A 282,718-nucleotide genomic window follows, 5' to 3' on the forward strand; every position below is an offset into this window, starting at 1 on the left:
TTTTTGGCCAAACAATTTTTTTTTTTTTTTTCACGAAAAAATTTGGGCCAAAAATTCGTTTTTAGGATTTTCTCCAAAAATTAGCATTTTGGTCCAAATTAGACCTCACAGATGAATTCAGCAAGTCATTTCCAGTCTAAAAATGTATACTTTTATATTCTTTAGACTAATAATTTAGCAGTTATGAAGCCCAAAAGTTTCCATAATTCCAGGGTTAAGACCACCCTTAAATGACACTCCTATTACTTTGTACAGGTTCCCTTTGTTTTCATTTTGAGAATAGACTGGCTAAACTTTGGTCGATAGTCAAGAAATTAACACATTTTGCAAGATCTGGTTGTGCTCTGTTTATTGGGGTACATTTCATCTGACACTGCCGACCCATGTTGCACTAGATAGCAAATCACAGGAAATTGAAATGTAAGAAGTGCATTGTGGGAAGTGTAAGACATCTTGTGTGAAAAAATGAAGTGACTGCAACTACCATTTTATTTTTTATAAGTCTTTTTACTGCGATATCCAATTTGAATTTTTGTTCACAAGGCACCAATGTATTTTGAATGAGAGCATACAATGTGCAATAAAGACATCCGATCTGAATCTGACTTTTAACTTAAATGAATGTTGACTTTTTTTCAATTTTTTTATGGGGGGGGGGGTGTAAACAAACTTTGTAACATTACTTAATCTTTCAAACCTCACACGACTCCAACTTCAGTTTTTCTATTCCCAACTTACTGGATATTTTAAATACATCTGCCATCAGATGAAGACGGCATATAATCTGCTATCTACTGAGGATGGCATACATGTATATCTGCTATCTATTGAAGACAGCATATATCTACTATCTACTGAAGATGGCATCTGCTATCTACTGAAAACACGAATCTGCTATCTACTGAAGACATCAAATGTCTGCTGTCACTGAAGATGGCATATATCTGCTATATACTGAAGATGGCATATATCTGCTATCTACTGAAGATGGGAATATATCTGCTATCTACTGAAGACAGCATATATCTGCTATCTACTGAAGACAGCATATATCTGCTATCTACTGAAGACAGCATATATCTGCTATCTACTGAAGATGGCATATATCTGCTATCTACTGGGACAGTATATGTCTGCTATCTACTGAATATGGCATATATTCTGCTATCTACTGAAGACAGCATACATCTGCTATCTACTGAAGACAGCATATATCTACTGAAGACAACATACATCTGTTATCTACTGAAGACAGCATATATCTGCTATCTACTGAAGACCGCATATATCTGCTATCTACTGAAGATGGCACATATCTGCTATCTACTGAAGACAGCATATAATCTGCTATCTACTGAAGATGGCATATATCTGCTAACTACTGAAGATAGCATATAATCTGCTTTCTACTGAGGATGGCATATATCTGCTATCTACTGAAGATGGTATATAACTGCTATCTACTGAAGACAACATATATCTGCTATCTACTGAAGACAGCATATATCTGCTATCTACTGAAGACAGCATATATCTGCTATCTACTCAAGACAGCATATATCTGCAATCTTCTGAAGACAGCATATAATCTGCTATCTACTGAAGATGGCATAATATCTGATATCTACTGAAGACAGCATATAATCTGCTATCTACTGAAGATGGCATATATCTGCTATCTACTGCTATCTACTGAAGACAGCATATATCTGCTATATACTGAGGACAGCATATATCTGCTATCTACTGAGGATGGCATATATCTGCTATCTACTGAAGATGGCATATATCTGCTATTTACTAAAGACAGCATGTATCTGCAATCTACTGAAGACCGCATATATCTGCTATCTACTGATGACAGCATATATCTGCTATCTACTGAAAATGGCATATATTCTGCTATCTACTGAAGACAGCATTTATCTGCTATCTACTGAAGATATCATATATCTACTATCTACTGAAGATGGCATATATCTGCCATCTACTGAAGATGGCATATATCTGCTATTTACTAAAGACTGCATATATCTGCAATCTACTGAAGACCGCATATATCTGCAATCTACTGAAGACCGCATATATCTGCTATCTACTGAAGAGGGCATATATCTGCTATCTACTGAAGACAGCATACATCTGCTATCTACTGAAGACCGCATATATCTGCTATCCACTGAAGACAGCATATATCTGCTATCCACTGAAGACAGCATAAACGGTTCCAAAAAGTAAGTCCCCCTTAAGACATTTTAGTATAATCCAAAAACGGCTCGATCAATTCTCTTGTTTTAAAGTTTGGAACATAGACTTATGTTACGCATCAAATGAGCGGATTTTTGTTGCTGGTTTATATCATTTTGAGAATAGACTGGCTAAACTTGGTCGTTAGTCAATAAATTAACACATTTTGCAAGGTCTGGATGTGCTCTGTTCATTGGGTACATTTCATCTGACACTATCGACCCATGCTGCACTAGATAGCAAATGACAGGCAATTGTAATGTAAGAAGTGCATTGTGTGAAGTGTAAGATATCTTCTGTGAAAAATGAAGTGACTGCAACCATTTTATTATCGTACGCTATGAAATAGAGTAAAGATTATAAGAACGCTTCCGTCTGAAGATCCGTCCGTCAGTCCGTCCTTCCTTCATTATAAAAAATTATTTCTCAATAATTGTGTTTGTAGTCGCTATTATTTATAAACAGGAATAAATGTAATAGAGTTGGTATCATTGTGTGACGTTTTTGTTAAAGTTTGTTCAACAGAAAAAATATATCGGATTATGTTTTACTTTTGACGTTATGTTTGTTAATTGGTTTTAAGTTTCTTTTAGTAGAGAGAAACTGTAAAACTATACCATTGATTTAGAAACACTGTATATATAATTGTTCCTGATTTTTCAATTGAGTACACACTCTGTTATTAGCACCTTTTGTTATGTCTTTGACTAATATACTGTGAGTAAATAAAATGAGAGCTATAAAATACAATCAATTAGGCCCAGCAAATATGTTGGGGAAATTGTAATAGGCCTATATATAACACCTACCCATCATGCAGTGGGAGTTTTAATGATATTTTGCCAAATGCAATCACCACCTACACTCAGAAGGGCAATTAGATCAATTTGCATTGTGGGATATGATGCCATCAATCCCATGTCTAGCCACTAATCTACACTCATAAAACTAATATCATTAGATTAAATGGCCATTAAAATTGATAAAAATCTAGATATTTGGGTTGCCTTCAATGAGAAATTGTCACAGTTGATGAACATAGAATGTTATACATGCAATGTCAAATTGGGGGGGGGGGGGGCAAGGGGTATCATTTTTCAATCAATTTAGTATCCTTTGTGTCGTTATCATTATACAATAAAAATTCCTTTAAAAAAGGAATGGGGCTCCCAATAGGAGCTTTGATGTGAGATGCTGAAGTCCGAGGGGGGAGGGGGGGAGGGCACTCCCACTGTGAAGGTGACGCGTATGTGTAGGGCTGTTAAGACCCCCTTTTTCACCATCGCTGTCACCAAAAGACCCCATTACCAGTACATGCTGTGTAAACCAAAGACCCCATAGGCCTATATTTCCTTTAGATCTATCACCCAAAGACTTTGAAATGACAAAGCCATTTGAAGTCATTTAGAACTAGAAATTCAATTTTCGAGGCTTCTTTAGGCTCTCACACAAAGACCCCATTAAAAAGTCATTCCCACCCAATGCCCCCCCCCCTTATAATTTAGATCCAAACGGATCTACTCTCTCAACCAATGACCCCATATTCTGTACATTTTGGTCTCCCTTAATGCCAAAAACCATGCTCTCACACAACGTTATAGGCCATACATGCAATGTTAAATTGCAATGTTAAATTGGGGGGGGCAAGGGGTATCATTTTGCAATCAATTTAGTATCCTTTATATTATGGCATTGTGTCGTTATCATTATAGAATAAAAATTACTTTAAAAAACAACAAAAAACAGTAACAATCCTGTTGACCCTAGCTGGAGAAAATTATAAACGACTGCAAATTAGTCTATGAGTAAATTGTAGGTCAATGAATTATGCAAACCACACAAAATAATGTTGCACAAGCCAGTGATCTCCTTGCAATACAAACCGCACAAAATAGCGTACGATACGTTAGGCGGTCTACTTGTTTTTTGTAAGTCTTTTTACTGCGATATCAAATTTGAATTTTTGTTCATAAGGCAGCAATGTATTTTGAATGAGACATCCGATCTGAATCCGACTTTAACTTAAATGAATGTTGACTTTTTTTTCAATTTTTTATGGGGATCAAGGGATGTGTAAACAAACTTTGTAACATTACTTAATCTTTCAAACCTCACACAACTCCAACTTCAGTTTTTCTATTCCCAAATTACTGGATATTTTAAATATATACATCTGCCATCAGATGAAGACGGCATATAATCTGTTATATATACCTCTCATTACGCGCTCGATGACGTGTTCGCATTACGCACGCGGTGCCAACGCGATGCCTGCCAGTTGCGGTGACGCGATCGGTTAATAACGGAAGACCTTGGGCCTATAATATTAACCATGCCCCTCATAGCAGTCAATATTTGTATAGTATCTACTGAAGATGGCATATATCTGCTATCTACTGAAGACAGCATATAATCTGCTATCTGCTGAAGGTGGCATATATCTGCTATATACTGAAGACAGCATATAATCTGCTATCTACTGAAGACAGCATATATCTACTATCTACTGATGACAGCATATATCTGCTATATACTGAAGACAGCATAAACGATTCCAAAAAGTAAGTACCCCTGAGACATTTTAGTATAATCCAAAAACGGCTGGATCCGAAAATTTTATAAATGGCTGTATTTCTAAGTAAAGATGATAAAAGATAACAACAAAACCCCGTTCACTTGATGCATAACTAATCAGCCTATGTTCCAAACTTTAAAACAAGAAAATTGATCAAGCCGTTTTTGGATTATACCACAAATTCTTAGGGGGGACTTATTTTTTTGGAACCGTTTATATCTGCTATCTACTGAAGACAGCATATATTTGCTATCTACTGAAGACAGCACATATCTGCTACCTACTGGAGACAGCATATATCTGCTATCTTCTGAAGACAGTATGTATGTGCTATCTACTAAAGACAGCATATATCTGCTATCTTCTGAAGACAGCATATATCTGCTATCTACTGAAGATAGCACATAATCTGCTATCTACTGAAGACAGCATATATCTGCTTTCATCTAAAGACAGCATATACATGTATCTGCTATCTTCTGAAGACAGCATACATCTGCTATCTACTGAAGACAGCATACATCTGCTATCTACTGAAGACCACATATATATGCTATCTACTGAAGACAGCATGTATCTGCTATCTACTTAAGATAGCATATATCTGCTCTTCTGAAGACAGCATACATCTGCTATCTACTGAAGACATATATCTGCTATCTACTGAAGACAGCATATATCTGCTATCTTCTAAAGTCGGCATATATCTGCTATCTACTGAAGACAGCATATATCTGCAATATTCTGAAGTCGGCATATATCTGCAATCTGCTGAAGACAGCATATATCAGCAGTCTTCTGAAGACAGCATATATATATCTGCTATCTACTGAAGACAGCATGTATTTACTATCTACTGAAGATGGCATATATTCTGCTATCTACTGAAGACAGCATATATCTGCTATCTACTGGAGACAGCATATATCTGCTATCTACTGAAGACAGCATGTATCTACTATCTACTGAGACAGCATATATCTGCTATCTGAAGACAGCATATATCTGCTATCTTCTGAAGACAGCATATATATGCTATCTTCTGAAGACAGCATATATCTGCTATCTACTGAAGACAGCATATATCTACAATCTTCTGAAGACATCGTATATCTGCTATCTACTGAAGACAGCATGTATCTACTAAAGACAGCATGTATATACTATCTACGGAAAATGGCATATATTCTGCTATCTATTTAAGACAGCATATATCTGCTACCTACTGAAGATGGCATATATTCTGCTATATACTGAGGACAGCATATATCTGCTATCTACTGAGGATGGCATATATCTGCTATCTACTGAAGATGGCATATATCTGCTATTTACTAAAGACAGCATGTATCTGCAATCTGCTATCTACTGATGACAGCATATATCTGCTATCTACTGAAAATGGCATATATTCTGCTATCTACTGAAGACAGCATTTATCTGCTATCTACTGAAGATATCATATATCTACTATCTACTGAAGATGGCATATATCTGCCATCTACTGAAGATGGCATATATCTGCTATTTACTAAAGACTGCATATATCTGCAATCTACTGAAGACCGCATATATCTGCAATCTACTGAAGACCGCATATATCTGCTATCTACTGAAGAGGGCATATATCTGCTATCTACTGAAGACAGCATACATCTGCTATCTACTGAAGACCGCATATATCTGCTATCTACTGAAGACAGCATATATCTGCTATCCACTGAAGACAGCATATATCTGCTATCCACTGAAGACAGCATAAACGGTTCCAAAAAGTAAGTCCCCCTTAAGACATTTTAGTATAATCCAAAAACGGCTCGATCAATTCTCTTGTTTTAAAGTTTGGAACATAGACTATGTTATGCATCAAATGAGCGGGTTTTTGTTGCTGGTTTATATCATTTTGAGAATAGACTGGCTAAACTTGGTCGTTAGTCAATAAATTAACACATTTTGCAAGGTCTGGATGTGCTCTGTTCATTGGGTACATTTCATCTGACACTATCGACCCATGCTGCACTAGATAGCAAATGACAGGCAATTGTAATGTAAGAAGTGCATTGTGTGAAGTGTAAGATATCTTCTGTGAAAATGAAGTGACTGCAACCATTTTATTATCGTACGCTATGAAATAGAGTAAAGATTATAAGAACGCTTCCGTCTGAAGATCCGTCCGTCAGTCCGTCCTTCCTTCATTGTAAAAAAAATATTTCTCAATAATTGTGTTTGTAGTCGCTATTATTTATAAAACAGGAATAAATGTAATAGAGTTGGTATCATTGTGTGACGTTTTTGTTAAAGTTTGTTCAACAGAAAAATTATATCGGATTATGTTTTACTTTTGACGTTATTTTTGTTAATTGGTTTAAATGGTTAAAGTATCTTTTAGTAGAGAGAAACTGTAAAACTATACCATTGATTTAGAAACACTGTATATAATTGTTCCTGATTTTTCAATTGAGTACACACTCTGTTATTAGCACAGTTTGTTATGTCTTTGACTAATATACTGTGAGTAAATAAAATGAGAGCTATAAAATACAATCAATTAGGCCCAGCAAATACGTTGGGGAAATTGTAATATATATAACACCTAACCATCATGCCGTGGGAGTTTTAATGATATTTTGCCAAATGCAATCACCACCTACACTCAGAAGGGCAATTAGATCAATTTGCATTGTGGGATATGATGCCATCAATCCCATGTCTAGCCACTAATCTACACTCATAAAACTAATATCATCAGATTAAATGGCCATTAAAATTGATAAAAATCTAGATATTGGGTTGCCTTCAATGAGATATTGTCACAGTTGATGAACATAGAATGTTATACATGCAATGTCAAATTGGGGGGGCGCAAGGGGTATCATTTTTCAATCAATTTAGTATCCTTTGTGTCGTTAACATTATAAAATAAAAATTCCTTTAAAAAAGGAATGGGGCTCCCAATAGGAGATTTGATGTGAGATGCTGAAATCCGAGGGGGGAGGGCACTCACACTGTGAAGGTGACCCCCTTTTTCACCATCGCTGTCACCAAAAGACCCCATTACCAGTACATGCTGTGTAAACAAAAGACCCCATATATTTCCTTTAGATCTATCACCCAAAGACTTTGAAATGACAAAGCCATTTGAAGTCATTTAGAACTAGAAATTCAATTTTCGAGGCTTCTTTAGGCTCTCACACAAAGACCCCATTAAAAAGTCATTCCCACCCAATGCCCCCCCTTATAATTTAGATCCAAACGGATCTACTCTCTCAACCAATGACCCCATATTCTGTACATTTTGGTCTCCCTTAATGCCAAAAACCATGCTCTCACACAACGTTATAGGCCATACATGCAATGTTAAATTGCAATGTTAAATTGGGGGGGGGGGGGCAAAGGGGGTATCATTTTTGCAATCAATTTAGTATCCTTTATATTATGGCATTGTGTCGTTATCATTATAGAATAAAAATTACTTTAAAAAACAACAAAAAACAGTAACAATCCTGTTGACCCTAGCTGGAGAAAATTATAAACGACTGCAAATTAGTCAATGAGTAAATTGTAGGTCAATGAATTATGCAAACCACACAAAATAACGTTGCACAAGCCAGTGATCTCCTTGCAATACATATACAAACCGCACAAAATAGCGTACGATACGTTAGGCGGTCTACTTGTTTTTTGTAAGTCTTTTTACTGCGATATCCAATTTGAATTTTTGTTCATAAGGCACCAATGTATTTTGAATGAGAGCACACAATGCGCAATAAAGACATCCGATCTGAATCCGACGTTAACTTAAATGAATGTTGACTTTTTTTTTCAATTTTTTTGGGGATCAAGGGAGGTGTAAACGAACTTTGTAACATTACTTAATCTTTCAAACCTCACACAACTCCAACTTCAGTTTTTCTATTCCCAAATTACTGGATATTTTAAATACATCTGCCATCAGCTTAAGGATGGCATATAATCTGCTATCTACTGAGGATGGCATATATCTGCTATCTACTGAAGACAGCATATATCTGCTATCTACTGAAGATGACATCAGCTTTCTACTGAAAACAGCCCATATCTGCTATCTACTGAAGACATCAAATATCTGCTATCACTGAAGATGGCATATATCTGCTATCTACTGAAGACGGCATATATCTGCTATCTACCGATGACAGCATATATCTGCTATCTACTGAAGATGGCATATATTCTGCTATCTACTGAAGACAGCATTTGTCTGCATTTTACTGAAGACAGCATATGTCTGCTATCTACTGAAGGTGGCATATATCTGCTATTTACTGAAGATGGGAATATATCTGCTATCTACTGAAGACAGCATATATCTGCAATCTTCTGAAGACAACATATAATCTGCTATCTACTGAAGATGGCATATATCTGCTATCTACTGAAGACAGCATATAATCTGCTATCTACTGAAGGTGGCATATATCTGCTATATACTGAAGACAGCATATAATCTGCTATCTACTGAAGATGGCATATATCTGCTATCTACTGAAGACAGCATATAATCTGCTATCTATTGAATATGGCATATATCTACTATATACTGAAGATAGCATATAATCTGCTATCTACTGAAGACAGCATATATCTGCTATCTACTGATGACAGCATATATCTGCTATATACTGAAGACAGCATAAACGATTCCAAAAAGTAAGTACCCCTGAAACATTTTAGTATAATCCCAAAACGGCTGGATCCGAAAATTTTATGAATGGCTGTATTTCTAAGTAAAGATGATAAAAGATAACAACAAAACCCCGTTCACTTGATGCTTAACTAATCAGCCTATGTTCCAAACTTTAAAACAAGAGAATTGATTAAGCCGTTTTTGGATTATACCACAAATTCTTAGGGGACTTTTTGGAACCGTTTATATCTGCTATCTACTGAAGACAGCATATATTTGCTATCTACTGAAGACAGCACATATCTGCTACCTACTGAAGACAGCATATATCTGCTATCTTCTGAAGACAGCATGTATGTGCTATCTACTGAAGACAACATATATCTGCTATCTTCTGAAGACAGCATATATCTGCTATCTACTGAAGATAGCACATAATCTGCTATCTACTGAAGACAGCATATATCTGCTTTCATCTAAAGACAGCATATACATGTATCTGCTATCTTCTGAAGACAGCATATATCTGCTATCTACTGAAGACCACATATATATGCTATCTACTGAAGACAGCATGTATCTGCTATCTACTTAAGATAGCATATATCTGCTCTTCTGAAGACAGCATACATCTGCTATCTACTGAAGACATATATCTGCTATTTTCTGAAGACAGCATATATCTGCTATCTACTGAAAACAGCATATATCTGCTATCTTCTAAAGTCGGCATATATCTGCTATCTACTGAAGACAGCATATATCTGCAATATTCTGAAGTCAGCATATATCTGCAATCTGCCGAAGACAGCATATATCAGCAGTCTTCTGAAGACAGCATATATCTGCTATCTACTGAAGACAGCATGTATTTACTATCTACTGAAGATGGCATATATTCTGCTATCTACTGAAGACAGCATATATCTGCTATCTACTGGAGACAGCATATATCTGCTATCTACTGAAGACAGCATGTATCTACTATCTACTGAGACAGCATATATCTGCTATGATCTGAAGACAGCATATATCTGCTATCTTCTGAAGACAGCATATATCTGCTATCTTCTGAAGACAGAATATATCTGCTATCTACTGAAGACAGCATATATCTACAATCTTCTGAAGACAGCGTATATCTGCTATCTACTGAAGACAGCATGTATCTACTAAAGACAGCATGTATATACTATCTACGGAAAATGGCATATATTCTGCTATCTATTTAAGACAGCATATATCTGCTATCTTCTGAAGACAGCATATATCTGCTTTCTACTGAAGACAGCATATATCTACAATCTTCTGAAGACAGCGTATATCTGCTATCTACTGGAGACAGCGTGTATCTACTAAAGACAGCATGTATATATTATATACTTCATTAATATATTCTTGTTCATTGATTGGTTAAAAGTGGATCACATGACCAAAAATAGTTTTACCATCAGTACTCCTATCCGTAAATAGTACCTCTAAGCCGTAAATAGTATTTTCAATGTCCCGGATGAGCCGTAAATAGTACCTCCAAGCCGTAAATAGTACTTTTGACCATGCCTTCCGCGTGCGCGCATTCGATGCGACGGAACAGTTCGCGCACGCGAAACTGCCATAGCGTGATTTCGCGCTGCTGTAATTGGTTAGCCCGCTTTTAGCCTATTCGATTTTTTTGAAGGGCAATATATAGGTTGTGCTTAAATTGGTCGTGCTGTTCACTCAGGTTAGAAGCTGGAGAGTCAAAACGTCAAATAATTTTCTTTTAACCAATCAATGAACAAAGAACATATTAATGAAGTATATAAAACAAATATATACTGCCTTTATTCGAAGTTCTGGTTAAAACTATGGTCCCTCGTTGAGATCAATTAATACTATTTTCCTTCGGGGCTGCGCCCCTCAGGAAAATAGTACTATTGATCTCACCTCGGGCCCATAGTTTTAACCAGAACCTCTAATGGCAGTATATATTTGTATACTATCTACGGAAAATGGCATATATTCTGCTATCTATTTAAGACAGCATATATCTGCTATCTATTTAAGACAGCATATATCTGCTATCTACAGAAGATGGCATATATTCTGCTATCTACTGAAGACCGCATATACCTGCTATCTACTGAAGACAGCATATATCTGCTATCTACTGAAGATGGCATATATTCTGCTATCTACTGAAGACGGCATATATCTGCTATCTACTGATGATGGCATATATCTTCTATCTACTGAAGAGAGCATACATTTGTACTGAAGTAAGACAGCATATATCTGCTATCTACTGAAGATGGCATATATCTGCTATCTACTAATATCTGATATTTAGCCCGTGTGGTTTATGCAAACCGCTTCCAGACCAGTCTTGATATTTTTCGAAAAAACATTTCATACTAAATGTTTAGTCTGTATCTGACAATAAAAGCTATTATATACCTCATATATAGATTCCTGTCATCTGATTGGTTAAAAGTGCAGTCATTGAATTAGCTATGCCCTCCTTTTTAAGAATTACGTAAAAACTGAACTATTCCCCGGGCATGTTCGCATTACACGCGCGATGGCGTGTTCGCATTACGCACGCGGTGCCAACGCGATGCCTGCCAGTTGCGGTGACGCGATCGGTTCATAACGAAAAACTTTCTTTGTAAATTTTACCATGGCCTATGAACAATAAATAGGCCTTTTAACCAATCAGATGACAAAAATCTATATTAATTCGGTATATAAAACAAATATTGACTGCTTTATTCGGGACATGGTTAAGATTATAGGCCCGCGGTGATCTCAAAACCATGCTATGACCCTCGGCATGGTTTTGAGATCACCTTGGGCCTATAATATTAACCATGCCCCTCATAGCAGTCAATATTTGTATAACATTAAGGCAAAGAAATACTAATCTATTTTGTATGAAAATGTTATAATATGGCTTTAATTGGAGTTAGCAGAGCCAAACGCCACCAAAGGCAACGAAGTGGTCAATTGCGAAAAAGGTGTATAAGATGCACCCTTTAAGAAGAAAGTACTACTATGTAATTTCACACATAAATGAGCCTTTTTATGAAAAGAAATATAATCTTTCTTTTAATATTTCTTTTTTATGGGCCCTTGTTTCGTTTTGTAGTTAACATTCCAATGTATGTTCATAAATCACATACAATAGGACAATAAATATGTTTACAAGTCTCTAGTGCAAAGCCAAATATTAAATGTATTCATTACGTTACCTTGTGATTTGTCACAAGTCTCTACTACAAAGCCAAATATTACAAGTATTCATTACGTACCTTGTGATTTGTCACAAGTCTCTAGTGCAATGCCAAATATTAAATGTATTCATTATATTACCTTGTGATCTGTCACAAGTCTCTAGTACAAAGCCAAATAATAAATGTATTCATTACGTTACCTTGTGATTTGTCACAAGTCTCTAGTGCAAAGTCAAATAATAAATGTATTCATTACGTTACCTTGTGATTTATCACAAGTCTCTAGTGCAAAGCCAAATATTAAATGTATTCATTATATTACCTTGTGATCTGTCACAAGTCTCTAGTACAAAGCCAAATATTAAATATATTCATTACGTTACCTTGTGATTTGTCACAAGTCTCTAGTGCAAAGCCAAATATTAAATGTATTCATTACGTTACCGTGTGATTTGTCACAAGTCTCTAGTGCAAAGCCAAATATTAAATGTATTCATTACGTTACCGTGTGATTTGTCACAAGTCTCTAGTGCAAAGCCAAATATTAAATGTATTCATTACGTTACCTTGTGATTTGTCACAAGTCTCTAGTGCAAAGCCAAATATTAAATGTATTCATTACGTTACCTTGTGATTTGTCACAAGGCTCTAGTGCAGAGCCAAATATTAAATGTATTCATTACGTTACCTTGTGATTTGTCACAAGTCTCTACTACAAAGCCAAATATTAAATGTATTCATTACGTTACCTTGTGATTTGTCACAAGTCTCTAGAGCAGAACCAAATATTAAATGTATTCATTACGTTACCTTGTGATTTGCCACAAGTCTCTAGTGCAAAGCCAAATATTAAATGTATTCATTACGTTACCTTGTGATTTGCCACAAGTCTCTAGTGCAGAGCCAAATATTAAATGTATTCATTACGTTACCTTGTGATTTGTCACAAGTCTCTAGTGCAAAGCCAAATATTAAATGTATTCATTAAAAAAATTTTTTCATTACGTTAACTTGTGATTTGTCACAAGTCTCTAGTGCAAAGCCAAATATTACAAGTATTCATTACGTTACCTTGTGATTTGTCACAAGTCTCTAGTCCAAAGCCAAATATAAAATGTATTCATTACGTTACCTTGTGATTTCCCAGCAAACACAAAAACGTTTTAAAAACGTTGTAAATAAGTTATATTTTGGCTTTTGGTTTAGGTAAAAACGTTTATATAAAGGTCATGATAACGTTTTAAAACCTTTTGTATGAAAACACACTACAACAATATTTTTTTAATGTTTTCAAAAAATGTTATTGTAAACTATTTTTGCAAACATTTCTGCCAAATATTGTGTCAATACCACAGAATGGTTTTAATTCTGTGGTCAATACTTAAATAACATTATGTTAAAATATTTGAACCAAGGAAACACAGAAATGTTCTTAAAATGTTTTTTTCAAAACCTTTTAATAAAATTTAAATGTCGGGTTATATAAAGGTCATGAAAACGTTTTTTAAAACGTTATTGAAAATATTTTTGGCAAGCATTTTACGCAAAATATTTTCCAACTCCAAAATAATATTCTGTTTAGAATGTTTTGTATCAAGTTTTCAAGAATGTTTTTTTAATGTTATTAAAATGTTTTTATACCCTTTAAACCCGACATTTAAACGTTTTCTGTCAAACATTTTTGTTGGCTGAGCAGTAGATTATCAAAAAATGTTTTTTAAGGATATGAAAACGTTTTATACTCTTTATATACCCTTTATATAACCCGACATTTAAACGTTTTCTGACAACCTTTTATAACCTTTTGCGAATGATGTCGAAAACGTTTTGTGTTTGCTGGGTTGTCACAAGTCTCTAGTGCAAAGCCAAATATAAAATGTATTCATTGCGTTAACTTGTGATTTGTCACAAGTCTCTAGTGCAAAGCCAAATATTACAAGTATACATTACGTTACCTTGTGATTTGTCAGAAGTCTAAAGTGCAAAGCCAAATATTACAAGTGTACATTGCGAGGCTCTACGCCCACACAACGCCATGCACAAATATCTCTTTGTAGCTGACATGAACTAAACAAGTTTGTCTTCAAGTCCTTTACTGCACGTAATCTGGATGGCATACCGTTCCATACTTTTGGCGCTCGTATTGAAAAAGCCCGTTCACTATAGAATTTGGTTTTGGGGATCTTTGGTGGGCATAAAAGAACTGAAGCCGATCTCAAGGACCTCCGTGGCTTCAATGAGGTCTAATAAGTACACCGGAGGCAACCCTCACAATGCCTTGAAAGTGAATAAATCGATCTTGTACACAATACGCTGTTGCACGAGCAGCCAATGGAGGTCCCTAAGAACAGGCTTCATATGTTCTTACTTTCCGCATTTGGTTACAAGTCGGGGCGCAAAATTCTGTACTCTTTGTTATTTCGCGAGTTCATATTCCTGAAGACCGCAAACAAATGCATGGACGAGGCTTTCCACAAACACCGTGTCAAGATAACGGCAAAGTTTTCCGATCCCGTAAGTGGCAAATGATGCAGATCGGACAACACTTTTCAACACTTCTTCCATGTCCAAGGAACCATCAAATAGTACACCAAGACTTTTTGCAACTCGCGAGCTCTCAATTTTTTTCAGACATGCCGATGGTGATATTCGGGAAGGATGGTTTTTACACAAATTTGGAGCTAATGCGAATCCCATGCGTCGTAGAGTCATTCAACACCAGTCCATACGTCTTGATGTTCCAATTAAGACACAGCTCCAGCCGCGGGATGACAGATTCGCGTTCACTTGGATGGAGAAGTATGTATAATTGCGTGTCATCCGCATAAGTCATGAAATTGATGTTATGTGCATCAATGACATCCCCAAGAGGAGAACAGTGTGAACAGAAGTGGACTATTTACCGAGCCTTGAGGGACGCACTCGTCGAGACTGGTACTATCAGATAATTCACCCTTTATGACAACTGTTTGATATATATTCTTCAGATATGACTCATACCATTTCAGTGCTGTTCCACATATCTCTTATGTAGACGTTCGAGCGAAGCGCGATGGGAAAGCATGTCGAGGTGTTTGTCAGCAGCTAGAAGGATATCATTATGGAATCTCGCGAGAATCTCTGTCGAGTGGTATTTCCGGTAAGCCGACTGGTTAGATAGATACAGATTATTGTGCACGAGATATTCCGCCAATTGGTTAGCTGATACACGCTGAATTATCTTTGGTAGGAACTTAAGATTTGAGATCGTCCGATAGTTTTTCATATCGTTTCTGTCACAGTTGGCTTTCTTTACCAGGGGGGTATCTTGCGCTACTTTCAGAGATTGAGGCATCACACCAGAGAGCAGTGAAGAGTCTATGATGTTTTAAATCAAATGCGGTAGGAGTGGATCCAGGCATTTCTGCAAAAGATCTGTAGGAATTGGATCCAAGGGGCAAGATTTTGTTTGCGATTTCAGCACAATCTGGTGGAAGACCTCAGATGAAGTTCGCGAAACACAGTATTCAGTCAAAGGGATGGACAACTATGCACAATGGTCCGTGTTTTCATAGGAGCATGAATATCTAGCAGGACAGACAAAATGAATTCATATTGATCCACGAGAATAGGGGGATCATCAAGTGCGTGTTGAGAAACAGTCATAGGAGCATTCATATCTAGCAGGCCAGACAAAATGGATTCATATTGATCCACGAGAATAGGAGGATCATCAAGTGCGTGTTAAAAAACATTACCGAGCACGTGGGAGGATGTCACGCAATGTCTCTCTTGAAATCGTTCATATCAATGGCGCTAAAGTTACGCGATTGGACTTCCACTTTTACCTGAGCAGGTTTTTGAATGTTCACATTACATTTGATGGCTTTGTGATCTGAAGGTAAGACATGGACAACAGTCACATCGAAATAAGTTCATCGGACACTCGCGAGATAAAAAGGTCCAAAGTATGGCCACTGTGATGTGTTGACGGAGTCCGGAAGAATCCAAAAGTACCAAAAACCTAATCGCATCACGATCAGATACAGCATCAACGTGGAAATTTAAATCACCGGTGATGAAAAGTCGACCAGGGACGATGGTAAGTAACTCAAGAAGCTGTGGAAACTCGGTCATGAACAATTTTACTGTTAACTTATTTTCCTTTGATGGCGGTGGGCGGTAGAAGGTTATAAGTCTGAGTGAGGAGGACCCAATTAACAACGAAGTATCCATGTATTCAAATGACTGGACACTTTATGCGTTTCATTGAGTCTCACGTTGAATCCTTTATGTACTACCAGACAGATTCCACCTCCTCTTTGGTTGTTTGGACGAGGAGCATGGTACACAACAAAATGTGGCATTGTGTTAGTAATGTCAGCGGGAGAAACATCGTCTCGACCATCGCCACGTAGCCAGGATTCTGTCGTCGCCAGGATCTGCAAATTTCCATCGACAATCAGATCACAAGTAGAGACCGTTTTCCTGTTGATGGAACGTGCATTCCATAATGCCAGACAAACATTAGGCAATTCTTTAGCCTTTTGGCAACAATTGGAGCAGTAGGCAATTCAACAAGATAGCGTCCACGTATTAAAAGATTTAAAAAGGCTTAATTGATTGGTCGTTGTTTCCTTTTACCACCACGGCAGCCTCGTCGTGTCTTTCCAGCAATACCGAGGATAGTTTGCGTATTCCACACGAACGGATCCAATGGAAGTATTTACAATGTTGTTTATCACACCTTTGATTTAGTTCGATCAGAGTGGCTTCACTGTTAAATCGAGGCGGCATCATGAAAATAAGCAGTCAATGCACTAAGTATAAACTTTAGTTAAGGTTCTGAATTTGTATCCCTTTTCACTACGACAGATCAGAATATAATGAGTCAAATAGACAAAAACACAATCCAAATGTCAAATATATGGTAGCGATCCGATGTCGAAATGTACTCACAATACCCGGATGAGTGATAAAACCAATGGAGAATACTACTGGCACCGTTTACAGCGTCAGTTATTACCGTGAATTTAGTTCAAAAGAAGCTGTAAAATGCTCCATTATTCTTTAAGGTCATTGTAACCCATTGTTTTTACTCGAGTTATTCATCTAATGTCGACGCGAAGGTATAAAGAACCTATACTATTACACCCGAGTCGGTCATCTAATGTCGACGCGAAGGTATAAAGAACCTTTATTACCAGAGTCGGTCATCTAATGTCGACGCGAAAGTATAAAGAACCTATACTATTACACCCGAGTCGGTCATCTAATGTCGGTGCGAAGGTATAAAGAACCTTTATTACCAGAGTCGGTCATCTAATGTCGACGCGAAAGTATAAAGAACCTATACTATTACACCCGAGTCGGTCATCTAATGTCGACGCGAAGGTATAAAGAACCTTTATTACCAGAGTCGGTCATCTAATATCGACGCGAAAGTATAAAGAACCTATACTATTACACCCGAGTCGGTCATCTAATGTCGACGCGAAGGTATAAAGAACCTGTTTTACCCGAGTCGGTCATCTAATGTCGACGCGAAGGTATAAAGAACCTGTTTTACCCGAGTCGGTCGGCTAATATCGATGCCAATGTATAAAGAAACGGATTTATAGCTGAATTGATGGGTAGTATCAAACCCACAGTCCAAGCATACATTTCTGGCCCAACTGTAAACGCACCACACTGTACAAACAAACAAACAAAGGCAAGTGGCACCCAGCAGAAGAAATCCGTCAAAACCACAACAGACATTTTAAAAGCCATTCGCAATTCTTTGCTTTTTGCAGTGCTTTGGATATTAGCTGTAGAGGCACGTGCTTTATGAAATATTAGAATATAGAATATAGCTATTGCCAAAAAGCATATCAGATTGAGTCCAATAAACATGATTATTGATAAGTAACTGGCCAATACATGTCCTGAAATTTCAGAAAATTTATAAATAATGGTTTCATTAAATGATCTACTGGTGGGAACCCATTCCCATAATAGATCTTTATCTACTCCATCTAGTAGCTGGTTCACATACCGCCTCTCATACCTTCTGTACTGAAAAGAGTACTCATGCCTTGTAAACGAAACAGAGTCTGCCTTTTGTAATACAACTACCCGTTTAACAATCGGCAGACCGATACAAACTTCTGAAATATCATAACCTCTTGGAACATATATTTCTAATAAAATCGACCCAAAAGAAAGCATTAATGCAACCAGCCAACAAATAGATACACAAATCTTCATATTGGTATATCCTATTCCATGATTGATACCCATTGGATATCTGATTCCAAGATATCTATCGATAGCTATTAGTAAAACTAAAATTACAGAGGCTTCACTTGAAAGTGTAGACAAAACAGCAGCTGCCTTGCAAAGAAAACCGTTAGTCCATATAACTGAGAAACTTGGAAAGTAATCAGCGTAATACAAGTCTACGGAGGTTAAGATAACCATGTCAATTCCCATTAAAAGGTCTGAAAATGTGAGATTTAATATCAGTGTATTCTGAGTATTTTCATCATCATCTGTAACGAATCGTTGTCTAATGACGCACAAATTAAGGCCAACTGCAACTAATCCAACAATCCACATCGTCACTCTTAACATTGTACTGGGTAGCATCCGTTTGCATGTCATGTACGAAGGCCGGGCATTTCTTGGAAGGCACGAAAGATTTGTATTCATAAAACAACATGGGGCGTATTCGTCAACAAAAATTGTCATGTTATTCAAACCAGAAAATGAGTTCATTGTTAATGACTTAAGTGGATTATCCCTTAGGTCAAAGGTGACATTAAGTTGCCAAGTCTGTGAACCAATATGATTCAATACATTTTGAATACGATTATTTGAAACATTTAAGATACTCAAATATACTGTATTCTCTAAAACTAACTTGACTTCAAACTGAGTTAGTTTGTTATCTTGAAGATCCAATACATCGAGAAGTTTCAATCCAATAAAAGTATCATTATCAAGTTCGGAAATATTATTATTGGATATTTTGAGGATTACAAGCCTGCTTAGTTGTTTGAAAACACATTTCTCAATCTTAGAAATGCTGTTTGAATTCAAGTAAAGAACATTAAGACCATAAAACCCCTGAAATGCACCAGTGGGAAGCAGTCTAATATTATTATATTGTAATTGCAGCATTTTTAAGTTTTCGAAACGTTGTAAACTTTTAAAACTTGATTCTAATAGGGAGTTATTTTGAAGTCTTAATTGTATCAAATTAATGCATTGACATAGAGGAGGCAACATGATTAATACATTGTTGTCCAAGATCAACGATTCTAAAGATATTAATGGTGTAAAAATCCCCATTGGCAGATTGCCTATTTTATTGCAACATAAATTTAGGTTACGAAGCTCCTTTGTTGAATGAAACATGTCCTCAAACAAGTTTACAATATTATTGCTTGCTAAAGAGATAACTTCAACATATTCGAGGGAGTCAAAAATGCCAACATTACATTCTTTCAAGAAATTATGGCTCAATTCAATAGCTTCTAATTTAGCAAGTGTGTCAAAAATGCCAGTAGGCAGCACGGATAGTTTATTGTATGAAAGTGAAAGTTTCCTTAGAGCCGTTGTTGATAAGAATATATCTGCTTGTATTATTTCCAAGTTATTATTATTTAGAAGTAAAACTTGTAAGACTACCATAGCTTGAAAAATCGTATTGGGTAATACCCGTAACTGGTTCACGCGGAGGTCAAGTTCAATTAGCCCTTGTAAAGTATCAAATATTCCCAGCGGTAAATCTTTTAACTCATTGCCCATAATGGTTAGTCGATTTAACGCTGTAAGATCACGAAATGTTTCATTACGTAGAATAGTAATATTATTCCAATCCAGGTCAAGAAGATACATCTCGTATTTATTGTGAAAAAGATTTGTGGGTATTACAGATATCCTATTGCGTGAGATAGCCAGCACTCTCAATTTCAACGATGCAAAAGCATTGGTTTCTATTGAAGAAAATCTATTTTCGTGAGCAGACACAAATTCGAGGTTTGTCAAAGCTGATATATTCGGGAACCTTGTCATATCGTTCCTGGCGATATATAGATATGACAGTTGTAAAGTCGAAGAAAAAATTAAACCTGGTAATTCTATTATGAAATTTTCATTCAAGTTCAGTTCGAGTAAACTAACTAGATCTTGGAAAATGTCGACAGGTAAAGAAGTAATTTGATTGTTATGTACATCAATCCGGACTAGCTGCGTCAACTGGTTAAACATATCAGATGGTAATTTATCGATATGGTTGCTTCCAAGATTCATGTAAACAAGATTTAAAGTCACGTTAAAAAGACCGCTTGGGATTGACAATATGTTGTTGCTAGATGCAAAATATTGTTGCAGTTCTACTGATGTTAGTATTGGCAAAGTTGTTAATGTATTGTCAGACACATTCAAGAATAATAAATTGTCAAGTTCGTCAAAAATATGATCTGATAAATCTGCTATCTTATTAGAATTTATAGTAAGAACTCTTAATCGTCTGAGGTTCTTAAATGAATTCGCTGATAAAACAGTGATATTGTTCCGTTCCAAATGTAGAAATTGAAGATTAATAGTCATATTAAAAGTATCACTGGCGATTGACAATATGTTGTTGTCAGTTGCATGAAATTCTTCTAGATTTACTAAATTTAATATTGGCAATGTTGTTAATTTAGTGTCAGAGAGGCCCAGGATTTGTAAATTGTCAAGGCCATTGAAAATATAATCTGGTAAATGTGTTATCCCATTAGAGTTTAACGTCATACCACTTAATCGTATGAGATTCCAAAATAAAAACGATGGTAACACAGTCAGAAAATTGTCTTCCAAACGTAGATATTGAAGATTAATTGTCGTGTTAAAAGTTCCACTGGGAATTGACAATAACATATTGTCAGTTGCATAAAATTGTTCTAGATTTACTAAATTTAATATTGGCAACGTTGTTAACTTATTGTCAGAAATGTTCAAGAAATAGAGATTAGGAAGGTCGTCGAAAATATGATCTGGTAAATGTGTAATCTTATTAGAGTTTAACGTCAAATACCTTAATTGTGTCAGATTTTGAAATAAAAACGACGGTATTACAGTAAGATTATTTTGTGCCAAAAGTAGAAATTGAAGATTAATAGTCCGTTTAAAAGTACCACTGGGTATTGACATTATGTTGTTGTCAAATGCATAAAAGTCTTCTAGATTTACTAAATTTAATATTGGCAACGTTGTTAATTCGTTGTCAGCCAGGCTCAGGATTTGTAAATTGTCAAGGTCGTCAAAATATGATCTTGTAAATGTGTAATCTTACTGGAGGTGAACATCAGATACTCTAATCGTTTAAGATTTCCAAATAAAAGCGACGGTAATACAGTGAGATTATTCCGTTCGAAATGTAAATATTGAAGATGAATAGTCATGTTAAACGTACCACTTGGGATTGACAATATGTCATTGTCAGTTGCATCAAATCTTTTTAAATTTACTAAATTTAATTTTGGCAACGATGTCAATTTATTGTCGGACAGGTTCAAGAATTGTAAATTATCAAGGTCGTTAAAAATATCATCTTGTAAATGTGTTATCTTATTGGAGTTTAGCGTCAGAATAGTTAATCGTCCAAGATTCCAAAATAAAAGCGATGGTAACGCAGTAAGATTATTTTGTTCCAAAAATAGAAGTATTAATAGTAGTATTAAAAAATCCCTCTGCTATATCAATAAGGCTGTTATACGTGAATGTGAGCCTGGAAATGCCGACACTATGACTGAACGTTCCGGCTATCAGTGCAGTCAATCTATTCCCCGCTACCGATAGCAGCTGAAGTGTTGAAATAATAAATTTCGGCAATTGTGTCAAATCATTAAAAGACAAGTCAAGAAACTCTAATCGAATAAGATTATTAAAGATATCACTTGGTAAAGTAACAAGTTGGTTCGATGTAAGCGTAAGATCTGTTAGGTTTGTTAAGTGATCAAATGCACCTGATGGTAAGGTGAGAAGATTGTTATCATCCAGTCGTAATAAACGTAGATTCACAGTTGACTTGAAGATACTCTCTGGTATTGATATTAGTTTATTACCATTTATTACTAAATAATTTAATTTAACCTGATCTACAAAGATATTTTTAGGCAACATGGTAAGCTTATTGTGTGCTAAATTTAGGAACCTCAACTTCTTCAGACCATGAAAAATATGTTGATGTAAAACTTGAATTTCATTGTCATTCATTTCCAATTTCTGTAAGGCCTTAAAACACAAAAATGATTCAGCCTTGATAATATGTATGTTACGATTGTATAAAGATAGACCTGCTATGTTTGGATCACACATAAGCAAAGCACTGTCATTTCCTTCTGTGCATTCTGTTAGCCAGATCTTGTGATCCAATGTACAAATGCAATGATGCTGGCATCTGATCAAATACTCATACGTTAACATGTGAAAATCTTGAGACTTGAAGGTTAACTGTTGGATCATTGAAAACCTCGGATAAAGTCGCATGACTCTCTGAAAATCATTAAGATTGCAATTGGCTTGTTGAATACCAATTGTATCACTGGCACGATGAGAAATAATGCTAAATTCGATGTACAAATTTGTGAAATGAAACACCAGGGATGTCCCTACAAGCGTTGCTGTACAAGAATTTAAGGGGAAAGATGTTATATTTGTTGCATAAATTTGACCTTCCTGGTCAAATTGTTCCACAAAAAATATGGAATAGTTGTAACTTGCGTTTATTTTTTGTATATCGATACTAAACCAAGAACGAAATCCAGCTTTAATTGTTAAAGTACATTCAGAATCGGCCCCGACAACGAGAAACTTCATTTTATCACTTACCAAAACATGTAGATTTGAACAATCGTTTTCTGTTGGGTTCAAGTCATATTCTATACCGTATGAATCAAATAGGCTCTTGCCCCAAAAAGAAGGCCCATTAACAACAAACGTATTACTTTGGTAAGCACATGCGTCAGTGGCTGGCAATGGTAGGAATATAAGTAAAGCTAAATAGCCTATATTAAGAACATGCGTGCAATCCATGGTCTTCATACCCCTATGCATCTGCGAGTGTTCAGATATCTGTAAACGAGAAACAAACAACATCATAGATCAATTTTGTACAGTGTTACGAGTCGTTAATGATTTAAAGCCCAAAACACCTTTTTCCAAGTTCACCTCAGATTGCACAACAAAACACACTGGTTAATTAAGTTAACAATATCTTGCCCCCAAAAGAATGCCCAGTAACAACAAACGTATTACTTTGATAAGCACACGCGTCAGTGGCTGGCAGTGATAGGAATATAAGTAAAGCTAAATAGCCTATAATACCAACAAGCGCACAATTCATTGTGAGCTATCAGATATCTGCAAACGATAAACAAACAACATTATAGGACAAATTTAGACAGTTTTAGAAATATTACTTTTACAACGAATCAAATGGCCATGCAAGGTCATCTTTGAATTTTGACTTCAATGTTGAGAGTGTTGGGCAGAGAATTTCTGCACCAAAATCTGTTAATCACTCGCATAAATGGTCTGTACGCACGTGTGACCAAAAAACAAGTAAAAGGGGTGTTTTTTTTTATAGGCAAGGCAAGTTACACGAGTGACTTATTTAATTAGGGTCTAAAAACACTGATTTTCAAGAATTTGTTTAGGACACCTTTTCATTAATTTTGGTTAATTACGAGTCCACAAATGGTACATTTTTCATTTTTACTAGCCAAAAAGGGGGTAAATTTTATATTAAATTACCTTATTAAGGGCCTAAATTTGCTAGTAGGGTAAAACTCGTTTAGGGGGTGTTACAAAATATTTGGTCACGCATGCGTACACTATCATACTTGAGTGGCCCCCTGGGTTAATCTGTTCGCAAATTAAATGCAATGCTAGGCTCAAATTCTTGTATAGGCAACGTGCCGGCTTTAATCAAAAACGTCACCAGCTTTTGTGTTCTAATTCTCTTAAACAGTGCTTTTCTTAAAATTATTTATCTTCTTCATGGTGTTCAGGTCTCAGTTTTTGGTCCCCGTTCACATGTTGGATAATATTGTATTTGTAGATTTTTGTAAGGAGACATCATGTCACTTCTTCTTCTTCCATTTAATTGCATCCCTCATGTATGAGTATTATTGCACTGCGTACAGACAAGCTGTACTTATTTTACTCTGGAACCTAGAGTAGATGAGTGTATTTTGAAGTACAGTCAACAGTACCGGGATGATCCCCTGCTCTTTACGAATAGCCTGTGACGTTCTTTAACGTGCACACTACATTAATGCGAGAAAATATGCATGTACACGGGACTGACAGCTTAAAGTGCCATCCGAAGCACTAAGCAAGTAGAGTGAAGTGCCTTGCTCAAGGACACAAAGAACCAGCCGAGCTCGGGCGGACCCGGGATTCAAACCCTTGACCCCCGGATTCACAGTCCAACGCCCTAACCGCTAGGCCACGCTCTCCTCACTTGATTGATAACGCAACGTAAAAACAAAATCAAAATTATTTGATATCAGACGGACATTCCACGTATTCAAAATGCAATTCGATATGTCTGATGTGCTCTCAGGTCCCACAAAAATACTGTGCAAAGGTGGGTGACCCACCCCTTAAGCTAGTTACAAGTAGGTTTATTTAGCAAGCATATAATTAATCAAATTACAGCTTATATTTAAACGAAAGTAGCAAGCAAAAAATATATCAAAACCATAAAGCCGAAAAAGAAGCATCCCAAAAGGAGAGGTAGCTTGATTTTACGTTATATACTGCTCCAAAAAAGTATCCTTACACTTGGAAAAATAATCAGAATTTAAAAACTGAAGCATATTGGGGTAAATTTGTTTTTTAATACATGCACCATCTAATCCGGCACATTATGACACCTCATTGAATCCAATGTGACTTCAAGAAGCAAAGTTACAAGCATTTGATTAGACGAAGCTCCCGTTTTGAAACTGACAAACTGGCCTATTCAAAACTCCACGGACTAGACATCTGGTTTGAGAGTGGTAAATGGCTAATTTGTGTGTGTGCCTTTTATTTAAAACAAAAGGAACAAAAGAAAACTGAAACAAAGAGCTGACAAATAAAATGGAAGTTATGAAAAGTACAGAGAAGTAAATACTGAAATAAATACTGCTTTAAATAAAGCTTCATTGAAGAAACTATGTTGTCTCTTTGTTGCGCTTGTTGGAATCTTTTTGCACATTGTCTAGGCCAGTTTGTCACTTTTAAAACTGGATCTTCGTCTATTCAATTGCTTGTAACTTTACTTCTTGAGGTCACATTAGATTTAATGTGGTGTCATAATGTGCAGGATTAGATAGGGCATCTGTTACAAAAACAAATTTACCCCAATATGGTTCAGTTTTGAAATTGTGATTATTTTTCTAAGTATAAGGATACCATTTTGGCGCAGTATAGATTCAGTGGCATGGGGCCTGTAAGGCTCACAAAATACTCTGCAAGATCACTTTAAAAGGATTTCTGACGTGCATAAGTAGAGTACGAGAAGTAGTATATAGAATATTAGAGTTCTTAGTGTCAAATTATTGCTGTTTCCACATTTTACTACAATGCAATTTAAGACAGGAATTTTCTCCCAGACATTACATATCAAGAATATACAAATACGATATTTACTTCGCACTGTTTAGTCGTGAGGAAGATTCTTTTCATGCTCATTCAACTGTATAGAAACGGCCTTGATGCACGTGAAATAGGGGAATAACAAAAAGATAGCTCTGTGTAGAAGCTACGGAAGCGTAAACTGTCTCATTTGCATAACAAGAAACAGAGCCAACGCCCTTAATATAAATTTAGTTGATAGCGGGTTTCTCATGCAAAATAAAAATTCAACATATAAATCACTTCAACATGTGCAATCTAAAACCAAAACCTGATAGGAAAATAATATTTTATTATATATTTGTCACTTACCAGCTACCAAGTATTTGTCCTTAAAAGGAGTGTGTGTTTACATGTTTGTCAGCTGTAAGCAAGCAGATAACAACTGATTCTACTGATCCATAAATAAATTATACAGCACAAAACTGTCCTTGAGGTACGTAACATCAGAGAAGATGAGAAAAGAGGAGATCGCTCGAACATATAATCCGATTACCCACAGTTAACCTCTATTCACTTTTCTTTGTTTGGGGTACTTAAAACACCACTTGAAACTTCCTTTGTGGTAATCTGTTCATCCGCCACACGCTCGTCCGATTTGGTAGTTCTCTCTAGTGGAGAAAATATTCCACACACGGAAGTACATCGTTAAAGTCCCAATTTTGCAGTCAAATCATGCTTTTTTCATAAAAAAAAAATAATACTAACCAGGGTGACCATGATTTTAAAAAAAAAAAAAAAGCATTATATATATCGCAACTCCCATTAAAAAATCAAAAATTGTTAAGTTATGGAAAGTCAAGCATAATTAATTTTCCAGTCAAATTAATATAAGGTCAAAGGAAAACAAATTTAAATGATAACTATTTGAATATTTGCGGCAGTTTACGGAAACATAAAACCAGTGTAATCAGTAATTCAAACTCGTGTCAGTTTCTCCATATACTCCCGTTTTGTGTCCAAACGTGTCCAAAAATGTTATTTGGATCCAAAATGAGGGTCTTTTTCACAGGGATCTCGGGTCAAACTTAGCAGCCAGTCATGCCAAACAATACAGAAATTATATTTCGCGGTCAACTGACGTAACAAATTGATATCCGAGCATGCGTCGTTTAGAGCTAGACAGTCGTGACTCGCAAAGCCACTTATCGTATTAGTTGATCAATCGGATTAGATCATTGTTTCCATCAATAGGCGGATGCACACATTATTTATTTGATGTGGGCAGCGAGCGACCTCCTCTTTTATCATCTTCTCTGGTAACATCAACACAAATTTTGGATTTGTACAAAAGAATCTCTGAATTACCCGATTCTACTGATCTTTACACGACAAAATTACAGATTAAAATGCTTATCTCCGTCGTTATATCACGCACTGACAAAATTAAATTGTATTTTTACTTTCTACGTCGACACGATAATTGTATTGATTGGACGTTAAAAAACAAAACCCTTATTATAAAATTTACTGTGTTAAAGAAACTCCCAGGTCCTCGAAATCCGAGGGTACGCCTTTTCTATAAAAAGAATCCTCGTATGGTTATGCTACTGCACGCTAATGCACTAGGTCGTAAAGCGTTTATCTAAAATCTAATTTCATCATATAATGGCAAACTATTTATTTATTTGGCTACTTGTGATTTGCCATCAGCTGGACTTAATTTTAGATAAGTGATAAGCAGTGATAAGAGACAGTGAAAAAGAGAGAGAGAAAATGGGAGAGGGTGAGGGGGAGAGGGGAGGGAGGGATATATATATATATATATATATTATATATATATATAAGACAGTAATAGACACACACAACAATAACATAATGAAGGCTTAATTGCCAAAACAGGAAGCAAAACCATGTAATTGTAGAAAAAAACCAGAGTGTCCGCTGAACGGAGAATGCAGAGCGTCTAACATCATCTTCCAAGCAATTGTAAAATCTGATAAAGGAGAAGAGTCATACGTAGGCCTAACCAGCAACGAGTTTAAGCTAAGACTCGCTAACCACAAGCAAACTTTCAAAAAAAAAAGCACAAACACCAGACAGAACTCTCCAAACACATCTGGAAGCTAAAGGACAATAATGTTAATTTCACTATCGAATGGAAAATATTGAAGTATGCCAATGCATACTCAAATGTGAGCAAACGATGCAACCTATGCATCATGGAGAAATACTTCATCATACGCCACCCCAAAATGGCATCTTTAAATTTAAAAAAAACTGAACTAATTAGCGCATGCCGACATGCGGCAAACTTCAAACTGAAAAATCTCGCGTAGACACAACCTATACGCGAGCGAGAGTTAAATGCGCGTGCGAGAGTTAAATGCCCGCGCGAGAGTTAAATGCGCACGCTAATTCCGCAATTACGCACAGGAAAGATACACTTCATCTTGTTTTGTTTTGTTTTCATTATATTTGACTATCCCTGATGAGAGGAGACAGCAGTCTTCTTGAAACAAGTTTGTAGGATATGAATAAAATTTAATGAACTGATCCATCTGTATATTTATTTATCGCTCCTTTACACTTAAAGTTGAGCACTCTCTGAAGAAACTTTAGTTCATTACTTTGTATATTATATATACTAGCGGGATACCCGCGCTTCACGCGGGTCCCCGCTAGATGAGTAAATGGGAGCGTTCATGGTTCACTATAACAGGAAGAATTATAATCCCGTTATCCCATATCCCGTACAATAAACCATGTCCCGTACCATAAACCATGTAAACCACGTACCATAAACCATATAAACCACGTGTACGCAAGTTGACTATGCGCAACCTTGCGTTCGCGTCAAGTGGCGTGTACGCCGACTCGCTACCTGCGGCGCGATTTCCGCTAGACATGTGGACGCGTTGGTTGGCATAGCCCGTAATCAAATTTGCCCGAAAAACTCACCTTTTTACTGTTTTTTCAACCAAATAAAGTTTAAACACGTTCCCGTATATTCCTCGATCTCCCGTGTGAATTTGGCGACATTTGGATCGAAACTGACAGAGCTTTTGCGTGGACACACCCACAAACATACAACATTCCCCTATTTATAGTAGGATATATATATATATCGGCTGGATTAGCGACCCGTCTTACCATTCAGCCTTCGTGGTCTAGTGGTTAGGACGTATGCATAGTACGCATGAGGTCCTTTTAATTTTGAGCCAAGCAAATGAGGTGATACAGCAAAAATCGCCATTTCATCGCAGCACCTGGACTTAATTTCAGATAATATACTTACAAATTTGCACTTGCTTTTTATTAAGGTTACACAAAGAGACGTATAAAAAACGTATAAAAGACGTATAAAGTTGTTCTCTAAAACAGAGTTTTCTCAGTAATCAAATATCGCAGCGAGTGAAATGTTGGTGCATTGGATGTAGCTTAACATTTTTGTGTGTGTTATATACAAATTATTAGAATAAATTAGAAAATCCTTCGTTTAAAGCATTTTTACCCACCATGTTCACAAGATCAAAAACACGTTCCATGAGGTTTTTTCAAATGTGCGCTCCGTATAAATCCACACCGAGCGATTGTTTTCTTCTTTTCGTATTGTATTACAAATCGATCAAAGAAATAATGTTGCCATGGGGAAGAACCAAATACAGTACCGATTAAATTTTAAAAGCCCGTTTTGGGGGAAAATTTTGGAGAATTTGCTTGAGAAAAAGCTGGTTTGTGAAATTATCGATATCTTGATTACGAGACGTTAATTTAGACATCTGAATACCTACATTATTTCTCAACATTCTGCCAATTGCTATTCCATTTGATTTTCACTCCAAATTGAAGCTAGTTTTGCAAAAAACGAGGTTTTCCTCCATCGGTTCGTTCAAAATTTCAGCGCCGACATGCGTGTTTATTCTAAGAGCCATAATGCGGACGCGATTGTAATCATGTAAATTATTGCATCCAATTATAGTTATCATCCGCTTTGAGAACAAGCTGATCGATGGCCGAGTGGATAGAGCGTTGGACTGGGAATCTAGTATGAACTATTTTTGTGGGTTCGAGTCTCCGTGTGGCTGAATTTTCTTTTTTTTTTCTTTTTTCTCATTTTTACTTCCTTTCTTTCCTCTTTTCTTTCTCCCTTTCTTTTCTTTTTTTTTTCATTTCTTTCTTTCTTTCTTTTTCGTTCATTTTCTTTCTCTCTTTTCTTTCTCTTTTCACTATTTCTTTATTTTTCTTGCTCCTTTCTTTTTAGTTTTATTTGATTGATTCGCTGAGTGCAATGAATCGTGATTGATTGTTTTTCACTTTATATAATTCAGAAATTTGTAGGCCTGCTAAGTCTGTCTTGTTGATTTTCATCCCAAATTCGATTTACAAATAATTGTAATCAGGGGAATAGCAGCATTGATTTCATCAAAGATATCAAGGCTATAAATTCAAAATCAACACATTTTCCAGGGCGTAGCTTGACGAAGTGCCCCAATTAATTTTAAAATTTATAAAATCCTTGTGAAAATTGCCGAAAACGGCTTGTGGCACCCCCCCCCCCCGGCATCCGAGCTCCGGGCACGAGCTAAGCCAAGTTTCATAGCCTTTTCATGTCTTGACCGTGGATCGATATTCTATTGTATATTAGGCCTACGTCCCGGTACGCTTGTTCATTTTCTGCATGGCTGTTTCTGTTATGAACTTACGCCCCTCTGAAATCAAGCGCATGAAAAACTCTCGGCTAACCTTAAAGAAGCAACCAAGCTCTAAGCCTTTATCTGTCATCTAACCAAGTAAAATGCAGATTTTATTTTAGGCTACCTTACTCGCAAGACGTGCTTTGGACTGGAATTACAGATGATCGTTTTTCACCGAAGAAAGAAGCAAACTCTAAAAGCCTTTATCTGTAATTTATCAACATGATGAAGCGTTAACCAAAAGCGCGGCTTATCTCGAACGAAATCGCCATGCGTGGCTGCTGAAGAACTAGTGGATTCGCTCTACTATCATGGCAATTTGTGACACGAAGATATAGGGATGATGACGCTGTGTATTGCACGGTTGCGCCAGTGGACTCAATGCCTTTTGCCCTTCAATATTAACACCATCACCTTAATTATTGTAGCATTTGCTGATGGAGGACTCCCTCAATATTTGTTAAAATACATTTTTTTCACGATTGTAATGTACTTCAGTAAACTAAGATACCTTGGAAAAGCAAGACTTTAGCTGCTGTATTTTGGTCAAAATCCGAGATTGAATAAACCGTCTTAATAAGTATTTTGTTTTTGAAACACTATTTTGAACTATTCATATCTTTGGAACTAAATGTCAATTTCTATATGGGATTTTCTGCAAAATATAGCTTTGCAAATGCCTTATACAATCATGTAGAAAACTGAAGGTTGAATATGCCCGACTTCGGACTGATTTGCTTGATCACACCACATATGTAATAATTGGAGCCACCTGCCAATAGCTGCATTTTTTTGAGACCTCATTCGTTGCTGCAGTTTTGCTCCATTGTATAACCTATTGTTTTGTACACAAAGCGTTCGCAAAAGTGAGAACGAGCGCCGTGCTTTCCATTAATTAACACTTTAAAATTAGCGTCGTGCTTTTATTAAGGGTACTTGCCCATCAATTTCATTCAGGGGCGTGTTTGAAAAACGGCACAGCGCATTAGTAAAAAGAAAAAATACTAAAATTTACACCAGGGTTCGAACCCGGGTTCGAACCACTGCCAAAGCACTATGCCACGGTGACTGTGCCACGTTGAATGTGGTTAACATTCGGCGATTTTCAAAGATATACATATCAAAACGTTTCTAGTGTATTGAGAATCAGATTTTGGTAGGAATACAGTCATAGAAAGACATATGACTCTACTTGTCTGTTTGTTTTTCATTTAATACAAATTAATTTTGAGGAATTGAACTGGTATGACTCTTAGGACCCGTGATAAACGACGATTAATTTTGTAATAATAAAATGAAAACGCTGGGTCATTCACGACGTTATTTGTAATTCATGACAAAACCTGGGGAGTGACCACACACATCCGTGTATACGTGCGCAATCGATACTCAATGATCAATGATCCAGACAATACCATTTGAATATACCGCCCTTATGTATGCACCTGCTTGACACATCTTGTCACTTGCGGGAATATATACTATACCCTAATAGCTTACAATAGAAACCCCACCGTAAATAGCTCTCTGCATTACCTCGCTGTGTCAGTATATACGCGTAGTGTACGTACTTTTGAACCCTATTTTGTTCAAAAATGATAGGAAGAGACTGTGTTCATCTACAATGTTGGCTGTCAGCAGATGCCCAATGGTATCAGGAAGTGTTGCAGAAAGGTAAGCGTACTCTTTATTTATTCAAAATATCACATATCAATGAATTTAAATTTGAAATCCAAAACGGAAATGTCAGGTCAAAATTCTCACCTTAGACATGTTAGAATTATTGTGAAATAAAATCAAACCAAATGTAGGCTCCGCAAACAACGTCCAATTATTCCCATTGGTGTTTACTACACGTGTATAATTATAATAAATTATAATTTGGGGCTAATTTGAGAAGAGTTAATGCCTCGAGTTTCAAAATACACCGAGTGATGTTTTTTGATCAAAAACCTCGACAATTCAAGACTCTGTAAAAATAAATCAAGAATTATCTGGGATAATTGCAACTAAGTCAGGGGCGTAGCAAGAGCATCAGGGGCCCATGAACAAGGAGCAGTACGGGCCCTTTTAACAAGGGCGGAATTTAGCCTACCTTTTGGGGGTCCTGGGCTAGGCCAAAATTTGGAGGCCCCGAACTCACGTGCCGAGGAAGGCATGAGCACTCATGTAAGTGGCCAAGTTTTGGTTTAACTAAAGGGGGACTACGGGAGACTAATATATTTTGTTCAATTCAATTTCAGACTAGTATTTAGGCCCCAGATCAACATGAATTTTGCTATTTGAATTTGCGCGTGCAATTTTGACCTATTTTAACCAAAAACATGTTGTTATTGGGGTTAAAAGAAAGATGCATAGGGCAATTTTGGGGTCCCCAAATTAACCCGGGTCCATCTGGCCCAATGGTATAAAAATCCAGCCCTGCTCTCCATTATCAGCCATTATTTAATTCTCGCTTTTGTGTTCGGGGCCCCTGAACCCTCGGGGCCCATGGACTTCGTCCACCCTGTCCCCCCGCTTGCTACGCGCCTGAACTAAGTATAATGAAACTTATGATCTAAGCAGGTGCATCATTAATTTCCTGTCTATGATATTTAGTTGTGGGAAAAGTTTTACTTTAACACTCTTCACGCGGGTGTCGACTGCAGACGACAAGTTTCAATTTTTTTTGAAAATTCAAAAATTTCAGAAATGTAAATTTTCATGACCATATTTGGGATCAGCATGAAAAATGCATTAAAATGAGTACAAACAAGCCTAGTATTGGTTCAGTAGTTCTTAAGACTGCTCTTGATATTTTCAGAAAATATCTCAAAAAGAGCATGTAGCCTTAATTAGAACATAAGAAATGTAACTTGGTTCCTATACATTGTATTGTCTTGTGATTAATTATTATGCACTCGATATTGTTTTGACAAAAGTTGCAGCAATTTAAAAATACCTTGAAATTTAAGATAGTGACAAATTTATCCAAAATGAATTTACAATACCAACGCTTAAAACTTGCGTCTGTTTGTTAAAAAATCTGCTTTTAAAGTATTATCTGCATCAATACATTCGTAAACGAAAAGCGTAAACTCGGTTTTAATACTCTAAAGCCATAAAATTTGTTAGGTGCGATTAATTTACCTAATGGATTTAATCACGCTTTTTTCTTTTAATATTATATATAAATAGATTTGCCCTGAGAAACTCTAGCTATTCAATTAATATAGGGTGATATCAATAATTCCTGCTAACATTTTAGACCGACCTCGTCTATACAGTGCGCTAAAGAATTTAAGGTACCAGTTATGTTCACCCCTGTATATCCTAAACACATATGTGTGATGTGATCAAGCAAAATCAATGAGAAGTCAAAAAGAAATAATGATTTTCAGATACAGCCAAGCCTTGAAACACTATTTTGTGTATGTATAAATAAATTCGCCTTGAGGAACTATGGCTATACAAATATTGTCCCTAGGGTGACATCACTAATTCCTGCCAAGCAAAATCAGTGAGAAGTCAAAAATAAATATTGATTTTCAGGTACAGCCAAACCTTAAAACACTATTTTGAACTATTTGTCCCTGAGAAACTGTAGTTATACAAATCGGGTATTATCAATAATTCCTGCCAACATTATATTTTTGACCGACCTCGGCTACACAGTGCGCTAAAGAATTTAAGGTACCATTTATGTTCACCCCTGTGTGTTCTAAACACAGACATATATGTGATGTGATCAAGCAAAATCAATTGTCAAAAAGCAAAAGTCAAAAAGAAAAATCAGATACAGCTAAACAAAAGAAATAATTTCTTTTGCTGTATAACCTATTGATTTGTACACAATGTGTTCCCAAAAGTGAGAACTAGCGCCGTGCTTTCCATTGATTACCACATTAAAATTAGCGTCGTGCTGTTATTGATCAGAACATAAAAAGTGCAACTTTTGATTTCGTTTCTTCCTTAGGTTTTAATTCTTGACCAAATTCAACAAAAATGGTTCCAAAAAAGCCCGATTTTCGCCCAAATTTCAAATTTTTTGTTACGTTTAACGAAAAAGAAGTGGACCAAAAACCGTCATTTTTGGGATTGAAACATATTGTGGGTCCTGTGTCGGGGTGTGTTGGTGATATGTTAATCAATCCATCTGATAACATCCGCAATTTAAGTATTATATTTGATTCTTCCATGTCATTGTCTGCTCATACTACAAACATTTGCTGTAGCTTGAAACCTTTCTAGAATTCGTAGGATTCTTAATCGTGATACTTGCCATCTTGTCATCCGTGCCCTCATCTTGCTTAAAATCGACTATGGCAATGGACTGCTCCTAGGGTCAAACAAAACTGACATATATTCAACGCATCCGGTACTGGGCTGCGAAGATGACATGTCAAGTCCGTAAACATTAGCTCGAGATACTCTAGCTAAAATACAGGTTTACATTTACTATCTTACATTATCTTGCTGTATTTCAGCTAGAGCTCCAAACGACAAGCTTCCGGGTTTTTTTGGAGAACAATACTGTTACGTAAAATGAAGAAGAAACCCGCCTCGGAGCCCGCCCTGCTCATTATTTCATTGTACTTATTGCAATTTGCCTCCACATTACGTAATCAACACAAAGCTTTTGTGAGGATTAGTGAGTGGATAAGAAATTGACAGTGGAGGATACGAAGGACACGCCGATTGTTAGTTGTCAATCATGAATTGCCGCAACGTATTAATTGTTTACTGCATGGCATTCCGCAAACACCAAGACAAATTATGCCGTATTTCTCCAAAGATCATCTCATATGAAGTAAGCTGAATGCGATCTGTACTTTTATAACATTCCGATCGCTTTTGATCACGTATTATAGGCGAATTTGCTTGAAAACACGTGAGTTCATGTTGTGTAAACATAATTAGCATAGACACAAATGGAATTACGATGCAATACAACGCAATTTGAATGCGCAGCAGATCTATAGAAATAACGTTGCCCGGTTTTATGCAGAATTAGACCCTGTCTGGTAAACATGGTAAACAAGATCATGCAACTCCATGTTAGGAAGAACTGCATTGGTTGCCTGTGGAAAAAAGAATTGTGTTTAAAGTACTTTTACCATGCTCGTATTTTTTTTTTTTTGGGGGGGCTTTGGGGGCACCAGCCCCCGGGGTAAAAGCGGGGGGCGGCGAAAATGAAGGGGCGGCGGAAGAAGAAGGGGCGGCAAAAACGAAGGGGCGGCAAAAAGAATTAGTAAATAAAAAACGGCGGAAAATTTTTATAAAGCATAAAATTTGTTGAAAAAACGGTACTATACATCAAAATGTGCTGCTTTTAGGTCGCTAGCGCCTGAAACACTTTTTTTTTTTTTTTTTGCTCTTCACTTTTCAAACGACCGAGAAAAAAAAATTGGGTCAACCTTTTCGGGCTGTTGAGGAAGGGGGCGGCAAAATTGAATTTTCTTCAGCCCCCCGGTCACGGTACGCCACTGTTTACGTATGCAAATCAAAAAAAGTAACTAACCCCCTTAAATAATGGCCATTATTCAAAAAGGGGCAATTGTATTACAAATCTGTAAAATGCGTTGGAAGCAGAATTTATTGATACGACAGCCCAGAAAACAATAAAACACCGGTCAATTTAATGTAGCGAGGTTCAGATTTGAAAGTTGCACTTACATACAAATTTTTACATTAGAGTCACGCGGTAGCCGTGACCAGCAAGTTAAAAAAAAAAAAGACTGATAAAGAAGACTAATAACAGATCTACCAAAAAACGTTGACAACGTAAAGAAATCAGCAAGTTTAAAAAACCCACCTCGGCTCACTTTTTGAAACTTGGTCCCATTTGTAAAAGGTACTGATTTAAACTTTATCATATTTACATCAATTTAAAACATTTCCAGAAGTGTTATGTATCTTTAATGTGCAGATGCGATATTAATTTGTAAGCTTTCTGGAACGACCTGAACGGTTATTATCTTGTTGCATGATAAGCCAATATCTTTTTGTGTTTTGTTTTATAATATCATGATTAATGATTGAATTAAACGAATAACAAGTAGGCTTGTTTGTAATCTTGTTGGAAACGCCGTCTTCTGTTGAAATAAAATAAAAACACTGATTTGCTATTGGTGTTCAAATGGGACCAAGTTTCAAAAAGTGAGCCGAGGTGGGTTTTTTAAACTTGCTGATTTCTTTACGTTGTCAACGTTTTTTGGTAGATTTCTTTTCTTTTTATGAATGTAGCCAAGCCGCTCCAAGCTTGGAAAGTCAGGTTATGAAGTGCACCATAAAACGAATAAAACGAAAAATGGATGTTTGAAGTTGCCATTCTTGATTCATGACAATAAATAATTAAACAAAACTTTATCAGTCGTTTATTTTGAAAACTTGCTCGTCACGCGTGACTGTAATGTTCAGAGGCGTACACAATGATCAATAAACATTTTAATATACTTTAATTATTCAAGGCTACGTAAATATGTAAATAAAATGTAAATATGAACAACACACACCCAATGTTGACAATGCCAGAGAGACACACATAGAGTAAATCCGATTTAGGCCTACTTCATGTCGGAACTGGTAAATGCGCATATATTTAAGCCTATACTACGGAAGCGTCTAAATGCCCCAGATAATCGTGTTTTAATGTTGGTGGTTCTTTGTAGCCCTGCGGGCAATCTACTTGGCTATCCGAATTTCGCGGTTTGTGGTTCTTTGTAGCCCTTCGGGGCAACCTAGTTGAATATTCCTATTAAGCGGCGGTTGTCGGCGATCTTTCGTAGTTTGTGGTTTTCATCAAGCCCTGCACTCTATCGGGAGCTAATTTATAGTTTAAGCTTGTTGAATATCAATATTTCGTGCTTTGTGGATCTTTGTAGCCCTGTGGGGCAATCTAGTTGCATATCCAAATTTCGCGGTTTGTGGTTCTTTATAGCCCTGCGGGGCAATCTAGTTGGTATCAATATTAAGCGGCAGTTGTTGTTGATCTTTCGCGGTTTGTGGTTCTTTATAATCGAATAATCGATAGGCCTGCGGGCAATCTAATTGGATATCCCAATTTCGGTGGTTTGTGGCTCTTTGTTGTAGCCCAGCAGGGCAATATAGTTGAATATCGTGGTTTGTGGTTTTAATTTCCCTCATCAAGCCCTGCCCTCTATCGGGAGCTAGTTTATAGTCTAAGCTTGTTGGATATCCGTATTTCGTGGTTTGTGATTCTTTATAATCGATAGGCCTGCGGGCAATCTAGTCTTTCGCGGTTTGTGGTTCTTTGTAATCTTTCGTGTTTTGTGGTTTTAATTTCCCTCATCAAGTCCTGCTCTCTATCGGGAGCTAATTTGTAATTTAAGCTTGTTGGATATCCATATTTCGTGGTTTGTGGTTCTTTGAAGCCCTGCGGGGCAATCTAGTTGGATACCCCTATTAAGCGGCGGTTGTCGGCGATCTTTCGCGGTTTGTGATTTTAATTCCCCTAATTAAGTCCTGCCCTTTAGCCCTGTGGGGAAATCTAGTTGGATATCAATATTCAGCGGCAGTTGTTGGCGATCTTTCGCGGTTTGTGATTTTCATTTATAATATTTATATCAAATATAATTTCAGTCTGAGCTGTGAACAGAGCCACTGATAAATAAATAATAAATAATAAATAAATTTCGGTGTTTTAAATGACGAAGATGCCATGAGAGTCAGGCATGGTGATAGCATCTGGATGGTGAAAGTAGGCCCAAGGCCTAGGCCTAAATGTGAATAAAAAATCAAACATGTTTGTTTGATGAAAAAAATAATAATATCACAATAGCAATGGATGTTCGAAATGGTGTTATTCTTGATTTACGACAATAAATTGATTAATAAAACATTAAAAAAAAGTGGTGGGAAGTTTCGAACTTGAGCAAAAATTCATAAATGGATTAGAAGTCCATGGCCTTAACCACTTCGCCACGCGGACGTCCCGTTATTACGATATGTGAAAGTGGAGTATTTATTAATATGAATATATGCTGTGGTCCGGAAAGAATAAAGAATTGTGAAAAACTTGATTTTTTGGCGAATGGGGTCCAGAATTTGTATGTAGGGTATCCAGGAAAATGCCTGGGTATATTTGAAAGTGAATCTGAAAAATTAGTGCGACAGTGACAGCCATGTATGGCTGTAGCAGTGTCGAAAGATTGTGGATATCAGTATGATTAGCTATGATTTGCCACTAATTTTGGCTATGAAATACCGCGTGAAATAAAGCAAGAATGTTTGTTTATTATCAAACAATCGGATTGACTGTAAGATTCGTGTAACTTTTGAAATAAAGAGTTATTAAAATATGACACTTTGGACAGTAAATACGATTTAGCATGGTTTTAGATATATTTTGTACCCAGCGAAAAATATCATAGAACAATAGCGTTTTGTTCCGTGTAAATATAGTCTCGCGGTGCATCTGTTTATTCTTCTTTATCAGTCGTTTTTTTAAAAACTTGCTGGTCAAGCTACCGCGTGACTCTAATGCTCCCGCGAGACTATATTTACACCTAACATTAAAACACTTGACTTCTATTGTTCGATGTTATTTTTCGCTGGGTACAAAATGTATCTAAAACCATGCTAAATGTTATTTACAGTCCCAGGTGTAATATCGTGACAACTCATTAATTCCAAAAGGGCCACCAATCCTACAGTCAATCATTGTTCGTAATAAACAAATATTTTTGCTTCCATTTCACGCGGTATTTCATAGCGAAAATTAGTTGCAAATCATACTGATCCAGAATTTTTAGACACTGCTACAGGTCTACCTGGTTATCACCTTCACACTACTTTTTCAGATTCACTTCCAAATATACCCTAGCAGTTTCCTGGATACCCTTCATACAAATTCTGAGCCCCATTCGCCAAAAAATCAAGTTTTTCACAATTCTTTTGTTCTTATCGGACGACGCATCCATTTATATAATAAATGCTGTATTTCGACACAGTAATTTACAGCAGAGGCCCGTGGCCTAATGGTTAGGCGCTTGACTCCAGATACGCTATCCCGAGTTCGAAAACCGGTGACCAACTGATTTTTTTTTTTTCAATGTTTTATTAAATAATTTATTGTCATTAATCAAGGATAACATAATTTTAAACATCCAGTGCTATTGTGTATTAGTTTTTTTTATTAAAGCAAGTTGTTTGATTCTCATGGAAATTGTTTATTGTGTTAAGGGCCTATTTAAAAACACAGCATAATGTGATACAACACCATCAAGGATCAAAAGAAATCTGAATAACACAAGAAACTAGATCAGGTATTATAGGGTATGCAATACGACGTTACTCATTGTTATTCTCATTTAAATATATTTTGTCCTACCACGGGCAAATTCGCATGATAATAGGACAATAAAACATGATTGTGATATGTATGAATGGTTCTTGAATCGATTAAGAGACCTGACTCTAGCCTTGTTCACACAGTCGGACTTAAACCACTTAATACCGGACTTAAATTACGTCGGTAATAGTATCGGGTATAAGTGGCAGTGTGAATGAGCGTCGGATATAACTATATCAGACGTAATGTGGTTTAAATCCGACAATTTAAATCCGAAAATGACCAGGGTTAAGAGCTGTTAAGACCGATCGAAACGTTACGATAGGTAATAGTAATTACGTGTGAACACTGAACAGCGCTTTTGGGCTGTCGGATATAACTGTGACCTTTCACCTTTCTGCGTGATTCAGCGTGAAGAACACTTCCGGGTTAAATTAAATCACTCGCGCAACTGATTTGAAGCAGAGTATAAATAGTGTGACCAGTGAGAGATAAAACAAAATCATCATGGATGCAGGTGCGAATATCAAACGCAATAGAGGAATGAACTGGCAAGAGAAGGAGACATTAGCTCTGCTGACCATTTCCGGTTAGTTATGACCGGTAATAGCTCGGATATAAACACGTCGGACATAGAGCTATTGCCGACTCGTCGTGTTCACACAGTCGGACTATTACCGGACTTAAATTACGTCGGTAATAGTATCGGATATAAGTGGCAGTGTGAATGAGCGTCGGATATAGAAAAAATTACTATATCCGACGTAATGTGCTTTAAATCCGACAATTTAAGGCTGAAGATGACCAGAGTTAAGAGCTGTTAAGACCGATCGAAACGTTACGTCCGGTAATAGTAATTACGTGTGGACACGCAGTGACGCAGCACTATTGGGCTGTCGGATATAATTGTGAGTAGGCCTATATCACTCGCGGAAAATTTTAAGCAGAGTAATTTATGGCTGCAGCTGCAAATATTAATATAAACTAGCGGGATGCAGGCCTTGCCGTTTAGATTTTAAAGGCGAGTGGTTAATCACTCGCTAGCATGATTGTAGGCGAGTGGTCGAATTTTCACAAATATCACTTATTTAGGAAATAATCAAGTAGAGTTTCTGTCTTGACACGGTATTTATGTACATTTATGTTGAAATGCGCGCGAAGCGCGCTAACATTTTTCACTTTCTACGCTTGGAGAGAGTACAGCATCGATTAAATACTGAAATGGCTGATTCAGTGGCTGATTTTGGGAGATTCGCAGCGAGTGATATTTAGTGTCTATGGCGAGTGGAAAATCGCTCACTAAAAATCGAGTTTGGGCGAGCGGCGGCGAGCGAGAGCGATCGCTCGCCTCAAACGGCAAGGCCTGGGGATGCGATTATTTTTTTCGGACATCACCGTTAGATGAGTAAAGGGGAGCGTTCACTATAACAGGAAGAATTACTGAACAGGTAGAATCATTGAAAATGAACATTAAAATCTGTTCTTTCTTACATTTCCCTTTTAGCTTCTTTTTTTTATTTGCTGCTTGTGATTTCCCGTTTCCATAGAGGGGTCAATTGGAATGACAAGGAAACATTGGCTATACTCAAAATTTGCTTTGGGAGGAGATAGCCACGCTATTACATGACAAGGGGGGGGGGTCCCGATACGGTCGGGGAGCAGATACCTGTAGTGATAAAGGCACTGAAAACTCTCCATCGCACCCTCCATGATCGAGCAAAAGTTAACCCCCAGAGGGCTCAGTGGGGGGGGGGCAGTATGGCCCTGGATGTAGATGGAGATGAAATTTATTAAGCCATAAGCATGATAACAGAAAGGCATGCAATTGGATTTTATAAGATGATTAGGGGGGTCCCAAATATATACGGATAGAAAAATAGGGGGTGTCATAAAATATTTTCGATGACCAAAATGTAGGGAGTCACAACACAGCATGACTACAGTTAGTGTGTTTATTTTATTCAAAAAAGACTGATGCCTGTTTTTTGGGGGGGGTGTAAACGGTGGGGGAGGGGGTCATAAAATATTTGCTGCCGAAATAGGGAGGTCGCAATTTTATTGAAGCCGACTTTTTGTAAATTTGGGACCCCCCAAGAAAAAAAAATAGCATGATGATGGGAGTCAGTGTAATTTTTTATTTTTGTCATTTTTCAAAGATGTCCACCATAGTAGGGCTTACATGTATAAAATGCGATATAGAGCTAAGTCTACTGTAAAATGGGACTACTTTGTCAAACTAAAATAATAATAATAATAATAATAATAATAGTAATAATAATAATAATAATAATAATAATAACAATAATAATAATAATAATAATAGAACCTACATAAATACAAAATTGGTCTTAATTTTGGAACTTTTGTATTTACATTTTTCTTACATGACATACCTACCGCATTGTCTGTAATTTGTTCTAAAGAGGGGCGTTTATTGAAAGTGAATTTTCAGTGAAAACATTTAAAATCTGGTTAAATTTTCTGATGATGCTCATGTAGAAAGAAGAGATTTATGACCGGTAATAGGCTTTAACGGACATAACATGTCGGGCATACGCTGGCGAAGTTACGTCATTTATCGGATTAATTACCATAGCAATAGGTGAAAACAATTTTGAACATTTCGCGCTGTACTACAAGCAGGTTGCACTCATCACCTGTATGTCTGCAATCATAGATTGAATACAATACCGGTCTTTTCAAAGATACTAATCTTACAGGTGCAACTAATCAGCATGATTCACCTATTGCGATGGTAGTTAATCCGATTATTACGTAACTTCGCCAGCGTGTAGCGCTATTGCCGACAAATGTGGACGCACTAAGGGATTAGCGGAAATATTTAATTCGATCGGACATAAGCCTAGATAAAATATTACCGGTAATAAGTGCATGTGTGAACACAGCTTCTCTGTCATCTTCAGCTATCGTAGAACATGACAATTGTCATACCGTCCCGGTAGGTTGATTACAAACACTCTGTAGGTGTGGAAAATTGTTCCGCTAGTATGGAAGGCCAGCAGGAAAAAACTAATCCAAATAACATTTATCAAGCATAGTACGGAAGCGTCTATGTGACACAACTTGACAAGATAATTATCTTGCCATGTCGGCATTATGTCAACATGACGATATAAAATATCTCGCCAAGACAACTGAACAAACAAGTCAACATGGCAAGATAAATTATCATGCTAAGTCGACATACCAAAAATGGATGTCGTCTTCGCGAAATAAATTATTATGCCAAGTCAATTTAGCAACAAATTAATGTCTACATAGCAGGATATTTTGTCACGTCCACTTGACTTACAAACAAACAATATAAGTCAACATGGTAAGATAAATTATCATACCAAGGAATAGTAATTTTTGACATCGTATAATTTAAATTATTGAAAAGCATCCTCGGGATGTAGAGGAGGGGGCGGCCCGAAATTAAGCAGGGCTACAAAGAACCACAAACCGCAAAATTTGGATATCCAGCTAGATTGCCCCGCAGGACTCAGGAACCACAAATCTTGAAATATGGATATCCTACAAATTAAAACCACAAACCGTGAAAAACCGCCAACAACTGCCGCTTAATAGAAATATTCAACTATATTGCCCCGCAGGGCTACAAAGAACCACAAACCGAGAAATTTGGATATCCAACTAGATTGCCCCGCAGGGCTATAAAGAACCATAAACCGCGAAATATGGATGTCCAACAAGTTTAAACTATAAATTAGCCCTTGATAGAGGGCAAAGCTTGAAGGATTAGGGAAATTATAACCACGAACCGCGAAAGTTGCCTTATCAAACAATATAAGTCAACATGGTAAGATAAGTTATCATACCAAGTAATAGTAATTGTTGACACCGTATAATTTAAATTATTGAAAAGCATCCTCGGATGTAGAGGAGGGCGGCCCGAAATTAAAGGAAAATTAAATCTCAAAAGACCGCCGACAACCGCCGCTCAATAGGGATATCCAACTATATTGCCCCGCAGGGCTACAAAGAACCACAAACCGCGACATTTGGATATCTAGCTAGATTGCCCCGCAGGACTCAGGAACCACAAATCTTGAAATATGGATATCCTACAAATTAAAACCACAAACCGCGAAAACCGCCAACAACTGCCGCTCAATAGAAATATCCAACTAGATTGCCCCGCAGGGCTATAAAGAACCACACACCGCGAAATATGGATGTCCAACAAGTTTTAACTATAAATTAGCCCTCGATAGAGGGCAAGGCTTGAAGGATAAGGAAAATTATAACAACGAACCGCGAAAGACCTCCAAAAACTACCTCAATAGAGATATCCAACTAGATTGCCTGCAGGGCTACAAAGAACCACAAACGGCGAAATTTGGAAATCCAACTATATTGCCCCGCAGGGCTACAAAGAACCACACACCGCGAAATATGGATATCCAACAAGCTTAAACAATAAATTAGCCCCGATAGAGGACAGGGCTTGAAGAATAAAGGAATACCACGAACCGCGAAAGACCGCCAACAACCGCCGCTCAATAGAGATATCCAACTAGATTGCCTGCAGGGCTACAAAGAACCACAAACGGCGAAATTTGGATAGCCAACTAGATTGCCCCAGGGCTACAAAGAACCACGTACATTTTAGTTATATAGCTACATATACTCGTATTTTTTATTGTCATAAATCAAGGATAATATTATTCAAACTTCTATTTTTCACTTTATTCGTCTTATGGAGTACTTCGTAACCGGATGACTTTTCAAGCTTGGAGCTACTCGGCTTCATTCATAAAAAGAAAGAAAAAAAACCAAAAAAAACGTTGACAACGTAAAAAAAGCAGCAAGTTTAAAAAGCCCCACCTCGGCTCACTTTTTGAAACTTGGTCCCATTTGTAAAAGATACTGATTTAAACTTTGTCATAATCAACTTAAAACATTTCCAGAAGTGTTATGAATCTTTAATTTGCCGATGCGATATATTACTTAAAAGTTGTTAGCATTCTGGAACGATCAGAAAGGTTATTATGTTGTTCTTGGCCAATATCCTATATATGTTTTGTTTTATAATAATTTTTAAGTTCATGATCAATGATTGAATTAAATGAATAACAAGTAGGCATGTTAATGGCAATGATGCTAAAAAACACCGATTTGCTGTTGATATTCAAAATGGGACCAAGTTTCAAAAAGTGAGCCGAGGTGGGGGCTTTTTAAACTTGCTGCTTTCTTTACGTTGTCAACGTTTTTTGGTAGATTTTATCATTACACAGATTACCTTCCATTAAACTGAATACAAAATCAATACAATTTACTGCAACTTCAAATGTTGGGTTACATTGAATTAAATGTACGCTGTGACGTCAATATTTAGTCTATTGCTGCAAATGAGGGGTGTCAAAATGTGCAGAAATGAATTCTGCTTCCAACGCATTTTACGGATTTGTAATAGAATCACCCATTTTTGAATAATGGTGATTATTTAAGGGGGGTTAGTTACTTTTTTTGATTTTTATTTGGTTCTTTAGACGAGCCCATTGATTTGAAGAGCAAATATGATTATAATGAACACATTCCTATATTTGAAATGTACTAGTTAAAGGTAACCGTTCCCTTCAAATGAATTACTAAATAGTCAGCGAGCGCGAGTGAATAGCGTTCTAATTGGATCGGAGTCTTATGATCAGGCCTGTGTTAGACTCTGCAACAATGTTTAATCCTACTTTAGACTCTGCAACAATATTGAATCCTACTCTTTTGCCACGTCAGGGGGACGAGACTGCATAGGGTTAAATGTCGGGACCTAGGTCACAATTTGAGAAGAGATGAGGTCCGACCAACGGCCATTTGCGGAAGTAAAAAGTCACGTACCATAGTCTGCCTATTAGGAAGATGATTAATATCCTGCATATTTCATGCCTCATCAGTTACTTGGTATAACTGATTTACTATAGAATAGTTCTTCTACGATGTTTTAATATTTTATCATACATGTATTGATAAATTGTGGAGCAAATATTTATTAAATATCTTCCAGGGTCTATGGTAAGACCGATGTGCCTACTAAGCATGCTGGGAAATAAATTGACCTATGTCAATTCAGATCGTAGAGATGAGGTCCGACTTGTGTGAATCGTGACCTTTTTCAGTCGCAATTCCCGGAGATCTAAGTTCCCTGGCCACGTGCGCCAAGTGGCAGCCAACATTGTTGTTTAATGGCCGGAAAAGTAAAAGAAATTTATTCAAGAGGTTGGCAGTTGTTTTTTGGTCGGCCCTGTAGACATCCAACATTAGTTAGTTTAGTTTATTCTTTCTTTATTGAGGGTAACAACTTCAGTGACCAGCACTGCTTTCCAAGCAGGCCCTCAGTCAATACAAAACATAATATAATATAATATAAAGTATAAATAGTACACAAAAGTGATACAATTATATAAGAATTACAAAAAAATCACAATTAGGAATTCATAGACTACCCAGCAAACACAAAAACGTTTTAAAAACGTTTTAAATAAGTTATATTTTGGCTTTTGGTTTAGGTAAAAACGTTTTAATAACATTAAAATGTCGGGTTATATAAAGGTCATGATAACGTTTTAAAACGTTTTGTATGAAAACACACTACAACAATATTTTTAAATGTTTTCAAAAATGTTATTGTAAACTATTTTACAAACATTTTTGCCAAATATTGTGTCAATACTTAAATAACATTATGTTAAAATGTTTGAACCCAGCAAACACAGAAAGGTTCTTAAAATGTTTTCTTCAAAACCTTTTAATAACATTTAAATGTCGGGTTATATAAAGGTCATGAAAACGTTTTTAAAACGTTATTGAAAATATTTTGGGCAAACATATTTCGCAAAATATTTTTTCAACCCCAAAAAAACATTCTGTTTAGAATGTTTTGTGTCAAGTTTTCAAGAATGTTTTTGGAATGTTATTAAAACGTTTTTATACCCTTTATATAACCGTTGCTGAGCAGTAGATTATCAAAAATGTTTTTAAGGTTATGAAAACGTTTTATACTCTTAATATACCCTTTATATAACCCGACATTTAAACGTTTTCTGACAACCTTTTATAACCTTTTGCGAATGATGTCGAAAACGTTTTGTGTTTGCTGGGTATATACGCGTACATTTTAACATGAAATGAGAACATTTGTTTTGAATTGTCTCAAAAACATATTTTCCATATCAGTTCGAATCATTGGTGATAAACTGTTCCAAATATGAGCAGCTCAATTAGTGTTGTATTTTGGAACAATCAATGTATTAGACGAATGATTTTTGGTTACATGAGAATGAGTATTATGAACAAATTCAAACTGAGATGATAAATGTGAAGGACTTAGATTACTAAACATTTAAAGCCATATTATAACATTTGCTGAGGAGGACGCCCTCACTGATTTTTTTAAATTCATTTTTTACACGATTATAGTGTACTTTATTAAACCAATATACCCTGTAAAAATCAAGACTCTAGGTGCTGTAGTTTTGTCAAAATCCGAGATTTTGGATAAAACGATGGAACCGGCGTTTTATTATTACGATGGAATTATTAGTCGAACGCATACACGATGTTCATAACACACAGTACGTACACGGCGGCGTGCGGGAGGGTGATCTACACAACAAAGGGTCGTACCAAAACATGACAGAAGGAGTGGTACGTATTGGCGACATATGCGCTGGTAGTAAATTCCAATTGTCTTTGCTTTGTCGTAGTTGTTCGGCTCAAAAATAAAAGGGGATGTATCTGACAGTAAAAACTAACATTTTATGGCAAAGAAATGCTAATCTATTTTGTATGAAAATGTTATAATATGGCTTTAAATGTAAGAATAAGCATATGATTTTTCCATCTGTCACTTAGTTCGATCCACCCTAGTGAGTTTAACATGACTATTACTGGCGTCCTAATATCAGCACATAGAATCGTTCTGGCTAAACTATTTTGTAAAAGCCACACATGCATCAAATACAGACGAAATCATCTGGCGAAGACTCAATCTGTGATATATAAAATGCTAGCTAGCGTCGCGTGGAAAAAAGAAACAAATTTTACATGTGGGTACAATAACAGGCTAAAACACAGGGTCATTGCGCCAAAAGCACACTGCCTATACAGTCTAAAGAAAATTATCAAACCATATTTAATTTGTAGATAGTTGTCGGGGCCACACAAAAATTACTTCTGGGTCGTAAGTTGCCCATGCCTGCATTGGTTGTTTAATTGTTAATATGTAACACCTACAAAAGCCTACAACCTTGAACACGCAGTGCAAACATACAGCCTGTCTAAAAAAAAATATGCAAATGAGAAGCGCCCTCTTTGGCAATTAGAAAATACTGTTGTGACATGATGCTTACATCAACGGCACGGGCGCAGTCTTAGCTCTCAAATGCCGTTTGTACGGTTCAATTGGCTTGTTTTAATCTCGAGATATGTTTAGTTAACAACTAAAGGGTAAAATTACAATGTGACACTTTTACTAGGGAAGAGGGCTGTACATGTAAATCAATGATAGCATCAAGTTTATGAAGAGTTCCTTCGTGAAATCAAAAGAATGCATCGATTACACAACAATACATGTACAAAATTGTTTTTACTGTTTTATCATGATACAGGTATAATGATTCTCTTTTTCCACTTGAAACAGATTAAAAGATAAATCCATATTTCACATTCTGCTGTAAAATTAAATACATGTACATGTGCATGTCAATGATTTTATTATAATAAATACTGTTCTCTTTATCACTGCTAATGTTATTAAAGGACAAACAAATATTGCCCACTATGTTGTAAAATTAAAATCATGTCAACGAAATATTGCATATCGTGTACGTTTGAAATTTTACTGAGCATTATTATTCCCTCAAATTTGGATATAATATTCTGAAACGTGCAACAAAAGAGTTTTCATACATTTCTGTGCTTAGTGAAGCAGATCTCTGGATGAATAACCAAACGGTATTGAAAGCTATGACTGCTCCCTTGACGTTGATGTAAGCATCATGTCACAACAGTATTTTATAATTGCCAAAAGATGGCGCTTTCCACTTGCACAATTTTTTTGAGACAGGCTGTATACTTTCCTTGGTACGTATATACAGTCAAAAGAACGAATCAAGTCAAAGATGACGACGTTATTATTGTAAAACAGTACAGTTCCTTTTGACAAGCTTTCTCCAAACACCGTCATCATAACATTGTGAAAACATGCACGAGTTCATTTCGCTGAGTCAGCGGACACAATAAAACCTTCCAGATATTAAAAGTCGGTTGTTCCTCTTTTTCGTTATATTGTGTGTCAAATGCAATAACAAATGATAAAAGACGATGTATTTATTTGTAAACAAACCGTTGCATTTCAAATAACGTAGTGCTGAATACATGACGCAATATAAATGTTGTTGTTAAACGTATCGTTTCATTTTGAATTTCCCTGAATATCAGAAGTGACCGGCGGAAGTAATCGATAGCTCGTTAAGACGTTTATATCAATTTGTAAGCGCTCTTTATAGCAAAGTCATAGTTCATTGAATTTACAACCGTATGACATAACAGGCGAACATAATAACTTTTCGCACAAGATTTGTAATATTGTAGAGAATTGGTCATTGCTCATTAAAATGAGGCTAGTATATGGACAATAATAGTGTGTTCTTTCATTTAATGACATAAAATTTGAAAAATATTGTAAGGAACACTTGAGGTTTAGACTTTTAAAACCTACATTTTGATCAAAAACGTGCTTAGATAGATTTACCACATTTGCCTTGCTACATTATAACATTGAATTGCGTTATCTATTGACCTAATGGGGAAAAGTGTTTTAGGGGGAAGTGTTAGCTTTCGTTTGATATAAAAAAAAATCTGATTGGATGAAGGGAACACTTGAGGTTTTGACAAAAACCAATCACAGAATTATATTTTCCACTCACACAGCTCTTATGATGCTATGCACTCAACCGTGTAGTATAACATAGACTGCGTACTAGGCCAGACTCGCTGTGCTGGAAATTCATGTGTGCTCGGGTGTATCGAAATGGAAACTGTGCGTAGATGCATTTATAAGAGAATCGTTTTTGTAGTCAAACCTTTTCATATATCAGAATAACTGCAGCCAATCCCGTACGATAAGGGTTAGGACAGTAGCGTAGACAGAGGCGGGGCCACATTCCCCCACAGAAATTTTTTTCAGGGATACAATGAGTTTAAAGAGTCATTGAAATGATTAAAAATTGAACAAAAAAGTGACAAACCAGGATGTAATTGGCCTACAGTCAAATACAGGGGCTGCGCCACTGTGTTAGTATAATATATAGCAAGGAGGGGTGAAGTAGTTTTGGGGTTGAGAAGGGTGACCTTTGGAAAGGAAAACGAGCAAGGTACACAAACTTGATGTGGGGAAACAAGTAAAATACAGACTAGACAATATGCAGGGGGGGGCATAACCAGCAAATGTAGGCATAGGAAGTAAGCAAAGTTCGATAGCCAAAAATTACCAGTTCCAAGGCTCACAAAAGTGCTAAACCTGCAAAAACAACAAGGATCAATGGTAATACAAAACTGCACTAGAACATGTGATGAAAATCACTGTGCATATAAACAGACACGCTAAATCAAACATCCAGAGTAGGCACAAAATAAGCAAAGTTCGATGGCCAAAAATTGCCAATTCCAGAGCCCACAAAAGTGTCAGGAAAACAGTACACTGGAAGTGATGAAAATCACTGTGTACATAGCAGTCGAACACTAAACGGACAAAAAAACAACCGACGTTTCGAGCAGATAAACTGCTCTTCTTCAGGGACAGACAAAAAATATAAAAGCAAACAACAAAAACTACATGCTGTAATTTAAAAACAAATTCAAGTCAAAAACTGAAGGCAAGTTCAAATAGAACTCAGTAGCAAACAAGATAAGCTCAGAGCAAAATAAGCATGTCTTACTTCAATGAAGCACAGTTTATTTTGCCTTACGTATTTTACATGCTGGCTACTTGAGGCCTGAATTACAAAACAGGCCAAACAATTATTCTGGCTAAAAATCGTTAAAACACGCGATTTTCAATGGATTTGTTGCTGGAAATCGCCTACCTCCCTCCTCACTTTTCAAAAAAAGGTGGCACGTGAAGCGAAATTTGTGACCGTTCGCGGCGAATGAGCCGTAAATTCCTCCTCCGGTCAATTTTGTTTTATTTCGTGTTTAAAAATAAACATCATAAACTTAAAAATGGTATATCATTTGACTTCAAACGATATCCAGAAGCGGGGTTATGGTTTGTTAAACTTTGCTCCTTCAACAAAATTATAGCTTTTACGTTTTTACATGTGTCTCTTTTTCCACATTGCTGGCAATAAATATCAAACAGTCATAATTGGCGGTCATTTCAAATCATCCCCAAGTCAACGAGGTTTAAGAAAGTTCTGTCATTGTTAATTGTTGGTTATGCACATGGAGCTATTAAAGATGGAGAGGCAATAGATTATGTAACGCATTGTAAACTTGTGCCGATTTGAAATCTGACAAGCTATTCATAGAAAGGTACCTTTTGTTTGGGACAAAGGGCTTCCGCCATTAAATCGGTAAGCTGACCCGACAGTGTATTAACGCTTTAAGCTGCTTTACCTAGCAGACTACTGTCAATAAGTGATCAATCGAAAGTCGCGTGAAAGCGCCTACTATAACGAAAAGTACCTTTTGTTGTCATACCACTCAAGGGTGTGATTGAGTAGCCGTAAGCACAAAAGGCACACATTAGCTGCTGATGTACAACTCGTTGTCACCCTACTGAATTTAGGTGCTTCATTTAAATAAATTGAATGCGCTTGCTGAATGATTACACATCAAGGCTGCCATGTCTGCATGTCTATAGTACTGTATAATGGTAATAGCTACGTATACATGTAACATATAATAAGTATACAGGTATAGGCCTATATAAAATTTGTTTCACAAATTGACATTTTATTTTATTTTAAGAAGGAGAATGTCATAAACAGTGGCGTACTGAAGGGGGGGGGCAGCTCTTCTGTGAGAGGTCTTGGGAGGGGATGAGGGAGGTAGAGGTGGAGGAGGGGATATATGAAGAATGAGAGGGGGACTGGATGAAGAGAGAAAGAGGAAGAAATAAATAAATAGATGTAAATAAATAGAAAGGTAAGGAAAATGATAGGAATGAGAGGGGACAAAAGGTAAGAGGGGATGGAGAAGGGAAGGGTGATAAGAAGAGGGAGTGATACTTTAGCAAGGTAAGAATAAGTACAGAGAAAGGAAAAGAAAGGAATGACAAATAAATTTGGGCCTTATAATAATTATTATAGAAACTAAACACAGCCCCCCCCCACATAGGCCTAACACTAACAGCACTATATAGGCAGCCATTCGATGATGTTTATCCGTTACGTATTTAAAACGCCCAATCAGATGTATTTTACACCCGCCAAGCATAAGTCACGTTGAATGTACACTCTCATGAATATTGATTGGCAACATTTTCCAATATGTCAGCGCTCAAATCGGATACAATAGAACAATAGACCATTCAGTGCGTTGGTTATGCATACCTGTACAAAATACAATGCCTGGTAAGTTGGTAACCCACCACTTGAACAGGATTTAGCAAAAAGCAAACAAAGACCAGAGCTATTAAAAGTTCTATAGCCATCTAAGGTAGAAGCTTATTATCCACTTCAACAATAGGATTATTGATTAGTTTTGACTATAAAAATGAGACAGATGTCGGGCCAGCTTAAGTTACCGATGAATACGACCTTCGTACACATTTTACACCGTAACTCAGAATACAGTTTAGGGAATTTACGGCTCATTTGTGCTGCCGGGTCACATTTTAATTTTTTGTGGCCTAATTTCAAAGCTTAAGGTTAAGAAGGAAATAATTAAATAAATATATCGGCCTTGGTATAAATTAAATAACGTATAGACACTTTCCAGCTTCCATCTCGCTGCGCTGACGCGAAAACTCAATTGAATGGCAATCATGCGTGCTTTATTCAAAACTTATTCAAAAAATATATTGCAATTAAAAAAATAGGGAGAAATACCCGAAATTAAAAGCAGACCGTAGAATCACCGATTTTTTTTTCCATTTATTTAATTACAAAATTATTGAATTATGATGAAGTAGGTTGTATGTTCAATATTTTATGTCTGTACCGCGCTGTTTTGATTAAAAAATACAACAGGAATGGCCGCGAAAGAAAAATATTTTCACAGGTCTATTGTTATTATGGAGAGAATAGGCCAATAATTAAATTAGCTCAAAAAATATCAGAAATTTCAAATAAAAAACATGACATAATATTGATGGTACATTATGTAGGTTATTAGCCGTAGAAATGATGATGTAACAGGATTAACTACCATAGGAATTGTTTCAAACATGTTGTGAATAATATATCGCCCTACACTACAAGCAGGTTACACTCATCACCTGTGTATGTCTGTAATCATAGATTGAATACAATTCGCTGTAGAAGTGACGTAATAGTCGGATTAACAACCACGGCAATAGATGAATACACTTTTTGACATTGCGTGTTTTTCATGAATTGTTATGATTGTATTTGTCTTGGTTTCTTATTCCTTCTTATTCATTCTTAATTCGTATCTGATAAAATTGTGAAACTGATGGCACGTCGTGGCATTGCAATTGCACAAGAGAATATAGTATTTTAATACTATAAAACAATGTGTCGCTTTGCAACGTCTACCTCATTCACAGCAGCAAAGTTTATAACCTTCTTGCAACAGTCATAGCTCAAAGTTAACCTCAAGTTAAAGAGTATGAGGTTTTATATTCGACACATTCAGATGTCATGTGGAAGCACATTGTAGTTATGGCACATGCCCGCGAGATGAGAAGGTAATCATTGATATCTTGTACTGCAAGGACAACAAGAGTTTCGAAAATCTACATTGTTAATGTTTATATTCATATGATAAAAACAACGATAAAACACTATAGACAAACATATAAAACCATTCAAATGTCTTTAACCGATTGTAACAACTTAACCTATTAAGGGATTGGCTAATTTTGGTCAAATTTGACCAAAAAATATGAGGAATCTGCAACGTTTACTCTGAGTTTTTGCGTATAAATATTTACCACAGGTGCAACATTTATGGTGCACATTATAGGGAAGTCTTTAGATTAATATTTTAGCATGCTTAATTTTGTTAGCTAAGAGGAAAATTCTTCAATCGGGGTTACACCTATACAACTGTATCAATATCATGCTAAAATGCCCCACCCCCTCTCAACCCCGGGAGATTGGTCTTTCGTAATTTTCAACTTGTTCTTGAATCAACTGTTTAATATTCTTCCATCTTCCATTGGAGTTTCCTTGAACTCGATAAAAATTTATAGGCTAACCAAATATACGATTTCTGTCAAATTTCCATATTGATATTTTTTCTTCAAAATGATAAACCTATTATATATTATCTCAGGAATGATTTTGATCAATTTTAAGCCGAAACAATGGAATACAATGACAGTAAAACCACTCACTGTTTCAACTGTTATCAAGGTAAACCGTGGGGCTCCAATATTATTATAATAATACTGAATGCGCTATTCCAGTTGAAATCCAAACTACCCAGCAAACACAAAAACGTTTTAAAAACCTTTTAAATAAGTTATATTTTGGCTTTTGGTTTAGGTAAAAACGTTTTAATAACATTAAAATGTCGGGTTATATAAAGGTCATGATAACGTTTTAAAACGTTTTGTATGAAAACACACTACAACAATATTTTATATGTTTTCAAAAATGTTATTGTAAACTATTTTTGAAAACATTTTTGCCAAATATTGTGTCAATACTTAAATAACATTATGTTAAAGTATTTGAACCCAGCAAACACAGAAATGTTCTTAAAATGTTTTTTTTTTTCAAAACCTTTTAAAAACATTGAAATGTCGGGTTATCTAAAGGTCATGAAAACGTTTTTAAAACGTAATTGAAAATATTTTGGGCAAACATTTTTCGCAAAAATATTTTTCCAACCCCAAAATAACATTGTGTTTAGAAATGTTTTGTATCTAGTTTTCAAGAATGTTTTTGGAATGTTATTAAAACGTTTTTATACCCTTTATATAACCCGACATTTAAACGTTTTCTGTAAAACATTTTTGTTTGCTGAGCAGTAGATTATCAAAAATGTTTTTTAAGGTTATGAAAAGGTTATAAACTCTTAATATACCCTTTATATAACCCTACATTTAAACGTTTTCTGACAACCTTTTATAACCTTTTGCGAATGATGTCGAAAACGTTTTGTGTTTGCTGGGTACCCTGTGGAAGATTTGGCCAATACTACAAAACCTTCCACAGAGAGTATGGATTTCAAATAGAATGGAAAATTAGGGTAACTTCCATTTGAAATACTCACTCCGATTGATAAAGTCATCTATCACACACTCAACAAAAATAAACAAAGTGTTATAATATAAATAACGTGCTCAAAATCAATTTGTTTTATCAAAATAATGCCGATGAAAGAGCGTGACTTTCTCAATGACATTCAATTTACTGAATACGTTGGTGTGGACACAAACGGATAGAAAGCAGGTTATAGAATATTTTGTCACTTTTAAAAATAATAAAGATACCGGTAATTTAATAAAGAAACACACAAGTCCACGATATCAAAAGAAAGCATGCCCGGCATGACATTATGTTTTTATTACACACATATTTATTTACTTTTCTTTCCTTTCTTTTCAAATTAAACCACTCTGACTAAAGATAAATAATTCTGATTTTCATTAATGGATATTGAAGGACACATCGGACAATCTTTGTTATACAGGGTGAGTAAAAAAAGGGCAATAGAGCAAAGAATCTATATTTATGTAAGAACCAAGTTGAACTTTCCAATTATTGAACGTTTCTATAAATGCCACACTCAATAGTCACCTTCTGTGAAAAAATGAATTGACTCGCCACTAATACCGTTTAATTTTTATGAGTCCTTTTGCTGCGATACCCAATTTCATTATTTGTCCACGAGGTACCATGTATTTTGAATGAGAACACACAATGCACGATAAAGGTACCAGCTCTGAAACTGACTTTAACTTAAATAAGATTGATTTGTGCGTTATTTTAATTTATTTTTTCTGTTCAAACAAACTTTCTAACATTACTTTAAGTCCTTCATACCTCACTCGACTCCAACTCCAGTTTTTTTAATCCCAATATGTCCAACTTATCTTTTGTAATTCACTCCACTTTAATTTGCGCGCATTTCATTTCGACATTTAAAAAACCCGCCTACAAATTTATGTTTTTGATAGAGAAAGGGAAAATGAAAATAACAACAAATAATGTTTCTTCTCCTTAAACAAGGGCAATAAAATTTTGGGTGCTACTTTTATTTCAATGCCAATGAGGTAAGGAAAATGGTAGTTGTTCTAAATCAACCTTACACAGAGTGGGCTGACATTCAAATTTTAGATGTCTCTTGGACAAACATTAAAATTGGGTATCGCTATAAAATGTGTCATAAAACAAAATTTTTTTCACACAAGATCACTAATGGATATGTTTTTTTATAAAATGTGACCGTCCACGGCGAATGAGCCGTAAATTCCTCCCCGGTCAATTTTGTTTTATTTCGTGTTTAAAAATAAACATCATAAACTTAAAATGGTATATCATTTGACTTCAAACGATATCCAGAAGCGGAGTTATGGTTAGTTAAACTTTGCTCCTTCAACAAATTTATAGCTTTTTCGTTTCTATGTGTGTCTCTTTTTCCACATTGCTGGCAATAAATATCAAACAGTCATAATTGGCGGTCATTTCAAATCATCCCCAAGTCAACGAGGTTTAAGAAAGTTCTCTCATTGTTAATTGTTGGTTATGCATACCTATACAAATAACCCACCACTTGAAAAGGATTTAGCAAAAGCAAACAAAGAACAGAGCTATTAAAAGTTCTATAGCCATCTAAGGTAGAAGCTTATTATCCACTTCAATAATAGGATTATTGATTGGTGTTGTGACTATCAAAATAAGACAGATGTCGCGCCAGCTTAAGTGACCGATGAATACGACCTTCGTACACATTTTACACCATAACTCAGAATACAATTTAGGGAATTTACGGCTCGTTTGTGCTGCCGGGTCACATATGTTTCAAAACCTAAAAGGTCAACTCGGTTCTTAAATAAAAACGGATTCTTTTCTCTATTGCACCCTTTTTGACCAGAGGATGATTTAAGGAAGCCCCATCATACACTGTAAATGTGTTATTACTAGAGTTTCAACTGCCACTTTACTTTTCAAATCCCATTGAACTCTGTGCAAAAGATGTTGTTTTAGAATTGTCCGTGTGTCGTCATTATTTGGTCGATTTCAGATCTACAGCCTGTCTCAAAAAAATTGTGCAAGTGAAAAGCGCCCTCTATGGCAATTAGAGAATACCGTTGTGACATAATGCTAACATCAACGTCACGGGCGCAGTCTTAGCTCTCAAATGCCGTTTGTTCTGTTCAATTTGCTTGTTCCAATTTCGAGATATGTTTAATTAACAACGAAAGGGTAAAATCACAATTGTGCCACTTTTACTAGGGAAGAGAGCTGTACATGTAAATCAATGATAGCTGATGTTGAAGCGTCTATTGCACTCCTTCTTTCGGGGCGCATGCATTAGACGCATCAACATCAGCACGCGTAGATTATTTTGTCTAATATCTCTCCCAACAAGTAATACGCGTTCATTAACCTATAACATGTATAAGTGCGCAATATTTGTTTGTCTTTTAACATGTCTTAAGTGACTAAGGGAACAGCATTTACCATGATAAAATCATTGACATGCACATGTATTTAATTTTTACAGCAGAATGTGAAATATTTATTTATCTTTGAATCTCTTTTAAGTGGAAAAAGAGAATCATCATTCCTGCATCATGATAAAACAGTAAAAACAGTCAAAAAATTTGTATTGTGTTATTGATGCATTCTTTTGATTTCACGAAGGAACTCTTGATAAACTTGATGCTATCACTGTTACATGTAAAGCTCTCTTCCCTAGTAAAAGTGGCACAATTGTGATTTTACCCTTTCGTCTTTAACTAAACATATCTCGAGATTAAAACAAGCAACTTGAACAGAACAAACGGCATATCAGAGCTAAGACTACGCCCTTGACGTTGATGTAAGCATTATGTCACAACGGTATTTTCTAATTGCCAGAGAGGGCGCTTTTCACTTGCACAATTTTTTTTGAGACAGGCTGTAAAGTGATGTATGCATGAATGATAATTCACACCTTCTGTAGATAACATAAAATGTGAAATCGACCAACTTTTTGAAGGTGTATTTATTGTAAATATATCTGTCCAAATTCAAATTTAACCATGCACGTGTGTATGCAGTGGGCGGGCAGTGGTGTCATGTTTACGCACACAGCTGTGCTAACCGCAAGACTTGCTGGGAAGTGCTTAAATCATCCTCTGCTTTTTGACTTACCATGTAGATATTACAACCATTTCAAGCATTGCATAATTTCCCAATTCATCTATCATTATAACCACGATATTATTAGTGTATTTATTCGTTCGTTCGTTTGTTCGTTCATTCTGTCATTCATTCATTCATTCATTCATTCAGTCAGTCAGTCAGTCAGTCAGTCAGTCAGTCAGTCAGTCAGTCTTTCTTTCTTTCTTTCTTTCTTTCTTTCTTTCTTTCTTTCTTTCTTTCTTTCTTTCTTTCTTTCTTTCTTTCTTTCTTTCTTTCTTTCTTTCTTTCTTTCTTTCTTTCTTTCTTTCTTTCTTTTCTTTCTATCTTTTGGAGAGTTACGCTGCATGCTGCAGTTTTATGGCTCCTGCCATAACACTTGTCTTAAAGAAACGCACGAATATTAATATAATTATTGCGTCGGTCAAACGTCAAACCAACCGGTGTCGCCACGGTATAAATATAATTTGCATTTTTATGGGCAGTTCAGTTTTAGACGTCAGGCTGAGACTTGAAATAACTCGGTGTAATATAAATCTGTATGCTTTATTTTCTCAATACATGCTGATGTTATAATATTTTCACCGTGGTTTCACAGTACGACTAAAAAACAGATGGATCTAAACTCGGCTTCGTTCACGAAAGTGAAGCAATAGTGGCGGATTTTCACGAAAGAACAGATATCACAATTTTCAATGATGAATATCGGGTACCTTATCATCACTATAATTGTCTCTGTTTTAGGTATTGTCGGGAACGCTCTAGTCATCGGTGCTCTGTTAATTTACAAAAGGCTTCGCGTATTGAACAATATCTTTATCGGTAACCTAGCCTTAGCTGACCTCTTTGTGGCAGGAATCATCCACCCATTTACTGCCGTTGCAATCCTCAGAGGTAAGGACTTCTACTATCATGACCATGAGATAACCTACCTGTGCGAGTTTCTTGCATCATTTTGTATTATTAGTTGTACTACATCAGTTAACAGCATCGCCGCGGTAGCTTTAAACCGGTACATTTACATATGCCACCATCAAGTTTACCATAAGATCTATACTCGTCGCACTGTACCTCTTATGGTACTTGGTATCTGGTGTATCGGGTTCATAGTCGACGTACCGCTATTTCTCGGATTTGGCGATCATACTTTCCATCGCCGAGCTGCGACGTGTATTTTTGATACCACTCATTTTGGGTATAAGATTTATTTTCTAACACTTGGGATTCTTTTCCCAATAGGTGTGATAACATATAGCTATACAAGAATTGTAATTCTTGTAATAAAAGCTAGAAATAGAGTGCAAAGCCATGGTGAAACTGCAGCAACAGTAACATCGTCATCAACGAAGCGAATTCGCCCAGCTGATATAAAATTGCTCAAAACAGTCGCAGCAATCGGCGTATTAGGGGTTATCATCTATACGCCACTATCGCTAACATTAATCTTTGATACTGGACAAGTTTCACGCAGAATCTGGATGTTTTCTACGGGCCTTATGCACAGCTATAGTTGTATTAATTTCTGCGTTTATGCTCTCACGAATAACAATTTTAGAATCGGGTATAGGTTGATCTTTCGGCGGATTCTCTGTCGTCCATTTTTTAACAGACAAGACGATGTTGATCAATCGCAGTCACAGGTAACTGAAACTGGTGGGTAGCTAAGTACTGTAACACGAACGTTAACCCTCATGAGTACTACTTGCTGATTGGTCAAACGAACGCATAAGTGCTGCAGAAGCGTGAACGTATTGTGCATTACATTAGGCGACAAAAAAAGAAACAAAATCTGTAAATAATTTGCAATTTGAGAAAATACAAAAAAAATTATGCCTGAAATTTCCGAAATTTGGGTCGGCATTCATTTGTACAGGAATTTTTTCCCCAATTTGTTCAAAATCTGGGTCGTTCGGGCCCGTAGAACAGGGTTTTATTTTTTTCGTTGCCTTAGAGACTATTATGAAGGCTATACGATTGATTTTAATATTTAACCTCTGTGAGCTGATATTTGGCAGCCAGGTGAGAAATTAGCAAACTGAACACCAAGAAGATGCAAAAGGCTGCAATTTTACTTAGTGGCGGCCATCTTGGAAAGAAATAATTTTGGCCCTTACTCCAGATTTGCACAATACTTCTGATATTTTACACGCTTCTGCAGGACTAAGACAATATAGAACATTTTACACGAAACTGTAATATCTCTACTGAAAAAGAGAAATTAGCTACATGTATTTGAATGGGGCTTCAACTTTGTTCATACTGCTGTTTTCCTTGTTTTTGCCAAATTTATCATTTCAAAAATACCAAATGACAATTTTAATGACTTACGTATCCTTTACTTGTTTAGGGATCGGATAGTAACGTTTGCACAGTATTTTAGGAACCGTTGTTTTGAAATTCGTGTAATTTTAAAAATGACATAGGGAATTGTATCACGTAGCGGAGCTAGCGTGAGTGCCAAGAATTACGTCGCCTGAATAGGCCGGCAGGTTAAAGGTGTACCCATGCATGTCAAAATGCAAATCAAATACCCCGCTCTTTCAATTGTGCGCAGGCAAGTGTACAATGATTCCTGTACGGGTTGCTTCAGGCCACATAATAAGCTGATACCATGCATTGGCTTTTGCGTGGTCAATTCATAATTTGTCATTTTTAAAATTACACGAATTTCCAAACAACGGCTCCTATGCTCACGATGATTAAACTTTTGATATCAAATTTGGTATCAACCTTCGAAGGAAAGTGTATAGAAAATTATTATGTAAATTATTTTGCCATAAACTCATCAGACTCTGATTAAGTGGGGATGGAATTAGTGGAGACTTTTTAATTTGGCTGTGTTTAGTTCGAGAAAGAAAAAAAAAAAAAAAATTCACGAATCACAGAATTAGCAGAAAAATTAGCAGATATACTTCAGACTTTGGATGTTTGTATTTATACACCACCTTTAACATGTGTACATGTATCAAAGCGCTTTACATTTATTCTGCTAGTTTTAGAATTATGTCAGCTGTCATACAATGCCCAAGAAATGCTCATACCATCATGCAGTTATTGTTAACTACATGTATGCACACAACACAGGGGCGCTCACAATAGGCAATTGAACCCTACTGGTAGCGCTGTATCGTAGCTATTGGGGATGAACTAGTATAAGAGTATAAAAGCTATGATTTTAGTACTTTCTCTCTGTTTCAATTACTTATTGTTTTCCAAATATCTGAATCTTCAACTCGGTACAAGCTTTAATAACGGGGGAACATACATTTTTATTAAAAAGAAATCCTACCATCTATCCAAACTCGCCGTGTTATTCCAATGCACATTTTACTTCACCGGGCAGCCATTTTTTGATCATATTTTGAAGATTGGCGTCATAAAACCGTCATAGGTACAAATTTAGTACTTTCTGTCAATCGATTATGGCTTATTCTCTACATGTCAATCTTTAAATAATTGGCATAGTCCTTATAATAACGGTACTCCGCCTTGATGAGTAAATAACAGCAAAAAGCTGCAAACCAGTGAAAAATATCCCAAAACTCGGTCAGTGGGGCTCCGGTCGTACATGTCAATAGAGTCATTATCGATTGGATTAGTCGTCCGTAGCGGACAATTCGGTCGCTCATTGGATCAATATTATCAGGTGGTAATACATTTGCATTGGACAATAGATTACTATATAATGGTTTAGTACTGCATATATCGGTTTAATCTTCAATAAGCGGGTTTATGGCTGGAAAGGTCACGGTGAATTCGCCGTGGACGTAAGTGCACTATGCCTTTGGGCAGCGCTCTATTGACAGTATTCAGAACTGCTCCCCATTTCAACCCTGGGCAAGAGGCAAGTAAGGTAACGATTTGCCCAAGAACGCAACGCGAATACACGATGTCACTGCCGATTGAAAGGCAGAGCCCGTATACCGCTGGCCCAAAGTGCCCCCACACATGTATTTGTGCACTCATGTCACTGATATAGACCAAAGATTGAGGCTCACGCTATTTACTATAGGCCTACCTCTACCGATAATATCTTGTGTGCTGTCACTAGTACTTTTGTACCTCTGACAGTACCAACATAAATTTCAAAAAGAAAATGCCATGAAGAAAGGAAACTGAAGTATCATATCAAAAAGCATCTTTGATACTGTGTTATTAATGTTAAAGATGTATTTAATATTTTGAGATTTTATATAAAAACATTAAAAGACGTTATTAAAACATTAAGCTGTGTGTACAATACTCTCATTCTTGTGGTTTAAAAAACAGCAACAACAACAACAACAATAACATAAAAAACTAACAAAAAAACCCAAAAAACAATCAAACCGAGTGAGGCCACACATGCAATTATTTTGTTTTGTTGGCCTTATAATAGGCCGAAATATTTAAGTTATTGCTTAAAACATAAAGTGCACGGGACGCAGCCCCGAAGGATATACCGAGCTTCAATATCGGAATATCCCGAGGGACACAGGATATTCATCAGTTCCAAAGCACAATGTTTATTTCACAATACCCTCAAAACAACTGATGCGTAGTCATTAACCTTTAAGTAAAATAATTCGAAACTCAATAAAAGTTGTGATTAAACTTCTTTTTTTATTTAACCTTATTTTTGTATTTGAATATTTTAATCGCTGTTAAATTTGTATGCTATTCAACTATTAATAATTGGAGTGGAAACACACAATCCGGACTATATCATCGTAGAAATTGGCCTAAGAATCTAAATCAAGAAAGTGAAAGTGAAGATTGATTGATTAGTCGCTTTTATTTTTGATGGCTTGTTGGATTTTCATGATACATGGTGGGAGTAAGGTCAAGAAAGGTCAGGTCAAGGTCATCCGATATCAACCGGGTATAGATTATCAGATTTTTGTGAAATCAAGTTAATGTGATCGCAATTGAGCACCAAAAATGTTCAAGGTCATGTCAAAGTATAGGATGTTAGATTGTCATGAAACGTGGTGGATGTGATCACACTCGAGCACGGGAATGTTGTCATCTGAGGTCAACTGAATATCGATTGTTGGTACAATGAGCTTTGTGCTGCAATTATTTATAAGTATTTAGCACACATTTTGAAAGTAAATTCAGCCTTCAACATGGAAATTCTTGAGTGTTTAAATTCACGATATTTCCTAAGATGTCATTGGTGGTATGTATCAAGAAACACCGTCATTTTTCACCTTGTTAATAATTCCACTCACAAAACATTACATGAAAGCAAGCAATTTTATGTATTTAATTCGGATTATTTTTATACAGAAGTAAAAATATTGTTGTAGTGTCTATTCATACAAAACGTTTTTAAACGTTTTCATGACCTTTACATAAACCGACATTTTAATGTTATTAAAACGTTTTTACCTAAACCAAAAGCCAAAATTTAACTTATTTAAAATGTTTTTAAATTGAATTTAAATTGAATAGATTGTTGGCACAATGAGCTTTGTGCTGCACTTATTTATATGTAATAGCACACATTTTGAAAGTAAATTCAGCCTTCAACATGGAAATTCTCGAGTGTTTAAATTCACGACATTTCCTAGAATGTCCTTGGTGGTATGTATCAACAAATTCCGGTATTTTTTCACCCTGTTAATAATTCCACACACGAAACATTCGGATTATTTTTTATACAGAAGTGTTTTTTTACCAATGTGATCACAGAATTATTGCGCAATGAAGAATAACGTATCATGCAAGGAATTAGATTAGACTAGCCCTAAGGACATATGTTTTTACTATTCCGAATCTTAAAAAAGCTCCCTCTTAAATTCGCAGGTTAGATTGGTGGCCTTTGGAATTAAATGTGATCAGAAAAAAGTTTCGTCGGCAATTTTTGTTACTAAACTTGCACTCTTGCAACCCCTTATTTATATTAGTGTCATTTAGAGCAATATTTTTAGATTTTAAAAGTACCATTGATTTATCAAGGTAAGTTTATATTGTGTACCCCCCCACCTTCCCCGGAAGCTTAATTTCTTTCTGCAACCATAATGGGCCGCAATATATCACTAACCGCATAGTCCGAGGCAAGGTTCATTATTGTTAGGGTTAGGGTCTTAGGGTTAGGGTCTTATGGTTAGGGTTATGGTTAGGGGTTAGGGTTAGGGGTTAGGGTTAGGGTTAGGGTTAGGGTTAGGGTTAGGGTTAGGGTTTAGGGTTAGGGTTAGGGTTTAGGGTTAGTGTTAGGGTAAGGGTAAAGGTTAGGGTTAGGGATCATCATGCACTTATTGTTAACTACATGTATGCACACAACACAGGGGCACTCACAATAGGCAATTGAACCCTACTGGTAGCGCTGTGTTGTAGCTATACGGGATGAACTAGTTAGCATCATATATCAAAAAGTATAAACGCTATGATTTTAGTACTTGCTCTATGTTTCAATTACTTATTCTTTTCCATCTGAATCTTCAACCCGGTACAAGCTTTAATAACGGGGGAACATAGATTTTAATAAAAAGAAATCCTACCATCTATCCAAACTCGCCGTGTTATTCCCATGCACATTTTGCTTCACCGGGCAGCTCTGGCTTGGTCATATTTGGAAGATTGGTGTCATAAAACCGGTACAAATTTAGTACCTTTTGTGAATCAAGTATGGCTTATTCTCTACATGTCAATCTTTAAATAATTGGCATAGTCCTTATAATAACGGTGGTCCGCCTTGATGAGTAAATGACAGCAAACAGCTGCCTTTCAGTGAAAAATAACCCAAAACTCGGTCAGTGGAGCACGCTCGTACATGTCAATAGCGTCATTATCGATTGGATTAGTCGTCCGTAGCGGACAATTCGGTAGCTCATTGGATTAATATTATCAGGCGGTAATAAATTTGTATTGGACAATATATTACTATATAATGGTTTGGTACTGCATATATCGGTTTAATCTTTAATAAGCGGGTTTATGGCTGGAAAGGTCACGGTGATTTTGCCGTGGACGAAACTGCTAGGGTTAGGGTTAGGATTATATTCGTATTTATTAGTACTAATATACTAGTAATAGTATATTTTATGTATGCACTTTATTCCGTAATCAATAAGTATCATAAACAAACACCTTTCTGGCACAACGAATCATAGCACAGTCGTGTAGGCATTATAGACTATGGATCCATAGATTTCTTTTTATTTTATTAAGTAAGAGGAAATAATAATGGTAATAAACTCGTGTTATATCTAGCCTCATAGGCCTATAATTACATGTATGTACTATGTGTTATCGCATTGCGGCCCATTATTGTTGCAGAAAGAAATTAAGCTCCCCGGAAGCCAGTTTTCATTGCAGTCGGTAGAGTAAACGATGGTTCTTTACAAACAATATTTATTGAAAGTGAAATATTATTTCGGGCATCGTTTTCATGGTTGAGGACTAAATCAAAACTGAAAGGCGACCGTAGTATCAGTATACATTTGTTATTTGTACAGATCTTTAATATTGTAATATTATTTTATGGGCAAGAGTAATTGTTGTTATTATTACTGATATCTTCATTCATTTTATGAATTTTTCCTTGTGAAAAAAAAATCTACAATATAATATAATATAATATAATATAATATAATATAATATAATATAATATAATATAATATAATATAATATAATATCATAATGTTGAAGTTGAACATAACAATATCATTCCCATGCTGCTCATTTATTTTTATCCGAGTACAGGGGTCTCATAGCAATCTGGAAAAGTGGCTTGCTAGGATTATCGTAGATCTATGTTACTATGTTATAATGATCGTGTAGGCCAAGCCGTATTACAGATGCACGTAGTAGGTCTACACGAATACCCCCTCCCCACACACACCCCTACACGTATTCAAGGCCATTCAAGGGACATCCAGAGATCAGCAGAGGATCAGCAAAATCATTTAAATTTTTTGCAGTTTCTTAAAAATGTTTGATAAGTCGAGGAAATACGCTCATACCATTGTCTATGAAAAAAACTGAAAGGTTCGAATATCTTTGAGATTGTGCGGCGTTCCCAATTGGAAAATCGGTCCGGGCATTCAGAATTAATTAAGATTAGTTTTTCCCATGAAAATTCAGTTTATAATTATAGTGTATGCTTGGTAGGGTTTAGTCACTACATTACCCTCTCCCGGTGTAATATACGGGGATGTGCCACTGTTTTTGGTCCCGGTTTTTGGTATATTGATGGCTGGGCATGGAGACCAATCCGCCTAACTGGGCACATTTGGTCCAAAGTGCCCTTAAAAGCGCCCAATTAGTTTCGTTGCCGGTCTTCGTAGGTTTTTCTCCAGTATTCCATCCTGCATCTAAAATCGGAACTTTTCCCATCCCGTCATATTCGGTTCGCATCCTTTAAATTTAGTAGCCTATGGTCATTACTTATATTGTAATAAATATAAATAAATAAATAAATTAATAAATAAATAAATAAGTAAATAAATAAATAAATAAATAAATAAATAAATAAATAAATAAATAAATAAATAAACAAACAAACAGACACATAAATAAATAAATTAATAAATAAATAAATAAACAAACAAACAAGCAAACAAATAAATAAATACATAAATAAATAAATACATAAATAAATAATTTAATTTGGGTTGCAAACACAGCAGCAAGTACGTATAGAGAAATAGAGAAAGTCATCATCCGAAAGTGCGTGGCACATCCCCGTACAATTTTTTTGCGAAGCCCCCTCCCCTGGACACACTCCCTAAAGCCCTGGAGGATTTTAGGCAAATGGGAAGGATGGAAGGAAGAAAGAAGATGAAGGGACAATTTGTTTTCTTGGTCCGGTTATGAAACCACAGACCAGTCGGGGCGGTCATCACAAGACCGGAGATAGCAAGCCACGAGTGTGTACATTGGCCAGCTAACGTTTTTAGTCATGCCTATGCGTGTTTGAATGATTACGCAATCGTATCACGTGAGATACTTGCCTTTGCAGTCGCTTTCTGCTATACACATTTGAAAGTCCCGGGCGGTTATAGGGTTAGTAAATATTTAATATAAAAAAAAGCGAAACAATTACATGTGTGTGGAATAGTGTTGTTAGGGATGCCGGAGGCTCACAGTGTCGCTTTAATTCTAAATCTTGAATTTGTTGAAATAAATAACCGCATTGGGAATTCTGCTAAAATCATCAGAGGCCTGACCAAGAATAAAATTCACCGAAACATCCCTGGATGAGAATATCAATGTAGTATAAAGGGGTAGGGGGTAACATTCATGTTGGCATTATCATGTTAGACTAACACACGGTGATCAAAAAATCGGACCAGTTTCTGAAGAATCATTGGGAAGAATTGTGTTTGAATTTTTTGCTGAAATACTTGGAACAGGTAAATACTTCTTTTTTGTTTTTCTCTTTTGATCGCACACTAGTGTTGGGAGGGGCAACCATTTAACCATACCGGACCACAAAATATTCAAAGCGTGCCGCATATCATCGCTGGCCAGGAAATCCTCATAATGTAATTCCAAAGACCAAATGCAAAATCTCACATTATATGTAACAAGTGGGTTCCAGTTACATAAACCTCATAGGTAACGATGTTGACGTTTTATGGAGACGCAAAGATTTATTGAAAATTAGCAGGGTTAACTTGTGCAGGAAAGTGTCAGAAGGTGTTTCGGAGCATTCACATGCAAAAAAGAATTTGATACAAGTTGCGCACGTGAGGTTTATTTAAAGAATCGGATAGCAACGTTTCCACAGTGTATTTTTTGTGGACACATCAGCCGCACCAAATTGCATTGTCTCAATTTCACGATATAATACAAATTTTTTGTACAATTAAAAACATTTAATTGTCCTCGAAGTAAACTTTATAAATCTAATTATATTTATCATATTTAAAATGTATGTAACTGAGAGGAAAAAACGTCTATCATTTGAGTATTTTGACCTTTCGTATTAGAGATATACATTTGCATTATATCGCGAATTAAAAAAAAATATATCAGAAGGATATTCCTCGTATTCAGAATGGAAAGTCTGATGTGCTCTCATGTCCAACAAAAATACTGTGCAAACATCGCTATCCGATCCCTTAAGGGACTTTGTGATATCCAGCAAAGCAAGAGATATTCTGTTAGAACCTGCTGAAGGACAGTGAAAAGTGTTTGCTTTGAATCGCTCTAACATACCATTTGAGGGCAATTTGAGACAAAAATGACTGAAAAGTTCAGTTTTTCAAAATTACAATGAATTATTTGTTGTTAGGTCTGCATTCCAGGGCATAAATTCTGAACAAGACTTCAAACAAGCGCCTTAATATATCACTTATATAGTGCAAGAAGTTTGGGAAATGTTTACATTTGATATTTGCATTGATATAAAACTTCCAAAGCAGACAACAGTGATAATTGAATTTAAGAAGCTATATAACTTTATTCTATACAAAGGATTATACCACAAATTTTTCAGACAACTGTATTTTAAACACTTTCGTGGCTGAGAACTCTCATTGTCAACATATCGTAAAACCTCGTCTACAAGCATATAGAGTGCTTTCGATGAAAGCTAAATTAATCCAGACGCCATCCATCGACAAAATATTATGATATTATGGAGGTTTTGCAAATTAATTACCAATACAAGCATATACCTACAAGTACCATTGTAAGACCAATCTATTGTGTTGGCATATTTACGGCTGTCTCGTATTAATTTAGCAAATTTAATAAAATTACCAAAAACCCTCTATATGCTGGTAGACGAGGTTTTACGGTAGTCAACGATTTGTCAGCGATCCCGCTAGATGAAGACCTGCTATAGCAAAAGATGGATATCGACGAAAGTTAAGCGGTTTGAAATTAAATGTACTTTAATGAAGAAATGCTGACATATCTATATTTGGTTTCTTCGAGGGTCTCGCGGGCTGCACAAAGTGCGTCGGCGGGATGGATGCCTAGTGCATAATAATGTGCGCATGTATAAAACGTTAACTTCATCACTTTTTTTTTGGTAAACGTTGACCTAAGACTGAGTTCACCTTCGTCTAATCAAATGCTTGTAACTGACTTCTTGAGGTCAAATTGCATTCAATGAGGTAGAATATGTGGTTTAGTTTTAAAATTAGAACGGTATACGCTGCACTAAAATCGAACGCGCATATACTATACTATACTGTACTTTACTATACTATACTATACTATACTATACTATACTATACTATACTATACTATACTATACTATACTATACTATACTATACTATAAACTGCTCAAATAAAGAAAGTCCGCAGTCACGTAACATGCCCTACACCAAAACCTGATCTTGTTTATGACAATATAATTGATAAGGTCGTGTGCCATACTGCAGTTACTGTCCGTTTTCCTATACACAATACACAGTGCTCTTTCCCATTGACGCGTGACCTCTACAAATAGCCCTACGTTAAAAGTATGGGGATATGACTAGTTAACGTCGCTGTGTGAAAAATAACCGGCCAATATTAAAAGTGCTCTTCTAAAGTTCTAGAAAATATAGTTTTTTAACATGTCCTAAATTTTTAGCTAATTTAGATGTTTGGAAATATTCGTACTTTGGTGTTTTAGTTAATGTTATAGGTAATAGTACATTGCCTAGTTAACTTCGCTGTGTGAAAAATAACCGGCCAATATTAAAAGTACTCTTCTAGACAATATAGTTTTGTAACATGTCCTAAAATTTTAGCTAATTTAGGTGTTTGGAGAGGTCGCACTTTTGTGTTTTAGGAAGGATATGTAAACGACAGATAACACCAAAAATATGAAGAAATTATTTCCAAACCGTGTTAAGTCAACAATCATTATGTTGCTCATTTTCAAGAATGCTGGTTTACAAAAAGCACGCCATTGTCTCATTTCGTGAACAAAGGTACACATACCATTGTTTCCTTTCGTTTCCCTTATAATCGGTTACCCAACTGAAGCTATAATACCAGCTTTATTGCGATATCGCACATGAAAACAGACACTTGTGCACAACCAGAGAAGATCCGATTTAATCAGTTGAGCTGTTTCAATGAGTGTTATCTTGGTTTAATAGCTTTTAATGGGGTTAAGTCCTGCAAAGGTCGAGATGAATTCTACTGTAGACATGACTGCATCATGCAGAATCTTATTAGCTACAATTTGATACCAAATTTGCTACAAAACACTTTAAATTCAGAGAGATTGATACCAGTATAGACGAATCCAACGAGCCAAGTCATGGTCAGGATTTGGTCGGCCATCTTTGGGTAGCCGCTAGCACCAACCTGGTGTTTTGAGTGCCCAATTGTGCAAATAGAAGCTACCTAACACCTAGAAAAGATGCAAGGACGAGGCGGGTTAATAGTATACAAATATTAACTGTCTATGAGTGTAATGGTCGAAATATAATCACGAGGTGAAAGATGGATTGTTCCATTCCACGAGCCGGAACGGCGAGTGGAATGGAACAATACATCTTTCACCGAGTGATTATATTTCGACCATTACACGAATTTAAGACAGTTAATATTTGTTTTATATCACTCATGCATAAATTCTATTACTAAAATACTATTTAAGGTAGGAAATACATTTATTCATCAACATAACACCATGTTTTGCGGTGATATACTTCACATTTTGGGGTCCACCCCATAACTAAATCGGCGAGTCCAAGAGTCAGCGCACGGCTTGGCGCAGGCGCACTACGGCAAAGCACATGATGGTAAAGACTATCACACGGAGTGGGTGATGGTAAAAATGGCAAATGGTAGCAAATGGTAATCAACCAATGAACTGTCTAGAATTTATGTATGAGTGATATAAAATAATATATACGATTGAGATGATTCCGCAGGTAATCCCGTCGCATCTATGATCTATTCATACATAGTCCTTTTGTTCGCAAGTACATTCATATGTAGCGTTTGATATGGTGTATGCATAGATACCGCGTGTAGTTAATCCGATTGTTACATGGCACTTCAACAGCGAATAGACCATGTAGAAGCTGTGTGTTTTGCCGAAGGTAATTGTATTTTGTTGTATAATCATTCTTTTGTCTACCTGTGTTTTCGGGAAGGTGTAACACGGGTGATGGAATGCAGTTTAAAATTTCCGCCAAGGCCGAATCATTTCACATTTTGGGTGTATTCCCAGCAATCACAAAACGTTTTCGACATCATTCGCAAAAGGTTATAAAAGGTTGTCAGAAAACGTTTAAATGTCGGGTTATATAAAGGGTATAGTAAGAGTATAAAACGTTTTCATAACCTTAAAAAACATTTTTGATAATCTACTGCTCAGCAAACAAAATTTTTACAGAAAACGTTTAAGTGTCGGGTTATATAAAGAGTATAAAAACGTTTTAATAACATTCCAAAAACATTCTTGAAAACTTGATACAAAACATTCTAAACAGAATGTTATTTTGGAGTTGAAAAAATATTTTGCGAAATATGTTTGCCCAAAATATTTTCAATAACGTTTTAAAAACGTTTTCATGACCTTTATATAACCCGACATTTAAATGTTATTAAAAAGTTTTGAAAAAACATTTTAAGAACATTTCTGTGTTTGCTGGGTTCAAATATTTTAACATAATGTTATTTAAGTATTGACACAATATTTGGCAAAAATGTTTGCAAAAATAGTTTACAATAATATTTTTGAAAACATTTAAAAATATTGTTGTGGTGTGTTTTCATACAAAACGTTTTAAAACGTTATCATGACCTTTATATAACCCGACATTTTAATGTTATTAAAACGTTTTACCTAAACCAAAAGCCAAAATATAACTTATTTAAAACGTTTTTAAAACGTTTTTAAAACGTTTTGTGTTTGCTGGGTTGTAGTCGACGGCTACCCAACTAAAGGCTGCTAGTCAGGTGTAGGAATGCGTGGATTTGGATTCGTCTATATGAAATTTGGTGCATTTTCAAAAGTTGCAAATTAAAAACGGACCACGCGGACCTGTAGAGGGAAATGGCAGAGCACGACCATTGACATAGCCCGAAGCAACCGCTAGGTCATATCGATCGCATCGTACCCTAGTATTCATCAGTAAAGCACTGTAGCAAACCATGCGTTTTAAATTAACAATTGAATAAAGCGCGCGCTTGGGATAGTCGACAGGAGCTCGTGGGCAAGCAAGCTTGACCACATTGCCACGCTAAGCAATATCGAACATGTGCATAGTTTGATTTGCAACTTTTGAATATGTACCAAATGCCATAAACTGGTATCAATCTTTGTCACTTTTAAGTGTTTGGTAGCAAATTTGGTATCAAACTGGAGATAACAAGATTTTGCACTAGGGTTTACTTTAACGCACAAAACACGCGTATTTACGCGTTCAGGCTCTTTTCTGACTCCTTCAAATCCATAGTCCCAAAGTCCAATGCGTACAAAATCTTGAAAACGTACGCGTTCAGATATTGCAAAATTTGAATAGATAAACACGATATTGTGCATTTATTCTCGGCTTTTGGCATTTAGTACCTACTCCCGATATGTAGGGCCCATCACATTTTGCCAGCATCGATCCATGTATGTTTTAGTGATTACGAGTTTCTCTCTCAGGGGGGAACATCCCCCTCAGACACCAGCATGCGCAGTGGATAAACAAGTAACCATTTTCGCTTCTGCTTTCGACATTTGCCAATTTAGGCCCTATGTTTAACACAATTTATAGGTCTAATGGGAAAAACGTGACAACGAAAGGCTTTATGGACCGTCATTTCACAATTTTCGGCTTTTCAACTATTCAAACTTACATTTTACACAGTAATAGTGCCGAAAAGGTCAACCAAATGGGGGATCACTCTGCGTAGTTGATAAACAAATGGCTACTTTCACTTTTGCTTTCGACATTTGCCAATTTATGTTTACCACAATTTATAGGCCTACCATAATAGGGAAAACTTGCCGTCCTCTCCATGTACTGCTCATTTCACAAATGTTCGGCTTTTTAAACTAAAATTTTACAAATTAATAGTGCCAAAATGATCCACCAAATTGCTTCAATTAGGTCTTCATTTTGCAAAAGTTTCTTACTTCTCAGGGGGCATTTTTAAATATTACTATGCACCTTTTGGAGAAAGAATAAGTTTATGGTACAAAACATTTGCCATTTTGAAGATAAACTGTTGAAATAAAGTGCAAAAGTGGAATAAATTCGCGCGAAGCACGCAAAAATATCCACTTTTGGGGCTAAAATGGCCAAATATGAGGTTAATTTGGCCAGAAACCCACTTACAGGCGTCAACATTGAGTTGTTTCAATGAGTGTTATCTTGGTTTAATAGCTTTTAATGGGGTTAAGTCCTGCAAAGGTCGAGATGAATTCTACTGTAGACATGACTGCATCATGCAGAATCTTATTAGCTCCAATTTGATACCAAATTTGCTACAAAACACTTTAAATTCAGAGAGATTGATACCAGTATAGACGAATCCAACGAGCCAAGTCATGGTCAGGATTTGGTCGGCCATCTTTGGGTAGCCGCTAGCACCAACCTGGTGTTTTGAGTGCCCAATTGTGCAAATAGAAGCTACCTAACACCTAGAAAAGATGCAAGGACGAGGCGGGTTAATAGTATACAAATATTAACTGTCTATGAGTGTAATGGTCGAAATATAATCACGAGGTGAAAGATGGATTGTTCCATTCCACGAGCCGGAACGGCGAGTGGAATGGAACAATACATCTTTCACCGAGTGATTATATTTCGACCATTACACGAATTTAAGACAGTTAATATTTGTTTTATATCACTCATGCATAAATTCTATTACTAAAATACTATTTAAGGTAGGAAATACATTTATTCATCAACATAACACCATGTTTTGCGGTGATATACTTCACATTTTGGGGTCCACCCCATAACTAAATCGGCGAGTCCAAGAGGCAGCGCACGGCTTGGCGCAGGCGCACTACGGCAAAGCACATGATGGTAAAGACTATCACACGGGTGGGTGATGGTAAAAATGGCAAATGGTAGCAAATGGTAATCAACCAATGAACTGTCTAGAATTTATGTATGAGTGATATAAAATAATATATACGATTGAGATGATTCCGCAGGTAATCCCGTCGCATCTATGATCTATTCATACATAGTCCTTTTGTTCGCAAGTACATTCATATGTAGCGTTTGATATGGTGTATGCATAGATACCGCGTGTAGTTAATCCGATTGTTACATGGCACTTCAACAGCGAATAGACCATGTAGAAGCTGTGTGTTTTGCCGAAGGGAATTGTATTGTGTTGTATAATCATTCTTTTGTCTACCTGTGTTTTCGGGGAAGGTGTAACACGGGTGATGGAATGCAGTTTAAAATTTCCGCCAAGGCCGAATCATTTCACATTTTGGGTGTATTCCCAGCAATCACAAAACGTTTTCGACATCATTCGCAAAAGGTTATAAAAGGTTGTCAGAAAACGTTTAAATGTCGGGTTATATAAAGGGTATAGTAAGAGTATAAAACGTTTTCATAACCTTAAAAACATTTTTGATAATCTACTGCTCAGCAAACAAAATTTTTACAGAAAACGTTTAAGTGTCGGGTTATATAAAGAGTATAAAAACGTTTTAATAACATTCCAAAAACATTCTTGAAAACTTGATACAAAACATTCTAAACAGAATGTTATTTTGGAGTTGAAAAAATATTTTGCGAAAAATGTTTGCCCAAAATATTTTCAATAACGTTTTAAAAACGTTTTCATGACCTTTATATAACCCGACATTTAAATGTTATTAAAAAGTTTTGAAAAAACATTTTTTAGAACAGATCTGAGTTTGATGGGTTCAAATATTTCAACAGTATGTGATTTAAGGATTGACACAATATTTGGCAAAAATGTTTGCAAAAATAGTTTACAATAATATTTTTTGAAAACATTTAAAAATATTGTTGTGGTGTGTTTTCATACAAAACGTTTTAAAACGTTATCATGACCTTTATATAACCCGACATTTTAATGTTATTAAAACGTTTTTACCTAAACCAAAAGCCAAAATATAACTTATTTAAAACGTTTTTAAAACGTTTTTAAAACGTTTTTGTGTTTGCTGGGTTGTAGTCGACGGCTACCCAACTAAAGGCTGCTAGTCAGGTGTAGGAATGCGTGGATTTGGATTCGTCTATATGAAATTTGGTGCATTTTCAAAAGTTGCAAATTAAAAACGGACCACGCGGACCTGTAGAGGGAAATGGCAGAGCACGACCATTGACATAGCCCGAAGCAACCGCTAGGTCATATCGATCGCATCGTACCCTAGTATTCATCAGTAAAGCACTGTAGCAAACCATGCGTTTTAAATTAACAATTGAATAAAGCGCGCGCTTGGGATAGTCGACAGGAGCTCGTGGGCAAGCAAGCTTGACCACATTGCCACGCTAAGCAATATCGAACATGTGCATAGTTTGATTTGCAACTTTTGAATATGTACCAAATGCCATAAACTGGTATCAATCTTTGTCACTTTTAAGTGTTTGGTAGCAAATTTGGTATCAAACTGGAGATAACAAGATTTTGCACTAGGGTTTACTTTAACGCACAAAACACGCGTATTTACGCGTTCAGGCTCTTTTCTGACTCCTTCAAATCCATAGTCCCAAAGTCCAATGCGTACAAAATCTTGAAAACGTACGCGTTCAGATATTACAAAATTTGAATAGATAAACACGATATTGTGCATTTATTCTCGGCTTTTGGCATTTAGTACCTACTCCCGATATGTAGGGCCCATCACATTTTGCCAGCATCGATCCATGTATGTTTTAGTGATTGCGAGTTTCTCTCTCAGGGGGGAACATCCCCTCAGACACCAGCATGCGCAGTGGATAAACAAGTAACCATTTTCGCTTCTGCTTTCGACATTTGCCAATTTAGGCCCTATGTTTAACACAATTTATATGTCTAATGGGAAAAACGTGACAACGAAAGGCTTTATGGACCGTCATTTCACAATTTTCGGCTTTTCAACTATTCAAACTTACATTTTACACAGTAATAGTGCCGAAAAGGTCAACCAAATGGGGGGGGGATCACTCTGCGTAGTTGATAAACAAATGGCTACTTTCACTTTTGCTTTCGACATTTGCCAATTTATGTTTACCACAATTTATAGGCCTACCATAATAGGGAAAACTTGCCGTCCTCTCCATGTACTGCTCATTTCACAAATGTTCGGCTTTTTAAACTAAAATTTTACAAATTAATAGTGCCAAAATGATCCACCAAATTGCTTCAATTAGGTCTTCATTTTGCAAAAGTTTCTTACTTCTCAGGGGGCATTTTTAAATATTACTATGCACCTTTTGGAGAAAGAATAAGTTTATGGTACAAAACATTTGCCATTTTGAAGATAAACTGTTGAAATAAAGTGCAAAAGTGGAATAAATTCGCGCGAAGCACGCAAAAATATCCACTTTTGGGGCTAAAATGGCCAAATATGAGGTTAATTTGTCCAGAAACCCACTTACAGGCGTCAACATTGGGGGATGATTGTATGGACCATCCCCCTGGCAAAATAGTGGGGAGATTCCCCCACCCCCCTGGATCTACGCCTATAGCTCCAAAAACACACATATTTTTTAAAATGTCTTCAAAAATAATATCATAAAAATACCCCTTGGGCAATGTTTTTGACTCCTTCAGAGGAAAAATTCACAATTGAAAGGGTCAAAAAAATGTGAAAATACTCCTTCAGCAAAATGCTTAAAGAAAACCCTGTAATTTGCACACGACCGTATCAATCAAATTGTCATAACAAGATCCGGTTTTAGTGTAGGACAGGGTACATGACTGCGGAATTTCTTTATTTGAGCAGTTTACTATACTATACTATACTATACTATACTATACTATACTATACTATACTATACTATACTATACGCATGTAAACGGCCTTTTCGAAAAGTGCCCTCTTATGTGACCCGGTATTATGAAATTACCTTGTTTGAAAACTATTCGCGTGCCCTGCAAAACGTGCACCGTATACCCGAATAGTATATACTCCTATGTCAACTCATCCTATTGTAGACAGCACATTTCGGTTTATTGTCATTGATCATGATAATATCATGCATGTACACGGTGACCCAGACAAAATACCGGGTTAAATGAATTTGAAAGAAACAGGCATAAAAAAAAAAATTAAAGAACAGCGTGTAGCCCATATGTTATTTTGCATCTTATGGTTCAACCACTAACTAATATCTATTACATGGGAAAACGGATAATTTTCAAAATTAACAGAATTTAGAATAGCAAAATTAACATTTGACAGAAATCGTAAGTAATGGACTGCCTATTTAGAGCTTCATCGACTGCCTATTTAGAGCTTCATAGTCGACTGCCTATTTAGAGCTTCATAGTCGACTGTCTATTTAGAGCTTTATAGTCGACTGCCTATTTAGAGCTTCAGATAGGTAGCCGACTGAAAGCCTATAATGAAGCTCTAGCAAATTTGCATATTAAGTTTGCTGTGGGTAGGCACAGCGACTGCCTATGCCTTCGAAGGCCTCTATAAGTCTTCAAAATAAACATATATCATTAATTACAATAAAATTTACATTATTTATGCTTGTTATTTATTTGGAATTATTTCAGTCGTGACCGAACCAAAGTATAACATCCACAATGACTGCAATTCAGTTTCGATCAACTTTATTGTTTCTGCTGATATTTTTAATTAGTGCAGTTCTGCAAGCAACGGGCAGGCCACCAGGTGAGCACAAACAAACGTGTTCCATTGATACTGTACAAATCTAAAAACAAGGCACCATTTACATGTGAAGTATTAACAACAACGGAAGCTACAGTCAGTCTACTCTGAAGTACAAAGTGCCGACGCATACCTGCAGCAAAGACGCGGCACTGCGCACTGTTTACGCGCTGTATACGCGCGTGTTGCCAATTTGTACTTCAGAGTGGACAAACTGTAGCAAAATCGACCAGCATAAACAGCGCCACTCATTATTATAAAAATCACATGACATTACATTTAGCTCTGCATTGGCTCATATATAATTTACTAAGATACATAATATACGCGCCAATATGGACCCTGCTCCTGGTTGTTACATATTCGCATTAGATAACCCTGAAAACAGGAACCAAAAATTTTTCTTATAACTTTAAAATAAAAATATCAGGTGTATAAAAAGTGCAAGATTTTTTTTATTGTATTCCATATGTTTTTCAATCGTGTTGTCATCTTTACGACGGGTAGACGCTGGTATAATGGTTTTAAAGCATCAGGAAAAGAGTAACAAATAGCAACAAAAAGCTTTTTATCATGAAATGTTAGGAATAACTTATATTATTTGGCTAAATTTGATTTAAAATATAGGTAAATAGCGCCCTCAAATTGCACACAAATACCACACAAAAAAAAAAAGCAGAAAGAGATGAATAAGTTGGAAAAGAAACAAAAATCTATGTTAAAAAGAGCTGGAAATATATTTACATATAGGGTGTCCCAAAAAAAGAGGCCCCTCATTGCGCCCTCTTTTTCTCCTATTTTTGAAAAGTTGATTAAATATATTTTGGTATGTAAAGAAACCTTTATTCGTTAGCTTTAATAAACCAAAACAATTATTTCAATCGGCTCACAACTTTTGAAGATATGCCCTTTTGAATAAAAGTACCCATTTTTCACTCTGTCCACGGATAGCAAACAGAGTGGTTGGGATGGCTCATGATGTGGAGTGGCCTGCACGATCACCATACCTCACACCACTTGATTTTTTTCCTTTGTGGCAAAATCCAAGATCTTCGCAAACGTATTACTAAATGCATTTGCAAGTATCCGGCGCACAAGGATGGTACGCAACGCAATTGATGCAATGAGGACCAGGGCTGAAACCTGTATTCGCCAAGGAGGCAACCAGGTAGAGGGCAGAGCAGCACAGTAAACTCACTTCAAGAGAACCAAAGACAAACCAAGCGGCCTTTTAGGGCTACATTTTATCCTAAAAAGAGAAATGACTTATGTTGTAAATAAAAAAAAGAAAGCAAGAAACAACAAAGTAAGAAACTAAGAAACATATTAAAACAAAAAGGCATAAATAACCAAAAAAATAAGTAATTGCAAGTAAAGCAAAAGAAGTCCCATTCGGCATCCATTTTACCCACAAATTAATGACACTATTAACAAAATCCATTGCCCATAAACCCACCGGTAAAGCCCATTCCATAAATAAAGTTATTTTATAAAGTTATCATTGAGGAATGTATGATATTCATGCATGGTATGTGTACTCCTTTTCTATCTTTGAAGTAGCAAAACCTTCTCCGTGGACAGAGTGAAAAACGGGGTACATTTCTTTAAAAGAGCATATCTTCAAAAGTTGTGAGCCAATTGATATAATTCTTTTAGTTTATTAAAGCTAACGACTCAAGGTTTTCTAACATACCAAAATATATTTAATCAACTTTTCAAAAATAGGAGAAAAAGAGGGCGCAATAAGGGGCCTCTTGTTTTTGGGACACCCTGTATTAGTGTAATACATGTAGTTGTTGGTATTGTCCAGGTCTATAATTGAACATAATATACTGTATTGTTAGAAAATTTAATACATCAAACAACCGTGCCTTGATCCACAGGTAGACAAGTTGATTCCGCGGACACTCAGACGAGCAGTTTGGTGTTTGGTATGTATTGTTCAAACTCACTTTAGATAATATTAAAGCATATTTTTAGTATGAATTAAAGTTTTAACTTCAACACTACACTATTTTTCGCTCACCTGGAACGTTTTCACTAGTCCGACTAGTCGAAATATCAGCTAAGGGGGATGTTACGATATAGCGGCGCTACATCGTAACATCCTATGACGTCATTCTGTCAATCATATGACGTCATCAGTGAGAGATATCCCGATTGTAGACAAGATATCAACACAGCATCACCATCTGCTGAAGACGCTAGTCGGAATAGTGAAAACGTTCCAGGTGAGCGAAAAATAGTGTAGTGTTGAAGTTTAAACCTTAATTCATTTTATCTACCACTACGTATGAATATCCACTCGTACATATTTTAGTAGATCTGTAAGTTGGATGAGGGTGACTTCATAAATGCATATCGTCATTGGGCAGGAAAAACCTCCTATATGTTATTGGCCCCCGAACATGTTTAAAGCAAAACTTCCTATGTAACCTGTTGGCAGTTTTGTTTTAAACATGTTCAGGGGCCACAAGCACATAGGAGGGTTTTCCTGCCCAACGACGATATATTTTGGTTTTATATAGCGCAATTACATCTTCTACAAAGCGCTCAGATTTTGATTTTGATACACACTGTTAGAAATTCACCCTACGTTATGTAAAAGAATGCCATATAAACGAAGTTATGTGTGTCAGCCATTTTACCCAATTAAAGCATGTTTTAAACATGTACCAACAAAGTAATTTGAATATGTGTTTTTCGACATGTAAAACGTTTATTTATGTACAAGTCAAAGTGTCGTTATATAAAACAATATCGCAATCAACGCAGTCACGTGATGGCGGTGACAAGGGTTGAAGAAAGTTTGCACGTTGTCTCGGTCCCAGCCGGTTTGTGGTCCTCCGTCACTAAAGAAACCGTCTGACGACAACCTCATAGTACGTCTATTCTGATTGGCCAATTATCATCATCATCATCACCAAATGTTAAGATGAAAATTGGCTGTCAATCAGCGCTGGTTTCAGCACATGCAGCGTTTGATGGACAGCTATGCGGTTAGATGAAACCACACAACGTACGTGAGCGCTGCGAGTCGCTGACATGAAAGGCGATATCAGACCATTGGCCCCTCACACAGCGTCAACGCATGGTAAATAATTATATTGTACAGGCAGGGAAACAAAATCAATACACGTATATCCCCTATGTAAGCTGATACACGTGTATTGATTTTCAGAAGACAGATCCTTGGATACCGAGGTGGAAAATGATGAATATCTCCCGAAACCGATTGTAAGGCTTGCACTTGAATATATGTGTTGAAAGAACAGCTAATCTTAGGTGAGCGTTTTGAACTTCAACCGTGCGTTTTGAAATAAAAAACTGACACAAATTCAGATTTTGTAGGTGCAGAACAAAAAAAATGACAGCTGCCCTCATTCGTAAATACTCGGGTCACGGAACACGGTCACATAAGACGGTACTAGTGCAGTGTAGACCACTGGTGGAGGCAGTCTAAAGCATATGACGTACCAGGCTCACTGGCATCTACAGAGTTCAGTGACTAGGCTATTGTCAATAGTCCTAGGCGGATGTCCCCGGCCCATAGTCTCAAAACTATTAAACAGGTCGGAACAAAATGTCCATGCATGGCTGTTGAAGAATTAATGGATTCGACCTACCATCATGCCGATTTCTGCCATGAATATATCGGGACGATGACACGTACTGTGCCTCAGTGGCTGCTAAGCTAGCGTATATTTTGCGTTGGCGGTATCTACAAATAGTGGTGGTGGTGGTGGTGGGGGGGGGGGCTATGATGTTTAGTTTCACTTACACAAGTCGCGTCCTTTAGCCAATTGAAAACAGTTTTTAACCAATCAGAGATCGTCATTTCACGGGTTGTCGCCAGACCGTCGGCAGAGTGCTACACTATCGTAAGTGCAGTTTGGACAGTTTTACAGGAGGAGCATTTTTGTGTTTAGCGTAGCCATTTGTTTCTAAGTAGCCATAAAATGACATGGGAATGTAAAGCAATTTGATTTTAATAATATAAACTATATAAATGGTGTTAAAGTTAATAAATCGATGAATTATTTACTGATATAGATGTCGTAAGTGCCACATACGATAGTGTTACACTCAAATTGAAATGAGTGTAGAGTGCAACACTATCGTATGTGCCACATACGATAGTGTTGCACTCAAATATAAATAAGTGTAGAGTGCAACACTATCGTATGTGCCACATACGATAGTGTAGCATTCATTGCTAAATTAGGATATGCGTAATATCGGCTCAAATATCCAATATTTTGTCATTTTATGTTTCTTAACAAGTGTTAATTTATTTTGGCACATAATATTTACAATAGACACCTTTTGCCGTAATGATGATATCTCTCAAGATTTATTAATGAATCTAAAACTAAAAACACTGGATTTATCGTCTCTATTACCAGTCACGGGAGCTATGAACTTAGCCAGCATGATGACAACGCATACAGCCGTCAGCGTCACAGCCAGTGATGTGTTAGAGACTGTTTTGCACTTACGATGGTGTAGCATTCCGTGATTTTGTTGTTTAGGCCCAATAAAGTACCATATGTGGTACATACGATGGTCTTGCAGCAAATGAAAAACAAAATTACCGTGCAAGACTATCGTAAGTGGCACATACGATAGTCTTGCATGCATTAATTAAAATTGCCTTGCACTTACGATATTTTATTTTATTAATTAAAAAATAATTAAGCAATTTTGAAACTTAAAATTAAAGTTTAAAATGTGCGTTTTTATATGGTTTTCCATAATTCGTCAAAATCTCATTTTGGCCAAAAATGTCACTTACGATAGTGTAGCACTCTGGCGACGAGACGTTTTGTTTAGTGACGAAGGAGCATAAATCGGCTGGGACCGAGACTAGTTCTCATGCCGTGCCTTGTGAACTAGCGTTCCATAACATTCATGGAATATCATGTTTGATTCATGGCTCGGTACATTCCCATGGGTCAGTGTGGTCAGCCGTTGCCGAATATATTTGGGGGTTGAAATATTTAGCGAATTCAAAACACATAAAACGAAATGTATTATTTCTGGACGCCGGGCTAATTGGACGGGTTCAATGCATTTTTTTGTCATTTTTGTTCATGTTGTTTTGGGCTTGGTACATTTTCAGTGATCATCAGTTAACTATTCATGCTTTTACCATCACAATACTCTTCTAATTACATAGAATACACACATTATATATCACCGTCCCACACGCCATGTACGTACTGTGTTATGAACATCGCGTATGCGTTCGACATAGAATACACACATGCAAAATTTTGTACATATTTGACTACCGTATTTACCCTCAGTTTAATGCAATTGCTATTTTACCCAGGTTGTCTACTATATATAATTGTACACAATAGGAACTCCTTAAAGCCATATTATAACATTTTCATACAAAATAGATTAGTATTTCTTTGCCATACAATGTTAGTTTATATTGTCATATATCTTTTGACCCGAACAACTAAAGGCAAAGCAAAGAGAATTGGAATTTACTAGCAGCGCCGTACTGTACGATCCTATGTTGTGTGATCACCGTCCCACACGCCATGTACGTACTGTGTTATGAACATCGCGTATGCGTTCGACTAATATTTCCATAATAAAACGACGGTTCCTGCGTTTTATTCAAAATCTCGGATTTTGACAAAACTACAGCACCTAGGGTCTTGAGTTTTGCAGGGTATGTTTGTTTAATAAAGTACAATATAATCGTGTAAAAACAGAATTTTCAAAAATATTGAGGGCGTCCTCCTCAGCAAATGTTATAATATGGGTTTAACTGCTATGCAAAACATTGCATAGCAAATTAAATGTAATACATATAATGTAAAAATATATTGTTAACTATGTAACTTTTTTGCATTACGAATTGGTACGTTCGTATATTCGTGTTTATGTAAAAAATAACATTTTGTTAAGGAGTTTCTATTTTGATTAAAGAAATGGAGCTCAGACAAACTGGCATTATAATAAAGGAGAAAAAAATCAGAACCGTTCGGATTCGAACCAGCGTGCACGAACGATTACATGTCGTTCAGCTCACCACCACACGCCACAACAGCTCATGGCGGATCTGCCGGCGAATTGAACATGTAATGATTTTATTCTCTCGTAAATGTCTCATGGCCAATGTAAATTAATTATAATTAGAGAAGGCGGCCTATCTGCTATGTCCTGGCAGAACATCAGTCAATATGAGACATTAAATACAGGGTGAGTCAAAAAAAGTGCAATAGAGCAAAGAATCGATATTTATGTAAGAACCACGTTGAACTTTCCAAATTATTGAAGGTTTCTATAAATGCCACCCTCAATAGTCAACTGTTGTGAAAAAATGAAGTCGATCATATTTACTGTTTAATTTTTATGAGTCATTTTGCTACGATACCCAATTTCATTATTTGTCCAACGAGGTACCATGTGTTTTGAATGAGAGCACACAATGCACGATAAAGGCACCAGCTCTGAAACTGACTCTAACTTAAATAAGGTTGATTTTTAATTTCTTTTTTCTGTTCAAACAAACTTTCTAACATTACTTTAAGTCCTTCATACCTCACTCGACGCCAACTCCAGGTTTTTTAATCACAATATGTCCAACTTACTGGATAGTTTATAATTCAAATCACTTCAATTTGCTCGCATTTCATTTCGACATTTGAAAAAATCCGCCTACAAATGTGTATGTTTTGATAGAGAATAAACATCTTTAAAGTAAAGGTAAAGTGAAAATAACAACAAAAATTGTTTCTTTTCCTTAAACAAGACCAAGGACAATAACAATTTGGGTGCTCCGTTTTATTTCAATGCAAATGAGGTTAAGAAACTAGCAGTTGTTCCAAATCTACCTTACACAGAGTAGGCTGACATTCAAATTTTAGATGTTTCTTGGACAAACATTAAAATTGGGTATCGCTATAAAATGTGCCATAAAAGCAAAACGGTAAATGCTAATCCCTTGTTTTTTTTCACACACGGTCACTAATAGATATATCATTTATAAAATGTTTTAAGACCTAAAAGGTTCAAATCGGTTCTTAAATAAAAATGGATTCTTTTCTCTATTGCACTTTTTTGACTCACCCTGTATTAAATGCGAGGATCCAGAGGATACATGCCTGAGAAAATATATAATAATTAAAGAAATGGAGCTCAGATTTCTTTAATTATTATATATTTTCTCAGGCATGTATCCTCTGGATCCTCGCATTTAATATTTAATGTCTCACATTGACTGATGTTCTGACAGGACACAGCAGATAGGCCGCCCTCTCTAATTATAATGAGTTTTTAGTTTAATTCAAATTATGCAACATTTCTACATAATATTACAACAATAGCTCCCGAGGCGCTTTGCAAAATAAAGACATAAAAATTAGACACACTACACAAAAGTATTGCAACATTGTTGAATTATTAAAAAAAAATTTTTTATGTCGCCTAAACAGTATCTAAACAGTATTTTGATTAACGCTCAAATCACATTTAAATCAAAATTAAACACAAATGTATCGTTTGATGTATTAGCTTGGAGGTGTTGGAACATGCCTGGCACCCACGAGGTATCGTGTTCAACATAGTAGGCCAGGGAATATGTTATACCTATCCTCCCGGGATTGACTCCCATAGTTGGTGGGAAAATGTTTTGCACAGTTTTTACAAATGAAACACATAGTTTTATAATGTCACTTCAGACATGTGACAGTACTCTACCTATGAAACTAAGTGTGTTCCCTTTCCAGAACGCACTAGATGTCAAACTGAGGCTCGGGCAGCTCGACAACAGGGGCGTGGGCGTGGTCTTGACATCCCATTATGTACTGCGAACGGTGATTATGAGCCCAAACAATGTTCTGGAAACTCTGGTATTTGTTGGTGTGTTAATCAAAATGGTGAAGAACTGCCCGGAACTAGACGTAGTAGACATGGTAGAGGAGGGGTTACATGCAATCGCATTGGTAAGTACCCACTGGAGGACGACTAGGGGGGGGGGGCTGTCATTTCTTCGGAAAGGGAGGGGGCCATGAATATACTGGGGGGGCAAAGAATTTTTAGACCAAATATAGCGGAAATTATAATTTTTTAACACACAAAATAGGGCGGTTATAGAATTATTAAGGGCTGGTGACTCAAAATGTTCGCGCGCTGCGCGCGCATTCTTTTAATTTAACAATAAAAATGTGTGCACAGTCTTTCGTATCATGCCTATTACTGCCATGAAGATATCGGAACGATGACACGTATATACTGTGCCTCATTGGCTGCTAGCGTATATTTTGCGTTTGTAGTGTCTACAAATAGGGGGTGTCTATGATGTTTAGTTTCACTTACACAAGTCATGTCCTTTAGCCAATTGAAAACAGTTTTATTTGGAAATTCATTAACCAATCATCGATCGTCATTTCACGGGTTGTCGCCAAACGGTTTGTTTCGTGACGAAGGAGCATAAATCGGCTGGGATCGAGACGAGACTAGTTCTCACGCACGGTTCTTTCAATACGCAAGCTAACGACTATCATATTCTTTCAACACATATATTCAAGTACAAGCCTTAAAATCTGCTTCTTTGGAATAAAATAATTACGGGAGATATTCATCATTTTCTAGCCCGGTATCCAAAGACATATCAATTAACGTATTCGAATCCACAGGAAAGTGATTCCTGTGGCGTTGTGCGTTGTTCTGAGACTGCGAAAAGATGATTTAATACAATGTAGGCCCATATTCTCTCGGTCGGGGCCACGTCACATCAATTCATGCATTGGCGTGAAAACAACTTATCGCATATTTTTATTTGCAGAGAGTCGAACCTGGCACAATAGTGTGATAGCTTGTGATACACTCCAGAGTTCAGTGAATGCGAATATTGTTTTCACTCTAGTGCTATTGTCAACCTGGTTCGACCCGGATGTCCGACCGACAGAATATCATTTTTGATTCATGGCTCGGTACATTCCCATGGGTCAGTGTGGTCAGCCGTGGCCGAATATATTTGGGGGTTGAAATATTTAGCGAATTTAAAACACATAAAACATATACATGCATGCATTTTTTTGTTCATTTTTGTTCATGTTGATTTGGGCTTGGTACATTTTCAGTGATCATCAGTTAACTATTCATGCTTTTACCATCACAAGACTCTTCTAATTACAAGAATACACATTAAATATCACCGTCCCACACGCCATGTACGTACTGTGTTATGAACATCGCGTATGCGTTCCACTAATAATATTTTCATCGTAATAATAAAACGACGGTTCATATGTTTTATTCAAAATCTCGGATTTTGACAAGGTATGTTTGTTTAATAAAGTACAATATAATAGTTTCAAAAAAGAATTTTGAATTTTGAAAATATATTTGAAAAATATTGAGGGCGTCCTCCTCAGCAAATGTTATAATATGGCTTTAACTGCTATGCAAAACATTGCATAGCAAATTAAATGCAATATATATACTGTTAAAATACATTGTTAACTATGTAACTTTTTTGCATTGTAAAAAATAACTTAGGAGTTCCTATTTTAATTCAAATTATGTTACATTTATACCCAATCTTACAACAACAGCTCCCGAGGCGCTTTTCAAAGTGAAAACATAAATACGCTCACAACACAGAAGTATTTGGACATTGTTGAATCATTTTTTATGTGGCCTAAACAGTATCTACCGAATTTTGATCACCGTAACGGTTCAAATCATAAGCAATTACTTTGAAATTAAATACAAATTTATCGTTCGATGTGTTAGTTTGGCACCCACGAGTATCGCGTTCAACATAGTGGGGAATATGATACTCATGATTGGTGGGAAAATGTTTTGCACAGTTTTTACAAATGAAACACACAGTTTTGAAATGTCACTTCAGACATGTGACAGTGCTCTACCTATGAAACTAAGTTTGTTTCCTTTCCAGAAAGCACTAAATGTCAAACTGAGGCTCGGGAAGCTCGACAACCGGGGAGTGGGCTTGACATCCCAGAATGTACTGAGAACGGTGATTATGAGCCCAAACAATGTTCTGGAAACTCTGGTATTTGTTGGTGTGTTAATCAAAATGGTGAAGAACTGCCCGGAACTAGACATGGCAGAGGAGGGGTCACATGCAATGGAATTGGTAAGTAACCCCCGGGGTTAATCCTAACATCCGTAAATACCACAATATACCACGATGAAAACCACTGCACATGCGTAAATCTCAAGGTCTGCGATGACGCAATCACCCTAAGTGCTATTATGCTCACGGAATCGCTGTCTGGGTCAGCGTAACCGGTGTAACTTCCGATAGCAAAAAGCAGGGTTAGGTGTTAGGGTTAATAACATGTGTTTTCCTAGATTGAAGCCTATAAAGGGTCTGTTATGACGCAATCACCTAAGTGCTATATGCTCACTGAATCGCCCGGGGTAGCGTAACCCGTGTGGCTACCGATCGTGTGCTTGGTATGCGGGGGGGTCTAAGGCTCGAATTCCGGGGGTGCCAAGTGACTTCTTTGTTCATATTCTCTCCGTTTTTGTTCATCTTCTCTCCTTTTTCGTTTCTTCCGATAGGGTGTTAGGGTTAATAATTCCACTATTGTTAATGTAAATCTTCATTTCTGCTTACTCATCGGTGAAATTGGTTTGACACATGAATTACTTATTGTGACAGTTATTAACCATATGATTTTATTTATTTATTTATTTATTTATTTATTAAGGTATAACACAATCCAGAAAGCAGGTCACAGACCTGATACGCCTGGGTAACAATTAAAAACATGTATAAAAACAACATACAAAGCAACAACAAAATGCATACAATAGCATAACATTCGAAGGCAAAAATCACAGATTATTAAGACGCTGAACAACTTGAGGAATGGTAGATTGCATGTACCTGGTTCGCTTACAGCGAGGAGGATCAATCTGCTGGGCATACCTAAGATTCCTACCGTGCCGATGACCTTTGGATTTAGGCAGCATTTGAGAATGTTTAGCAGACGCTTGCAAACCTTGGCCAAATCGCACCAACAGCTGATCTCTCCTCTCACATAAGGACACCAAACCTAGTTTCTCCAAAGCAGCCCGATAAGATGTGTAGCTCTGGCCCAGGATGATACGACACGCCCGCTTCTGGATGAGCTCCATCTGCTCAGACTGTGCCCTGGAGATACTAGTATGCCATAAAGGGCTGGCATATTCCATGATAGGCCGAATGTACATTTGATAAACAGAAGATAAATCATCCCACGAAGCATTGAAGCGTCTCAAAACATAAAGCATATACATTCGTCTAGAGGCGCGAGATATCATTGAATTGACTTCAGTAGTCCAACTAAGATCACTTTCTAAGGTGATACCAAGAAGTTTCATATTCTGAGTGACATCTAAAACAGATCCATTTCAAATCTCTATTGTAAATGCTTTATCTCTAGATAGAAATCTGGTCGAGCGCAATCACAATGTTTGGATTGGACATTAGCAGTGTTCATTCCTGCAAGTCTACCACAGATGTGATAAACGAAGTAATTTTTGAACCCCTATTTTCTTCTGTATTGTGGCTAGAAACTCTAGCATGATAAATAAATGAATAAAGAGTATGTGTGAAAATTCCGTGGCTTGTTAGAAATTCGGAAAAAGCTTTTAAGCCATACTGTCACTCAATTATTGAATTTTTTTTTTACACGATTGTAATGAATTTTGAGCAAAAGACTTTATGCCAGACCGTGTCAAATGCTCCTTTGATGTCAGGGCAATCAGGAGCACTTCGTTGCCTCTCATGATGCAGTCATGTCTACAGTAGAATTCATCTCGACCTTTGCAGGACTTAAACCCCATTAAAAGCTATCAAACCAAGATAACACTCATTGAAGCAGCTCAACTGATCAAATCAGATCTTCTCTGGTTGTGCACAAGTGTCTGTTTTACAAGTGCGACATCGCAATAAAGCTGGTATTATAGCTTCAGTTGTGTAACCGATTATAAAGGAAACGAAAGGAAACAATGGTATGTGTACCTTTGTTCACGAAATGAGACAGTGGCTGCTTTTTGTTAACCAGCATTCTTCAAAATGAGCAACATAATGATTGTTGACTTAACACGGTTTGGAAATAATTTCTTCATATTTTTGGTGTTATCTGTCGTTTACATATCCTTCCTAAAACACAAAAGTGCGACCCTCTCCAAACATCTAAATTAGCTAAAAATTTAGGACATGTTACAAAACTATATTTTCTAGAACCTATTTAGAATAGTTTAAATGTAGCTTGTACCGTTTTTTTGTGGCATCCTTCAGAACGGAGCGGTCCGTTACCAATATAGCTCAATATTTTCGGTCAAATCTCCATTCAATTAACACGGGGAGTTGGCTAGCTATGAGCTAGCTATGCTTTGCCCTCACTCATATTCTACGAAAGTGCGACCCCTTCTGAACATCTAACCTAGCTGTAATTTTAGGTCATGTTAGACAAATATATTTGCTAGAAGTTTGGAGAATAGTTAAAATATTGGCCGGTTATTTTTCACACAGTGATGTTAACTAGCAATGCCCATATACCTATAACATACACTGTTTGTAGAGGTCACGCGTCAATGGTGAGAGCACTGTGTATTGTGTATAGGAAAACGGACAGTAACTGCAGTATGTGGCCAGGGAGTTGGACCACTCTTGGGTCAGAATGGTTAGATATACTGTACTGTGGTGTGGCCTAAATCCAAACTGTCTATCTGATATTAGTTGGTTTCCAAAGAGGTGAACGTAATTATTATGTGGCTGCTTTATTACTCAATAACATACACTGTTCCGTTTGTTTTGTTGTGATGGTTTGGTAAAACTTGTTAACAGAATATTGGTAATAATAACATAATATTGTTTTACATGGCTTTTTTTACTAAACGAGCGTGAAATTTCCCTATGTGTAGTCGAATGCGAACGTGATGGTCATAACAATGAACATTTACAGAAGGTCATTACACATCAAGAGGGCCAAACTCAGTCACGCATTGGTGACATTAGCGCTGGTATTAAATAGCGACTTTCTTTGCATTGCCTAAAATTGCCGGGTTAAAATTAAAAATGGACATATCTGAAACTGAAAACTACCATTTTGTGAAAAAGAAAACACATCAATTTTTTATGCAAATGTTACAACATGGCTTTATAAAGGTAACAAAATGCACCAGGTGTTTTTCGTTGATAAAAGGCAAATATACCGGACAAATATTGCTTTATTTTTTCTTCTGTTATAAATTGGGGGGGGTCGTTCCCCTTGCAAAATTTTAGGGGGATATGTCCTCCACCCGTTTTCCCGCTTCCGCCGCCTATGAATATTTATTTTATTAGGCTTTTTAGCGTATTTCTAAAATATATATACAAATGCGTATGGTACTATTAACACCTCAAAAAAGTAACTACCCCCTTAAATAATGGCCATTATTCCAAAACGGGCTATTGTATTACAAATCTGTAAAATGCGTTGAAAGCAGAATTTATTCCTGCGCATTTTGACAGGTCATTTGATACGATAGACCAGAAAACAATAAAACACAGGTCAATTTAATATAGTGAGGTCCAGATTTGAAAGTTGCACGTACATACAATACAAAAACACTCGGATATCACTACACTGACTTCCTTCCATTACACTTAATATTTTTTCTTTTATTTTGCATACAGCATCAGAATGCTACTCCGATCCAATTGGGCTTGATTATCGTGGTTCAGTTCATCAAACCATAGATGGCACGGAATGTCAATCCTGGTCAGCACAAGATCCACACGGACATTTATTTTCAGAAAAATAATTTTCAATGTGACATGCATCAAATTTGAGGACAGATTTGGTCAAGGAGTGAAAAACAAAAAGATTTATCTAAAATTAACGACATTATTTGTTCTGAAGTATTTATATGCTTATTTATTTCCATATGCAGGGTCTGCAATTCCCTTGCAAGGCAAACCTACCAGTCAGAGCTCCACACATGACCCTTCCAGAAGCACATCCGATAAAGCAGTAGATGGTGACACCAATGGAGATTATTTCTCTGATTCCTGTACACATACGTGTAAGAAAACGTTTTTATACATATATATAATTATAATTATTTTTCGTCTCGTAAACAGGTTGTGATGACCTTAAATGTGTGCTATTGACCTCTCTTACTTTCATGATTGACTATATAAGTAAATTATCTGACTATTTCATTATGTTTTTAGCATCTACTGAAACAGGAAACCCTTGGTGGGTCGTTGACATTGAGGAGACTTATTGTGTGGGCAGAGTTGTCATTTACAACAGAGTGGATTGCTGTGGTAGGTGATGACCTTTGCTTTTGCGAATAATGTAATAATTTTGGACACATTTTGCCCATCCCCATCTGCATATTATTTGTATATAATTTTGTTGGTGGAAATAAAATATGAACTGGAGCTTATTTGTGCGCACTGAGCACGACCCTTTATAAAGCTATAGCCAATTAGTCCATAAGGCCTTTTCATCTAATAGTTATCTAATAGTAAGACACGGGGCTCATTACTGTATCCCAGATAATGTAAGATCCATATTTGGGCGAAATGACATGGTACCTACAATGTACATGTAGAAATGACCACTTTTTTCTCTGTATTTTTTGTGGCAGAAGAATCCTTATTGACCACATACCGTTAAGGAACACTGAACGGCCTATTATAGATACTGACTGTAGCCGATACATATTTGCAAGTGACGTCACTGTGCTGTATAACATGTGACCGAAGAAAATGTTTTTCTAGTTATTGGCTCCATACTGAAAATGACCCCTATTTATTTTTTCACCTCAATGGACACTGTCTGTAATAGCCGATGCATATGTGCAAGAATATAATTTGTGGAAGAAGACATTTTGAAGCATTGGCGACCCTACCGTTAAAGGAGGATGTCGTGATCCTAGCATCCTCTTTTTATTACATTTGTCAGTAGATATTCACGAAAAAAGATTGGAGGGATGAGGCTGTTGATCACGAAATGCCCTTTTACATGTTTAATGACCTCTAAACGAAGTTTGACCTCAATGTTGCGTACACCCAATATACACTCGCTTTCACTTATGTATAGACGCACGTGACTTCGTTGTTCACTGTAATATGTGATAGAAGTGTCATTTTGAATGTATTTGGTCCCATACCCACCCATCAATAACCCTAACCTATACCTTTTAGACACTGGCTATAGTCAGTACATTTGTTCGAATGACGTCGATGTGCTATGTAATTAGAGAATAAAAGATAGGATTTTGTCTTTTCGCCGGTATCCACTACGATAAAAATATTGGCCAGCCCATCCATTATGACACGATATTTGATAGGCAAAAGACAAAATCCTATCTTTTATTCTCATTCTTATTCAGTTTTAATGTAATTTTTGCGAGAAAAACTGGCTGTTTTCAGAAAAAAAATAAAGTTACTTTTGTGAAGACATCCCCGTTGTTTTAAATGAACGAAACCATCACGAACATCTAAGCCGCCGAATCGCGTTCTTAGTTCTCGCACGTGTTTTACGCGAACGCATTATCGCGCGATCATTGAGGAGCAACAAGCGTGCCGCCGTTGCGTGGCGGCGCGCGCCCTGACTAATATCAGTATCATCTATTGTGAGATATTATACACCCGAAAACCAATCAAATTACGTGAATTCTTTACAAGACGCACCCATTGAATAAGAATTATTTTTGTGCAAAGCATTGTGAAGGTATTTGGGCCCATAACGGAATGTTTTCTGAATAACATTTGACATCAACTATGTGTACACCATACACTGGCTAGTGGCTATATTCAATGCATGTGTCGAGTTATCAGGTTATAATTATTGCTATTTTGTGCAATCTGATATCTGTGGAAGAGGCGATATAACGTTTTTGGCTGTTCGCCGTCGAAGTGACATGATAATCGGATTAACAATTTTTGAATATATCGCCCTATCTATTCCAAAATCGTATTAATCTATATATTGCTATGGTAATTAATCCTGTTACATCATCACTTCGACGGCGAATTGAATGATATTTGACCGCGAGTTGGTGTTTTGACATGTGTGGCACTACACATGTCAGTGCCACACATGTTGATGTTGGTGATGAACTTTCGTTCCCTCTACTGTGACTGGTTTTGATGTGAGCATTGTAAAGACCGACATACACGAGGCAATTTTCCAAGCAATTGCCTGTTACACAAACCTTGGAACAAGATTGCTCCATGTATTTTGGATTTTCAAGGAATTAATCCCCCGAGCATCAAGCAAATTAATCCCCGAGCAACAGGCGAAAAAGTAGAGACATGCTCTACTTTCAAGGTTGTTGCATGCAATCTAACCTCCCTAAGCCAATCAGCGGAGCGAACACCGGCTGGTTACTACATTTATTTGGGAATATGTAGGGACCAGTTTGATTCACCATCCACAACATACTAATGTGTGCACATGCTACATTATAATACACTTGTAGGCATATGTTGTTTGTTGTTGTTGGTGTTTAGCCCTTTTGATCTTAGTTTTCCTTAGCTTTTTTATGGAAAATTGTATAGATATACAGGAGAGGATGGCAATCTTTTGCTTTCAGGACAACACATGAGCCATTTTGATATGATTACGAAAAGCATTAACCACTGCTTATGTTTTGAGTATATCCTTAAACCTATGACCACGTTTAAGGAATTGCAAGGCCCCACATTGCTTCGTGTATTTTGATCAATTGCTCAGCTTCATGGTCAGAGAGCACATAACTCACCCACTAAGTAATGAGTGTATGTCCTTCTTAAGAACTCGCACACTCTCAATTTTATAAACGATGCCGTCTATATCGTCATGATTTACCGTGTGTTTTTATTTTTCCAGGTGACCGACTTGATGGAGCCATAATACGAGTAGGCTCTAACTCTGTACACACGAACAACCCAGAATGTGCAAGTAGAGTATCGAGCACAGAGGATACCCGAGTGATCGAGATCGAATGTAACCTAAGTGGGCAATACTTGAGTGTTGAGTTAACACAAAATGTACAGCTACAACTTTGCGAAGTAGAGGCATACACTGGACACACCTGTAGAGGTAAGATATTAAAGTGCACCCTGGGGGTGGGGCACTTAACACAAATGACCATACGGGTATGTTACCCCGGAAAGACCGCTCTCTTTGGATTTTGCAGACCCCCTATATTTGACCAAAATATAGCTCCGAAAGACCCTTGATTTTGATAATTTCAGCTCTAAAAGACCCCAAAATTGCTCATTCCTCATATTTCAGTTTTTCAGGCGATTTTCAACCGAAAAGCCAAGAAAGGCCTTTGATTTTGAATTTTCGCAGCTCCAAAAGTCCCCATTTTGCTTATTCGCAGCTCCATATGACCCCCTTTTACCGGTACTAAAAATTCCGAGGGAGCATAACCACCAAGATTTTTTGATGCTTTCCAAAATGAAGTGAATTAAAAAAAGGGGCATTGTGCTTGAATGTAGTAAAAAATATTAAAACACTAGTAACAAAGATGTTCTTTTGACTGCAGCGATTCCTAAAATAAGAATCCTTAGACCTTTACCTTTAAGATTTAGAATTTTCTTCCTACGATATTTATTTTCAGAAAAAAATTCAATGTGGCTACCTACATGAAATTTGAGGACAGATTAGTTGAAGGAGTGAAAAAAGATTTATCTAAAAACAACAACATTATTTTTTTAAGTTTTTATATGCGCTGCTTGTTTATTTCCATATACAGGATCTGCAATTCCCTTGCAAGGCAAACCTACCAGCCAGAGCTCCACACACGACCCTACTAGAAGCACCTCTGACAAAGCAGTAGATGGTGATACCAATGGAGATTATTTCTCTGATTCCTGTACACATACGTGTAAGAAAACTTTTTTATACATATGTGACCAGCTCCAACAAAACCCGGAGCAAGTCGCCAGACAAGTTTTTTAGTTTAGGCCTTTAAAGATGATATCCCCCCTCAAAAAATTTTTTGGTATTCCTAATTTAATAGTATTAGACTGTGGGACAAAGTGGACTTTCAAATCCTTGAAAGTACTTACGAAAAAGAGTTTGTTTAAATCAATAATTAACAGTTGAACTATGATCATCCCTATTCAATCCTGTGTAAGGCAGGAAACTAATTGACCCATCACTTAGAATAGCATTACTCATCAAGGTATCATTTACAAAATTATCCATATCTTGAAAAGTATTGATGCTATTAATATATTTATTCAAATCATGAAATGTCCCAAATGCGACTTGTTCCTGGCTTTGTCAGAGCGGATACATGTAATTATAATTATTTTTCGTTTCGAAAACAGGTTGTGATAAGGCGACGAAAAACAAAACCCTGTTCTATAGGCCCGACCGACCCAGATTTTGCATTTTGTAGAATTTTGCTAAAATCTTGTAAAATCGGCAATTTTTTGACCAGAATTGATTAATTTTGGCTGAACAGTTTTAGTTTTTGTTTGCAAAAATATTTTAGATTTTTTTTCCAGATTTTCAGATAGTGGTTTTAGGGTAAATTTAGTCTCCAGGAAAAAAAGCCCACCCAATCGACTCTATTTGAAAGGTCCGTCCGCCTAACCTTAAAATGTGTGCTATTGACCTCTTTTACTTCCATGATTTACTATTTCATTTTGTTTCTAGCATCCACTGAGATAGGAAACCCTTGGTGGAGAGTTGACATGGAGGATACCTATTGCGTGGGCAAAGTTGTCATTTACAACAGAGTGGATTGCTGTGGTAGGTGATGACCTTTGTTTTTTTTTGCTAATAATGCAATAATTTTGGGCATACTGCCCAACCCCTCTATCTGCATCTGTTGTAATTTTTTGGGTTGTAAAGTTTTTGGCTTCTTGACGACATTTGACATAGAGTTGGTCATTTGATAATTTCTTGGTAATTTCTTTCTGCAACCATAATGGCCGCAATACCATAACACATAGTACATACATGTAAGTATAGGCCTATGAGGCTTGATATAGCACGGGTTTATTGCCATTATTATTTCCTCTTACTTATTAAAATAAAAAGAAATTGCTAGAATTAAATTCTACAACGGTTTACCTGGGGTTCGAGCCCCACGATCTATGGATCCATAGTCTAATGCCTACACGACTGTGCTATGAGTCGTTGTGCCAAAAAGGTGTTTGTTTATCATACTTATTGATTACAGAATAAAGTGCATACACACAATATACTATTACTAGTATATTAGTACCAATAAATACGTATATATTCCTAACCCTAACCCCTAACCCTAAACCCTAACCCTAACCCTAAGCCTAAACCCTAACCCTAAACCCTAATCCTAAACCCTAACCCTAACCCTAACCCTAACCCCTAACCCTAACCCTAAACCTAATCCTAACGTTAACCCTAACCCTAACCCTAAGAGCCTAGCCCTAAGACCCTAGCCCTGACAATAATAAACCTTGCCTCGGACTATGCGGTTAGTGATATATTGCGGCCCATTATAGTTGCAGAAAGAAATTAAGCGGCCGGCACTAATCTACACACCATGGAATTCACCATATCACGTCCAAGCACTATTCATCATATACCCATGCAAAACGAAATTCAACAATATTCAATATCCAAAGCAATATCCTCACTACAATAGGTCCCAAAACAGAAATCCCCCACCCCACATAATCGCACATTGACACGAAAGCTTCATTCCCATTTATTTCATCCAAAACGGTCCTGTCATACACCTTCCCCAATCAAACACATTTCTCTTGCATTTGATCATCTTCTACTCTTCCCTAGAAAAATCATTATAATACCAAATCTACACACCATGGAATTCACCATCACGTCCAAGCTCACATTGGGCGCCCCATTCTTTTTTAAAGGAATTTTTATTATATTTTAGGGACCATGTCATTTCGCCCAAATATGGATGCAGTAATGAGCCCTGTGCCTTACTATTAGATAAAAAGGCCTTATGGACTAATTGGCTGTAGCTATTAAGGGTCGTGCTCGGTGAGCTCAAATTAGCTCCAGTTCATATTTTATTTTCACCAACATGTAAGAACTTAAACGCATCAACATCTCGTACAACAGGTGCAGATGGGAAGGGGGAAATGTGTCCAAAATTATTACATTATTCGCAAAAGTAATGTTTGCTTAATTAGATGTTATCTTAACTAGAGCTCTAGTAGGCCAAAGGTTATTATTTGCATGGTATAATTGACTTGGAACGTTTGTTTGCTGGGGAGATGTCAGAGTCAGGATGTAGGTATCATTATGCCTCAAATCACGATTTGATTTTCAGTGTATTAGCAAGTAGATGATGTATATGTATCACAGACGTTATACATTTATAAAAACTTAACATTTTCTATTGGTCAACATAGGCGTAGATCCCGGGTGGGGGATAACCCCCCCCATATTTTGCCAGGGGAGCTTACTTATTTGTGTCTTCTATACTATTCATCATATACCCCTGCATAGCGAAATTCAACAATATTCAATATCCAAAGCAATATCCTCACTATAATAGGTCCCAAAACAGATTTTTTTCCCCACCCCACATAACCACAAGAGTCTCATCCCAATGGCATAGTCCAATAACCTCAATTATATAATCATAGTGCAACATTTGACCTCAAGTTGCAGAGTAGAGTTTGTGTACCCAAATCTTCCAAGGATGAATGTACAAAATGTATTAGTGTTTAAGAACTGTTCCCATGATAGATGAGCATGTTGTGGATCCTAGTGTATGGTCAAATGTCACCGTCTATCGGGTTCTAAGACACACGGTAAAGTGGTTGAAGGCATACAAAGGTCAAAGGTCTGGATTTATTAGGTGTTTTTATAAGTCCATTAATTTTGTATTTTAAACAAAGAATATACGCTCAACATTTTATCCCGTGCATATCAGAAAACAATAATAAAATAAAATCCAAACAAATTGTGGTTTTATTTCTGAGTTGGGCATATGGGCATAATTTTAGCAAAACAATTGCGAAGTAAATCTAGCAAGAGTGAAATTAGAAGCTTTTCACAAAGTCATGCCTTAAGGCGGGCTTAAGGCGGGCGCCCCAAAAATGACCTCTTCTTTCTCTGTAATTATGTGGCAGAAGAATCCCTATTGACTTTATACCGGTAACAAACACTGAACGGCCTATATACATACTGCAGTTACTGTCCGTTTTCCTATACACAATACACAGTGCTCTCACCATTGACGCGTGACCTCTACAAATGATGTATGTTGGAAGAATGGGCACTTGCCTAGTTTAAAAACATCACTGTGTGAAAAATAACCAGCCAATATTTAACTTATTCTCCAAACTTCTAGCAAATATATTTCTCTAACATGACCTAAAATTACAGCTAGGTTAGATGTTCAGAAATAGCAGCACTTTTGTAAAATATGAGTGAGGGCAAGACATAGCTAGCCAACTCCCGTGTTAATTGAATGGAGATTTGACCGAAAATATTGGTATCGGACCGCTCACTTCTGAAGGATGCCACAAAAAAACACGGTACAAGCTACATTTAAACTATTCTCTGGCAATCATCATGATGAGTTTCTTATATAGTATGCCGAAATTGGGTACTGTAGGTGATTGACAAAGGGTCGCACTTTTGTGTTTTAGGAAGGATATGTAAACGACAGATAACACCAAAAATATGCAGACATTATTTCCAAACCGTGTTAAGTCAAAAATCATTATGTTGCTCATTTTCAAGAATGCTGGTTAACAAAAAGCAGGCCATTGTCTCATTTCGTGAACAAAGGTCCACTACCATTGTTTCCTTGCGTTTCCTTTATAATCGGTTACCCAACTGAAGCTGTATTATAGCAGCTCATTGCTATATCGCACATATAAAACAGACACATGTGCACAGCCAGAGAAGATCCGATTTAATCAGTTGAGCTGTTTCAATGAGTGTTATCTTGGTTTAATAGCTTTTAATGGGGTTTAAGTCCTGCATAGGTCGAGGTGAATTCTACTGTAGACATGACTGCATCATGAGACACTGGCTATAGCCGATACATATGTTCAAAAGACGTCACTGCGCTGTCTAGTATGTGACGGAAGAATTTTTTTCTAGTTATTTATACCGAAAATGACCCATCTTAACCTTTCACTTCAATTCTAGACCACAATAGCCGATGCATAGTAGTGCAAGTAATATAATATGTTTGAAGGTATTTGGCCCAATACCAGAAATTACCTAAAATGGCCTTTGATTCCAATATGTTTATACCATGTAGACACTGGCTATAGTCAGTACATTTGTGCAAATGACATCGCTGTGATATGTAATTATTTTATGTGCAAAACATTGAGAAGGTATTTGGGCCCATACCGGAATCAGTTTCAAATGACCTTTGGCTTCAACTACGGTATGTGTACATCGTACACTTGCTATATTCAATGCATGCGTCGAATTGTCAAGTCATATTGCTATGCTATGCAATCTGTGGATGAAATCACCTTTTTGGCTATTGGATGACATTTGACCACGAGTTGGTGTTTTGACATGAGTGTGTGACACTAGGCAGTGGTTCTGGTGATCAACTTCGGTTCACTCTACTGTGACTGGTTTTGAAGTAAGCATTGAAAGAAATCGCACAATCTCGATTCTATAAACTATGCCGTCTATATCGTGATGATTTACCATGTAAATCGTTTTATCATTTTTGTATTTGCCAGGTGACAGACTTGATGGAGCCATAGTACGGGTAGGCTCTGACTCTGTATACACGAACAACCCAGAATGTGCAAGTAGAGTATCGAGCACAGAGGATACCCAGTGATCGAGATCGAATGTGTAACCTAAGTGGACAATACTTGAGTGTTGAGTTAACACGGAATGTACAGCTGCAACTTTGCGAAGTGGAGGCATACACCGGATACACATGCACAGGTAAGTTTAAGGAGTCTATAATTCACCTTGAAATTAATAATAAGTCGTATTCTTGTTTGCCTTCTTTTCTTCTATTTCTTGTTATCTTTTATACTTACTCTTTGCATTGGAAATGGGGCAACATGCGCAGGTTCAATTTGGGAGTGTTTGACCCCATTCCAAATACTCGCGGGCTTTTAATTAAGCGCAACATGAGCTCTTGCATTGAAGACATCAAATGCACAGCTCTTCAGCCTTCACCAGACCACCCTTTAAATACTCCTCTGGATTATAAAACAAAACATGTATAAGATATTATTATGTTTACCATGTAAGAACAAGGTCGTTCCAGAAAGCCTGCAAATTAATATTAAATCTGCACATTAAAGATGCACAACAATTCTTGAATGTTTTATGTTTAAGTTTAAGTTACTTTTACATTGGAACCATGTTTCAAAAAGTGAGCCGAGGTGGGGGCTTTTTAAACTTTCTATACGTTGTCAATGTTGTTTTGGTAGATCTATTTTATACCGCTATACCATGTAAAAATTTTCGTCACATAATCGTCACCTATTAGTGAGTCAAAGTGATAATTCTTAAAAAAGTAATAGTCCATTTCGACAAAAATAATTTATTCCATACATTTCTGCACAGATATTGATGAATGTGCTGCAGGTACTGATAACTGTGATCCAAATGCTGCTTGTACCAACACTGTCGAATCTTTCAAATGTGAATGCAATACCGGTTACACTGGTGATGGAGTAACATGCACAGGTTAGTCTATTCCGTACTCTATCGCCATTCTATTGGGATGGTTGGGGTGGCCACAGGTTTATTCCAGATACTGATCGGTACTGATAACTGTGACCCAAATGCTGCTTGCTCTAAACTCGACGGATCCTTCATATGTGAATGTAATCCCGGTTATACTGGAGATGGGGTAACATGCACAGGTTAATATACTCTATAACACTATACCATGTCGACATTTTCTTGATTCAAATTATCGAAACTTACTCGTGAGTCAAAGTGCTAATTCTTAAAAATAGCAATAGTCCATTTCGACAAAGATATCTTATTCCATACATTATTCTACAGATATTAACGAATGTGCAGCAGAAACTGATAACTGTGGCCAAAATGCTTTTTGCTCTAATATCGACGGATCCTTCATATGTGAATGTAATACCGGTTACAATGGAGATGGGGTAACATGCACAGGTTAGTACACTTTGTACGACGATATCATGTCGCCATTTTCTTGATCAAAACTATCGTGACCTACTTAAAGTTGATGAATGTGCTATGGGTACTCATGAGCTGTGACCCAAATGCAGCTTGCACCAAAACTGATACATCTTTTTATATATACGTGTATGTAATCCCGGTTACGCTGGACAGGTTAATCTATTATTATACAGCTATATCAAGTCGACATTTTCTTGATTTCAAATCATCGAAACTTACTCGTGAGTCAAAGTGCTAATTCTTAAAAATAGTAATAGTCCATTTCGACAAAGATATCTTATTCCATACATTATTCTACAGATATTAACGAATGTGCAGCAAATACTGATAACTGTGGCCAAAATGCTGCTTGCTTTAATATCGACGGATCCTTCATATGTGAATGTAATACCGGGTACAATGGAGATGGGGTAACATGCACAGGTTAGTACACTTTGTACGACGATATCATGTCGCCATTTTCTTGATCAAAACTATCGTGACCTACTTAAAGTTGATGAATGTGCTATAGGTACTCATGAACTGTGACCCAAATGCAGCTTGCACCAAAACTGATACATCTTTTAATATATACGTGTATGTAATCCCGGTTACGCTGGACAGGTTAATCTATTATATACAGCTATATCAAGTCGCCATTTTCTTGATTTCAAATTATCGACACTTACTCGTGAGTCAAAGTGCTAATTCTTAAAAATAGTAATAGTCCATTTCGACAAAGATATCTTATTCCATACATTATTCTACAGATATTAACGAATGTGCAGCAGAAACTGATAACTGTGGCCAAAATGCTTTTTGCTCTAATATCGACGGATCCTTCATATGTGAATGTAATACCGGTTACAATGGAGATGGGGTAACATGCACAGGTTAGTACACTTTGTACGACGATATCAAGTCGACATTTTCTTGATTTCAAATTATCGAAACTTACTCGTGAGTCAAAGTGCTAATTCTTAAAAATAGCAATAGTCCATTTCGACAAAGATATCTTATTCCATACATTATTCTACAGATATTAACGAATGTGCAGCAAATACTGATAACTGTGGCCAAAATGCTGCTTGCTTTAATATCGACGGATCCTTCATATGTGAATGTAATACCGGTTACAATGGAGATGGGGTAACATGCACAGGTTAGTACACTTTATACGACGATACCATGTCGCCATTTTCTTGATTCCAAACTATCGTGACCTACTTAAAGTTGATGAATGTGCTATAGGTACTCATGAACTGTGACCCAAATGCAGCTTGCACCAAAACTGATACATCTTTTTATATATACGTGTATGTAATCCCGGTTATGCTGGAGATGTGTCACATGGACAGGTTAATCTATTATACACAGTTATATCAAGTCGCCATTTTCTTGAATTCAAACTATCGACACTTACTCGTGAGTCAAGTGCTAATTCTTAAAAAATAGCAATAGTCCATTTCGACAAAGATATCTTATTCCATACATTATTCTACAGATATTAACGAATGTGCGGCAGGTACTGATAACTGTGGCCAAAATGCTTTTTGCTCTAATATCGACGGATCCTTCATATGTGAATGTAATACCGGTTACAATGGAGATGGGGTAACATGCACAGGTTAGTACACTTTGTACGACGATATCATGTCGCCATTTTCTTGATCAAAACTATCGTGACCTACTTAAAGTTGATGAATGTGCTATAGGTACTCATGAGCTGTGACCCAAATGCAGCTTGCACCAAAACTGATACATCTTTTTATATATACGTGTATGTAATCCCGGTTACGCGGGACAGGTTAATCTATTATTATACAGCTATATCAAGTCGACATTTTCTTGATTTCAAATCATCGAAACTTACTCGTGAGTCAAAGTGCTAATTCTTAAAAATAGTAATAGTCCATTTCGACAAAGATATCTTATTCCATACATTATTCTACAGATATTAACGAATGTGCAGCAAATACTGATAACTGTGGCCAAAATGCTGCTTGCTCTAATATCGACGGATCCTTCATATGTGAATGTAATACCGGGTACAATGGAGATGGGGTAACATGCACAGGTTAGTACACTTTGTACGACGATATCATGTCGCCATTTTCTTGATCAAAACTATCGTGACCTACTTAAAGTTGATGAATGTGCTATAGGTACTCATGAACTGTGACCCAAATGCAGCTTGCACCAAAACTGATACATCTTTTTATATATACGTGTATGTAATCCCGGTTACGCTGGACAGGTTAATATATTATATACAGCTATATCAAGTCGCCATTTTCTTGATTTCAAATTATCGACACTTACTCGTGAGTCAAAGTGCTAATTCTTAAAAATAGTAATAGTCCATTTCGACAAAGATATCTTATTCCATACATTATTCTACAGATATTAACGAATGTGCAGCAGAAACTGATAACTGTGGCCAAAATGCTTTTTGCTCTAATATCGACGGATCCTTCATATGTGAATGTAATACCGGTTACAATGGAGATGGGGTAACATGCACAGGTTAGTACACTTTGTACGACGATATCAAGTCGACATTTTCTTGATTTCAAATTATCGAAACTTACTCGTGAGTCAAAGTGCTAATTCTTAAAAATAGCAATAGTCCATTTCGACAAAGATATCTTATTCCATACATTATTCTACAGATATTAACGAATGTGCAGCAAATACTGATAACTGTGGCCAAAATGCTGCTTGCTTTAATATCGACGGATCCTTCATATGTGAATGTAATACCGGTTACAATGGAGATGGGGTAACATGCACAGGTTAGTACACTTTATACGACGATACCATGTCGCCATTTTCTTGATTCCAAACTATCGTGACCTACTTAAAGTTGATGAATGTGCTATAGGTACTCATGAACTGTGACCCAAATGCAGCTTGCACCAAAACTGATACATCTTTTTATATATACGTGTATGTAATCCCGGTTATGCTGGAGATGTGTCACATGGACAGGTTAATCTATTATACACAGTTATATCAAGTCGCCATTTTCTTGAATTCAAACTATCGACACTTACTCGTGAGTCAAGTGCTAATTCTTAAAAAATAGCAATAGTCCATTTCGACAAAGATATCTTATTCCATACATTATTCTACAGATATTAACGAATGTGCAGCAAATACTGATAACTGTGGCCAAAATGCTGCTTGCTTTAATATCGACGGATCCTTCATATGTGAATGTAATACCGGTTACAATGGAGATGGGGTAACATGCACAGGTTAGTACACTTTATACGACGATACCATGTCGCCATTTTCTTGATTCCAAACTATCGTGACCTACTTAAAGTTGATGAATGTGCTATAGGTACTCATGAACTGTGACCCAAATGCAGCTTGCACCAAAACTGATACATCTTTATATATATACGTGTATGTAATCCCGGTTATGCTGGAGATGTGTCACATGGACAGGTTAATCTATTATACACAGCTATATCAAGTCGACATTTTCTTGATTTCAAATTATCGAAACTTCCTCGTGAGTCAAAGTGCTAATTCTTAAAAATAGCAATAGTCCATTTCGACAAAGATATCTTATTCCATACATTATTCTACAGATATTAACGAATGTGCGGCAGGTACTGATAACTGTGGCCAAAATGCGGTTTGCTCTAATATCGACGGATCCTTCATATGTGAATGTAATACCGGTTACAATGGAGATGGGGTAACATGCACAGGTTGGTACACTTTATACGACGATATCATGTCGCCAGTTTCTTGATCAAAACTATCGTGACCTACTTAAAGTTGATGAATGTGCTATAGGTACTCATGAACTGTGACCCAAATGCAGCTTGCACCAAAACTGATACATCTTTATATATATACGTGTATGTAATCCCGGTTATGCTGGAGATGTGTCACATGGACAGGTTAATCTATTATACACAGCTATATCAAGTCGACATTTTCTTGATTTCAAATTATCGAAACTTCCTCGTGAGTCAAAGTGCTAATTCTTAAAAATAGCAATAGTCCATTTCGACAAAGATATCTTATTCCATACATTATTCTACAGATATTAACGAATGTGCGGCAGGTACTGATAACTGTGGCCAAAATGCGGTTTGCTCTAATATCGACGGATCCTTCGCATGTGAATGTAATACCGGGTACAATGGAGATGGAGTAACATGCTCAGGTTAGTTTATTTTGTACCATTCTTTGGCATAGTTTGGGTGGGTTCCGGTTCATTCCACATGATTTAGTTACGCCTCGGACACTTGGGTGCATTAAGCACAACATCAGCTTTTGTATTGAAGACATCATTAATACACAGGTTTTAACTGTTATCATATCAACCATCGAATACTCTTCTGGAGGCTGACATCCCTACAGTATGTACCGAAAGTGCCAACCAAAGTATGTCTGTAAAAAAGTACTGTTAATTAGCCCCTCACCTCACCTCACCAGGCTGTGTTCGATCATTGTTGGACGTAGCCCTCTTCATGATTCTTCCACTGTTCTCTGTCTCTTGCATTTCTTGTCCATGTAGGTCCCATGTAGGCAGTAATGTCATCACGCCACCTCCTCTTCTGTCTTCCTCTTGATCTTTTCCCTGTTCTTGGTTGCCATTCTGTAAGCCGTTTAGTCCACCTGTTATCTTCCCTTCGTGCAAGGTGACCTGCCCATCTCCATTTCGCTTCTTTGAGTTTAACCATAATGTCTTTGACTTGAGCCCATAATTAATTAGCCCATATCCAATCAAATGCGCTATTGGTACTGATAACTGTGGCCAAAATGCTGCTTGCTCTAATATCGACGGATCCTTGGCATGTGAATGTTTTGCCGTGTTTTCACTGGAGATGGAATAACATGCACAGGTTAATCTATTCAATACAGCTATATCATGTCGCAACATTCTTGATTCAAATTATTGTAACCTACTCGTGAGTCAAAGTGCTAATTCTTTAAAAAAAGTAATAGTCCATTTTGGACAAAAATATCTTATTCCATATATTGTTCTTCTACAGATATTAACGAATGTGCGGCAGGTACTGATAACTGTGGCCAAAATGCTGCTTGCTCTAATATCGACGGATCCTTCACATGTGAATGTAACGCCGGGTACGCTGGAGATGGAGTAACATGCAGAGGTTTGTCTATTCTGTCCCATTCTATTGGGATAGCTGGGGTGGGCTCCGTTCCATTCCATATGCTTTAGTAACGCCTTGGACACTTGGGTGCATTAAGAGCAACATCAGCTTTTGTATTGAAGACATTAATACACAGGTTTTGGACTGTTATCGTACAAACCATCGAATACTCTTCTGGAGGCTGGCATTCCTACAGGGTGTATCAAAATGATTGGTACCCATCAATTTTGATGTTTATTGAAAAGCCTGCAATTTCGAAATGCAAAATAGGGTTCGCTTGAAATGTGTAAAATGTATAGTTTATGACTTGTTATGCAATCAATTTAAAAAGTATGGGCATTTTATATTGAATTTAATGTTGAAGTGTAACACTCATTATCAATGAAAAATGACGGGTACCAATCATTTTGAATCAACTTGTATGTGCCAAAAGTGCTAACCAAAGTATGTCTTTTAAAAAAGTACTGTTAATTAACCCATATTCTCCTAAAAATCTTTCTGTCATACATTTTGTACAGATACTGACGAATGCGTTATTGGTACTGATAACTGTGACCAAAATGCTGCTTGTACCAATACTGACGGATCTTTCACATGTGAATGTAATCCTAGTTACACTGGAGATGGCGTAACATGCTCAGGTTGGTCTTTTCTATATCATTATACCATGTCGACATTTTGTTCATTTAAATAATCATCATCTACTAGACAGGGCTCCAAGGTTTAAGCTCTTGCTATAATTTGTTTGAATTTTATTTTTTTAAATTTAGATATCATCATCATAGCACGTAAAACAAAAAACACTGAGCATAATTGTACATGACAAGCAGATTCAACTTTAAGTGATATCACTGGTCGCATCGAGTCTTGAATCCAGAAAGTGAAACTAAATGACCTTTGCCCCCAATCTGTCACAACATAATTTTGAAAGTCACATTTATCATATATTTATCATATTTGTTTTACCTTTGTGTGTGTACAGATGATAACACGATCACAAATCTCGTCTGTGAACATGAAACTCTTCATTTAGAATGTGGTCCCAATCAAGTCATGTCAATCGTATCTGCGAACTATGGTCGGCTTGATCGAGACATCTGTAGCGACAACCAATGGAATAAAGATACCGATTCGTGTATCTCAGATGTTGCCTTGGGTATAGTACGGGCCAATTGTGAAACCGATAATTCATGTGATATTGCAGCAACTAATACTGTATTCGGGAATCCGTGTGGGAATATTTTCAAGTATCTAGAAGTATCGTATGTTTGTTTAGGTGAGTATTAATGCTCTGCGTGCTAGCCATGCACATCAACGGAAAAAAGTTGAAGTTTTGAAATATTTTCTCAAAATATCAAGAGCTATCTTAAGAACTACTGAACCAATACTAGGCTTGTTTGTACTCATTTTAATGCATTTTTCATGCTCATTCCAAATATGGTCATGAAAATTTATATTTCTGAAAGTTTTGAATTTTCAAAAAAAAAATTGAAACATGTCGTCTGCAGTCGACACCCGCGTGAAGAGAGTTAATGAACACGTTTTTCCTAGATTAGGCCTCCTTAATTTATTGATACAGTCAGTCTACTCTGAAGAACAAAGTACCAAAGCGGAGACACATATTGTGCCGATTTTGAAGGCCCGCATACCTGCAGCAGAGACCCAGCACTGCGCGCTGTATACGCTGTATACTCGCGCTTTGCCACTTTGTACTTCAGAGTGGACAATGGTTTTAAAAAGAATGAAAACTAAGACTGTCGTGCATTAGCAGGATGTTAAAAGTTGTTTTCAAAACGTTAAGAGGAATATCCCATTAGGGAGGTGCTTTCCATCCAAGTTTTCCGATTAAGCAATTCATTTCTTATTTCTTCAAAAGCAACATTGCAGTTTCACAAGAAATGAATACTATTTTGGGGATATTTAGTGTATCATAATAACAGGGCTTTAAGCACCCGAAATATGTTACAGATGGTCCTATTTTTTCATAACCGGGATTTTCATATTTGGGTCAAGACAATTGCTGGGAAAGGTGATGTGTTTTTGAAAATGGTCTGCGATTGTAATTTACCCAAAATGATGAAATCATACTAGCAATAGCTGCTTAAATTATGTTAAGCTTAAATATCGAGGGACAGTGAAAGAAACCCCACTTGCTTATATATTGGTTGTTTAACACGGAGTTCTATGGCGGACATAAAGTCATACTTTATGACCAAATTGCTCTATTGACCTACACTCACAACACATTTGTCTGATTCAATTTAGGTGTTTAACCCTAGAAGGCGTAGGGGGGGGGGGTGTTGTATCCCCCTAAGATTTGTTAGCCGTCATAAAAAACGCACGCGTTTACGCCCAAAGAACCTAAGCTAATTGCAGTTCCATCCTTTGTGCTCATTTTAGTGATAAAATTGTTCCCACAACATCTCTTGGTCAGTAACGACTCGTAACAACGGTATTAATTTAGTTACGTTCTTTATTATCAGCATTTAAACCATTGCAATTATTTTCCACTTATTTTGGTTAATTATTGTTTTAACTTAACTCTTATTGTAATAGTTATTTTTAATTAAAATCTTAATGTAATTTATTTAATTAAGGTCTTATTGCAATTTGCATCGTATTGTATGTTCTTCTTTTCCCTTTTTTGTATACAGCATCAGATTGCTACTCCGATGCAATTGGGCGTGAGTATCGTGGTTCAGTTCAACAAACCGTAGGTGGCAAAGAATGTCAATCCTGGACAGCACAAGATCCACACGGACACACCCGTACACCAGAAAACTATCCAGACGCTGGTCTTGGCGAACACAACTATTGCCGTAATCCAGATGATACGCCAAATGGGCCTTGGTGTTACACTACAGATCCGAATACTCGATGGGCACACTGTCCCGTGTCTAATTGTGGTAAGTCTGTGTTCCAGTAAGGTAGTCCAGTTGAAATCCATACACCATAATGTCACTCATATAAAACTCGCAGTGTGGAAGATTAAGGTCATGTCTTTCATATGTTTGCCTTTTCAAAAACAATTACTCGCAATAGTTATTTCCAAAATGTCTTATTTTTATACATTTTTGTACAGATACTGATGAGTGTGCAACAGGTACTGATAACTGTGACCAACATGCTGCTTGCACCAATACTGTAGGATCTTTCACATGTGAATGTAATACCGGTTTCACTGGAGATGGCGTAACATGCACAGGTTAGTCCAGTCTATATGAGTGTACCATATCGCAATTTTGTTAGTGAATAGTGAAATGTGCGAGGATTTCACGGAAAGGACATAAAAGTCTTCAATGGACTTTGCTGAACAGTGATATTCGCAGGACAAGTGAATCAGGATACACATCAGAGCTCTGCGATAAACAACAAGAAGAAGGTCACTGGCTAAGTAACGTTAGTAGAAAAAAGTGTATTTGATTGATTCTGACTAATTATGTATTCATGATGACATACAAATTTATTGCTAAATCATACTTTACTTTTGATTAAAGACTGAGATATTGTTAACTTAATCAAACAGTGTGTTTTGTTGTACATTGTGAAGTGAATGTTGGAAATAGGTGTTTTTGGTTTTGAGTCATTAACGACTCGTAACAACAGTATTAATTTAGTCACGTTCTTTTATTATCAGAATAGTAACCATCGCAATTATTTGACCCTTTTTTAAAAATCCAACTCTTATTGTAATAGTTATTTTTAGTTAAACTCTTTAAAGAGTTTAATTAAAATAACTAAACTCTTTTAAGAGTTTAATTTAAAAAAACCCTGTTACAGCATGTAATTTATTTAGTTAAGTCCTTATTGCAATTTGAAAATTTGTATCGTATTGAATTGTATTTTTTTTGCATACAGCATCAGAATGCTACTCCGATCCAATTGGGCGTGATTATCGTGGTTCAGTTCATCAAACCATAGATGGCAAGGAATGTCAAACTTGGACCGTACACCAATGTTTATGCCCTTGCTATAATTTGTTTGAATTTTATTTAGATCTCGTCATCATAGCACGTAAAACCAAAAAAAACCAAAAAAAAAAACAACAACAAAAAAACACTGAGCATATTGTACATGACAAGCAGATTCAAATTCAAGTGATATTACTGGTCGCATCGAGCCTTGAATCCAGAATTTGCAATTAAATAACCTTTGACCCCCAATCTGTCACAACATAATTTTGATAGTCACATTTATAATAATTTTTGTAACTTTGTGTGTGTACAGATGATAACGTGTTCACAAATCTCGTCTGTGAACATGAAACTCTTCATTTAGAATGTGGTCCCAATCAAGTCATGTCGATCATATCTGCGAACTATGGTCGGCTTGATCGAGACATCTGCAGCGACAACCAATGGAATAAGGACACTGATTCGTGTATCTCAGATGTTGCCCTGGATATAGTACGGGCCAATTGTGAAAACGTTAACTCATGTGATATTGCAGCAACTAATACTGTATTCGGGAATCCGTGTGGGAATATTTTCAAGTATCTAGAAGTATCGTATGTTTGTTTAGGTGAGTATTAATGAACATGTTTTTCCTAGATTAGGCCTCCTTAATTTATTGATACTCTGAAGAACAAAGTACCAAAGCGGAGACACATATTGTGCCGATTTTGAAGGCCCGCATACCTGCAGCAGAGACCCAGCACTGCGCGCTGTATACGCTGTATACTCGCGCTTTGCCACTTTGTACTTCAGAGTGGACAATGGTTTTTTAAAAAAAGAATGAAAACTTAGACTGTCGTGCATTAGCAGGATGTTAAAAGTTGTTTTCAAAACGTTAAGAGGAATATCCCATTAGGGAGGTGCTTTCCATCCAAGTTTTCCGATTAAGCAATTCATTTCTTATTTCTTCAAAAGCAAACATTGCAGTTTCACAAGAAATGAATACTATTTTGGGGATATTTAGTGTATCATAATAACAGGGCTTTAAGCACCCGAAATATGTTACAGATGGTCCTATTTTTTCATAACCGGGATTTTCATATTTGGGTCAAGACAATTGCTGGGAAAGGTGATGTGTTTTTGAAAATGGTCTGCGATTGTAATTTACCCAAAATGATGAAATCATACTAGCAATACCTGCTTAAATTATGTTAAGCTTAAATATCGAGGGACAGTGAAAGAAACCCCACTTGCTTATATATTGGTTGTTTAACACGGAGTTCTATGGCGGACATAAAGTCATACTTTATGACAAAATTGCTCTATTGACCTACACGCACAACACATTTGTCTGATTCAATTTAGGTGTTTAACCCTAATCCCCCTAAGATTTGTTAGCCGTCATAAAAAACGCACGCGTTTACGCCCAAAGAACCTAAGCTAATTGCAGTTCCATCCTTTGTGCTCATTTTATTGATAAAATTGTTCCCACAACATCTCTTGGTCAGTAACGACTCGTAACAACGGTATTAATTTAGTTACGTTCTTTATTATCAGCATTTAAACCATTGCAATTATTTTCCACTTATTTGTGTTAATTATTGTTTTAACTTAACTCTTATTGTAATAGTTATTTTTAATTAAAATCTTAATGTAATTTATTTAATTAAGGTCTTATTGCAATTTGCATCGTATTGTATGTTCTTCTTTTCCCTTTTTTTTGTATACAGCATCAGATTGCTACTCCGATCCAATTGGGCGTGACTATCGTGGTTCAGTTCATCAAACCACAGATGACACGGAATGTCAATCCTGGACAGCACAATATCCACACGGACACACCCGTACACCAGAAAACTATCCAGACACTGGTCTTGGCGAACACAACTATTGCCGTAATCCAGATGAAGAGGGCAGTGGGCCTTGGTGTTACACTACAGATCCGAATACTCGATGGGCACACTGTCCCGTGTCTAATTGTGGTAAGTCTGCATACCATTAAGGTAGTCCAGTTGAATCCATGATACACCCTTATGTCACCCATTTCAAATTTGCAGACTAGCCCAGTACGAGGGCACAGTGCAACAAACACTCACCATTTCCATTAGCTTCCCTCGGTAATAAAGTCTGCACAAAAAGTAACGCAGCTATTATAAATAATAATATAATAATAATGAGGCGCTTGTATAGCGCAGAAATACCTTAAAAAGGCCTCTAAGCGCTTTACATAAATATACAACCAATACACAAAATTAAAAGTTACAAAAAAAACAATGATAAAACCGCATTAAATATACAAATTTCAGGGAGTGAAAGCAGCACTCATAAACATGATCATACGATAAAACGTGATTTAAAAAGCTAACATAGTATAGGTCCAAAACATACAATATACATATGACTTAAAAACAATATAAGCAATCTGAAAAGAAAGATTGCACAAAATTGATTTATGCATGGTATCCAGCAGACGAGTTGGAGAGAGCAAAAACAGACCATCACCTCTGTGGAACGGACAAGCCGAACGATGGAAAAAACCGACAGAGGTGAGAAAACTAAAACGTCTGCTTAACTGGATACCACGCACAACATAGCAGCAAATCACATATAATTTAAACTGTTGGATTGATAAAAAGATGAGTTTTTAACAGTTTCTTGAAGGTGGCAAGTGACGCGGCATTCCTAATCTAATGGTAACCCATTCCACAACTTAGGTGAAGAAACTGAGAAGGCACGCTCTCCGTACGTTGATGTTGCTACAGTCCGTGGTACTTCAAGGAGAGAAAGCGACGACGACCGAAGGAGCGGCTCGGTTTGTAGGTGTTAAGAAGTTCTTTCAGGTAAGGTGGAGCTAGTCCATTCAGCGATTTGTATGTGATCATGAGGATTTTGAAGACAATTCGATCTTTCACAGGAAGCCAGTGCAGCTCATTTCGGCGTAAATCGTTGATATTAACGCGATGGCCACTCACTCCTAAAACAAGTCGCACGGCACTGTTTTGTACCCGTTGAAGCTTAGAAATTGCAGAACTTGTTAGACCAAAGAGCAGACTATTGTTAGCATCAAGTCTGGATGTCACAAATGCATGCACTAAACGTTCTGCCGTAGGACGGTCGATGTATTTCCGAATACGGCCAATTTTGAGATACACATTGTTCACTTGAGGTATGAGCGTCATGTACTGGTCAAATAGGACTCCAAGGTTGCGCACTTCTGAAGCAATGTCAACTTCTGAGTCGCCAACTTTGATGGTAGAAATTGGTGTCGGATTCCTGCAAAATCGCGAAGATAAATGCAACACCTCAGTCTTTGAATCGTTCAGAAGCAATCTATTTTCTGCAGCACGCTTTCACGCCACGAACGCAGTCTTCAAGGCGTTGAAGTTGGCCGTCGCTACTGGGATCCAATACAAGATACAACTGTGTATCGTCCGCGTAGATCATAGTTTCAACACCGTATGACCTAATCAAGTCTTCAAGCGGAGCAGCATAAACTGTAAACATGAATGGTCCAGCGACAGATCCTTGAGGTACGGAGCAGTTCATGAAGTGTGTCGCAGATACACTGTCGCCAATAACAACTGATTGTTGACGATTACAAAGGTAGCTAGTACACCAGGCAAGCGCTTTTCCGTGGACTCCGTAACGATCTCTCAGCCGCAGAAGTAATATCTGATGGTGGACTGTATCAAAGGCGGCCGAGAGATCGAGTAGAACAAGCACAACATCAGAACGCTGGTCAACAGCACGCAATATATCGTTCTGTACTCGCACTAGAGCAGTCTCCGTGCTGAAATGCTTGCGATACGCTGATTGTCTACTACCATACAGTTCGTTATCAAGCATGTATTCTTGAAGCTGGGCTGACGCCGCCCTCTCAACAACCTTTGAGATAAACTTCAGGTTGGAGATAGGCCTGTAGTTGTTCAGTATATTAACGTCCAGTCCAGGTTTCTTGATCAAGGGAGTTACACTAGAAACCTTGTATGATGCAGGAAAGATGCCAGATAGGAGCGAACGATTGACAATTTTAGTAATCGATGGAAGTAACTCAGGAAGGCATTCTTTTAGGAGCGAAGTTGGAATTGAGTCCAGCGAGCATGTCGACGATGGTTATTTCATGATGATACGATGGATAGTCTCTTCAGATACCTCGCAGAAATTACTGAAAGTTGAGGTATGGTTTTGTTCAGAAGGCATGGATGGTTGCAGAGTGATGTTGTCAAGCTTATCTCTAACTTTCCGGATCTTATCCGCAAAAAACTCCGCGAAGTCATTTGCCAGCTTTTCAGTGCTGTCATGGGAGGGAAGAGTTCTGTTGGAGCCAGTCGAACACATTTTGTCAACCTGTCGAAACACACTGTTTTTGGTCGCAGTCCTTCAGTTGCAATTTATGGTAGTTAGATTTTGCTTCTTCTAGCTTAGCTGAGTATTTCTTGCACTGATCACGATAGGTTTGTCTGTGTACTTCAAGTCCAGATTTACAAAACTGACGCTCACAGCGACGACGTTCCTGCTTTTCTTTACGGAGCGCCTCATCATCCCAGGGGGCATGAGGTCGCAATGAAACGCTTCTAGAAACCTCCGGAGCATGACAATCTAACAAGTCAGACATGACATTGTCAAATTGAGTACTGAGGGACTCAACGTCATAGGCTGGATCAGTCACAAGAGACGAAGCAGCGATGTCATTATTAAATGCATTGATATCGATGTCACGTAGTTTGCGAAAGCGAAACTGATGTTTGGTGACAGGTGGACGTGACACAGCAAGCTTGCAAATGACAGCAAAATGATCTGATGGAAGTGTATCATCAATTGTCAAATCAGAAATGATGGAATCGGAGCTGCGCGTAATCACCAAATCTAGCGTATGACCGCAGCGATGTGTAGGTTTGTCTACATGCTGATCAAATGAAGCAGAATCAAGAAGTTCACGAAAGATTATAGCTTCGCGATCATCCAGAACGTCCATATGGAAGTTGAAATCGCCCGCTACTACAAATGGAATAGCAAGGGATGTACATGTCTCCACAAATGCAGAAAATTCATCGAAGAACATCTTCGCTGTGAACTTGTTAACCTTGGATGGATAGGGTCGATAAATGACGTATAGCCTTATGGATGAAGATTTCGACGAAATTGTCACGTCCATTTGTTCGAAAGATTTAGCGAGAAAAGACGGGTTGATAACGATGTCAAATCCTCTGCGCAAGAGCACTGCAACACCACCACCCCGTTTCGGGCGCGGAACATGATGCATAACATAGTCAGGAAGAGCATTTTTCAAGTCAGAAAGAATTCGATTATCTCTTTCATCGCCAGTTAGCCAACTCTCAGTTATCGCTAAAATGTCCAGATGTTCGGACATCACAAGATCAATTATTGCGGAAGCTTTCTTACGCCCCCTAATTTATTGGCCATTCCAAACAGCGAACTTTGCAGAGGGTGTATTTGAATTGCACTTTTTGACACGAATCAAGTTGTGAGGATTTATTGTTTTGGTGGCACTCTCATTTCCAAGAAACTGCTGAGATGGTAATCGATTAGTAACAATCGCGTCTTAAACGCTTTCCACCTCGTCGCCCACGCTTTGTTTTTCTAACAACGTTCAATCGTTTTAGTTCATTCCACTTGTCTGGGGTGAATGCTTTTGGTTCAATAGAGTTTATCACACCTTTTCGGATAGATAACAAGGTGTCCTTCGAATATGTTAGACGACACATCATGAAAACACTAAGTAGGCCTACAGTACATGGCTGACGAATTCAACAGTACGTAAATACAGTGATGCACGAACCGAAGAAAATATCGAAAAATACTAGACAAGACGCAATTCAAAATTATCACAAAGAAGTTCAAACTGGTCACATATTACTCACAAGTTCATAAAAAGTTATAATATTGTCCACAAAATAGTTAAAACTGCAGTGAAATGCTTGTATAATCGGAGCGAAGTGAAAGTGCAGCTGATCTAGTAGAGCGCCACCATACCATACCCCTATAACTTCAGAACTAATGATGGTCTTCAAAATATTTAACATAGCGAGAATGATGATTTATTTACGCGCGTTTTGATACCCCATTGGGCAAATGTTATTCAATATTAACAACACAGTAGTGCTTTTAAAGAAGAATAACCGAATTTAAAAGTTGCAGTTTACAGCGATCAATGGTTATCATGCCAGCACTGTACAAGGTCAAACCCAACATTATCTTCGCGCTTACTTCAAATCAATACAAATAGCTGCAAAACAGATTTACGTATTAAGGGTCCGTTCGGTCAGGCCCTGCAGTTGATACCATATTTCAGGCTTTCCTGGCCAAAATTGCACGTTTGTACAGTTTTAATCGCGAAGAAAAATCAAAATAAAGCAGGACAAAGGTTTTATCGTTCCCGTGGGTTTCCAGGTTTTGTTGCATTGTATTAATTTTAAAACAAGGGGCGTTAGTTTATATTATTATTATTATTATTATTAATATTATTATTATTATTATTATTATTATTTTATTATTATTATTATTATTATTATTATTATTATTATTATTATTATTATTATTATTATTATTATTATTATTATTATTATTATTATTATTATTATTATTATTATTGTTATTATTATTATTATTATTATTATCAATGGATTCAACGGATGAATGGATTTATATATTCAAGAATTAATTCTTCCCCACATATATTCAGAGACCTGAAGCTACAGCGGAGACTGACATTAGGCTCCCGGTAGATGAATGCCAAGGCTAAGGTTTGAGGCAGCGGCTAAACTTTGTGATGTGTTTTCTATAATCATCTCTAGAAAGAAATAGAATAAGTCTACCTTTCTAGCTACATATAATGGAGTGCAATTTACAAGCACAAAAGTAGAACATTCTGTTCAATTTTATTCTGCATGGCGTGTGCAACTTCTGTGAGCTTACTCCCCTTGAACCCCTTCTAATGCATTCTACTTTAAAAACATGAACAATCATGAAAACATAGCTCAAGACACTGGCTAATATTTTTTTCTAGTTCAATTTCTAATGATGATTTTAAAGTTAGAAATCCACTTTCTGAGGGAATTTCGTCCAAGTGCAGTTCATACAGCTAACCTTGTTTTCAGTTTGGTCGTTGCCAGTGTTGTCAGAACGTCATCGTGAGTATGGTGCACAATTACTGCTATGGCAATATCAACTTTTACAATGAGTATGGCAGGAAGTATGGCACCCGATTGTTAAACAATTCAATGAATACAGTCCGAGTTGTTGTATCCATTTATGTATAATATTTTTTATAAAGTTTTGTTAGTGTATTCTGTACTAAACTCAACCCAGAAAGTATTGAAACGATTATAGATGGTCAGGTATATCGGGAACTGAAATATATAGCAAAAACTTATTTAATGTATATAAAGCACAGCTTTCTCCTGCGCATTTTGATACCTCTTTTGTTACTCCACGATATCATATGGTCGAGTTATGGGCACTTGAGTGGCTTCAAGTCGGATTTTGAAAGTTGCAGTTAGCTCCTATTCAAGCCAAATGCGTCTGAGTATATTTCTAGCCCCAAATCAAGACAAAGGACACCGATGTGCTCTGTTTACTTAACCATGAACTTTACTTTATTTTACTCCTTCGACTTCCAACTTCAATACTTGCTACCCTTTACTTATTTCTTTATCTCATGAACTCTTCCTGCTGACATCTCAATACTTGGTGTGCCCACCATCACTGTCTATCACTGCCTGGATTCGTCGTCGCATGCTCTGAACAAGATGGTTTGGTCACAGTACAACCCATTTGGCTTGAATAGGAGCCAAGTGCAACTTTCCAAATCCGACTTGAAGTCACTCAAGCGCCCATAACTCGACCAAATGATATCGTAGAGCAACAAAAGAGGTATCAAAGTACGCAGAAGAAAGCTGTGCTTTATATACATTAAATAAGTTTTTGCTACATATTTCAGTTCCGGATATATCAGACCATCTATAATCGTTTCGATAGTTTCTGGGTTGGGTTTATATTACCATTCAATTTGGGAGGCATGGGAATGGGTCGGACCCCTGCCCTTCAAAATACTCCCGGGCATTTGGATTAATTAAGCGGAACATCTGCTCTTGTATTGAAGATATCAGTAATACCCAGTTTTTGAACCTTTATCAGACTAACCACCAATTACTTTTCTGGAGTCTTGCATCCCCATGTACCGAAAATTCCAACCTATGCTTGTCTTGACAAAGACAATTAATAATTACTCTCAATAGTAAATTTCCAAAAATGCCTTATTTCATATATTTTTGTACAGATATTGATGAATGTGCGGCAGGTACTGATAACTGTGACCCAAATGCTGCTTGTACCAACACCGTCGAATCTTTCACATGTACATGTAATGCCGGTTTCACTGGAGATGGAATATCATGCAGAGGTTAGTCTATTCAATCTGGGAGGCTTGGGGATGGGCCTGACCCCATTCCAAATACTTCCGGGCATTTGGATTAATTTAGCGGATCATCTGGTCTAGTATTGAAGATATCATTAATACACAAATTTCAGCCTGTATCAGACCAACCACCGATCAAGTTTTGTATCCCTATGTACCGAAAATGCTAACCAATGTCTCATTTCATACATTTTTGTACTGATGTTGATGAATGTGCTACAGGTACTCATAACTGTGGCCAAAATGCTGCTTGCTCTAATTTCGACGGATCCTTCACATGTGTATGTGGTACCGGTTAACCGAGTTAACTGAGTAACATGCTCAGGTCAACCTATTCTGTACCACCTCACCATGTCACCATTTTCGTCATTTCAAATAATCGTCACCTACTTGTGGGTCAAAGTGCTAATTCTTATTCCATATATTCTTCTACAGATATTGACGAATGTGCTATGGATACTGATAACTGTGACGCAAATGCTGCTTGCTCTAATATCGACGGATCCTTCACATGTGTATGTGATACCGGTTACGATGGAGATGGAACAACATGCACAGGTTAGTCTATTCTATACGTGACATTAGTGTATACATGTTGCGGAGCCAAGTGGACTTACGGTCTTCTTGCGCTCAGGTCTTCAATTAGAGCAAGATGTTTTTCATTCGATATCATACATATGCTGCAATTTGTATACTGGGATTTGTTCAAATTGTGATTAATTAAATCTTGTCAACCAGAAAAACGCACTTTTTGGTTAGATGTTATCACCGACGTTGCGGCCAATACTTTTGGCCTTCTGCTGGGTGGACGATTTAGGGTCAGCCAAGGTCAATCGAAGAGCAGTATGGGTACGAGCTAAACAACCGTAAACCGTAATCTGTTACATGTTTGGGATCGGGTCATCAAGCAACCTCGTGGCATTTCAGGCATTCCTTTGAGTTCCAATGGGCTATTCCAGATGAATTCCGCACCCCCCCTATGGAAGACACTTCTGGAATTAGGGGTCAAATCAACAGCCGGAATTCACCCCTCAGCAAAACCCCATGGAAGACACAACCGGAATTTGTACAATTTACAAATTTACCTGCTGGAATTTTGATATATCAATTTAGACACATCAAAAAGTAGGGGTGAAATAGACAGCCAGAATTCACCCTCAGCAAAACCCGTATGGAAGACACAGCTGGAATTGGTACAATATTTTTATTTACCTGCTGGAATTTTGATACTACAATTTAGACACATCCAAAATGGACAGCCGGAATTCAACCCTAGCAAAACCCCTATGGAAGACAAAACCGGAATTTGTACAATTTATTGATTTATCTGCTGGAATTTTGATGTTCGAATTTGGATATCAAAAATTTACTACAGCTAAATATTTTCAAACCTCAGCACCCAGTCGAAATTGATACAATTTACCTACTTAAATTACTATAGTTTGATTTAATAGACTCATCTGATCTGAATGGACCGTGATTATGATTTTGACCGGGGGGTACTTCAAAATGAGATGACTAGGTGTTGCAGTATTAAGGGACTGTGCAATAATTATGAGCCCCCTCCCCCCGATAAAATTTCTGAATGGCCTGCCAAAAAATGCTTGACCCCCCTTCTCGGACTCGGCCTGCCAAAAATTGCTTGCCCCCTCTGCTCGGCCCGCCAAAAAATCTTTGCCCCCGCCTTTGCATATGCCACATGTTTTGGATCAATTGGCAAACCTTATTATGGTCTAGATATACGTTGCGAGTGCAGAGAGCAGGAAAATTAGCATATTAAAGCATTTCCATACTGTTTTCCTAAGCCTTTTTAGAGTATTTTATTTAAAAGGGGCCCCATGAATGTGTTCCAAAAAGCTAAAAGCTGATTTAGCTAGCTTCTTGGGATTTTTTATACTGAAATTTCACTGGCATTGTATAAACACATCCTGTCGCAGACCATTGATCAGCGCAGTATATATGGTGCATAGTATACCCGGGATGGTATAGGGCTGAGTATGTTTAAAAATAAAAATACATAGGCTTATAAAATTAAATGAAAATCATAAAATAATAAATGAAGGCATAAATAAGTTTAATGACTTAATTAATAATTAATTAACTTTTAATATTATTTTTAAAAGAAATTTTAAAACTAGTCAAAACAAAACAAACCCCCAAAACATGTTTTTGTTCCATTTGTTCAGTGTAATTTTAGTTATAAATGTGCTTGCACTCTGAAAATGAAGAAGCCTTTTGGTTTCAAGAACAGAAATTTGCAAAAATATAATGCCACATAAATTTACACTTTATAATATTATTTATAAATAGAAAAGACCCACACCAGTGAACATGGTGAGGTGTAAACCGAGACACACTATTACATAACCCCATAGACCATGTCTGATCTATGATAACCTTGACCAGTTGGTCCACTATATGCATAGCAAGTACTGTTGGAGTTTTGTGTCTTCTACATTGTACAGAAGCTATGCTTTTATATATACCACAGCACATTCACTCTTATGATTTTCAACTGGCTATCATTTTAGCTTTGTGTAGGCTCATGAGCTAATGAGCTTGCGACATTTTTATTTTCACTGGTTTACTGATTTTAGACCTTATTATTTTTTCTTAATTCCCATTCTTTGTTGCTAATAGATTTACATGTAAAAAAGCAAAATGCATGGAACTAACAAAAAAAAAAAAAAAAAAGAAACTTGAAATTCAACACCATGATCAAATATTTTTATATCAAAAGTTGAGAACAAAATCCACCATTCATCATTTATTGGAGATCGGACAATTTGAAACCAGACGATTCTTACTAGCTGTAAAATTTTATGGTAATGAACTTGCCTTTTTATTGAAGTTTTTTTAGTTGCTCTGAGCTGAAACGAATATACCTCTCCAGCTTGTTGTTTGGAGTTATTTGCTACTGCGTTCATCTATTAATTAGATTTGCCACTAGTTTTTATACTTAAATTTTCAGTGCTGTTTAATTTAATATTTTGTTATCAGTGCATATCATTGTAGTACACTTCAATGTACTATTTTACAATGTAATGTTATATGTATACGTGAAATTCACATTCAAATATTTCTCAAGTTTATTGTGATTATTTTTGTTCTTTCTAACATATTGTTCTTCTGTATATTCACAGATCTCCAGAATTTAATCTTTCATGTAGGCCTATTCACTGATTTTTTTCTTATATTTTTTCCCAAGCTCAACCAAAGAAATGAGGAAAACATAGTCATGCTAGTGCAAACAAAAATAACAAATACAACATTCTCAGTGGCGTACTTAGACTGCCTTCTTTGTTTCTTTCCTTTTCTCTTCCTGTTTTTGCCACCCCCATTTTTTGCCATATGGTATGCCCTCCCCCACAGTCGAGAATCAAAAACTAATTGTATAAGACTTCATCGATCTTTTGGGTTGTTCCCTCAAAACAAAGTGTAGGGCCTATGTCAAGAGACATACATGTAGCCATGAAATGCTTACATTTTTTACAAACATTAAAATTGAGTGTTTTTACTGCTCCCCCCCCCCGGGGGTCACTCCCATTGTAGTCTGTACACCATCCGCGATAATGAAAACGCGTAAAAAGGGTCGTTTTTCGTGGAAAGGCACGATACGCGCGTATCGTGTTTAGGGTGTCAAAAACATGAAAAAAAAAAAAAAAGGGTAGCAAAATTGCAATTGCTAAATACGCTGGAAATGAAATTTAGGGTATGAAATTTGTTTAGGGTATCGTTTTAGCCAAGGGTTAAATCCTTGTTTAGGGAGCTTTTCAAAAGTCGATTATCGCGGATGGTGTACAGGCCACAATGGCAGTGACCCCCAGGTCCCCCCAAAAAAAATAGTTAATTTAATAGGATGTCATCAATGTTTTTGATTGTTTCCTATTTATTTCAAAAAATAAAGTCTCACCAAAAATGTGTGACGGAGATGTACAGCCACCTTTACCCCCATTTTGCAACTCCATCTCACCCAATGACCATCATTTTTGTTTTACTGAACTTCCTCTCACCCAATCATGACCCCCTTTTTGTTTTCCTGTCACCAAAAGACCCCCCTTTTTAAAAATAATTTTTGACAACTTTATGATAATCTCTCACTGAATGACCCAGTTTCTTCATGATTTCTTCAAATTTTTCAAAGAATTAAAAAACTTTGATGACTTTTTGAAAATTTTGTATCAACTTTTATATTTTGACCTTTTTGGTAAGATTTCCCCAGTCTCATGGAACTTTTAAAGCAAGATTTTTTTTCTTCTGCTTGGTGCAGCGATTTTTTTCCTTTATAGCTGGTGCAGCAAGATTGTTTGTTTCTAAAAACTCCCCTAGCCCCACCCCACCCCATATCTAATTGTTCGTCGCTTAGGCCAGAAAAAAACATGTTTGATTGTCCATATCTTTCCTTAAACATATTTACCTAATGAACTGTAACTGTAAGTTCAAGTTGGGATATTTCTCAACTGTATACCATGTATACCACTTCACTCATCTCGTCTCATGTTTTAAAACACTTTAGAAGTGTGAAGAAACTTTTTAGGATGTCACAAAATTTGGGAAAAAAAAAAATTTCTGGAATTTCGAAATAAGGGTCTGTATTCTTTTATGTAGTAAAACTTTAAAAAAAAGAAAAAAAGATGTTTTTTCCAGATTTTTCAAATAAGGGTTGGTAGGATGAGGACAATCAAACAACTTTTTTTGCCTTCTATGCTTATCTGCTTATATACTAGGATCCACAACATGCTTATATATATCAGGGGCACAGTTCTTTAACCCCAATACATTTGTACATTCATTGAATGACCTTTGAAATTTGAGTATTAAAACTCATACTCTACAACTTGAGGTCAAATTTTCCACTATTAGACTATGATTGTTTAATTGAGGTTATTGAATTATGCCATTGGGATGAGGCCACTGTGGTCCATAGTGATACTACTATTTATTCTAGACCAATTTACCAAGGACATAATTGGCATCATGACTTCAAAACATTACAGTGCACATGTCAAATTTAATTATGATGGCATGGTAGTATGTTCAAGCACACATAGTGTTTGTGCACAGTTTGTGTAATGTGCAACAGTATGTCTATGTTCTGAATGATATTGTGATAAAATGTTTTACACGATTAACTATTTTCACACAATATACTTAATAAAGTAAACCCGGTAAAAATGAAGTACCTTTTAAAAAAAGTTTACCTATAATTATATATTAACTAAACAAAAAATAAAATGTGGGAAATGAAATTACTTCACTTGTCTTTACATCAAATATTTTACACCATCACAAAATAGGTTTGAGTTGTCCCTGCCCAGGGGCTTTAGTTCCAAAAACTATCAAACATGACTGGATTGATGTTGATCTGTGTTTTTAGATTTAGATTAATTAATAATTAATAATATGCATATTGCAAATACTTAAATTTAGATTTGCTTGTACATGTATGTATTTGCATGTTATCACTCTATATAGATGAAACTGCTGTTCATTTATTTAATAATAAGAAATTTCTCAGCGTTTAAGATGTCAGTGTTTGATATACTTTGCCACGACTTTTTAGGTAAAAAGGTAAACAAAGACATACTGTAATTCTATTTATTCTCCTCTCGTTATAGACTATGCCATAGTCGAATTTTGATTAAAAAAATATGTTATTATTTAATCATGATGAACGCATTCCGTTGAACTCAAAATTATACTGATGTTTACTAGAATTAAAGTGTTCAATAGAAAAATGGTCATAAACATGATAAAGAGTTTATATAATTAGATAATTAGTGACAAAAAAGTTATATTGAATGCAACATATCTTGCATAATTATAATTGCTCACTTAATATTGAACAATTCTGATTTTGGAATCTACCAGTTTATTGATCGCGAAAGCCCGAGTCCACTTGGGAAGCTAACAAACAGAGGGAGTACGGTGACTGAAAATATCAGATCTGAAAATCTTATCAATTGCACACAAATTAATACAAATCAGCGTTTTATGCTTAAATGTAATAGCCAGAGTATGCAAAATGGGCAAGTGGACTACGGAGAAGTCTAGGAAGCTAACAAACAGAGGGAGTATGGTGACTGAAAATATCAGATGTGAAAATCTATCAATTGCACACAAATTAATACAAATCGGCGTTTTAATAGCCAGAGTATGCAAAATGGGCAAGTGGACTACGGAGAAGTCGGCTCTCGTCATAACTTTAAAAACAAAAATAATGTCCATTTTTAGACTTTCATTGAAATTTAAACCGACAAGAATGAATTGTTTACAGAACCTCAAATTCGACGAGAATCACAGATATATAAATTCTCAATATTATAAATGATTCTCGTAACTTTAACTTCTACACTGTCCAACTTCATTTCTTGGAGCCTCCTTTTAATACTGTCCAGGTGTATTCATCACATTTTTATATTGTCCTCTAGTACATAAATATAAAAATATTATCCTTATCATATTATTTGCAGCCTTTATTATAACCAATGATAACAAATGAATGTTACATAGTGTATATTTGGTTCATATTGTATTTATAGTACAAAAACGACCAAACTTCACATCAAGATCCCAGGCCATGTTCACACATTTACTCAAGGGCACAACCTGTGTGCTACTACCATGACCTCATCAGGACATTATACTGTCCATGATTGACCTATTAAAAAATCCATGTTTATGTAAGTGGGGAGTAAATTGACAAGTGATATGTGAACCTGCTGGGCTGGATCATGGCTGGATCCTGAGACCTGAATTATATATTATGTTGCTGTTGTCCAACTGAAACTTTCTAATGGGGTAGTGTTTGTGTCCCCTCCCTCAGAAGTTAGCAAATTTGTAAGTTCAAAATATTAGTGAAGCCCCAAAGCCCATTTGTTGGACCATTATCACTATTGTTTGCAAAAAAAAAAAAAAATGTACAAGTGTCCAAAAAGGAAAGATGACTGCTTTTTATCCATACATACAGGGGTTTTCCCTCCTTGAGAAGTTATTTCGCATGTTTGTACAAAATTAAAGTTGGAAAAAAGGCTGAAAATCTTTGAAAATGAAGCCCCAAAAGGCAGCTGTGACTCTCAGACATGCATAAGGTAAAAGTGCCATAGCTTTGTAATTATTCACGCAAGACATCAAGGAACCTAACTTTTAAATACAGATTTGGTGAATTTATGTGAAATGTTTGGCAATTTTTTTTTGGTACATATCATAACAAAAAAAATCCCAAGTTATGTTATGTTATGTTTTTTCTTTATCTTGAGGAGACTCAATTCCAGAAAGGTTTTTTTAAATCTTTTGAGATTCACCATATCAAGCTTCCATTTTATATAGCCTCAATGTAGCTATGCTCCTGATGCGCATAACATCTAGGGAATATTTCCTCATTTTTCAAAATATCTTTCTAACTAAAACTATGCAGTACACCTGATGCATCTTTTTTTGCTGAAGTGATGGCAAAATTAATTTTCACTTAGTGCTGTCAACGTGTTTTTTTTCAATCGTGAAAAATGTGGCAAATTTACAAAAATTGAATAAGATTTCACTAAGGAACCGTTCACAAACACTTGTTAGGGGAGGGCCTGATGCAAAAAGGCGGGGGGCCCTGAAAATTTTTGACCCTCCTAAGGGGGGGTCTGAAAAAATGACCACAAATTTTCCTGGAAAATTAAGTTTATATGCTTTTCTATGGGGTTGACCCATAATTTTCATGTCAAAAAGGGGACCGGGGCCCTGACATTTTTTTGCATCAGGCCCCCCCTTACAAGTGTTTGTGAATGGTCCCTAATATTATATCCCTTCTTTTTGAAAATGAAACTGTTTCTTTAAGTTTAACATTATTGTCATCAAAAATTGAGGTAAAAACATGTGTTTTGGTAATTTTCTCAAATTTGAAATCCTTGATACAAATCTGATCTCACAGTGTAATTCTTCGGTATAGATTTATACTTTCTAAAAATAGATGCATTTTAAAATTTCTATACTTATAAACTTTTAAAGCCTAAGTTGCTGAGGAGGGTTTAGCTTTAAGTTTTGTCAAAATTCAAATTTTTACACAATTGTAATGTACATTAAAATGGACTAATAATATCCTTCAAAAATAATACTGTATTTGTGACAAAATCCGATATCTTTAATAAAACATGCATTGCATGTGTCTCATCGTTTTATTCACACGATCAAAAAATCAGTCGAACGTATATTATGTGATGTTGATAACACCGTACGTATAATGGTATACGGGATGGTCATAACACATCAAAGGAAGGAAGTAAATTGCAAATTACTTTGGTTTACCTAGCTCAGTTGTTTGGCTCAAAATTAAAAGCGGTCATATCTTACAGTAAAACTTACAATTTGTGAAAAGAAATACTGATCTTATTCTTAGTTTTATGGAGTGTTTGGAACATGTATACCTGAAATAGCATTAATATAACAATAGTAAGCACTGGTAAAAGCAGTCTTGACTATTAAAAAAAAGCATGGAAGGACCTTTGAACCATTTTTTGTTTTGACAATTTTTGTTTTCATTGATTAAATTTATGTCAGTCATTCATTAAATCATTACGCTACAATTTTTACTCCAAGGCGTCTTTGATTTGTTGAAATTGTGTTTTATTATGATAAAGTGAATTCGCCGGCACTCTTTACTGTACACAAAAAATTGGTAACCTTAAAACTCTTCATTACTAAAAAAAATAGTTCATAGAATTTTGTGATTTTCACATTTATATTCTGGTTATTATTTATTTTAAAATGGTAACATATTTAAAGGTTATCGGACTACTTTTTGACAAAAATTCTTTAAACTATATGCAAAATTGATCAAGTTGGGTTCATCTTCCTTCCTCTTGCAACTTGTTTTATGCACATTATGGCACATCAGGATAATAATGGCATACATGTATGCGTGTTACCTGTAACAAGACATTCCATTGTACATGTTGTATGCACCTACATGGTTATGATTTTACCCACAAACTCCATTGCATACCGAATCATGCTGTATTTATATAAAAATATCTCTCAAGCCTAAAATGTTACTGAAGTAGGCCTACAAGCTTCCTCTTGATACCAAATTATTAATGAGGTCATAAAGCATGCGAAATTGTTTCATTGGTGAAACATTCAAACAAATTATGGTAGGTAGGTTGAGGTTTTTCTGTTAACTGTATCATGATGATAATTTGTGTTAAGTGCCCCCCCCCCCCGGTACTGAAACTCTGGGGGGAAAGAAGGGAAAGGAAATGATAGAAAAGGAAGAGAGACCCAAGGAAAGAAAGGGTCAAGAGGGAAGGAAAGGCAAGAGAAAGGAAACAACAAATAAAAATGAAAAGAAGGGAGTTGAATAAAAAACAAAAGGGAAGAAAGTACCTTTCATATTGTGGGGAAGCAATCAGAGAAGCAATTTTGTAAGCAAGGAAAGGGGAGGATTGAAAGGGGAAGGAAATGAAGAAGGAAAGGAAACTTTGGGAAGGGGAAGTAATTTGAGGGGGGAAGTATTAAAGGGAGGAATTGAGAAAGTGGAAGGAGTTAAAGAATATGAAGAAGGCATGGGAAATTTATGGAAGGGAAGGGGGAGTAATATGGGGAGTAATTTCTGGGAGTAATTTCAATGAATGTACTTGAACTCAGGAAGGAATGAGAGAAAGGGGAAATAGTATGATGAAATTCTGTCAAGTTAAAGGTGAACCTCATTGAAAATAAAGTTATATATCAATGGAAAGCTTATGATGTCAGGAATCAGAAAAGAATATTTTTTATTTGCATAGCGTACCAGGCTAGACATAATCTCCATGCAAAGATTGGATATTGGCACCCCCCCCTAAATTACAAAACGAAATCGTTCAAATTGGGCGCTTTCGTTGATGACGTCAGCCCAGGGACACACAGTTACTTCCGGGTTTGATTGTAAACACAATGTCCGTGTATTACTGTGGCATGCATCGGGCCAATGCACGAATTCAGTCATTGTCAACTTACTTTACATGAAAAATATCTTCAATAAAATAAGAATAACATGAAGGAAATATCATGATCAAATTAAGAATGAAGTTCCTGAATAAAGTGTGTGGATTTAAAAATGGGAAGTGCTGGCCGGGGTGATTTAGGAGAGGCCAAGCCATCCACGATATGATAGGGAATATTACAGTAAAGCACGAAGAGCGAAGATTCGCCGAAGAACCGGAATGAAAACAGATTACAAAAAAATAACTGCTAGTGCTACCAGTACAGATCGTCACACCAAGTTGAGATGAACTTATCACAATGAGAAAATGAAGGAATAGAATAAGGTACATGTACAGGATTTTTAATTATTTCTTAGCTTTACAACCAGTCATGGCCGGTCATGTATGATAGGCGAACTCGTATAGATACATACGGGATGAGCTCAGTGACTGACTGAGTCTCACTACGCCGAGTGTTCAGTATCCGCGACTGTACTGAACTTGCAGACAAAATGACCGATTTGATATTCACATTCTGATATTTCCAACTTATTGCTACTTCATCAGCAAAATTTATTACTGTAAATGTTCCAAATATAAGGGAACGATTGATAAAATCTGCTGAAACACCCCATGAAACACGGAGGACGAAGCCCCGAAGCGAGTCGCTGTGTTTGTGCATATCCGTCCCTGCAATTCAGCAGCAATTTACGCATCGTGTTCGGTAATCCATAAAACATGAATGTTTCACTTTTTCAGTACCGTACACTGATTGTACTATCATTAAAGAATCATGACACAAGTGACAATATTTTAATTTTATTCAGATTTCAGAATTCCATCAAATAACGGCATACTAAGCCTAAATTGTATTTATTTTATAATAAAGTATCTGCCCGAGTATCTGTTTCTTTCAATCGCGATTGTGTGGAAAGAATGTATTACCGCAATACGCTACATATGAAAACCTTTTGTGGGCTGGATTTGATGAAATCGGCGGTTTTTTATTAATTTTTTAATTACTGCAAGACGATATTTTTTTAAATCAGACATTTTAAAATTAATCAAGAATATATAGGGAATGTCACAAACAACTATTTAATTTGTTATTCGATCATGTTTATTCAGTCCATGACATGAACGGTAGCAGCATTTGCGCATGGGATTGATCCCAGCGCGAAATTCAAACTCAATTACCCAGTTATATTTAGCCAGTTATGACTGATTTTGTCAAAAATGTACGGAAAATTTATGTGTTGACAATAATTCTATTATTTCTAATATATATAGAAGGAACCATCAATTTGAAGATTCCTCTAATTTCAAGCTTTATTGTGAAAATCAGACTTGCCGGGCAGCTTGCAAAGTCTTGTTTACATGTTTCCGAGTAGGATCACGTGACTGCGAACCCTGAGCTTACGTCACGAGCATTCCCAAGGTCATAGACGATTGATTTGGGTGCTTTTTGGGCGCCTTAAAAAAGACCAAAAATTCAATCATTTTTTAATTTTTCAGCTTTATTAGCAATCAAAAAATCGGAAAAATAATTTTTAATATCCTGACATCATAAGCTTTCCATTGATATATAACTTTATTTTCAATGAGGTTCACCTTTAACAACATTACACATTGGCTGATTGAACAAAATATTTCAATGTTGCAAATGGCAGAATGTATAACAGAAGGTGAAGCGTAAAAAGTTGTTTCGTCTTGTATGCATTTTTGATTCACTTTCAGATAATTCTAAAATCAAAGTTAGTTTAATAGGCCTTTTCGTTTTTTACATGGCAAAATGTTCACAAATGTCCTCATGGTATAAATATGCCTAAAACCCATGAGCTTTAACACAAATTACCATACAGGTGTGCTCCCCGAAAAGACCTCTGGTTTTGGACAGTGCAGCTTCCAAAGACCCCTCGCATTTTTCCAAAATAGAGCACTGAAATATACCCTTGATTTTGATAATTTTAGCTCTAAAAGACCCTTAAATTGCTCATTCCTCCCATTTCTGTTTTTTTTTTCAATGCAATTTTCAACCAGAAACCAAGAAAGACCCTTCATTTTTACCACTCGTAGGCTCTCCGAAAGAAAGAGCCCCTTTTCTGGTACCCCATTAGCTTCCAAAGACCACCTCAAAATGCCGGGGGAACACACGCACCAAATATTGATGATGTGCCCCCAGGGCGAGTCGCCCACCCTGCCCACCCCTAGCTACGCCATTGCCTACCTCTTGCCCACCAATCAATATTTGGTTTTTCTAGGGTTCATGACCAAATCAACAGACCTGTTGCAACATTGAAGGGGCACATTTGAAATCCCATGTCAAAGTGTTACAACAATTTTGTCTGGGATTGTAGGTAAAATTACACCAAACAATTTTTGGGCCTAAGTATACTATAGTATAGTGGCATCAACATCCCACCCTCTATCTGGTAGATTAATTTTTTGAAATAGAGTATGAACACTTTTAGCATGTTTAGGTTGTAATCGTACCAAATTGATAATATTATGTAGCAGTTATTTTATCATATACAAAACATGAAATATTGGAATTTGACGCAAATAATTCACCTTGTAGGATACCCCTGGTGATTCCTAAAGAGAGAGAGAGAGAAGGGGAGGGGAGAGCTCAGTGAAGATGGAAGGAAAGAAAAATGGGGAAGGGTAAGAAAAGGTGATAAGGAAGAGAGGATGAGAGATGAGGTGTATGAGAGGGCGAGAGAGAGAGATCGAGGGAGGAAGTTGGGGTGAAAACTATAATTTTGAACCAGATAAACAATAGTTGTTACTATTTGGAATTACTTGGTACTCTTGGTCGGTAAACATGAGTAAGTTTGATCTTTCCCTAGAGAAGTCCTTTTCAGAGGGCCAAGCTTTCTACAGTATATCTAGCGAGTGCCATCTCCAGATGGCCACGCGTTTTGAACTCGCCACCAAAAAATGGTGGTTTTGTTACGCTTTTCCAAATCGAGACTCGTTCAAATTGTTATATCTCTGCTTAAACAAAAGGTATTGAAGTGTGTTTGGTGTCATGTTGTAGCTAAATGTGTGCCCTAACAGAATTGTTTATCAGCTAAGATAGTGGAGTTAGAGTTGTTTGAGTTCAGAATGACCGAGGTGGGGGATGTGGCGGTGGCGGATGAGGCGGTGGCGGATGAGGCGGTGGCGGATGAGGCGGTGGCGGTATTTGTAAAGTCTATGGGAAATAAAGATTTTGTGTGTGCACGTTGAATCAACTGATCATATCTTTGCATCCATATGGGCTGCAGACATGGTTAAGAGCTCTTTTGAAAGATTATTTATTCTGCTAATTGTTTTTAATCATTTTGAACTCTTTATGATTGGTTTAGTCTATGAAATGCAAACTTTTATGTGCAAAACTACCTGTTTTCATATTAAACACTGTAGTAAGCAATGCGGATATCTTCAAAATCTAAAAGTTGCCCTAAATTTTTAATTACTTATCCTATCATAGTCAAAGTTTACATTTTCTGAGAGGAAATTTGACGAGGAATCTAAATATGGACTTCCTTTTGTTGTATGGGTTAGGGGTAAAATGTTTCAGTTCAAAATATGTTGAATTGTAAACAAATTTGAACATATTTTGGGACACCCTGTATTCCGAGATTACCAAACAGCTGTGATTTTTTTTTTTTCCAAAGTCAGTTGGCACCCCCTAACATCTAACCAAATCAATGTTGTTTACTTTCAGTTTATAACTGCAAGTTAGTAATAAGCAATGCATTAAGTGACCCATTTTTTATTTGGATTTTTTTATTCCACCCTGTATAACTTCAAGGTCACCCTGTACAATGAGTTGAAATGTGTATATTTAAATTGCTTTTGCCTTCAGCTTTCCAAAAATGTATACTTTTGCTAGTTTAGGGTTGATAGTTGTGGAGATATTCTAATTTGAAACTTGATTGGTGTAAAAATTCATAATATTTGTGATGTAACGCTAAGGGTGGCGAGTTCAAAACACATGGCCAGATATGAACAATGAACAATTATAGTTGTTCATATAAATTATCTAGACCCTGTTTCAGCTCAATCCAAAACCTCATTTTTGCCCATTTTATATAAGTATTGAAATTGGTTGCGAAGCTTGACAATTTTCTATTTCATCCCAGTATACATACATATGTATATAAAAGTAATTCTGGGAAAGGGTCAACCCGGACAACTTTAAATATTGCCCCCGTGCAAATTGTGGCTGGTACACCTAGCATCTAACTTCGTCAAAGATCAGAGCTGTTATTCTATCCTAATTTTTGTAAATCATACAGTGTCAAATCAGCTGCTATTCTGATGCATAAAACTTGTCAATCTGCAGTGGCGTACCGTGGCCGCCCCAACCCCGGGGGGCTGAAGAAAAAACAATTTTGCCGCCCCTTCCTTAACAGCCCGAAAAGGTTGACCCATTTTTTTCTCGGTCTTTTGAAAAAGTAAAGAGCAAAAAAAAAAAAAAAAAGGAACTTAGTCGCTAGCGCCCTAAAAGCAACCATTTCTTCTCAATTTTTTTTGCTTTTTCAATTTTTTGCGCCCTTTTTTCTTTGTTAATTCGTTTTGCCACCCCCTTCATTTTTGCCGCCCCTTCTTCTTCCGCCGCCCCTTCGTTTTTGCCGCCCCCTACATTGACCCCGGGGGGCTGGCGCCCCCAAAAATACGCGCCTGATCTGTCCCGCCGGGGCTTTTGCGGCCCTGGAGCCCCACCAGGGTCCCTCTAAGGTGGGGCTATAATTGAGCTGGTGCTCTCAACATTATGAATACCAGCAATTTCTCTGTACACACCCTTAGAAAATAGTCTAGCGATGGTAGGCCTACTGACATCGAGGACAGAGCCCGAGCTTGATTTTTACTGTGCTCAGTTTTTACCGTAAATGCTATGCTCCTGCAACTGTTGGTGGTTCATGAGTAGAAGGCCTACAAGTAATTGTTTTCACAGGCTGTGAAAATATAAAAATCTGATACCTAATTTTCTGTCAGTTCTTGCTTTTAAATATGTACTTATAAAAACAAAAACAAATGAATTACTCAAGCAAGATATGACGTAATTGTTAAAACAAGAAAGGTGTTTTGCCTTCCATTGTGTTGATGTCATACTGCACTATTACAATTCCCAAAAGTGCTGTTATGACACACCCCTTACATAGGTTTGATCATGCTGGTGTTCTAAATATAAACAATTTCAAACGAATCAGCTGGAATTTGAGCATTTTCCCAATTTTCCAGCCGGATTTGATTGGAAGACGAATGTCTTCCATAGGGTCCAGCTGGAATTTGAGCATTTTTCCCATTTTCCAGCTGGATTTGAAAGGAAGGCGAATGTCTTCCATAGGGTCAAACTGGAAGTTGAGCATTTTTCCCATTTTCCAGCCGGATTTGAAAGTAAGGCAAATGTCTTCCATAGGGTCCATCTGGAATGGGAGCATTTTTTCCCATTCCAGCCGGAATTCACATAAATGCCAATGTCTTCCATAGGGTCATTGGTACTAGAAATTAGGAGCTGCTGGAATTAGAGCTATTTTGTCCATCTTCCAGCCGGAATTTATAAAAACGTCAATATCTTCCATAGGGTCTTTATGACTTCTCATGTATTTATTGATTTGTTATCTGCTTTATGCATAATTTAGACCTGCCGGAATTGTACCAAATGTCCGTACCTCCTGCCGGAATCTATGCTTAAAATGCCAGCTGGAATTTGAGCTCCTCCCATATTCCAACCGGAATTGCACTTTTATCAAATGTCTTCCATAGGGGGGGTGCGGAATTCATCTGGAATAGCCCAATAAAATGTGTCTGTTCGATAAAATTGCTTTCAACACTCCATTTTGAAAACCAATATCTTATTTCATAATTGTTTTACAGATTTTAATGAATGTGATATTCGAAATGATAACTGTGACACAAATGCTGCTTGTACGAATACTATTTGAGCTTTCACATGTGTATGTAACTCTTTTAAACTGGAGATGGTGTATCATGCACAAGTAAATGTATGCTATACCTCTATAGTCTATACCATGTCGCCATTTTCTTGATTTCAAATAATCTTCACCGACTCGTAAGTTAAAGTGGTGATTCTTAAAAATAGTCCATTTCGACAAAAATATCTTATTTCATACATTTCTGTACAGAACCATAATCATGGGTAATTTCAATAACCTGACACCTAAGATAATAGAATGTTTATCCATTACGAAGAAATAATTTCCAAAATTCAATTACCGTCTTGTGCTTTCAAGTATGCGCTATATTGTAATAATGGCCATTTTTCAAAAAGGGGCTATTGTATTAGAAATCTGTGCAATGCGTTGGAAGCAGACTTTATTTCTGCTCATTTTGACACCTCATTTAATACGATAACCCAGAAAACCATAAAACAACGGTCAATTTAATGTAGTGATGTCCAGATTTGAAAGTTGCACTTACATACAAATTTTTACAATACAAAAACACTCGGATATCATTACACAGATTTCCTTCCATTACACTGAATACAAAATGATTTAAATGTACGCTGTGACATCAATATTTAGTCAATTGATACAAATGAGGTGTCAAAATGTTCAGAAATAAATTCTGCTTCCAACGCATTTTACAGATTTGTAATATAATTATCCGTTTTTGAATAATGGTCATTATTTTAGGGGGTTAGTTACTTTTTTGAGATATTTATTAGAATAATAATTGTCCATCACCAATATAAATAAATAAATAAATAAATTTCGGTGTTTTATATAGCGCCTTTTCCGGATCTAAGAGGGATCAAAGCGCTGTAATTTCGCTGCCATGGTGGATCATCACAATCAGATCGCATCAACTAGGCTGGTTGCAGCCGAACTTGGCGCAAACCTATCCGCACTTAGATTGTAACTTCCACCAATTATTTATGCAGCTCCCCAAATTCCATTGGGTGAAGGAATATAGGCTTATGTGATTCACAAAATAATAAACGCACAACTTGAAAGCTTAAACCAGTACCTTTTACAAATTTTATTCATACATTTGTGTACAGATATTGATGAGTGTGCTGTGGATACTGATAACTGTGACGTAAATGCTGCTTGCTCTAATACCGACGGATCCTACACATGTGAATGTAATGCCGGTTACACAGGAGATGGGGTAACATGTATAGGTTAGTATATTCTGTACTACTATACCATGTCGTCATTGATTTCATGATTCTTGATTTCAAATAACCGTCACCTACTCGTGAGTCAAAGAGCTAATTCTTAAAGAAGAGTAATAGTCAATTTCGACAAAAATACATTATTTCATACATTTCTGTACAGATATCGATGAGTGTGCTGTGGACACTGATAACTGTGACGCAAATGCTGCTTGCTCCAATACTGACGGATCCTTCACATGTGTATGTAATGCCGATTACATTGGAGATGGAGTAACATGCACAGGTTAGTCTATTTTATACAAAGCTCCATTCGTGGAAAAATGGCGTATTTGTATCAAAATTTTCTATTTAAATTTTCACCTCTAATTACCTTCTATAAAACCCATGTTCGATTTTTTATGTTGTGAATTTAACAAGTCTTTTGCGTGTGTTTTCTCAAAATTTACGGTCATGGACTTGGGTCATTGTTGCATTCATGTATTCCATTTTCTTTCGACCTTTTATAGAGAGTGCTTGTCAAAGGTTGTTGGGATACCTATGGAAAGGTTACACAATATTTTGAGCTAATTTTCGTTTACCGCTGCTAGTTTACCGCTAGCTTCAAAACTCTTCTCCTGTCCCCAAACAACATTGCACTGTGACGCCATTTGCAGACATGCATTTACATAAGCCATTGTCTATAGGGTTTGTCTAACATAGAACTAAGCATTTATTTAGGGTGTCAATTTGGGGGTCAAAGATCAACAAGAGATCACGTCCAGAGACTAAATACCTTCTAAATACCCCTTCTTAGTACAGTGATGTCACTTGCATTAACATTAGCCACTGTATATTTGGGATTCACTGATTTTGGTTCAAAGGGGGTATTATCGGCCTGCGATGAAATACCTTCAAAATGCCTCTTCTGCCATGCTTGATTCAAATGATAGTACAATCGTGATGAAATTTAATACTCTTTGGTGAATGCTTCTTGGTATCCGATATATTGTATTACTTTGTATCTATTTCTGTGTGCCCGGATATGCATTTCACCGTGATTTGACGTATCGAGCTGAAATTTTGCAAATTATGAAATATGTCCAATTGATATGAGGGATTATATAAAAAAAAAACCTGAGGGCATCCGAGGTCATAAGGGAGAAGGTGTTGAAATGTGACCAATTGGGGCTTAAACCTACCATGTCTGAATGTTTGATAACCATAGCACCTTTCTTGTGGGCTAAAAAATCTTCGAATTTCCCCTTAAATAACGGACCATGATGCCCCAAAATTTAAGCAACTAATTGTTTATGACATTGCCAATACCGGACACATATTGGGGTATGCAGCTTAGCCACTCCTGAAGTATCGTTTATTTATGGTTGGTTTTGAGTCATTCAGCTTTTACCAAAATTGCGAAAATTTCGATAATATCATTACAGAATTTTTTGTGACTAACTGCATATCCACAACACGGGGAATGTATATTTTTCGTTTATCATTTCTCTTTTTAGATGACTACGTCTGTGAACATATTAACTTTCATCTTGAATGTCCCGCTGGTCAAACAATTTCTGTTTCATATGCACTATATGGCCGTCAAACACTTGGTGTTTGTACTGATAGGCCTATCCAAACAGCTGACTGTGCCGCCGACAATTCACTGGATGTTGTTCAACAACGATGTGAGGGACAGGAAACATGTGACATCCTGGCAAGCAATGATGTATTTGGTGATCCATGTGTGGGGACTTTCAAATATCTGCTGATAGAGTATTCGTGTGACGGTAAGACAACTAATATAGAGCTTAGATGCCCTAGCCCAACCCTAATTTTTTAACAAACTATAATATCGTAAAACCTCGTCTACAAGCATATATAGTGTTGTTGATGAAAGCTAAATATTAATACGATACATGCGTAAATATGCCAATACAATAGATCGGTCTTACAATAATACTTGTTTGTATATGCTTGGATCTGTTATTTGTTTGCTCAAATTCCACAATGGCGTCTGAATTAATTTAGCTTTCATCAGAAGCACTCTAGACGAGGTTTTACGGTATAATACTCCAAATCGTGAGAACTGCTAAACCCAGTGACAGCTCACTGCTCACTGGGTTGTGAGCTCTCACTATGTTTTTCAGTTTCCAGGATATAGCATGGTGTCTCGTCGTTAGTTCACCAAACATGATTCCACGTTCCACAACGATTAGGACCTATATACTAGATACTTTCCTTGGTATCTGTAGACTTTTGCGTGAACATCAACGTGATAAGAAGAGTTTACCTCAAACAGTATTACGAGTTTGGCACTCCTGATACTGATTACTGGCCATATTGAAGGTAGTAAGCATGAACACATTATCAGGAGGTTTGAACTAATTTCGAGAACAAAAACAACTTTTGAAACAAATCATATTGATATTTTGTATAACTTGTGGTCACTTATTGAAAATAGTCGGAAACATATTAAAACTAAATAACGGACCACAATGTGACGCGAAATTTAACCAAATAATTTTTTCACATTATTGGCAATGGCGGACACATGCTGGGACGTGTAGCTTCGACACCTCTGAAGCTTAAATTCGATAATTTAGCTTAGAATTCTTTGAGACTAGTCGCACATTCACATCTCTTCCCAAGTTGAAAGACATTACATCGGCAAAGCCCATTACTCCTTAAAAGACTTAAATCCTGCCTTATTTGCTGCAAAACGGCCACTTTGTTTTAACACTTGAGGTTCCGAGGCCCATAGTACTTAATTAACATATCGTCAGTGGACAGGAAGAACCTGCTATGTAAATATTCACTGTTTTGTCAGAACAGGGAAAGATACAATATTTCAAATTTAAAGGTATTGTCATTTTGCAGGAGTCACAAAAACTGCCCAACTGTTAAAAGATATTTTTATTAGTTAAGCGCGTTTGATGTTCCCTGCGACCCTTTGTTTTAACATGTGGCTGTTTTGGCCCAAGATATTTGACCTAGGGGGCTCGTGTACGCATATGAATTTATAATACCCATGGAATATTAGTGTACCAACCCAGAGCCTTGAGGCCATACAAATGCCCTTATTAACCTTTGGGGCCCTGGTGCCCTGGTGGGCCTACAGGGTTCCTAAGATGTATGTCTCCATACGACATAATCCAAAACTACTCGAACAATTATCTACACTGATTATGAAATTTCGGCCAAAAAGTTGCATTTTCTACATATATAGGCGTTTTATGCATCAATGTTTGATTCAGACCTGTTTCACTTAAAGCAAATTAATCAAAAAGAAATGTTTCGCATTTTGTTAAAATAACATAAGTTAAAAATGTTCATAATTAAGGTTTCATACATTTCATACATTTCAAACATGTATTGTGGTTCAGTGAGATATATAGCAACTTTCAAACAGTTGCACTTTAACGATTTTATGAAAATTTTGGGTCCTTCATTTCTCATCCAATACCCTGTCAATCAAGTACAACGTTATTTACATGAACTAAGTAAGATGGGGCTTATCAATGGGATGGAAGGTGTTAAAATTCATAGTTTTTTTGTACAGATATTGATGAATGTGCGGCAGGTACTGATAACTGTGATCCAAATGCTGCTTGTACCAACACCGTCGGATTTTTCACATGTGAATGTAATGCCGGTTTTACTGGAGATGGAATAACATGCACAGGTTAGTCTATTCTGTACTGTATCACCATTCTATTGATTTCAAAGAATTGTCACCTATTCGCGACCAATATTTGTGACATGATCAATCAAATCAACTTTGACCAAGGCAGTTAAGCGAATGCCCTGGTGCCGTGTGTCATTACCGCTCATGCACTGATCAACCACACGATAAAAAGTTTCGGGAAGCACCGTAAGAAAACTTGGCAATTGGTGGCAAGAAAGTTTTGCACCACGGACGTCGAAGTTCACTTTCAAAGGGCGAACTGTTGTTACGAAAATCAAAACGACTGGTAAACATTTCTACTAAATGACCTCAAAAGATCAAATCTTCTCAGTTCGTCTGTGAAAAATAAAATGACGAAATTGCAACAGTGACTGTCACCCTTACGAGTGAAAATACAGCTTATTTAGCCAGTGTCAACATGGGGTCCTCGGTTTGAATATTGTCCTAACATATTGGACTAACTCCACAGCTTTATGGTTTTTCACAATATAACAGTAATGAAAAAAAAACTGAAATTGTTCGTAATTTTTCGGCACAAAAATTTTTGGCAAAAAATGACGTCACGGACATAAACAACAATCTCCTAATTAGCATAATGGTCGCCATTCCACCAGCTAGCTCGTCCTGTGATTGGTCCTTTAGTTATCTAGTTTTTATTCTATATCGATGACTTTGACAAGCAAAGTGCATTTAATCGCGTGTAATCATATTTTAGAGTAAAAAGGAATTTTTCTTTTGATCATACCCAAAGTATGTTTTTACCTGGTTTTTGATGAATATACTTTATATACCCCATGTGCAATTAATTCCAAATAGTTCTGATGAAAAATATAATTAATTTGTTTTCTAAAAAATATGTCTTACTGACATGACACAGTCACAATTCAAAATGTCACTTTTTATTATAGTGAAAGAAGCTCAGATTATGTATACAGTATTGAATGTCTTGTCATTATTGTAGGAAAGCCATATGACTGTGTAGTGTGTAAAGTCAATCATTTTAAATTAAATTTCATTTAACTCAATAGTTTTATGTTATCAATAACCCTCAAAAGGACCCCCACAATGACCGTATATGATTATATAGGGCTAAGATTTTACTCAGCAGCGGTTGTAAGGATCACAAAAATATAAATTTTAGTCGTTTACGACCTATGGTTGCGCAGTTATGTGCCAGAAAGAGTTGCAGTTGTACAGGGGCCAGCAAATAGAGTTACTCTGATTTTCATGAAACTTGTACTATATTGTTCGTCTAGCTGTGGGCAGTGTAGTTAGAACAATATAAGTTTTCCGTATCTGTGATGTTTAGTTAATATGTTACATGGCAAAGAAGTTTGGTTCTTAACAAGCGGTTATGGGGCTACGGGACGACAGGTAACCTCGGTATTTTCTTGTCAACCTAACCCTACCCCTAACCCCCCCCCCCCCAATTAGACGTCGATTGACAGGATAGCGGTCAACGGATTACTGTTTACTGCGTGACAACAGTAGGCTACCTGTCGCCCTGTAGCCGCTTCTGGTTCGTATGGCAATTATCTTGGTTATCAGGTCTACCATGGTAACTCTGCATCACAGATAGTTTTTGGTGGATTAAGCAACTTTAAATTAGCCAAGATACCATACCGTTTAAAGACAACTTTTACTTAGAAACGCTTGAACCATTTTATACACCACATAAGTAAGATTTCATCTAGTCTACTACACACTTTGTGTAAGACGAGGCATGTTGAGCACATATCACCCATGTGACGTGTCTTTTGAACCAATTAGAGTCAAGTCACACTATGTGGTCACGGTCAATTGTAGTTGTGACCAAGTATTGCTCAAATTGTTCAGTAATTTTTAATCATTAACATACTTACAATACTCATTTATATGATCCTAATTTGGCCTTTAATTGTAGCTTTCATCGTGAGTCAACCAAGTGCACTGCTAATAGTTCATTATATTCTTTCTGTTCATCTTCGCAAGATACGTGTCAAATACCTTGTACCGAAGAATACGACCCTGTTTGTGGTAATGATGCAAAGACGTATGACAATATATGTGTACTGCGACGAGAGGCATGTAACAACAATCCTGACTTGAGGGCGCTTTATTCAGGGGAATGTGGTCAGGCTAATTGCCCGATCCCTTGCACTTTTGAGTATAGTCCTGTTTGCGGTAGCAATGGAAAGACTTATCCAAATATGTGTGCCCTCGGAGCGGAGGTGTGTGCAACTGGGGAAGTAGTGGCATTTGATTACCATGGAGAGTGTAGAACTGGTAAGTATGACTAACTTAATATAATGATGTATATCCATACGTAGCGGTAAACGTAAATAGAAAGCAAAATTATACTTAACGCTACTCAAATTTGGTACACTCACCGGAGCGCTTTCGCCAGGTCAACCGGCGTCAAAAGGGTTGGACATCGACCATGTCTGGGACAACCTCCTGACCCACCCCCCCGGAACCAAGGGGCGGCAAAACATGTTCAAGTTTGGCGTCATCAACATATGTGACGTTATCGGAGGTGTCCTAGTACTACATCACTAGCAACAACAATCTTCAGAGCAATAACATCCACTGAAGACGCCGGTTGACCTGGTGAAAGCGCTCCGGTGCGTGTACCAAGTTTGAGTAGCGTATAATTTTGCTTTCTAAAATACTAACTTGTGCGCCAAAAGTTTGATAACATTAGATGGTCATTTGATTTTAAAAACAAGTTATAAATTATGAAAATGCTATCTAAAAACATACTTTTTACATGGTATGATTTAAAAATAAAATGGATGCGTTATGGGCCGTTACAGAATAGCAATATATCTAGTTGATTTTGTCTCAGCTAGCAGATCGTTAAATATTTGACTTCCGTTGTATTGCTCCTCGTCTCTGTTCATTGTGTTGCCCTGCTTCTTTATGGTGATTGCTTTTTTGATCCATCTTTTATACTATGTTGCTGTATTTACCCATAATCCTAGCTTTCTCCCAGGTACCGACATGATTGTTATCTATCACATGGTCGGTAATAGTGGATAACAACCCCAGATGGATTTCTGGTAGCTCTTGTTTTTTACTTTTGTCAGCCTCAGTCAGAATTTTCTGTGTGTCTCCCCGATGTATGCCAAATTGCAGTTTTAGCAAGGAATGTAGTATATGCGTTGGTAGAACTATTAGTAGCAAAACAGATATATGATGTTTTCATTTAGAAAAAACATGCATGTTGCCAAACAAATCCAATGTATTCAAGCATTGTTGAGTTTTAGATGCGTATACTTTGATAGTGATAACTATGCTATAATTGAGTAACGAACATTGTATTTATTTTTAAATTGATCATGATAATAACTGTTATGATGATGATGATGATATTAATCATGATGGCAATCAATTTGTACTGGGGTGTACTCACAAACCCCGTCACAAACACACACACACAAAAAACCCCAACACGCATGCCTCCCTTTGAGTGACCTGGGTGCGCAAAACACACACCTTTTGAACCTTTATCAGATCAACCACAATGTTCCGGAGGCTGGTAGACCAGGTTAAAACTGAGCTAAGTACCACATGGAGAACAAGAAATTCTCATTATGGTTTATCTGGACCAGTTTTGCATGGGGAAGAAGAAGCCCGTAACCTGAGAACTTTTCCGCGAGGGCATTTCTTTTCAAAATCCAATGAAAAACATATACTGGTTAAATTAGTTACTTTAGGGGCATGTTTAACCAGATTTTCGATTTTTATTGATAGGAATAATGTACTACTAATTTAGGTTATTAATATGAAGGTAACAGGAGGTCGTAGCTGAGGGCGCTATTTTCAAAATAGCTGCAAAACTAAATGAAAAACATATATACATATAAATTAGTCACTTTACAGACATGATATTTATATTCTTAAAAATATATAAACTCAGCTCAAAAAGAAACTTATAATTTTTCACAAGGTCATATCTTGAAATCCTGTCCATCAAATTGAACCAAAATTACACACAGATTTACTTCAATACTCTACTCTTAACACATGACAGTAACCAAGCAGTTATCCAACTGACACAACAGCAAAATGCACTGACATGGGACAGCTTCCTTGACCACATTCACAGCGCAGCCCTGTTTCATGAAAAAAGTGTATGAAAAGCAGAAAGCAGCACCGTTTTATCATCTGTGCAAGGATCTTGTATGCATTCTCACAGATTTTTTGTCCTGGGTACCAAATGTTGGACTGTGAAAGTGAAGGAAGTCCAGGAAGCTGTCCCATGACAGTGCATTTTGCTGTTGTGTCAGTTGGACAACTGCTTGGTTACTGACATGTGTTTTGAGTAGAGTATTAAGGTAATCCTGTGTGTAATTTTGGTTCATTTTGATTGACAGTATTTTAAGATATGACTTTGTGATTCACAAGTTGTAAAAAATTACAAGTTTCTTTTTGAGCTCAGTTTAGTTTGCCAACATTTATCAGATTTGCATTTTATATTTTATATAAACGTATTGCATTCTGATGAATTATGTTTTAATGTGAAAATATTCCACAGTTGATACCTGCCCTCCGGAATGGATCTCATCAAGTGAATTTTGCTATTTCAAAAATAATGATGGTCCGATAACATTCTTGGAGGCACGTTCGGATTGCCAAGCAAGAGGGGCCACCTTGACCAGTGTACGTGATGAAGCTGAACAGCGTTTCCTTACTGGTGAGTTATGTTGGTTACCATTAATTAATAACTAGGTCGGCGTAATAGTCAATCACATCATTTAATTTAAAGAAATGTTTGACTTATTTTATGGCATTTCTTATAAAGAGTTGTTCTTACATTAATATTGTCTTACTTATTTCCCTATATAAACTCAACCCAGAAAGTATCGAAACGATTATAGATGACAGATATATCGGGAACTGAAATGTATAGCGAAAACTTATTTAATGTATATAAAGCGCAGCTTTCTCCTGCGCATTTTGATACCTTTTTTGTTGCTCTACGATATCATTCGGTTAAGTTATGGGCGCTTGAGTGGCTTCAAGTCGGATTTTGAAAGTTGCACTCAGCTCCTATTCAAGCCAAATGCGTTCGTCGTGAACACACACACACACAAACACAAAATCAAGGCAAAGGACACCGATGAACGTTACTTCATTTTACTCCTTCAACTCCTTCCAACTTCAATACTTGCTACCCTTAACTTATCTCTGACTTATCTCATGAACTCTTTCTGCTGACATCTCAATACTTGGCGTGCCCACCATCACTGTCTATCACTTCAATTGTCATTTATTGGTCACAGTAAAACGCATTTGGCTTGAATAGGAGCTAAGTGCAACTTTCAAAATCCGACTTGAAGCCACTCAAGCGCCTATAACTCTACCAAATGATATCGTAGAGCAACAAAAGAGGTATCAAAATGCGCAGGAGAAAGCTGCGCTTTATATACATTAAATAAGTTTTTGCTATAAATTTCAGTTCCCGATGTATCTGACCATCTATAAACGTTCCGGTACTTTCTGGGTTGAGTTTATATATATGTAATAGTAAATGGAGTTGTCACTTGATTGAAAGTGGAATGTAACACATTGACAATATCATGTCACAACTGATGATATCGAAGTTGCAGATGTGTTAAACATGTGATATTCGTACCCTTTCTATAGACTTGGTAAGATCTGACAACGTAAACGTGTGGATAGGCCTCTCAGATGTTGTAACGGAAGGATCTTGGATATGGGATGACGGCACTGCGGTATGTCTAAGCTTTACACTCTGTTACTCTTGAGCAATGTAGTAAAATGGGAAAAAAATCGTCAGTGTAAATACAGCTTAATCTAGTGATAATAGGTAGTAATTACACTAGATAAACCGGCGTGGTGGCCTAGTGGTTAGAGCGCCCGCCTCACGATCGGGAGATCGTGGGTTCGAATCCCGGCCGGGCCATACCAAAGGCTTTAAAAGTGGTACCTTCTTGCCAGGCGTTCGGCATTGAAAGAATGGAGTGGGGAAAGTTAAACACATGGCTACCAGTGGACTTACCCCCTACTGTAGCTTTTCTGCTTGCAGACATGTGGCCTAGGGTTATGAAACGGAGATAGGCGCCGCCCAATGGGCCGAAAGGCTTGGGAAGGATTTTACTTTTAACTTTAACACTAGATAACTTAAAGTTAACAAATTACTCACTCCGGCTGAATCAGTGCATGGAATTGGGCAACATATACATAAACACGATGTTGCTTAAAAATTCTTTTTTTTTTAAGGAAAGACAAATTTCAAGATCATCTAGTGTACAAACAGTGCAGTCCGACTGCCTGCCCAGGCAACATATTTCCTACCCAACCAACTTGGAATTGGTATCCCACAATGTAATGCTCTAATTCAAATGAAATATATGTTATTTCTTGGTTTAGAGTGAAGACACGGTTGTTTGAACGGATCATTTATAAGTTTTTTAAACAAAACATCATGTACAACCAAATTTTAGGCTTAAACAGCTAAATGTGATATCATGCTAAAGTATACAGATACTTTTGAGTCATTCTCAACTTTAATTTCCACTTTTACAAAATTATTCACTTTTATAGCATTTTTATAGCTTTTTCGGATATAAAATATATCTATTCATGACAAAATTGGTGGCACTATTTAGTTACTGGAAATTACTCTTTAAAGTTTTTAATACAAATAATTCCTTTTATTGTTTGATAAAATATGTTTATAAAATTTCCTCGTTGCTTGTTTCACCTATTTCAGCTGTTTTGATGGCAGTATTAATCACCTATCCTTGCAAATGAAGAAATATAATTTAGGATAAATAGCGCTATCTATAGTTTGCATTTAGTTTAATGTTGGTAATATGAAATGGTCAAAAAGCGTTTTAATAACATAAATTGACACATATTTTTTTAATTTTGATGCAACATAATGCTAAAAAGTGTGAACAAAATATTTTGCACGCGTATAACGTTTTTGCTGGGTAAAACACATGCTTTCTAGTATATTACTGATTCCTGTAAGCTTTGCATTTTCATAAACAGTATGGATATACAAATTGGGCACCTCAACAACCGGATAATTATTTAGGAAATGATGATTGCGTACACTTCCGGCATGGTGATGATGTTGGCTTGTGGAACGATTACCCATGTGACTCTCCGTGGGTATCAGGCTATATTTGCAAAATGAGAAGACCAGGTAATTAATGCATTGTATACTTCTGTATATATATATAATAGCCACGGACTATCAGTGTACCACTCAACGGCTATGAGGCTACTTGCTGAAAGAAGGAACACCCCATTTAACAATGTATAAAATAGCGCCCATCTGCACGACCGAGACGGGCTACTTTGTCATAGGACGTGCTATTTCAAGCTATTTTCATAACCGTTCCGTCAGACGGTCACCGTAATATCGGATCAAAATTTACCAATTTATGATTATTTTGACTCATTTTCTGCACACTTCGCACGTGAGCGTCTCGATAAACTCATTTTGGAAGCGCGGTAACAGGACGATATTGCAATTTTGCCCTACTACTACTACTACTACTACTACTACTACTGCTACTACTACTATTACTACTACTACTACTACTACTACTACTACTACTACTACTACTACTACTACTACTACTACTACTACTACTCGTACTACTAATAATACGTGTGAAGACCTGAGAGCAAGAAGACCGTAAGTCCACTTGGCCCCTGAACATGTATACACTAAAGTTACGTATAGTTTCTTAGGGTTTTATAATGTTTAATACATGTTCCAGGGTGAAAACATCACGAAAGGTTGTGAAAGGTTTGTTTTGGCCCCTGAACATGTATAAAACATTACCAAACTAAACGAAACTATACGCAACTTTAGTTTATACATGTTCAGGGGCCAAGTGGACTTACGGTCTTCTTGCGCTCAGGTCTTCATAAAACACGTCGTAGGTGACAAAAAGAACAAGTCGAAAAACGAAAACACAATACACTTTTGTACAGATATTGATGAATGTGTTATTTGTACCAATAACTGCACACCCAAATACACCCAAATACCGCTTTTACCAATAATACTGTCGGATCTTTCACAGGTGATCGTAATCATTATGTTAGTCTATTATGTACTACAACAACATTTTATTGGAAGGGTTGGGGATAGGTTCGGGCTTATCTCAAATGCTTTAATGACGCCCGGATACTAGCAATCCTGCGCGAAAAGCTTGGGACAGTTTGTTTATTTCATGCATCCCCGCTCGACTTATTTAATGTTGAATGCTGAAAAATAGTAATAAGTGGTTGCACTAAATATCAACTGTCTCAACGATTTTCCCTCTTGTGAGGATATCAAATTCACATCTTTTCGAACTTTATCAGACCTACCTTACAGTTCCGGAGGCTGGCTTTTCCATTTATATATCGAAAGATCAAACCAAAGTGTGCCTTTAAAAAATACTTTTAATAGTCTATTTAGGAGAAACTGTTCATATTTCATACATGTTTTGTGCAGATACCGATGAATGTGCTACAGGTACTGATAACTGTGACGTAAATGCTGTATGCACCAATACCGAAGGATCATTCACATGTACATGTAAATTTGGATACACTGGAGATGGAATAACATGCCATGGTTAGTCTATTTGGTTCCATTATATCGCCATTTATTTCAAATAATTGCGAACCGTACGCTATAACTTTTAAAAATGGTGCATTGGTATCATACTTAAATTTTCTGCTATAATTGCTTTCAGCTTTTAAAGCAAATTAGTTCCTTTCAAAACTAATATTCAGGTAGGATTAATAGAACAGACCCATTCAGTAGTCCATTTTGATAAATATATCTTATTTCATACATTGTTGTATAGATATTGATGAATGTGTTACTGGTACTGATAACTGTGACGCTAATGCTGATTGCACCAATACTGGCGGATCTTTCACATGAAAAATAACCGGCCAATATTAAAAGTACTCTTCTGAAATTCTAGAAAATATAGTTTTGTAACATGTCCTAAATTTTTAGCTAATTTAGGTGTTTGGAAATATTCGCACTTTGGTGTTTTAGGAAGGATATGTAAACGACAGATAACACCAAAAATATGAAGAAATTATTTCCAAACCGTGTTACGGCTCACAGCCATTATGTTTCTCATTTTCAAGAATGTGGTTAACAATATGCACATTATTGTCTCATTTCGTGAACAAAGGCCACACAGTAATTGTTACCTTGCGTTTGCTTTATAATCGTTCACCCAACTGAAACTATTAATACCAGCACATTGCTCATTGCACAGTTAAAACAGACACATGTGTGTGTGGATTTAACCAGAGAAGATCTGATGTAACATAGTTGAGCTGTTTTCAATGAGTGTTATCTTGGTTTAATAGCTTTTAATGGGGTTTAATTCCTGCAAAGGTCGTGGTGAATTCTATTGTAGACATGAGTGCATCATGTAACGTTTACTTAACCTAACAGTCAATGAACGTTCATTGTTAGCATAATAAGTAGCTTTGGGTATCCTATGTTTATGAAAAAAAGTGTTAACAAACGAATAACAGCTGTTATACATATGCATCATACATGTACTTGCTAATACACTGAAAGTCTAATAGAAATGAAGGATAAAGAACAATTACAGAACATTTATTGTTCATTAAAGTAGCTATGGGTATACAATGTTTACAAGATAAGAGCGTTAATGTTTTGTACATGAAGTTAAGCTTTGATACATAGCTAGTTGTTAATACATCGAAAATTTGACTAGAGATTTTCAATTTGATGACATCCAAAAGAATTTAGTATTGAAGAATTTAAACAAATTACAGAACTTTCATTTGTTGACATACTAGCAATTGTTAACAATGTTGAAAATCATGTTCATAAGCGTAACATCCTCTATACATCTATTTCTTAATGTTCATAAACGTATAACAATTTGATATATCTATTTCTTAATGCTCATAAACGTAACATCCTCGATACATCTATTTCTTAATGTTCATAAACGTCCTTGATACATCTATTTCTATTTCAATGCTATTTTATCTCCGTGTTCTGACAATAAATTTGACCCGAATAACATTTTCACAAGATGTAATTTTTATCTTTAGCCTTAAGTGTTTCATAATACAAATGACGTTCTTAAGTTCTTAACTTCCACGTTTACCCAGATATTATAGGCCTACTAGGAATATTTCCTTATCAGTATCGGATCCCTCAATCTAGTATATACACAGACTCACAGCTCATCTTACACCCCATCAGAAAATCGAATTGGCACGGTACAGTAATTTACTTCCGAATTGTACCTTGCACCTTTTAGCTCCAGTTATTCATTACACCGATTAATGGATTCTCGTTAAACCAGCAAAGCTGAGTGAGGGCGTCACAGACTAATATTTTTGGTAACGATACGAGACGCCCTCCATGGACGAAAAAGAAAAAAAGAGTTTTTTTTTTCTTTTTCGTCCATGGAGGGCGTCTCGTATCATTACCAAATTATATACGCTAAACAAAGCAGGCAATCACATTGAGGCAAGTAATTTGCCAGTATTCATAAAACTATAACGAGGCTATGGCGTATCGTATCATTAACAGATTATATACGCTATAGATAAAACAGCAAGCACATACAAGCAAGTATTTTGCCAGTATTAATAAAACTATAATCAGGCTATTAATGTAGCCCAACTGTACGTAAAATCTGGCAATACCGCTAAATCTTAAAGAAATGAAAATATCTGTTGCAATTTTCGGATTTGCATACAAGTAATTCTAGTTCATCCAAGTTGTATAACAATTATTTCTTTTAAATGTACACTATCGCCTGTGTAGTTTCCTGAGTATATAGACAGCACGAATATTTTCTGCAACGCTGTGAGCAATATGTATGTCAAAACCCATCGCAATAAATACCAAAGCATGTGTGCCTCGGTTTGAGCGACCTGGGTGCGCACATCCGACCAATAAACCTGGCAGTGTTTGGTTAAGGTATAATCAAATACACATCTTTTTAACTTTTATCAGACCAACCACGCGTCTCCATTCATATTATATCGAAAAGTTATGAAGCATCTTAACAAACGCACTCTTCTTTTTTACTGATCCCACATAGCATATCCCAACACAAACAGACAGCCATGCATGATCGTTTTCCTTTTTCAATAATGGGTAGCATTGCAGTTTGTAATATTTTTATTTTATTTAAATCGAAGAACTTGATATTTCTATTTTCTAAAAATATAAAGTTTATAAAACATGTATCAGATTTGTACTTTATATTTCATATAAAGGTATTGCATGCTGATGAATTATTTGTTTTAATGTGAAAATATTCCACAGCCGAAACCTGCCCTCCAGGATGGATCTCATCAAGTGAATTTTGCTATTTCAAAAATAATGATGGGCAGATATCATTCTTGGATGCACGTACGGATTGCCAAGAAAGAGGGTCGGAGTTGACTAGTATACATGATGAAGATGAACAGCGTTTCCTTAATGGTGAGTTATGTTGGTTACCATAAATTAATAACTACATCGGCCTAAAAGTCAATTTCGTAATACACATCATTTGATTTGAGGAATGTTTGGCATGTTTTATGGCAGTTTGCTTTGAAAAACATTTTATTGTTGATTCTGTTTCAATCGAATGTTTTTGCTCCACCCAGCACAATAATATAAGTACGAAATCAGAATGTAGAATTGGTTTTCTTTAGGTCACTTACGCTGTTGACGAAAAACGATTGTCCACAGTCGCAATTATTTTAAAATTCCACAAGTCTTTATGGTCTTTTGGAAGCGAGTTAATTTGTTGCGGTTTTTAATAGATATTTTATAATAAATATCTACAATTTTAAAGGATGACTCCGGCAATTATAACATTATGCATTATATGTTAGAAAAACAATTATCAAGCACGAATCACGTGGTTTAATTTAAAACAAACTCATATTGCCGGAATCATCCTTTAAGGGCTGCAATTATATTTACCACCGTAGCAGAAAAATGTAAATTATATAGTCCAGCGAGACAGATCTTATAAAGAGTTGTTCCTGCATTAATTTCGTCTTACCTATTTCACTATACATGTAATAGTGAATGCAGTTGTCACTTGCTTGAAAGTGGAATCTAACACAAGCATGTCAATATCATGTCACAACTGATGATATCGAAGTTGCAGATGTGTTAAACATGAAATATTCATGCCCTTTCTATAGATTTTGTAAGATCTGACAACGTAAACGTGTGGATAGGCCTCACAGATATCGTAACAGAAGGATCTTGGATATGGGATGACGGCACTCCGGTATGTCTAAGGCCTTATCACACTTTTACACTTGAGCAATGTAGTAAAATGGAAATCAGTCGCTCAATCAATCGCTCAGTGTAAATACAGCTTAATCTAGTGATATTAGGTCGTTATTAAACTAGATAACTTAAGTTAACAAATTGCTGACTCCGTCTGACTCAGTGCATGAAATTGGGCAAAATATACATAAACACGATGTTGCTTAAAGAATTTTTTAAGGAAAGAAACATTTCAAGAACAACTAGTGTATATAAACATGATAAACAGTCCAGTCCGACTGCCCGCCCAGGCAACACTTTCTACCCAGCCAACTTGGAATTGGTATCCCACAATGTAATGCTCTAATTCATATGATATATGGTCGTGTTTTTTATACTGGGCACCTAAAAAGGGTGGCTTTGTTGCGTTCTTACTCATCAAAACGTGTTTACATGCATGTAGCTTGTTTATTTGATATTTATTATGAGCTTGTTTAGTACTATTGTTTTCCTTAGACATTGGTCTTTCAATTTCTGAAACAAAAATTAATGATTTTCATTTGTACTAATTACTGTAACTCGTTAAGTCTAATTAGTCAGGGGTGGCTCATGTGGCGGAGGATCATGTGGCGGAGGATCACAATAATGTACAATGGTGATCATGTGGCGGAGGATCACAATGATGTACAATGGATTTCTACTTGTTTTTGTACTTGATCTCAGCCAAGTGATATCATGTTTAGCATTCATTGCCTCAGTATTTGTTAATTAGACAATTAAAAATTACTATTTACTTGTTTCTTCATTAATAAAGTTCGTTGACCTCTATGTAGTTGAATAGGGATTTAATGTAGGCAACATTCAAAAGGGTGCAAAAACAAAACATAATAAATGGTTGTGATCCTCTTTACTTCAGTTAACTAAAAATTAGTAAAACATAGAAAGTTTGCGACAAATCTGAAAGAGCGCCCTCATGCTCAATTTTGATCCTAAAAGTCCATTTTTATGAAAACGCTTTGTCGAATTCTCTTTTAACTTTCAAAACTGGATTGTTGAGCTTATTTTACATCTAGTTAGATGCCTCAATCATGAAAATTTGCATATCCACTGCCAGATAAGGGGTGTCTTGAAGAAATTCATATAAATATTGATAGATTTTTGACCACCCTGTATCTACATAATTGAAGTACTTGACCGCTAAAAGTTCCATATGGCTGGGTGGGCAGTTAAGTTAACTATATTAAACATGTGTCAAAACTTTACATTATCAATGTACGTCGAGGGGTGACACCCCTAACTGAATTAATATTTTCATCCTTATTTTGCTTGTTACACCCTGTATATTATATGGGTCACCCTGTATAATGACTCCCATTGTATCGTTTCTGAAATCGTCTGAGTATATGCTCTCAGAATATATAGACTTTTATTGGATTCTAATGTAAACTAAATCTAAGTTATAGTACCAAACCTGTAAAAAGGACGTGATTTGTTTGAAAAATACACATGCAACGCAACTGGTGCCCAACATAAAAAACATGACCATATGTTATTGCTTGGTTTAGAGTGAAGAAGTAAGATGACTATTATTAATGGATATACAAAATAATTTTCCCTATAAGTGAATATTCCCCCCTCCCATGTGATTTTTTTTTCAAATTACAAAGTGTACACAATTAAATTTCTCCCGATCAGTGATCATTTACAATTCGGGGTTAGTCTGCCAAAATCGGAAGAGTTTCATTGGTCTATGCTGCCGGCGCTGGGCTGGAAACATGCGGCATGCTCGGGTAGTGTTTCCTGGCTAGGCAGTCGCACCGGACTGATAAATCAATCAATACTAATTAATCATGGTCAAAAGCATTTTAATAACATAACAGAACACATTTCATTTTTTTTTATTTTGATGCAAGATAATGCTACAAAGTGTGGACAAAATATTTTGCAGGTTTACAACATGTTAAAACCATTTTGGTGTTTGTTGGGTAAAACGCAATTCCAGTATTACTGATTCCTGTTTCCTATGCAATTTCATAAACAGTATGGATATACAAATTGGGCACCACAACAACCTGATAATTCTGGTGGAATTGAAGATTGCGCACACTTCCGGCATGGTGATGAGCTTGGCTTGTGGAACGATCTAGGCTGTGAATCTCAGTGGGTATCAGGCTATATTTGCAAAATGAGAAGACCAGGTAATTAATGCATTGTATACTTCTGTATATAGCTATCTATACTACTAAAATAATAGCCGGTCTCTGTCTATCTGTCTGTCTGTCTGTCTGTCCGGCTATGCGTTTCGCCGTGCTTCGACGCATCGAGCCGAAATTTCGGATATGGATAGGTGATGGGAAAAGCATGTTGACCGGGTGGTTTTCGAAGGGACCCCTCGAGGTCAAAGGTCATCTAGGGGGGAAAATACCCCAACTGGATAGCAAAAACAGCAGCAAGTGGATACAAAGATGTGTAATGGGCAACTCTGGACAAGTTTCATTCAGCTTTTGGCTGTTTGCCCAAATTGAAATGCACTGTAATGTCTACCCAGAATGCATTGCTGCAAAGCTACAGTATTGGGCTTGCAGCAGTATTGGGCTTGCAGTATATAACTTGCAGTATATTGCACAACCAAGTTGCAATGGGCTTGCAGTATATAAATAGCTCTGACTGCAGTATTGGGCTTGCAGTATATTGCACAACCAAGTTGCAACAAGTTTTTAAAGTACGGTTACCGCACCATAGCTGAACCATGGGGCTTTAAAGTATGGTTACCGCACCATAGCTGAACCATGGGGCTTTGGCAGTATAGGTACATGAAAGTAAACTAGAGCGGTTACCACACCATAGTATAGCGGTCTCTATCTGTCTATCTGTCTGTCTATCTATCTGTCTGTCCGGCTATGCGTTTCGCCGCGCTTCGACGCATCCCGCTGAAATTTCGGATATAGATAGGTATTGGGAAAAGCATGTTGGCCATGTGGTTTTGAAGGTCATCGGAGGTCAAGGTCAAAGGTCAAAATATCACACTTTGTCCGATCGGGCTCAAACTTGGTGGGTGGAATCCTTGATACAAGAAGAATATATGACCGAAATAAAATCGAGGTCAACCGAGGTCAAAGGTCATTACGGAGGGTCAAATTTCAAACTTTGTCCGATCGGGCTCAAACTTGGTGGGTCGCAACCTTCGTATGAGGGGAGCATAAAAAACATTATATGGAGGTCATCCGAGGTCAAAGGTCATGGATTTCAAACTTTGTCCTATTGGGTTCAAACTTGGTGGGTGCAATCCTTGATACGAGGGGAATATATGCGCAAAACAAAATTGAGGTCAACCGAGGTCAAAGGTCATGTAGGAGCTACATTTAACTTTGCCCTATTGGGCTTACACTTGATAGGTGGAATCCTTCGTATGACTGAGGGGAGCATGAAAAAAATTGCACCAAGGTCATCCAAGTTCAAAGGTCATCTGGGGTCAAACAGTATCGCTATCATGCCAGTGCTCTCACAGCATCTGGGCTCTCATAGCCGCAGGTGCACTAGTACTAATAAAATAATGAGCTCTGTGTGTCTGTCCGGCAATGCGTTTCGCAGCGCTTCGACGCATCGTTCCAATATTTCGGACATAGATGGGTACCAGGCGGGTGCTGTTTATAGGGTAGTTTTGAAGGTCATCGGAGGTCAAGGTCAAAGGTCATGGATTTCAAACTTTGTCCGATCGGGCCCAAACTTGGTGGGTAGAATCCTTGATAGGAGGGGAATATATGCGCAAAATAAAATCGAGGTCAACCGAGGTCAAAGGTCATTACGGAGGGGGCAAATTTCAAACTTTGTCCGATCGGGCTCAAACTTGGTGGGTGGAGCATGAAAAACATTATATGGAGGTCATCCGAGGTGAAAGGTCAAAGGTCATGGATTTCAAACTTTGTCCTATTGGGCTCAAACTTGGTGAGTGGAATCCTTGATATAAGGGGAATATATGTGCAAAACAAAATTGAGATCAACCCAGGTCAAAGGTCATCTAGGGTCAAAATTTCAAACTTCGCCCAATCTGGCTAAAAGTATTCTCCATATCATGGGAGCATGAACAACATAAAACCAAGGTCACTCGAGGTCAAAGATCGTATGGGGTCAAATGTTACGAGTATGTCCATTGGGCTTAAACATGGTAAAAAGAATCATTGATATGTCAGGAACATGTCATAAAGTCAAAAACGGTCATCAGAGGTCATGTATCGCTATCATGCATCTGATGCCCTAATAGCTACAGGGCCATTACAGCTACAGGCGCACTAGTAAATGTAAAAGAATGGGGATCCGAGCGGTCGGCGCGTGGGCTGGTTATTTAAAACCATATTGAGGGAAAAATAATACACAATGCAGAGCATGAGAGAAGAATATATGAGCAGATAAACATTTTTTTTATATATAAAGAACCACAATAAAAACGAGCGTCACAACCACCTTAAGCTTCTTAAAATCTACAATGTTTGTCTTACTCTACTGATTGCTGTCATTGATTTTTAACAATTGTATGTGCGTGGATCTGCCTTGATTTGTTTACTTGAAAGTGTGAGTCCCAATGCCGGAAGAATGAGTTTATTATTTTGTTCAATCACTGCTGTAATTCAGAACGAATGAGTCCAAATATTTGACGAATGTATGAGTTCATTTATATGTTGTACAATACCTGAGGTCATTATGATTTTTAAGTATGAGTCTTTTCATTGCGAAACACATCAACAGGCGCCGCCAATCTCCGCAGAAATGAAATCGCTGAGTAAATTACCAACACAACATGAATTATGGGTCAGTCTCATGATTTGTCAAGATCCAGGTATCAAGACGTGTACATGTCTTTAGGCCGACTCCAATGCAGAGCGCCACTGAGTGCTGACAAAACTGTCACAATCTACATTTCAGCTCCATACATTGTATACACAGCGTAGCACTGGTTTCTGTGCTGTACTCTAGCTGTATGATGATTTTCCAACTGTAGAATAGTAGCTGATATGCTCGGTGCTCACTCCGCTCGCTATTCGAGAGGCGTCGCGGTTTGTGGAACGGGGCTAGTTCTTACGGAAAGCCCAATCGGACATTGCAACAACAACGATGAAATATACGCCAACGATGAACGTACATTCATTGTTGCCGTAGTATTGTGTTCATTGTTGCTGCTGCATGTTTTCATCGTTGCTGAATATGAATTTCATTGTTGTCGTAAAATCGTTTTCATCGTTGCTGCGTTACGTTTTCATCGTTGCTGAATAAATGAATTTGTTGTCGTTGCTGCACATTCTATTCATCTTCATCGTTGTTGAACATATTTGTTGCCGTTATGATTGTGAACGTAGTGATATTTTTCTATAAAAATATATTAATATTTATAATATTATTTCAATATTTCTTAATATTTTGTTGTTGTTATTGTAAAGAATTTACCAACAGCATTTACTAACTAACTAAAGAAAGAAAGAATAAAGTATGTAAACAGGAGGCCCGTACGCAGGATTGTTTTTTTTTTTGGGGGGTGCTGATTTTGACATAAGTGGACCTTTTTCCAGGGGTGGGGCAATTTTGAGAAAAGTGGACTTTCTTCCCAAAATTTTGACCTTTTTGAACCAAAAAACCGTTATAAACATAATTTTTTCTTGTAATATTTTGGGACTTTTGCAAATTGGGGGGGGGGGGGGGGGCGCCTGCCCCCTTCGCACACCACCACCTGCGTAGGGGCCTGTATGTAAACCATTCATTAATCATGAAATGCCCGGGTGAAATGCAAATAAGTAATTGCAACCAGAAATGTTCATGTCTTTATGACTAAAAATGGGTCTAAATGTTGGAAAATGTGGACGAATATTTGGTGTTGCCCCCCCCCCACACACACCCCCACACACTAAAGAGTTAGCTACGCTGCTGATTGCAACATCAAAGTAAACATAAAAAACATTTCAAAACAAAGTCATTTTTACATTAAATATGCCACAAAAATCACGTTTTATGCAATTTACTGTGTATGTGAACCCATTTCTACGTTACCCTTCATACTTGACGTACATAATTAGTGTTGTGTATAATGGTCAGGATGTAACAGTCAGCTAATCTAACTAGGCCTCGGTGTGAATTAACTAAATGTTACACACGTCAAAGCGTAAAAAATGACGTATATTTTATTACTTAAAAGAATAGTGCAGACGCATGCCGTAAAAACTGTACGTTTCTAAACTGTGCTAGCGGTTATATGTACACGTACGTCACAACTTGTAACACGACGAATACAATCACGGGCTTTTCTGAACGAACGAACGAATGAGTGAATGAATGATTATGAATGAATGAATGAAATCATAGATGATGAAATAAGGTATAAATAAATATATGAATTAATTATTTATTTTGCATGTTCATCGGGGGCCAGAGGTTTTAGATTTTACTAGGACATTTGCGCCCCGGAAGGGGTTCTTCCTGGTTGAAGGTATACGGGGATGTGCCACGGTTTTGGGGTACCTTTTCGGCGATTTTGGTATATCGATGGGCATTTTGGTAAAAGTGCCCTTAAGGGATCTAAAATGAGCGTTTATTGCGTTTCGACAGTATTTTTTGTGGGACATGAGAGCACCTCAGACCTATCGAATTGCATTCTGAATACGAAGCATGTCTTTCTGATATCAAATAATTTTCATTTTTGAAAATCACAATATAATACAAATTTTATGACAAATTATAAAAATTTGATATTTTTCAAATGTTTGATATATAACAGTCCTCGAAGTAAATTATATAAATCTAATGATATATTCTGAAAGTGTATGTAGCAGGGAGGAAAAAGCCGACGGTCAATTGAAAATTTTGACCTTTCATATTGAAGATATAGATTTTTTCCCAAAAAGACCTAATTTTTTTGGTGTTTTGGGAAAAAAATCCATATCTTCAATACGAAAGGTCAAAATTTTCAATTGATCTTCGGCATTTCATCCCACCTACATACACGTTAAGTATAAATCATCAGATTTATAAAGTTTACTTCGAGTACTGTTAAATATCAAAAATATAAATTTTAATGATTTGCCATAAAATGTGTATTAAATTGCGAATTTCAAAAATCAAAATTATTTGATATCAGAATGACATTCTTTGTATTCATTCTTTGTGAATGAATGAATGAATGAATGAAATAAGGAATCAATTAATGAATTTACTTTTTATTTTGCATGTTCATCGGGGGCCAGAGGTTTGAGGGTGTTCTTTTTCATCAGTTGGCACAAGGGGTCTGTTTATATCGTTATATCATTATCATTATAGCCTAATTGTGTTGTTGTTGTTCTTATTGTTATTATTAGGGAGTGTTCAGAAATACTTTGGTGGGGGGGGGGCTGGAAAATATTTTTTCATGTCAAAATTTTTTTTTACCCCCCCCCTCTACGTGACTGCCGAAATGGTGTGCTTTGCTATTTGATGGGCCAGTTCCAGTGGCGTAGATTTCTTTTTGACATTTGGGGTGGGGTTGGAAAAACAATTCTAGAAATATAGTGAATCCGGCACCTTTTGGCGACAGAATAAGTTTATTGTTCCAAAGCGCGCGATGCGCTTGAAAAATGTTGCCATTTTGAAGCTAAACTGATGAAATATTGTGCAACTGGAATAAATTCGCACGTAGGGCGAAAAACATTTGGGCTTTGTTTGGGAGCTAAAATGGCCAAATAGGAGGTTAATTTGGTCAGAAACCCATGATACAGGCGTCAACATTGGGGGATGGGGAATGATTGTATGAACCACCCCCTGGCAAAATATTGGGGGATTTATCCCCCATCCCTCCCGGGATCTACGCCTATGGCCAGTTCACGTGATCACGATGCTTTTCGATGTGCTAAAAAGTCGCACGTGGCAATTGTTGCTTTATTTTTTTCAATAGGATTTTTAGGGGGTGTCTCCCATGGAAAAAATTAGGGGGAGGTGTAATGCAACATGATTTAGTTGTATATATCAGTGATAATAAATTAATAATCTGTACTACATGAAACATTATTGTAAAAATTGTCAACACTAAAGAAGAGCAAAGATATTGCAGCTTTTTAATGGTTTAAAGTGCAGACAAGAAGGAATTGACACAAATCTCAAAATTAAGTTATAGACAAGACAATTTTTAACACTTCATAATTATATATCTCTGACTATTGAACAAGTTGAATGACTTATCCAAACTAGAGTTAATACCCGTATGCATAAATGATTAAAAGCTCAATATGCCCGTATGCATAACAATAACATAGCTGGAACCCACATGACCTTTGACCTCTGTTTGATGACCTTTGACCTCGGATGACATTAATTAATTAATGAATTTGTTAATCAATCAATCAATTTTATTTATTTATTTATTTATTTATTTATTTATTCACATATCTGACCATTTCTTTCTTCATTTAAAGGGTTAATATAAAGTGGTATCAGCCTAATCCTAGGGACTTTTATTTTCCGTAGCCTGATTCCTCAGATTTATTTTACCAAGTTTAAGCCCAATCCAGCTGATAGGATACTGTTTCACCCCCTTGACCCCTTATGACCTTTGACCCTGGATGACCTGTTGGATGACCTCTGACCTCAGATGACATTACTTATTTACCGGTAATTAATTAAATCAATTAATACATATATTTACTTGTTTTACTGACTGCACTTTCTTTCTTCCTTCATTTAATGGGTTAATATATAAAACACAGTGGAAGACATTGGCTTTATAGAGTTGGTATATTGTGCAAGGCTTATACATGTATCAGCATGATCAGCATGATCAGAGCATATCATCAGAGCTATTTATAGATTAACAGAGAGGGCATTGAGGGTGCAATACCATGATTAAATGGAGTTTGGATAAAACAGAAAAAATTACATTTTCGCCGATTTTGAGCCCAGTTCTTTACCGATCTCAACCAAATGTGACCTCCGCGTTCCCCTGACATCAAGGATTCCACCCACTGAGTTACAGCCCAATCGGACCAAGTTTAAAATTTGACCTTTGACCTTCGAGCTCCGATTTCGACCGAAGGTAGCTTACGACACTCTCCGTATTTTTCTGCATCCCCCGTGCGAATTTGGCGAGGCTGTGATCAAAACTGACGGAGCCTTTTACACACATACACACATACACGCATACAACATTTGGCAAATTATAGTAAGACTAGAGCTATACCCGTATGCGTAAATGATTATTAAGCTCAATATGCCCGTATGCATAACAGCAACATAGCATGAACCCATGACCTTTAACCTCTGTTTGATGAACTTTGACCTTGGATGACATTAATTAATGAATTTATTTATTTATTTAACTGACCATGTTTCTTTCTTCATTTAAAGGGTTAATATAATGCAATCACCAGCACAAATTGGTATAGGCCTAATTATAGGGACTTTTATTGAGCCCGATTCCTCCGATTTATTTTACCACGTTTAAGCGCAATTCAGCTGATAGGATACTGTTTCACCCTGTTGACCTCATATGTCCTTTGACCCCGGATGACCTTTGACCTTGGATGACATTAATTAATCTATTGATTAATTAATTTAATTAATGTATGCATGTATTTATTTTACTGACTACTCCCTTTCTTACTTAAAGGGTTAATATAAACACTGTATAGAGCAAGTGCATACATGTACAGAATGCATCAGAGCTATTTATAGATGAACAGACAGTGCACACAGGGTGGCACTATGGATTTTGGATTTTTAACAAAGATCCACATTTTCACCGATTTTGAGCCCAATTCTTTACCGATCTCAACCAAATGTGACCTCTGCATTACCCTCGCATCAAGGATTCCACCCACCGAGTTACAGACCAATCGGACCTAGTTTAAAATTTGACCTTTGACCTTCGACCGCCGATTTCGATTGAAATTAGCTAAAGACACTCCCCACATTTTCCTTGATCTCCCGTATAAATTACAGCCCAATCGGACCAAGTTTAAAAATTTGTCCTTTGACCTTCAACCTCCGATTTCGATCGAAGGTAGCATAGGACACTCCCCATGATTTTCCTTGATCTCCCATATGAATTACAGCCCAATTGGACCAAGTTTAAAATTTGACCTTTGACCTTCGACCTCCGATTTCGACCGAAGGTAGCTTACGACACTCCGCCCGTATTTTTCTGCACCCCCTGTGCGAATTTGGCGAGGCTCGGATCACACCTGACGGAGCCTTTGGCACACACACATAGGCCTACACACATACATACACGCATACAACATTAGGCAAATTATAGTAAGATACATAGGCCTAAAGCACCTAATGCGCGCGCAGTGTGCGGAAACTTTTTTTACAAACCCCCTCTCTACGTGCCAACAAACTTTTTACCCCCCTTTTAAGTTCATACACCCAAAACTTTTTAACCCCCACCCCTATTCAGAACTCCTACAATTGTATGACCCCCCCACATATTCTCCAGCCCCCAACCCCTCCCACCAGAGTATTTCTGAACACTCGCTTATCATCATTGTTATTATTTACTGGGATTATTTATTATTACTTATTTATTTTATTATTAGTACCTGTTGCATGTTGTCCTTCAAAAAAGACGCGCGAGTTTCAATGTTTTCTACAGAAGAAAATGGACCTTCTCCCTCCCCCCTCTTCTCTCGCCCTCCACCGGCCGCCCAGTCATACCTCGTCCCCCCTTCCCGCGCCTGTTTCTACTTGATGTTCCAGACCCCAGTTCGAGACTATAAGTTACAAAATTTCTGAATATTCATAGGCTTAGGACCCGGGGGCTGGGGGCTCAACCCCCTCAATATTTTGGTGCGGGGCTGGATTACCTTACAGCCCCCCCCCCCCAATAATACTAGGTGAAGTTAGAAAATTGAGAAGGAATAGGGGTGTGTTGGTGAATTTTTGACTCCGATAACATTACTCACCATGCGCAGCTTACCTGTATAAAGCATAACAATTCCATTTTGTTGTCTAAGTATTTCATCGCTGTGGTAAATTTCAAGCAACTTGTGCGGGGTATCGCTTGTGAGGAATAGGCAATGTTCCGCCTCGCGGTAATTTGCGGTGTGTGATGAATTTTCCATAGCAGCACAGTGCAAAACATTTTAATTTTTTGTCTAAGTATTTCATCGCTGTGGTAAATTTCAAGCAACTTGTGCGGGGTATCGCTTGTGAGGAATAGGCAATGTTCCGCCTCGTCGGTCATTTGCGGTGTGTGATAATTTTTCCATAGCAGCACAGTGCAAAACATTTTCATTTTTTTCTTAAGGGATCTAAAATGAGCGTTTATTGCGTTTCGACAGTATTTTTTGTGGGACATGAGAGCACCTCAGACATATCGAATTGCATTCTGAATACGAAGCATGTCTTTCTGATATCAATTAATTTTCATTTTTGAAAATCACAATATAATACAAATTTTATGACAAATTATAAAAATTTGATATTTTTCAAATTTTTGATATATAACAGTCCTCGAAGTAAATTATATAAATCTAATGATATATTCTTAAAGTGTATGTAGCAGGGAGGAAAATAGCCGACGGTCAATTGAAAATTTTGACCTTTCATATTGAAGATATGGATTTTTTCCCAAAAAGACCTTATTTTTGTTTGGTGTTTTGGGAAAAAAAATCCATATCTTCAATAGGAAAGGTCAAAATTTTCAATTGATCGTCGGCTTTTTATCCCACTTACATACACTTTAAGTATAAATCATCAGATTTATAAAGTTTACTTCAAGTACTGTTAAATATCAAAATATCAATTTTAATGATTTGCCATAAAATGTGTATTAAATTGCGAATTTCAAAAATCAAAATTATTTGATATCAGAATGACATTCTTCGTATTCAGAATGCAATTCGATATGTCTGATGTGCTCTAATGTCCCAAAATAAATACTGTCCAAACGTTCATACCCCAGCCCTTAAGTATTTCATCGTTGATTTTTGTTGATGACGACGATAAAGGGTTTTTGTATACATCTCAATGGAAACTTTCATCGTTGCTGTAAAAATACGACAATGAGTGCTTTCACCGTGTATGGCTATGGGATATTTCTTCATCGTTGTCGTTGATTTTTAAAAGGTGCAATGTATTGGGCATTGCTGGTAGTACATTAATATAGTGTATTGTTATTTAATCAGTGGTGTGTCTGGATGTGTGAGGTGGGGGGGGGGGTTATTTGCGAGGTTTGTATTTATTTATTCATTTATTTATTTATTTATTTATTTATTTATTTATTTATTTATTTATTTATTTATTTATTTATTTATTTATTTATTTATTTATTTATTGATTTATTGATTTATTGATTATTGATTTATTGATTGATTGATTTTATTTATTAGTTATTTAGTTAGTAATTTAGCTATTTATTTAGGTAGTTTGTTAGTTAGCTATTTATTTACCTAGTGAGTGAAATAGTTAGTATAGTAGTTAGATAGTAGTTAGATTAGTAGTTAGATAGTAGTTAGATTTGTTCTTCTTATTTTTTTAAATTATTATTAAGCCGAGTAAAAAAAAATACATATTTCTCGTCCGCGCCCTCCTCATTTTTTGAAGATTTTTCACATTTCTTTTTATTTTGTAAACTTTCAGTTATAACTTGTTGAAAAAGATGTTTCAGAAGTTGAAACTTATTTTACGGCTTTGTAAATGCATAATACATCATTTAAGAAGAGTTTTGTGATCACTAGAGGGTCTACCTCTCAAAACAATAAAATAAAAAGGGCCTCCTCCTTTTTCTCAGATATCAATATGTAGGCCTATGTCGAATACCCGAAATATGGTGCAAAATACAGGTATTTAGCGTCGTTTTCCAATAAAAAATAGAAAATAAAAAGCCCCTCATTCTCCTAATTTTTAAAAACCCGGACGAGAAACATGTTTTTATTTTTACTTGGCCTTACTGTTATTTTTATTTCAATATGAAAATGGAGACGCATATAGCATAAGCATAGTGTCATTAAAATGACCAAAATGGGTCGGAAAATTGACAAATGGGTACGAAAATTTGATCCCCCCCCCCCCCACACACACACTAAAAGTTGGCAACGTTGCAGTTGCAATAATTATATTGTTTTCTTTTAAATACTAGTACCACTATCATTTTAAATAAAATATACCACAAAATCATGTTTATGGAATTTACCGTGTATCTGAACCCATTTCTACAACACCATTCATATTTGTGAGTACAGCACGAATGAGCCGTAAATGTCCTCAATTGTATTCTGAGTTACAGTGTAAAATGGGCATGAAGGTCATATTCATAGGTATTTCAATTTGGTGCTACGTGTATCTCATTAAATGAGGTACACGTAGCACCAAATTGAGGTACCTATGAATACGACCTTCATGCCCATTTTACACTGTAACTCAGAATACAATTGAGGACATTTACGGCTCATTCGTACTGTACGGTCACATTTGACGTACATAATTAGTGTTGTGTATATAGTAGAGAGATATGATTCTAGTTAACACCTTGAGTCTCAGAATGTATCTACTAACTATTACATACGGCAAACCGTAAATAATGACGTATATTTTGTAAGTTATAATGTAGTCTAACACATGCCGTTTTAACACTGTTACCAACAATTGGGCCAGCGATAACCATTAAGACATTATGTAAACGTACGTCATAATTAGTAGCGCGACGAATGCATGCGTATTATTAAAACAGGAAAAAAAAGAATGAATGAATAAATTGTTGCATGAATAAATTGTTGAATGAATGAATGAAAAAATGAATGAATGAATGAATGAATGTTCATATTTAACACTGGAATATATTTCTTCATTTTTATAAAAAATTGTAAGATTCAAGTTATATTGGTTAATGGTATATTAAAGGTAAATACAAACTTCAACTGAACGTACACTTTTTACAGTCATAGAGCATCCTCGAAGTAAGTGTTCCGTTATGCCCCACCTTCCCCTACTAGTAGTATTTCACTGTTATTGTTATTTCAGTGATGAAAATGGGACACAAAATGGGTCGGAATATTAAACTGTACTCCATTACGTCGTCGTCGTCGTCGACATCATCATCATCATCATCATCATCATCATCATCACCATCATCATCATTTATCATCATCATCATCATCATCATTTATCATCATCATCATCATCATCATCATCATCATTTATCATCATCATCGTCATCACCATCCATCCATCCATCCATAATCCATCATCAACATCATCATCAAAAACATACCTAATTCTCTTTCATTTGATACCAGCCTGGGGGTCATTTGGAGATAATTATGTCCTTTTAAGACGAAAAGTAGGCCAAAGTAAGTAAGTATGTAAGTATGTAGGCCTAAGTAAGTAAGTAAGTAAGTAAGTAAGTAAGTAAGTAAGTAAGTAAGTAAGTAAGTAAGTAAGTAAGTACCGGGTAAGTAAGTAAGACTAACATAGGTTGATATCATTTCTTGGTTCAGCAATAGTGAAGAAATCAACAAATCATGCCAAAAAACCAACAACCAAACAAAAACAACCAAGTCATGCATTAAAATTGAATATTATTTTGGCTTCATTCATACTGTAAATACGTGCAAACGATGTTACGGTAAACGCCACGTTTACCACGTTAGCAATACTGACGTATACAGAGCTATAGAGGCCTTGCATGTGACGTATCATCCCGTAAATATGGCGGACTACTCAAATGCATTCAACAAAAGCATGATTGCAATCTACCGTGACAGTTCGTCTCGCTCATATAACCCTGCACTACGATCGAATAGGTTGATGACAACATTTGATTGAATGGACTGCACTCCGCCATAACTACGGTGAAGGACACCGGTTCAAATCCTTTGTTTGGAGCCAATCGATAAAAGAATGCAAGGCCTCTATTGCGACAATGTTAACTCATAAGTGCATAATTTTAAACTTGTGTCGAAAGCATGTGCATTGAGTCCGATACGAAACGTACTACATGAGGTCAATGTATACGCCAAGCTGAACGACAAGCATTATGCACGCCGTATAAAAGCGAAATGTTACACAATATATTTGGGCACTCTCGACTCGCCACTGTTGGCCGACATGTCTATACAACAATGTATTTTGTACGTCAGATTGATTAAACTGTGTATAAGTTTTACCTACAACACAGGTAAATGGGATATTATGTATTTTGTACAATAAAATACATAAAAAATGTGTTTTATTTTTCTTTCAATCACTTCTTCTCAGTTTAATTAGGGATGACCAATGAACCATCAACTTGATTAGAACGCTCCCATAGACATGCAGGGAGCTCAACTGTGCACTGCTTGCATAGACATTTCTAAATTGATCTCATTCTTTTATTTTTCAATATTTTTCTGTAAAAATTAGGAAAGTGAATGCCAATTATATTTTGTAACTATCTTGCAAATTACAGCAACACAACTTATTTCATTTTCCTGTAAGTGCGAGTCAAAATTGGTCCATCACCACAGTGCGTTTAATTGCCAGTGGCTGAGTTCAGCACTGCTCAAGAATGGCACAAAATATTCATGTCAATAATTTCAGGTGAAAAACGTGGCCTACTGAGCTGTAATTTGGCAGAGTTGCCAGTAATACCTCTATCATACACTCTGTAAAAAGGAAAAAAAAATGAACAAGTAGATCTCGAGTTACAAATTAAATCACAAACTTCCCTTTGGAATTTCCATACTCCTTTCGAATCATGCTAAGAAGACACCTTTCTGAACATAAATGTGAAGTTTCGTGCTCATTCGATGTATTTTTCACCTGATTTCAACCCTAAACGTTTTCTTATATTTAGGCCTATACCATCTACAACTTGCTGCTGGCTATACCTTGTTTAGAACTTTCAAAAGAAGTACCTGAATGTGCAACCATAACTGTTTCAAAATAGCCCGCGAAAGTCATGCAGGTGACTCTGAGGTCATGCATTGAATTGGTTTGAATGAAGAATACTACGGGAACCAGCACCTTTTGTTAGAAGTCACACATGAGCATGATGAGTGAAGTGGATTTCCTCTATTGTTGTGAATGAGTCAATGACCTTCAATGACACTGAAGATTTTGTTTGCATACACCTACTAATTGGTCATATTAAACCCAATAACATTGATATTTTTGGTTGTGGAAAAAACCCGTTCACCTGGACTTAGTGCAATTTTGATTTTGTGCCATATCAGCCATCTTGGATGATTTTTGGAAAATGTTCTCTAAATGCATGATTTCAATGCCTCAGTTTGAAAAAATAATTTATGCCATTGACTAGTAAAGTGCCATTTCACAAGAAACCCCTTTGATACTTTCACAATATGCTTGTTTCATGTTTGCATATATGTTAAAATAAAGAAATATATAAAGGTAAATATATGCTTATGCCAATTTTGCTCCCAATTGCTATTTTTGGACCTTGTCATTTTATTTCGTTCCAATGACCGGTCAGAATGGGAAACTTTGAAAATTCATAATTCGAAAAGTTTTTGTCCGATTTTGACCATTTAACCACCAAAATACTTCTGTTGATGTGTTCTATCCAGAAAACAATCTTTTGTAGCAATAGGGGCAACATGAAATTTTGATGGTTATCCCTAGTTTAATGTATCATTTCGGCATAATCTTGCCCTTCGTGACTTATTTAGAGTGTAAAAGTATATATATTCGGAGATGTAAAATCCAATCACAAAATTCCTATCACTGATCCCATTCTAGTATTATTCTTTTTTATTCTTTTCCTTTTTTTAAAATAAAATAAATAAAAATGTGTTTTCTTTTTCTCTCAATGTAGAAAATAGCGACGATGTAGGCCCGTATAGCTAACAATGAACAAAAAAACAACAACAACAACAAAACAGCAACAATAAATAAAAAACAAAAACAGCGACAATAACAACAATAATAAAGGAAAACATGCGACAATGAAAAGAACAAGAAAAACATCAACAATGGAATTATTTAGTACCAAACAACAATGATCAAAACAGCAACAATGAATACAACAACAGCGACAATAACAGCAACAATGAAGAAAACAGCAACAATGTAGAATGCAACGATGAAATTACAACCAGCAACAATGAAGCAATACATCAGCGACAATGAAGAAAATCAGCAACAATGAAATGTTACAACGACGATCATTCGCTGAGCCCCTGCATTGGCGCGATATTGGTGCTTGGTCGTATAAAAATCTACGATGAGCATGCACGCAACGATGAAAAGTTGACCTTACGACAACAACGAAATGCTCCATAGACTTGTGTGCAAAATTTCATCGTTGTCGTTAAGTTTCATTGTTGTCGTTGAATATCCGATACGGCTTGCGGTAAGTTCTATACACAGCGCAATATTAATGATACACTTCACCATGCTCATGTCTCAATGAGTCTCATACGATGACTGAAAGTCGTCATTTTAATCGGTTTCATCTGGCCTGATCCACAGCTCACTAAATCACAAATTCAGCATTGGAAGAATCTTGATCGTCTCCCAAGCTGATTTATTAAGTTCAATTATCCATAATCATATCCAATCAGTGCAATTTCACGGCAAATCACGGCCGGTTCCATCACATTAAATCAACATCACTTGCCATTGTTTTGATGACACCTTAGGGGCTGTGCAATAATTATGACCCCTGGGGAAGGGTAAAATTGGCGGGGGGGGGGGGGGAAGAAATATTCGGCGAGCCGAAAAGGGGGGCAAGCAATTCCCCCCAAGCGATTTTTGGTACGCATTCATGGGGCGCCTTTTTAATAAAACACTCTAAAATGGCTTGGGAAAACAGTACGGAAACGCTTAAATTTTCTTGCTCGGAGCGCTGAGGGGGCAAAGAATTTTTGGAGGGCCGACGGGTGGGGGGGGGGGGAGATTTTTGGCGGGCCGAGAGGGGGGGAAGCGATTTTTTTTCTTGTTTTTTGGCAGTTTTACCCCCCGGGGTAAATTGCACAGCCCCTTAGGCCTACCCCATAAACAGGCTAAATTTTTGTATTGAAATCATTCAAATCAGCTAGTCTTTTTGAATGAAATAACCACACTATCTGTCATCTTGTGACTACCTACATTTTGGTCATCGAAAATGTTATGACCCCCCCCCCCCCATATTTTTTATCCTTAAATTTTGTTAACCCTTCTGTATATTTGGTACCCCTTCCGAAGAAAAAATGATAGCACCCCCCCCCCTGCCAGGCCTAATCATTATTTTGTTCTTGAGCAAAGATTGGTGAATCATATGATTTACAAATGCATCGTTAAACCATAGGCCTATTTTGTACTTTTGTTCTCAAAATTACAAAAAAAAAGTAAGGCAATTATCGTAGTACTAGTAGGCTGACGATATCCATTCTTGTTCTAAAATTGGTAATTTTGCCCTTGGTTGGTTCTGACTAGAAATATGAAACACTGGCCCAGTTCTGGCCACAGCTTCTAACATTCATAACATCGTTGGTCAATCATGTTTAAAACGGGATATACAAGTACATCTCGATTTGCCGGATTGACCCATGACCTCATGAAACGTAAACACATGGTCGGGCGTGAAATATAAATTTCTCCGTGTCTGCTTGCCAGGAAAATCAGGAATTTAACCAGTTGCAGTCATTTGATTGTGAGTAGCAAAGTACACAAGCAACCGGGCCATGTCGTGGCTTATGAGGGCGAATTTCGTTTGACACTTTGTCAAATAAGTAACATAGAATTGAAAGAAATGTTACGCGATTGACCGTATCTCTGAATCGTGTAAAAGCTTAAAAAGTGTTGACCATACCGTCTAAAAAAATTGATATTTCGAAATTGGCTGATCGTAATCCCCAAATTCGAGTATGCACATGTAGCGACGATATGCACCATATCTTGCAAAGTAAATTTTTTTGAAAATAATGAAACAAGCTATGAAAGCTAGACTCATTAAGAAATTTTTGAAAAATACAAATTTCAGTCGTAAATTTAGGTTTTCAACAACTTGTAATTTTATTTCTGGAGTAGAGATACCAAAACTGAATAGCAAGAATGTTACTATGGGATGTTTTATAGATGACTACAATTTGGTTTAGAAATCGGAGTGAGGAAAATTGATGAAATGACTGGTCAAAAAAAAAAATAGCGAGTGCTATAATCAATGACCCAGTTCATTCACTCCCAGTCCCAATCAGAGTCTGAAAATTAAAATAGCAATGGAAAAATAATAATATATAAACCTTTACCTTTAAGATGAGGTATAACTTTTATTTTTCCGATGATTATTTCTGGGCCAAATTTGATACTTAATGTGGCAAAATCATCCCATTTTTTTGCTCAAAACTTCAAAAGAGGCAGTAACCTTAAGTGGACCAGACATTGATGTAAACATAATTTTAATACACAATGACAAATATATGAAACATTTTTATGATGTATGCAAGAGTTTAGGACATCTTAAAAGTACAAAAATAATAATGTCACGTGCCCATGGCTGATATTGAATAATGTACACACTGACCTCTACACATGTACAATACGGGTGCACACCACTATAAAAACATAAAATATGAATACACAAAACAGCTGATAGACCATGGATTATTTTGGAGAAACTTTTGGATGGACTTGACCCCATTTTTTTATGGTAAATAAACAGGTAGATACACGGCAGGTAAACACAAAATATGTCCTTTAAGCAGCTACTTCTAGAAGAGTTCCTGAAGGTACCGCTATCAGATCCACGAAGAAATTAGCAATTTTATTGATTAGCAACAGAGTCCCATATCCATCTACGGATTCTCTTATTCAGTTCCGACGGCATCCATTCATCACTTGCCATTCACCCGGCGTCACTCGTCGGTCTTCAATTAGGCCTGCGCTAAAATCTCGCAGAGTCTGTCACCCTCCAGCTCAAGTAAAATTTCGCTACATAAACATAACCAAATTAAAAAGTCGCCACTAGTTCCATTCCCATTTAATCAGAGTCTGATGAGTTTATGGCAAAACAAATTATATTATAATTTCTATACACTTTCCTTCGAAGGTTGATACCCAATTTGATATCAAACGTTTAATCATCGTGAGCGCAGGAACCGTTGTTTGTAAATTCTTGCAATTTTAAAAACGAATTGACCACGCAAAAGCCAATGAATGGGTAACATGAAGTCAGTCAACTGTACAGTTGACTGACCCTTTGAACCTTTAATGACAATGAAATTCGAAATTAGACTAGTGCGTGTAGATGTGTAGATGTTAATTAACCTGCCGGCCTATTCAGGCGACGTGATTCTTGACTCACGCTAGCTCTGCCGCGTGATGATACAACTCCCTATGTCATTTTTAAAATTGCACGGTTCCTATCCTATACTCACGATGATTAATTTTTTGAAATCAAATTTGGTGTCAACCTTCGAAGGAAAGTGTATAGAAAATTATTTTATAAATTATTTTGCCATAAACTCATCAGACTCTGATTAAATGGGGATGGAACTAGTGGTGACCTTTTGATTTGGCTGTGTTTATAATAGCCACGGACTATCAGTGAACCACTCCAGGGCCATGAGGCTACTTGCTGAAAAAAGGAACACCCCATTAACAATGTATAAAATAGCGCCCATCTGCACGACTGAGACGGGCTACTTTGTCATAGGACGTGCTACTTTAAGCTATTTTCAAGATATCAAATACACCTAACACATCTGTTCAACCTTTATCAGACCAACCTTACAGTTCTGGAGGCTGGCTTTTCCATTTATATATCGAAAGATCAAACCAAAGTGTGGCTTTAAAAATACTATTAATAGTCCGAGGAAGAAACTGATCTTATTTCATACATGTTTTGTGCAGATACCGATGAATGTGCTACCGGTACTGATAACTGTGACGTAAATGCTGTATGCACCAATACCGAAGGATCATTCACATGTACGTGTAAAGATGGATACACTGGAGATGGAGTAACATGTCATGGTTAGTCTATTTGGTTCCATTATATCGCCATTTATTTCAAATAATTGCGAACTATACGATATAACTTTAAAAATGGTGCACTGGTATCATATATACTTCTGTTATAATTGCTTTAAGCTTTTAAAGCAAAATAGTTCCTGTCAGTACTAATATTGACATGACATATAGATATATCCATTTCGATCAATATATCTTATTTCATACATTTTTGTACAGATATTGATGAATGTGTTACTGGTACTGATAACTGTGACACTAATGCTGATTGCACCAATACCGACGGATCTTTCACATGTAAATGTAATCCCGGCTACTCTGGAAATGGTATAACATGCAGAGGTTAGTATATTCTGTACTAAATGACCATTTGATGGGGGGTGGCTTGTTGATGGCCGCGAGCCCATTCCAACTGCTTTAGTAACGCCCAGAGCGCTTTGACGCATTACGCGCTTGTATTGAAGACATAAAATACACATCTTTTCAACCATAGTGTTTGCGTTTCAATTTATATATCGAAATTCCCAACCGAATTTAGCAAATTATGCTAACAGTCAATTTAGGAATTTTTTATTATTATTTTATATATTTTTGTGCAGATATTGATGAATGCGCTGTAGATACCGATAACTGTGACGTACATGCTGATTGCACCAATACCGACGGATCCTTCACATGTGCATGTAATCCTGGACACACTGGAGATGGAGTGACATGTCATGGTTAGTCTAGTTGGTTCCATTACATCGCCATTTATTTCAAATAATTGGGAACTATACGCTATAACTTTAAAAATGGTGCACTGGTATCATACTTACATTTTCTGTTATAATTGCTTTAAAGAAAAATAGTTCCTGTCAGGACTAATATTGACTTGACATTTAGAACAGACCAATTCAGTATCCATTTCGATAAATTAATATATCTTATTTCATACATTCTTGTACAGATATTGATGAATGTGTTACTGGTACTGATAACTGTGACACTAATGCTGTTTGCACCAATACTGACGGATCTTTCACATGTACATGTAATCCCGGCTACAATGGAAATGGCATAACATGTAGAGGTTAGTCTATTATGTACTATATGACCGTTCTACTGGGAGTTTTTTTGATGGGCGCGGGCCCATTCTAAATGATTTATTGACGTCCAGGGCGCTTTGATGCATTTATCAGACCACCGTACTATTCCGGAGGTTGTCGTTTCCATTTATCTATCGAAAGTTCCAACCAAACTGTGTGTTTAAAAATGATTTTAGTGGTCAATTAGAAAAAAAAAATTATACATTTTGGTACAGATATTGATGAATGCGATACAGATACTGATAACTGTGACGAAAATGGTGAATGCACCAATACTGACGGATCCTTCACATGTAAATGTAATGCTGGATACGCTGGAGATGGAGTAACATGCCATGGTTAGTCCATTTATTTCAAATAATTGTGAACTATACGCTAGTTTAACTAACTTTTGGATTACGATTGGTTTAAGGTTTTTAAGTAAATTAGTTCGTTTCAGTACTAATATTTGTGACATGATTAATCAAATTTCGTAAAAATATATCTTATTTCTTGTACAGATATTAATGAATGTGTTACTGGTACTGATAACTGTGACGCTAATGCTGATTGCACCAATACTGACGGATCTTTCACTTGTGAATGTAGTCCCGGCTACACTGGAAATGGAATAACGTGCAGTGGTTAGTCTATTCTGTACTATACTGCGCCAAAAAGTATCCTTACACATGAAAAAAACTCTTAAATTTAAATATTCTATTTTATAATTGATGCATTATCTAATCCCGCACATTATGACAGCCCATTGAATCCAAGGTGACCTTAAGAAGTAAAGTTACAAGCAATTGATTAGTCGATATTCAGTATGATTTTTTTCTGAAACTAGAAAACACTGACATTTTTTCATACATTTTTGTACAGATATTGATGAATGTGTCGAAGGTACTGACAACTGTGACGGGAATGCTGCTTGTACCAATACCGATGGATCATTCACATGTAGATGCAATCCAGGTTACACTGGAGATGGAGTAACGTGTATCGGTTAGTTTATTTCATTCTAAATTGCTATTGACACCTACACAAGAGTAAAAATATTTTTTTCATACTATGATTACAAGTAAGTGTGGCAAGGCTCCCTGGGGGGGGGGGGGCCCATTAAAAAAGTTTGGTGGGTATGTTCCCCGGAATTTTGAGGTGGTGGGTATTTGGGAGCTGACGGCGTACTGGTAAAAGGGGGTCTTTTGGAGCTGGGAACCGGGCTGAGAACAAGTAAAATGGAAACTTTTGGACCTGCGAACAGTCAAAATCAAGGGTCTTTCTTGGCTTTTTGGTTAAATATTGCCTGAAAAACCATAAATATGAGGAATGAGCTTTTAGAGCTGAAATTATCAAAATCAAGGGACTTTCGGAGCTCTATTTTGGTCAACTATAGGGGTTCTTTCTGCGAAATCCCAAAATGGGGGTCTTTCCAGGGGAACATACCGGTATGATCATTTGTGTTGAGGGCTCCCTACACTCCTAGTGTGAAAGATGGCCATGTGAACCGACCTCAGATTAGAGATACCTATTTTCCCGACCGAATTGTGAAATCAAATGACCACCACACATAGAGTATATCATGTTATAGACTGTTTGTCAAACGCCTCTTGCTGGACATACCCTGGACTCTAGAACTTAACTTAGTATTGTTTGATCAAAAAGTACCAAATTAATACACAGTAGTAAACATACGCCTTAGTATGGCGCACGCCCGACCCAGGCTAATTTGTCTTTGGACATGCTATTTTCCTAAACCAGCCCGTCCATAGCAGAGCAACCTTTATCATATTCATATAGCCTGATATTCGCCGTAATAGTTGTGATGTAACAGCACTAGACGTACGCTGTAACTCTGCATCGCACCTTTTGATTATCAAAGAATAGGTAAAAGGCCTGGATCGTGATTCTATAGAAATTTCACCTTATGTATGATTAGTGTCCTTGAAAAGAGCGGTATTGTATTTAAGAGAAGAAGTGCACCAAAATCATTTTTTTAAACTAAACAGGCTAGGATACCAAAAAAATGAGAAAAATGCAACAAAAAAAATCTACTTCCACAATTCTTTTATAAGTAACAAAACACACATTCTGTGAAAATTTCATTCAAATTTTATTCCATATTTCCATAATAGTCATGCGCATAGTTCTCGACTTAACAAAATGAATGTTTTGGGTGTTTTTCCGAGAAAATCATAGTATGTTATGGTACAGAAATGAAACCCATTTTTTCAGGCCTTTGGATATCCATACCTTTGATCTTAAGTGTCATTGTTACTTTGTGTCTCAATGTGACACTCACCACTAGGTCAAGTTCATTCCCGCATCGCCTTCATATGGCGATGGTAAATCTCACTCCGTTCCATATATTATTTTTGACATAAAATTACCGATTTACTCTTTCTTAACATTTGATATCAAACGATGATATTTACACATAAGGTAAATGCGTTTACCTTTTCCTTTGACTACTTGTTTCCGAAATACTGACGTCACTCTATCACTCAACTCGGGCTTTTGGAATGCTTTTTGAATTACATTCATTTCATTTAAAATAATCATTCGATACGTCCCGCCGAAATATATACTAAAGACTTTTCCGTATTTCTTTGACAACCGTCAAAGGGGAGATTTTTAACTCCCATGATGTTGTCTCGTTGTTTACAAATACACCTATAGATAAATCGCTGGAAGTGATTAAATCTCGGCTTGAGGATGATAAGACTCTGAAAAATAGAACTATGCTAACGGCTACCGATGTGATAGAATTATTACGCTTTGTGTTCACCACGACATATTTCTTGTTCCGCGGAAATATATACAAACCTGTATTTAGAATTTTCGAGCAAGAAGCACTGACCTCGGCGCCACCTCACGGACCACCTCAATCAAAGCGACCCTACGGGAAGCATAAAGTTCACTTATGAGAAAGAACAAGAAGGCACAATCCCATTCTTAGACACTTTAATAGTTCGGAAAGCGGCTGGCTCGGTTAAGTTGTTAGTATACAGGAAGGTCTCATTTGCATAAAGTCATTGCTATATACACACTAACAATTGTCAACATCAGCGGGAAAATTGAATTTTAGTTGAGGAACGTTTAATAAAAAGAAGCAGAGGTAAGTACCAAAGCAATTTACAAGGCTTATTTTTTGGTATGAGATAATTTGAGTATATTCAATTGATAATTGTGAAAGAAGAAATGTGTCCATTAACAGATAATGATGTTTACATTGCTTGTAAAACTTTGCTGCTTCAAGAGCGCACACCCTAGACATTCCACAATAACCTTCGCAACCATGGCCTTCCAGTACTATTTTGAAAGCACATCAAAATGCAAATATCAGAAAAATCCTAGAAACATCTAGAAACACCTTTTTAATTTATTATGCAAATTATATGGCAATTTATTACATGCAACATGTAAAAGAAGCAGACACTGATTACAATTTGTTGTGAAGATACCATGATAAACGCTTATTTGCTTTTTGAGATACAGATATTTGACTGTAAAAATATTATATATCGCCACTTGAAAAGCAATGAAATACATAAATATCACTGCTTGAAAAACAATAAAATACATCAATATACCTTTGATCGCGCAAGATGCTTCACTTAAAATTGCAGTTTCTTGTGATCCCTAAGTACGATTTTTGTGGAATAAAGAGTATGTGGAAGAAAAAAAGAAACCTTGAATGACAATAAATATGACTATAAATGGGTGTTTTGCACTTCTTCCCTTAATCTACGCACACATACACAGACATGACAGGTGATGAGTGCAACCTACTTGTAGTGCAGGGCAATTTGCAGTAGAAGTGATGATGTAACATACATATACATACATACATACATATATCGATTTATATTGCGCCTATACAATTTTAGCTCTAGGCGCATTACAATAAGAGAAAACAAAGAAAGAAATAGCAATAACAAGAAATGGATCAAATTGGAAAAAGATGGGTTTTTAAAAACTTTTTGAAGCTGGCCAGTGTTTGGGCCTCCCTGATGTTGCATGGGAGGTTGTTCCAAATTCGAGGACCAAAGGAAGTGAAGGCGTTATCACCAGCTAATTTGATTGTGGGAGGAATGGAGAGCCGAGTAGTATCCATGGAAGAGCGTAAATGACGAGATGTGGTGTAGGAATGAATTCCAGATTGAAGGTAGAGTGGAGCTATGTCATTGACACATTGATATATGATGGTGAGGATCTTGAAATTGACACGCTCCCTGATGGGCAACCAATGTAAGTCCTTGATGTATGGGGTTATGTGGTCACGACGTTTGAGGCCGTAGATGAGACGCACTGCCCTATTTTGAATACGCTGCAGTTTGGATAAATTGATGTTGGTGGTGCCAGCAAGGAGAGAGTTGCCGTAGTCGAGGCGAGATAATATGAGTGCACGGATGATGTGATGGCATGAGTCTGTATCAAGGAAGCGCCTGACTCGAGCAATATTTACATGATTAACTACCATAGCAATAGATTAAAACAAACTTTAAAAACATCGCCTTGCATTACAAGCAGGTTGCACTCATCACCTGTGTATGTCTGCAATCATAGATTGAATACAATACTTCTCTTTTCAAAGATACTACAGGTGTGAGTGATCAGCATGATATGGTTCAATGCAGAGGTACCGCGTGAACGTATTAGTGCAGTGCGATATATAATTGTTTTAACCTATTGCATGGGTAGTTAATCCTGTTACATCATCACTTCTACGTCGAATACACTCAAAATTGTATTCATCTATTGCTATGATATTATTAATCCTGTAACATCCCCACTTCTACGGCAATTTTATAAGGCTTACATGAAGGTCATTCGAAAAACGGAAGTCGTGGGTGTGGGTGTCTTTGTTGGTTATAACGGTATTTGAACATAGATTTTTAAGGTATCGGATTTCAAACTTCCGGATAAAATGTATTCGACCATTATTAGTTTTAGTTGAGTGTATATGGATTGTCCTATAATTAATTAACGAATTTCTATTCGTTTTAAAATTGTTCATAATAATGATTATCATAATTATGATGATGATGATATATCATCTTGATCGTCGTCGTCATCCCCATCATTTTGTACAGGTATGTATGTATGTACCAATTCGCTGATCGCACGGTCAACTTATAACAAGGTTATATCCGCAAAGGGCGTACTTTGTGTGTGTACGCTTGTCAAACTAATGCTTTCCCAGCAAACACAAAAACGTTTTAAAAACGTTTTAAATAAGTTATATTTTGGCTTTTGGTTTAGGTAAAACGTTTTAATAACATTAAAATGTCGGGTTATATAAAGGTCATGATAACGTTTTAAAACGTTTTGTATGAAAACACACTACAACAATATTTTTAATGTTTTCAAAAATGTTATTGTAAACTATTTTTACAAACATTTTTGCCAAATATTGTGTCAATACTTAAGGGATCTAAAATGAGCGTTTATTGCGTTTCGACAGTATTTTTTGTGGGACATGAGAGCCCCTCAGACCTATCGAATTGCATTCTGAATACGAAGCATGTCTTTCTGATATCAAATAATTTTCATTTTTGAAAATCACAATATAATACAAATTTTATGACAAATTATAAAAATTTGATATTTTTCAAATTTTGATATATAACAGTCCTCGAAGTAAATTATATAAATCTAATGATATATTCTTAAAGTGTATGTAGCAGGGAGGAAAAGCCGACGGTCAATTGAAAATTTTGACCTTTCATATTGAAGATATGGATTTTTTCCAAAAAAGACCTAATTTTTTTTGGTGTTTTGGGAAAAAAAATCCATATCTTCCATACGAAAGGTCAAAATTTTCAATTGATCGTCGGCTTTTCATCCCACCTATATACACTTTAAGTATAAATCATCAGATTTATAAAGTTTACTTCAAGTACTGTTAAATATCAAAAATATCAATTTTTAATGATTTGCCATAAAATGTATATTAAATTGCGAATTTCAAAAATCTAAATTATTTGATATCAGAATGACATTCTTCGTATTCAGAATGCAATTCGATATGTCTGATGTGCTCTGATGTCCCAAAATAAATACTGTCCAAACGTTCATACCCCAGCCCTTAAATAACATTATGTTAAAATGTTTGAACCCAGCAAACACAGAAATGTTCTAAAAATTTTTTTTTCAAAACCTTTTAATAACATTTAAATGTCGGGTTATACAAAGGTCATGAAAACGTTTTTAAAACGTTATTGAAAATATTTGGGGCAAACATTTTTCGCAAAATATTTTCAATAACGTTTTAAAAACGTTTTCATGACCTTTATATAACCCGACATTTAATGTTTTCTGTAAAACATTTTTGTTTGTTGAGCAGTAGATTATCAAAAAATGTTTTTTAAGGTTATGAAAACGTTTCATACTCTTAATATACCCTTTATATAACCCGACATTTAAACGTTTTCTGACGACCTTTTATAACCTTTTGCGAATGATGTCGAAAACGTTTTGTGTTTGCTGGGTTATTTACCGTGTGCGTTTTGCAAAAGCATGGGTTACTAAAAAAACCCTCGAGAAATCGAAACTGCACATTTTGCGCATGCATTTGGAAGCAAGATGGTGGACCCGTGCTAATGGTGAATAGAACGTGCAGTGCTTAAAATAATCAAGATCATGTTTGCCGTTCAGTTTCTTAGCTGATATTGACCATTTATTAGGGTGGAGTGAAAAAACAAAAAATGAGATAATTTTTTTGGATAGTTATAAAAACTTGATTACATATGAAATAAGTAACCTGGCAACAAATTGGAAAATTTGAAGCATATCTTATGGTTCCACAAAGCACCTAAAAATGTGGAAAAATGACCGAAATTTATGCATCGCGGCACGAAAGCGCATGTTGAGATGTTAATATATTCATGTTTATGTACAAATGCAGGCGAAGCCGCGCGAAACAATGTTGTAACTAAAGTGGTAAAATACGGTGCAAAAAAATTTCGCACGAAGAGCGTAAAATTTGGCGACTTGATAGGCTAAATGTCTAATTACGAGGCTCATTTTGGTCAGAAACCCACACATAGGCGTCAAACAGTGGGAGGTGATTGTATGGACCATCCATTTACAAAAATATCTGTGTGTGGGGTTTGTGGGTGTATGTGAGGGGTGTGGTGGGTGTTAGCCAAAAGTTAATTAAATTAGCTGAATTGGTATTTGATTAACACTTTGATTTATACATTTCTGATATTGGTTGTTCTATTATTATTTTACCAGTTTGTAGACATATTTTTTAGCAGTTAAAGTGGTCGAGATTGTTTTATAAACAAGGCCAAAAGGGGTATCTTTATGATTTAACTTTTCTTTGTCAAGAAACAATAATATATCCTGATAAGCCTCAAAATTATGTTCATGATATCGTTATGAATACGGCAGAGTGACGAATTCGCAAAATCGCTGTTCTGAGTAAACGGCGTTTGAAAATATTGGTACCATTCCATCGGCCCTTCTAAAATATGAGAACATTCGTGAGCACTCATTTGAAATGTATATCATAGAAGTGAATGTGCACTAATTATTTGCAATACATGCATGTTCTGAAACAATCGATATATCCTTCAAAACATGTATTTACAGCTATTCGGCTTTATGCTAAATCCAAAAAGTGTCAACCGCTGCGCAAAGAGTTACATACGGGGACGAATCCGCATTCAACTACGTGTAAACTATAGCAGCCATCCTTAATTGGGAATTTTATGTAAAAATTGTTGGTTGTCCTAAGGCTATAGATTCAAAACTTGGTATATAAGTTATAATTAGGCATCCCCGTAATATTTAGTGAAAACTCCGGTTGAAATCAAGGATTTTAGAGTAGATATAACAATATTGGCCTACATTTTGTGTATGAATTTCCCAATTTTTCGACGGCGCTCTGACATAATTACGCCATAGCGATATCGTGTGGGGAATGTTTGTACTTATTTTGGCATCTCTGGATAGAAGGTACCTACAGCTACCCATTGGTATCAAAAATAACAGTATATGACATGTAATATAGAAAATTTGGAGTTTTCAGCTATACTACAATTGATACTACAATTTATCGCCCTGATTTGTACAGCTAAGTATACGATTCGTCTTTTGATCAAATTCATTAATCGCACTTTATAGGCGCGATTCGTCCAAATCACAATTTCAATATCTACGTCGGGAAGTAAGATTTATCATTATTTTTTGGTGGAAATGAAAGATCACCTGAAACATAATCACAAGCATACAGTAACTCAATTTGCTCAAAATACTCGATTCGTCACTCTGCCGAATTCATAACGATATGATAAGAAAAAAAATCTCAGACAATGCTTGGGAAATTTTTTAAATAGTCCATTTCGAAATACTAATCATATTTAATACATTTTTTTACAGATATTGATGAATGTGTTATAGATAATGATAACTGTGATCCAAATGCTGCATGTATCAATAACCCAGGGTCCTTCACATGTACATGTAATGCCGGATACGCTGGAGATGGACTAACATGCACAGGCTAGCCTCTATTTTATATTATTTCGCCATTTATTTCAAGGAATTGTCACCTATACGCGAGCCAAATTACCTTTTTAAATCTTAGCTCTTATTTATTGCTCGCAGCAAGAAAGAATTAGACGGAGCTATCGGAATACACGTGAGCCATAGAATATTGTCACAAACCCCTCACGGAAATATCCTGCGCCTCCTCGAGCCACTTCCGGTCCTGCCGGGACTCGAACCCACGACCCTGGGTTTAAGAGGCGAGCGTGCTAGCGTATAGACCAAAAGAGGACTTCCCCGTCAGGTCTATAAAACTAACGCACTTATACCGCCGTGACATGCTCCCCCTCCTCGTAAGGCGCGTCCTCGCGCCTTACTTCCTCTGTTTAAACTGGTCGTCCTTGATACAAGGCATACTCGGCCAGACTGGTCGTCCTCGATACAAGGCATACTCGGCCAGCCATTTTTATGAACGCCTAACCCTTTCCGATGGGTGATTCCCCTGGTGTTAAGAAACACCAGGGACCACCGCTGCAACCATTTATGTCACAAACCCCTCACGGAAATATCCTGCGCCTCCTCGAGCCACTTCCGGTCCTGCCGGGACTCGAACCCACGACCCTGGGTTTAAGAGGCGAGCGCGCTAGCGTATAGACCAAAAGAGGACTTCCCCGTCAGGTCTATAACACTAACGCACTTATACCTCCGTGACAATATTTACACCAGAATAGGAGGAGTCGTAATTTTCGCACACCAATTAATAAGGGGTCATGAAATTGTTAAGGGCTTGTGACAATAAATATTCTCACGCGCTACGCGCGCATTGTTTAGACTTAAAAGTTACAATCGAAATCTTTAGTTTAGTTACAACCCAAATATATTATACAAATTACACCCTTCCTAAGAAAATGGGAGCCCTTTAATAATGACACATTTTTTAGTTTCAAAATAACGACCAAAACAGTACTAATGTTAATGTCGTCCTGTAAAAACGAAATTAAGGGATTCAAAAAGTACCTTTATTTTAAGTGCAAAATATCGATACACAAGTTAATGAATTTTCACATTTACATTTTACATCTTACCTTTGTCATATATAATAAACTATTAATATTAAAGTAGCCAAGGATCAGTGCACTCCCGATAGTATGTAGTATTTGTAGTTTGTAAAATGTTTATATATTTTATTCTCTAAAGTTTATACAGGGTGTAACAATAAAATTTATACAATTTGGTAAATAGAATTACACAAGTATGCACTTTTGGTTTGTTTTGGTTTGAAACTTTGCTCCAATAAAATCGATGGTATACAAGTGAAGATATGTCCAATTACGTAGTCTTAAAACAGCTTGGGCCACTTTTATCTGTGTGTGACAAAACTGACTCAATAGAGTTGAACCATGGACCAGTTTGTGGGTGTTCTTATGAGGTAGTTTTAAACAATGGGGTATTCGAAGTGGTAGAAATTATTACATAAATGAGTATCTCCTTGAGCTTTAGAAAGTCAAAACTAAGCACTGACATAACAACATCATTTACTAGGAATCATGGCTGCAGCTCCACAACTTCAACCCCAATCACGTTGGAAGGGCGTATTTTTTTATGGTTGTGACATACTGTAGCACATGCGAAGTATGTAGAATTTGCTAAGAGTACCGACAGAAACGCTGACAATAACGGCTGCTCCAGAACAGCTAGAAGTCACATTATATTACTCATGTACGTCAAGCCCTTCAAGCTAACCCAGAAATGACTTCCAGAAGAAACATTTGCCCGCAACTTAATCGTATGGGCTTACTACACCATTTCCGAGGTAGAAAGATGAAAGAAAATAAACAAAGCGTAAAATATTTATTATGAACCTAATCATGTCTGCCGTTGCTAAAAATGCTTATTATGCGGAACTTAATTTCAAAACTTTTATTACCGTTTGTTTTGTATTTATGGGTGCAAAACTGTTCTTACGAGGGACATTCAAAAAGTTCTACCTCCATCATCACATCTCTGGTATCTTACGTGCCAGGATATTGAAATTACCAATGGTTATACTCGTAAATCTTGGCTACATAATAATAGTTATTTGATAATAATGTGATTTATGGTTATTAAGATGTGTTGGTTTAAGTGAATACAGATTTGTTGAACCCTGTAATTTATATTTCATAAAGCAAACCCAAGTATTGCATTCTCATGAGCTTTTTGTTTTAATGTAAAATTATTTATTTCTAAATATTTCACAGTTGATACCTGCCCTCCGGGATGGACCTCATCATGTGAATTTTGCTATTTCAAAAATAATGATGTTCCGCTAACATTCTGGGAGGCACGTTCGGATTGCCAAGAAAGAGGGTCCGAGTTGACTAGTGTACGTGATGAAGCTGAACAGCGTTTTCTTAATGGTGAGTTATATTGGTTACCATGAATTAATCACCAGGTATAATACTACAGTTACTAGTCTCACGCATTTGCTTTATTTCTTAATTCACATCAAATTTGCAGTTGATTCTTTATTGATTGCTATCAACTTTTTAAAACATCGCCAAGGTGCAGAATTTGGTGTTAGTTTTATTGTATTCTCGCTTTGCAAGGTATTTGATTGGTGATTTCATTTAAATTCAATGTGTAAAAGACGGTGTTCTCAATCACCTATCATAATAAGGGCGTTGCCACTTAATTGAAAGTAAAATCTAACACGAGCATCTAAATGTCTGTTACTTCAACAACATAATGTCACAACCGATACTGTGAACGTTGCGGATGTGTAAAACATCTGATATCTGTGCCCTTTTGCAGATTTCGTAAGATCTGACAACGTAAACGTTTGGATAGGCCTCACAGATGTTGTAACAGAAGGATCTTGGAAATGGGATGACGGCACTCTGGTATGTATAAGCCCTTACTCTTGGACTCTTGAGCAATGAAGTAATAGTATAATCTGACAATCAATCGCTCAGTATAAAGTCAGCTTTTAAACTAAAATAAGCTGTTAGTAAAATCATCTAATTTAATTGGACAATATTGATGTTTTTAAAGACATTTTAAAAGAAAGAAACGGCGTCTTTTAATCATTTTAATCATTGGAACATTTCAATCACATCTAGTGTATTAGTATATTACAATCTCCACGATATATCACCATTGAGCACAGAATGTTACCACTATAAATTTAGCTTTAATTTTAAATTTTAAATCAAAATAAATAGGTACATTATAAGCATTTAAATAACAATTACATTGTGAGCCAGAGGGGTTACTTCCCCGATGTACCTGCCTGCAAAAAAAACCCAGTCTGTTTCTGAATCTTGCTTCCATCTTTTGTGATCGTCCTGGTTTCTAGGACATTGAAGTCATTCTGGTAGGATTCACGGTTTTTTGATGTATATAGAATTGGCTTCATTATTAAGAAAATGCGAACTATAGATGGCGCTATCTATCATAAATCATATTTCTTAATTTGCAAGGGGTAGGTAATCAATACTGCCATTTAAACAGGTGGAATAGGTGAAACAATCAACAAAGAAATTTTGTAAACATATTGCATCAAAAAATAAATGGAATTATTATTATTAAAAGCCTGAAAGAGTAATTTCCAGTATCTAAATAGCGCCACCAATCTTGTCATAAATAGATACATTTTATATCCGAAAAAGCTTTTAAAAATGCTGTAAAAGTGAATAATGTTGTAAATAAGAGGACATTTAAGTTGAAAATGACTCAAAAGCATCTGTATACATTAATATTGACCGCTTTAAGCTGTTAAAGCCTAAAAATTGGGTTGTACATGATGTTTTGTTTAAAAAACTAATAAATGATCACATCAAACAACCGTATCTGATGGATGTATTCAGAGATGGTCTGAGTTAAATTGAGCCCCTGTCTTATATCTTCGTTTCTTATTATCTTGTCCGGATTGACCGGATCCATCACATTTCAGAAATAAATTTAGGTACAATGTATAGAAGATATTTAAAGTGCCGAGTAGTTAAGGAGTACGAGTGTTTTATTTCGGTAGTTTAGATTAAAAGATATGCTTCATCAAACAAAGGGATTAAAATCGGCTTGGAGAGAACTAATATATCACCACATGTAATGGTAAAAAGGTAAGGTTATAAGAGGACAGCTAAGACACATGTTGGCCAGTACATTACCATTTCCTGCATTCTTTGCACTTTCATAAACAGTATGGATATACAAATTGGGCACCTCAACAGCCTGATAATTCTGGGGGAATTGAAGATTGCGCACACTTCCGGTATGGTGATGAGCTTGGCTTGTGGAACGATTTACCATGTGATTCTCCTTGGGTATCAGACTATATTTGCAAAATGAGAAGACCAGGTAAGGCATAGTACTGCTGCCCTCGCTCATCAGCTCTCTGGGATAGCGACCCAGAAACTTATTTGTTAAAAAATGTGTTGGACTTTGCAAGACTGCGCAATTGTGTCAAACTTCAGAGCGCAATCTTGCCACAACCGCTAGTCAGGCGCGCTATGGCGCACAACCAAAGTCGCGAAAATATTTTCACGAGTCCGAAACGAAACGAACGATACAATTAAGCATAATACAAGTACATGCGCAGTGTAGACAACTGATGGATTTAGTCTACTATAGCTACTAGCTCTGCGTACCACTTCAGGGACATAAGGGAACAAACCAAAAGATCGATGACATCCTATAAACGAAACTAGTTTCGTTTAGGGGGGAAGGGGTAAGAATACTCGATTACGTTTGTGCAAAAACATCGGTCTGAAGAATGTGTCATTATTATTATTATGTCAAAATTTTCAACATTTCATTATTACGTTTCTGGCAGGGAGGGAGGGGGTCGGCTGAGAAACGAAACTAGTTACGTTTATAGGACGTCATCTTTGTTCCCTAAGGCTACTTTATTGTTGAAAAAGGGCCCATAGTCTGTTTGTAAAGTAGCGAACGTCCTCACGTCCGAGACGGGCTACGTAGTCATCAAACGTGCCATTTTCCTGACCAGCCCATGCGATAGACGCCCTGAAATGTTTCCACCATAACTAGTAGTGGTGTATATGTGCCAGTCACCGTAATACCGGGACGATTTTGACCTAATTAATGATTATTTGGGCTCATTTTTCGCACGCTTCGCCGGTTAAACGCCTCGGCATGCATAAAGTAGTAACACAGATAGATCAAATATTGCAACTATCACATTGAAATAATAAAAAAGACATAATACAATGATATAAAATTGGTTGTAAAGTGATTACAAAATACACTGCACATGGTGCAGCATTCCATCAGATCACAGTAACTGAACATACTGCAAAAATGAGTAGGAAGTAAACATATTCAAGTTTTTGAACGAAATGATAACTTTCGTTCAGCAGTTGTGCGATATTAATTACCATTTTAGGTTGATTGAATAGACTAACTTATTCCCGGAGGCCGGTGTGCCCAGTCTACCTTGGTCATGTTCAGCATACACACACATAGAAATTGTTCGTTGGCATTACTCAGTAAGTTGATGTAAGTCGTTGCGTCAACTTTCCGAGTAATGCCAACGCGTACAATTTTGAGTAACGCTGACTCGATATCATTATGTTGGTCGCACTCATTTGCACTTACTTTATTGAGTTGTTACAACTCAGAAAATGAAACTAGCCTAGGTTAGCATAATTTGTGGTGTGCTATAATATACACAATTTTGCACTGATTACAAAAATAAATATTTGAATACTGCTAATTGTGCAGAAAATGATCCAATTACGTGAATTAAGTAACAGAGTACCAAATTGGAATAACTCAAAACAATAAGTACCATTTCTTAATATGAACGAGTTACATCAACTTACATGTTGAGTTACAATAACTCAACTAATTGGTCTTTGAACCTTGTTTATTTTTCTAAGTTCCCTGAACTTGAATTCAGAAGTTGGCATTACTTAAAAAGTTGACGCAACGACTTACATCAACTTTTTAAGTAATGCCAACAAAGTTGATTAGTTGACGGAACTTTTGAGCTCTTTCTATGGGCGGCCATGAGGGCCAAAAGGGTCTCAAAATCACACACGGGTCTCAAAAGTACAATAAGGTCTCAAAAACACACGAAGGTCTCAGAAATAAACACATAATAAGGTCTCAAACGTATAATAAGGTCTCAAAAACACATAAAGGTCTCAGAAATAAACACACAATAAGGTCTCAAAAGTATAATAAGGTCTCAAAAACAGAGAAAGGTCTCAGAAACAAACACACAACAAGGTCTCAATAGTACAATAAGGTCTCACAAATAGAGAAAGGTCTCAAATACAGAGAAAGGTCTCAAAAACAGAGAAAGGTCTCAAAAACAGAGAAAGGTCTCAAAAACAGAGAAAGGTCTCAAAAACAGAGAAAGGTCTCAAAAACAGAAAAAGGTCTCAAAAACACGTTATGGTCTCAAAAACACGTTATGGTCTCAAAAACACGTTATGGTCTCAAAAACACGTTATGGTCTCAAAACACGTTATGGTCTCAAAAACACGTTATGGTCTCAAAAACACATTATGGTCTCAAAACACGTTATGGTCTCAAAACACGTTATGGTCTCAAAAAACAGAGAAAGGTCTCAAAAACAGAGAAAGGTCTCAAAAACAGGGAAAGGTCTCAAATACAGAGAAAGGTCTCAAACACAGAATGGTCTCAAAAACAGAGAAAGGTCTCAAAAATAGAGAAAGGTCTCAGAGACATATACCTCAGAGACATAGACGGCACATAACGGTCGGTTGACTTTGTAATACCTGATTTGAGACCTAGACGTGTTTTTGAGACATGAACGTGTTTTGACACCCTTTTTGGCACACACGGCCGCCCATAGTATTCCTCGGCGTTGACCCTTTTGACCCCGGCGGCCGCGCCGTGAGTGCCAAAAGGGTCTCAAAAGTACGTCTTGGTCTCAAAAACACATCTTGGTCTCAAAAACACGTCTAGGTCTCAAATCAGGTATTACAACCGACCGTATATGCAGTACTGCATACAGTACTGCAACATCCGCTTGCAGTCCCGCATGGGGAACTGCAATATTTTTAGTGTATTTCCGTATGGGGAACTGCAATATGTTTGGTGTATTTCCGCATGGGGAAATGCAATTTTTGGTACATTTCCGAATTGGATGTATTAATCAAAAGTTTAAGTCAAATGGCTACGTGCTTTGACATGCAGTTAAAAGGGCATTTCGTGATCCACAGCTTCATCCCCACTTTTTCAAAAAAAAGTTGAGATTTTTATACCATTGGGAACTTTTGGCTACATAATGTTTATGTACTAAATATTTCTTGCAGATTAATTCATTTAGCAAAAATATCGTGACATGAAACCGGTACCGGTATACCAGATCGAAATTACAACAGTGGCCTATGGAGCAGTGTAATACACATAATCATGCATAACTCGCAAACGCAAAATCGGATTGAAATTTTGTGAATAAGCTTTTTTTCGTGGATATCTACTGAAAATGTCATAAAAAAGGATGCTAGGATCACATGCTAAATTAAGGGACCGCTCATTATTAATGCGGGAGGGGGGGGGGCGGGAAAATGTTGAGCTTTATGGGTGAAAAATACCTACCCCCCCCCTATTGCGATGAACCAATTTCATGTAACCCCCCCTATTGAATCAAACAAAATCACATAACCCCCCCCCCCCCGCTTCAAGCAAACTTAAATATTAATTAATTTAGTCACAGAGATTGGGATTTTGACATTGGGGGTGATGGGGTGGGAAACAATTTCTTGAAGTCATATAGGGAATCCAGCTCTTTTTGGCGACAAAATAAGTGTATTGTACAAATGCGCGCGAAGCGCGAGGAAATTTTTGCAATTTTGAAGCTGAATTGATGAAATATGATGCAAAAGTGGAATAAATTCGCGCGAAGCGCACACAAATTTGCAATTTTGTGACTAAAATTACCAAATAATTATGAGGTTAATATGGTCAGAAACCCACATAGGCCTACAGGTGATTGTATGGACCATCTCCCTGGCCAAATAGGAGGGAATTTAACCCACACCCATCCCCACGGATCTACCCCTATGCCAATAGATCTACTTTTGATCTTGAAATTTATAGGTGTGTGCTTGGAGGTGGGGTGGTCAAAATGTGGTGAGGAGTGAGAGGTGTGTGTAGCATTATGGCAGTGGCGTAGATTTCTTTTTTGACATTGGGGGGATGGGGTATGAAAAAGAAAATATTTCTTGAACTTGGTATAGTGAATCCAGCACATTTTGGCTGTTGACAATGTTTATAACTACAAAATGTGCGTGAAGCGCGCATTTTGCCCCAATTGAAGCTAAAATGGTGACATATGGTGCAAAATGGGAACAATTTTGTTCAAGTCAAGTTAGATAATTATGTATGGTATGATTGATATTGTTACTGTATGCAAGACCTTCCAGGATTCTTGGTATTAAAAAAATATAGTGAATGACTATTCAATTTCACATGACCCCCCCCCCCTATCAGGAAAAATAAAATCACATAACCCCCCTGTTTGTCAAAGTGAAAATCACATAACCCCCCTACATTTTTCCCGCCCCCCTCCCACATTAATAATGAGCGGTCCCTAAGTTACTAAGCTCGTCACAATATAGGCCCTATCATACTTATTGGGTTAGATGGTTTGTTAATATCTACGCCACATTTCGCCATACTGCATTTTAGAAACGCTTGCTGTTAGAATAATAAACATTTTAATTGTAATTATTGCACATTCTAGGGAAGCGTGGTTATCGTTGTAAAAATAACCGAGTGAGAGGGTTTTCAAGAAAATATTTTTCCTGTCAAAACTGAAGCATCCTCTGTATAAAAGAAAATATGAATATTAACTGCACATCATATATAACGATTCGTGATACCCAATTGTGGCACATTTGATGTCGTTTTATGAAGCAGAGAATTTTATTTCAATTTTATATACGCCAAAATATTTTTTTAATTGAGCGAGAATGGCGATAGAAAAAACGTTGAAAATTCCATGTATAAATTACATTAGACCCAACCAATGATAACTGTTTCGTTTTTATGGTAATCTAATCTTTTATTTCCTGAAATAAAATTAGGGGTCTAATGTGGATTAATTGTGTAATTGATGAAAACATCGACGTGTATAAAAGAAGCTACAAGAAAAATTGTAGGCCACGCCACATTGATAACCTATGCTTTTAGTATACGGCGAGTTCGTAGCGCACGTGTGAATCAAAATCGATTATACTATATTGTGCGTGTATAGCCTCATTCCTGTTTCTGTATTATAAAACACGCAGTTATCAACAATTGAACGCTATTAATACACATTAATGTTTTTAAACAAATAAAATTCCAAAATATGGTACGTTTTCTGTATTTGCTTGTCACACGTGGTATGTTGAAGTAATGAAGTTGCGATTATATTTTTAAATTTTCATCATGACACCACCATCAAGCCTTGATAGCCGAGCGGTCTAAGGCGCTGGTGTCGGACTGACGGGGTTTCGGACTGGGGTCTACACAGAGAGCTATACAAGGTTTGAGAAGTGTTCTTAGTCAATTTTGGGGTGCTGATTCAGAATCTATGATTTTTAGGAATAAATTCAGTACAAACAGAATTATTAGCTCTAAATCATAAGTGCTTTATATAAATGACAAGAAGTAATGCTCTTTAGCTGTAAGTTTAGAGGGCTTGTCACAGTTCCCTCAGGCCCGTAGTACGCAGGATTTTTTTTTTTGGAGATGCTGATTTTGAGAAAGTGCACTTTTTTCAGGGGGGGTGATATAGTGAAAAGTGGAATTTTCACCTTTTTGACCAAAAAGCGTAAAACCTGATTTTTTGCTTGCTATGCTCACAAAAAATGTGATATTTTGGTACCGTACTTTGTGTATACTTGTTCAAATTTGGGGGTGAAGGTGTGGTCGCACCCCTCCCCACTCCCCCATGTACAGGCCTGAGTTCCCATGGTCAAAAGAACTAAAATTTTCACTTTCATGGCTGCTTTGTTATGATTCTTGTAATTCCTTGTTGATATTCCTTAAATCAATTAAAAAGTGACAGACAAACAACCCAACTTTTAATGTTAATTATGCATATTCAAAATAATACAGGCACTGCTAGTAAAATTTGATAATTTTAAACAACAAATTTATTAATAATTCTAAAAATGTAACACATGCTTTAGGTTTTACAACTTGTGTATTTTTGTTTGAATCATACATGTATACTGACCACATGTTGGAATACTTGTGTGTGTTTAGAAAAATAAATTAACTATAAATAAGAATACAATTTAACATGTATCTATGTGTTTGTTTTCATGGTGACTGGTGTAAGGGCTGATCAATATTAGACAAGTTAATTGTTGAGCTTTTTTAATGGCAAGGGGTGAAACAAGAAAAAACACCCAAATTTATAAGGAAAACAATTTAAAGCAAAATATGTCAATGTTTTTGAGCTGAAAACAATTCATAAATTGCCTCAAAATATTCTCTTTGTGATGCTTTTTATCTTTCACATTTACCCCTTGCACAAAGAAGACTTTTTTTTCTGTGGTGTAAAACAGGCATTGATTTTTGCCAAAAACGGAGGGTTTCAGTGAAGTTTTGTTTTGATGAGGGGAGGTGCAAGTTGTTTTGAAAATGTCCAAATTAGTGAATGCAATGCCTGCTGCTGAATTCCAATAAAACTCAATTTTTGAATAAGATTCATCCTCCACAGTGATATACCAACATGGATATGGGGTGGACCCTGAGTGATCCCATGTTCCAAATACCTGGACAAAATTGATAAATCTTCTCAATAGACCCATTTCATACTAAATTTCTATTCAATTCATTTACACCTCTAGGCGCCTGAACTTGTCAGGGGTGGTGCAATAAATTGTACCCCCGGGGCCGGGGTGGTGAATTATAGGGGGGGGGGACGCAACGCTTTTTTGGCATGTCAAAGGGGGGGGAGCATTTTTTGGCAGGTCGAAAGGGCGGGTCAAGTAATTTTGGCAGGTCGAAAGGGTGTGGGGGGGGAGCAAGCAATTTTGGCACATATATTTTTGGGCAACGTTTCTATATTACACCCTAAAAGGTGTAGGAAAATGTTAAGAACGTGTTCAAATATGCAAAATTTCTTTTCAATCGCATTATATGATAAGACTTTTTAAGTCCAACTTGTAATTTTGTAAGAAATTTGGACAAAAGTTTTGGCCAAATCTAACACAAATTGTCTTAGTTTTTACAAGCAATTTGAGAAACATTTTGGCTGCAGTGATGCAAAGTTGGTCTATTTTCCAAAAGAAATTAAGAAAATTTTGAAAACAAAATGACCCATCCATAGGCCTATATACCGAAATTCCCCATGCGGAAATACACCAAAAACTTTGCAGTTCCCCATGCGGAACTGCACATCCCAACCTGCATCACCGCATGCGGAAATGCAAGTTGGGATATGTAGTTCCTCATGCGGAAGTGCGTGACGGAATGTGTAGTTTCGCCTGCTGATGTGTGCAGTATAGTACTGCATGCGGTACTGCACATATAACGGTCGGTTGTAATACCTGGTTTGAGACCTTGACGTATTTTTGAGACCATAACGTGTTTTTGAGACCATAGCGTGTTTTTGAGACCATAATGTGTTTTTGAGACCATAACGTGTTTTTGAGACCATAACGTGTTTTTGAGACCATAATGTGTTTTTGAGACCATAACGTGTTTTTGAGACCATAACGTGTTTTGAGACCATAACGTGTTTTTGAGACCATAACGTGTTTTTGAGACCATAACGTGTTTTTGAGGTCTTTCGTGTTTTTGAGACCTTAACGTGTTTTTGAGACCTTTTTCTGTTTTTGAGACCTTTCTCTGTTTTTGAGACCTTTCTCTGTTTTTGAGACCTTTCTCTGTTTTTGAGACCTTTCTCTGTTTTTGAGACCTTTCTCTGTTTTTGAGACCTTTGAGACCTTTCTCTGTGTTTGAGACTTTTCTCTGTTTTAAGACCTTTCTCTGTTTTTGAGACCTTTCTCTGTTTTTGATACCTTTCTCTGTATTTGAGACCTTTCTCTGTTTTTGAGACCTTTCTCTGTATTTGAGACCTCTTTGTTTTTGAGACCTTTCTCTGTTTTTGAGACCTTTCTCTGTATATGAGACCTTTCCCTGTTTCTGAGACCTTATTATACTATTGAGACATTGTTGTGTGTTTGTTTCTGAGACCTTTCTCTGTTTTTGAGACCGTATTGTGCTATTGAGACATAACTGTGTGTTTATTTCAGAAACCTTTGTGTGTTTTTGAGACCTTATTGTACTTTTGAGACCCTTGTGTAGTTTTGAGACCCTTTTGGCCCTCACGGCCGCCCATATTTTTCAGCATGTTTTAAGTTCGGAAAACTAAATGAATTTTGTTTTGGCAACTTTTACACTATTTTTCAGTTGTCCAAACTTACTCCTTTTGAATTGCGCCAACAAGGCGAACAAGTCATTTCTATGAGTGCAGCTGTGGCATCCTTATGCATCAGTTCAATGAAGCCAGCATTGCTTTTATTGAACAAATTTAAATCATATCCGGCTTCTCTCTTGTTATTTAGATCATAGTCAAGTCCGTCTTGTTGATGGCCAGAATACGAATGAAGGCAGAGTGGAAGTATTTCACAAAGGGGTATGGGGTACAGTGTGTGATAACTCATGGGATGATAGTGATGCATTGGTAGTTTGTCGTCAACTTGGATTCCTACCTGATCATGCGCAAGCTGTTTCCGATGCTCAGTTTGGAGAGGGTACTGGACCAATATGGCTGGATGGTGTAAGTTGTTCAAGATCAGAAAGCCTATTCGATTACTGCAGCAATAATGGATGGGAAAGAAGTACATGTGAACACAGTGAGGATGCAGGGGTCATATGCAACAGTGGTATGTACTAGTTAAGTCACTCAGTTAGAATTCAGAAAAAACACTAGAGCTAGAGTAACAAGATTACTTACAACTAGTTCAGCAAAATATATTGTACACAATATTAAAAGCCTAAAAAAAACAATTTTTAATCATTTCTACATGTAATACAAAATTAATTAAAAAGATTATTAAGGTCGATGGTTATACAGTGTGTGACATTGGATACTGCTACTAACATTGCTTTTAAGGTCTTTTGAGAAACTTCATGTAAATCTCCAATACGAAAGGTTAAAATTTTCATATGATGGTCGGCTTGTCATCCCAACTTTAAATACATATCATTAGCTTTGTAAAGGTTAGATCGAGGACTGTTAATAATTTGCCATACAATTTCTAATATATCACGAATTAAAAATCAAATCAAAATATTCCCTTTAAAATATAGATACAGATTAATATTTTGAAATTAAATCTTTCAAATTGAGAGATAGCAATGGACGAGTATCGACTCCGTTGATAGTTTATCCTTCAAACACATTTTTCGCTAAGGGGATTACGTTTTGGCAGGCGTTTATTATGTGATCAGAGGATAATTTAAGGAAGCCCCATCATGCACTGCAAAAGTGTTATCACTAGAGTTTCAACTGCCACTTTACTTTTCAAATCCCATTGAACTCTGTGCAAAACATGTTGTTTTAGAATTGTGCGTGTGTTATAATTACTTGGTCGATTTCAGAACAAAAGTGATGTGTGTTTAAAGGATAATTCACACCTTCTGTAGATAACATAAAATGTGAAATCGACTAGCATCTTCACAGCGTTTTTTATGTAAATATAACTGTACAAATTCAAATTAAACCATGCACGTGCAGTACGTCTATATGCAGTGGGCGAGTACTAGTGGTGTCATGTTCGCTCACACAGCTATGCTAACCGCAAGTAACACAGTGGAATGTTGGGAAGTGCTTAAATCATCCTCTGTTATGTGATGTTATATATAAAATTTAATTGAATACCAACTTTTAACATTAACAGTTCTTATAACCCAAGACGCAGCTGGAGTCGAGGATGGACGGATACTCGACAATCAACTCACGGCTTCCTCGGAATTTTGCTCTGGCGGTGTATACCACAGAGCACGCAATGCTCGTCTGAACCACGGTGGCATTATTGGGGCGTGGAGCAGCCAAGTCAATGATATTAGCCAGTGGATCCAAGCAGAGCTGCCGGGAGAAAAGTGGGTTACTGGAGTAAAGATTCAAGGACGAGCAGACGCGGCAGAGTGGGTGACCTATTTCAAAGTCCTGCACGGTTATGATGGTAACTACATGAAGTATGTACAGGATCCAAACACCCAGACAGATATGGTAAGGACATGTCATTATTTTTTATGTGCTGGTGGTGATGATGATGATGATGATGATGATGATGATGATGATGATGAAACTACTTTACCCTGTATTATCCTAAAAAGGTATGTCATAATTAGTAGGGACAACAAGAATACTAGCGCCGTGCTTTCAATTGATTTTGAACCTTCCATGGGTTTCCGATCACCGTGTCTTTAATTCTCAACCGATTTCTGAAGAGCGTAGTATTGGCTGCTGGTTTTAATTGTGACATAATAGGGTCCACACCTTATACGTTCCCTCCCAATACTTTCTTTCAACAAATCGAAAAATGTTTTAGGAAATGTTTAAATGTAATATGGACCAATTTTATTGCCTTACGCGTTTGCTCATTATGTAATAAATAGACCGTTTTAAAAGTTGCATCTGAGACTATAGGAGTCAACTCTTAAAAAATGAAGTAAACCAAGCCTATTAATGTGAATGATATTTCTGTTAAAGAAAACCTGACTGCTATGGACTCATGTGTAACTTTAAAAACGGACTTTTTTTTACAAAATAAACCACAGTGACTGAACGCATTATTGTGTGACGCCATTTGGTCCACACGTATAGAGCAAATAAGTCTTTTACATTTTTACATTTTGTAAAACTATTGTGTAAGCACTAAAGGTGAAGCCGTTTTTTTCAGGCAAGAATACTGAAATGTAAAAAACAAACGAATTTGCAGTATAAAATTAATATCAATTACAATAACATCGGGTGATATTGCAAACTAAAAAAAAAAAGGTAAAGGAGACGATCCTGTATAAACAGTGATCGGAGTGCCCATCTCTCTTTCATTGGCGATTGGGCCAGACTCCTCCATGCAATGTTGCTATAGGGGGATCGCTACACCTCCTCTATACAGCGAGTCTGTTACCTTCCCAGCATTTAACAATGCCGGTACCCATTTAAACACCTGGGTGGAGAGGAGTAATCGAGATAAAGTGCCTTACTTAAAAGCACAACACGATGGCGTCGCCGGGGCTCGAACCCGCAACCTTTCGATCATGAGTCAGTGCCCGTTCCGCTAGGCCACCATGCAAACTATCACTCCCAGAGCCAAGCGTCTATACCTCGTCATCTATAAGAAGAAAAAAATTACACCATCACCCTCATAAGCCAGTCTATATTGACTCCTATCCAAATTAATCAGTATGAAATTATTGCTTTTAATTTGTTTGTATGTGACTTTTTAGGTGTTCGATGGAAGTACCGATCAGAATACAGTATCCGTTACCACGATTTCTCCCCCGGTCCTCGCGTCATTTGTCAGGGTTTGTCCCACAGAATGGTATGGTCACATCAGTATGCGGTTTGAAGTTCTTGTATGCGATGGATGTTAAGGTAATAAAACATAATACAAACTATATTCTTAAATTGTCATATTTTGGTATTAAGGGATCCAAAATGAGCGTTTATTGCGTTTCGACAGTATTTTTTGTGGGACATGAGAGCACCTCAGACCTATCGAATTGCATTCTGAATACGAAGCATGTCTTTCTGATATCAAATAATTTTCATTTTTAAAAATCACAATATAATACAAATTTTATGACAAATTATAAAAATTTGATATTTTCAATTTTTGATATATAACAGTCCTCGAAGTAAATTATATAAATCTAATGATATGTTCTTAAAGTGAAATATAGCAGGGAGTAAAAACCGATGATCAATTGAAAATTTTGACCTTACAGATTAAAGATATGGATTTTTTGCACAAAAAGACCTAATTTTTTTTTTGTGTTTTGGGAAAAAAAATCCATATCTTCAATACGAAAGGTCAAAATTTTCAATTGATCGTCGGCTTTTCATCCCACCTACATACACTTTAAATATAAATCATCAGATTTATAAAGTTTACTTCAAGTACTGTTAAATATCAAAAATATCAATTTTAATGATTTGCCATAAAATGTGTATTAAATTGCGAATTTCAAAAATCAAAATTATTTGATATCAGAATGACATTCTTCGTATTCAGAATGCAATTCGATATGTCTGATGTGCTCTAATGTCCCAAAATAAATACTGTCCAAACGTTCATACCCCAGCCCTTAACAAGAATATAAGATTTTATCATACCACTAAGGGAAATATCAAAGAACACCGCTAACCTGATATATTTTCGTATCTAGTCAGTGAGTGCGTATTTTACGCTTTATATCTAGTCAGTAAGAGCGTACTTCGCAAGCCCGATACGCGTGTACGGCGAGGTACGCGTATAAAGGCGACTCGCGTAAACCGGGCGCGTAAAATGCACGCAATCTGTAATACGCGGAACAGTCATCTATTTTTTGCAAAGTTTTCCTATTTAACAGCAATTAAAATGTTTAAAAACGTAATTATTTCCAAATTTAGAATGACTTAGTGGTATGATAAATTCGTTATTAGGTTCAGCGTCGGTATGGTACGGGAAATTATCGTGCGCTCAGTGTCATACTGGGTTCAGCCTTCGGCTTCACCCAGTATGACACTTCGCGCACGATAATTTCCCGTACCATACCTCCGCTTCACCTAATAACTAATATTATCTTTTGCGATAGAAGAACATGGTCTTTTGGGATCGGTTTCTCGAAGCATGACTAGTGGTCAGGCTTCCTAGGCCATCCGGTTTTAGCCCAATTATTCATATGCTTACAATTTTACATTTTACATCACGTAGAGAGATAAGTCAATAAAATGGATCCACTTGCTAGAGTTAGCCTTCTTGCTTAGGTAGCCTGACCACTAGCCAAGCTACTAAACATATTTTTTTTTAATTATGTTTATTTATTCCCGTCAATCGAGCCACTGCTCTTTCCAAAATGGAACATTTTGATTACTAAAAAGTTGATGTACATGATCAATAGGATGTTTTTAGTGGCATTTGTGGCAAAGTCATGGAGAGAGATAATATACAGGGTGTATCAAAATAAAGTATACAGTTTGAAAAATGCCGCTAGATTAAAAAGTATGAGGTCTTTGGTCAAAATTATCTAGTTGATAACTTAATCAAGATCTTGTCCTCCTTCAGCTGAAAATTCACTGCCGTGTGACCAATACTAACGATTTGGTGGCTACTTTTGTGAACCGAGTACAAAAAGCAGTTGCGCGAAGTCAATTAAAATCAAAACAACATGCAAATCCCAAACAAAGTCTCACCGCTTTCTCTACTGTTTACAGTTATTGACAGTTTTAGTCTTAGTCTTCCACATGGCCACAATTCTTCTGTATGCAGATTTCGGCTCTTCTCAACATGGCGTTCACATCACGTCTAATGAGAGGTCTGTCCTGCCTGAGAATGTCAACTTGTGCAATTATGCGTCTCTGAAGTTCTTCAAGGTCTGGAGGAGGACATGTAAAAACATTTAATGCAAACACTGCTTCATCGTCAATGATGAAATCTTTCAGGAAACGTAGAGGACGGGCATGAAGCCACTTACAGAACACAGTGCGACGTTGGTGATCTGCTTGCTGAAGTTGATGTCTCCTTATCATCTGATAGGGATGAAATCGCAAGTCTAAACGAGTTATTCTGTTAAAGGTTGCAGATGGTATTCCAAGTCCATTTCGACGGCAGCTAATTTGACCTCCAGCTTGCCCCGCCTGCAAAGTGTTACGGACTGCTAGGGTATTAGCAGCAGATCTTCTAGTTCGGGGGCGTCCACAATGTTTTCTATTCAGATTACGACTCGTTCCAGTTATCTGATACTTCGCAATTTTTTTGTAAATAGCGCCACGTGAAGGGGGACGTGCATTTGGGTACTGCTGACGACATCTCCGAAGCACATCTGCTGGACTCTGGGTGCGTTGGTACTCTGCAACATGGAAGGCCCTTTGCTCTGGCGTGTACTGTGGAGTATCCATTTTAATGTTGCTATTCTCATTGTCAAGTAAAACCTAGCATATGTAAGGAGATAGTTGCCCAGATTTGCCAAAGGTCACGTGTTGTGTAACTCACTCATGCACAGGATTGGAACCCTAACAATGAAGACAAATGATCTGTACACCTGCATGTTTCTCTTGGCAGCAAAACAATAGCAAGCACTGGGCATTTAAACCCAATTGACTTCGCGCAACTGCTTTTTGTACTCGGTTCACAAAAGTCGCCACCAAATCCTTATTAATGGTCACACGCCAGTGATTTTTCAGCTGTAGGAGGACAAGATGTTGATTAAGTTATCAACTGGAGAATTTTGACCAAAGACCTCATACTTTTTAATCTAGCGGCATTTTTCAAACTGTATACTTGATTTTGATACACCCTGTATATAGGTGAAATGTTTTGCTAAAGAGCCCAACACGATGGCACGGCCAGGGTCCGAACGCATTACCTGCCGATCGTAGTATATATGTGAGTCAGGGCCGTACAGGTGCGCAATTTCCCCCATAATAACACCATAGTACACTGTATTATTTTTGTAGAATACGCAATGACGTAATATGATTACTTACATAGCGATGGGTCTATACTATTCTGGAATGTATTGCCCTGCACGATAAGCAGGCTGCAGCACTCATCATATCGATCCTAATCTGTTAAAATGATCTAACTTGAAAATCGCTGTTTCGAGAAAAAGAGCTTTAACAGTTTGAAAACTTGATTTATTTTTGAATATTATTAAACACATCTAAATATCTTGAAATGTGGCCAATTTGGTTGAGTAATTTTGAAATAGTAATCACTTTTTGGAAGTTAGATTGCTTTCCTTCGTAACAAAAATACATTAATATTGTAAAATCTTTAGTTATGATAGATCGATTTGCCGTGTTATCATTAATGTGTTAGGCCCTGTTAGGGTTTGTCTGACGCCCTCTAGAGGGCCTTGGCTAAAATTACAGCTCGTTTTACCATATTAAATACACGGAAAGTTACAAAATGCCAAGGTTCTGCTATCCTCAAAACGAAGCACGGTGGTGATTTGAGGATGTCACCAGTTGAAAGAGTGCCCAAGATATGGATTTATCTCAAAATGTCCAAATTTCAAGTTCGTTTGACCAAATTACGGCCGACCTGTGTATGGTTGAATACAGTACCACTTTCTACGAGTCTTTGTCCCTGTCCGTTGATAATGATGTAAGGCAGTGCAAGAGCCTGGTGCCTAGAAACAAGGCAAAACATTATTATAGTGTAGACCCATCATTATGATAATTAATCCTGCGATCACTACTTCTACGGCAAATTGTAATAATAGTTAACTTTGCTCGTTTCCGCTTTTTTTTTTATCATAGGTCCATTACCAGACTATTGGACCCTTGGACTGATTTACGGTGGAAGGGGGAAAGGATTACTACAAAATTGACACATATAACAACATGTAAATGAACTATAATTCTATTCCAAAAAACGAAACTACATGAAATTATATAATGTCCCCAAATGGTTAAGCACTCTACCAATCATTGGTTTTACTTCACTTGGAATTATTATAAATAAATTATTAGTTACGAGTTTCGATACATGACTGTATAAGTTTGTCCCCTCTATGACGCACCCCCTGTTGTTAGTAGGCACATTATTGCGTACTTATAAGTTTGTCCCATTTATGCAAATATGTGTCTCAACCACATTAGCTTACGTATAGTTGGTAAAGCGCCGGACTTTGGTATGATTTCATGATTACAAAAGCACTCGATAGTAAGCACATATGCTAACTATCGAGTTTTTACGGTATACCATGTATATGACACAGGTACGTGTTAGATACATAATTGCGTACGTATTGCGTATTAGCCACGATGTCCCCTTAATTATTTTGAATAATGATTGAAGTAAGTACAGTCTTAGAGTGCAGGATTTTCTACTGATATGGAACTCTACAGTTAAAATCATTTTAGTGAACATTCGAACAAACTTAAGAACTTAATAAATCAATGGTTAATGTTAAAGTTGGAATAAAGTAAACTAGTATCCTAACGTGAAACCAGAAAATAATGAAAAAGGGGTACTTTCAATACAAGAAATAGGATATAAAATAAACAAAATATATAAATTGATAATTACGATTTATTATGATATGTATTGACAAGGCGGCTATAAAGCATGCCGTAGCATATTATGCACATTTTAATAAAACTTTGTTGTTATCGCACTCTGTTTTAGTATTCTTTTTTCTTCAAACTTGTTAAAGTAAAGTATGATAACCATGATAATAAACAACTGTAATGAAATGGTTCAGGCTCTTTTTGTAAACGTTCCACTATAAAATATCATTAATAACGGAAATCACGGTATTGATTGAGCATATCATGTCACGTCTGATGCACGGGGTTGGGGGTTGGGGGGCACCCACTTTGGAGTTTAACCGTATGTAGGGCTGTTAAGACCCCCTTTTCACACACTCTGTAACCCAAAGACTGATGTCTGATGCAGGGGGGGCACCCACTTTGGCTGTTAAGACCCCCTTTTCATCACCGCTGTCACCCATGACGACCCCATTTTTTATGATCACACACTCTGTAACTAAAATACCATTTATTTTTCCCTTTTTTTCGATCTGTCACCTTAAAGACCCAGTTGAACAGCAACGAGTCATCATGGTCATCTATCACTGCTTTTGTTGCTTATTTTGAAATATAAAATCCATTTAGAACAAGACATTCAATTTGCACATTCTCACCCAATGGCCACCTAATTTAGATCCAAACGGTTTTTCTCTCACTCAATGACCCCATAATGTGTACATTTACCTCTCACTGAATGCCAAAAATCATGCTCTCATTCAATGACCCCACATTTTTATATTTTGCTCTCACCGAATGTCCCTTGCTGTAAAGTACCAGTCCAACACCTATATCCATTTCATATTGAAGTGCCTCCCCCGGGTTTAATAGCGCTATGTCATTACCATATTTGGGTCATGCAATACAATTCGTTAGAGAAACGAGAATCATTAGAATACAACGAGGATTCTTATTCAATGGGTGTGTCTTGTAAAGAATTCACGTAATTTGATTGGTTTTCGGGTGTATAATAGCTCACAATAGTTGATAGTGATATTAGTCAGGGCGCGCGCCACCACGCAACGCGTTCTCGTAATACACGTGCGAGAACTAAGAACGCGATTCGGCGGCTTAGATGTTCGTGATGGTTTCGTTCATTTAAAACAACGGGGATATCCTCACAAAAGTAACTTTATTTTTTTTCTGAAAAAAGGCAGTTTTTCTCGCAAAAATACATTAAAACTGAATAAGAATATCGTACTACTCAAAATATTGGCCAGCCCATCCATTATGACACGATATTGGATAGGCAAAAGACAAAATCCTATCTTTTATTCTCTAAATAAACCACATGGTGATCTCCAACCTTCTATGGTGTTTTCTGTTTTGACCCATTCCATGTCAACTCCAGGGACGTGCACCGCAGCACCTCTTCAATTTTTTTCTTTTTCTGTGTGGTGGTAGATATTGATGAGAAAGTAAAATTCCGAAAATTTGAGCTTCATACTCCATTTCGTTTTCCCGTGGCATCAATTTGAAATTGGTTTTCAGGGGGGTCAAAATGTACAAAAAAATGTACAATTGGGGTTTTGCATGGGTAATATCTCAGCTAAAAATATTCTAATAGGCTCAATATTGGTTAAGAGTAATGTCCTACCAAAGGGCTCTGACTAGCAAAAAAATGGACAATAAAATTATTTTTACTTTTGGAGTTTTGACCCCCAAAGTTGGTCCCGGATGGACGAAGTTGCATTTTGAGGGTCCTATATTTTTTAAATTAAATTTGTTATTAGGTTTCTGATGTAAGATTTGAATTCTACACAAATAAGTACCCCAGGATACATACTTTTCAAAGTTGTAAATGGTTCCCTTAATACATTCATGGACCTCCAAACATCGTCTTTCGCGTTGCGACACATTTTTTACGCTGACCCCCTAAATTTCAAATTGATGCCACGGGAAAACGAAATGGAGTATGAAGCTCAAATTTTCGGGATTTTACTTTCTCATCAATATCTACCACCACACAGAAAAAGAAAAAAATTGAAGAGGTGCTGCGGTGCACATCCCTGGAGTTGACATGGAATGGGCCTTTTGCTGTTTACCAAATATGTGTTACCCACGAATATTTAGGTTACCCACGAATCCTGTGCTTATGTTGCTTCTTTCATCCAAAGTAACACACACATGTCAAGTAAGTATGTCATTGTCATTTGTGTTCTTTATCTTTAGTCACTTCTAGGCCCACACAATAACCCTACAAAATGTGTTATGTTAGAAATCGTCAGCCTACTACGACAATAGACTACGTCATTTTATGTAATTTTGGGAACAAAGTACAAAGTATGGTTTAAGCGTGCATTTAGACATTTATTTACCATTCTTTGCACAATAAATGCAAAAGGATAAAAATCAAAGGGAATAATCCGAAATAATTAGGATGCTTACGTAAATAATGCATGCTTAAACCACATTTTGTACTTTGTTCTCAAAATTTACCTTTTTAGGGGCTAGGCCATTTTTTTTTATAAATAGAAGCAAATTAGCTTGCTAGAGTGCTTTTATAACCACCCGAACCAGGAAATTGTTATAACTGTAAATTACCCTTTAATTGCAGACCTAACTAAGTGATGATTCACACCACCGTGGGAAGTATTGAAGTGTTTCTAGAGTTTATTTCAAAATCAAGATGCTAGTTCCTGATTGTAAAAATTAATTTCAGACAAAAGTATTATATATAAACTAGATGAAGGGTTTTTTTTAACAATAGTCAATTTGCCTTTGTTTCAATATAGGCCTAAACATGCATATGCAATAGGAAGCGCTCTTTTATATAAATAGAGATATTTTCTTCTAGATCTCAAATGCCAGTACTTATAAAAATGCATCTAACTTTATGTCGATCGTAAAAATGAAAATGCAATAAAAAAATTAACAGCAACAATAAACATTTAAACAGAGTATATACTGAGCTTTGATTTGTCTTGCCGGTAAAACATTTTATTGAAAGCCATTTACTAAAATTATAATTGCTCAAAAGCTTTTTAACGATAATGACACGTTTCAATTTACAAATAACTCAACCTATGATGTACCTTAATGCATTATAATATTTGATACGATACGAGAAATGGTTTGAAACTACGTAAGACACACTTATTATATGCATATGTGATATAAAAAGTACAATTTGAAAGTCAATAGCAGTATGGCTACTGCGGTTCGACGCTCTCAACGCAGTGCTGACCCTTGTTCGAATCCTGGTATATCAGGCGCTGGTATCACGGGCTTATTGCAGATACTATTAGGGTGTGGATCTATTGCAGCAGGTGTTGTGTTGATTTTGGAAGATAATGATCTACTACCGATTGGATTTGCTATTTGGGGCGGTGGCGTGGTGAGTAAAATCATAATAGCTTGTAGATAAATATTGCATCCAAAACATTATAATGATAGAATTTGATAGTTTACGCCCAATATTGATCTCGGTATAAGGTACATTTTTGTGTGATCATAGAGCATAACCACTCATGGCTGGCTATCCCCGGTATTGTTCTCCGTGCCAGGCGTCGTTGGTTCCAAATCGCATCGGTGAAGAGAACATTTCTCTTCATCTTTTATCTTGCTTCCTTTTGTCTTTCCTTCGTCATAGGTAAAAAAAGGGAGTTAGATTTTCTGATGTGTAATCCAATACGCTCAGATCCCTTGCCATGGAACCCCGAGCATTATTTTGCTTAAGGGCATACGAGGTATTGTTGGTCGAAGCAGCCAAAAAAGTGTTGTTGTTTAAGCCCTCTTTAAAATTTAACTCAAGAACCACAGGACCTACAAAAGAATATCTGTGATATTCTTCTACTCGCTCGCTATGAATTGAGCAATGCAATTTTTGCTAAAGCTCACTACCATTCGTAAGATGCTGTGAACTACATTTTTATGCTGCTTCAACCAACAATACATCGTATACCCTTAAATAAAAAGCAGAAACTCATCACTGGTTTACGGTATAATATCATTTTAAGTGTTTTGTGCACTTTGTTATGCTATTATTTTTGCTTTCCATTTTGCTACTTTTTGTGGCGTGATTCAATCTCTAGTTCGTTCTGGCTGGGCTAGTGGGTATTTGTACAATATGTTGTGGTGGGCCTGGAAATAGCCAACAAGGTACTTTCAGATGCACGGTAAGATCAATTAAACAGTCAACATTAATGGCTATATTTTCACGTGAAAATTTTCTGGACAAGTGACCAATGCGTATCAATGTGAGTGTAACCTCGGGCCTGATTTCTGACCCCCGGCGGTGACCTCGCTATTGAAGTCTTAGTAATTTTGAATTGGTATAGTATTTTTGGCAGCAATTTCGATAGAAATTCGTGCATTGCAAATTTATTGAATATCATGCAATCTTAATTTCTCCACAATATCATCAAAACGTAATTTCAAAAATATTTATCTACGGAAACTCTTACCATAATATTATTAACTTGCGACAAGTTACTTATTTTGCATCAAAGGAGAATTCTTCCTATTCAAATACATTGGTAGACCACCGCTGTGCTCGGGGTCACATTCCATAATGCTAATATGTCTGCGCCCATGGGTGTCACGTGTCTAGAAATTTTCCTGTGAAAATTTACCTATTAATTTTGACTTAAAGTTGACGTCCAACATCATTCACTATCTCCAAGCGGTAGCAAGAAGTTGATTTTTGCGTGCTTAAATTCGATACCGGATCCAACAAACCCCAAAACATCTTTTTATCTTTTAGATAAATGCCATCAAAAAAAGACACATCATATGTTTTTCTGATTTTTTTTAAATGTTTATGGTTTTTCAAATGTTTTTGAATGACATATCCCTAACCACAGTGAATACATGTATATCATGCGAAAGTAGATATCTAATTAAACGAACCGTATAAGTGATTCAATGGTATCCAAAATTAGAGTGTTTCGCGATTTCTTGCTATTTAATCCAACGTTGTCTGACTCTTCGATGCCAACTTTTTATTGGCATAATGGTACCAATATATTATCCCCATAAGAAAAATTTGTTAAAAATGGGATTTACTAATTTGTAGAAAGAGGTAAAACTTTGCTTTTTAATGAATCCATGGTAAAAACTGAAACTCTGGCTTTGAAGCCAATACTCATATTTTTCAAACGTTCTGGATGAAGAATCTGTAGCAGAATCCCAGAATCAACTGATATGCATGACTGAAACTACGTTTATAATATTATTTTGCCTAAAGTCTAAAATACCATTTCACTTTTCTTATATTTCTGAACACCAGCTGATGGCATACATGGCAGTATGTATCATCGCGAGCATGGTGGCCCTCGGGCAAGTTGTCTGGGAGAGTTGGGCAAGTATAGTTCACAAACATGGCTTTGACTTGTGCATCGCACTATTTTGGGAATCAACGGATGATTTGTGCGAGCAGGTAATGTATCAAAGTCGTAAAGGAAAAAAAAAGGATCTTTGAATTGTTTGTGTTTTGTTATTAAAAATCATGTCTAATAATACCATAGGTGATATCATCATTTTGAGTACATTGGAAGTTTGCAAAGCATTGTGGGATAGTTTTTGAACAGATGTGTGGTTATTACAGATGCATGACAAAAGCATCTACTTAGCAGCCAAAATATCTCGAAACTACCAACTTGCGACTTACTACAATAGCAGGTCACAAAGATAGAATAGACAACCCTAGGTTTTGCCCATGGAACTTTGAATCGACCAGAATGCGATTGTATGAGTATTGCGCATAACTAAAATTAAAGTGTCGCCACGGAAATAACAATTTTGTTACTGAAATTGATGATCTAACTAAATGTGAAGAATATAATGACCGGGCATCTATTCTGCTGTTTTCTTGCCCTATATTGTTATATTTAGCCAATGTCAATGAAATGCACTTTTTTGTTTACATTTTCCAAATGTTTTTTGTTTGTTTGTTTGTTTGTTTGTTTGTTTGTTTGTTTATATGCCAATATAATAGATTAAAAGAGCACGACTGACTAACGATACTCTTCATCGAATACCTATTATCATTGAGTAGAATTCACCAGGTTTGTTGAGTCAAAATACGTAGATATTTACCTACTAATGAACTGAACAAAAAAAACCCTAAACAGAGATGGATACACATTTTTATATGATACGTATACTCGTATGATCTACTTTGACGACTGCATAATAGATTAAGAAACACCAGAAACTAGTTGCACAGGAAAGTGGATTAAATGACCAAAATAGGCAGATTATCACGCTCATTTTACTTAATTTTATATAAAGCAGCTTTTAAAAACTACAGGTACGCGTTCATATTGAACCAACACTAATCATTATTCTTTTCGGGCACCCTGAGTTCATTTTGGATAATGAAATCACTTAACTCCACTAATTACGCTTTATACGGTAATCACCTATTAAGTAAAAGTGCATTAGTAAACAATTCTTGATTCCATTACACGAAAGCTATTCATAGCCTATATCACAAACATAGGTCTCATTGTTATCTAAACTAAAGCGTATCTTTTTACCTCTTTTTTATTAATAGTTTAATAATAACCCAGCAGACTCAAACATGTTTTAAAAAACGTTTTAAACAAGTTTTGGTGTTGTTGGTAAAAACGTTTTAAGAACATTAAATTTCGGTCATGAAAATGTTTAAAAATGTTTTGTATGAAAACACACTACGACAATAGTTTTCAAATTTTTCAAATTGTGGTGAATGTAGCTGATTGTGAATGATTATTTGACTACTTTCTCTAAACCACTTAACTGAAAAACTGTGCAGTGTGTTCCATAGAATACGTTTCTCATGAATACGCCTAAACAACGTAGACAATTCACAAATTGTCATAAACTGGCCTCAGAAAGAAACTTATAATTTTTCACAAGGTCATATCTTAAAATCCTCTCCATAAAAATGAACAAAAATTGAACACAGTATTACTTCAATACTCTACTCTAAACACTGGTCAGTAACCAAGCAGTTGTCCAACTGACACAATAGCAAAATGCACCGACATGGAACACCTTCCTGGACCACATTGGTTACTGACATGTGTTTAGAGTAGAGTATTGAAGTAATCCTGTGTGTAATTTTTGTTCATTTTTATAGACATGATTTTAAGATATGACCTTGTGAAAAATTATAAGTTTCTTTTTGAGGCCAGTTTATTTACAAAATGATATTAAAGACAGTCAACTATTAATATGATCCATTTTGTTTGTAAAAAGTGTAAACATTTGACTTTATTCACATGTACGGTTCATTGGTACAAATTGTCCATTTAAATTTTACATCTTTGATAAAACTTACATGTGCAACGCACGGAGGTCGTTAAAATTTACAGTTTTGTACTGCGTCACGCACTTCATACAACGCGACTATTTTTCACGTATATTACGAAATATTTTTTTTTGGCAACCATAATATTTGGGAAGCACTGAAATGCAATTACATTTAAGAGGTATGATACCCTTGTTCATTGTCAAAATCAAAAACATGCTGAATTAAAGTATATATAAGAACCGGGCAATAGACCGCTAATTATCTTGTTTGCCGCCCTCCCTTCGTGACGAAGGAGCACAATCCATATATGTGACCCGTTACAGCAAAAGGTACCTTACGTCGGGAGCTACATATGCCTTATTTTGCTAGTAACAAATGCATTCTAAACCAATCATTAATCCTATTGTTGTAGAGGATAATAAGCTTGTACCTGTCTATAGAACTGTTTGTTATACAGCTCTAGTCTTTATTTGCTAAGGCTAATCCCTGTTCAAGTGGCATGAGTGGTGGGTTACAAAAGCATTGTATTGTATTTGTATAGGTATGTATTAGCCACCCACTAACAATGAGAGGACATTCCTGAACCTCGTTGACTTGTAGATGATTTGAAATGACCACCACTTCAGATTGTCATTATTGTTTGATATTTTCTGCCAACATTGGGGAAAAAGAGACACTTGTAGCAGCCGACATAAGGTACCTTTCGCTGTAACGGGTCACATATGGTCCGATTCGCTTGCTCAAGAGAGTAACGTCATAATATAGTGATTAGTCGTTCGTGCATGAAAAAGAGCTCGTTCCCTTTGTAAAAACCAGCCAAGGTACTTAAGTAATGCCGGTCTTGGTTGAGACTACGAAGTGAACATGACCGATGAACTCACCAGACATAGTAAGCTGGTGCAAACAAAATAGTTCAATAAGAAATCGCACAGAAATCGATATTTTGAAGCTGAAGATGGCTTTCTCAAAAGTGAATTGGTTCACTGCTTTTCCCACGGAAACCGGCTGTAGCCTCATTCCCAGCGTGTGATGGTACAAGCAGAGGAATGAGGCTACAGCCGGTTGCCGCGGGAGAAGCAGTGAACCAAGTCACTTTTGAGAACGCATTCATCCGAGATGGCGAAAGGTAAAGACATGAGTAGTTTACTGGATTTGTTTACCTAAATTAAACCTCTGATAACCAAACCAATCCTACTGATGAAACTGTTCAGTGAAGATGTGCTTATTCTTTCGTTTCGAGCCTGTGAACAAAAAACAACAAAACAAAACAATCAAAAAACAAAAACAAAAACAAAAAACAAGAAACAAACAAACAAACAAACAAAAAACAAACAATCAAAAAGCAAACAAAAAACCAAAACAAACGGATTTCATAGTTGGTTCTCCTCAAGTTCAGTACAGTATTCCCGTAGGTCCGTATTTTGTTGGTTGCAGTATCAAATCGCACATGTAATGTTAATCGCACAGAGCGTACACGACCAAACACATATCAAGGGCATATATTACGCAAATATGAACGTGTGTATGAACGCACAGACCGGACAAAACGTAAGGCACATCGCAATCCCACCATTGTTATCATTGTATGCACATTGTTTGAATTAGAATTGTTTGCCTATTTTTTTACACTCGGAACTTTAGGTTACATACCACTAATAGGCCTGGGCGATACATAGAAATACGACGAGTAACTATTTGTTTGCATGGCATCTGAAAAGTCTGCATTAAAATCGCTGAAATTGATCAAGTTACGTATATAGCCAAAAAAGTACTTTATAGGGTTTGATGCTTCAAAATGGTATATCTTTTCTCATTATATGACATTTTTGTTGTAATAGTACCAAAATTCATACGCACGGCTTCGGTTTTTAGTAAATATTCGCCCTACCAACTTTCAGCTTCGAGGGCGCACTGCCATTTTAAGGTGTTTACGGTTCAGTGCGTTAAAACAAGAAAAGTCTCAGGTCAACCTATGATGAGGTTTTGATCATTTGGCATCTAAATCATATAGTTTCACCTGATATTAGTGGCATGGCATTTAACTGTGAGAGTTCTGAATTTGAGAAAATTCCACCCGAAATTAGCCATTTTCCCACTGAAACCCGTGTAATACATAATTAGTGGTATTTAACCTATACTCGCCAGCTTCTATTGTTATGCATAGTCGCGCTAACACTCCTTTGTTCCATAACCATTAAGGTATAGGACATTTTTTTGTTTTTGCTATAGCCCCCGAATGAAATGTATTCAATTATGTTTGTATTCACTCAGGTAGCATTGTGTGTGAATTTTACTTCCGAACTAAGTGCTATTCTTTTTTATGGGCATTTTAGTGTCTAAAATGGCCCAAAATGAGGGTTTTTCAATATTGCCGTCCATTTCTAATCGTCACCCCTATAGACTTTACACGTAAAATAAAAAGGCCCATAAAAATTGAATAGCACTTAGTTCGGATGTAAAATTCACACAAAATGCTTTTTGAGTGATTACAAAGATATTTAAATAATTTCATGCGGGGGCTGTGTGGAATTTTGTAAACGTATTTCTTGTACAATGACATTTCACGATAAAATGTCCATCTGAAACAAAGGTGAACAGTCGATCTATGTTGAAATCAGCACAATTCAGAGTTACACCTTTTTGCTATGAAATTAATTTTCTCGGTCAAATATAAAGCAATATTTTCCCCTTCCGAAATGCATTTTAAAAACATAGTCCTTGGATATACATTTAAAGAAGAAAAAAATACCGGTGTTAAAATTAGGTATGTAATTGTGTCTTTAAGTGTAAGATTTTTGATTTTTATATGCCTTAACTTGTTCGCGAGATTTTTTCGGAATTCATTTTTTAGCGTTTCAAACTAATATAGTTTGCTAAAGAAAGATATTTACCACCTCTGTAAGGTAAATTGTGTGGGTCTTTATATTATAGTCTGGTCAAAATTTCTGTTTTGATTTCACCTTTTTTCACTTGCGACTGTCAAAATGTCTCACCAGTACTTCATTTCTAATATGACCAGCAGAAATAATAGATATTTCTATTGTGGCTTGCAAAATCATCCATGGGTACATTGGCGAGTTGATTTTGTCAAAATAGTCGAAATTGAAAAATTCTGACAAAACTATTACATATAACTTTATATGATGTGCTTTAGAAAGTTAGAAATATCTTTCGTTAGCGAATCATGTTACTTTGAAAAGCAAGAACGTTGACCCCCCCGACCAAAAAACAAACTCGCGGGGCAAGTTAAAGCCTGTGAAAATCGAAAATCTTATACTAGAAGCATACATTTTACACCTAAGTTTAACATCAAGTACCAAGTATTATAGTTTTCTCCTGACATTTACAGAAAATGAAATTTTTGCTTTGATTTGGCCGAGAAAATTAATTTTACATTGTAACTCGAACTTTTGCTTATTTCAACACCAAATTTGATCGTTTGTATTTCCTCATTAAATAACTGAGTGGACCTGATACAGTAATAGCCATCGGTTGACTAGAGTTCTGAGTGATTACATGTTCATCATTATTTCTTTCATCTTTATTTATTCACTTTTTCCTGTTAGCGTTTATCGCAGCATTTGCATACCGGTGCTGCCGTCGCTGCCGGTTTAGAGTTCATCGTTGCTGTCTGTGCTTGCGTAATGATCTGCAGTGTAGTTTGCAATACCAATGGTGACCCCAACATTGTGGTAAGGGGTCCGTTTCCTCATGTAACACGAATGTAAATCACATTTTTTTTTCTCAATTCTTGAGAAACCAAAAATCACCATATTCTTTATATCTGCTTTATTAATATGGTATTATAACAAAACGTTTAAAAAGGAAATGTGTGTTTCCTTCATTTTAATTACAAACACTTACAAAATACCTGAAAAAACTAACGTATGTACGTAAAGCAATATTGTAAAATTTGGAGGCCACTCTTATTTTTTTTCTTCAAAATTATGATTTTTACACGATCAAAACGCTCATAACACATTAATCCGTTAACTTTATTAACGATTTACCGATTGGCGATATAGATCTTGGTATGAAACACCGATTTTCTTTGTTTGATCTCATTTAATGTAAATTTTATTTGTTTGGTGGCGTCTTTGCTCCATCGGTGTTGTATTACTTTTCGACAGGTACAAAATGTTTCTATGGACAAACCACCAACCCCACCACCCGGACCACGTGGACCGCCCGGGCCACCCGGATTTCCTGGGCCACCTGGACCACCCGGACCGCCCGGGCCCTCGCCTGGTACGTGGCCGTCTCTCATCTACGAAAAACCGACGAGAACTCCGGTGTACATTGTTGAGCAATCACGTAAGTATTTTTACGACATTTTTGACCCATTGATCATTCGGTTTTTATCTCTCACTGAAATCTTTCGAAACGTTTATTTGAGTATTTTTAAAAATGCCACATCGACCTTAATGTCGAAAGCTGGCAACAAGGCGTCATGCTATGATCATGTGTGGATAAGTTATTACCGCCTCTTTTCAGCTGAAACGTTGGTAAATTTGACTGATTTGTTTAAGGGTTGTGTAACCTGATGTGTTTGTTAATTGTAGGAACTGTAGTCGTGAGTGACAATTTATACCCTAATCGTACATAGTATACTCGTAGCAACCATTTATTTTGATTTCGTATTCAAAATGTTTTTTTTTTATATCAAATTTACCTTTCTTATGTTGCAGCATTGGCGATAGAGTACTAGTATTTCTGGGTATGCGAATCGCAATCATAATATATATATTAAGCTCCAATAGAAACGGACAACAATGAAAGTTACTCAGCCGTGAAATAAGTTATCGTCACAAATGAGGTGGCATTGTTGACAGGAAAGAACAATGTTGTCACTGATATGAAACAATATAGAGATAGATTTCTAAAAATTCTGATATACAGCCGTTTTTGAAAGTTTCCAACCCCCTTTTTTTCTGAGGAGTTTATGTACATTGTAGAAATCATTAAACCCTTTTTTGAAAAACATTATGATAATTCGAGGGCCAATCAAAAGGTTCTGCGCAACTCTTATAACTTTATTTAGTTCTGTATAAAGCGGTAGCTTATCTAAATAAGGCATGATTACACGTTGGAATGTCCTCTACAACTTACTCCCTATTCCTAAAAATACAACACTATATTTTGGATAAAAAATATGCCAAATGTTGCCGAATGAAACATAGCTAAATCCCGATCCTTTATTTAGTTTTAACTGGTAATGACAGTCAAATTTTAATATTTTTGCAATTTGAGGGAAAATACACAATTACAGTCACAACATTCTAAGACTTGGCTCAAAATGTAAATATTTTATGTTATGTTTAATAATGGTCATGAAAAGATTAGAAAATATGTATTTCCAAAAATTTACCGAAAATTAAAATTTGACTTTCATATCTAGTGAGAACTAAATAAAGGAATGGAATTTAGCTATGGTTTTTTTGACAAAACATGATGATATTTTGTTTTAATCCAAAAAACAACAACAAACAAAACAAAAACAAAAAACAAAAAACAAAGAAACAAAGAAACAAAGAAACAAAAACAAATAAACAAACCAAAAACAAATAGCGCTGTATTTTCCTGGAAAAGGGAGTAAGGTAAATGTATACTGATACAAATTACGAATTACCAATGAAGGGATCTGCAAGTGATTTTATTGTTAGAGAACTTAATAGCAAGCTTCATTCTGCAGACAAAATAAACAGAAAGCAATACCAGTTTATAAATTTGCTGCCACTGTATGAAAATATTTGGTTGTCAAAAAACAAAATATTCTCAGAGTAAATCAATGATAAACTATAATAAAGTGCATTGCTGTTAGTGTGTATTGCTTGCTCCATTGGAAGTTCCAACAATTTTAAAGAAGACATTTCATGTTTTTTTTAATCTTTAAGAAGTTTTGTTTTTACTGCCGAGATTTTAAGTTCAGTCCCACGGGACCTATTTTAAGTGAGACACCATGTAGGGTGAATTTCTGTTCTTACTTCGATATACCTGGATTGGACAGCACTTCAATAGTTTGAGGTTGTCCTGTTTACACTTCACCTTTAACCCACAATCTACGAAAAAAGTCCTTGAAACGCTTGGTACACTCTGTCGAAATCCCGTGCAGAATTTCATATGATCATGGAAATGACGTATATTTTGCCTGGAAACAAGCATGACATCTACAACAATGATTAACCCTTCCCCTCTCCCCATCAATTAATGTTGGAACACATTGGGAAACCGCTGAAGACATTGGCATTTCTCAACATTGAACGGGGGAGAGGGGGTGAGAGTTTTCCGTTATTTACACGCAAGCGTTCAAAGACATATTTCGTTGATTGTCTCTGCCGAATGCAAAATATTTCATATAAATTTCGTTTTTGTGTCATAACTCAAAAACGGAATGTCGTATGATCTTCATATTGCACACGATTTGAGAGTGAATATTGGGCTTTGGAATCATAACAAAATTGTTGAATAAGAAATTGGTTTATTTAGGGAGTGGTCACTGAAACCATCCCCCATGCTAAACTACACACGTTTCGTAATTATGGCTCTAAACTGCTCTAAATGTCATTTTTGTCCCATAACTTAAAAACAAAATGTTGTATGAGCTTCATATTGCACACGATTTGGAAGTATATAATATTCCTTTGAATCATAATAAAATTGTTGATAAAGAAGTTGGAATATTTAGGGAATGGTCACTGAAAACACCTTCTTTGCTAAATTACACACATTTCGTAATTATGACTCTCTACTGTATGATACTGAGTCAAATCTCGTGTTTGTTTCCTAATTCAAAAAACACTTCAAATATAATTTTTAAAGAAATATTACAATGTTTGCAGCATGTTTTCTAAAATGTTTTTGAATTTTATTAAAACGTTCTGTACCCTTTTAATATAACCTAACATGTAAATGTTTTCTGTAAAATTTGCTTTTGCTGAGTATAGGCCTATCCGAACGAATCATAAAGATTATGATGTAACAATTAGAAACAACTCATTTCTGAATATTATTTATAATAAAATACGCTTTTGCGGTGAGAAAAAAAAGAAAACAACAATTAAATACACTTTAAGAAAAAAATCGACCACACCACGGGGACTCGAACCATTCACATCAATCAATAGTCAAAAGATTATGAGTCGAAGGTCTAAGCCGTTGCGCCACGCTGTCATTTCGCAATCGAAGTAACCAGTTTTGGTCTTTTATAGTAGTCAAGTATCGGGGAAAGTGTAAACCTGTAAAGTGGAAATGGCAAAGTGCATCAGTTTACCATAATGACAAAATGGTCCAAAATCGACATTTTATGGTTTTTAGGCCGCATCTCATGAAGCGTGACGTTCGTTTACCTTGGCTATACCAATTGAGAATGTTTGAATACAAAAGGAATGACAAATTGATCGCATTTATGACATTTGTTAACAGTTTGCCATTTTGAATTGAAATAAATATCTATACGTACGCGTATATATTAATATCAATGCAGGGCAAACTGCTCAGTATGCACGTTATTCAATGCAGCAGTTTACCATTACAGATTACCATTATGGGTTTACACTTTACACCCTTTGACTATTCGTGTTTTAATTGCGTGAATCATTGCTAAATTATGCATTCATTATTTTCTATGCTTCTTTTTTTCTTTCTTTGTATTAAAAATAACGAAAGAAAGAAAGAAAGAAAGAAAGAAAGAAAGAAAGAAAGAAAGAAAGAAAGAAAAAAAAGAAAGAAAAAAGAAAGAAGGAAAGAAAAATGAATGAATGAATGAATGAATGAATGAATGAAAGACATTTGAAATAAATAAAAACATGAACGTGGAAAAGGGTTGAAGTGACCGCTTATAGGTTCAAATTGCAAGCAGCTTAATCACGAAGCTCCCTTGGCCAAGTGGTTAAGGCATAGGTCTTGTAAACATGAGGTCCTGGGTTCGATTCCCTGGCGGTATTACTTTTTCTGTTTCATTTATTATTTGCGACGGTGAACCCGGTGAAAATATTTGTTTATCATAAGTACATGAAGTATACATTTTTGATTTATTTTTTCTGTCTTTCTTTCTTGCTTTCTTTCTCTATGTTTGATTAATTAATTTAATTATTTCTTTCTTTCTTTCCCAAAAGCCCCCAAATGAAATACTTTCCGATTTAAATGTGATCTTATAATAGTCCTACAAACCTCCTCCACCCTACCCCACATACATCCCACGCCCAACACCTCGCACGCACACCCCCACATTATACACACACCCCATACACAAAAATGTGAAGCACAAATCTGCTGAAGATAGTTGTTACATCAAAGAAAAAAACAAGTTAATGCTATCTACTGAAGATAGTCGTAGTTTATTATTTACTTCCTTACAATCTTAACGTACATGCGGTTTTAGTATTTAATTAAAACTCATGTTTCTGTTTTCTAACGCTCGTTCACCTATCTGACAAGTGCTATGAAGGTGAACTTTAAATATTAATTTTAAAAATAAATTAAACAACTCGGAATCATGCAGCTTAGAGCCGTGATACGATTTCTCGGTTTTGAGATATAGCATAAAAATTTCATTAAATGCGTGTATGTTAGGGTATGGGGTGTTTCAGTGTCCACTCCCTGAACCAACCAATTTCTTTATCAACAATTGTATTATGATTCCTAAGTACATGGTCTGCTACCAAATCCTGTGCAATATGAAGCTCATACAACATTCTGTTTTTGAGTTATGGGACAAAGACGACATTTTAGAGCATTTTAGAGCTATAATTGCGAAATGTGTGTATTTTAGCATAGGGGATGATTACAGTGACCACTTCCTAAATAAACCAATTTCTTTATCAACAATTTTGTTATGATTCCAAAGCATATAATCCACTCTCAAATCGTGTGTAATGTGAAGCTCATACGACATTCCGTTTTTGAGTTATGAGACAAAAACGAAATTTAGATGAAATATTTTGCATTCGGCCGAGACAATCTACGAAAAAAGTCCTTGGAACGCTTGGTACACTCTGTCAAAATCCCGTGCAGAATTTCATATGATCATGGAAATGACGTATATTTTGCCTGGAAACAAGCATGACATCTACAACAATGATTTACCCTTCCCCTCTCCCCATCAATTAATGTTGGAACACATTGGGAAACCGCTGAAGACATTGGCATTTCTCACATTGAACGGGGGAGAGGGGGTGAGAGTTTTCCGTTATTTACACGCAAGCGTTCCAAGACATATTTCGTTGATTGCAGCTCTGACTGCAGAAAACCTGGCCTTCTGTGAACACGACATAGGATAAAAATCAGGGGCCTTTCCTGCAGCTAATGTTCAAAAAGGTTAATAAAATAACAAGTACAGAACTTACACTACTAAAGCCACTATGGTAATAAATATAGTTTATTTTATAGATAAAGAATTTTATTGCGTTTAATATTATAAAAATTAAAAATGTGTTTACTTGTTTATCGCTACCTCTACATATTTATGACATATTTGATAAAATAGTCGGTCAAATTGATTTGATTCAACTTGTAAGTAAATCTACCTTTATTAGGAAATAAAATTCGGCAATGATACACGTTTCTGTATTTATAATTTCCTTAGGATGTTTGTTGATCATAAGGCGTCTTAAGCTGACATTTTACTCTATATCGCTAAGCGACGAGCGACTGGTTTCCAGACAATGACATAGCGCGTTACCTCATTGGTCAAAATAATGTTCATTCGCTCGTCGCTCAGCGATAGAGTATAAAATTCAGCTCTGAAAACGTTGAGTGTTTGGGTTTTCAAGGTAATATATAAAACGGTTTAAGTGTATTACGAAAGTCATCCTAAATGGGAAGGTTGTATAGATATTCAGGAGAGGATGGCAATTTTTTGCTTTCAGGACAACACATGAGCCATTTTGATATGATTACGAAAATCATTAACCACTACTTATGTTTTGAGTATATCCCCAAACCTATGCTCACGCTCAAGGAATTGCAAGGCCCAGCATTTCTTCGTGTATTTTGATCAATTGCTCAGCTTCATGGTCAGTGAGCACATAACTCACCTACTAAGTAATGGGCCTTGCAATTGAAATGCCCAGCTTTAGAACTGTCCTCCAGCATGGCTGCCATTTCAATTGTTATACCGTTTCGGTTGGTTTATTTCATACACTCTATAGCGGGCCTTCGACATAGCGGACATTCGATCGAGCTGGCTGCATTTCGACAGACGAGGTCGACGAACTTATAATTACTTCTGAATACAGTGATATTAAGAAAGGGTACAAGGTTCAAATACAACACAATTCTCCACAGTCGTGTCTATGGTATTTTATACCACTATTATAATACATAAATGAGGCAGTGAACAACTATTTCGATATTCACAAATCAAATTAATGCTAACTTTAGTAATAGGAATGTGATTCGTTTATAGGAGTAGATCGTTGATCTTATTTTTGCACAAGAATTGCAACGAAAGTTCACTATACATAGCAGACATGTCACTCTACAATATATTACCTGCGCGTGATATGATAACAACAGGCACACTTGTCGTGTGCTTAGTAGCATTTTATGTCGCCTACAAAATCATCCGACAGTCTACAAGTCGTCTTCCCCCGGGACCTATTGGTCTGCCCGTCATAGGGAATATTATAACCGTCGTAGCAAGCTCTGTGAGAGGGGAGCATCCTCACGATTTGATGACAAGATTAGCCAACAAATATGGCAAGGTAAGGCAGAATAACGATTCATTCATTCATTCATTCATTCATTCATTCATTCATTCATTCATTCATTCATTCATTCATTCATTCATTCATTCATTCATAGAACTTTATATAAACATATGCCTACTACTAGTACTATATGCACCATAGGTAGGCTTGATAAAGTTTATAATCAAAGATTCTATGGGTCTTGGTCATCGTCATAATAGTCCTTCTAATGTGTCTGTACATTGTATCAGTAATAATGAACTCAATTATCTATTGTGTAAACATTGAATGGTACTTATCTCTTAATTTTGCCTGCAACGTCAAAACTGCAATACAACCAGGGAAACTTGAATACCCAGAGCAAAAGAAACCAACAGATGGCCCCGGGAGGATTTGAACCCGGCATTAATGTTGACATACGAGTGCATCGACGACTACAAAAAACTTGTCTTCACATGGCAAGACATTTTTCAATCCACCACCAATTTGCTTCATTTTTTATCTGCCACATTCTCAAACAAGGTATTTAGTTTGGGGTTCGGAAGTTCGACGCGCATTGTGGTGCTAAATGACTTTGCCTGTGTATCGGAAGCCTATAGGAACCAGGACATTACTGGCAGGCCCGCCAATGATGTCATTATACGAGGAATTGGAGCTCACGGTAAGAAAGAATGTGATCAACTACGGGATTAGGGGTATAATCCCGTATTGGATCTGCCTGGACTTGTGCCAAATGTTATAAATAACAAAAAAAAAAAAAAAAGTAAAAAAAAAAAGAAAGAAAAAGGGTGGGTAAAAGAAATACTAAATATTTTGTAGATATTTATACAAAATTTTTAATGGCACCACAAACTAAGTATTAAGGTATTCGGAACACTTAGAACATAAGCCCGTATGTTTTCTCTCCGACGTTTGAATTGTAAACTTACAGACGAGGTAATTGTTTGCGATTAAAGTCGATAGTTTTCTTTCTTTGTTAAATTTAGCCAAAACTTTGTTCCATTATATTTTATATATGATATCAGGTGTATTGAATTCATCAGGCGAGACATGGAAACATCAAAGACGTTTTTCACTTTCTGTTTTTCGAAGCTTCGGAGTAGGGAAAAGGAGTTTTGAAGATCGCATCATCGACGAGGTTGATTTTCTTTCACAGGAAATAACAGCTCTAAATGGATCCAAATTTAACCCTAAACATTACCTTATGAACGCAACCTCCAATATCATATGCTCTGTTATCTTTGGTGATCGGTATAACTACAATGATGTCGAATTCAAACGGATTCTCAGCATTTTGGATAGCAGAATTCAACTCGTCGGGTCAGGCGGGCTGATCCTCTTTGTGCCTCTACTTCGACTTTTCAGTCCCGGTACGGTCAAAAAAGCTGTTAAAATCGTCAAAGATCAAGTGGAATATTTCAAGACTATCGTCACTAATCATAAATTTCAGTTGGCAAGTACGAATGAATGCAATGACTTTATTGACTTGTATTTGAAAGAAATCGAGAAAAACCAACATCAACCGGAAGCAGACGATTTTATCGATGACAAGCACCTGTTGGCTCTTATCGATAGTTTATTTTTGGCGGGAACAGAAACGTCGTCAAATACCTTAGGATGGTGTCTACTCTACATGGCTGAGAACTCGGATGTACAGAAACGAATTCAGGAGGAAATCACGTCTGTTTGCGGTGAGAGGACACCTTCTTTTGCTGATCAACAGAACATGCCTTACACGGAGGCGGTTATTCTGGAGGTTCAGCGCCTGCATACGATTGTCCCATTAGGTGAGTTCTGTACACATCATAATCATACTGTACATACAAATTACCCGAACACTTAACAAAAGTAATATCTTGAAGAAACTTAAAAGTACCACATACTTAAGGCTACATGCTCTTTTTGGTTGAAATTTTTGGCGGGAAATAATCCCGCCAAAACATTAAAGTAATCTTTTCCCACAACTAAATATCATAGTCAGGAAATTAATGATGCATCTGGTAGCTTAGATCATAACTTTCATTATACTTAGTTGCAATTATCCCAGACAATTCTTGATTTGTTTTTACAGAGTCTTGAATTGTCGATGTTTTTGATCAAAAAACATCACTCGGTATATGTTGAAACTCGAGGCATTTACTCTTCTCAAATTAGCCCCAAATCATAATTTATTATATGCACGTGTAGCAAACACCAATGGGAATAATTGGATGTTGTTTGCGGAGCCTAAATTTGGTTTGATTTTATTTCACAATAATTCTAAGGTGAGAATTTTGACCTGACATTTCCTTTTTGGATTTCCAATTTAAATTCATTGATATGTGATATTTTGAATAAATAAAGAGTACGCTCCCCTTTCTGCAACACTTCCCGGTATCATTAAGCATCTGCTGATAACCAACATTTTAGCTGAAAACAGTCCCTTCCTATCATTTTTGAACAAAATATGGTTCAAAAGTGCGTACACTACGCGTATATAATGGCACAACAAGGTAATGAGGAGAGCTATTTACGGTGGGGTATCTATTGTAAGCTATTAGGGTAGGCCTATAGTATATCTTCCCGCAAGTGACAAGATGTGTCAAGCAGGTGCATACATATGGGCGGTATATTCAAACGGTATTGTCTGGATCATTGAGTATCGATTGCGCACGTATACAGTAAACACGGATGTGTGTGGTCCTCCCCAGGTTTTGACATGAATTACAAATGACGTCGTGAGTGACCCAGCGTTTTCATTTTATTATTACAAAATTAATCGTCGTTTATCACGAGTCCTAAGAGTCGTACCAGTTCAATTCATTAAAATTAATTTGTATTAAATGAAAAACAAACAGACAAGTAGAGTCATATGTCTTTCTATGATATCTTTGAAAATCGCCGAATGTTAACCACAGTCACCGTGGCACAGTAGGCATCTTTAGCATTCATAGTGCGGCAGTGGTTCGAAACCTGGTGAAAATCTTAGTATTTTTTATTCTTTTTACTAATGCGCCCCTGAATGAAATTGATGGGCAAGTACCCTTAAAGAAGTTATATTGAATTGAAAAAAAGTTACTATTAATAGAGCATTTAAAACTAGCAAATTTATGGTATTTTTTTTTCAGGGCGACTCTACTGGCTATTTTAATGGGTTTATATAGTGTGGCAGAGCAACACTCACTCGTCGTGCTCGTAGTTGCCGTGTTTTGACAAATGTCATAATATCTATATTTTGTCACTTCTAAAATGCTCTTTTTTATACAAATTGGTATAACTTGGGAAAATAAAGTCACATAATTTCAAATGAGGTATCGACATACGCAGAACAAAATGGCTCAAGAAGATGTTGCTTTCGTTTTAAGTGTTTTTTTAAAACTTTTTGTGCGCACAATACTAACATTACGTTACTCTTACTCAAGCAAAGGCTTTTATTTAGTGTTATTTTCTATCTGCTACCTAGCTGATATGAGTACTTAAACAGGTTATCGTAACAGACAGGTTGTCAAAATTTATACATATACAGTACTACTTATGGGTAAAAAATTCTATTTAGGGCGGAAGAGTACGATTGACAGTTTACATGCGGTTGGATAAGCCCATTTGTCAGTCGGATACGCCCTTGGACACCACCCTTCGATCGCAATAGGCTGATATTGCATAATGTAAAGGGAATGTAACGCCCTCATAATATTAAAGTGTACATGTATATACACAAGAATGTTCTTAAAACTGTAAAAACGTATTATAAACGCACTTTGCCTTTGTTTAACAACATTTTAATGTCGTTTAATATAAACATGATGAAGGTCATGATTTAATGTTTCATATGAAACATCAATACAACAACATGTTATCAAAATGTTATTGCAAAATATTTGTGGGCAATTTGTATTTGCTAAATATTTGTCAACATTGTCAGAATGTTTTGCATCTACTTTTCAAGAAGGTTTTCTTGATGTTTAAATATTGTTTTAACGCTTTTATACCCTTTATATAACCCAACGTGTAAACGTTTTCTTGATGACACGACGACCACCGCCCAACACTCTAATTCCTTTACATCTCTTTTTAGGTGTGCCGCATTGTGCTAATAAGGATACAACAATTCGTGGGTACGAAATTCCAGAAGGCTCAGTGATAATATCCAATCTATGGGGTGTTCTCCATGATCCAGAAGTCTGGTCCGATCCGAATGTATTCAAACCAGAGCGTTTTCTTGGTAGAGACGGTCAGGTTGATTTGCCAAAAGAATGGATTCCGTTCTCAACAGGTAAGCCTATCCATGTATCCCAGCATGCACTATTCTAGGCTATAACTACACATGGAGGCATTCTCGCAGTACGAATCTTTACTGTTCCGAGAATCTCAATCCCTTAAATCCCTAGACGTATGACCGATCGGGAACGGATGCGCAACACGACTCACTTAAATAGTGCCTCTGAGATGCATGGCAAGCATATAGATTAGGCCCAAAAAGTCGTGACTTAAACTGCCGTAGTTAACATTTGAATAGGAGAAATGTATTTACATATTTGCATAATAATTATGTAGCCCTAACCCTAATAGTGTTGTGTAGGACACCACGGCTCCCTATTCAAATGTAAACTACGGAAAATTAATTCGCGTCCCGGACGTAACATTGTTCTAAATTCGCCATATTGGTTTGTAAAGGATGGAGAATAGTCTACCTCCAAAATTGATTGTCAAACCTTGAAATGGAACAACACTTTTCATCTTTAAGCTTGAGCGTTACAACGGTTTGCATTATATGTAGCCCTTTGCTGGCTATCGGCATAAACGATATTTTACCGAGCAATAAGTTTGTAATTTTGTTTTTCAATCGCATAATCAAACATTTTTATCGCGCAGATAACTTTATTTGCCCCAACACTAGAGGAGGTTTTGGATGAGAAAACGGACATTTTGATGAGAAACGGCCAAACAAACCAACATTTTTGACCATTTCTATGCACAGCATATCTCATGCAACCTGAAAGAACCAAATTTGTTTCCACGTGGGATTTCAACAGCTTAAAATTCAAATTTTTCGTAAAATACGGTTCAAATATTTTGTTCTGAATTGAAAAATCTCTCTTGGTATATAATGGCAATAAAAGGGATTTTTATCGTCAATTTCAAACTTTGTTATCTCAATCATCATGGCCGTGGACACATGATACTCTATTTTGAAAGCCACCCGAGTTTCCATTTTGACAAACGAATCAAAACAAAAATAAGTTTAACATTGTCGTCAGTACAAGAAAAATCACAAAAATGCCTTTTTCTCAAGAAAAAATTTAGCACCCAAAAGTAAATTTTCTTAAAGATCGTTTTTTAAATTCTTTATACAGCCTGTCTCAAAAAAAAATTTGTGCAAGTAAAAAGCGCCCTCTTTGGCAATTAGAAAAACCGTTGTGACATGATGCTTACATCAACGTCACGGGCGCAGTCGTAGCTCTCAAATGCCGTTTGTTCTATTCAATCAAGTGCGCTTTTTACTTGCACAAATTTTTTTGAGACAGGCTGTATGCTTAATAACTTAATAATAAAAAAAACTATACTAGAATATCGGAAAGTAACACGTGGTAGTATGATAGCCTCATTGTTGGGATTTGTGACCATGGTCATCAGACAAATCAAATTAAGCCAAAACACGAGAAAAAAGATAGCCAGCAATACATAGAGTATCATGATGCCTACACTAGAGGAGGTTTTGGATGAGAAAACGGAAATTTTGATGAGAAACGGCCAAAATGGTGAGAATTTAATTTTCTCATTCTTTTGGATGAGAAAATAATAATGTTTATTTTGAGCTCAGCGGGGATTAGCAATTCTCATCAGTTTTAATAAGACAATAATGATTGACACACACACCAGGAAGTTTCTCATCCAAAAGAATGAGACAATTTAAATTCTCACCATTTTGGCCGTTTCTCATCAAAATGTCCGTTTTCTCATCCAAAACTTCCTCTAGTGCAACTTGTCTCTCTTTCGATTTCCAGGTCGACGTGTATGTCTGGGCGAGAGACTAGCCAAGATGGAAATCTTCGTCTTCTTGACTCATCTCCTCAATAGATATACCTTCAAGAAACCAGAAAACAAACCATCTACCTTCGAAGGAAGGAGCGGTGCTACATTCAGTCCGTTAACCTACCATGTCACAGCTAGTCCCAGAAACTAAATGTAAACGATATAATGCCATTTTATGGCAAATGATTAATAATTGATATTTTTGAAATTTACCAGTCCTCGAAGTAAATTGTATGAATTTAATGATATGTACGACGAAAAACCGTCTATCATGTGAAAAATTTTACCTTTAATATTGAAGATTTTCCTATTTACGAACACATCCATCATGCATCGCTATAATGATATGATTAGGGTTAGGGATAGATTCGGCAAAGACAACCTTATTTCTTGTATTCGGATTAGAGAGGGTATGCAATACGACGTCACTCACAAGAGAGTCATTCTCATTTAAATAAAATTCTGTTCTCCATAAGGTAATAAGTACCACGGGAAAATTAGCATGATAATACAATAAAACGTGTGATAGGTATGAATGGTTGTGGAATCGATCTAGAGATCTGTCCCTCTGTCATCTAATAGTCGTGTTCACACAGTCGGATATAAGTGAGTTATTACCGGTAATAAGCGACTTATAACCGGTAATAGTGACTTATTACCGGTATTAAGGGACTTAAGTCCAACCGTGTGAACACGACTTAAGTTAAATCTGAGAACTGTCCGTCAGCATGGCTGCCATTTCAATTGTTCTACCGTTCCGGTTGGTTTATTTCAAACACTCGATAGTCGTGTTCACACGGTCGGATTTAAGTCATTTATTACCGGTAATACGTCACTAATACCGGTTATAAGTCGCTTATTACCGGTAATAACTCACTTCTGTCTGACAGTGTGAACACGACTGATAGCGGGCCTTCGACAAAGCGGACATTCGATCGAACTGGATGCATTTCAACAGACGAGGTCGACGCCCTTATAATTACTGCAGAATACAGTGATATTGTGAAAGGGTACAAGGTTCAAATACAACACAATCGTGACTACGGTATTCTATACCACTACTATAATGCATTGAGGCCGTGAACAACGTTTTCTATGTTCTCAACTCAAATTAATGCTAACTTTAGTAATAGGAATGTGATTCGTTGATAGGGTTATATCGTTGATCTTATTTTCGCACCAGAATTGTAACGAACGTTCACTATACATAGCAGACATGACACTGTACAATATATTACCTGCGTGTGATGTGATAACAACAGGCACGCTTGTCGTGTGCTTGGTAGCATTTTATGTCGCCTACAAAATCATCAGACATTCTACAAGTCGGCTTCCCCCGGGACCTATTGGTCTGCCCGTCATAGGGAATATTATAACCGTCGTAGCAAGCTCTATAAGAGGGGAGCATCCTCACGATTTGATGACAAGATTAGCTGACAAATATGGCAAGGTAAGACAGAATAACGATTCATTCATTCATTCATTCATTCATTCATTCATTCATTCATTCATTCATTCATTCATTCATTCTTTTTTTCTTTCTTTCTTTCACTCGTTCATTCATTCATTCATTCATGCATTCATTCATTCATTCATTCATTCATTCATTCATTCGCAGAACGTTATATAAACATATACCTACGATATAGTTCTCCATAGGTGGATGAAGTTTATGATCAAGAATACTTTTGCTATATGCCAGGAGTTATCATGTTTGTCCTCGTAACGTGTCTGTATATGTGATGCGATCAAGCAAAATCAGTCGGAACTCGCAAATATTGATTTTGAGATATAGCCAAACAAAGGTAATATTTCCTTTTCTTTCCTATTGTTTTGGAAACTCTGTAATTGCTCATATCTTTGGAACTGGTTGTTCAAATTCAATGGAGTTTCTGCAAAATGAAGCTTTGTAAATGCTTTTTACTATTTTATAAGAAACTGAAAGTTTAATATTGCCGAGTTCCGACTGATTTTGCTTGATCGCATCACATATGTGATGCGATCAAACAAAATCAGTCGGAACTCGGATATATTAAATTTTCAGTTTCTTATAGGATAGTAAAAAGTATTTACAAAGCTACATTTTGCAGAAAACCCAATTGGAATTGAACAACCAATTCCAACGATATGAGCAATTTAAGACTTTCCAAAACAAAAGGAAACAAAAGGATATATGTCCTTTGTTTGGCTATATCTCTAAATCAATATTTCCGAGTTCCGACTGATTTGGCTTGATTGCATCACATATGTCCTTGACACTTGTTGCATTCTACCAGTAATAATGAACATTTATCTATTGTATAAACATTGTATGGTACGTATCTCTTAATTTTGCCTGCAACATCAACTATCTCATGACCTCAATACAACTACAATGCAACTAGGGAAACTTGAATACACAGAGCAAAAGAAACCGACAAACGGCCCCGGGAGGATTCGAACCCGGGCCTTAATGTTAACATACGAGTGCATCGATGACTGCACAAACTTGTCCTCACATGGCAAGGCATTTTTCAATCCACCATCAATTTGTTTATGAAACTTTTTTTTTTATCTGCCACATTCTCAAACAAGGTATTCAGTTTGGGGCTCGGAAGTTCGACGCGCTTAGTGGTGCTAAATGACTTTGCCTCTGTATCTGAAGCATATAGGAACCAGGACATTACTGGCAGGCCCGACAATGATGTCATTGTACGAGGACTAGGAGCTCACGGTAAGAAAGACTGTAATCAGCTACGATATTAGGGGTATAATTGCAATAATCTGGTATATACACGGGTATTTAATGATGTCCCGGCCCCGCACTCCAGGACTCTACCAAACCAACTATGTTAACTTCCTTTTATGGTCCTATAACAAATGTTAACGAATACTAATTCCCGGCACTCTGGCCATGTTCAAGCTTAAAGTTCAACACATGCAGTGGTCAAATTTCAGAGATGCTCAAATATGATTAACAAGCACACCAACTTATTCCTCTCATTGCAAGGATTCAGAAAAAGTGTGTTTTTTTGTTAGTCAATCCAGGGCCCAACAATAAAAATGCTCCGATTTCAACGAAATGTGTATCAAATTGCTTGTTATGTTGAAAGTCAAGTCAAAAAGGGAAAAGTTGTAACCATGTAGGATCTAGGAAACATTACAACATATGTTGTGGTCAATAGCCTGTAATGGGGATTGACCTTTATTGGCTAATTTTGTCAATAATGAATAATTTTAGACAGTACAAACAATTCCTTATTTAACTTGTTTTTTACATGACGAGCAACTTGAGACCATTTGCGTTGAGATTTAAGTGTAAGGGATCCGGAACATTTAGAACTTACGCCCGGATTTTTTCTCCACTGTTTGAATTGCAAACTTACAGACGTGTCTATTGTTTGCAATTAAAGTCGATAGTTTTATTTTCATTTTAAATTTAGCCAAAACTTTATTCTGTTATATTTTATATTTGATACCAGGTGTATTGAGTTCATCTGGTGAGACATGGAAACATCAACGACGGTTTTCTCTTTCTGTTTTCCGAAGCTTCGGAGTAGGGAAAAGAAGTTTTGAAGATCGCATCATCGCCGAGGTTGATTTTCTTTCGCAGGAAATAACAGCTCTAAATGGAGCCAAATTTAACCCTAAACATTACCTTATGAACGCAACCTCCAATATCATATGCTCTGTTATCTTTGGCGATCGGTATAACTACAATGATGTCGAATTCAAACGGATTCTTAGCATTTTGGATAGCAGAATTCAACTCACTGGGTCAGGCGCGCTGATCGTTTTTGTACCTCTTCTTCGACTTTTCAGTCCTGGTACGGTCACAAAAATGATTAAAATTATGAATAATCAAGTGGAATATTTCAAAACAATCGTCACTAATCATAAATTTCAGTTGGCAAGTACGAATGAATGTAATGACTTTATTGACTTGTATTTGAAAGAAATCGAGAAAAACCAACATCAACCGGAAGCAGACGATTTTGTCGATGACAAACACCTGTTGGCGCTTATCGATAGTTTATTCTTGGCGGGAACAGAAACGTCGTCAAATACCTTAGGATGGTGTCTACTCTACATGGCTGAGAACCCGGATGTACAGAAACGAATTCAGGAGGAAATCACGTCTGTTTGCGGTGAGAGGACACCTTCTTTTGCTGATCAACAGAACATGCCTTACACGGAGGCGGTTATTCTGGAAGTTCAGCGCCTGCATACGATTGTCCCATTAGGTGAGTTCTGTACACATCATATTATACTGTACACAAAAATTACCCGAACACAAGTAATATCTTGAAGAAACTTAAAGTACAGTACTTAAAAACGTAAAAACGTATTATAAACGCAGTTTGCTTTTGTTTCAAAAAGTTTAAAAACATTTAGATATCGTTTCATATAGAGGTCATGATTAGAAACATCAATGCAACAACATGTTATCAAAATGTTATTGCAAAATATTTGTGGGCAATTTGTATTTGCTAAATATTTGTCAACATTGTCAGAATGTTTTGCATCTACTTTTCAAGAATGTTTTCTTGATGTTTAAATATTGTTTTAATGCTTTTATACCCTTTATATAACCCAACGTGTAAACGTTTTCTTGAAGACACGACGACCACCGCCCAACACTCTAATTCCTTTACATCTCTTTTTAGGTGTGCCGCATTGTGCTAATAATGATACAGCAATTCGTGGGTACGAAATTCCAAAAGACTCGGTGATAATATCCAATCTATGGGGTGTCCTACATGATCCAGAAGTCTGGTCCGATCCGAATGTATTCAAACCAGAGCGATTTCTAGGTAAAGACGGACAGGTTGATTTGCCAAAAGAATGGATTCCGTTCTCAACAGGTAAGGCTATCCATGTATCCCAGCATGCACTATTCTAGGAGATCACTACACGTGGATGCATTCTCGCAGTACGAATATTTACTGTTCCGAAAATCTCAAGCCTTTAAATCCCTGGACGTATGACCGATCGGGAACGGATGCGCAACACGACTCACTTAAATAGTGCCTCTGAGATGCATGGCAAGCATATAGATTAGGCCCAAAAAGTCGTGACTTAAACTGCCGTAGTTAACATTTGAATAGGAGAAACTTATTTACATATTTGCATAATAATTATGTAGCCCTAACCCTAATAGTGTTGTGCTCCCTATTTAAATGTTAACTTCGGAAAAATAATTCGCGTCCCGGACGTAACATTGCTCTAAATTCGCCATATTGGTTTGTAAAGGATGGAGAATAGTCTACCTCCAAAATTGATTGTCAAACTTTGAAATCGAAAAACACTTTTCATCTTTAAGCTTGAGCGTTACAACGGTTTGCATTATATGTAGCCCTTTGCTGGCTATCGGCACAAACGAAAAGTTTGTAATTTTGTTTTTCAATCGCATAATCAAACATTTTTATCGTGCAGATAACTTTATTTGCCCCCCAACTTGTCTCTCTTTCGATTTCCAGGTCGACGTGTATGTCTGGGCGAGAGACTAGCCAAGATGGAAATCTTCGTCTTCTTGACTCATCTCCTTAATAGATACACCTTCAAGAAACCAGATGATGAAAACAAACCATCTACCTTCGAAGGAAGGAGCGGTGCTACATTCAGTCCGTTAACCTACCATGTCACAGCTAGTCCCAGAAACTAAATCTGTTATTAGCTCCAGTCAGTTTTCTTTCCTCGTCAAAACGACGTCACTTAGAACACACATGAAGACCTGAGCGCAAGAAGACCGTAAGTCCACTTGGCCCCTCAACATGAATACACTAAAGTTTCGTAAAGTTTCTTAGGGTTTTATAATGTTTAATACATGTTCCAGGGCGAAAACATCATGAAAGGTTGTGAAAGATTTGTTTTGGCCCCTGAACATGTATAAAACATTACCAAACTATACGAAACTATACGCAACTTTAGTGTATACATGTTGAGGGGCCAAGTGGACTTACGGTCTTCTTGCACTCAGGTCTTCACATACATCTGCAGAAGCAATGAGCACAATAGAATAATTAAATCCTAAATGTAGTTATTGAATACAATATGGAACAAAGCCAATTCCTTCAATCATATACAAGTAAAATAATTGTCGAGTCCTTTTGAAATGTCTATCCATCAGTATAATTTACATCATAAACTTGTGCTTTGTGATATATATTTTAGTGGCGATATAAATATGAGTTGCTGAAATCGGTTTCTTTCAATTTAAAGCCGAGCCCAGAGAGATGAAAAAACAATATACATAACCATTCTGTATTGGGAACAACCCAAACTTTCAATGACGTCCTATAAACAAAAGTGCTTTCGTTAGGAGGCTGACTCTACCTTTCCTGTAACATAATGTGAAATATTGACAATTCCGACAAACGATGAACTTTGCCCGATTCTTTTTACCTTTTTTGATATTTTTCGACGAACTTTGCCCGATGTTGTAAGGTGGTATTGGAGGCATTATGAAAGTGCTCTAAGCATGTTTTAAACAGATTAATTGAATGGAGCAAAGCACACTTTTTAATATGCCTTTTGTTTGAAGCAAATCGGACGGTTTTCAAAATATATCAATTTACATTTTCTTTGTAAAATGACTGGAGAAGCTCATTAACATAATAATGTTTGCCAATGTTTTGCTAAAAATCCATGCATAAATGTTCAGGGTACATTTATTTTGCATACTTTTGCCTTGAAACTTGGTCAAAGTAGTTTCTAGTATAATTCTAATGTATTATATAGTGAAACCGCCCCCTAATTGGCATATTTGCTAAATAATTAGCATTTATGCAAATTAGATCATTAATTATTCACTATATAATACATTAGAACATATTATATAAAAAACTCAATATTGAGTTCCATTTGACTCATTCTGTTGCTCTGTTCCTTTTGCACTCAACATGAAGTATTTTTTACAACTTTTTATTTGGAATGTTGGTTTGGTATCTAATGGTGCAAGCCATGCTTTACTGCAGACTATAAAGAACGATTACATTAAAAATGTCGGTGTCCGCAATTTAGGAGTCTTAAATTAAAGAAAATGAAGAGTTTGTTTGGTGCCAAATTCATTATCTGCCTTGTGTCACATTTTTGGATATGTTTGTAACTCTATTAGCTTATTTTCTAACTATTTTCAACATCATTTTGTTCCCTAAGGTTAACTTTTCTTTATATTTATTATTTTCTTCTTCGCACGTGCGAGGTTAAGAGATTTACATTTAATTAGAGAATAAATGATAGGATTTTGTCTTTTGCCTATCCAATATCGTGTCATAATGGATGGGCTGGCCAATGTTTTGAGTAGTGGATGCCGGCACAGCCGGTATCCACTACGATAAAAATATTGGCCAGCCCATCCATTATGACACGATATTGGATAGGCAAAAGACAAAATCCTATCATTTATTCTCATTCTAATTCAGTTTTAATGTAATTTTTGCAAGAAAAACTGCCTTTTTTCAGAAAAAAATTAAGTTACTTTTGTGAGGACATCCCCGTTGTTTTAAATGAACGAAACCATCACGAACATCTAAGCCGCCGAATCGCGTTCTTAGTTCTCGCACGTGTATTACGCGAACGCATTATCGCGGGATCATTGAGGAGCAACAAGCGTGCCGCCGTTGCGTGGCGGCGCGCGCCCTGACAAATATCACTATCAACTATTGTGAGATATTATACACCAGAAAACCAATCAAATTACGTGAATTCTTTACAAGACGCACCCATTGAATAAGAATATTTTAAAGATAACAAAAAAAAATGTTATAACTAATGTAGTGATACAATGTTATTAGATTGGCAAGGTTATTGCTAAGGAATATCTTCGAATGAATTTTACACAGCAGCCTTTGGCCGGCGGCCATTTTGAAAAAGTGAATTTTCGGTATCTTCTGAACGCTTTGGTCGTTTGAAGTCATTAAGGTTTCATTTTCGACTAAAAGATAGCAATTTGATCAAAGAAGGCCAAACATAACAATAGTACCTGGAATGTATTTTTTATCACTAAATTAGTCAGAAACAACCCCTTATGGTTCAAAACGGCCAATGACTTTTAAAATATAAAAATATATACATTTTCTAAATTTTACGAGGTATAGCAGACAATCTCATTAATTCATTTTACAGCGTTGCTATTTGAATTTTGGTTGCTATGCTTTATTCGACCATTTTGAATATTTTGGATATGTTTGGCATTCTTTGATCAAATTGCTATCTTCATTCCATCAATGTGCTTTCATGTATTAGGAAAGACACATTTGATACTCACCCAGGTCAAAAATTACGTGATTTATAGTAATTTTACTGCGTTGCTATGTGGAATTTGGTTGCTATGGCCGTCTTTAGTCAGCCATTTTGGATATTTTTTCAGTAGTTTGACCACCTTTGACCAAATTGTTATCTTCATTCCATATGATTTACTTAGAAAAAGACACATTGAATACTCAACCAGGTCAAAAAGTGCATGATTTATAGATATTTTATTGCGTTGCTAGGTAAAATGTGGTTGCTATGGTCTCCTTTGGTCGGCCATTTTGAACATTTTGGACTTGTTTGACCTCCTTTGTTCATTATTATGTTTTGATGGATCCAAGTGTGTAAAGATATTGGATCCAAAACATAATAATGATAAAATTGGATGCTTTACGCCCAATATTTATTGGTCTCGCTATGAGTTTTAAAATATTGGACTCGACTACGTCTCGTCCAATATTTTAAAACTCATAGCTCGACCAATAGATATGGGCTCAATCGATCCAATTTTATATCAAACTGGTATCTTCATTTAATTAATAGGCCTCGATTTGCTAGGATAAGACTAATTATACACACATTAAGGTCAAAAATTTGAGTTAAATTTAGTCAGTGGCTCAAAAATTACCTGTCTTCTGATGCCAAATTCTCTATTTTGATATGATAAAATGGACTGCTATTAATAGAAACGTTCACATTCTTTTTAAAAATGATCGGTAAAAAGGCGCAATTTTTCTCGCGTTTTCGCTGGAAGTGACCGTATTGAACAATTGAATAATTTCATTAGCAATAAAAAATACACATGGTTCCTATCGTATTACGTTGTCCACTGCCAATTAAAAAGTGCATCATGCATTCTTTTGATATAACGGACATTCTGGGCCCGAAATAATCCATAAGGAGAAAATGTATATTTCGGATTAGTTTTATTGTCGCACCAAATCACATTTTACACTGTAACTCAGAATACAATTTGCCGACTTTACAACTCATTCGTAGTGTACCGCCACATATGTACTTAAAGTGTATGTAACACCGATCATCATGTGAACATGTTCAGGTATTTTATGTTTTGACCCCTGTGTATGATGTGGTTACTCATACATGTGCCTCTCACGAACCCCAACATTATCTAATTATGATACAAATTTACGTGTGAGATATATCATAATCTGACTGGAGCGCGAAGGTTGTGCATACACTCCTTTTTAAACGTACTTGAAACCTGACCTTTGATAATACGGGACGATAAAGACCTCATATTACTAACCAAAATGGAAGAATCACCAATATCTAAGATGTTGTCCGTTCAAAACGTTTGGGCAACATCGCTGTGTTTTCTCGTCTTCGTGTGTCTATTCTACTATTTTCGTAGACCACAAAATATTCCACCTGGTCCACGACGATGGCCGTTAATTGGGAATCTCCCAACGGTTGTATATAGCGCGTGGCGTAAAGAACATGTCCATGACTTGATGACAAGGTAAGCTGAAACCGATGTCTACCCTCAACATTTACATCTCACAATATAAATGTTGGTCAAAGTTTAAAGATATTAGGTTTATATTCTTTATCCTTTATATTTGTTTATCCTTAACCATATAAAAACTACTATTGGCTGAGCATACATATGGTATATGCTGGGTGTCTACCCTTCAGCGGGCTGGTCGGGCAGTACACAGTGTACCACCGACTAAAAACTGTTAGGGTTAAATTGAGTTAGCTTGAAATTCTTACTGCTAATTGTCTCGTTGTAACCCGTACGAAACTCGGGGAGCTGATCCTGGTTGCGATGGTTATTTGTGGAATGTCTAGGGTGTGCGCTCTTGAAGCAGCAAAGTCCCTGATTTGTTGTTAAATGGTTTATGGAATGATGTGGGGCCGTAGTGGTCAGCGACAACCTGTAAAGTGTGCTGAGGATCAACGTCTAGGCGTTGTGCCTGTGCGTAGCGCACTATAAATCACTGCTTGTTTAGCATTTCATATTTCATTAGGAATATGGAGCAACCCCCAAGGGGTTGATAGTTAGCATAATGTTTTTACAATAAAAACTCATATAAAATATTTTCAAAAAACAATTTTCCCAAGTGGAATATAAGGCCTATGTTGATATTATATTTCGAAATATAATATATCTTTGATTATTGGACACATTCTTATAATAAGATTTTTAAGAATTTTGTGTCATGTGTTTAATTTTATATTTATTTTTGGTTTATTAAATTAGGTTTTATACTGGAGATATATTTGGATGATTTTTAATTTTTTAGGAAATATTTGGTCGTTTAAATAAAAAATAGTTAATATTAGATTCGAGATTCCAGAGGCGCTTTGTGCGGTCCGAAAGTTGCCTAGCCTACCGGGGTCTAACTTCTCAGTTAAGATGACGTCGGAAGTAGACACCCTTTTCGAACTCACGATTTGGATTTTGTGAAACGTATGAAAGAAGACCTGGAAAATAGGGTCATTCCCGATTTTGAAATTGAAATTGATGAGGCTAAGACTGCATCTAGACGCAAAATAGATGCAAGCAGCCCGATTATTGAGTTACATGTCGCACGCCGTAAGTTTGAAGAAGCATGCGAGAAAAAGAGAGTCAACAGAGTTGAGTTGTTGGAAAACAAAAGAAAGCCGAGCAAAAACAAGAAAAAGAGAGAGGAGCAATCTAACTAGAGACCTTCGAAGAAGAGCAGAACAGCGAAACGACAACCGCCTCATCCTTCACGGGGTGGGGGTTCACACCGTCAACCCCAGCCTGCTAGGGGTTACGGGAACCAGTACCCGGCGCATCATGGTGAAGGCTGGAATGTGAGGCGAGGTTGCGGCAGAGGTCGCGGCTGGAGTTATTAACTCCACTGAAAACCAAACGGCTCTTTTCAGAGCCACCATAAAAAGAGAGTTGAGTTTGTGTCAATAAAATGCCCCTTTAAGTGTTTTGCTTTCATAAATATAACATATATATACATTAAATGTTTTACTTTTTAAGTTCTAGAGGTATGAGAATACATTAGGACTTGATTATAAATGAAATTGAAAACCTTGTGGTTTACTTTATAAGCTCTAGAGGCATGAGAATGCATTGGGGCTTTAGCGTTCTACCGTTCTTTCTAGCCCTGCGGGGCCTATATAAAATTAACTCACTTGGAGTGTTTAGTCGTCGTATGGCAGTCACCGGCCTCGGGCCTTCGGCCCTGCGGCCTTGATGTTTTCTAGTTGTCAATGTACACTTTTTTCAATTTATATATATAAAAAACAGAAAGAAGTACAAATGGTTGAGTAGTAGATTGATTTGGAAATTTGTAAGATTTTTAATAGTTTTGACAGTTTTCGAAACAAAATACTTTTTGAAGCCTGAAATACATGATGGTTATTTTAAGAAAGACAATTTCATATGCATGCCTGAAGTTATACTGCTAAGTTTCGAGAGATATAAGTGGTATTAGGTCACTTCAACATGTCCATATAAAGCTATACTAATCTTCTAATTCAGAAGATATTAGTGGCAGATTTTGGGAAACACGTATACTTTCCTTAGACACGTTTAAGAAAGTAGTGTTTTTGTTGCATATAAATTATGCAAGTATAATGCAAATAAATACAAAATACATTATGTATTATAAGTAGTGTTTTTGTTGCATATAAATAATGCATTTTGATTCGTTTTAATTAAGTTTCACAGAGTGAAACAAATTTTAGGACATTTTCTTTTAAATATAATGTTACCCCTTATAGTTAAACTTATGGGCCCGTTTCATTTCTTATTTTAGGGCACTATAAATCACTGCGCTTTCTTTTTAATAACCACCAACAGCGGCACAGAGGCAAAATGTCAGAAATATGCTGGCCGACTACACCATAATATAATAGGATGTTCACCATACCAGCGATGTAAAGCATAACTCGAGTCCATCCGGGTTACTCGCAGATAACAGCAACCGTCTCGCCCTGGGTCCCGCACTTTGCGTATACCAATGTACCACATATGACATTCGATATACCACATTTAAAGAGGTTGTTTTATTATTTTTGCATTCGCAAACCCATTAATAATAAATAAAATAAATGTCGGTGATTTAACGTGCGCTACACCTAAGTACCAGCACACTTCAACAATTATTCCGCTGCCATTAGGATATATCAGAATCATTTCCGCTTCCACAAGTCCGCAACTGATGCGCAGGTACTCTCAGCTGACTTAGACTGTAATTACCCCCAACAGCTCCCCATTTTACACCTGGGTGGAGTGAAGCAATTGGGAATTAAAGCCTTAATGTACGATTTCCGTCAAATATCAATTTTGGTATTCTTTATTCAAAATGTTATAATATTAGTAATAACTGCCGGGAAGGTTTGCTGTCCATTTTGAGTTGAAATAACAAGGTAAAGTGAAAGAAACCCCGCTGGTTATTTTGGCCATTTAACATGCAGTTCTATGGGAGGACCTCACCTCACCTCACCAGGCTGTGTTCGACCATTGTTGGACGTAGCCCTCTTCATGATTCTTCCACTGTTCTCTGTCTCTTGCATTTCTTGTCCATGTAGGTCCCATGTAGACAGTAATGTCATCACGCCACTTCCTCTTCTGTCTTCCTCTTGATCTTTTCCCTGTTCTTGGTTGCCATTCTGCTAGCCGTTTAGTCCATCTGTTATCTTCCTTACGTGCCAGGTGACCTGCCCATCTCCATTTCGCTTCTTTGAGTTTCACCATAATGTCTTTGACTTGAGTTTGACGTCTTATTTCAGTGTTCTTAATTTTATCCCTTAAGGTAATGTGTAGCATCTTCCTTTCCATTACTCTTTGGGCTGTTTGTAGTTTCTGTTCCAGGTACTTGGTTGTTGTCCATGTTTCTGCCCCATATGTCATTGTTGACAACACATACTGGTTGAACATTCTACTTCTCAGATGCATTGGTAACTTTTTATCACATAGAATGTCTTTGAATCTTCCAAAGCAGCTCCAACCTGCCTTTATTCTGATCAGAGCTTCTTCCCTGGTGTTGTCCTCCATCTTCACTGTTTGGCCAAGATATTTATATCCTTCCACCCTTTCGATAACATCGTCTTCAACTACAATGACGTCCTCTGACTGGTGGTTTGTCATATATTTAGTTTTGCCCTTGTGTATGTTCAGTATGGGAGGACATATTATCATAATTTTTAAATTATGATAATATGTCGAACTTTGCTCAGTTGACCAACAAAGACAGCAAATTTGGCCGATTCCATTTAGGTGCAAGTTGGGATATGTGTAAACATAACAAAAATGCAAAAAAATCAGGTTTGAAAAAAACCATTGGACCACCGTGATACCCTATCATCCCCATTGCCTACAATCTCTATTATTTAAGCCTGTTATTAGCGCAACTAGGCCCTATAAATCGAAAGTTGATTTTCAGGCAAAACTACCGCCACCCCCTCCAAAAAAAATTGTTTACTTAGTTTCAAACAAAATGATTAAATCGGCATACATACGAAGGTCGGGTTTATATATGCCTAAGTAAAAAAATAATACTACATGCCAATGCTTTTCTTTTACAGGTTGTCAAAGAAATACGGAAAAGTCTTTAGTCTTGATTTCGGTGGGACTACTCGAGTGATTATTTTAAATGATACGAAAGTAATTCGAGAAGCATTCCAAAAGCCCGAGTTGAGTGATAGAGTACCGTCAGCAGTGCTGGATCAAGTATCCAAAGGAAAAGGTAAACAGTCCTGTATTCACTATTTATAAATAGCTATTTATATATCACCATGGGGTACATGGGCGCAGCCATTACACAACATCGTATCACCAAAGGGTATCTAGATAAGCATTTACTCCATACAAATGAATAGGAAAACAAGATGTCGGTACGGTATTCATGATTTTCACAAAAATGATATGTGCCAAAAATCTGGAGATTGGGGGATCCTGGATCCATGTTATGAGAAACTGATTTTAGAGAAAAGTTACCGAAAGCGTTTTAAAATTTACAGAGCGCCATTCATTTTATAATGGTTTTTATTCGGTAAAACACACCAAATTTTCAGCGACTAGTTGCTGAAATCAACTGCCTTACCATTGAAAAGTGCAGGAAGACCACCCACTGTGCTAGAGGTCAATTCTCCAGACATACTGGCGCTCAGCCATTTCCATTTCTCTCTATCAAGAATTTATATATTGCTATTTATAAATAGTGAATACAGGACTGGTAAACGCGTATACCTTATGTGTAAATTTCATCTTTTGTTATAAGTAAAGAAACAGTCATTCAGTAATTTGTGGAAAGGAGGCTAGTGAGAGGCGACTATTAAAACAACCTGTTTTGTGGGCGGAGGGACATTTCAAGCAGGGTCGGTCGGTCGGGCTCGTAAACAGTTTTTTTCGTCGACTTATCGCCATATAGAGGTGAGGTGGAGATGAATTTGACCTTGACATAAGGTAACAATGACACTCAAGATCAAAGGTATGGGTTCTATAAAGGATATCCAAATGCTTGAAATAAAGGGGTTTCATTTCTGCACCATGCCCATGATTTTCTCGGAAGAGGAAAAACACCCAGAACTATCATGCACATGACATATTATGGAAATATAAAATACAATTGTTTGTTTTAATGTCTAATTACCTGCTGAATGTTTGTTAGTTAAGGGGGTACTACATCCCTGCCTAATTTTGTGCCTATTTTCGAATTTTCTCAAAAATTATAGCGCATTGGAGACAAGTAAGATATGTATATTATAGGGGCAAGGACTACAACTACTGCACTGGAAATTTTATTTCAGCACAGACAACAGTTGTGGAGTTACAGTAAAAAATGAGGGAAACCAATATTTGATCAATATATCAATAACTATTTGCTTTAAGTTGCTGAATTTTCAGTACAGTAGTACTATAATATATCTTACTTGTCACCAATGTGCTATAATTTTTGAGAAAAATGTAAAAATATGCACAACATTGACCAGCGGTGTAGTACCCCTTAAATGGCTAAAGCTGGACAATCCTGCTACCTAATCCACTTTAAAATGTGTGTTTCCTTCTATTTTGTTTCTTAACATATTTAACAGGTGTTCTGATAAGTGGAGGGGAGGTTTGGAAACACCAACGACGTTTCTCTTTAGCTGTGTTCAGAAGCTTTGGGGTGGGAAAATCAACATTTGATGACCAAATAGCTACCGAGGCAAGCGTCTTATGCGACGAAATATCACGTCTATACACCGGCAAACTTTTTGACCCCAGAAAACTTTTAATGAACGCAACTTCCAACATGATTTGCTCAATATTACTTGGTAAACGCTTTGATTACACGGATGCAGAATTCCACCACCTCTTATCGATTCTTGATGAACGCATTAAACTCATCGGTGGTGGCGCACTTCAAGCACAGGTTCCACTTCTTCGAATGTTGAATCGTAAAAAGATAGAGAAATTACTTCATAGCATTCGTAAAAAAATGTCGATTATTTTACGAAAGTTGTCAAGGAGCATAAGCAAGTATGGAAAGAGTCCGGCGAATGTAACGACTTAACGGATCTGTATTTGAGAGAAATTGACCAGTTTCGAGATGATTACGAAATGTCGAAGAATGTTAACGAAGATCATTTGATATCGTTTGCTGATAACCTGTTTTTGGCAGGAACTGAGACATCATCAAACACGCTCGCGTGGTGTCTTCTTCATTTGATTGTGGAACCCGATGTACAACGAAAAATAAGATATGAAATCAAAGGTATTTATGCCCATAATTTCTATGTATCACATATTCATGCTCCTCAATTGAATATATGAATACAAAACCCACCCAAGTCCATACGTTGGCCAAATTGAGTTAAGCATGGGAAATTGTTGCTATACATAAGCCTGTCAAATTCAAACTCAAATTCATCATCTGTGTCTATTGAGAAATAGCATGTATGAAAGAACCACCCAATTCCGTGATTTGAGTCTTGTAACACATTGATTGTATAAAAGTCCACTTGTAACACATTCATTGCTGGAGAGTGACTTTTGAAAAAAAAAGTAGGTTTAATGAAGGAACGTGTGTGGTTTATATTACATGGCAGACTGCTTATCAACATTATACATACCTGTGTGCTTTATTTTGTATTATCTTACTAGTGGTAATCTCATTCCAACGTTGTTGTTTTTGTATATGATTAAAAAAACCACCCAAGTCCAAAATTTAAAATGAACCCTACAAAGTCCCTGAAATGCTAATCGTCATACTTTATACAGTTTAATCCACTCATTTGCACATAAAACTTACCATATTGACCAGGTAAATCTAACTTAAGGAATTAAAATGATACACAGGTTTTTCTCTCAAAATCACTTCCCATGGACTTGGGTGGGTTTTGTATTCATGTATTCAATTGTATCCTATAAAGAGCCTTCTCACATTTCGATAGTGTAGTGAATATTACCAGTTCATTAGGTTCTAGTAAGGTCACGGGATACCAGAAATGGGTCAACTACTATGATTTGTTTTTCAAATCTGTAATATAATTTCAAAATTAGGACTTGCTATGTCTATAATACGAAGGAAATGCGTGACAGGTATCATGAAATATGGGATGGAAATACAACCAGGCCGGTGATAATTCATAAGGGTAATGTCTGGACCCAAAGGGTAATATAAGGGAAGAGTTATCTCTTACCACCACGGCGATTTTATTTATTCTAACGCATATGGCACCTGTCTTAAGTATTTTATGTCGGACGGTCTGTAGCGTCGGAACCCATGCGCATAGAAAATGATCAATTAATCAATCAATTTGTTTATTTCATTTCCATCAAAATGTGAACAACAAAAATACTATATTATACAATACAATGAGATGGCGGAGGTACAACGACATACCTGGAATTAAGCCCTATAGCATCGTATTTTGTACCTCAGAATGATTGCACCCCACTATAAATATGGGGCGCTAAAATGCAAAACGGCTTTTTCGGCAATTCGAGTGCCACGTCAGCATGGTCCCCGTTTAGAGTAAACTAAAAACTTCAACTAAGATTGATTATTTCAAGTATACACATAATCTTATTTTTTAATCTTATCTATACCCAAAATGCGACAAAAAGTTAGCCGGCCGATTTTGAAGTTTAGTCCAGGAAAACACCAAATGCGATCTGTAAAAAGAGACTGAAACAAAACAATACTTGACTGTCCTCTATTTTGGCCAATCGAGACCATGGCATCAATCTTGCACTGATTTGCAATTTCTGGCGACCATTTTACCCTATACGAGTCTTTTAAATTAGGCTAACATTTACCTTCATCCCGTTCAGTTGGTTTGAAAAATGAAGTGTTGTAGCAGTAAAAGTAGTGAAAATACTGTAAAACAGGGTAATAGAATGGTAATTTTGGTGACATATTCGCGTCCTCTGGTAGGGTCAGGATACCATTAACGCTTCCAGGGTAGAACCTATTTGAATAGGTATTCAACTGGTAATGCAGTAGGGTTGGTTGAAAAAAATATTTATATATGTTAATGATGTGTCTTAACATTGTTCCAAATGCAGCTGTCTGTGGTGAAAGCCGACTACCTAAGTATTCTGACAGAGGTGATATGCCATTCACAGAGGCCGCCATCTTGGAGACACAAAGACTTCATACGGTAGTTCCAATGGGTAATTATAACTTCAAAGATTCGAGCTCGTAGTAGATAGTGTCACTTATTTTACCCAAGTTTTTCGTATCTATGTCCGCGTGTTTATATTAACTGCCAGTGCATCCTTAATTTATGTGCAAGCGCACTGTGAGCTCATGGTGAGATGTTGGGTGTTTTTGAGGTAGAGAGTGTAGAGGGCGGTTAAATCATGGTCTTTAGTACAATATGAGCCAGTTTGAAATTGAACCATGTGTAAAGTTCGGTATCCTTTTCCTGGCAAAGGCTACACCGGTTTAATCATGTTAATTGCTATCATGCATTCCAGGGAGTCGGGCATACACCCTATAATGTTTTCAAGCCCATATCTTGCCAGCAGTTACGGTCATACATCCCACCAAATCTAACCAGGTATACAGTTTGACAAGGACTGGTTTTTTCTGCACATCTGTATATTAATGAGAGTTATATTAAATAAATTTTACCTCACAAATGTTATGTGATACTAAATTATGTAAAACTCTATTTTACTTAATTGATATGTTAAATAATTTAGTCAATATTGCATAGTTCTGAGGTTAATTTTACTTAATTATTATGAGGTTATGTAGGAATATCTCTGTGTGTAGAATTTCAAGCAAAATAACGATATTATAGACTGCCTTACTAAGAATCTTGAAGCAACTTTAACATTATATCGTATTAAATAATTATTTCTAAATATATCTTCAAGGCGTGCCACACTATGCCCATTCCACAACAACCCTCCGTGGTTACACCATACCACAAGCATCCATAATACTATCAAATCTCTGGGGCGTCCATCATGATCCAGATATATGGCAAGATCCTCATGTCTTCAAACCAAATCGATTCCTAGATGAGAATGGTAAAGTGGTTCAAAAGGAAGAGTGGATACCGTTTTCTATAGGTACGATAGCAACATGATACCCAATTAATTAAGATACGAACTAACGACCCCTTATTATGTAACACCACCAGTTAAACCAATGGTAAATATTCCCAAGTATGCATGGTTTGGTAAATATGACTACAGAACTTGAGCGACTGCTATAATATATAAAGACACGCTAAAGCTGCTCTGTGCGATTAATTTTCAATTGTGAATTCTCGCGTTTCACAATACCATGAGCATCCAGCGGTCGCTGGGTCGAAACCAAAATACGCAGTGCATCATGGGAAAATGAGTCGACATCCAAAGCCCGCGTAATACGAATACAATACAGGAACATGCATCATTGTGGGTTTATGTCATTATAATGATGTTACATGCGAATGCACATCAAAACAACAATTTACAACTATAGTAGATCCATTTTCTATCTATTGATCACAGGGAATCCTTCGTGGAGCTGTTTTCAACATATTTATTATCACACTCGCATGAAAATTCAATAGCAGCTAGAATGGCGATGTCGACTCTGGAGTCGAAAATTTGACTGCCAAAAGCAACCGCTGGCGGCGCATCGTATTGTGAAACGCGAGAATTAGTATAATGTAATTTTTTACCTTTTTTACCATTGAGAACCAGTTTAAATGAAGTTCTCATTATGCTTATATGTTTGTTTTAGGTCGCCGTGTATGTTTAGGAGAAAGGCTAGCCAAAATGGAGATCTTTATTTTCCTCACCCATCTAGTAAGTTGCTTCTCTTTCAAGAAGGCTGATGACTCCACGAAGATATCGTTCGATGGCCAAGCTGGCGTCACATATGGTCCATTGCCTTATGAGGTATTGGCAGAAAGAATTCATTAGGTCATGACCTCGCAATCATAATGTACTAATATATAAATAATGTTTTATGAGATTACAATAATTTTGTGGCTTGAATAAAAAATTTAAGTGGCATCTGACCTCGCCCATTTTCCAAAGCTGAAAACAAAAATAAGATTTTAGAATTAAGATTATTAATTATTGCTGTGTTATGATGTGTGTGTTTTGACAAAAAAGACGTAATGTAGATTATTGCAGACGCCCTCAACACAATAATTTCTAACATTATTTCCGTCTGCAACGTGACGAAGGAGCACAAACTGACTGGGGACAGAGACAAACGATTCTACTGGCCACAGGAGGTCAACAAACAATATATTTATTTAATTCTATGGATTATGCCCGGGTCTTATGTCTACTTTAATTAAGCATGATTAAAATTTTGACTATATCCAGGGCTAACTAATTCTAATTAATTGTATTTAAGTGCTCCCCGTATAATTATTATGGTTGCCAAAAATGACTTTGTTTTCAAAATGACACTTTTTCGTGCGGAAAAGTAGTCGTATTAACACAGTAAAAGAACCTCCTTTCTTTACTTGCACCCACGTATAATATGAAATATAATTGTCACAGCCCACTGTTGCTTTATTAATGATTTCTAGCTAACAAAAAAAGAAAACATTACTAGTCTGCCATTCTTGTGTTCAAAATTCTTGAATGTCTTAAATATATTGTGAAACGGATAAAATAATATTATCCAATTGCTACGTTGCCTGCGCGTTAATTTTGTAAAAGCAGAATTCTGGCTAAATAGAGCGTCTCAGGCGAGTGGTTCTGAATGGATAGACGGGCGTGCAATCACGGCGTTTGGGTGGCAACCGCTACTATACATGAACTTTTACTCAGATAACATCACAGGAAATAAGTTTGCGAAATCTGCTGTAATCTAAAGGTGGGCCATTTTAATGTCATAATTATGATGTTTTTAATGTAATATTGGAAACATTATAGACATTGATTACATTAAATTGGTTTGATTTAACATGTAATAAATAATACGCATTAAGAATAGAAAGCGTAATAGGTCTGTCACACTACGACGGACTGGGTTAACGAACATCACCGTATACAAAAATATTATATCCGTTGGAAAAATCACCAGTCCGGCAGGAGATTCGGTGGGATTTGTGGTCCGATTCCCGTTCGTCTCTCTATGCGTTGTGGCCGCTAATAATCCTGCAGGCGTCTTATATACGATCGTTCAACGTCCGACAAATGACCGGATTTGGGGGTCCGATTCTCGTTCGTCTCTCTATGCGTTATGGCCGCTAATAATCCTGCAGGCGTCTTATATACGATCGTTCAACGTCCGACAAATGACCGGATATGGGGTCCGATTCTCGTTCGTCTCTCTATGCGTTGTGGCCGCTAATAATCCTGCAGGCGTCTTATATCCGATCGTTCAACGTCCGATAAATGCCCGGTGAATCCGTCCCATGTGGCACCAGCAGGGACGTCGACCCTATCAGAAAAGTGGGGGAAGAGAGGGTGTTTGAGAGGGTTTGAGGCCCCTCAGAGGCAGTGGCGTAGCAAGCACATTTTCAGAGGGTGGACAAAGTGGGGAAAGACAACTTTTAAGGGGAAAACTTTGACGAAAATGGTCAAAAATGGGCTAAAAAGTACAAAAAGGGCTACAAATCTTACATATCAGGGCAACCAGCGTCCGGGGGACAATAGAGGTGAGAAACCTTTGGACAATGAAGGCCCAATTGAAGCCATTTGTGGATCAATTTTAGCACTAATATTGGTGAAACGAAAGCCTAATTGAAGAAATTGAAAAGTTTTCACCATTATTGTATAATATAAACAATTGTTCTAAACATAACACGTGGATGTCCAAAGCAGAAGCAAAAAGACAGACTTGTCCATTTTTCAAAATGATGAAGGTCCAATTGAAGCCATTCGCATGGGGACTGTATTTACATTATTAGGCCTATTGTTTAAAAATTTAGTTTTAAAAATGGACAATTTGGAAAATTGTTTTTTGGTGCATCATTTTTACACTATTATTGCCTTAAACAATAAACAAAGAAGGCCCGAATTGAATTTGCAAAATTTAAAATGTTACACGGGTCCACTGATACTTCCATATAAGACTTCAGACTCGTAATTTCAGGTAAAGCATGCATGGATTGATATGTTAAAGTCAGGAATAGACCTAAGTCCGTCTTAAATACTGACTTTGGTGACAAAATATCACGGGCCCTGCATATGGACTGGCCGGCAGTCATTTTCACAGGCGTTTGGGCCAAGGAACCACATTTAAGCACTGCCTATAATAATCACAGGCCTATACTTAGGCTTACTACTATCCTGGGCCTACTCAATAACGTACAATTTAACCTTTTCCATGTTTTCTTTCTTTTTCTTTCTTGTCAATCACTAAAACTGGTAGGAATTTGATATTGCGTCCTCTACCCTTCAGAAAGTGCCCTCCCTCAATACTACTTACATGCATAGGCCTACTAAATTACGTGCAATTTAACTTTTCTCTTCTCTCTCTCTCTTCAATTTTACTCACTTTCTTTTCTTTTTTCTCTCCTTTCCCCCTTTTTTCTACTTGTCAGTCACTAAAGTACTGGGGAATATGATATTGCGTCCCACACCCTTCAGAAAGTGCCCCCCCCCCATGATCGATGCACATGTTCGCCATATAGGCCTACATCCGACACAAGCGCCTGCGAAACCTTCCAAATACCGGCGGTATATAAACGAAAGAATAACGAACAAACCCAGGGTATTATACAGAACAGTACGAACACACATCGGACAACTTCCGAACATGTGTATTCGGCACACTCCGTTTCAAGTTTTGTGCATGCACAAAACTTGAAACGTATTGTCGACGGACTAAACAAACATCACCTAACACGAAACGCATTTGGCGGATAATAGCAGGACATATGAAGAACATAAAACGAACATTGACGAACACTAACGGATTTGCTAAAATACCATCCGTTTCTTATACGGAAGACCGATCCGGTGTAGTGTGACACTAAGACGGTCTGGGTCAACGTACATCACCGAATGCAAAAATATGCTATCCGGTGGCGAAATCACCAGTTCGGAAGAATATTTGGGGGCGAAGGCCTCACAGGAACGTATTTGCAACGAACACGGGCCGAGTGCAACGAACAAAGAACGAACATGAACGAAAGGAGAGCGAACAAACTCCGGCAATATGCAGCACCCTACGAACACACATCGGATAAATACCGAACATGTGTATTCGGTACACTCCGTTTCAAGTCTTGTGCATGCACAAAACTTGCCGACGGACTTAACGAACATCACCTAACACGAAACGCATTTGGCGGATGATAGCAGGACATAAAAAGAACATAAAACGATCATTGACGAACAACAACCGATTTACTAAAATACCATCCGTTTCTTGTACGGAAGACCTATTCGGTGTAGTGTGACAGGCGCATTAGTATTATTCAGATTGCAGCTGTGTACACTTTAAAATGAGATTGTACAATTTTCAAGTCTCCAATACTGAATATATAATAAGTGTCACTCACTATGTAAAACAAATAAGGCAGAGTGTATACCTTGGGGTGTATTGATGTTTATGATATTTAATTTATTAATTCAACAGAGTGTCATACTTCCGATCTGGCCAATTAATTACGTTTAAGCGATAATCGCATTGCAGTGAAATACATGGTTAATATACACGGGTTAAAGTTTACATTTTAAATTCAGTTCGGTTTTTACCCGGGGGGGGGGGGCACTTAACATAAATAACCATACGGGTATGTTCCCCATGAAAAGACCCCCCTTTTTGGATTTCGCAGCTCCGAAAGACCCCCTATATTTGACCAAAATAGAGCCCCGAAAGACCCTTGATTATGATAATTTCAGCTCTAAAAGACCCCATAATTGCTCATTCCTCATATTGTGGTTTCTTCCGGCGATTTTCAACCAGAAGGCCAAGAAAGACCCTTGATTTTGACTGCTCGCAGTCAAAACCGACTTGTTTTGAATTTGATTTTGACTGTTCGCAGCTCCAAAAGTCCCCAATTTTACTTGTTTCACAACTCCAAAAGACCCCATTTTACAGGTACACCGTCATCTCCCAAAGACCCACGACCACAAAATTGGGGGAACATACCCACCCCCACCAACATTTTTGATGTGCCCCTGGGGGGGGGGAGGGGGTATCCAAGGGTGCAAAATCAAACAGCTGATGATGTCAAAGAAAGTTATGCAATTAAATTGTGCTTTTTAATTGCATATTGTTGAACTGAAACTTAGGTTTTTAAATCTATATGTCTGTTGATTTATCCAGTGTCCTATTAGTGCCCTTTTTTTATTCTCGACCGCTCGGCCCGGGACAATACAATACAAAGAATAGCTATAACGGCAAAGCAGGGGAACCGATCGTTGATATCGTCAGCCTGCTACGCTAATTGCCTAAGTCATTTTTTTGTAATTTTGAGAACAAAGAACAAAATGTGCATTAGTTACGTATTCACCCTTTTTTTTTCGAATTATTCCCTTTCATTAGTTACATTACAATTTGTTCTTGGGCAAAGATTGGTGAATACGTTTAAATGCATGCTTGACGCATATTTCGTACTTTGTTCTCAGATGTAAGAGCCCAATACGTAACAAAAGCCCAGTACGTAACAATTTGATACGTATTGGGCTCAACCACTTCTACCTAGAACAAAAAGTGGCAAAAAATAAATCATCCCGCCCAATACGTAACAAAATTAAAATTTGATTAAAATTACTTTATTCATACTCCCTCCCTCTGTAGTGGTTTTTGTTACGTATTGGGCTCTATACATTTTTTTGTTACGTATTGGGCTCCGGTTGTTTTTCAAGCAAATTATGGATATTATGTGCATGTGTTTTTATAGAAGTACTTTATATTGACCCAGTAACTCATTTTGAGTCTTTCTAGAACAAAATATTTGACAGTGTTTTATCTCTAGACTTGGAATTTATTTGTTACGTATTGGCCTCTGGTTATTTAAAAAGGAAATTATCATGATTAGGTGCATGTTTTTGTTATAGAATTACTTTATATTGACTCAGTAAATCCTTTTGAGTAATTTTGAGTCTTTCTAGAAAAAAACATTTTGACAGTGTTTTTCTCTAGACTTCGAATTTTTTTTTTTACGTATTGCGCTCTGGTTATTTTTAAAGCAAATTATGGGTTTTACGTGCATGTTTTTGTTATAGAATTACTTTATATTGACTCAGTAAATCCTTTTGAGTCATTTTGAGTCTTTCTAGAAAAAAAATTTTGACAGTGTTTTTTCTCTAGACTTAGAATTTTGTGTTACGTATTGGGCTCTGGTTATTTTTAAAGCAAATTATGGGTTTTAGGTGCATAGAATTACTTTATATTGACTCAGTAAATCCTTTTGAGTCATTTTGAGTCTTTCTAGAAAAAAAATTTTGACAGTGTTTTTTCTCTAGACTTAGAATTTTTTGTTACGTATTGGGCTCTGGTTATTTTTAAAGCAAATTGTGGTGATTAGTTGCATTTTTTGTTTGCTATAAACTTACTTTATATTGACCCGGTAACTCATTTTGAGTCATTTTGAATCATTCTAGAACAAAGCTGATTATGGTTATTAGGTGCATGTTTTTGTTATAGAATTACTTTATATTGACTCAGTAACTCATTGTGACTCATTTTGAGTCTTTCTAGAAACATTTTTGACAGTGTTTTTTCTTTAGACATAGAATTTTTCTTTTTACGTATTGTGCTCTGGTTATTTTTAAAGCAAATTATGGTTATTAGTGCGTGTTTTTGTTATAGAACTACTTTATATTGACCCAGTAACTCATTTTGAGTCATTTGTGACTCTTTCTAGAGTCATTTTGAGTATTTTTAGAACAAAATATTTGTCAGTGTTTTTCCTCTGGATTTTTTTTTTTAATTATTGGGCTCTATACATTTTTTATGCGTTTTGGAGGTTACACTGTCGGAAAAGCTCTTCTATCCTAATTTTTTCGCATATATGGACATGACTTGACCTTCGGTTAATATTTATCGAAGAAAGAAAAAAATTCGAGTGGGTCTAATTTTTTGTTACGTATTGGGCTCTATACATTTTTATGCGTTTTGAGGTTACACTGTCGGTAAAGCTCTTTTATCCGGATTTTTTCGCACATATGGACATGAGCTGACCTCCAGTTAATATTTATCGAAGAAAGAAAACAATTCGAGTGGGTCTAATTTTATGTTACGTATTGGGCTCTATACATTTTTTATGCGTTTTGGAGGTTACACTGTCGGTAAAGCTCATTTATTCGGATTTTTTCGCATATATCGACATGACTTGACCTCCGGTTAATATTAATCGAAGAAAGAAAACAATTCGAGTGGGTCTAATTTTTTGTTACGTATTGGGCTCTATACATTTTTTTATGTGTTTTGGAGGTTACACTGTCGGTAAAGCTCTTTTATCCGGAATTTTTTCGCATATATGGACATGAGCTGACCTCCAGTTAATATTTATCGAAGAAAGAAAAAAAATTCGAGTGGGTCTAATTTTTTGTTACGTATTGGGCTCTATACATTTTTATGCGTTTTGAGGTTACACTGTCGGTAAAGCTCTTTTATCCGGATTTTTTCGCACATATGGACATGAGCTGACCTCCAGTTAATATTTATCGAAGAAAGAAAACAATTCGAGTGGGTCTAATTTTTTGTTACGTATTGGGCTCTATACATTTTTTATGCGTTTTGGAGGTTACACTGTCGGTAAAGCTCATTTATTCGGATTTTTTTCGCATATATCGACATGACTTGACCTCCGGTTAATATTAATCGAAGAAAGAAAACAATTCGAGTGGGTCTAATTTTTTGTTACGTATTGGGCTCTATACATTTTTTTATGTGTTTTGGAGGTTACACTGTCGGTAAAGCTCTTTTATCCGGAATTTTTTCGCATATATGGACATGAGCTGACCTCCAGTTAATATTTATCGAAGAAAGAAAAAATTCGAGTGGGTCTAATTTTTTGTTACGTATTGGGCTCTTTACATTTTTTTATGAGTTTTGGAGGTTACACTGTCGGAAAAGCTCTTTTATCCGGATTTTTTCGCATTTATGGACATGACTTGACCTTCGGTTAATATTTATGGAAGAAAGAAAAAAAATCGAGTGGTCTCATTTTTTGTTACGTATTGGGCTCTATACATTTTTTTATGTGTTTTGGAGGTTACACTGTCGGTAAAGCTCTTTTATCTGGAATTTTTTCGCATATATGGACATGAGCTGACCTCCAGTTAATATTTATCGAAGAAAGAAAACAATTCGAGTGGGTCTAATTTTGTGTTACGTATTGGGCTCTATACATTTTTATGCGTTTTGAGGTTACACTGTCGGTAAAGCTCTTTTATCCGGATTTTTCGCATATATGGACATGACCTGACCTCCAGTTAATATTTATCGAAGAAAAAAAAAAATCGGGTGGTTCTAATTTTTTGTTACGTATTGGGCTCTATACATTTTTTATGTGTTTTGGAGGTTACACTGTCGGTAAAGCTCTTTTATCCGGATTTTTCGCATACATCCAGTTAATATTAATCGAAGAAAGAAAAAAAATCGAGTGGGTCTAATTTTTTGTTACGTATTGGGCTCTATACATTTTTTATGCGTTTTGGAGGTTACACTGTCGGTAAAGCTCTTTTATCCGGATTTTTTCGCACATATGGACATGAGCTGACCTCCAGTTAATATTTATTGAAGAAAGAAACAAATTCGAGTGGGTCTAATTTTTTGTTACGTAGGGCCTATTGGGCTCTTTACATTTTTTTATGCGTTTTGGAGGTTACACTGTCGGAAAAGCTCTTTATCCGGATTTTTTTCGCATATATGGACATGACTTGACCTCCGGTTAATATTTATCGAAGAAAGAAAACAATTCAAGTGGGTTAAATTTTTTGTTACGTATTGGGCTTTATACATTTTTATGTGTTTTGGAGGTTACACTGTCGGTAAAGCTCTTTTATCCGGATTTTTTCGCATATATGGACATGACCTGACCTCCAGTTAATATTTATCGAAGAAAGAAAAAAATTCGGGTGGTTCTAATTTTTTGTTACGTATTGGGCTCTATACATTTTTATGTGTTTTGGAGGTTACACTGTCGGTAAAGCTCTTTTATCCGGATTTTTTCGCACATATGGACATGAGCTGACCTCCAGTTAATATTTATCGAAGAAAGAAAAAAATTCGAGTGGGTCTCATTTTTTGTTACGTATTGGGCTCTTTACATTTTTTTATGCGTTTTGGAGTTTACACTGTCGGAAAAGCTCTTTTATCCGGATTTTTTCGCATATATGGACATGACTTGACCTCCGGTTAATATTTATCGAAGAAAGAAAACAATTCGAGTGGGTCTAATTTTTTGTTACGTATTGGGCTCTTTACATTTTTTATGCGTTTTGGAGGTTACTCTGTCGGAAAAGCTCTTTTATCCGGATATTTTTTCGCATAATATGGACATGACTTTACCTCCGGTTAATATTTATCGAAGAAAGAAAAAAATTCGAGTGGGTCTATTTTTTTGTTACGTATAAGGTTCTTTACATTTTTGATGCGTTTTGGAGGTTACACTATCGGAAAAGCTCTTTAATCCGGATTTTTTTCCGCATATATGGATATGACCTGACCTCCAGTTAATATTTATTTAACAAAGAAAAAAATTCGAGTGGGTCTAATTTTTTGTTACGTTATGCGTTTTGGAGGTTACACTGTCGGAAAAGCTCTTTTATCCGGATTGCGTTTTGCATAATATGGACATGACTTGACATCCGGTTGATATTTATCGAAGAAAGAAAAACAAATCGAGTGGTTCTAATTTGTTGTTACGTACATACTGCAGTTACTGTCCGTTTTCCTATACACAATACACAGTGCTCTCACCATTGACGCGCGACCTTTACAAATAGTGTATGTTAGAAGTATATTGCATTTGCCTAGTTAACATCACTGTGTGAAAAATAACCGGCCAATATTTAAACTATTCTCCAAACTTCTAGCAAATATATTTCTCTAACATGACCTAAAATTACAGCTAGGTTAGATGTTCAGAAATAGTCGCACTTTCGTAGAATATGAGTGAGGGAAAAGCATAGCTAGCTCATAGCTAGCTAACTCCCCGTGTTAATTGAATGGAGATTTGACCGAAAATATTGAGCTATATTGGTAACGGACCGCTCCGTTCTGAAGGATGCCACAAAAAACGGTACAAGCTACATTTAAACTATTCTATGAAATTCTAGAAAATATAGTTTTGTAACATGTCCCAAATTTTTAGCTAATTTAGGTGTTTGGAAATAGTCGCACATTTGTGTTTTAGGAAGGATATGTAAAGCGGGCTTCAGACTCCGTATTGTACGTACAATATTGTATGTACAATACTTTTCGTGACGTCAAAAAGTATTACACGTGCAATAAATATACGTGCCACGACTAGTTGAATCAGATTAAATAACGCGCTATTCGCTACTTGCACGGTTCCGCCAGTATGCACTCTGTGCGGGGCGAGCCGCGAACTGGCAGCATACATGAAAGGAAGAATTATGTAACCTTACACAGAACGTTATGACTAGTTCACTTCCCATTCATGTATGCTGCCAGTTCGAGGCTCTCCCCGCACATAGTGCATAATGGCGGAACCGTGCAAGTAGCGAATAACCCTGACGGTTCATTGTTTGCTAAATCCAAGCGAGGACACCATAAAATTTATGCAAGATAAATTTCTACTGCTGCTGATGAAAAATCCTAGAGTGCGTTTGGAGGTTTTTTCTGCACTTTACCAGTAGGCCTAATCAATTCATAAAAAAAATAAAAATCAAATAAAGATTTAGGGCGAATGTTTTTACTCACTGCTCATCTGATCCACTTTCGCAGGAAACTAAATACCGATACTCCTTAGTTTTTCCCTGACGTTCCAGACATAATTATGAGTAAACATCAAATTTAATGTTTACAAAACAATCAAATATATATACATTATTTTGCATTTTGTACATAAATATTAATATTAATAATGTACAAACATTAAAAAAGGGGGCCTAAGAGTATGTCTATTTTTAATCATATACTTATTCCGCCATGCCCAAACATATTTTATATATATGAAATCGTATAATGGCACCCAAATTCCAATCAAAAATAAAAACAAATTTGTTATCAAATACACTAGGCCTATACATTGTATTACAGGAATTTAATATATGGTGCATTTTAATTAATAAATAGATTAACACGGGTAATGGACGATAAATATTTTGCAATACCGGATTTACCACAGAGCCAGTGGATAAAGAAATTAATTATAATTAAAACAAATTAAATAAGAAAATGAAAGCAACTTAAGACATTTGGTGTTCAAAGGTATTGTTTTAGAATGCGAAGGAGTCCTAAATGTTATCCTGGCCCAGGACACTGATTAATGTAAATTCGACCCATAGTTATTTTATCTACTTTTGCCAGCATTCAACCTGTTCAATGTGATTTGTGCCTATTTTTAATACAATTCCGAAATCTGACGTATCAACGTTGTATCGTCCACAAACTATGATCCGAGACTATTTCATTTGACACGGTTGTATGGATTTCAAAAGATCGGTCCTATAATAGATATCGATTAGAGAATTACAGCAAGAGGCTTTGAGGATGCCGTAATCCTCTTGACAATCAACCAATCAGAGAGACATATTTCAGAAATATGTTCGTATAGTTGAAACTCTTTCAACTCTGAAATATATATTTCAAGTAATCTCGTTTCACATTAACACGTTTATGGATGTATTGGGATGATCATAAGTAGGTCTATAACATGCCTCAACGATATCAACATGTAAACAGCTGTTGCAAATTCATAACACAACGTGTTATAATGTATAATGTTATATGCCAAAACTTTAAAAAACAATAAAAATATCAGTATCAATCAAATCAAAACCAGAATAAATACATAGGCCTACAAATAATACTTAAGAAACTGACTAAATCAATATATGACTAAATGTCAGTATAAATGAATCGCTAGATCAATTAATCAATCAGTAATCAATCAATCAATCAATCAATCAATCAATCAATCAATCAATCAATCAATCAACCAATCAATCAATAAATAAATAAACAAATAAATAAATAAACAAATAGGCCTAAATAAATAAATCTATAAATAAATAAATAAGAACTGAATGTGCCATTTATATTATTATTACAATTTTAATATTATTAATATTATTAGTATTAATAGGCCTTTTAATATTAAGTACAGTTGAAAACAAGAAGACATAAAAAGATGTTCATCATTCCGTGCACGAACACTCACTAAATTTACCACTCTTAGAAATTTGGCAACTACGTATCAATTAAGCAACCAATGATTGTAGCAAAATATATATTTTCCCGGTACATACTATTTATTGCACGTGTAATACTTTTTGACGTCACGAAAAGTATTGTACATACAATATTGTACGTACAATACGGAGTCTGAAGCGCGCTTAAACGACAGATAACACCAAAAATATGAAGAAATTATTTCCAAACCGTGTTAAGTCAACAATCATTATGTTGCTCATTTTCAAGAATGCTGGTTAACAAAAAGCAGGCCATTGTCTCATTTCGTGAACAAAGGTCCACATACCATTGTTTCCTTGCGTTTCCTTTATAATCAGTTACCCATCTGAAGCTGTATTATAGCAGCTCATAGCGATACCGTACATATAAAACAGACACATGTGCACAACCAGAGAAGATCCGATTTAATCAGTTGAGCTGTTTCAATGAGTGTTATCTTGGTTTAATAGCTTTTAATGGGATTTAAGTCCTGCAAAGGTCGAGATGAATTCTACTGTAGACATGACTGCATCATGAATGGGCGCTATACATTTTTTATGCGTATTGGTGGTTACACTGTCGGAAAAGCTCTTTTATCCGGATTTTTTCGCATATGGACATGACTTGACTTCCTGTTAATATTTATCGAAAGAAAAACATTCGAGTGGGTCTAATTTTTTGTTACGTATTGGGCTTTTTACATTTTTTATGCGTTTTGGAGGTTACACTGTTGGAAAAGCTCTTTTATCCAGATTTTTTCGCATATATTGTTATGACTTGACGTCCGGTTAATATTTATCGAAGAAAGAAAAAATTCGTGTGGTTCTAATTTTTTGTTACGTTATGCGTTTTGGAGGTTACACTGCCGGAAAAGTTCTTTTATCCGGATTTTTTCGCAAGGATTTACTTGATTTGATCTCCAATTAATATTTATTTATTGAAGAAAAAGGAACTAGAGTCAACAGACGCTGAATACAAGCCGCAATTTGACCCCTATAACTTGACCCCTGGGTTACGGATGGGGTCAACTGCTCTTGCACGGTGCTTAGGATGTCATAAGAAATATTCCTGGTGAATTTCAGCTTAATCGGAACTTATACATGGATTTTGATTTTTGAAAATGTTTGATTGACCTTTTGACCCCCTTATTGACCTTTGACCTCAATGAAAAAAAACCCCTACGTACACCGACAAAATGCATTGTTCCAATTTTAATTTAAAAATTCTAACATGTTCAGTACTTGAGATAAAAATTCTTAAAGTTATTCAGCTAAAAACAGGAAGTGACCCCTTAATGACCTTTGACCCCCAAAATAAAAATACCATGCATACACCAGGAAACACTGATTCATGTATGATGGTTATATTATTCTGGTCTGTTTACATTTTGAGATAAAATTTTTGAACATTTTTGATAATTTTGGTTTTTGACCGGAAGTAACCCCTTAATGACCTTTGACCCCAAAACTGTAGGCATCCTAAAGACCCTGGCTAGTAGCGATGCATGTGTGCTAATGGCGACTCTCTGCTATGTAATTTGTAAAGACAGTGATTTTTGAATATTTTTAGACTTTGACCGGAAATGACCCCTTAATGACCTTTGACCCCTTTGACTTGAGCACACCCTATAGACACCGACTAAAGTCGAGTCACATGATATAACCATGTTCTCATCGCATGAAGTTTGTGGAAGGAGTAGCATTTTTGTGAAATCACATTTTGACCATTATAGCTAGGTCAAAGGTCAAATCGGGGTCAAAGTCAAATGGAAGGTTTGGCCTAGTCCAGTGGTCATTTGGCTCAAGTATGGTTGAAATCTGTCGAAGCATAAGAGAGCTAGGGCGAAACGTGGCAAGTCACGCAAAATGTCACGATTGGTTGCCAGAAGAAAGAATTGGGAAGAGACAGAACAAGCCGACGTTCGTCGTCGGCTTGTAAGTACCGACTATTTCTTTTAAAGGCGCATATTGGAATGTCATCTTTCCCTGGGTAAGATCTGACACCGGGCCAGCCCATGGCCAGAGGGTAACATGAGTATATTTTTTGTTTTACCTTGAAGGCAAGGATAGTCTTGCAAATATGGGCTAACTTTCCCCTAGGCCATCCACTATGCCATATACAGTAGGACTACAAGTTCACCGATTTTGTTATGTTATGCGTTTGGAGGTTTGCATGTCAAAAAATGGGGTTTATAGGATTTGTTTGGTTTCATGGTTCGACTTCATTTGATATCCCATTAATATTAATCATAGACAAAAAAAGGTGTTATTTTTGATAGGTTATTCCATTTGTAGGTGTTAATGTCAAAAAAAATGGTTTTATTCTGATACCCGTGTCATTTAGTTCATTCGTTCGTAACAAATCGCTTGTTAAAACCATAGTGCAGTTATGTCCACGGCAAATTCACCGTGACCTTTCCAACCATAAACCCGCTTGGTGGAGATTAAACCGAGATATGCAGTACTAAACCATTATAGTAATTGATTGTCCAATGCAAATTTATTACCACGTGATAATATTAACCCAATGAGCGATCGAATTGTCCGCTACAATGCGCAGTAACGATGTAAAACGATGTTCGCATCGGCCTGACGCGTACTGAAGTCAAATGACGACATCTCAGGTGTAATCGCAAAGGCTTATGCGTTCACCGAAAAGGTCAATTACACAAAATAGACACTGAAGTAATAATTTAGCAAGATTGAAAAAATATGTGCGTTTCCGATCACCCCTCCGGACCACACCCTAATCAGCACCAATGGAGTATCGCCCTGGGACAGAGTGGCAAGTTCTCCTCTTCTGCTCAGTCGACAGAAATGTGAAAAAAATACAGTTTGCAATTTCCTTTTGGTTTATTTTAGACTTAAAATTAACCCCATTTTGGGCCATGTCAATGTCCTTTTTTTCAAAAAGGACTGTACGCTAAACATTAAATTGGCCTCATGTGCTTTTCATATTTGTCAACAATGTAGGCCTAAATAACTATACCCAAATTTTCACAAAATACAGTCCGAAATTGAATCAAGCGCCAATAAAATTTCGAAAGCGGTGGTCTCACGGGGCTGTCATTTTCTTATAAAGGGGGATGGGGTCATTATGTCCGACCAGAGTCCATTTTCTTTACGGTCGCTCTGTCTCTTTCCGTTTTCTCTTTTTCTCCTCCCACTCTTCTTTATACGTTAACCATCACGTTCTTTCTTAGGCCTATATCTCTACGTTTTCTCTCCTTTTATTCGTTCTTCTATGCAATTTATTCCCGCGTTTCATCACAGTCCACCGGCTTTCTTTTAAACCCTCCTATCCTCGGATCCGTGGATAATGACTGGTAATGAAGACTATGTAACATTATATCTTGGTGTAGATTATTCATCCAGTAGTTCAAAACATTATTTGTAAATTAAATCAAATACTGGAACTAAAATTTGCAACTCACTTTGCTATGTTGCGTCCGAAAGCATCGGACTTCGTCAGGCATCTGATTGAAGATGTTGTGATGACGTCAGATGTTCCAGTATTTGATTTAATTTACAAATAATACTATGTAACATTATTAATCAGTTCAATGTTTGGTTACTGGTTACTGGATTTTCGATTACAATTTTTTTTCATTAAAAGATAATAGTGTCTGTCAATCATTACACTACAATTTTTTATTTCTAAGGCTCTTTGATTTCTTCAAATAAAATAAATCCCCTGGCCCTCTATAATTACGCACAAAAGATCGCCGCATGATCCGACAGTGTGTGTAATCATTGACATTGATTTGTGGAGAAAGAAGAATGGATTTTTGGCACGGAGTAGGCCTATTTTAGAAGCGGAATTTCAAACTGGGGCGGGTTAATGGGGTTACAGAACTTTTTGTTCATAGGTCGGGTGTAATTATGTATCATTCCATTATCCAAAGATGGAACCGAACCAAGACTGTGGGACAGTCCAGGACAGTCTGTGTGGGACTGCACACATCTCACACAACACTCATCTCAAAGTTTGTTCGGTGCATCATGCAGTTATTGTTGCCTACATGTATTCACACAATACAGGGGCACTCACAATAGGCAATTGACCCCTACTGGTAGCGCTGTGTTATAGATATAGGAGATGAACTAGTTAGCGCCATATATCAAAAAGTATAAAAGCTTTGATTTTAGTACTTGCGCTATGTTTCAATTACTTATTCGTTACAAAATTTCTGAATTTTGAACCCGGTACATGCTTCAATAACGAGGGACCATACATTTTTATGAGAAAGAAATCCTACCATCTATATCCAAACTCCCGTGTTATTCCAATGCACATTTTGCTTCACCGGGCCGCCCTGGCTTGGTCGCATTTGGAAGAGGGGTGTCACGAAACCGTAAAGGTACAAACTTATTACCGATTGGATTAGTCGACCGTATATAAGTCGACGTGACGTCAAGTAACGACATCTCAGGTGTACTCGCAAAGGCTTATGGGATTTACCGAAAAGAATTGGATGCTGGGATATGTTTTTAAACATAAAATTCATTTTTATAACTGGTATTATTAATGTTTGGTTACACATTTGATGTTGTTTCATTTATAATATGCTAGCATATTAGGCCAAAAAAACTAAATTGTTGTCTTGCCCTCCCAAGCCTAAAATCTGGTGGTACAGCCGGCCGGATTTTTTTTACCAACTCAATCATTTGATACCTACTATTTCACAGTAACATGAGTGAAGAGAGGCAAATGCATAATATCGGCTGTTTTTTCTACCCGATGTTGAATATTTTATTGAAGTAAATAATATCAAGGCCCTTCACAATTAACTCTTAGTTTACTGATGAAATTTTTTTTAAAACCCCAAAAAACCGGGCCCATAATTATTTTCGCGATTTTGACCCGGCCGCGGAGGGCAACACAACATTTTTTTTTACCTAATCATAACACTTGTATATCGAGCTAATCTCGTAAGTGGAATACACACATATTTTCATTTAAATGTTTACGACTTTTTAACGTTTCCGGCATATACAATCTTATTTTGGTTGTGAGTTCACCTACAAAAAAATGGAAAATGTATCAAAATACATTGTAGGTAACATTTAAATGTATAATATGCTAAGCTTGAAGAAGCTATCATTTTATACAGGACAGAAGTTATAAGAGTGGAGGTAGAACTTTTTGAATGACCCTCGTATATCAAGGAGGTTCAACGCCCCCTGGGAAAAATGCCACAATGAAATAAAATATGAAATATAATCTTCAGTAGATAGCAATGACTTCACAGAACAATCTGCTATCTTCATTTGATAGCACTGACTTTACATAACCAGCAGCTATCTTCAGTAGATAGCAATTACTTCACAAATCCATCAGCAACCTCAGTAAATAAATATGACTTTACATAGCCATCAGCTTATATCAATAGATAACAATGACTTATGACCATTTCTAAATTGGCAAATACTGTATCAAGTTGACAATTGATATAGGGCCGTAACCCTCACCCTAACCTTTAACCCTTACCCTAAGCCCTATAACTATAAATCTTAACCCAAGTCCCAAACCAAAACCCTGACCACAAGCAGCGCCCTTACCCTTACGTTCTGAAAACCTTAACCCGAATATCCTAAACCCTAAACCATTACCCTAAGTCCAAACCCTAAACCCTAACCATAACCAATTCGGTGGGTTGGCACTATATTTAGCAGTTCAGCATATAGGAGGCGAAATGTCAGGTAGGCGAAGTGTCCTGTTTCCCTTTAGTAGATACGTGGTGTGTGGGCACTATATTCAGTAGTTCAGCATGTAGTGGGTGAAATGGTAGGGATGCGAAATGTCCTGTTTCCCTTTAGTAGGTGAGAATAACTTCACAGAGCCATCAGCTAACCCCGGTATATAGCATTAACTTATCCATCAGTTATAGCTTAAGTAGATAGCACTGGTTATCTTCAGCAGATAGCACTGACTTTATATAGCCAACAGCTATCTTCACTAGTTAGATAGTAATGATTTCGCAGATATTTATTTGATAGCACTGACTTCACATTGCCATCGGTAATCTTCAGTAGACATGGTAGAACAGTAGCTTTCGCAGAACAGGCAACTATCTTCATTTAATAGCACTGACTTCCCATAGCCATCAGTGTCTTAAGTAGATATCAATGAGTTTACATAGCCGCCACCTTTTCTAAGTAGATAGCAATAACTTCACAGAGCAGCCAGCTATCTTCAGTAGATAGCAATGACTCCACAGAGCCATCAGCTAACATCAGTAGATATCAAAGACTTAACTTAGTCATCAGCTATATTCAGTATATAGCAATGATTTCAGAGAGCCATCAGCTAACATCAGTAGATAGCAATGACTTCACATAGTCATCAGCTATCTTCATATTGTCTGATTAGCAATATACTTGACCATGCATGATGACGGTGAGGTGACCATGCAAATTGTATGCAAATTAGCTAATTTTCTATAATTGTTCTTCACGTGCAAAACATTGCAGACTCCACAGTTACAAACTTCAAACTATTCTCTACCATCACAAGTAATCAGAGGAACTCCAGATACCTCTATCGAATTTTTTATAAAAAAACAGACATTTGTTACGGTTCTTCCACACATTGACACATTGGTTTAGTGGTGCTTTGGTCAACTTCGAAGGACCTTGCTAGAGGGCGAAAACATGATTCAACATCGACAGATTCGGAAAAATGAACCCTTTTTATAATTCGGAATAGAGATCACGGTGACTCATTTCGGAATAAAGAACCCTATTTAGATTTCGGAATAAAGAATTGTTTTTTTCATATTCCGAAGAGAGAACTTTTTTCATATTCGGAGTGGAGAACACGGTGACTTGTTTTGAAATAGAGAGCCTGTTTGTGTTTTGAGAATTTTCGGAATAGATAATCTTCGGAATAGAGAACCGTGTTTTTGGAATAGCGAACCTTTAGTAACACTGTACACCCTTGGTCAGTGCACCCGATCTACTTTCGGCACCCTGAACCAAAGTAAGCAGGGGGATTGGGGGGGGTTGTATACGGCATATTTTGCCGACAGAAATATTTTGGTCTGTCTAATGCAATTGTGAATTGTAGATCCCAATTTTATTTTTTCGCCATGGCGCTCAAGAATCTAAAAAGTGGGTGTGGGTGTGTGTGTGGGGGGGGGGGGGGGTGATTATCAAATTTTTTCCTCAATATTTTTTTTCATTATTAACTACTTTTACAAAAACAATATTGTATAACAACAACTTCCGCACATTGGCTTTTGTAATCTGCCGACAATCCTATATGTTTTGCCGACAACCGTCACTTTTACCGACAACATTAAGAATTGGAGGAGGGGTGTCTCACCCATACCACCCCACCCCCTTCTAGCGGCAGTCCACAAAGCTACGTCAATTAGAGAGCGGTCATTATTTACGCCAACAAGAGGGGATGGAGGATTTCCATATTTTTTCTCGATTTTTTACATTCCCCTTTCAGGTTCCCCCACCAATCAGGTAAAAAAAAATTGATGTTCTCCTCTCCTAACTAAAAACAAGCCTTGGTCTTTTTTGTTTTTGATTTGTTTTTATCGAATGCTTTCGGTTGACACTTGTACTGGTTCTCACATTATCCAGTCAGAATTTTACACAGCACTAAAATCATAGATTTACTCATGTGATGCCGCGATGTAGGCCTACAAAAGTATAAAAACAAGTTGGAAATTATTATGGAGGAGAATGACGTTTTTTGCTTCCCTTTGAACATGAAATTGCTGCAAGAATATCATGAGCGTGCCCAAAGACATCGACAGGGGTTCCAGGGGGCTCAATGCTAGGCCTCTGTCGGGGTCCAGAGCCTCAGTCGGAAAGCCCCCCAGAAAATTGACATTCGACTATTTTGGACTAATTTGATGCATTCTGGTGTGATTTAGAAAACTAATAATGGTTAAAGGCATATGGCCTATAAAGTTAGGCGCACCATGAGCATAACAGGAGGATAGAGGGGGAGTGACGGATTCCAGAAAAATGGATTCTCTTCTTTTAAATTTGATTCCTGGTTGACTCACAAAAGTGTTTGTGGGGAGTGAAAATGTTTATCATTTGGTGTCGGTTTCACCAAAATTTTAGGTTAAAGCAATAAAAAGGGGTCATCGGATATGCATGGGGGTAGTAACTTTTTGTGTTTTTTTGCAGCTTTGTCCCCAAAATGTAATTTTTACATGGTAAATGTTTGCAAAATGATTTATGCGTCATGGAAAGTTGCGATGGATATTTGGATCAAAAGTCAATACAAACATTTTTCTGAGACCTCTGGTTTTTGACCTATGAACTCTTGAAATTAATAGTAGGCACTAATGCATGTTTTCAGTGATGGAGCCTCTTTTATAATCTTGAGCAGTTTCTTGCATTACAAAAGTTTGTATTACTCTTTATATTATTGATATACAAGCTTTAATTTTAAGCTATTAGGAGCATTCAAAGTGAAGGCAATATATACTCATTTTTAAGCACATTCTGCCAGTAAAATAGAGCAAATTAAAAAAATGGGAGTAAATGGGGCACACCGACATCGCCTGCCTAATATTTACTTGGTACACGCAGAGATACTAAAATAAATACCCGGGATCGATACACGTGAATGTGCTATGCACGATTTTGATATTCAGACGAAAATCTTTGGATACCGGGGTAGAAAATGATGAATATCTCCCGTAAATGATTTCGTCTGAAGAATCCAGATGTGGTTCCTTGCACTTGAATATACGTGTTGAACATATATGATAGTCGTTAGCTAGCGTCTTGAGAAAGAAGCTTGCGTCTTGAACTCAAAAACTCACCAAAATTCTAATTTTATATTGCGTTGGTCCTGCATGGACTACAGCGCGTAGTACAGCTGCACTCACTACTCCCGTGGAGGCAGTATAAAAGTCGATGACCATTGACATCAATGGCGTATACAAGCGTACTCACGCACAATCAAGATCAATTACCCGGCTATTGTGAGTAGCCTTAGTCATGTCCCTCGACTAAATATGCGTCTCAAAGGTCGGAACAAAATGGCCATGCGTGGCTGTGGATTCAACCTACCATGGCGATTTCTGCCATGAAGATATCGGGGCGATGACACTGTGTGGGGCACAGTAATATCCGATTCATAATAATTTGTAAGTATGGGATAATACTGGACACTTCACCCTGCACACTTTCACCACGTATATTTCCACGTAGCCCGCACACTTTTATCCCAGCACACTCTCATCCCGTACGTATTCGCCCTCTAAATAACAAGCTATTCTATGTTCAAAATGGGAAGAATGGGCCGGTCGGTCCAGTCGATTTTTTTTTAAACCTTCAGCTTTTAAAAATCCTAACATGTATTAAATACTGGTTCATCCATTAGGATATTGTCAATTTTACTACTGGATACTTGTTAGATAATCAATTAAGACTAGTCTTTCAAAAAAATTTAAATTAAAAAAAAAATTAGTTTCTATATCTGTACAAATTTTTAAAAAAATCCCCACTCGATTTTTTTTCTTTCTTCGATAAATGTTGGAGGTCAAGACAAAATGCGAAAAAATCCGGATAAAAGAACTTTTCGGACAGTGTCGGAGCCAAAACGCAAAAAATAAAAAAAAATTAGACCCTCTCGGTTTTGTTTCTTTCTTCGATAAATATTAACCGGAGGTCAAGTCAAGTGCATTTATGCGAAAAAATCCCGAAAAAAGAACTTTTTCGACAGTGTCGGAGCCAAACGCATAACGTAACAATTAGACCCTCTCCACTTTTTTCTTTCTTCGATAGGTATTAATCGTAGGTCAGATCAACTCCATTTATGCAAAAAAAATCCGGATTGAAGAACTTTTCTGAGAGTGTCGGAGTCAAAACGTATAACGTAACAAAACAATTACACCCCTTGATTTTTTTTCTTTCTTCGATTAAAATTAACTGGAGGTGAGGTCAAGTTCATACATGCGAAAAATTCCGGATAAAAGAGCTTTTCCGACAGTGTAACCTCCAAAACGCACAAAAATGTATAGAGCCCAATACGTAACAAAAAATTAGAACCACTCGATTTTTTTTTCTTCGATAAATATTAACTGGGGGTCAGGTCATGTCCATATATGCGAAAAAATTCGGATAAAAGAGCTTTACCGACAGTGTAACCTCCAAAACGCATAAAAATGTATAGAGCCCAATACGTAAAAAAAAATTAGACCCACCCGAATTTTTTTCTTTCTTCGATAAATATTAACTGGAGGTCAGGTCATGTCCATATGCGAACAAATCCGGATAAAAGAGCTTTTCCGACAGTGTAACCTCCAAAACGCATAACGTAAAAAAAATTAAACCCACTTGAATTTTTTTCTTTCTTAGATAAATATTTACTGGAGGTCAGGTCATGTCCATATATGCGAAAACAATCCGGATAAAAGAGCTTTTCCAACAGTGTAACCTCTAAAACGCATAAAAATGTATTCAGCCCAATACGTAACAAAAAATTAGAACCACTTGATTTTTTTTCTTTCTTCGAAAAATATTAACCGGATGTCAAGTCATGTCCATATATGCGAAAAAATCCGGATAAAAGAGCTTTTCCGACAGTGTAACCTCCAAAACGCATAAAAAATGCATAGAGCCCAATACGTAACAAAAAATTAGACCCACTCGAACTACTTTTCTTTCTTCGATAAATATTTACTGGAGGCCAGGTCATGTCCATATATGCGAAAAAATCCGGATAAAAGAGCTTTTCCAACAGTGTAACCTCTAAAAAGCATAAAATGTATTCAGCCCAATATGTAACAAAAAATTAGAACCACTTGATTTTTTTTTTCTTTCTTCGAAAAATATTAACCGGAGGTCAAGTCATGTCCATATATGCGAAAAAAATCCCGATAAAAGAGCTTTTCCGACAGTGTAACCTCTAAAACGCATAAAAAATGTATACAGCCCAATACGTAACAAAAAATTAGACGCACTCGAATTTTTTTCTTTCTGCGATAAATATTAACTGGAGGTCAGGTCATGTCCATATATGCTAAAAAATCCGGATAAAAGAGCTTTACCGGCAGTGTAACCTCCAAAACGCATAAAAATGTATAGAGCCCAATACGTAACAAAAAATTAGACTCACTCGAATTTTTTTCTTTCTTCGATTAATATTAACTGGAGGTCAGGTCATGTCCATATATGCGAAAAAATCCCGATAAAAGAGCTTTTTCAGCAGTGTAACCTCTAAAACGCATAAAAATGTATACGGCCCAATATGTAACAAAAATTAGACCCACTCGAATTTTTTTCTTTCTTCGATAAATATTAACCGGAGGTCAAGTCATGTCCATATATGCGAAAAAATCCGGATAAAAGAGCTTTTCTGACAGTGTAACCTCCAAAACGCATAAAAAATGCATAGAGCCCAATACGTAACAAAAAATTAGACCCTAGCTCGAATTTTTTCTTTCTTCGATAAATATTAACTGGAGATCAAGTCATGTCCATATATGCGACAAAATCCGGATAAAAGAGCTTTTCCGACAGTGTAACCGCCAAAACTCATAAAAAATGTATAGAGCCCATACGTAACAAAAAATTAGACCCACTCGAATTTTTTTTCTTTCTTCGATAAATAATAACCGTAGGTCGAGTCATGTCCATATATGCGAAAATATCCGGATAAAAGAGCTTTTCCGACAGTGTAACCTCCAAAACGCACAACGTAACAAAAAATTAGACCCACTGGATTTTTTTTCTTTCTTCGATAAATATTAACTGGAGGTCAGGTGATATCCATATATGCGAAAAAATCCGAATAAAAGAGCTTTTCCGACAGTGTAACCTCCAAAACGCATAAAAAATGTAAAGAGCCCAATAGTACGTAACAAAAAATTACACCCACTCGAATTTTTTTCTTTCTTCGATAAATATTAACTGGAGGTCAGGTCATGTCCATATATATGCGAAAAAATCCGGATAAAAGAGCTTTTCCGACAGTGTAACCTCCAAAACGCATAAAAAACGTATACAGCCCAATACGTAACAAAAAAATTTGAACCGATCGAATTTTTTTCTTTCTTCGATAAATTTTAACTGCAGGTCAAGTCATGTCCATATATGCGAAAAATCCGGATAGAAAAGCTTTTCCGACAGTGTAACCTCCAAAACGCATAAAAAATGTATAGAGCCCAATACGTAACAAAAACAATTCAGAGGAAAAACACTGACAAATATGTTGTTCTAAAAATACTCAAAATGACTCTAGAAAGAGTCACAAATGACTCAAAATGAGTTACTGGGTCAATATAAAGTAATTCTATAACAAAAACACGCACTAATAACCATAATGTGCTTTAAAAATAACCAGAGCCCAATACGTAACAAGAAAAATTCTATGTGTAAAGAAAAAAACAATGTCAAAATTTTTTTTTAGAAAGACTCAAAATGACTCACAATGAATTACTGAGTCAATATAAAGTAATTCTATAACAAAAACATGCACCTAATAACCATAATCAGCTTTGTTCTAGAATGATTCAAAATGACTCAAAATGAGTTACCGGATCAATATAAAGTAAGTTTATAGCAAACAAAAAATGCAACTAATCACCACAATTTGCTTTAAAAAATAACCAGAGCCCAATACGTAACAAAAAAATTCTAAGTCTAGAGAAAAAACACTGTCAAAATTTTTTTCTAGAAAGACTCAAAATGACTCAAAAGGATTTACTGAGTCAATATAAAGTAATTCTATAACAAAAACATGCACCTAATCATGATAATTTCCTTTTAAAATAACCAGATGCCAATACGTAACAAATAAATTACAAGTCTAGAGATAAAACACTGTCAAATATTTTGTTCTAGAAAGACTCAAAATGAGTTACTGGGTCAATATAAAGTACTTCTATAAAAACACATGCACATAATATCCATAATTTGCTTGAAAACAACCGGAGCCCAATACGTAACAAAAAATGTATAGAGCCCAATACGTAACAAAAACCACTACAGAGGGAGGGAGTATGAATAAAGTAATTTTAATCAAATTTTAGTTTTGTTACGTATTGGGCCACTTTTTGTTCTAGGTTGAAGTTGTTGAGCCCAATACGTATCAAATTGTTACGTACTGGGCTTTTGTTACGTATTGGGCTCTTACAGACGGTATGCAAATGTAAATCTGACCTTTGATCTCTTCGGGTAGGACTAATAAACACACAGGTTGGAATTTTCCATGCCTGTGCCTTCTAAGCGTGGTCGACATCGCTCTTCATACGCGCGAAGTTTCCTGACTTAGCGTCGATCCCCATATGCAAATGCCATGATAAGGCAGTTGAAACCCCATATCGAGACATGAACCCCAGATAAGGCGGAAATGACACACTTATGCTTCTGCTCTCATTCAAAAATCACATTTACGCTCTACCAAATGGGGGCCATCTTGGATTTCTGGGCAAAATTATTTTGTAACGTCAACTTAATGTCAGATTCGGATTTCTTGGGGTCGACTAACCGGAAAAAGTGTCTTTGTACACGATTTTAGGTAATCTGGTTCAAAACTTTTTTTTTTTTTAAGATGGCGCCGGCGGCCACCATCTTGGATTTCTGGGTAAATATGAGTTCGTAATGTCAAAGTAATATCAAATTTGTAATCCTTGTGGTCGACTTATCCAAAAAAGTGTCTTTGTACACGATTTAAGGTCCTCTTGTTCAAAACTAAATTTTTCAAGATGGTGCCGGCCACCATCTTGGATTTCTGGGTGAAAATGATGCCGTAATGTCAAACTAATGTCAGAATCGGAATCCTTGTACTCGACATATCCGAAAAAGTGTCTTTGTGCATGATTATAGGTGCTCTGGTTCAAAACTTAAATTTTCAAAATGGTGGTGGCGGCCATTTTGGATTTTGGCCTCTAGCGAAAAATGCCGGGATTTTCGCGAGGGACATGGTGGCTATTTTTTTTCTAAATGGTCCATAGAAGTCGAATCAATCGTCAAACCTTACTAGCCAGAGAGTGGTCACCAAAGTGAACTTTTTCCCCTAACTAACAACTTCCACTTCTTCGAATGTTCAATCGTGGAAATGGAAAGAAATTTTTTCGTTGCCTTCGTAAACATATTGATTGTTTTACAAAAGTTGTCAAGGAGCATAAGCAAATATGGAAAGAGACCGCTGAATGTAACGGCTTGATTGGTTTGTACTTGAAAGAAATTGAACAGTTTCGAGATGATCACGAAATGTCGAAGAATGTTAACGACCATTTGATATCGTTTGCTGAAAACTTGTTTTTGGCGGGAACTGAGACATCATCAAACACGCTCGCGTGGTGTCTTCTTCATTTGATTGCGGCACCCGATGTACAAAGAAAAATTCGAGATGAAATAAAAGGTATTTGTGCCCATACTTCCCCAGGTTTTACTATTACATATCACGTTCTTAATTCTGAAATTTTTATTTCCCAACCTCACATAAATCTGTTTGAACATAGAAATTTAATTATTGGTGATATAGTTTTCAGGGTATAATGCACCGTAACTAACCAATCAATCGATTCAAAATTCTAGAGACACGCAACGTCGATTGGTGTGGAAGGGTTCATACTTCACGGCGACATTTTCGAACTTCAAATGTAACTTTATACAAGTTTTCAAACCACTTTTGATCCGGATTGAACTCCACCATTATATCATATATACAAGGCACAAAAAGAAATTCGTCAGTTACAGTCATATTTGCTGTTCAACAACCTGATAATTTTGGATTATTCTGAATTATAAATTTTGTTATCGACTTTGCTGTCTCATTTGACACCCAGTAAGTGAAAATCGAGCAAAATTTGACCAAGATATGCGCCTCCAAACCCTCGAACGCCAAAATGAAAAGTTGCAAGTCGCAATTTTAACGATTCAATCCCTGTTACATTGTGTGGTTTTTTTTATTGGCCCGTGGTGCTTGTGTGTAATACAACGATGCGTTCCCATTGAAAATCGTTGAAATTGCAACTTTTGATTTTGGGGTATAGCGGTTTGGAGGCGCATATATTGGCCAAATTTTTGTTCGATTTGTCACAAGAGAAAGCAAAGTCTAATTAACAAAATGTATATTTCAGAAGAATCCAAAATTATCAGGTTGTTGAACAGCAAGGTTGACTATAACTGACGAGTTTCTTTTTTGCCTGGTGTATTATGAGATAGAAGTAGAACCCATTTGAATGACTGGATGTCACTAGTTCATTTTGACTAAATGTATTTAACTGGTAATGCATCTTAAGTTTATGCTAATGACGTGTCTTAACATTGTTCCACGTGCAGGTGTCTGTGGTGAAAGCCGACTACCTAAGTATTCGGATAGGTGTGAGATGCCATTCACTGAAGCCATCATCATGGAGACACAGAGACTTCATACGATAGTTCCACTGGGTAATTATCAATTTAAAATCAGGATTGTAATTCGTAGTGGATTAGTTCATTTCGTTTTTGACACATATTTCTCGTGTTTATTACCGTTTTAGATTTATGGGTGCGTTTTATAGGTTGGGTGTTTGTGTGTGTGGGTGGTGGGTGTGGGTGTTGTGGGAGGGAGGTTGGAGGTGACAACGACTGTGCCTATAATCCCAGCCTGGATCAGGATATCTGCGATAGCAGTTGCACCACCTGTTAACGTTTTCAAGTCCATATCTCTGCCAGCTGCTACTCAACTGGTCATACAATCAGCTCATCTGTGTGACTCGTACGTACTGTTTCTTGTTCTCCATATCCGCTTATCTATGAGCGTAATCACCGGTATAACCTTTTGACAGTGGCGTACCGTGGCCGCCCCTTCCTCAACAGCCCGAAAAGGTTGCCCCAATTTATTTTACGGTCGTTTGAAAATTGAAGAGCAAAAAAAAAAAAAAAAAAAAAGGTTTTTAGGCGCTAGCGCCCCAAAACAACACATTTTGATGTATAGTACATTTTTTTTCAAAATGTCCGCCCCTTTTTTCTTTAATAATTCTTTTTGCCGCCCTTTCTTCTTCCGCCGCCCCTCTTTTGCCGCCCCTTATTCTTCCGCCGCCCCTTCGATTTGGCCGCCCCTGCTTTGACCCTGGGGCCTGGCGCAACCAGAGGCCCCCCCCAAAAAAAAAATACGCGCATGCTTTTGGGTACCGTCAGATTTGTTAGGAGAACAACACATGAAGACTCTAAGATTCTTAATTCATCGTATTCCCAAGTTAATGTTTTGTGTCATTGGTAAATGTTGATGAGCCGAAACAGAACCAGAACTCATTAAACAACAATAACAATAGAATTACAAGCAATATACCACCTTACCAAGAATCTTGGGAGCAACTTTGGCACTGTGTCTTAATTAATACCATTTCTTAATATCTCTTCAAGGCGTGGCACACTATGCCCATTCCACAACAACTCTTTGTGGTTATACTATACCAGAAGGTTCCACAATACAACCAAACTTCTGGGGCGTTCATCACGATCCAGATATATGGCAAGATCCCTATGTCTTCAAACCAAACCGATTCCTAGATGAGAATGGTAAAGTGGTTCAAAAGGAAGAACGGATAAGGTACGATAGCAACATAATAAATAATTAAGAAAAGAACTAAAAAATCCCTAAACTGTTACACAACAAGGATAACCACTGGTAAATGTATTGCACCCAAAAAGTATACGAACGAAGAAAAACAATAGCATAGACACCAAATCTATATCGCAAAATAAAGTAGGTGATAAATGGCGAATTGTGTTCTGCGTACTTTGATATATAGTACTATGATACTTTTTTATGTATTGTCGGCTAAAACAATGTAAAAAAATGAGCGCCCGGTTGATGGAACGAATACGGCAGTATAACCAGTGGGCACACATGACGTTGAAATCACGTTGAAATTTCGACGTCGAAATCAATTTCGACGTTGAAATCAGGTTTAAATCACGTTGTATTTGCAAATGGACTTCAACCTAATGGAGTTCAACCTGATTTCAACCTGATATCAACCTAGAGGTTAGTTAAAATCAGGTTGAAATTTCAACGTTGAAATTTCAACCTGATTTCAACTAACCTTTAGCATGTTTAGGTTGAAATCAGGTTGAAATCAGGTTAGGTTGAAACTTCGACGTTGTATCAACGTTGATTCAACGTCGAAATCCTAACCTGTGCCCACTGGGATAAATATTATTTTAACAATTCAAAATGAATTCACTGGCTGCATTCGATTCAATGCAATATAAAAAGAACAGTCATCGAGGCAAAGTGTTCACAAATTCAATATGTCATCATCATGTTCTGTCAAGCAAATTAGACGAGTCAATTTACGTGCGCTAAAAATTTATTGGAACATCACTGTTTTGGGTAAGTATCTCTAAAAGACATCCCCAAAAACATATCAAAAAAGGAGAAGAAATTAAAAGAATAATGGGGGAAAATGCTAATTTGCATAAAACATACTATTGACCTGTGACACACTTGATGGTATGCACGTCACATGAGAGTCGCCGGGTAGCTTTCTAATTGCCGTGTCATAGTTCATTGGCGTCATACCATCAAGTGTGTCACAGGTCAATAGTATACAAATATTGATCTGCTATGAGGGCATGGTTAAAATTATAGGCCCAAGGTGATCTCAAAACCATGACTATGCCCCAAGGCGTAGCCGAGGGGCATAGTCATGGTTTTGAGATCACCGTGGGCCTATAATTTTAACCATGCCCCGAATAAAAAGCAGTCAATATTTGTTTTATATACCAAATCTTAAGATTCTTGTCATCTGTTTGGTTAAAAGCATCGATTTTGGGAAGAGAAATTAATAGTTTCAATGCGAACGGCACACAGATTACAATCTGCGATTTCTGCGTGATTATAACGCGTGAAAACATCAACGCGTGCGTAATATCATTTTACGCTAGGAAAAACGCGCAGTTTGATCGTGACGCACGTGACCGGTCCATAGTTCATTTCCATGGACCGGTCCATAGTTCATTTTGCGGGCATAGTTAATTCAATGACTGCATTTCAACCAATCAGATGACAGGAATCTATATATGAGGTATATAATTCATCATCTGAGCAGCTTGATGATGCGTCTTGGATGAGACGCGATACTGTCGCTATCAAAAACTCAATATTCATTTTATTATGTTTAAACTACCTGGATGACTGAGAATATTATGGACGACTGAGAATATTCAGACATTTATTGTTTACCCTACTTCCTTTTTTGTCCTTTTTTGACACTAGCAAGTAAAATAAAACAGTGGTCCAATTTCGTCCAGGTGTACCCATTATTTTACTTGATTTGACTAGTTTAAGGTTACACAAAGAGACGTATAAAAAACGTATAAAAGACGTATAAAGTTGTTCTCTAAAACAGAGTTTTCTCAGTAATCAAATATCGCAGCGAGTGAAATGTTGGTGCATTGGATGTAGCTTAACATTTTTGTGTGTGTTATATACAAATTATTAGAATAAACTTGAAAATCCTTCGTTTAAAGCATTTTTACCCACCATGTTCACAAGATCAAAAACACGTTCCATGAGGTTTTTTCAAATGTGCGCTCCGTATAAATCCACACCGAGCGATTGTTTTCTTCTTTTTTTTTTTTATTACAAATCGATCAAAGAAATAATGTTGCCATGGGGAAGAACCAAATACAGTACCGATTAAATTTTAAAAGCCCGTTTTGGGGGGAAAATTTTGGAGAATTTTCTTGAGAAAAAGCTGGTTTGTGAAATTATCGATATCTTGATTACGAGACGTTAATTTAGACATCTGAATACCTACATTATTTCTCAACATTCTGCCAATTGCTATTCCATTTGATTTTCACTACAAATTGAAGCTAGTTTTGCAAAAAACGAGGTTTTCCTCCATCAGTTCGTTCAAAATTTCAGCGCCGACATGCGTGTTTATTCTAAGAGCCATAATGCGGACGCGATTGTAATCATTTGTAATTGCATCCAATTATAGTTATATCATCCGCTTTGAGAGCAGTCAATTGCGTAAGCTGATCTATGGCCGAATGGATAGAGCGTTGGACTGGGAATCTAATATGAACTATTTTTGTGGGTTCGAGTCTCCGTGTGGCTGAATTTTCTTTTTTTTTTCTCTTTTCTCATTTTTACTTCCTTTCTTTCCTCTTTCCTTTCTCCCTTTCTTTTTCATTTCTTTTTTCCCATTTCTTTCTTTCTTTCTTTCTTTTCGTTCATTTTCTTTCTCTCTCTCTTCTTTTTCACTATTTCTTTATTCTTTCTTGCTCCTTTCTTTTTAGTTTTATTTGATTGATTCGCTGAGTGCAGTGAATTGTGATTGATTGTTTTTCACTTTATATAATTCAGAAATTTGTAGGCCTGCTAAGTCTGTCTTGTTGATTTTCATCCCAAATTCGATTTACAAATAATTGCTTTTTGATATTGTTGTTGTTGCCTACCCTTACATTGTAATCAGGGGAATAGCAGCATTGATTTCATCAAAGATATCAAGGCTATAAATTCAAAATCAACACATTTTCCAGGGCGTAGCTTGACGAAGTGCCCCCAATCAATTTTAAAATTTATAAAATCCTTGTGATAATTGCCGAAAACGGCTTGTGCCACCACCCCCCCCGGCATCCGAGCTCCGGGCACGAGCTAAGCCAAGTTTCATAGCCTTTTCATGTCTTGACCGTGGATCGATATTCTATTGTAAGTAGGCCTACTCCCGGTACGCTTGTTCATTTTATGCATGGCGGTGTCTGTTATGATCTTACGTCCCTCTGAAATCAAGCGCATGAAAAAACTCTCGGCTAACCTTAAATGCCATTTTTATATCCATTGAGAATCAGATTAAACTACATACATTTCGTAACAGTAATCTCTAATGTGCTAATGTTTGTTTCAAGGTCGCCGTGTATGTTTAGGAGAAAGGCTAGCCAAAATGGAGATCTTTATTTTCCTCACCCATCTAGTAAGTCGCTTCTCTTTCAAGAAGGCTGATGACTCCACGAAGATATCGTTCGATGGTCAATCTGGCGCCACCTATGGTCCATTGCCTTATAAGGTATTGGCAGAAAGTCATGTACTTAAATACAAATAATGTTATTGCAACGACTTTGAAGGTTTCAATAAAAGGTTAAGTTGCATAATTATGACCTCGACCTTTTTCCAAAACTGGAAACAAAATTAAGATTTTATAATTAAGAATTAAGAATATTAATTATTGTTGATATTATTGCAAAAACAAATATTTACATACCTTTATAATGTGTGTTTTTGACAAAAAAGTTGTAATGTAAATTATTATAGAGGTTCTCTACACTATATTTTATAACATTATTTCCATCCTGACGAAGGAGCACAAACCGGCTGGGACGGAGACCAACGCTTCTGCTGGCCACAAGAGGGCGACAAACAATATATTTAGTGGTATCAGGCGGCATAGGAACCGCAACACGTGACGTACGAGGCTGGCGAAGATACAGGGCTGACAGTAGACTGCTGCCCTCAGTCGTCAACCGTCTGGATTGACGACTGAGAAAACTACGTGGAAAAAAAGTGACGGATTTTGCAACAGGATTCCTGTGGCATAGAGCATGCGCAGTTGTGTCCAAATTGACCTTTTGACCGAGTTTGTTGTTTTTAGAAGTTCAGAGCGCGATCTTGTCACAGCGGCGCGGTACAGCGACGCGGTACACGGGCGCCGCTAGTCAGTCGCGCTACGGCGCACAAGCAAAGTCGCATTGAATAGTTTTCAGAAGTCCGTCATGATATTGGCTGTAAGATAATCAGTCGTCACTACGAAGCATACACAGTACATGCGAAGTGTAGACGGCTGATTGGAATTAGTCTAGGCTGACAGCCCCATTCAAAATACACGGTTAGCAATTACAAATGGAAAATTAACATACTTACAGTGTGGTACACGGTCGTACCCCGACGGTTTTAGAGTAAGATAATTTTGCTTTGACACCACATAACAAATTTAGAATTGTTTGTAAAGATTTCATGATTATGTGTTAATCCTATGGCGACCTCAAAATTGGCGATATCGCTTCCATCACCGCCTGAGTGGTATGTGGATTATACCCGGGTCGTATGCATGAATTTAGCATACTTTGGATTTTGACTATAACCAAGGCTAACCTACTGCTTAAAATCAATTGTATTTCAGTGCTCTCCGAATATTATGGTTGTCAAAAAAACACATAAGGCCTATTTCGGTAGATTAAGGACCAATTCATGCATATGATGACTTTATCATTTTTTTAAATGTTACTTTTTCGTGGAGGATATTGGTCGTGTTGCTTTAACGCAGTAAAACAACCTCCTTTCGTTACTCTCTCACACGTGTGAATGAAGTTAAACTTTCACCCCACACTGTTGCTTTATTATGATTTCTTAACATTAATAGTTGCACTCTCATTCTTATGTTCACAATTATTCTGGAATGTCTTTAATAATATACTGTGAATCGGATAAAACAATATTGTGCAATTTCTACGTTATGCGCGCGTTCATTTTGAACATGCAGAATCTTTAATACTGGCTAAATAAGCAACAGGATAGTGGTTCTGAATAGATAGACGAGCGCGCGATCACGGCGTTTGGGAATCGCAACGTCTATTATGCATCACACGGTAGACTGTAAACTCGCACCAGCTAAATTTGTACGCTACAGAGCCTGAAAAAAAATCCCGCGAACCACAAATTGACACACGTATGGGCGCTGCCATGGGGTGCTAACGGGTGCTGGGGTGCTAATGAACGCGTCGCCAGCACAAGCGTCCAACGCGATCAATAACGCGTATAGGGCGCATAAAAGTGCGCCTACGCAGCCGGTAGTTCCAGGATACGCGATTACCGGGTCAATGGCCGCTTCCACGCAGTAACACACTTCTGAACTGAGTGTCAGGGCCCTGACATGACCACTGACTCAGATAACATCGCAGAAGCGCAGTTTGTTAAACATGTTAAATCTGCGATAATCTATAGGTTTTTAAAAAATCATTATAATGTTTCTAATAAGAAACATTGTAGGCATTGATTAATTGATTGAAATTGATAATAAACAAGAAATGTCTTTAAAAAGACAACGCCATGGATGAAGATCATGTTTCATAATTTTGCATGCAAGTACTTGGAAAGCTAGTTAATTTGAATGTTTGGCACAACGAACTGGGTGCGAAATATTGGCATTTATTGGTAAATAAATACCACCAATGACATACTAGGAAATACTCAAAATTTTCATGTCGAAAGCTGAATTGGAAAATGTGTGCTAAAATTGGTCTACATTTAATTCATACTTGTAACAAACGGCTCAATTGAAATCACATCCTCTGAGTTTTACAACAATCCAACAATCTATATTCAGATAACCTTAAGAATGTTTGCTGCTAAGGGATTTCATATCAACCAAATTTCATGACAATCCAACTATCTATTATCAGTAACTGTTAACCTTGATATGACCTTGATGGTTTTGACCATTAGGGCCTAATTGTGATTACATGCACCACGTTTTATGAAAATCAGACTATCGATGCTCTGTTGACATCAAATGCGCTTGACACCACTTTGAACATTCTGACAATCCAACACAATATATACTTAGTCGACCTCAAATGACCTTTAACAATTGTTATCCACAATCTCAACATTTTCCGCTTACTAACCCACCGTGTCCATAACAATCTAACTCCTTCGAATTCCTCTCAAATCTTTTATTCATAATTTCTCTCCTTTATTACCTTTTCTCAGTGTTTTACTATTTACCAATATTTAGTATAAAATCCATTAAAAGCATAGTAATTAATTTTAGATATATTTATTCACAATGTATAGTTTACTGGTAGTTACAATCACATTATAAGGCCACTAACAGTCAATTTTGAGTTTCCCGTCACATAATTTCTGAAAACAAGTGAGGTAACTTTTTCATTATTAATTATTTTTCTGCCTTTCATTATATGACCAACACGTATGTTAAATGTGTTGCTATTTGCCACTCACTCACTTGAAGATGGATGTTTAGCCCTAATGAGATTCAAAAGTATATTAAAAATAGTCACAATAATGAATTCAAGTGAGGGTCAGAAAATGAAGTGAGGGCGGTGACCGGAAACTCAAAATCGACTTTCATTGGCCTAATCAAAAGACTGATTACTCAATCCCAGGGATTCCTGGTTGCTCTACATGTACCAAAAATGTATAAAACCAAAGCCACTATTATCTACCCCAATTACTGGTACCCCCCCCCCTCGACGACTAGTGTCACTCCCAACATCAATTAGTGTTGGTAGTAGGCACCTGTACTATTTATACCCAGCTCTGGTCAGATCAGGGAATGGTCAGATAATGCTCATTATTATTGTTTAATTAGTGGTCAGTCTGGTCACACTTTACTTAGCTTATCAGTAGTCGGATACGCATAGAAAGCAATACTATCATTCAGATTGTAGCTATGTATACACTATGAGGTTGTACATTATTCAAGTCTGCAATACTGTGTAGAACATGTTAGCACGGTGTATCCACTGGGTGTGCTGATGTTAATGCTCTACGTGCTAGCCATAAGCTTCAACATAAAAAGTCCAAGTTTTGAGATATTTTGTCGAAATATCAAGAGCTATCTTAAGAACCGCTGAACCAATACTATGCTTGTTTGTACTCATTTTAATGCATTTTTCATGCTGATTCCAAATATGGTCATGAAAATGTACAATTCTGAAATTTTTGAATTAAATTTTTTTTTTTGGAAACCTGTCGTCTGCAGTCGACACCCGCGTGGAAAGAGTTAATGACATTTCATTTATTAATTCAATACAGTGTAATACTTCCGATATTGCCAATTAGAATGTTCATTAATTACATAATTATGTCTTAAGCGATAATCACCTTGTAATTAAATACATAATTAATTACACGTGTTAAGCCGTTTACTGACAAGTTGTACATTTTAAATTTAGTTCGATTTTAATTCGTAGTCAAGGGTGCAAAACCTAGCTTTACTGCAGATATTTAAAAAACGATTACATAAAAATTGTCCTGCGTGGATTTCAGGAGTTTTTAATTACAGAAAATATATAAAAAAGACAAAATGCGTATAAAGTGCAATAATGCCTCCATAACAATTGAATATATGAATACAAAACCCAC

At 36.6% G+C, this 282,718-nt stretch overlaps 6 protein-coding genes and 1 pseudogene across 17 annotated transcripts; all 7 read left to right on the forward strand.

Annotated features, from left to right (window-relative positions):
* Positions 1-67,990: 67,990 nt before the first annotated feature.
* Positions 67,991-101,261, forward strand: LOC140163045 (uncharacterized). Of its 2 annotated transcripts, XM_072186400.1 has the most exons (11): positions 67,991-68,114; positions 78,362-78,479; positions 80,360-80,407; positions 86,228-86,443; positions 88,405-88,605; positions 92,400-92,531; positions 92,683-92,778; positions 95,333-95,545; positions 96,207-96,338; positions 97,118-97,213; positions 101,146-101,261. In XM_072186400.1, exons 2-11 carry the CDS (start codon positions 78,392-78,394, stop codon positions 101,247-101,249), a joined length of 1,326 nt encoding a protein of 441 aa, XP_072042501.1. In that variant the 5' UTR covers positions 67,991-68,114; positions 78,362-78,391; the 3' UTR covers positions 101,250-101,261. The 2 variants fall into 2 exon arrangements, with proteins under 2 accessions (XP_072042501.1, XP_072042502.1); XM_072186401.1 differs by lacking the exon at positions 86,228-86,443.
* LOC140163044 (uncharacterized) lies at positions 101,251-203,005 on the forward strand. 11 transcript variants are annotated; one of them, XM_072186388.1, is made up of 49 exons: positions 101,251-101,359; positions 101,993-102,115; positions 102,440-102,562; positions 102,890-103,012; positions 103,339-103,461; positions 103,608-103,730; positions 104,073-104,195; positions 104,523-104,645; positions 104,972-105,094; positions 105,241-105,363; positions 105,706-105,828; positions 106,171-106,293; positions 106,635-106,757; positions 107,590-107,712; positions 108,231-108,353; positions 108,695-108,988; positions 110,367-110,618; positions 110,795-110,917; positions 111,940-112,233; positions 113,336-113,587; positions 119,905-120,027; positions 120,478-120,600; positions 137,005-137,127; positions 137,285-137,407; positions 138,618-138,890; positions 140,663-140,785; positions 142,760-143,053; positions 145,308-145,466; positions 146,420-146,508; positions 147,794-147,950; positions 149,259-149,381; positions 152,094-152,252; positions 152,969-153,057; positions 155,080-155,236; positions 173,820-173,942; positions 174,159-174,281; positions 174,539-174,661; positions 174,889-175,011; positions 175,243-175,365; positions 175,528-175,650; positions 175,889-176,011; positions 183,398-183,520; positions 185,746-185,904; positions 186,299-186,387; positions 187,687-187,843; positions 196,048-196,368; positions 197,386-197,717; positions 198,941-199,088; positions 202,959-203,005. In XM_072186388.1, the coding sequence occupies exons 1-48, from the start codon at positions 101,260-101,262 to the stop codon at positions 199,085-199,087; spliced, it is 7,341 nt and encodes a 2,446-aa protein (XP_072042489.1). In that variant the 5' UTR covers positions 101,251-101,259; the 3' UTR covers position 199,088; positions 202,959-203,005. The 11 variants fall into 11 exon arrangements, with proteins under 11 accessions (XP_072042489.1, XP_072042493.1, XP_072042494.1 ...); XM_072186392.1 differs by lacking the exon at positions 183,398-183,520; XM_072186393.1 differs by lacking the exon at positions 175,243-175,365.
* Positions 203,006-206,799: 3,794 nt separating this feature from the next.
* LOC140163046 (uncharacterized) lies at positions 206,800-217,485 on the forward strand. The gene is made up of 6 exons (XM_072186402.1): positions 206,800-207,066; positions 207,764-207,847; positions 208,960-209,109; positions 214,536-214,661; positions 215,100-215,283; positions 215,658-217,485. Exons 1-6 carry the CDS (start codon positions 206,878-206,880, stop codon positions 215,675-215,677), a joined length of 753 nt encoding a protein of 250 aa, XP_072042503.1. The 5' UTR covers positions 206,800-206,877; the 3' UTR covers positions 215,678-217,485.
* A 3,953-nt stretch (positions 217,486-221,438) lies between these two features.
* Positions 221,439-227,820, forward strand: LOC140161987 (cytochrome P450 2J4-like). The gene is made up of 5 exons (XM_072185278.1): positions 221,439-221,672; positions 222,180-222,318; positions 222,683-223,444; positions 225,712-225,909; positions 227,642-227,820. The coding sequence occupies exons 1-5, from the start codon at positions 221,439-221,441 to the stop codon at positions 227,818-227,820; spliced, it is 1,512 nt and encodes a 503-aa protein (XP_072041379.1).
* Positions 227,821-228,885: 1,065 nt separating this feature from the next.
* On the forward strand, positions 228,886-233,363 carry LOC140161988 (cytochrome P450 2J4-like). Its single transcript, XM_072185280.1, has 5 exons — positions 228,886-229,119; positions 230,244-230,382; positions 231,131-231,892; positions 232,316-232,513; positions 233,129-233,363. The coding sequence occupies exons 1-5, from the start codon at positions 228,886-228,888 to the stop codon at positions 233,311-233,313; spliced, it is 1,518 nt and encodes a 505-aa protein (XP_072041381.1). The 3' UTR covers positions 233,314-233,363.
* A 3,757-nt stretch (positions 233,364-237,120) lies between these two features.
* LOC140162322 (cytochrome P450 2J6-like) lies at positions 237,121-243,580 on the forward strand. Its single transcript, XM_072185555.1, has 3 exons — positions 237,121-237,384; positions 241,440-241,600; positions 242,949-243,580. Exons 1-3 carry the CDS (start codon positions 237,176-237,178, stop codon positions 243,407-243,409), a joined length of 831 nt encoding a protein of 276 aa, XP_072041656.1. The 5' UTR covers positions 237,121-237,175; the 3' UTR covers positions 243,410-243,580.
* Positions 243,581-273,869: 30,289 nt separating this feature from the next.
* LOC140161989 (cytochrome P450 2U1 pseudogene) lies at positions 273,870-278,657 on the forward strand (annotated as a pseudogene).
* Positions 278,658-282,718: the final 4,061 nt, after the last annotated feature.

Source organism: Amphiura filiformis, chromosome 10 (genome assembly GCF_039555335.1).
Source record: "Amphiura filiformis chromosome 10, Afil_fr2py, whole genome shotgun sequence".
Taxonomy (NCBI): domain Eukaryota; kingdom Metazoa; phylum Echinodermata; class Ophiuroidea; order Amphilepidida; family Amphiuridae; genus Amphiura; species Amphiura filiformis.

What these genes read in the sequence shown, in the direction of transcription:
- LOC140163045 (XM_072186400.1), top strand. Translation starts at nt 78,392, where the DNA reads ATGACTGCAATTCAGTTTCGATCAACTTTATTGTTTCTGCTGATATTT. An exon ending in TGATTCCTGTACACATACGT is followed by an intron (nt 92,532 to 92,682) that starts GTAAGAAAACGT and finishes TTATGTTTTTAG; the next exon opens with CATCTACTGAAACAGGAAAC. An exon ending in CAACAGAGTGGATTGCTGTG is followed by an intron (nt 92,779 to 95,332) that starts GTAGGTGATGAC and finishes TTATTTTTCCAG; the next exon opens with GTGACCGACTTGATGGAGCC.
- LOC140163044 (XM_072186388.1), top strand. Translation starts at nt 101,260, where the DNA reads ATGTGTAACCTAAGTGGACAATACTTGAGTGTTGAGTTAACACGGAAT. An exon ending in AGATGGAGTAACGTGTATCG is followed by an intron (nt 176,012 to 183,397) that starts GTTAGTTTATTT and finishes ATTTTTTTACAG; the next exon opens with ATATTGATGAATGTGTTATA. An exon ending in TGAACAGCGTTTTCTTAATG is followed by an intron (nt 185,905 to 186,298) that starts GTGAGTTATATT and finishes GCCCTTTTGCAG; the next exon opens with ATTTCGTAAGATCTGACAAC.
- LOC140163046 (XM_072186402.1), top strand. Translation starts at nt 206,878, where the DNA reads ATGGCTACTGCGGTTCGACGCTCTCAACGCAGTGCTGACCCTTGTTCG. An exon ending in CTATTTGGGGCGGTGGCGTG is followed by an intron (nt 207,067 to 207,763) that starts GTGAGTAAAATC and finishes TTCAATCTCTAG; the next exon opens with TTCGTTCTGGCTGGGCTAGT. An exon ending in AAGGTACTTTCAGATGCACG is followed by an intron (nt 207,848 to 208,959) that starts GTAAGATCAATT and finishes TCTGAACACCAG; the next exon opens with CTGATGGCATACATGGCAGT.
- LOC140161987 (XM_072185278.1), top strand. Translation starts at nt 221,439, where the DNA reads ATGTCACTCTACAATATATTACCTGCGCGTGATATGATAACAACAGGC. An exon ending in TAGCCAACAAATATGGCAAG is followed by an intron (nt 221,673 to 222,179) that starts GTAAGGCAGAAT and finishes TTCTCAAACAAG; the next exon opens with GTATTTAGTTTGGGGTTCGG. An exon ending in ATGGATTCCGTTCTCAACAG is followed by an intron (nt 225,910 to 227,641) that starts GTAAGCCTATCC and finishes TTCGATTTCCAG; the next exon opens with GTCGACGTGTATGTCTGGGC.
- LOC140161988 (XM_072185280.1), top strand. Translation starts at nt 228,886, where the DNA reads ATGACACTGTACAATATATTACCTGCGTGTGATGTGATAACAACAGGC. An exon ending in ACGAGGACTAGGAGCTCACG is followed by an intron (nt 230,383 to 231,130) that starts GTAAGAAAGACT and finishes ATTTGATACCAG; the next exon opens with GTGTATTGAGTTCATCTGGT. An exon ending in ATGGATTCCGTTCTCAACAG is followed by an intron (nt 232,514 to 233,128) that starts GTAAGGCTATCC and finishes TTCGATTTCCAG; the next exon opens with GTCGACGTGTATGTCTGGGC.
- LOC140162322 (XM_072185555.1), top strand. Translation starts at nt 237,176, where the DNA reads ATGGAAGAATCACCAATATCTAAGATGTTGTCCGTTCAAAACGTTTGG. An exon ending in GTCCATGACTTGATGACAAG is followed by an intron (nt 237,385 to 241,439) that starts GTAAGCTGAAAC and finishes TTTCTTTTACAG; the next exon opens with GTTGTCAAAGAAATACGGAA. An exon ending in TCAAGTATCCAAAGGAAAAG is followed by an intron (nt 241,601 to 242,948) that starts GTAAACAGTCCT and finishes CATATTTAACAG; the next exon opens with GTGTTCTGATAAGTGGAGGG.